A 288,358-nucleotide genomic window follows, 5' to 3' on the forward strand; every position below is an offset into this window, starting at 1 on the left:
GGGACATCTCCTTCAACTATCACAGGGGCATTTGAGGTGCACTTCATAAATAAAGTGGATTGACAGTCAAGGAAAAGGAAAGACAATCTGAGGCTGGTGGTGAACACACTGGAAAGATGTCAACAGAATGTAAGAATGATATAGTAACAGAGTACAGGAAGTGATGGAGAGAAGAACCGAAAAATGATCTAATTCAGGTCCTTAGGAGTCTTGCTAAGGCTTCTTAGGAGTCCATGTGAAAGAAGCTGTGCGTTTTCATACTCAAGTCCTCTGCCTATTTTCCAAGTTACCTTTAAGAAAGAAGCAAGTCAGAGAAAACCTAAAGCTCACCAATTGAAATTGAGGACCATTATATGCCTTTTCTTTGTTCTATTATTTCTATTCTGGAAAACTACAAAACTCTTGTTAGTGGACCTTTAATACTTGGCTTTGTTATATCGTTTCCATTGCATAGAAAAATATACATCATTTCACTCTAATGCTCTTATTTGAGTCTTCTGCTGAAAACATTGGTAGAAATCACATTTTTCTTGGCATGTTAAAGGATAACAAAATGTATACTGTTTATTAAGTTATTAATGACTTGAATGTGAAGGACTAAATAAAAAAACTAAACAACCAGATAAAGGCATAGCTTTAAAGATTAAAAATATTTTATTTAAACTTTTCTTCATAAACACTTTTAACTTTTTTTCAATTTAAAAACAGAATGGATAGCATAAACATGTTGAATAGATTATACCCACGGCTTGGGAAAAATTACCTGACAAAAAATGTAAAGGCTTCCAAAACAGGTATAAAAGGCAAACCTTAAATTAGTCTAAGATTTTAATATCGGCCCTAGGATTATTTGACTACTGGCCCCAAAGGTACCTAAAGGTCAAAATATTTTTCTATAGACAAAGTATACCCCAAGACTATAGGGCATATACAAGTTAGGTTTTAAAAAACGAACCACCTTTCTGATCACCTCTTAGGAACATTTCTTCAGAAATCAAACACCCAATCCTTAATAATATACTGATTAGTAACTTTTAACGCAGTTGTTCCCAAAGACATCAAAAGAAAACTCAATAATTTTAAGAGGGAACAAAGTTGATGGCATTTCCAATGTTACTCACATATTGGGAATTATACTGATATAGTGAAAGGATGGGATTTCCATGAATTGTCTATTCCAGCCTATGCCTATGGGGTATTTGAAGTAATAAACTCTCAATAAACTAATTTTTCAGGGCTTTAACTTTCAAGATAAATCTCTTTTTAGAAGATATTTATTCCTGAAACAACTCTAAATGTAATTAAACAAATGTATCATCTCTCAAAAGGTTCAGAATACAAAAACAAAAGAAACTGAAAATGTGGAAGGAAAACAAGAAAACTGGCACTAGCAGCTTCACTGCCATATAGCCCTCAATTATTTCTAATTTACACTACTGTCTATGTTGTTTTACTTCAGTCTAAAACTTTAAATTATGTATTCTCAAGAGAGCTAGTCTCTTTTGAGAGATAGCTTATAAACTGAAATAACAATTTATATTATAAACTGAAATGTTATGACCTATTCCCACATATACATATATAAAAATAGTCCCACAAAACGTTTGACATGTTTAGATTATGCAGCTCAAATAATTTGTTATAAAATATTTTAAAGCTTAGTTTCATGTAATTAAGACAAAACTCTCCATTTTACCGCTTCTTCCCACACAAGTGTGTGTGTCCTTTACTGTGTGATTCAAGCAAGCTTCCCAGAATGAGGTGTCCAAAGGTGCTGCTTTAAAAAGATACAGGAAGGGCTCAGTAAGTTATTTCACAATTAGAGTAACACTCACACAGAGCAGGGCAATGAGGAGGACACAGAAAAAGCTATCAAGAAAAGCTAATCATTCTATAATGCTTTGCCTTTAAGAAACCAGTAGCATTTCTTCCAATACAAAACCTTCAACATGAGAATCTTGTATTATATGAAAAGGCTGTAGTGCAAGGATTTTCTTTAACATCAAGACTTAAAAAGTTAAAGACATATAAGAAAATAAGTGGTGCCAATTAAAATGCCACTAAAGAAAATCAACTTTTTGTGAAGTCTAGTATTTAAAATGTGAGCTGGAAGATGACACATTAAAGATCCTAACAGTTAAACCATATAATTTAAAACCACTTACTGAGGTTTTTTCCAAAATGACAATCTTTATCATATATAATGCATATTGAAAATGAAGCCCAGAAAAGCTTTAAAAAAATCTATGAAAATTTTTCCATAGTTTAGTAATAATAAAAATAAATCTCTTGCAGCTATTAACCATAAATTTAAAAGGGAATGTAAGTTATTTGTGGATTTATAATCTAAATTAGAACTACAGTTTCCTCATACATTCAGAACCCAAGCAATAGCAACTAGTCTTAAAGCTCAAAACTGATTACTGCTAAGATTATAGTCAGACATGACTTACGTGAAGCTGAACCCAGAATTAGTTCAAGTTAAGATTTCATGAATTTTCTGAAACAATCATTGGCCTTGGCCTTGTATCTTCAAAATGGAAGACCAAGAATGTTCGATTGCTTGCGCAGATGTTGACCTACACAGGACTACGGAGCTGTATCAAAGCAATTACAGAGAACTGCCACTGGAGTGTAAAGCCTTTGATATGAGTACCCTGTCTGATGTCCTTTTCTTGGTCATTTCCAGCAAAAGATATCAAGGAAAATAATGAAGATATTATTTTCTTTAAAACAACACATATAAACTTCTAAGTATATTAGAAAAAAATTAAATGGCTAACCTAATTTATAGTTTCCAAAAGCAAAATAAGCTTATTTTTAAAATTAAAAAAAAACCCTTACCCACATTCTAAGGGAAACTCAAATATCAAATGTTATTTTCATGTAAGAAATAAATGAAAGATCACCTAATGAAAATGGAAGAATCATATATAAAAGAAGCCACTATTTTGATTCCTGAAGGAAAAAAAAAAAGTTTTCCTTTTTAAAAGCTACTTGTGTACCTGACACTTTCTAAAACTCAAACACCTCTGGTTTTACAGTTTTGAAATTCAGGCTTTATTCACACTATGAACTGCAGTGTGGGGGGGGGGGGGAAGAAACCAAAATCGTCACATTTCCATGACTTCACACTTCCATTTTATGTTCAATGGTGCCAGCAGCAAAAATAAAACAACATAAAATAACTAGAAATTTTATACAACAGCAGCCATATAGAAGGCATTGCAATATTGCACCAAAATCACAGACCTGGCAAGCTATGCCAGGATAATATTTAGTCACATACAGACTGCTCATGAGAAAAATGGCATCAGTTTAAATGATCCACTCACAGATCACTCGTGTTTAACTTTGTCAGCTATGTTTCCTTCCTTTGCATTTAAAGAGTTGAAATGTGCAGCTAATCCTAAACCATTTATTATAAATGCCTTTAAAGCATCTATTTGAGACTCATTCCAGACTTTCTGGTGACTATCCTTCATGCTAGTAGCTTCCAGAAACTAAACAAACATTAAGGATTGACATCTCTCTCTAGTGCCACTGAGTTATTTTGTACAAACTGATCAAGCACATATAACCAGTAACAGTATAACTCATTTCTTACCTGTAAGTCAAAACTGAGCTCAAACTGTGGAAGAGCTGTTCCCCCACATTCAATACCTGCAGCAGCCTTCTGAATAGAAACAATGGGAGTTGCACTTACTTTTAAGGGGCATTTACTTAGGAGTCTGGTATTACCTAACTTTTCTTTAAAAGTGCTTGCATGCTGCAGGGTCAGAGCTTGACACAGAGCACTCCGATTCTCACTAAAACAGGGCAACCAACATTAAGCAGACTGCAAAGAAAAAACATTTTCAAACAGGAAAAAACATACATTGATATGAAATATTGTTTAGTTTTGAAAACAAAATGTCAAACATTAGTTTTTGTAAATCCATACATGTTTCAGAAATATGACTTCAAATTTTACTGAACCAGTATGGACTGAAGATAAACTACTTTATTACCAAATGAGGACTCCAGTTATTTTAACTTTCTAAAAACATTAATACGTTAAAGACATTACATCTAAATTTCAACAAGTATGGCGAACCGTTTGTGCAAGTGCACTAGCTAAAAAATATAGAATCCTAACCACGCATAAGAGGGATGTGCCTTATATATTTATAGGGTGTATGTGAGTATGGGTATGGGTATCACTAACACAATGCAGATAAGAGAAGGCAGCTTAGAAATAGTGTTCTGATATAAAAAACTTTTGTAGAAAATTTAAATTTTTGCATTTTCAGCAAAAAGCCATGCAAAAAAGTCAAGAGTTTTAAACTTTTAAATAATAAACCAAAACATATAGCAGACTAAATAATGTCTGAAAAGAGTTCAAACAGAAAGGGAGTGAAATCACATCCAGTGACACTTACTGGGTCTTCTCTTAGAAGATGCACAAATCCTACACTAACATCTGAAAAAAATGTTTAAAGCAGAAAATCAACTTCCCAGGTAAGTGGAGCAGTGCATAAACTGCTTTTGGAAGTAGTTTCAAGAGCTAGCGCTTTAAATGAACTTATTGCATGAGATTGAGGCCACTGAAAGAAAAGAAAGATGCTAGCACAGAATGAAAACTTACAATATTAGACCAATGGCTTTGATAGTAAAACTGGTGAGGTTTCTTTATGCTTTTAAACTACTGTATCACAAATATTTTATTTGCCTTTTTCTTTTTAGGGAGAAATAAAGTCATTAGTTGCAACGCCTAACCTCATCCAGTACATAGTCCGGGAAATGTAGGTTGCACACTTGTAAACCATCCAGCTTGCAGGGCATTCGAGGGTACTCATCTTCCTTCCACTTATTTTCATCTGGGTCGAAGGTAAGAATGGAATCACTATAATGACCATTATAACAAAGGCCCCCAAGGACCATTATCTGTTTGTCCAGTACAGTCACACCATGGCCACTTCTTCCAATTGGCATGGATGCCAAGATGGTCCACTGATCAGTATCTGGGTTGTACACCTCTGTGGAAGGGCAGCCCTGAGATTCAAAAGAGGCCCTCAAGATCACACAGACTCCACCAAAAACATAAAGCTTGCCATTGTAAGAGATCATCTTATGGAAGCATCTGGCATAATTCATCTTGCTCTTATTCTCCCAGCAGTTGGTGACTACTTGAGTTCTTCTTGTCCGCTGTTCTATGGTCCCTTCTTTACTGGGGTCAAACACACATACTTGCTTAGATGTAGAAGATGAAGTGATTCCTCCAGTGATAAACAACTTGTTACTAAGCACTGTCCCCTCATGTCCATATTTGTTAACTGGGTAAGGATCTACAAATTCCCACTTATCATTAGTGATATCATATCTCTCTGTAGAGTAAAAAGTCTCATCTCTTGTTCGGCCTGCTACAGCATAAATAAACTTTCCAATAACACCAACAGCAAATTCTGACCGGGGTACAGACATGTCTGCCATGCGCAGCCAAGAATTTTGTCTTGGATCATACCTGAACACTTTTGAAGAGGCATGGAATTCTCCATCTGGGCCCAGTTCTTCTCCACCTAACAGGAATACAAAATTATTGACAATAGCAAGGCAGTCCGGCCTTAGAGGTACTTGGGGGCCCTCCAGTTCCCACCAGACTCTTGGTTTCTTTAACAGGAGAATTTTACTATTAACCATGCTATGTCCAATCATTCCTCGGAATACTGTAGTTTGGGGTTTGGCAGAACGAATGCGGCTGGATTTCATGTCCAATAAAGGCTGCTGGTGAACATTCTGGAAGTAATTCAATGCTTGATCAACTTCATAACGCAGCTGTCGAGAGTATCTATAAAATTCTGATGTTTTAACCTAGAAATACAAATAAAAGAATTTAGCCAAAAGATAAAGCATAAATGGAAATCAAACTATCAATGTCTACTAAAATGATTTGAATATTATTTTAAGACTACTTCCCTGGGAAAATATCTACTTTGTTTTCTACAAATCTTTTTCACTATAATTATTTTTATAACTTACATTTACAATCACATTTATATTCCCAAGCCTTTAAAAGCAAACAATCTTTTTAAGATACAAGTTAATTTTAAAATAAGACAAGATTTATGAGAAAGTCTATCAGACACCTATTATATTTCAGGCCCTAGGCTACAAGTGGGGATCAAGTAGAAAAGGACTCTATCTGCAGTTTTCTTAGCCAATGATAAGATATACCATAAAACAACTTCAAGTGTATCTTTTGGAGAGTTATAGTGGTGAACTAGTGAAAACTTTACATACATTCACAATTCAGAGTAGGTTTTTGACATAAAGACTCAGTGTGCTTGAAGCCAACCTGGTCTACAGAGCAAGTTCCGGGACAGCCAGAGCTATCAAAGAAACCTTGTCTTGAAAAACTACACACACACACACACACACACACACACACACACACACACACACACACACACACACAAAGACTTAGTCTGACATCAACAACTCCTATAGTAATAACTCAGCACACATTAAGTCAACTTTTCCTTTCTGTTTTTGGAAATACAACTACCTTAAAATGATTACTATCAAGATCTTTCGAAGCACTTTTAAGTGCTGTACTAAGAACTATGGGAAGATATAAAAGTAAGTATAAGAAGTTGTTTGCTTAGAGGATATATTTAGAAAAATGAAAACATACATAAATTGGCCTATAGAAGAGTCGACAGGTATGAACTACTAGAACACATCTCTGTATGCACTTTAGATATAGGAGTAAGAACCTATTAAACCAACACAAAATATCCAAGAAATACTTTGTAAAAGAGGATGCTTGAAATGAGCAGGAGACAAAAATCCTGTTTCTTAATGACATGGATGCAGTAAGAGGATCTTAAATTTGGACAGGAACAGTGTGGAGAGAGAATTATAAAAAAAATCTCTACGATGAGAGCTAAAGATGTAGCTAAGAAAAAGAGTACTTGCCTACTATGTGGCAAGGCCCTGGGTGCCTTTCGGCACTGGAAACAACTGTACAGTGTCCATGACTAATTTGAGACTGAACAGGGTAGAAAAATGAGAATTTTAATGTGATTTGTGGACTTAAATTTGAGGCATTACACAAGAGTGGTAGGTAATCAATATGAAAAAAGCAGCTAGCTTGGGAGAAGCATTCAGTTCCCTGGCAGGTAAATTGCTGGCAGGTGGCTGAAGGAGGGAAACTCTGAGTCTGTTGGAAATCCAAAATGACAGCTCAAGAAAAAGTCACAAGCAGACATGAGCTTCTTCTCCTTCCTTCTTATGTTTCCTTTATTAATCCATCCTGTCATTAATTCTCCCGATTTAAGTCCAAAAAGATATCTGATATAACAAGCAAAGTTAAATGTTTTAACTGTATTCAGTATAATTGATTTCCTCTGTAACTCCAGGCATTTCATCTATGCAAATAAGACCATTACTTTGAAATGGAGGTTCCCTTCATGAACTTCACTAAACTAGTGAAGGCAGAACATCTTGTCTAACTCAGAAGATGACAAACTGTAGCTGTGCTGGGTACTTCACATGTGTAGACCATGTTAAATTATTCCACCTGTGAGAGAACATAACACTCTCTGATTTCCTGCTAAGAAAACTGGGGCTTAGGATATAAGTGACCTGCTCAAGTTATTTACGTAACAAAAACTGGTAGATTTAGGATATGAAGACAATTTTACTCTAAAGTTCATTCATTTCCAGCATCTCAGGAATACAGCTTCTGTTCTATTTTAGAAAAATCTTTAAATAATATGCTCATAAGTCAGGCGTGGTTGCACAGGCCTATAATCCCAGCACTCAGGAGGCAGAGGCAAGTGGTTCTCTGTTCTCACAGGTGGAACTCTGTGAGTTTGAGGCCAGCCTGGTCTGCAAAGTGAGTCCAGGTCAGCCAAGGCTACACAAAGAAACACTGTCTCGAAAAACAAAAGAAGCATGCGCATGCACGCACTCGCGCGCACACACACACACATGTTCAGGATAAATAAAATTTAAAAATAAATAAAAATGTTCATTAATAATAATTTTTAAAACTAGCTAGAGATTGGACCTAATGATTCTTCTCAAAGAAATTGTAACTGTCCTTTGCAAAAACTATCACTCAGGAGGAAGAGGCAGATGGATTTCTGTGAGTTTGAGGACACCCTGGTCTGCAAATCGAATTTCAGGACAGTCAGGGTGGTTATACGGAGAAACTCCGTCTTGAAAAACCAAAACCAAACAAACAAAACCAACTAATCAAAACAAACAAAAACTATCAGTCATGACTGGTCTGTTAGTCCATGCTTTGTAATCTGAGCACTTGGGAGGCAGAAGCAAGGGGATCAGAACTGCAAGGCCATTTTGACTATAGAAAATCTGAAGCCAGCCTGGGCTTCGTAAAATTCTGCCTAATTTTTTAAAATCAGTTACAATAGCAATGATTACACATTCAGCTCAATTCTTTCTGGTAAAAAGGTCTGGCAGAATTCAGCAAATAAACACTGTAAGCAAATAATTGCAATAAAGAAAAAAATTTTTAAACCCTAATCCTTTATTATTTTTACTTCACATATTTAAAAAACATCAATGAAGAGCCAACAAGGAAAAAAGCACCTAAACTTTAATCTCTTATGAGAAACAATGAGATAGTAGTTCATCTATTAATAACAGCATTATTTATTAACATGAAAAGACGCTCACAGAAAATTCAGTCAGTAGGTCATTTTATTGGTACTGAGGACTGAACTCAGGTCTTGAATGCCAGGCAAGCATCCTACAAATGGAGCTATATCCCCAATCCTCACAGTATATTCCACTCAGTTTCTGAAGAATAACAGTACCCTAGCATTACACCAATTAAATATATTTTTATGTATGTTTACTCATGTTAGTAGTTATCTTCTCTGGAATTTCACAGATAATTTTGGTTTGTTACTTATCATCTATAAGATTTATAAAAAGGGGGGGGAAAGGTATTTCCACTTTAAAAATGGGCCTCCAAGAGTTGGGGTGTACAGCTCAATGGTAGGGAACTTGCCTAGCATATTTAAGCTGAGATTTGATTCCCAGCACCTTGAAAAAAAATTTAAACCATCAAAACTCTACTTCAAGCTTGGCATGGTAACATATGCCTGGAATCTAGTCCACAGGAGGCTGAATAAAAGCCAGCTTGGCTGAGTGTGGTGGCGCACACCTTTAATCCCAGCACTCTGGAGGCAGAGGCAGGCAGATTGCTGTGAGTACAAGGCCAGCCTGGTCTGCAAAGGGAGTCCAGGACAGCCAAGGCTACATAGAGAAACCCTGTCTCAAAAAACCAGAAAGAAGCCAGAAGATTTTACCTAGTGAAATCTTGTCTTGTGGGGTAGAGCAGACATAGTAGCTTAAAATGAGTATTTTTCAAGTTTCCTTTCCTATTTACTTTTTCTATAAATTGCCTAATAATGTACTTTATTTATCATCTTCTTGTTGATTTGTTGGAACTAACTGTCCATACTCTATAGGCCAACAAGAATTAATCATGGTGGTGTAAGCTATAATCCTACAGTCAGAAAGATCAGGAGTTTAAGAATATCTTCAGCTACATAGGAAAATGGATGCCAGCCTGAGAGCTACATGAAACCCTGTCTTGAAAAAAAGAAAATGAAGAAAGGGAGGAAGAGAAGGATTGAAGAAAGAAAAAACCCATAAAACTAAATTAACAAAACCATAAACCTCAAGTTACATCCTTAAGTGTCTAATGAGCACAACCAATGGTCTAGGTGCCACACAAATTTCCAAGTAATAGAATTCTGCCCAGCATAGCAATTAAGCATCTTGTCAAGCAATCCAGTATAGGGATTAAGAATTCAATTTAGAAAATTTCTGATTTGGGAACACATGAGCTGTACAAACTTGGACCTTTAATCCTGTTTCCTGTTATTATTAGGGTAACCATGGCACCCATGCTTCTTAACTCTGTGGCAGAGATGATTGAAACAGTCCATGTGCAGAGGATTTAGTTTAGTGTCTGTCATGCGCCTCTGTATAAAAATGATCAGCTGTTACGTTAGTCTGTAGAGTAAGGCAGAAATGAAAGGAACCTACTTTAGAACTAAACCTCTAGTAGAAATAAGATTAGTGATGTACGAATAGAATACTACTCTACAGAAAGCAGCCTTGTTATGGAGATTGAGAAAGACGAGAACTTCACGTTCTGGACAGGTAGCTTTCACATTTTTTTCAAAAGTCAGAAGCTTTGCAAAGAAGCTTGGGAAGGATTGGAGGCTGAAGTACAATGCTAACTCTTTACTTAAAAAAACACACTGATGGAAGAAAAGAAAGGTTAAAACACCTGATGTGGTGCAGAATTATTTGGAATTCAGATATTTTAAGCTCATAAGACTGGGTGTGGTGGCGCACTCCTTTAATCCCAGCACTCAGGAGGCAGAGGCAGGTGGATCTCTTGTGAGTTTGAGGCCAGCCTGGTCTACAGAGCGAGTTCAGGACAGCCAGGGCTACACAGAGAGACCCTGTCTCAAAAAAAAAAAAAGAACAAAACAAAACAATAAGAACAAAACAAGCTCATAGAGCAAGTATTATAAAGAGTGGAACGAACCTGTAAAAATAAAGGAAACTATGCTGGGACTTTACAAAGTACAAGATTTAAATAAAAATAGAGGTTAAAATAAAAAGTAGGGAAAAAAGTGAACTGTTCCCCCATGAACGACTTAATCTATTAACAAACAAAAAAGAGGAAAAGCCTCAGGTAGCATATGCCTTTAATCCCAGGACTTGGAAGGTAGAGGTAGACTGATCTGTGAATTCCAAATATATACATAACAAGTTCCAGGCCAGCCAGAGACCCTATCTCAACAAAAAAAGTTAGCTATGAACTAAAGTATGTACCGTTATTTTTATTAGTTATATATGACATGTGAAATTAATCCAAAATGTTTAAAAGAACACTACTATGTTCTCAAAGAATAAAAATCAGCTGTTTCATAGTTGTAAGCATTGGGAGGGGGAGTCTGCATATGTATTCAACACACAACTACCAGTGAGCTTCTGGGGTCTACCCTGTTTTGAATCTTTCTATATGGGTTGGAATTGAGGTCAGAATATACATTTGTTTTCACGGGGATTAGAGTCTTCTTTTGTAATTATCAGTAGAAAGGTATCTATTTCCCCCAAACCAGGACAACTGGACTTCTGGAGTCAATATGCCCTCTGCCACTGGAGGCAGTTCCGCTGTGGCTACCAGCAGGAACACTAAGAAGTAGGGATCCCAGTGTCTCAGAAGACTAGACTAGATGACCTGACATCCCCTTTCCACATTCTAATCCTGGCTCTTACGGATCTCATCAAACCGGCCAACGTTACCTACTTTGAGAATCATTTTCCAGCCTTGCATTTTATTCCCAATCTAGTTTTTTTGTTGTTGTTGTTGTTGTTGTTCTCTTCCCCATTCATTTTACTGTGCTCCTTTGAAACTTGAGTTCCAAAGAGCTTACAAGATTCACTTCAATTCTATGCCCCAAGTCCAGTCAAATTGTTCTACCTCTAAGCCTCCAATAACAAAACTCATGCCTTTTGAAATGGCTAATTCAAAGATCTTCCAAAGAAATTTAGTTCCTATTTCTTCCAGCCAAGGCAAGTTCTAGAACTGCTTTGCTCTTTTCCCAAAGCTACTTACTGCTGTGCTTTTTCTAAAACTACTCAGTAACAACAAGCACAACCAATTTCTTCTTTCATGGTGGACATAAAACTAATGCCTCTACTAAATCTTGGTGTAAGTAATTTTATACACACACATGCACTCTACTTTAAAGCAAAAAGCATAGGGCTGAAACCACATGAAAGAAATCCTTGAAAGTGTATTCATGAAAAGAGTTACCAAAAAACAAATGCTACTCATCTTTTCATAAGCATTTCTCCCATCATTTATTCCTCATGTAACAGCTTAGCTAGCCATCTGTATATCAGGTGCTCTCAAAAGACAAATATAGAAAGAACGGCACATCTTTCATGTTTTAAATTACTTTCCTTTCCCATTCATAAACATTAAAAGCTGTCTTGTTTTAACACTTGGAAAGATTATCACTTTTCCTACTTTCATACATTAAGAATTTTATTATACAATTGGCATTTTGTTTTAAAATAAAATCCTAGGATATACATATCATTTCTTAAAAACAGTGGTCTGAATTTTTAGTTGGCCACTTCCTCAAAATTTTTCAACTTAATGCAACTGTGTGCCTACATATATTCATAGGGAAGGAAGAACTATGACAAAGGATTGATTGTGGTTCCTTAAAGGCATTAAAACAGCTAGCCACCAGAACAAAGTAAAAATTCTGTTTCTTCTCAAAATATTATACAACCCATTTATTAAATAAAATGTAAAGGTAACTTGCTTTTACTACCTGTAATTTTTATAAGTGAGATGAACTTGAAATGCAAGAGGTATTTCCCTACAATTTACCAAGTTTAATTCAAAATCTATGATTTCAAGTATCTACGAAAACTGACTACAGCCTAAAAATTAGGTTTTTTAAGCAATAAATTTAAGATACTATCAGCTGTTTCACTTTTTGACTAGTCCTGGTGATGAGACTCATGGCCACACGTGTGCTAGGCAAACTCTCTTCTACTAAGCTATATCCCAGCCATGAAATTTTTTAATGTCTAATATATTTCCATGAAAGCAAAGAAAATGTTCTGTATTAATATTTCCTTCACTCATTGTGAGACTCTGAACCACACTCCTTTAGGTATTTTATTCCTTATAGGAAACATTAGCTACATCAACAAACAGTTCTGTCCCTTCCTACATCTAAAAATGCTAACTAAATCTCAGAATGATGGGTGCAAAAACTATCATGCACAAGCTTGTATCTTGGTCCTAAGTTTCAGGCTCACTTCCCTACCAAACTCCAATCTTCTCAAGAGAGTATCTAGAAATAAAGTACTACCATAGGGCTTATGCTAAAACAAATCTTATCTTCTAGAAACCACAACTGTGCTTCATTTAATTTGGGGTTTTTGTTGTTATTGTTGTTGTTGGTAGTGGTAGTGGTAGTGACTGGCAAGTTTTATGAGGCAGGGTCATACTATATAACCTTGGCTGGCCTGAAACTCACTACATAGCTTAGGCTGGTTTTGAACTTGAGAAATCCTTCTACCTCAGCTTCCCAGGTGCTAGGAAGCAGCACCACAATCACACCTGATTCATTTAATAAAGTTTTGACAGTAAAATGTGGGGCAGTCTTAATGTGTTGTATTAGAAACCTACCATGTCAAAGTCTTTATTAAATCATGCTCGGGTGGGTATGGGTGTGGTTCAGTGGTAAAGTCCTAGCCAAACACACATAAGTCCCAAGCTTAAACCTCAAAAGCAGATAATACTCATGATCAGAACTAAAGATTATACTGATTTATGTGAAATAAAAAGCTAAATGCACAAGGCAGTGGTAGTGCATGCCTTTAGGGAGGCTGAGACAGAGGCAGGTTGATCTCTGTGGGTTCAAAGCCAACCTGGTCTACAGAGCAAGTTCCAGGACAAAGCTACAGAGAGAAAACCTATCTTGAAAACCAACCAACCAAACAAACAAACCAACAAAAAGTTAGATGTAACATGCCTTTTATTAATCCCTTTATCTTAAAGAAAATAAGATAATGAAAAGTAAATCCAGATTAGGTGTGAATCCTTTCTGTAGTAACACTGTGATCACTCAGCTCTTGGTATAAGAGAGGGATTGGTTCCGGGACTTTATGCTGATGCTCGGATCTCTCACTTACATTTAGTGGGCATTCATGTTCCAGCATGCTTTAAATAATCTCTGGATTGCTTATTAAAAAATCAGAACTAAATGTGCTTAGAAAGTTAAATTTACTTACAACCTCAGTATGACAAAGCATTGTCAGAAACAGTAGGAAATCGTTTAAAACAGTTAATATTTAAATAACTGCAAGGTTATTAAAGGTAAATGATCTGAAACTTAAAAAAATAAAAATAGTTAATAGTTTTACTGTGATTGTACTATTTAAATAGCACAAATAAGTCCTAGAACTCACAACTTATAAGGAATCTTTTCCTATTTACAGAAATTTTCTACTATATAAATATTTCATTTATAAATATAGTAAAGAAAGCAAGCTAAATAAAAGGTTTAATCCTGAAACTAACTTCTCAGTGATTCATGGAATAGTGCTTACTTAGGGAAATGTGATTCATTTTTAGGTAATAAATTTAAAAATTAAAGCTGGACGTGGTGGCACATGCCTGTAATCCTAGCACTTGGGAGCCACAGGCAGGCGGATCTTCATGAGTTCGAGGCCAGCCTGGCCTAGAAAGTGAATCCAGGACAGCCAAGGGTACACAGAGAAACACTCTCAGAAAACAAACAAACAATAAATAAATAAGTAAATAAAAATTAAGACTTCAAGCCGGGCAGTGGTGGCACACGCCTTTAATCCCAGCACTCAGGAGGCAGAGGCTGGCGGATCTCTGTAAATTCGAGGCCAGCCTGGTCTACAAAGTGAGTCCAGCACAGGCAAGAATACAGAGAAACTCAAAAAACCAAAACAAAACAAAAAAAAGGGATTACTTCTCTTACACATCAGCAAAGAAGTCCTTATTCTCCTGATTTTGTTTCATCTTTCTTATTGAAAGAGAAATAGTGAAATATATTTCTTTGAAAAGGGGGTCTTTCTATGTTGCCCTGGCTGACCTAGCACTCAGATAACTGTCTGCCTCTGCCTACTGAGTGCTAGGATTAAAGGTATGCCTGGCTCAAGAATGAACTTTCAAACTCCTGTTTTCAATAGGTCCCTGTCTACTTACTACACTCCCTAAGACACTGCTTTTCCCAAGGCTCTAGCAGAAGTCAACATTTGGCTTCTGATGTTCTTGAAGAAACTGAGTCTGAACTGAATCCAAGTCAGAGGTAGGAGAAAAGGTATTCTGTATATGCAGCAGACTTTGTGAGTCATTTTTTTCAAAACTGCTTATGTGTTAATTCCAAGTGTCTAAGTGTATGGGGTTTGGGAGGAAGGATTAGCAAAATGGAGACTGATCTAAGTGGGAAAGACACTTAACACTGGCCTCATCCCCAAAAGAAAACCCACCCATTTTTGTTTTTACTCAAAGGGCCAAATGAGCTAACTGTTCACTTAAGTAATTTCAGGTTCTAGCTCCATAAATACTACTTAATATCTGAAAAGGATTTTAAACATTTTCAAGTACAACTCAAACTTTTCTTTCTTTACAAATATTTTGACAGAGCTGGGGAGATGGCTCCATGGGTAAGAGCACTTGCTATGGAAGCTAGAGGACCTGAATTCAAACCCCCAGCATCCATGTAAAAGCTCAGTATGGCCAGCACTGGGGGTCAAAAAAAAAAAAAAAAAAAAAAACAGATTCCAGGAGCTCACTGGCCGGCCAGCCTAGCCAAAATGGCAAGCTTTAGGTTTAGTGATTGTCTCAAAAACTAAGATGGAAAGTGACAGACTTCCTTCTCTAGCCTCTACGTGTACACAGGCACCCCACATACATACACAAACCCCACTTAATACACATGTATACAAACAATACACATACAAACCCCAAGTATTATTGTCAAATATAGCACTGTTCCTTATATACTTCTAAAATTGTGAGGATTACAAAGAAATTTCCACTTATTCTAGCTCTAATTGAAGGCATTAGATATAGTGTTTTAGAAGGTTTTTACTAAATGGTGCTACAATTACAAGTAACAGTGTGATAGATGGATGTAAGTTTTACTTTAGGCAAGTACCAGATTAGTCAGCATGTTCCAAAACATACATGAATCAATTCCAGAGACCAAGAACAACATGTATACTTTATCACATGGGCTGTACTTGAGAATATCATACCCCAAGCATGAGATCAAAAACAGTAACTGTACTAACAATTCATTGTGAATGCTGTATAGATGAATTGTTGATGGAGAAACTATGCGGAGAATTAGTATTTTGTAGAGGGCACTGACAGATACTGTATTCTAAGGTATAGTTTAGATACTCAAACTTTTTTTTTTTGATACTCAAACTTTCATCCTTTATTCTATCTGTTTCTAGGTAACTTCAGAGTGCTTTATAGCCTTGCTTTTTAAATGTTGCTTTAATTTTGGGATGTGTATGCTTATGTCCATATGGAGGCCAGAGTTCAACCTTGGATGTCATTCTTTTGGTACTGTCTACCTGTTTTTGAGTCAGGATTTCTCACTGGCCTAAAATTGGCAAATTAGGCTAGGCTGGCTGGCCAGCCTACAAGCCCCCAGAATTCTACCTCTTCTGTACTGAGATTATACATTTGCAGCATCATGGCAGACTTTTTTTTCCTGCATAGGAACTGGGAATCAAACATAGGTCCTTATGTTTGCATAGCAAGCACTTTACCAATTGAAGTACTTCCCCAGTCACCAAAATGTAAGGGTTTTTTGTTTGGAGTTTTTTTTGTTGAGTGGGGGGGTTGGTGGGTTTTTAGGGGGGTTGTTGTTGTTTTGTTTTGTTTGAGATAGGGTCTTGCTATGTAGCTCTGGCTGTCCCAAAACTACATAGACCAACCTGCCTCTGCCTCCTGAGTACTAAGATTAAAGATGTGTGCCACCACGTCCAGATCAAATTGTAGTTTTTAAAACCATGAACCCTAGATGAGCATTATGACACAGGCCTGTAATTTCATCATTCAGAAACCGAGACAGGAGGGCTGCCACAAGTTAAGCCATCCTGGACCAGAGAGAGATCTTGTCTTAAAATATCAAAGTGTTGTGGCTGGAGAGATGGCTCAGTGGTTAAGAACACTGCCTGCTCTTCGAAAGGACCCAGGTTCAATTCCCAGCACCCATATGGAAGCTCACAACTGTCTGTGACTCCAAGATCTGACACCCTCACACCAATGCACATAAATCAAAATTAAATAAAAATATTTTTTAAAATATCAGTGTTATAAAGCTTTTCTGAAGCCTTATTTTCACTGACTCTTGAATTAATTTCACTAATAAAGACATTTTAAGCTATGAAAATTGTCAAAGTGGTAAATATTTTATTACACATGTGGGGATGTGCATGCCATTTTATGTGGATAAAAGTCAGAGAACAACACTCTTCTTCCACCATATAGGTCCCAGGGATCGAACTGAGGTCATCAGGCTTGGCAGCAAGCACCTTTACCCACTGAATTCATCCTGCCTTAGCCTTCCAAGTACTAGAATTACAGGAATGAGTCACCATTCTTGCTATGTCACTATATTAAAGGAATCAACAAATGTGTTTCCAATCAATAATTTAAGAAATCAACAAATGGATTTCTAATCAATAATTTAACAATGTTGTTACAAATAAGATCTTTTTTGTAGAGTATAATTTTGCCAAATATGCTTTTACTTAATAACTTATCCTATTTATGTATGTGTGGGCATGTGCAGACCATGGCATGTGTGGAGGTCAGAGGACAACTTATGGAAGTCAGTTCTCTTCTTCCACCATTTAGGTCCTAGGGATGAAACTCAGGTTGTCAACTATCTGACATGCCCAACATTGTTTTTTGTTTTATGTTAGGGATGGTGGTACACACCTCTACTCCCAGCACTCAGGAGGCAGAGGCAGGTGGATCTCTATGAGTTGGAGGCCAGCCTGGTCTACAGAGTAAGCCCAGGACAGCCAGGGCTACACAGAAAAACCCTGTGTCAAAAAAAAAAGAAAGAAAGAAAAGAAAAGAAAAAAGAAAACAACAAAGACCAGCCAGGTACAGGCTTACAACTGTAATGGTAACATTCAAAAAGCTAAGACGGGAGGATTGCCTCAAGTTCAAGTCTAGCCTAGGCTACATAGTGAGTTCCAGGCAAGCCTGGACCTTAACTACTTCCTTAAAATGTGTCTGTAAAGTCAGTCGTTGGTCAAACCCCACCCAGAATCACACAAAAATTAAGCTGAAAAAGAGAAGATTCTGAAATTGTCATATTTAATTATATAGTTTAAAATTTTGCTTTTGCCAGGTGTGGTGGCGCACGCCTTTAATCCCAGCACTCAGGAGGCAGAGACAGGTGGATTGCTTTGAGTTCAAGGCAAGCCTGGTCTACAAAGCAAGTCCAGGACAGCCAAGGCTAGAGACAAACCCTATCTTGGAAAAAAAATGGCTTTCATACCTTATATTGTTTCAGTTATGAATTTCTTTCTTTTATTTATTTGTTTGTTTATTTATTTATTTTTGACCAGACTGGCCTCGAACTCACAGTGATCCACCAGCCTCTGTCTCCTAAGTGCTGGGATTAAAGGCGTGCGCTACCACCACCCGGCCCAGTTATGAATTTCTTAGGGTTTTTGTTGTTGTTGTTGTTCATACTAGCAATTTAGAATTTCACAATTCTATTAACAACTTCTAAATGGCCCAAGGTGAATCACAGGTAAACTGCATGCAATATCCACCTCCAGTGGCTCTCATTAGTACAGCAGAGCAGCTTTAAGAAAGATCCTGAAAAGAAAAGTAAGCAGACCTGGATTCCAGTCTGGGCAGTGCCACTTGTTCGGGAATAAATATTCCTAACCTTTCTGAACCTGTTTTCTTACCTATAAAATAGGGATAACATTTGGACTCTACCTATGTGGAAAACATTTAGTGCATAACCTGGCTCAGACACACACATACACACACACACACACACACACACACACACACACACACACACACACACACACATTAACCAATCCATCTAATCTTTAGGTCTGGGAGTTCTTTAACACTAGTTGTATATAACCATAACCAAAGGGTGAGAATTAAGTAGATGGAGTTAAATATATCAGAAAGGCTGCTTACTACATGCATATTCAGAGTTGCCAATGAAAACTCACTTCCTTAATGTTAGAGCTGTATTCTGCTATAAAAATATAATGCAAACAACAAATCCAGGTGAAATACATGCCCTAGTATCTACATTTTAAAAAGCACAAAAGGTGACTTTTTCTTTTGACATAATTAACTCAGTATTGCCAAAGTAAAATTTCTACATTTAATCAACCTCAAAATTATTTTAAGTTTGGGGATGTAGTTCAGTAGTACAGCATCTAGCTAGCAACTATGAGGTCCTGGGTTTAATCCTTAATTTAAGATAATTAACATCTTCTTTGTTGCCTTTTTAAAAATGATTCATTTATTTTATTTTATGTACATGGATATTTTGCCTGAATACATATATATGTGCACCACAAGCATGCCTGGTGCCATAGATACCCTGAAACTGGCATTATAGTCAGTTGTAAGATGCTATGTGGGTGCTGTGAAATGAACTCCAGTCCTCTAGAGGAGTACTCAGTACTCTAAACTGCTGAGCCGTTTTTCCAGACCCATTTTTGTTGCCTTAATCTTTGAACAGTGGCGCTCAAGTGACAGTTACATACTGATTTAGATGGTACTGGAGACTGAACATAGTGAATGCTAAGCTTATACTCTACCATTCAGCTAGACCAGTCTCGGGCTTTTTTTTTTTTTAATTAAGAAGGAATATTTCAATTTTAATGGTTCACACAGTTTTAATTCCAAGAAACTGAAGTATTCTGCTTTTTTTTTTAAGAGGAGGGAATTTTATTACTCTAAAACAAACAACACAGAATAGAGTGAATAAAATTTCTGATTTTAGTCACAGAAATGAGCTGCATAGAGTCATAATACAAAAAGAATGGTGACTGGTGATTTCTAAGCCTGACCAGAACAACTAAGTGGTTTTCCAAGTTTTCCTCTAATATTACAACATTTTCCTATAATTGTTCCTCAAAAACATAATGCTAAAATGTAGATGTGTTAATAGGAAACAAGGGGTATAAAGAAACTAAGTTAATAACAACACAAGGAAATAATCAGATACAGCCAGAATGTGAAACACAGACAATGAATGGGCAGCCTGGTCTTTCTTTAAAAAAAAAAAAGTGGGGTGGGGGGGTGTTGCTGTGGATTAAGAAAGCTTAGATATACATGATGGCCAAAAGCAATGCATAAACACTGGATTCTAGTGGATTTTGGAGGCAACTGCAAAAACTTGAATTTGCATTAGTAATTTGATGATGGGTCTTAGTGTTATTGCCCCTAAGGTAAAAGTAGTATTGTATTTAGATAAGAAAAGTCCTTATTCATAGGAGAAATATAGTAAGTATTTAAGAGGGAGGTATTTGTGTTTACAATTTACTTTCAAAGCCTAGAAAAATGTTGCAAATATAACAGTTCTTGAATCTAGGCAGCAACTATAGACTATAGAGGTATTCGTAGAAAAAGACAATTCAAAATTAAAGCAAAGTCAACCAAATGTACTGTGCAAACCTTGATTAAATTTTAGTTCATGTAAAGCAACTACAAAAACATGTTTGAAATAGCAGAAAATGGCCTGGATGTTATGTGATGTTTAGAAATATTGCTAATTCTCTTGGGTATGACAATAGCATTTTGGTTATGTGGGATGATATCTTTAATCTTGGGAAATGATAGCTGAAGCTGTTAAGGATGAATGGTCACAATGTCTACAACATTCTTTGAACCAGTTCAGAGAGGAAAAAAGATCACATAATAAAGACTATACAGACTCTACCTATCTAGCAAATATGTTAACAACTAGAAACTTACATGGTATGTTTTAGAATGAGCTTTCTTTCAGCTTTTCTGTATGTTTAAGTAAGTCTATAACAGAAAGTTTAAAACATGTAAAAGCTAAAATAAGGCCATATCAACATTTCTGACAGATATGGCATGTGTATACAATCTGTGCACTTGAGAAGGCTGAAGCAGGAAGACTGCCCTGAGTGTGAGGCCAGACTGGACTCTAGAACATGTTTAAGTCTAGCCTGAGATGGAGTAAAAGGCTTATTTGAAGGAGGAAAATTGGCCTTGTTTGAGACCTGCAATGTTCTGAATACATAAAAAAATATATAGATTCTATTTTCAAGGAGCTTGAAATATAAGATATACAATGTCTACATTCTTTGATATGGACCCTGGCTATACAGTTTCAGGAGCTTGCTGTGTAGAGCAGGTTGGCCTCTGCCTAAGTTCTGGGACTAAAGACATATACCATTTTTTCTAAATATTTATTTGCCAACTAAATTGTCCATATTAGTTTGGTTCCTGAAGTTATATTTCTAGAGATAAGGCCTCTACTATACATAACTGAAGATTGCTTTGATAAACTTAAATCTCACACTATTAAGGCAACCTAACTAGTATTAATCAAGTAGAAATGAAAGATTTTATATTACAAATAAAAATAAAACAGTTCTCTTAAGTTTTCCTAATAAATTCCAGAAGGAAGCCTTAATAACATTTTTTTATGCTGATAAAACCAAATGCCTAAGGCCAGGCATGGTGGCATCCACAGAGGCAGGTGGACTTCTGGGTGTTCAAAGCTAGCCTGGTCGACAAAGTGAATCCCAACACAGCCAAGGCTACACAGAGAAACTCTGTGTCAAAAAAAAAAAAAAAAAAACAAAACCAAAAAACAAAGAATAACCCCCCCAAAAAAAGAAAGAAAGAAAAAAAAAAGAACAAAAACTCAAATGAATGCCTAGCCAATGGTGATAACCACTGTTATGCTGTAGGCACAAAAGAAAATCAACAAGTTTAACTGTTAAACTACTACCCAATAACATTACTTTATAGCCACTATGACAACAGCCTATCTTGAAAACTGATAATTGAAATGTAGACTAGCCCTACAAGCTCAGCATTTACAAACCATTCTGCTATCAATTAACCATTATACTGTCCCATAAAGAAACTTTATTTTCTATTTCAAAAATACTCTCTACTTCGATCTAGATTGAAACTGGGGGACAAGGTGCTTTGTTTTAGTCATGCGAAAGCACCTACATTTAATGTATAAAGACAAAACATGAATCTCTAGGGAAAGAGAGCAATAAAAATAGTAAAGGTAGAAAAAATCAAAACATAAGCAACAAATTGTTTACATAGTTGATGTGAATCTGGTCCTTACTGAACAAAAACATGTAAATTCCTTAGCTTTGATTATGTCTGTCATATTAATACAGTCTGAGAATAAGGATAAAATTCCTAAAATTGAGTTTTCTATTAAAGAAAATAATGTCATTTCATAGCAGAAGAAGGAAAAAAGAAAAATATGTCAGGCTGCTGAGTGTTATTTAAAGGCACAAATTTGTTTATTTTTCAAATGGCATAACCAAACCTCCTTTTCAGAGATTATATTTTTTCACAAGATCTGGCAACTAAACCTGAGTGTTTTAACATGAAGGGTGTCTGTCAACCAAATTTTTGTGTGCTTTCCAGAAAGAAGGAAAGATGTAAGAGGTAAACAGAGCCCCAGAGGTAACCATGTGATTAGAAACCAATTAAGTTAAGCAATTACTGAAGTTGCTCTCTCTCTCCTTTGGGCAAGAATGAATCACAAGTGAGACTCTGATATAGAAATGAAGATGCTTACATGCAAAAAGGCCAAGGTTGTTTAGAGAAAGTATTTTAAAAGAGATTTACATGAATAGTGTACCCAGGGATGCTTGATGAATGTACATAAAAGGTTTATGGTCTACTAGTTTGGAAATTCCAAAATGTTTTTAGACATATAACTTGTTTTCATGGTTAAATTTACTTAGTACTCACAGAAAAATGAGAACAAAAATAAGAAAGAGTATGTAAGACAACTGGTTATCAAGAGTTATTGTATATTCCTTATTATATTTTAAATAAGAAAATGCATTTAATGTATATGAACCATATAGAACTATAAAAATCTTCAATGCCAATTCTAGCATAGATTACTTAACTTTTAAAAATAATCTAACACAAAAAAATAAAAAATTAAAAAAATTTTAAAAATCTAACACAGTTCACGTTAAGAAAAACTAAAGCAGCTGGGCATGGTGGTGCAAGCCTATAATCCCAGCACTCAAGGAGACAGAGGCAGGCAGATCGCTGTGAGTTCGAGGCTAGCCTGGTCTACAAAGTGTGTCCAGGACAGCCAAGGCTACACAGAGAAACTCTGTCTCAAAAAAAAAAAAAAACAAACAAACAAAAAGAATAACTAAAGCAAATTTGTAATATTTGAATCACAATATAATCCAACCTTGAAAGTACTTTTAAAATCAAACTATTCTACTACCTACCTGCTTTACCCTTCACCCATAAAATGCATTTTAAAAACACCTAAATGCGTAAGATATAACAAAAGTCAGCTTCTTATATATAAAATATTCTTATAAATTTTTCCTCTTTTGACTCCTGACCAACTGTGAGAATCTTATCTATAAAGACATCTGTTTTAACTAAATGAAGAATCCTGTCTACTGCTTTCAAATGCACCAACCTTCTCAAAAACGCTGGATGGAGTCATCAAACAAAACCTGATGTTCTGAATGATGGTATCTGTATGTCTCCATCGTCGTCTATCATGTCGAAGCCAAGACTGCACAGCCTCGTACAGCTCTATTTCTGGAAACCTGCTTAGATGATCATTATCCAAATAAGACATGAGCTTCTCAAAGCTCAGATAGGACAGGAAGTCAGGCCTGGACATGAGTGGCACAAAGTTGTCTAGCAGAAAGGCGTCCAGCTTCTCCCTGACTCCCTCGATGTTAACACCAAAATCATCTAAGAGTCTCATAATTTCTGCACAATTTTCTAAGCAGATTTTGGCTAATAGAAAAGAGCAGCAGAATTTCACCACTTCTATAAGCTGAACATACATTGCTGCCTGGAGGATTTCATGAACAGTACTCATGCTCAGTTCTATAGTTCCATAATACATAAATTGAAGAACGTGGCTGAAACCGGTAGCTGTTAGACCTTTCAAAATAATTTTGTCCTGATCTCGTTCCCTCATGTCTGCTGTGAACATAATTCTGAAGTAATCACTCTGGGTGGCCAAGAGTGCTTTATGAGCCTGGAACTGATGGTCTTCAATAACCAATGTGACATCGAGAAGTAGTCCCTCCTCATACAGTGCTCTGAACCCAGAAGAGACACTGCTGTCATGGATGGAGGAACAGAATCCTTCCACGTCCCCTGCCATGAATCACCTGAAAAAAAGTAATTAAAGAAAATGGTATTAATCATGGCCATGTATTCAGAAGGTATTATTAAGAGTTGTAACAGTTTTTATAATATCTTAGGTCTACTAGCAAAGTCCTAAGTGTATAAACCCGTACAGAGAAGGCAACCTTCTATGAAAGTTTCCAAGCTAATGTTTTTGGCTTCCTACCTGGAAAAGAGACTCTACTAAAGATAGCTCTATCAAACAATAGTACCCTGTTAACTTACAAACAAAGCATGCCTATCTGACTTACTTTATACAACTTATCAAATATATGCATGTTCCAAAATTAGGAATACAAAAGATTTCCTGAGAAAATAATTAGTTGAGGAAAAGCCAAAAATAGAAAAAATACCAAAAACAAAACAAAACAAAAAAACAAAAAACAAAAAGCAACCCACCCAAACCTCAACTCCTAGAAATTCACCCAAAGAAAATAATTGGATAAATATGCCAAGTTGTACAGAGAAAAATTCTTCTTCCTAGCATTATTTATAATAAGCTATTATAAAGTATCTGGCACAATAGCATGCATCTATAGTTCCAACTGCGGGAGACTGAAGGAGAAAAATCCCTTGAATCCAGAATTCCAGGCCAGCCTAGGCACAATGAAGGAGGGAGAAAAGGAAGAAGGGAGAGGGATGGAGGAAAAGAGGAAGGGTGATAAACAAGGCTTGCTGAGAATTCAAAGTCAGCCTGGTTACACAGCAAGTTCCAGACCAGCTCCTGTCTTGGGCTACACAGACCCTCCTTGTCCACAAAAATATTCAAAAGCTTGACACTTGTGGGGCATGTGTAACATACTTATAATCCAAGCGGTAAGGAAGCAGAGGCAGGAGAATTGCAGTAAGTTCCAGGCCAGCCAGGGCTACATAACAAGACACTCTAAAACAACAAAAAAACCCAAGTCTAAAAACTGATTATTAAATAAATATGGTACAACTTAATGATAGATTACTATAACAGGTAAGAGTGGTGGTAGCAATCTGTCTATTCTGACAAAAGATGTTTATTAGTGTTACCACAATATATTGAATATACCTTCAAAAATAAAAATACGTATGTGTTGGTTCAGATAAGAAAATCTGAAAGAACAGATACTAAAATGACGAGTCTAGGCAGTAAGTTTTAAGGGACATTTCTTTTATACTTACCTCATTAATCTCGTTTTAAAAAACAGACGAATGCTTTTATATTTGAAATATATACTTTTTAAAGGAAAGTAAACAAATTTCTACATAGTTAAGAAATGAAGCTAAGATTGTTCAATTAGATCTAAGAGGCTGGGCATGGAGGCATGTCTTTAATCCCAGAGGCAAGTGGATCTCTGTAAGTTCAAGTCCAGCCATGTCTACATAGCAAGTTTCAGAATAACCAGAGCTACACTGTGAAACCTTGTCTCAAGCAACAACCACAATAAACCAAATTAGATTTATAGCTAGCGATTTAGCTCAGAGGTAGAGTGGGTATTTAGTATTCAGGCTCTGGGTTCAATTCCAAGCATCACAAAAATATAAATAAAAAATAAGTAATTGAGGTCCAAATAAGGCAAAAATAAGCTAATTTAGTCTATTCTGTTTATGAATTGAAGTAGTTTTCTCTTTTTCCCACTAACAGTCATCTCAAGCCATCTTCTATCTTGTTCTTTCTTTGAATGCTCACACAGCTCCTACCTTCCTCTGATTTCTCCGTTCCCGAATGTCCTCACAACCTTGCTTCATTGTGCACACATTTCCTTACATGTACATGTTGGTTCGAAGTTCCTTCTATATCCTCATTTAAATTAACCATTTCCCTCAAATTCCCACCTTCCAGACATCCTGCTTCTATTCTCACCTTCACCCATCATAGAAAAAAATACTTTCCCAAAGCATACAGATATTTCTAATCCTTTCCTTAACTTTCTATCATCCTTTCCCTAAATAAAACTTGGAAGTTTGAAAAAAAAACTTGGAAGTTTGGTTTTTTGTTTGTTTGGTTGCTTTGGTTTAGTTTTTTGAAACAGGATTTCTCTGTGTACCTCTGGCTGTCCTAGACCTTGCTCTAAGGACCAGACTGGCTTTGAACAGAGATCCACCTGTCTCTCCCTCTCAAGTGCTGGGATTAAAGGTGTGCACCACCACCGCCCCACTAAAACTTGGGACTTTTAGTAAGATAAAAAATCCAACTTCGGTTGTCTCTTGTTACACACTTCTTAATCACTCTCCCATCTGACTGGCACCTGGCTGAGCTATATGTACCCATTCAGCATTCACAAAAGACAATCGATACAAAAACTGTGTCGCCACTCCCAGTATCCCCCAACTCCTATAACCTCTCCCTTAGCAAACCCTTAAGATTTGCCCTCATCCAGAACTAGTCCAAATCTGAAATCCAAACTCTCAACTTCTTAATTAACACTGCTCTTTTTAGAGAAAGAAACTCACCATAGAGTATAAGCTGGTTGAAGACTCATAGGCCTCCTGCCTCCCAAGTGCTAGGATCATAACCCTTTACTACCACAAGTAGTGACAGTCTTCCTCTTTCTTACCTTGCCTTATCCTAACTCTATTGCTCTCTTGTTTTGTTTTGTTTTTGGAGACAGGGTTTCTCTATGTTATCTTGGCTGTCCTGGACTCACTTTGTAAGGCCAGGCTGGCCTTGAACTCACAGCAATCCACCTGCCTCTGCCTCCCAAGTGCTGGAATTGAAGGCGTGCGCCACCACGCCCAGCTCTTTATCCCTCTTTTTGCATCTTATATTTTCCCATACTAGATCAACAACTCCTGCCAGAGCCTCCATATCCCTTGCCTCTTTGCCTGTCCTACACACCTTCCCACTAAATGAAAAACATGTTGATCTGTCTTTTACTCCTTTGTTTATTCATTTGTTTTTGAGACGGGGTTTCTCTGTGTAACAGCACTGGCTCTCCTGGACTCACTTTGTAGACCAGGCTGGCCTCAAACTTACAGAGATTCATCTGCCTCTGCCTCCCTGTGTGCTGGGATTCAAGGGGTGCTCCTCCATGCCCAGCTCTGTCTTTTACTCTTAAGGTAGACTCTTCAGTGTCTGTGGACAATTCTTTCTTTGAACAACTGTAAGGCCATTCCCTACTGGTAAGTACTGATGTACAACTAAAAGATGTTGCCAAACTAAATAAAACCAATGTGGGCAAATCTCTGGAATATTATAGCCATTTGGAGGAGGAGGAGTTTTGATGCAAGGTTTCAGAGTCTCATTCTGCAGTCCAGGCTGGCCTTAAATTCACAGCTTCTTCCTGTCTCTGACTCCCAAATCCTAGAATTACAGATATATACTACATGCCCCACAACATGCCACTTTGAAAATAGTCTAGAATGCTTCATTGATTTGGAATTGTATGTTTGAGCTATCTGCTGAAACATTACCTACAGATCATGCCAGACTTGAAGAACACAATCAAAAGATGTAGCAGTTAATATCTGGGGCTCTGAAACCCTGCCAAATGACAATGCTGGGACTCAATCTCAATTCTTTTTCCTCTGGTTGGGTGTTTTGACCAAGAACCCTTCCAACAAAGCAACTGGCAACTCATCTGACTCCTATCACCTACTCTATCTCCTCCTTCTGGAAACAACACCTGACAATCTCACTGTTCTTTTATCATAGCTTCCCTTTTATTTGCTGAAGGGAAAGCCTGTGTGCCAGATATTACATTAGATATGGATATGTGCCAATAGGAATCCTCTCTGTACAATGGATGTGGTTAAGGAGGAAAAGGCAGCATTCAAGACACACTAAGGCACTCTCCACTCTCATGAGGAGGTGATTACTAGATTTCCTACTGCTTCCCATGCTGTCTATGACACTATGTTTTAACTTCTTGACTGTTTAATCAGTACTGAACCTGGCATGTAACAAAAGAATGTTAGTAGGAAAAACGTCTAAGCTAGGTGTGGTGGCATATATCTGCAATCTCAGCGGAAGTGGAAGGAAGAGGATCAGGAGTTCAAAGTCATCCTTGGCTACAAAGCAAGTTCAAGACTAGCCTAGGCTACACCAGATCCTGACTCTTAAAAAAAGTGTGAGGGCTAGACAGATGGCTCAGCAGTTAATAGCATTAGTTGTTCTTCCAGAGGACCCCACTTCAATTCCTAGCACCCACGTGGCAGCTCACAACTGTAACTCCAGTTACAAAGGATCTGTCACCCTCATACAGACATACATGCAGGCAAAACATCAATGCACATAAAAATAAATAAATCTAAAAAAATTAAAGTCTGAAAGGATAATATACCAAAAATACTAAAAATGTTTTTCTTGGCATGGTGGCATGTCAGGCAGTTTCACTAACTGCTAATCTGTTTTGTAATATAGCTACAATCAAAAGATACCTCTCCTTTAACAAAAACCTGTTAACAAAAATCTTTTAAAAGTCTCACACTGTCTGGTCTCTGTTTTCCTGAACCTTTCTGCAGCATGACACAGGCCACTGCCTCATGGCTGTCAGCAGCATGTTATTCCAGATCTCTTCCTATGCTACTCATTCTTCATTCTCATTCATGGGTACATTTTTCTCAAACTATCCCCTTTCTCTCATCTCAACACTGTATCTTTCTGAACAATCTCATCTAAACCCATGGTTTCTAAGATCTACTTTCACCAGTATCTTAACAATCTTTTCATATTTCAATCCTTTGTCCACTCTGCCATATCAATTGCATAGCAGACACCTCTGTACACTCTATTTGTAATGGTATCATCTTGGGACTTCAAAATCAAATATATCTAAACCTATCTACCCCTACTCATTTTTTTCCATCTTATCAAGAGACATAATTTAAGTGCCCACTTTTTCCTATGTTTTTTTTTCTTCAGTTTCCAGAGAGCTATGGTTATAGGCATGGACTATTATACCAAATGCCATTAATCTCTTAGCTCATCTTTAAGGCCTATTGATTCCACCACATTAAATGTTCACTAATCAAAGACAGCACAGTTATGCCCTAAATGAAATTAAGAGCAAAATACTTATTTAGTATGCCATTAATTTAAAATTATACAATTTTAATTAAAAATAAAAGTATACAGTTTTAACCAGGTGCTTGCCTACCCTGCACAAAGCCCTGAGATCAATCTTCAACACCGTTAAAAAGAAAGGAAAAAAATGATCCAGTGTATTAAATAGGTAGTACTACCTAGAAAGGTTTCAAAGAGCTGTGTTCACCTTTATGAAAACAGTATCCCCTCCCCCCCCCAAAAAAACAGTATCTAAATGAACATTTTCTTTTTCAGGTTTATTTATTTTATGTACGTGTTATGCCTGCATGCATGCATACATGTATGGATTGATGCACAGGCAGCCTGTGTGTGTACCTGGTGTAAAAGATAGTACTAGAATGCTGGAACTGGAGTTACAGATGGTTGCGAACCATCATGTGGGTTCTAGAAACCAAACTTACTTTCTGTAAGTGCAACAAGTGCTTTTAACCACTGAGTCACCTCTCCAGATCCTAAATGAAAACTTTTAAAGGAGATACATGGATTGCAATACAACTCAGCCTGTGCAAGGTTTCAGGTTCAATCCCTATCCTGGTTCAATCCCTATGTTTAGGGGACAGACTATGCACTCCAGGCCTGTCTCAAGCTTATGATCCTCTTACAGGATATATATTTTTTTTTTTTAAATGTAGGAAGCCAGATGCAGTGGCAAACACCTGTAATCCCAGCACTCAGGGAGGCAGAGTGGGTCTTTATGAGTTCAACACCAGCCTGGTCTACAAAACAAGTCCAGGACAGCCAAGGCTATACAAAGAAACCCTGTCTTGAAAAACAAAACAACAAACAAACAAAAAAGTAATCCATATGCAAGTGTCCTGGGTTATGCCTATAATCCCAGCTACTTGGAAATCTGAGGCAGGAAGACTGCCACAAATTGCAAACCTTCCTGGTCTATAGTGTGAGATTTTGCCACACAAAAAGTAATCAAAACACCTAACTATGGCAAAAATATCATATGGCCATGGAACAATGGTAAACTTCTTGTCAAAAAAATCTGGCCAGGCAGTGGTGGCGCATGCCTTTAATCCCAGCACTCAGGAGGCAGAGGCAGGTGGATGGCTGTGAGTTTGAAGCCAGCCTGGTCTACAAAGTGAGTCCAGGACAACCAGGGCTACACAGAGAAACCCTGTCTCAAAAAACAAACAAAACAAAACAAAACAAAACAAAACAAAAAAACAGAAAAGAATCCTGAAGACATGAGCGGCACATCTGTCTTGAGTACTGTGTGCCTTCCTGTTTGCCCAGCCTGACTAGAATTCCTAGCAGGTGGGCTCCTCTTTGGTCCTATCACACATGGTCAGATCCACCTAGGAAATATGAGTCAATATGAATATTACTTTGTCAAGAAATCTGGAAAGGCAGGGGACAGGAGAAAGAGAAGAAGGGATGTACATTAACTATGTGTGATTAGAATTAAAACATTTCAAGGAGCAGCTCTAGGCATCCACTTGTGGCCTAATTATCACAGAAACGCAGTCAACTGAAAGAAGAAAGCCTAGAGTGATTCTTAACACCTTCATTTTCAAGTCCCCAGATCCAGATCCAAAGAAATCTTTATGTCTTGGAATACTCTCCCCTGTTGCCTGAACAGACTTCTAGTTACAGCCAAGGGTCTTATAACAGAAATATCTGTTAGTTACTTAAGATTTCTTAGCATTCTGTCTCTGTAAAAAATGAGAGCATTAGACATAATCTCTGAACTTTCAAGGCACAATATTCTCATTTGTTTTTCTCCTTTTTATGATTGTAGAGATATGCAATGCATATTAAAACTAAAGCTGAGCAATGATTCCTCACACCTTTAATCCCAGCACTTGGGAGGCAGAGGCAGGTAATCTCTAAATTCAATGCCAGCCTGGTCTATAGAGCAAGTTCCTGCACAGTCAGGGCTACACAGAGAAACCCTGTCTAAATAAATAAATAAATAACCAACCAACCAAGCAGGCATACAGGCAAATAAACCATCGACTTTGAAGTCACATCAATACTTTTATCAAGTTTACCTGATCTAAATCAACTTCTAAAAGTAATGTATGATAGCTGGGGCATAGGCAGTAATTTCTTTTCCACCTAGGAAAACTCAATGCACTTATCAATAAGACTCACAGCTTTAAAATAGAATCAGAAATTTACATTTGTATGGAAAGCATGTATGAAAGCAAAAAAAGTATTAAATACTCCATGAAAAACTGACAACACAATACCATACAGTTTCTCAGTGAAAGCATTGGGTCAAAGACCAGATCTAGAATCATGCTCAAGAGATCAAATTGTGATTCTACCTCTACTTGCTCTGTGACCTTACTGCAAGCTATTTAACCTCTCTGTGGCCTGATATCCTCATCTGTAAAACAAGGGTACTAATAGTTATAGAATCTACATTATTGGATGCTCAAGAATTAAATGACTTAATGCACATAAAGCACTTAGCATGGTGCATCACCCTGAAGCACACTATAAGCAGTATACTGCATCCTTTCTCTTGATGCCTACTGGAGCCCATAGTAAACTTGCCACTTTTACTTTGGAGTCAAATAATAAATCTCATCCTGCTAACCTCATAGAAATTCTCCCTAGCAACAGTATTTTAAACCAAGCCCACCTTCTCAGAACCCTGACCAACTCTAACTTACTTGATAGATGAAGACACTAAGGTTTTACAGATAAAAACTTTATTCATGGTTACACATCTAATGAAGTGTTAAAAAGACAGGGTACATACCTTAACAATAGAAGAGAAGAGGAATCATAAAAAAAGAATGTAAAAGAATCTAAGTTTTAATCTGATTTTATATTAATTCTTTTGGATATACTGTACTGAATAAAAGATATTAAAATAATTTTACCTGTTTCTATCAGTTAAAAAAAACCTACAGCTAACAAAATTTTAAAATGCATTATGTATCTGACATGTAGAAACTAAACAGCACAGATTTGTAGTATCAATGTTGAAGACGTCAAATAATCAAACATACAAATGAACACAGGAAACAAAACCAACTTGTTCACAATCCATACCCTGAACACTAAAAAGAAAAAAAGACTTAAGAGTAACAAACTCTAACAGAAAAAAAGAAAACTGTAACACAAAAATACATTTAAGTAAATTAATAATTAGAAAAAGCAAAATTAAGACTATAAAAAGGGAGAGATATAAAATCTTATATAGCCGGACGTGGTGGCGCAAGCCTTTAATCCCAGCACTCAGGAGGCAGAGGCAGGCAGATCGCTGTGAGTTCAAGGCCAGCCTGGTCTACAAAGTGAGTCCAGGATGGGCAAGGCTACACAGAGAAACTCTGTCTCGAAAAACCAAAAAACTTATATAAAAAATTCTCTACAGAATCACACCAACTTTAGAAATAAAGTAGTAATTATAAGAAGTTTAACACAAAATTCAACTCTATGATCAATGAGGCCTGGGAGAAAAACCCAGTAAGGGACTTTTGAGAAAGAATTATTACTAACACACAAAATGTTAAGTGTTCAGAAATTCTATATCCTCACTTCTCATAATCTTCAGATCAGGGCAAATTATGGCTTATAAACCTAATGTGTACATATTCTATACTTGTCCTTCAGAATTTAAAATAGATTTTTTTTCAAAAGAGGAATGAACCTAAATTAGGCTAAATTACAAGCCATGTTCATACAACTAGGAAAGAAATACTGGACGGTGTGTCTTTTTTTTTTTTACCAACTTGGCACTGACAAAGTAGGGGGGACACTAAAGATATAGTTCATACTTCAGTGGTAGAGGGCCCCGGATTCAGGGGTATCCAATACGCACGCATGCACGCATGCATGCACGCACAAGCACACGCGCGTGCGTACACACAGACACACACGTACACGGATTGGAGGGCAGAGGGGGGCAGGTAGGAGACACTGCATATGAATGATATGGTTTAGAGAGAACTAGGATCACAGTCACCTGGAAGAACTTGTCAAAGTCAAAATTATTCTCAAAATATTTTGAAAGCTTTAGGGCTTTTGAAAATAATTATAAAAAGTAGGATATGTAACCTAACAGGCATGAGTTTCCTAAATTCAATACCTAGAGCTCCCTTCTCAAAAACTTATCTGTCACCTTTACTCTCCAATTTTCAGATGTTTCCACTTAAGGAGTATAAAAGAATATAGATATGTCATGTTTTTTATAAAACCAAATATTAAAGAAAGATTTGGAAAAACATGGCCAGTAATCTAATTACCAAGGATATTAATTTTGTTTTTGCTTTTTGTTTTTTTTTTAATCCCCTTGGAGATAAGGTCTTACTCTGTAGCCCAGGCTGACATAGCAATTCTTTTTCAATCGCCCAAGTACTGGGATAGGCCACTACACCTAACTTCAAGTGCTTAACTTTCTAGAAGTCAGAAATTTTTCAATAAAACCATTATTCATGTAACTTTTTTTTTTATTCGTGTAACTTTAAGGAGGCTACTTTTCAAAAGAATTACAGAGCCCAGCATGGTGGCGCACGCCTGTAACCTCAGCACTTGGGAGGCAGAGGCAGGCGGATCACTGTGAGTTCGAGGCCAGCCTGGTCTACAAAGCGAGTCCAGGACAGCCAAGGCTACACAGAGAAACCCTGTCTCAAAAAAACAAAACAAAACAAATTATCTAGTATTAGTTTCTAAATAAATCAGTACAGCCCACATAAACCAAATTTCTTTAGAATCCAAACAAATTCTAAGAAATATAAAGAGGTTCTGGGTCCTCTCAAGTATCAGTGAAGGAAGATAAGAGATAGGTGATCAAACAAACATGCACATTTACATGTGCACACACCTCTGCCTTGAAAGACATTACAGCTATTTTATACCACAGAAATTTCTAACAGTTCAAATTCTCTAGTGACCAGTAAAGAAAGAAGTCTGGTGGGGGTAAAATTGGGAGGAAATTAAAGGCATAGATATTAAATGCTTCCCTTTTAGTTAGAAAGCTACCATTCTGATTTGAAGGCAAAATTCTAAAAAACTAAATAGAAGATCTTTCAAAATCAACTAACTTCCATGTTTATGACATAAGTACTTAATTTATTGCTTTCATATTACTCTCAAAGCTGCCTGAAATTTCATATAAAACTGTAAGCTGTTCAGTATAAACACTAGACTCTCAAAAGATTAATGTTTATCCTTACTGAAAAATATAAATGATTCCATACTGCCTTCACCATCAAATTGTTCTACCAAAAATGACACGTGTGAAGGAAATGCCATACTTGCATATTAAAATAAAAATGCAAAGCTTACTATTTTTTTAAAAAAATAGAACTTCCAAATCATAAAATCTCACACAATTTTTATAATATAGCCATTAATTTTAAATTCAACAATCCTAAAGTAGCAAAATTCTCAACATACTGATCGTAAAGAACATTTATAAAGTGGGATTTTTCTACCCCCACCCCCTGGTTTTGAACTCTAAGAAGCATGCATTCCTTTTACCCTCAAATATATACTACTACTCAAATTGGGAAAGAACACAAGCTGATTGTGGGAGAAAAGATTGTGTATTTGTTTGATACTGATGACTCTAAACTACTGATGACTTAAACTACTAAGAAAGATCTGGTCCTCCAGCCTTAATACTGTACCTATACATACAGGTATGTTTAGTATTTAGTCATCCTAAAATATAAGAAAACTAAGAAAAGGCCCACTCGTTTCAATGCTATTTTTCGTCTTTAATGCTCCTTTACTTATTCCTTATTACAAGAAAAAGTAATCCAAGAGTGATGTCATGGAAAACAGCTTCCCTGGCCTTTAGAGATTGGATCCAGTGAGAATTCTAGGAAAAGTCTCTACTGGGAAATAAAATCCCAAATCTTCTAAGCTGCATGTACTGTTAGCATTTTCATTCTCCAAGAATTATATAACTAACATGAATCTTTTGGAAGTTCTTGCTGTTATGATACAGATATCCTGCAAGTTTATGATGCAGTGTTAACTAAATTCAAAGATAGTATTAAGAACAAAAAGATACCTTTTCTATCTATTCTTGATTCAGGTCAATTTTCCCCCAATGCTTATGGAGCCCAGGGCTTCACACATGGGATGCAAGTACTCTATCACTGAGACACACCCCTGTCTGGTGAGCTTTAAGGATCTCATATTAGAGAAAGAAAACTAAACTGGAGAGATTGAAGAGAGAAAACTGATCTTACTCAGTAGGTAAAGGTGGTTGTAGCCAAAGCTGATGTGCCATCCCAGGAACCCCATATGGTTGTAGAGAATGTGTACAAACACAATAAATGAATGGATAGATGGATAGATAAATAAATAAACACATACATAAATACACAATAGATGTAAATTTGTACAAACACAATAAATGAATGGATAGATAAATAAATAAGCACATACATAAATACACAAATAGATGTACATTATTTAAAGATCCTAAGGCCTGTAAAATGGCTCAGTGAGTAAAGAAGCCTGCTGCCAAACCTAATAATCTGAGCTTGATCCTTGGGCACACAAGGTAGAAGAAGAGAACCAACTCTCACAAGATGTATTCTGACCTTCATGCCCTTGCTGTGACTCATATGCATGTACATTTGAATACACAAGAGAGAAAAAAACTAAAAGGCTGAGGATATAAGTCAGAGGTAGGATGTCTGCCTAGCATAAATAAAATCCTAAGTTTAACCTCTACCTCCAACTACTAAAAAGAAAAAAAAATCTTAAGACTGTGTTTTACTTTTTCACCTTTTGTTATTCTAAAATTAGAAGTTCTGGGCTAAGCATGTCACTCAGTAGTAGAGCACTTGCCTAGCATATGTGAGGCTCTAGGGAGTTTAATCCTCAGCACTTCCTTCCAAAATATACAATTAAAATTTTTTAATTCTGGGCGACTGAGATGACTCAGCTGTAAAGGCACTTACCACCAAGCCTGACAACCTGAACTCAATCTTTGGGAACTAAATGGTAGAAGATGAGAACCAACCAGCAAGTTGTCCTCTGATCTCCCTGTGTACATTACCAAATACATCTACAAAGACTCAGACAAAAAGCAATTTTTAAAAATTCTAACTTGAAAGAGCATCTACTGCTAGGTATAGTGGCACACACCTTGAATCCCAGTACTTGGGGGCAGAGGCAAGTAGATCTCTGTGAATACAAGGCTAGCATAGTCTACATAGTGAGTTCCAGGTCTCAGGATTATGTAGAGACCCTGTCAAAAAAGGCAAATCAAAAACCAAAGGCATCTACTTATGTTTTATTGGAGGGGGTTTGTTTATTTTGCAACACGGGATCTACCTGTCTTTGCCTCCCATATGCTTGAATCAAAAATCTAGGGGACCACTCAGATTTAAGTCATCTATGTTTTCAACTTTTTATTATTTTATGTGTAGAGGTATTTTGGCTGCATGTGTCTGTATACCATGTGAGTGCCTAGTGGCCATGGAAGCAATAAGAAATCATAGATGGGTGCCTGGAGAGATGGCTCAGTGGTTAAGAGTGCTGACTGCTTTTCCAGAGGTCCTGAGTTCAATTCCCAGCAACCACATGGTGCCTCACAACCATCTATAATGAAATCTGATGCCCTCTTCTGGTGTGCAGGTGTACATGCAGGCAGAACACTGTATACATAATAATAAATAAATCTTAAAAAAAAAAAAGAAATCATAGATGGTTGAGAGCTGTCGTATGGGTTCTAGATATTGAACCCTGGTCCTCTAGAAGAGCCACCAGTACTCTTAACCACTGAGCCATCTCTCCAGCCCCGTGGTCATCTACTTTTGAAACAGCAGTAATGCAAGGTATACTTAGGGCAGAAATGACCTATAGGGGCCTTTCCAATGGTTCCTAAAATGGCAATGATAAGTTCCTTCAACTCTTTTTTTGTTGTTGCTGTTTCTAGAAAACCAGCCTTACTGCACCTGTTGTTCCTCTCTGCCTAGGATCATTCTATCCAGATATCTATAATGCCCTTTAGATGACTAGGAAAGATTCAACTCAATGATAGCTTATCCTAAACCCAGTAGGCTTGGTGGGACACACCTTTATTCCCAGCACTCAGGAGGCAGAGACAGGTAAACCCCTCTTCTTCATCAACCAAATAATCTACATCTCCACTCTCTGCTTTATTTTTCCCCCTATGGTATATTTAATACTGAAGTTAAAAAAAAATGAGACAGGGTCTTATGTTCCAGGCTGCCTCTGCTGAGGAAGATTCTGAACTGATCCTCTTGCCTGCACCTGCTAGAGCTACAGAAATGGGCCACCATACTTTTCTCTTTTCTTTTCTTTTTTAAGTCAGGGTTTTTCTTTGTAACCTGGAACTCAGAAATCTGCCTTCCTCTGCCCAACCCTCCTGTCCCCCAACCCCCAAATGCTGGGACTACAGGGCTGCACCATCACGCCCACCTTGGGCCACTATGCTTTTAACTTTTTGCTCAAAAATTTGTGTTTTGTGCCAGGTATAGTTATACATGCCTATAATCCTAGTACTTGGGAGGCTGAGGCAGGGGGATAACCCCCAGTTTAAAGCAAACCTCAGTTACAGTGAAAGACTAGGGGGAAAATATTCCAAACATTAAAAAAAAATGTTAAAACACCAGGCATGGTGGTGCACGCCTTTAATCCCAGCACTCAGGAGGCAGAGGCAGGCGGATCTCTGAGTTCAAGGCCAGCCTGGTCTACAAAGCGAGTCCAGGACAGGCAAAGCTACACAGAGAAACCCTGTCTCAAAAAACAAAACAAAACAAAAACAGAACAAAACCTGTTAAAACTATTAACACCAATTTAAATCACCAGCTCCTAGATCAGTGTATGGCACATAATAAATGCTTAATACATACTTGATTATGGACAAATTACTTCACGAACTTCCATATTTTATGGAAGTTTCTGCTTTCAATTTAAAGATGAAAAAATTGAAATTATAAGGTTAAGTTGCTGGCCTAATGTTACCATATTAAATTATGGGGCTAGGGTCTTCCTGAGTTCCAATCCTTCCAAATTAACTACTATTTCTACAAGCTCTCACCAATAGCCAGCTTTTGTTGTTCTTCAATTTTTAAAAAAGCCCAAAAGGAACTATAGCATTCTAACTCTAAGGAAATGTGTGGTAATATATTAATCTATAACACCCCCCCCCCACCCTAACCAAGAGTCAATGTCCTCATTTAACATTCAGGCCTGAAACAGCTACAATTCAAAAGCCCATACCAGCCAGGCAATGGTGGCACATGCCTTTAATCCCAGTACTCAGGAGGCAGAGGCAGGTGAATTGCTGTGAGTTTGAATATACAAAGCAAGTCCAGGGCAGCCAAGGTTACGCAGAGAAACCCTGTCTCGAAAAACAAAACAAAAATAAATAAATAAATAAAACCAAAAGCCCATATCTGACATGGCCACCAACATCATAGGGAGAGTCAAAATCAGGGGGAAATGTTAAAGGTACTAAAATATAACACTTTTTCCTTTCTCCCAGCTTTCTTGACTTGTCCTGATGTTTTTATTTGTTGATATATATTATCCTAAGAGAAATTAAAATTTTAAATTATTAGCACAAATTTTACCATTCATTTATATTGTAACAATACCAGTTTACACACATTATTAAACCAAGTATGGGACCCTCTCTTCTAAGCACCCATGAAGTCAGTCAAACTAGCCTTGGTTCCATGATTTCAGCCCCAAATAACTCAAAACAAGGCAGAGAGTCAAACTTAGAAATTCCCAATAAAGTAGCAATCTGAAAAAATTATCTTCAGGACAAGAGATAAATCCAAAATATAAAAGTAGCCACTTTAAAGTTGGCTGTTCCTTTTCCAACTTAATCCAGCCGCCTTTCATTATTCTGTCTTTTTACAAAACACACAAGCCTACTATGAAAGACCACTGGCATTGGATTAGGGAATTAAAAATTTAACATCTATCTACTCAGAAAAAAACTATTAGCAACTAAAAATAGTATACTCCAAAATGGTCCTTTCTCTTTTTATTGACTAATTTTAAGCCAAAACATTCTACAGTTTTGAAATTTTAGCAGATAAATTCTATTTCTCTTTTTTTTCTTCCTTTCTTTTTTTTTTAAGTTTTTCAAGACAGGGTTTCTCTGTGCAGCCTTGACCATCTTGAACTTGTAGACCAAGCTAGTCTCGAACTCACAACGATCCGCCTGCCTCTGCCTCTCAAGTGCTGGGATTAAAGGCCTGCACCACATGCTGCAATGAACTCTATTTTCAAACCACAAATATTTACTATCTTATTTTTTTTGCCAAATTAACCAGTAGTAAAGAGTGTTAATTAACTTCCTTTACCACTGACAAACTGAGCCTCAAAGCACCTACTAAGTGTTGTGATTAAAAATTAATTGAATTACACAAATACTGCATTAAGTGCTAAAAAGTTAAAATGTCCTATACATTTCTACATCTAATGAGCATCAGAGAAACATGAACGCATTTGTAAGCTCTTTTAAAATGATTTTCAAATGGATACAAGCATTCAGTCATCCGGTTCCCTAGATATGGAAAGCAAACACTGAAATTAGTGCATATACATCTAAAAACACTTAAAATGACAATGGTAATTCAGATTAACAAAAGAGAAACTCTTAAAAACATAAAAAGATTAAACAAATGTAAGGTGTTAAAATATTCTGAGTAAGAAAAGGGCCTGAGAGGCCTAGAAAGATGAAAAGCCCCATATTAACATTTGAATTAAATACCGTTATTTAGATAAGCAGTTACCATCTAGGAGGAAGGCCAAGCATCGTGACTATTAAACAGCTATCGATCACTTCACTGTTTTGCTATTCTGTACTTATTTACTTATAATATAGAAATTAAGAGGCAGCAACAGTTAGCCAAATTAACCACTTTGGCAAAGGTTACCTAAAGAAATGACCTTACATTTTCAAAAACACTTTACAGCTATAGATTATTTGAACATATATGACCTCATATAGTCCTCACTACCTTCTGATGTGGCTATTACTGACTACATTTCATAGATACGAAAAGATATGAAACTGAGTCTCCTTACGAGGTTTTCTCAGTTGCCCAGTTGGACCCAGACATTCTGATTTCGTGGTTTATGCCTCACATTTCGCATAGTTCTAGTTAAGGCACAAATAGAATTTTTAAAGGGAAGGAACCGGTTAGGGGGAAAATAATCATGGTACCTGCAGCTCTGTGCTGCAAAAAATGGCTGAATTATGCTTCTTCCTTTTTTTTTTCTCTCTCTCTCTCTCCCTCCCTCCCTTTTTCCTGGAAAAAAATTTACATTTCAAACAATTTAAGTAAACTCAAAGACAAATTGGTGGTTCCCAGCGTCTACAAAATGTTTGAGTGGGGCCAGTGCGGTGGGGGGGGGGGGTCACGGAACCCGTGCCTTCCTTGGGGCCGTGGGCAAAGCCCGGGCACCGCAGGCCGGCGGCAAGGGGGGCGGCTACGCACCTCGGGGGTCCTGTCCAGCCTCTAGTGGACCGCAGTCTGCATCAGGAAGAAGCGGGCCAGTGGGCCGAACGGTGGGAGGGTCGGGCGCCGGGACGAAGCACGATAGGCTCCTCGGACCTCTACAAGGGGCCGCTCCCTAGCCGGGCTGGAACGCTCCGGCGCGGGGCAAACGTGCGAGCCTTAGGCCCCCTCACAAACAGTCCTGGGAAAGAAGACAGCGCTGAGTAGCGAGTCCAGACAGTTGGGTTAGGCGTTAGGCGCGCGGCGTCGGGGCCAGGGCCCAGCCTTGCCAACGCCGGGAGAGGGGTCGGGGCGGGGGGGCGGGGGCGCCTCGCAGCACCCCACGGGGCTCGGCCGGAGAGCCGTCTTAGGGCCACGAACCAAGAGGGAGCTGAAGGGGCCGAGGTCAGTAGCAGAAGAGGCAGCAGTCGCGAGGTGGACGACAGCGTCTCCGGGTTTCTGCCCCTAAGCGCGCGGCGCCTCAGGATCACCCACGCCGGGGGTGGAGGAAAGCGGGAAAGGGGCGGGAAAGGGGCGGGGTTTGCGGGGCCACAAGCCAGGGGCCGCTCCGGGTCTCGCGCCCCCTGCGGGCCACGGGAGCCGCCTGGGGCCCGCCCAGGGAGGGGGGCGGGGCCCGCCGGCAGAGAACCCGGGTCACAATCTCTAAGACACGGAAGCCCGCTGCTCTCTTGGAGAGGGCGGGGACGGGAAGCCGCGGCTTGGCGACCAGGCCCGAGAGGCCCTCTCAGCCCCCGAGGGCGCCCCGTGGGGGCCAGCGCGCCGCCTGGCGGGTGTTTACCTTCCCCTTGGTCGAACGCCAATGCCGCCATCTTTCAACCGAACGCGCGTCACTTCCGGCGCCACGGAGCGGGAGCGGGTGTGGGAGTCCAGTCTGGTTCAGGCTGGATTGTCCCGCGCCTGCAGCGCGGGTTGCCCCTAAAGGGAGCTTGCCACAGTGGGGGGCGGGGCGGGGGTGGTGTCACTGAGGAAAAGAAGTAGCGGAACGCTGTAGGTGGGATCCGAAGAAGCTTTCACTCGGAGCGTGGCTGTCAGTCTGGAGAGGCTCCGCTGAGCACCTCCAGGCGGCCGAGTCACTCCTCCTGTGCGGGAGGTGGGCCCAGAGGCGCTGCGGCGAACGCACCGCGCACAAGTTAAGGGCTACGATACCCGGAAAATGCCATTTTTACATCTTGCACACCGTGGGAGTTTTGCCAATGGTACCCATTATAAAAGTGACTAGATCAACACCAAATGACATTTTTGTAAGGCAATTTGCAATGAATCATTACCTCACAGTACCGCCTGTATTATTGCATAGCAATGACGTTTCACATACAAATTTCCCAAAGATGGAAAAACTCATAGAAAATGGCATGTCTTCACCATAGGGAGAAAAGTGCGATCTAAATAAAGGGTTTGTTTTACATCAAAATAGGCAAGAATGAATATTAAAGCACAAGTTTCTCTTGTTCATCGGGGGTGGGTTGTGTGTGTTTGTTTTTAACAAATCTGCTATGGGACTCTAAGGCATGGCTTATTGTTTGATTGGTCTGGTTTTTGGTTATTTATGTATACAGTGTTCTGCCTGCATGACAGAAGAGGGCATTCGGTCACATAGATGGGTGTGAGCCACCATGCAGTGGCTGGGAATTGAACCAAGGACCTCAGGAAGAGCAGCCAGTGCTCTTAACTTCTGAGCCACCTCTCCAGCCCGGTTTTTGGTTTTTAAAGACAGGGTTTCTCAGCCGGGCGCGGTGGCTCACGCCTTTAATCCCAGCACTCGGGAGGCAGAGGCAGGTGGATTGCTGTGAGTTCGAGGCTGGCCTGGTCTACAAAGTGAGTCCAGGACAGCCAAGGCTACACAGAGAGACCCTGTCTCCAAAAACAAATAAAAAAAGACTTGGTTTCTCTGTGTAGCCCTGGCTGTCCTGGACTCACTTTGTAGACCAGGCTGGCCCCGAACTCACAGAGGTCCACGTGCCTCTGCCTCCCTTAATGCTGGGATTACAGGCCTGTGACACCTCACCTAGCAGTTATGGCTTTTAAATATGACCTTTTCTTGATTTAAGAATATGGAAATAAGCTGGACGGTGATGGCATATGTCTTTAATCCTAGCACTTGGAAGGCAGAAACAGGTGGATCTCTATGAATTCAAGGCCATCCTTGTCAACAGAGTGAGTTCTAGGACAGTCAGAGTTATACAAAGAAACCTTGTCTCAAAAAACCAAAAAAAAAAAAGAAAGAAAGAAAGAAAGAAAGAAAGAAAGAAAGAAAGAAAATAAAAAGAAAAATATATACCATAAGAAATACACCATAAAGCCGGACTGCTAGTGCACGCCTCTAGTCCCAGGACTGGGGAGGAAGAGGCAGGTGGATAGCTGTGAGTTCGAGGCCTACCTGGTCTTCAAAGCCAGTCCAGGACAGCCAAGACTACACAGAGAAACCCTGTCTAAAACAAACAAAAAGAAAGAAAGACACCATAGGACTGTTTTGTAGACAGTTGTCATTGCACAGGCCTTTAATCCTAGCCCTCGGGAGGCAGAGGCAGGCAGATCGCTGTGAGTTCGAGGCCAGTCTGATCTACAAAGCAAGTCCAGGACAGCCAAGGCTAACACAGAGAAACCTTGTTTCAAAAAACCAAAAAATAAAAAAATAAAGACTGTAAAAAAAAAAGACTGTTTTGTAAATTTATTATATATCTCTGAGAAGCTGTAGATGACAGAAATAACACTATTCTATGACCAGTTTAAAATTAAGGCACTGTTCTCCATTTGTGATCTTCCCTTTCTTTCTTTCTTTCTGTTTGTTTTGTTTTGTTTTTCAAGACAGGGTTTCTCTGTGTAGCCCTGGCTGTCCTGGACTTGCTTTGTAGACCAGGCTGGCCTCAAACTCACAGACCGACCCATTTCTAATCTAATTTCTAATTTTGCTTCTCCTACCTCTCTCTCCCTCTACCACTGATGCCCAACCTTGCCCCTACTCCACCCCTGCCGTATCTAATGAATATTCTGATTAACTTTTTTAGAGATGTTTGACCGAAAGGGATCAGTATCTCTTTCTAGCCGACTTGATTTGCCTGTCATGTTTCCCAAGAGGCCAAAGTAGGGCATGGTGTACTGTTTTGCTGAAGTATGATACTTTGTTGTAAAAATTATATTTTGAAAATATGGAAATGAGCCCTTTTCTGACTTAAACACTGAAATTGCAAACTTGTTTCACCTATGCTATCTTTTCCGATAGCCCCTTTAATGCATTATGTCGGTTGTTTTAAAATCCTAGCTTGTTAGGCTAGCGAGATGGTACTATAGTTTGTTATGACTGGAAGCGTGACAGGGTTGTTTATACCGGAATCAACCACAAAAAAAGTAATGTTCTACATTATACTGTTAAGATAACTGTGACATCAGTAGGTAATAGGGATATTTTAGTTCCACTATACTCTTTTGAAAACACCACTATTATAAGTGCAGCCTGTAATTGAAACTACATCTTTCCTTTTTTCTTTATTAGTTTTTAAATTTATTATAATTTATTCATATTATATCCTGATTGTTATCCCCTCCCTTTTATCTTCCGATCCTCACCCTCCCTCCCTCCTCCACCCTCCTGCTCTCCTCCATCCTATTCATTTCCCCTAGACCTCTGATGGAAGGGGTCCTCCTCCCCCACCATATGTCCACAGCCTATCAAGTGTCATCTGGATAGCCTGCATCCCTTTCTTCTGTGTGCCTCAGGGCCTTCCTACCAAAGGGGAGTGATCAAATCAGGGGCACCGCAGTTAACGTCAGAGCAGTCCCTGCTCCCCTCTCTTCCCCGCCCCCCCCCCCCCCGCCCCCGGCACAACTGTGGAGAATGAGCTATCCATTGGCTAGATCTGAACAGGGGGGTCTAGGTTTACTGCATACATTGTCTTTGGTTGGTACAGTAGTTGTGCAGGCCCCCCTGGGTCCAGATCTGCCAGCCTTAATGGTCTTCTTGTAGGTTTCTAGGACCCTCTGGGTCCTTCTATTCCCCCATTCTTCCATACCACTCTCACCGGGAGTCCAGCAGCAAGTCCTAGCATCTGTCTTGATCTCCCACTGGGTGGAGTCTCTCAGAGAGCATCTATGTTGGGCTAATATCCACTTATAAGTGAGTGTATACCATGTGTGTCTTTGTGAGTCTGGGTTACCTCATTCAGGATGATCATTTCTAGTTCCATCCATTTGCCTGCAAATTTCAAGATTTCCGGCCGGGCATGGTAGCTCACGCCTTTAATCTCAGCACTTGGGAGGCAGAGGCAGGTAGATCGCTGTGAGTTCGAGGCCAGCCTGGTCTACAAGGTGAGTCCAGGACAGCCAAGGCTAACAGAGACCCTGTCTCAAAAAAAAAAAGAAAAGAAAAGAAAAGAAAAGAAGAAAAAAAAGAAAAGAAAGAAAAGAAAAGAAAAAGAAAACAAAATTTCAAGATTTCCTTGTTTTTAATAGCTGAGTAGTATTCCATTGTGTAAATATACCATGGTTTCTTTATCCATTCTTTGGTTAAGGGACATATAGGTTGTTTCCAGATTCTGGTTATTACAAATAAGGCTGCTATGAACATAGCTGAGCAAATGTCCTTGTTGTATGGTAGAGCATCTTTCAGGTATATGCCCAAGAATGGTATAGTGGGTCTTGAGGTAGCACTATTCCCAATTTTCTGATATTTATTAGTTTTTCAAGACAGGGTTTCTCTGTGTAATCTTGGCATTTAGAGATGTGTTCACATTGGTTTTCCTCATTGGTCACCCCTTATGGAGTTGCTTTGTAGACCAGACTGGCATCGAACTCACAGAGATCTGTTTGCCTCTGCTTCCCATGTGCCACCATGCTCTGCTCCCCCCCCCCCATTTATTTTAGTTGGGGAGGGAGCCATGGAAATCAGACAACTTGTAAGAGTTAGGTCCTTCTTTCCACCAGGTGAATGCAGGGGATTGAACTTAGGTTGTCAAATTCAGGTTGTTATACTTGGGAGCAAGTGCCGTTACCTACTGAGATTTGTTACTGACCCTGACCAGGCTGGCCTTGAACTCACCGAGATTGGCCTGCCTCTGTCTCCCTCAGTGCTCGGATGACAGGCTCAGCCCCCTTTCTTTCTTTTGTTTTGTTTTATGTTTTAAGAAATTGAAAGCCCGAAATGGTACTGTGTACTTGCAGTACCAGAACTAACAGGGTTGAAGCAAGAGCATGCAGCATTTGAGCCAGCAAGACCCTGTCTCCAAAGAAAGCAAAAAAGTACCTTGAACTCTTATGATACAGGATTTGTGGGAAATTGGTATGCATATGAGTCCTGGAGGATACCTGATTAGTGTTTAAGCATCTTGGCCGTGGCTGGTTACTTTTCATTAGCACTGGCTTCCCCTTAGCTTCTTTTCACCTTCCTCTAGCCTGCTGGTCTGTCATCACAGCTCCAATTCTCTCCAACTCTCTGTGCACCTCTTAATTCACTTTTCTAGGGGGAAAAAAAGATGTTCTGAAAGGTCCTACCTAGAGTATGTATTGTGTTGCTTTTCAGGAACATAGGCTCTCCACCAGCAAGACAAATTAGTTGCAACTAATGAGTTGCAAAGACAAAATACTGTGTGATCTAAGTAACCCACTCCCCAAAAAGAGGTATCTGAAGTGTGAATATTGTATTAGTTCAGAAACCCTGGGAGGTACTCAAGGAAAATAAACCAGTAACTTGACTTAAGTCTACATGAGCAGAATGACTCAGCGGGATCTGTGTAACCATAAGAAACAGGGTGCCTCAATGATGTACATCGCATTATTTCAAACTGTAGGGAGCTGCCCAAGAAAAAGGAATTAACAACTGTATATCACCAAGAAAGAGAAGTCAGCATGACGTATTCTGAAATTAAACAAATGCTTCACTCTTTAACTTTTACTCTTAATGTCTACCACCTAGCCTTTTTTTTCTTTTCTTTTCTCCCCTCCCCCCTTTCTTGAGTAGTGAGCATAGGGAAGAGGCCAGACACTGAACCCAGAACCTTGCTAAGTAAAGGCTCTACCGCTGAGTCACATAGCCACACCAACCCTGTCTCATTTCCATCCTTTAAACCCTAGGAAGCAAATTCTCTCCTAGAATAACTGCGCCGCAGACCCTGTAGGCAGCCATCAGGGTTCAAAAACATTCAGAGCTGGCCTTGGAGCACCAGTTTTAGGTGATATTGGGGTGTTCTGATGGAACCCAGACTTCGAAGGATTGAGCAAAGCTTCTCAAAGGGAGTGATCTGTAAGTCCAGTCCAGAAGGAAGGAGGAAGGAAGCGCCTACAATGCTGTGTCCAGACCTAGGAGAAGCAGAAGACTCTCAAACAAGTGAACAGGGTGAAAATGTAGGAAAAAAGAAGGGGAGAAGGGAAAGGAGCAAAAGGCCGCAGGCAGTATCCTGTGTTGTTTCTCTTTTTTGTATTATTATTATTATTATTATTATTATTATTATTATTATTATTATTATTATTATTATATTTAGATTATATCTCAATTGTTATCCCCTTGCTTGTCTCCTTCCATTCCTCCCTCCCTCCCTCCCTCCCTTTTTCACCCTGTTCCCATCCCCTAGGTCTGTGACAGAAGGGGACCTTTTCCCCCACCATATGGTCACAGCCTATCAAGTCTCATCTTAATAGCCTGCCTATTCTTTCTCTGAGTGTTACCAGGCCTCCCCACCAAGGGGAAGTGATCAACTATGCGACACCAGAGTTCATGTCAGAGTCAGTCCCCGCTCTCCACACAACTGTGGTTAATGTCCTATCCCTTGGCTAGATCTTAGTAGGGGTCCAATATTGATTGCATGTATTGTCTTTGGTTGGTACATTAGCTTGTGAAGATGCCTCCTGGGTCCAGATCCAACAATCATGATGTTCTTCTTGTAGGTTTCTAGGACCCTCTGGATCCTTCTATTTTCCCTATTCTCCCATACTTCTCTCACCTAGAGTTCCAATAGGAGGTCCCCACATCTATTCCAATCTCCTGGTAAGTGAAGACTTTCAGGGGACATCCCTGTTGGGCTAGTGTCTAATTATAAGTGAGTATATACCATGTGTATCTTTCTGAGTTGGGGCTAACTCACTCAATATGATCGTTTCTAGTTCCATCCATTTGCCCACAAATTTCAGGATTTCTTTGTTTTTAATAGCTGAGTAGTATTCCATAGTGTAAATGTACCACAGTTTCTTTATCCATTCTTCAACTGAGGGGCATTTAGGTTGTTTCCAGGTTCTGGCTATTATATAGGCTGCTATGAACATGGTTGAGCATATGTCCTTGTTGTGTGGTGGAGAACCTTCTGGTTATATTCCAAGGAGTGGTATAGCTGGGTCTTGAGGTAGCCCTATTTCCAGTATTCTGAGAAAGCGCCAGATAGATTTCCAAAGTGATTGTACAAGTTTGCAGTCCCACCAGCAATGAAGGAGTATTCCCCTTTCTCCACATCCTCACCAGCATGTGCTGTCACTTGAGTTTTTGATCTTGGACATTTGGATGGGTATAAGATGGAATCTCAGGGTCGTTTTGATTTGCATTTCCCTGATGACTAAGGAGGTTGAGCATTTCTTTAAGTGTTTCTCAGCCATTCGATATTCCTCTGTTGAAAGTTCCCTGTTTAGTTCTGAGCCCCATTTCTCAATTGGGTTATTTGGTTTGGTGGTGTTTAATTTCTTTTTTATTTTATTAATTTATTCAGATTACATCTCAATTGTTATCCCATCACTTGTATCCTCCCGTTCTTCCCTCCCTCCTGCTTTCATCCTATTCCCCTCTCCCTCTGTGACCAAGGGGGACCTCCTCCCCCACTATACAGTCATAGGCTATCAAGTCTCATCTTGGTAGCCTCCTATTCTTTCTCTGAGTGCCACCAGGCCTCCCCACCAAGGGGAAGTGGTCAAATATGGGGCACCAGAGTTCATGTCAGAGCCAGTCCCTGCTCTCCACATCACTGTGGAGATTGTCCTGTCCATTGGCTAATCAGAGTAGGGGTTCGATGTTTACTGCTTGTATTGTCCTTGGTTAGTGCAGTAGTTTGAGCAGCCCCCGCTGGGCCCAGATCCACCCATCATAATGTTCTTCTTGTAGGTTTCTAGGACCCTCTGGATCCTTCTATTTCCCCATCTCCTATATTTCTCTTACCTATAGTCCCAGTAGGATGTCCTCACATCTATCCCAATCTCCTGGTAAGGTGTTTAATTTCTTGAGCTCTTTATATATTTTGGATATTAGACCTTTGTCAGATGTAGTATTGACCACTACCGCCCAGCTTTTTTGTTGTTGTTGTTTTTAACATTTATTCAAGTTTGGTTTTTGACAACTTCATATATGTAGAAAACATTTGGATTATTATAATCCCCTCTTTAATCTTCCTCTGTGTTTCAGCTCTGAGGCAAAAGAGCTGTACACCACACAACAAACCTCACACAAGAAACATATTAGGGGGCTGGAGAGATGGCTCAGAGGTTAAGAGCACTGACTGCTTTTCCAGAGGTCCTGAGTTCAATTCCCAGCAACCACATGGTGACTCACAACCATCTATAATGTAATCTAATGCCCTCTTCTGGAGTGCAGACACACTTGCAAATAGAGCACTCATATACATTAAATAAATAAGAAATTTATTAGGAAAGACACAAGAAGAAGAAGGTGGCAGCCTGTACTCAGGGGAGGAGCAATAAAGAACTGAGCAGAACACAGGCATTATATAGGGTTTCTCCTATTGGGCTTTTTTTTTTCTTCTTCTTCTTCTGTAGGACGGGGATCTAGCCACTCCCCTGCCTGGAGGGGCTGGCAATTTAGGGAAGGCAGTTATAGGCCTTAGCTAAGGGGGGGGAGGCCAGGGGGTATAGAGCATGGGGGAAGAGAGGTAGTGAGGGGGGCTGGCCATTGGAGTTTCTCAGGGCAGGGCCTCGTGGTTGTAGCTCCTGCAGTAGGGTGGGAAGGCTGGCTACACACTGAGGGGCCAGGCCTGGCCTGTGTAATCTGGGGGTGGAGCTTGGTGTGCAAGGTTTCCAGGGGTGGGGCCTAAAAGGGGAGTCTGTGCTCTTTAGGGAAAGCTGCCTCCACCAACACCCCCAACCCTTATTCCCCTACAATTCTTCATGTTAATTTATTATTTTGTCAGTTTTATGAGACTCATTTTTGTTAGAATCATCTGTGGATAGTTCCATGGGTTTGAAACTACTCATTAGAGCCTAATGGGCTCATCAGTGAGTATACAACTGAAGACAAGACTGTCCCTTCCCTATAGTCCAACAAGAGCCAATATTTAGCAGAAAAGGGTCCATGAGCCCCTCCCTAGTCCATTGTTGACTGACGATGGGCCCATTGTACCTAGCCACAGAGGCAGTGAGATCTGGTCTGCATAGGCTGTGGCATACCCAGAAGAGAGTATAATGTGGATCTTCCCTTGTCTTCCAGGTGTTACATTCTTCCTAGTCCCTGAGCCTTAGAGGGGATGGTGTAAATGTCCTGATGAGGGCTGAACATTCAGCTCTCACTTATTCTCAGCAGACACCTTGAGCAGACACACGTGTCTCTGCATTCACCACCATGCATTGCTGTCTTAGTTAAGGTTTCTATTGATGTGATAAAACACCATGACCAAAACCAACTTGTGCAGGAATTTATTTGGCTTACATTTCCACATCACAGTTCCATCATCAAAGCAAGTCAGGGCAGGAACCTGAAGGCAGCAGCTAATACAGAGACCATGGAGGGGTGCTGCTTACTGGCTTGCTCAGTTTACTTTCTTATAGCACCCAGGACCATCAGCCCCCCGGGGGGGCAGCCCACCCACAATGGGCTGGGCCCTCCCCCATCAATCACTAATTAAGAAAATGCCCTACAGGCTGGCCTACAGCCCCATTTTACGGGGGCATTTTCTCAGTGAGGCTCCCTCCTCTCAGATGACTACGGCTTGGATCAAGTTGACAAAGAAACTAGCTAGCACAAGTGGGAAAGGAGGCTTCTTTGCTTGAGGCTGTTTTATTTTTTTTTTAACTACATTTTTAACTTATTTACATGGTGGGGAGGGGGTGCATGAGCTATAGTGAGTGTGTGCAGATTAGAAGACAATTTGTAGCCACGCCTTTAATTTCAGCACTCAGGAGGCAGAAGCAAGTGCCTCTGTGATCTCTGCGAGTTCAAGGCCACCCTGGTCTACATAGTGAGTTCCAGGACAGCCAGAGCTATCCATGTAGATCTCAGAAATGAAACTCAAATTGTCAAGGTCGGACAGCAGGCACCTTCACTTGCTGAGCCACTCTGATGGCTCTATGCCGCCTCTTGACCCATGCTCTTCCAACTGTACCATGTGGCTACACTGATTAACATATTAAATTATCTTCACACCGTTGAGTTTAAATTCTCAGTTAATTCCATAAAGTTGGGAGGGGTACATAAGGTCTCACTCTCTGTGGAGTAGGCTGGCCTCAAACTCACAGAACTTTTCCTCTCCTCCCTTTGTCTCTCAAATTCTGGGAGTAAATATCTGTGCCATGGGGTGGAGGTGGAGGAGAAGAGATGTGAAGGAGAGATAAACCTGGTTTTCAGGATTCCAAGTGTGGGATGGGAATGGTCTCGTGAAAGAACAGGTGAGGTTAATTCACTAGAAGAGCAACTAGAAGTGCAGGAGCTTAATTGTGGCCAGCTGAAAAGATCCCGTGAGCAGACTCTGGGAGGAGATAGATAAGTCAGCCCAGAACTGGAGGCGGGGCTTTTAGAGACTTGGGATAGATTTGGCTGTTCATCGCTGCACTTCAAGACGCTCCTAGAGAAAACCGCTCCAGGGAAGGCTTCGGGGCTCTGGCTCCTGCTGAGGCTCTGGGTTCTGCTTTACCCCAGGTTCCAACAAAACAAATCCTGTGGCTCACGCCCGGAGAATCATTCCTCGGAACTGATATCCTTAAGGTTTTGTTATTGTGTCCATTAATCCTCATTTCCTATTGTGTTGGTTAGTCCGGTTATAAGTGACAAATGCTCGGTCACTAAGTTGTTAATAAAGTATATTGGTTAAGAAAATTGAGCCTACAAGATGGCTCAGGGATTTATAGCCCTTGTTGTTCTTTCAGAAGACCAGATTTGGTTCCTTGAACCCACATGATGGCTCACAACATCTGAAACTCTATTTCCAGTGGATTCTATGCTATTCTCTGTCCTCCATGAGCAACCATGTGTTACATATATATATGTGCAGGCAAAACACTCATTATATATGTTTTCTTTTCAAAGAACTGTGTGACCATGCCTAGCCATAAATTTTAATTTGTAGTCGACAGTGATTTACTTATTTGGGTGCTGGAGAGATAGCTCAGCGGTTGAGAGCACAGACTGCTCTTCCAGAGGACTGGGATACAATTCCCAGCAACCACATGGTGGCTCACAACTGTCTGTAACTCCAAGATCTGACACCCTTACACAGACAGACACTCAGGCAAAACACCAATGCACATAAAACAAATTTGATTTACTTACTTATTCCATAAGTAGTTATGAAGGCCTACTATAAGCCTACTACTCATTTATACTGGGACCTGTCAGTATATAAAACATGAAAGTTCTTGCCCTCTTAGAGTTTACATAAGTCATGCTGTAAGCAAAATAAGTAAGCAAGTTCTGTGACCACTTAAAATATGCTAAGTCAGCCCGGTGGTGGTGGCACACACCTTTAATCCTAGCACTCAGGGAGGCAGAGGCAGTTGGATGTCTGTGAGTTTGAAGCCAGCCTGGTCTACAAGGTGAGTCCAAGACAGCCAAGGCTACACAGAGAAACCCTGTCTCTGGGAAAAAAAATTCTAAGTCTTATGGGAGGGACTAGAGTACTGCAGTTTTAACTGGGATGATCCAAATAGGAAGAGGTGCCATTTGAGCCTTGACTTGAAGGAGAGGAGAGATCATATTATATAATAAAACAACTTTGTAAGCCATTGTAAGCTCGTCGGCCTCTGAGATACTGAAAACCACTGGAAGATTTTGAGAAGAGAGGTAGAATGATGACACCCAGGCTGCAGTGTAAGTAACAGAGTGAGGGGAAGAGCATAGAGACGGAGGGAGGGAGCCGGGCATGGTGGGGCATGCCTTTAATCGCAGCACTTGGGAGGCAGAGGCAGGTGGAGGCCAGCCTGGTCTAAGTTCCGAGACAGCTGGGGCTACACAGAGAAACTGTGTCTCAAAAGACAAAAAAAAAAAAAAAAAAAAAAAAAAAAAACAACGACAACAACAAAACCCAGAAGATTCAATGACTATTGCTGTGTTAACTGAATACTACTTTGAAACATTAACGTAGATTAGGCCCTCTAGTAATGGAAATATTTAAAAAGGAATGAACCAGCCACGTTGCTACAAGCCTGTAATGCCAGCATTAGGGAGGCAGAAGCAAAATCAGGAATTCAAGGTTATCCTCAGGTAAACAGCCAGTTCAAGCCAACCTGAGCTACATGTGACCCTGTCTCAAAAAGCCAAAACAAGGCCAGAGAGATGGCTCAGCAGATAAAAGTGCTTACCACTAAGCCTGGTGACATGAATTCATTCTCTGGGGCCCACATGATGGAAAGAGAAAAACTGCAGCAAGTTGTCCTCTGACCTACACACACGCATACACACACATACTGAATACATAAAATAAAAATTAAAAATCGTAAAGTCAAACCAAAAGAAATGCATTTTTTTAATGTGGGGTTTTTTGTGTGCTTTTTATGAGTCACTGAGAATTACAGTGTGCTTCAGAAGCCTCAAAATTCCAGAGGTGTTTAGGAGATTAACTGGGGGCTAAGTACAAGTGGGGCAGAGGCTGGACTCTTGGAGAATCCTCTAGAGCAAATAGGGAACATCAAGGAGACACAGAAAGAGTAACCAGTTGAGATAAGAATAAGGGAGGAAGTCCACTATGTGGGATAGGATAGAAAAATGCTGTAATTGCTAACCATCCCCTATCAGTTAAAAGAAACAAAGAAACAAAGGAAAGGAAAGGAAAATTACCATTTTATCTACTTGGAAAGACAACATGAACAATATGCTCCCTGTAAATTAAAATATTGAAAAGAACTACCTCTTCTAAAGTTAATCATTTTAATGCTGTTTCTAAACTAATGAAAAGTAACCCTATACTTTAGAAGTCTCATGACACAAACCATGTATTCATGAGTACTGTGTTTCAGATGTGGAAAACACACACACACACACACACACACACACACACACACAGTGACAGAGTTTAGCTGAGTAGCAGCAATGAAGAGTTACTATGTGATGTTACACATTGAAATGAAAAGGGCTCCAGTCATTTCTTTGAAACTTAAAGAGCTTAGGGACTGAGGCAGGTGGTGATGGTGTATGCTTGTAATCCTAGCACTAAGGGAGGCAGAAGCAGGCAAATCTCTGTGAATTAGAGGCCAGCCTGGTCTACAAGGCAAATCCAAGGAGGCCAAGGTTACAGAGAAACCTTATCTAAAAAACAAAAACAAACAAGCAGAATACAAATAAAATTGAATGTAGGCTTTTAGATTGTTATTGGTCTTAAAACTAAATTCATTTTTTTTTCTTTTTTAAAGATATTTTTAAACAGTGTCTCGTTTATGTAGCTCTGGCTAGACTGGATTCACTATGTAGACAAGTTAGCCTTGAATTTAGAGCCCTTCTTCTGCTTTTTAAGCTGACAGTTAATTTTCATTGCGGTTGGAAAGATGACTTAATGGTTAAGGGCACTTACTGCTCTTGGAGAAGACTTGAGTTTAGTACCAAAAACCCACATTGGTCAGTTTACAACCTTCTGTAACTACAGTTCCTGGCAATCTTTCGCCCTCTTCTGGCCTCTGAGGGCATTGCATGTAGATTGTGCAACAAACAGACAAGCAGGCACATACACAAACCGTAAATTAAAAAATAAAATTCTGGAAGTCACTATATAGAGTATAACTCGGAGGTTTGCCTCCCAAGTGCTGGGATTAAAGGTATGTACCACCATATGTGCCTCCAATAAAATTATGTTTTAGAAGATTTCAGTTCAATTTATATGAATGTCTTTCCCCCCCAACTCTCTCTATAGTCCATGCCCATGTAGGTATCCAAAGAAGCCAGAACAGGGCATTGAATTCCCTAGAGCTGGAATTATAGGTGGTTGTGAGGTGCCCAAAGTGGGTTCTGGTCACCTGAAGGAGCAGCTAGTGCTTTTAACCACTAAACTATCTATCCATCCACACCCCCCTCCATTTTCATATTTTACTATTTCTTTTGAGACAGTATCCTGTAGGCCAGTCTGGCCTTAACTTGCTATATAGTCAAGAATGGCCTTGAAGTCGGGGTGGTGGTGTATACCTTTAATCCCAGCACTCGGGAGGCAGAGGCAGGCAGATCGCTGTGAGTTCGAGGCCAGCCTGGTCTACAAAGTGAGTCCAGGACAGCCAAGGCTAACACAGAGAAATGCTGTCTCGAAAAAACAAACAAACAAAGAATGGCCTTGAACTGCTGATCATTTTGCTTCTCACTCCTAAGTGCTGGTATTTGCAGGTGGGCGCCAGCATGTAATATATTTTCTTTATTTTTGAGACAGTGTCTCATCTATGGCCAATGCTGGCCAGGAACCTGTGCTCTTCTTATGTCAGCATCCCAAGGGGAATTACAGGCATGTGCCACCACACCCAGCTGAAACTAAATTTATCTTTGTTTGCTTTGTTTTTGTGAGACAGGGCCTCACTATGTAGTTTGGGCTGACCTGGAACTCATGATGTAGACCACACTATGAACTCACAGAAATCCTCCTGCCACTGCTGGGATTAAAGGTATGCACCACCACCCCTGGCTGTAGCTAAATTCTTTTTGTTTGTTTGTTTTTTGTTTTTCTTTTTTTCCAAGACAGGGATTCCCTATGTAGCCTTGGATATCCTGGATTAACTTTGTAGACCAGGCTGGCCTCGAATTTACAGCAATTCACCTGCCTCTGTCTCTCAAGTGCTGGGATTAAAGGCAAGCGACACCACCGCCTGGCTGCTTTTTGTTTTTCAAGACAGGGTTTTCTGTGTAGCCTTGGCTATCCTGGACTCAATTTGTAGACCAGGCTGCCCTCAGACTCACAGAGATCTGCCTGTCTCTGCCTCCCAAGTGCTGGGATTACAGGTTTGTGCCACTGTGCCTAGTTATGCTAAATTCTTTTTTTTTTAAGTGACTGTAGGCCTTTTGATGCTCAATGTGTAAAGAAGCCTGCCTCCAAGTCTGACAACCCAAGTTCAATTCCAAGAACCCACGTGGTAGACAGTGAGCCAACTTCTAACGAGTTTTCTCTGACCTGTACACACACTCTGTGGCATACACATGTGCCCCTACATACACACACACACACACACACACACACACACACACACACACACACATAAATAAATAAGTAAAAAAACAACAAATTAAAACCAGCCAGATGGTGAGGTTGCACGCCTTAAATCCCAGCACTCAGGAGGCAGAAGGAGGCAGATTCTCTGAGTTCAAGGCCAATCTGATATAAAAAGTGAGTTCCAGAACAGCCAGAACTATTACAAAGAGAAACCCTGTCTTGAAAACTGAGAAACTAACAAAAAACCACCAGTGATTGCATAGTTATCTCAACATATCAACACAAAATTTCTTTTTAGTTTACAGGGCAGAGAGGGATTTTAAATAATTCATTTCTGGCCCCCTCATCTTTGAATTGGGTCACTGACTGAAAAACAGAGTACCCACATATCAACACTGGGTTTAGACTTGGCCTAAAGGAACACTGACTTTAATGTTGTCTAGAGACACAGGGAGTCCTGCCTTGGTGAGAGAGGGCAAAATGCTAAGCTTGGATGAAGCAAATCTCAGAAGGCATTGGGAGCCTCCATACTGTGAAATTGAAATTCTTAAATTCTTCCCTAGCTGATCTACAGATTCAAAACAACCTCCCCCAAGTTGAAGGAGTATAGTTTACTTGTACAGTGCATATAAATATATGGTACAGTGTAGGCTATGGTTTTTCTAAAACCTAATTTATGTGGGACTCCTTAATGCCTCTCTCTCCCAACCCCAATCCCTTCTAACACCCCAACCCAGGTAGGAGAGAAAGAAAGTTAATGGGGAGGAGGGGCATAGTTCTTATGGGCTATTTCCTGCTGTTTAGGGTCATCGGGTTCTTTGGGGCAGTACCAGTCTCCACCATCAGCATATTCGGCCAGCAACAGCCAGCACAGCAACAGTCTTCTCTTCCTCCTCCAACTGTCTCCTCCAAGCTGTCTTCTCTCAGCCCTCGTTTCTCTGTCTCTCTGTCTGTCTCTGTCTCTGTCTGTCTCTGTGTCTCTGTCTCTGTCTCTGTCTCTGTCTCTGTCTCTGTCTCTGTCTCTGTCTCTCTCTCTCTCTCTCTCTCTCTCTCTCTGTCTCCTTCTCCCCCTCCTCTCTTTTCTCTTGGCTTTTGTATTTATTCCCACTGGCAAAGACCACGACCCCACATGAGGCAGTTCCCAGCTGACAAAGATCACGTGCCCTCTCATGAGGCAGTTATCAGCTGTGGACAAACTGGAGCAGCCCCCATATCCCACACCTGGGATTAAAACAAAAACATGTTTATATATCATAAACCAAAACTTCCACAATATTTTCCCATTTCTGTTTTTCCCCAATGGCTTTTCTTCTAATATGAATGAGATTTGCTGTTGCTTGCTTAAAAGGAGATTATAAACGAACCAAACACGTATTGGATCAATAGTTTTTGTTTGTTTCTTTAATAACCTGGTAACTCTCAGTTGCTCTTGTCTGGAGCAGCTCATACTTTTTGTTGCTGAGCGTCAAGCTAGGACTCCAAAGCTGTTTCCTAATGGCTAAAGGTTACCTCATATGTCCCCTTTGAACTTGGATTCACTAGTAAAATTACCCCTTTTATCACAGCGTCTACAAACTCCAGGAAACTTATGCATTCTTGCCAAGGACCCAGTACTGCCAGAAAGAGCTTGTTTGCTTCTCTGGTGGAATATATCCTATTTCTCAGAGTTAATGCACAAGTGATTGTGAGTTTTGAGGCTTTTAGCGGTTTGATCACAATTTCTTTTTTTTTTTTAAAGATTTATTTATTTATTTATTATGTATATAATGTTCTGCCTGCATGCAACACTTATGGCCAGAAGAGGGCACCAGATCACATTATAGGTGGCTGTGAGCCACCATGTGGTTGCTGGGAATTGAACTCAGGACCTTTGGAAGAGCAGCCAGTGCTCTTAACCTCTGAGCCATCTCTCCAGCCCTGATCACAATTTCTTTTCAAATGACCGAATTTACCGCAATTGAAGCACCGAGCATTTTTATAACTAAGGCATTTGGTGGTTAGTGGGAAAGACATTGGTGGCAATCTTGAAACCCAATGCTTCTCCTCTGGCAGCTCAGTTTGCTCAAGACGAACCTTTTTTTCTTGAAACGAGCTGTTTCTCTCTAACCCTTTCACCCTGTACATCCTTCTGCTCCTCCTGGCTTCCTAGCCTGCCCAGGGCTTGTGGGAACTTGACACTAAAAGTGTCAGGTGTCTCTCTCTGGGACTCCGTGTTTATTCCAAATGGCAGTTCCCAGCTGACAAAGATCACCTGCCCTCTCTTGAGGCAGTTATCAGCTGTGGACAAACTGGAGCAGCCCCAAAATCCCACACCTGGTATTAGATCAAAAACATGCACACCTCTAATCCCAGCACTCGGGAGGCAGAGGCAGGTGGATCACTGTGAGTTCCAGGCCAGCCTGGTCTACAAAGCAAGTCTAGGCTAGCCAAGGCTACACAGGGAAACCCCATCTCGAAAAACTAAAAACAAACAAACAAAAAACATGTTTATATTTCATAAACTAAACCTCCCAGAAGAATACAGTGTATGCGTAGCTATACACAAGTGTAGCACTCCTTCTTTTAAACTCTACTGTATTGGGGTGTTTAGGCCTCAACCTCCCTTCCAACCTCCCAACCTTATGTGGGACCAAGGTTAGTGGGGAGAGGGGGCCCCCTTACTTCTCCCAGCTGTTTGGGTTCTTTTGGGCTATACCTGTCTCTGTCAAGAGCAGGTGCAGCCAGCAGTCTCCTCCAAGCCGCTGCTCCCCGAAGTGTTTCTCTCCCTCTGTCTGCTCCAAACCGTGGCACAGTCCATCTCTGGTCTCTTCAAACTGCTACCCACCACATGCCAATACCACACCCCCCACCACCCTCTCTCTGTCCTCTTATTTATCTTCTCAGAGCCCTAGACCACGCCCCTCTCTGTGCACGAGGAAGGCCGTTACCAGCTGACAAAAGCTCCGCTCTTCATGAGACAGTTAACAGGTGTGGACAAGCTAAAGCTCAAACCAAAATCCCACACTTGGGATTAGAACAAGAACACATTTACATAACACAACTGAGTTTACAAAGAAACCAAAACTTCCATCACACACGAAGCCCTAGGGTAAGTCACTACCACAGAGAAAAAGCTAGAGGAAAAGCTAGGCAAGCTGGATGAGAGAGCACATACCTGTAATTCCAGCTCTAGGAAGGCTAAGGTAGCGTCCAATGGGTCCAAGGCCACCCTGGACTTCTGGACTGCACAACAAACTCCAGGCCAATCTGGATAGCATAGAAAAAGCCAGTCTCAGAAAAAAAAAAAAAAGAAAGCCCTGTAAGCATGGGTATACAATCCCTTTTCTGTAAAATGGAAAAGAAAATGTTCTAGCAACCCGTTGCACAATGTGTGTATAGTTAAAACCATAATATTGCACAGTTAATCAAATGTATGTTCTCTCTCCTAGGGTGATTCTAACAGACGTGGATGATGGTTTTTAATGGGACACCAGGGATCAAACCTACAGCTCTGGGTATTCTAGATAAGCATTCTACCACTGACCTACACCCTCATCCCAAGACAGGGTCTCACAACGGAGCCTTGGCTGACCTGGAATTCATAGAATCTGCCTACTTCTGCCTCCCAGGTACTGGGATTAAATAATTTTGTCACCAGTCTTGCTGTTTGTTGTTCCTATTGTTGATAGGCTTATGAGGGGCCTTAGCCAGGAGTCTCCCCTACTGCTGCTTACTCAGAATATCAGTCACCGTCGCTGCCAGTGACGGTTGGAATCATTCCTTGTCAAGGGCCCCTTATATCCCTCACTGCTGTCAACACAACTTTTTTTTTAAAGCAGGGAATTTTTTTTCATGGAAATTGACAAGTTGGTCCTAAAATTGATGTACAAATGCAAAGGCCTCAGAATAGCAGAAAGAATTTTGAAAAAGACCATAGTTAGCTGGCAGCATTGGCACACACTTTTGATCTCAGCACTTAGGAGGCAGAGGCTGATGGATCGCTGTGAGTTCGAGGCCAGCCTGGTCTACAAAGCGAGTCCAGGACAGCCAAGGCTACACTGACAGACCCTGTCTCAAAAAAACAAACAAACAAAAAGAAGTCAAACCACTTTGTGGGGAGGGGGATTGTTAAGCTGAAACACATCCTAATACAGACTCTGAGAGGATATATATGTATGTATATATACCCAAAACAAGAGGAAGGGGGCATTTTGGGACTTGGTATTGGTTGGCTGTTCATGGCTACACTTCGAGATGCTCCAAGAGAGAACCGCTCCAGCAATGGTTTTGAAGCTCTGGGCTCCGGCTGCTGTTCCAGGTTCCAGCAACAACTTTGGTGGAGTTGCTGGTCTGCTGAAATCTTGCTGACTGCACCAGGGGAATCGCCTCCAGGATTTTAATTTAATTTGATTTAATTTAGTTTAATTTGAATTTTAAAAGGTCTACTTTTCCTGTTCCCCTAAACCTCGTTTTTCTCCTATCTAGGGTAGATGGGTTGGAAGGGAGGTGTAAGCATTTAAAGAACCCCAAATAAAGTAGATTTGGAAAAGGTGAAGCCTACAACAATACACAGACTTAAAGAAACAAAATAATGCCAGGCGTGGTGGCGCACGCCTGTAATCCCAGCACTCAGGAGGCAGAGGCAGGCGGATCTCTGTGAGCTGGAGGCGAGCCTGGTCTACAAAGCGAATCCAGGATAGCCAAGGCTAACACAGAGAGACCCTGTCTTGAAAAAAGAAAAACAAAACAAAAAACAAAACAAAACAACAACAAAAAAAACAAAAAAGAAACAAAATGACAAGGAGAACCCTAGGGAGGATGCTTAATTCTCATTCAGCAGGGCAAATAGTTTCCCTTACTCTTTTAAATTATACAATTCAGTAGCTTTCAGTATATTTCCAGATTTCTATAACCATTACCAATCTCTAAATCTGAAATATTTTCGTCACCCTAAAAAGCCCTGTTTGAGCCAGGTGTTGTGGCGCACGTCTCTAATCCCAACACTCAGGAGGCAGAGGCAGAGGCAGGTGGATTGCTGTGAGTTCGAGGCCAGCCTGGTTTACAGAGTGAATTTCATGACAGCCAGGGCTACACAGAGAAACGTGTCTTGAAAAGAAAAAGAAAGGAAGGAAGGAAAGAAGGGGAAAAGAACATAATTAAGCTTGCCTGTAATCCCAGAATTTGGACGGCAGAGGCAGGGAGATTGTAACAAGTTCCAAACTGGGTGGGCTAGTTTGAAATTGTGGTTCAAATCAAACAAATGTGCAATTGGACTCAGTTGGTAGAGTGCTTGCCCAGCATTTATGATGCCCTGGCTTCAGTCCACAGCACAAAATAAACCAGGCAGGGAGGAGCACATCTGTAATCTCTGAATTCCAGAGGTGTAGTGAGGAGGATCAAGGAGTCCAAGATTATCCTTAGCTACATAGGCAGTTCATGACCTACCTAGATACATGAGACCCTCCCTCAAAAACAAAGTAGTATGTGTATGTGAGTGATAAAACTACAAAAATTACTCAGTGTGCAACCCATATAAGGATAGAGATAGAACAACAAAACAGGATTGAAGGTGCGTAAATTTCTCTTTTTGTTTTGATAGCCTTGGCTGGTCTCTTGCTTCTGCTTCTTATGGATTCAAAGCATTAGCTACCATGCCAGGCTGTAGTTTTTGGCTTTTGAAGACAAAGTTTCTTCATGTAGCCCTGGCTGTCCTAGAAGTAGCTCGGTAGACCATGCTAGCCTCAAACTCTTTTTTTTTTTAGATTTATTTATTATTATGTATACAGTGTTCTGCCTGCATGTACACCTGCAGGCCAGGAGAGGGCGCCATATTTCTTTGTATATGGGTGTGAGCCACCATGTGGTTGCTGGGAATTGAACTCAGGACCTTTGGAAGAGCAGGCAGTGCTCTTAACTTCTGAGCCACCTCTCCAGCCCTAGCCTCAAACTCTTAAAGATCTGCCTGCCTCTGCCTCCCGAGTGCTGGGATTAAAGGCATGTGCCACCCCCACCAAGCTGGCTATATCTATTTTTATTATCATTATTTTTGTGGCACTAGGAATATAATTCATGGCTTTGTATATCCAGGCAAGGATTCTACTGCTGAGCTATACTCCCAGCCTTAATATAATTTATTATTTATATAAGTGCTAAGGCAATTCAATAAGGAAAGGGTAGTCTTTACAACAAATACTATTAGGACGATGCAATGTCCACACACAAAAAAGGTAGGGTTCCACTTTCCTCTCCAGGCATACCCAAGAATGAGCTCAAATCTCATGTTCTCTCTCTTTATTTCTTTTCTTTTTCTCTTTTCTTTTTCTTTTTTCTTTTCTTCTGATTTCTTTTTCAAGAAAACATTTCTCGGTATAGCCTTGGCTGTCCTGGACTCATTTTTGTAGACGAGGCTGGCCTCGAACTCACAGAGATCCGCCTGACCTAGTGTCCCAAGGGCTGGGATTACATGCATGTGCCATCATGCCTAGCCATGTTCTTTTTCATATGCATACCCTAGATTTTTAAAATAAGGGCTGTGTGTATCTGTACTTGTGTGCATGACCATGGGCACACATGTGCCTCAGCATGAGTGTGGAAGTCAGAGGGCAACCTCCGATGTCAGTGCTTGCCTGAACCTTACATGAGAAAGGGTTTTGTTTGCTGCTGCATAGGACAGGCTAGCTGGTGTTCAGGCTTCCAGGAACTATCCTGTCTCCAGTTCTCATCTCGCCATAGGATTTTATAAAACTGTTAGTGCATCTGACTTTATCCGGGCTCTGGGGATCTTACCTCAGGCCATCACTACACTTGCATAGCAAGCTCTTTAAACACTGAGCCATCTTGCCACCCTGGATTTTAGCTTTTAATGTTCGTATATATTCATGTGACTGTGGGTTTACATCATGAAACTAGAAAGGAAGCCACAAGGGGTGGGGGGGAAGAGCTGTTGATGAAGGGGAGGGGTTAATAGCACACATGTGGCATGCAAAGGAAGAAGAAGTTACAGAGATGGAAGTTTACAGGGGAGAGGGGAGCTGTGGATGGAGAAGAAGAGCAGGGAGAAGGATCAGCAAGAACAAAATAGTAAGGTGTAGTGACCCACGCCTGTGATCTCAGCACTCGGGAGGCAGAGGCAGGCGGATCACTGTGAGTTCGAGACCAGCCTGGTCTACAAAGCGAGTCCAGGACAGCCAGGGCTAACACAGAGAAACTCTGTCTCAAAAAACCAAAAATAAGAAGAAAAAAAGAAAGAAAGAAAAACTAAGAACAAAATATGTTTGAAATACTATAATGGGCCGGGCATGGTGGTGCACACCTGTAATCCCAGCACTCAGGGCAGCAGAGATGGGAGGATCACTGTGAGTTCAAGGCAAGCCTGGTCTACAAAGGAAATCTAGGACAGCCAAGGCTACACAGAGAAATCCTGTCTCAAAAAAAAAAAACAAAACAAAAAAACAAGATAACAGGTAACCTCAGATCAAGCAAAGTGTTCTTAGATATGAATGCAAAAGGTATGATCCATAAAAGAAAAATTAATGCAGAGATTGGACTTTATCAGGACTTAAAATGGAAAGGTGTGATGGTGCATGCTGGTAATCCAAGCGATGCCAGCCTTGAGAGACCAAGGCAAGAGACTCCACTTCCTCCCACTTCCCCTCTGGAAACAACCTAGATGTCCCTCAAGCAAAGAATGGTTGTTTTTTTAGACAGGGTTTCTCTGTGCAACCTTGGCTGTTCTGGACTTGCTTTGTAGACCAGGCTGGTCTCGAACTCACAGAAATCTGCCTGCCTTTGCCTCCCGAGTGCTGGGATTACAGGCGTGTGCCACAGCACCCAGCCTCACTGACCATTTTTCCAGCAGACCCAGGTTCAAAACATGGCAGCTCATAACTATCTGTAACTCTAGTCCAAGAGGATATGACACCATCTTCTGTGAGCATTACACACACATAATTCACTGACAGCCATGCAGGCAAAATATTCATAACACATAAAATAAAAATCAACAAATTAAAAATTTTAAACTTTTAAAAAATAATTATGAGCTGGTCATTGTATAGAGGTATGCCTTTAATCCTAGCTTGGCAGGAGAGTATTTGTTTAATATGCCTTAGTCCCTGGGATGGATTAGATCACCAACACCATCAGATCGAACCACCATACTACTAGTGGGCACACACACACACACACACACACACACACACACACACACACACACACACGCACACACACACACGCACACAGGGGCTCAACAGTTATTAGAGAATGCAAATTAAAACCACACTATTGGGGCTGGAATGATAAATCTGTCGTTAAGAGGACTTACTACTCTTGAAGACGTCCCAGGTTTCAAGAACCCATATGGGGCTGGAGAGATGGCTCAGAAGTTAAGAGAATTGTCTGTTCTTCCAAGGTTCAATTCCCAGCAACCACATGGTAGCTCACAACCATCTTTAATGAGGTCTAGTGCCCTCTTCTGGTGTGCAGGCACACATGTGGACAGAGTAATGTATAATAAATAAAATAAATCTTTAAAAAAAAAAAGAGCCCATGTGGTGCTTAACACAACTGTAACTCTAGTTTCAGGGGCTCTGACGCCTTCTTCAGGACACCACTGGTTTCAGGTTTGCACATGGCTCAGACATTCATGCAGGCAAAACAATCATACACATAAAACAAAAATAATGTTTAGTTGGGGACATTTTGTTTTGAGATGCACCTGCTTCAGCCTTAGTAAGGGTTTTTAGTGTTTTACTAATAAGTATTATTCTCGGCTGCTTTTGTTGTTTGTTTTGTAGTGTTGCGTTTTGAGACAGGATCTCTTTATGTAGCTCTAGCTGCCCTGGGATTCACTCTATAGACCAGGCTGGACTTGAACTCAAAGAGATCTGTATGCCTCTGCCTCCTGAGTGACTAGGATTGCTGTTGGGTTTTTGTTTTCTTTTTGAGATAGGGTCTGGTGTAGCCTGTCTTTGCTACTTCGTGGGTTCTTCTTTTTTTCACCCTTTATCCCCCCAGTTTCACCCCCTAACATTAGATAGGAGAAAAACTGGGATGGGGGGGAATAGAGGAATTAGAAAAATCCCTGAATCTAATTTCTTTCCTTTTATTTATTCTTTGACCACAGCTACTAGCAAACTGCAACAAACCTCCTTAAACGACCACTAACCACCAACAGACCTCTTGGGGGCCCTCAATTTATGTACCCTCTGAAAAGTTCCCAGAATTCCAAATGTCACACAATGGTAGAAACCATCTGCAGCAGCAGGCCATTATTTGCCTTGTCTTCTTGCAAAGCTGCTGCAGACAGCCCAAAGCAGCCCCATGCTGCCCGACATCCCTACCCTTGGGACTAAAAGGAAAACACATTCTTATAATATTTCTGGTTTTTGTTTGTTTGTTTGTTTGGTTTGGTTTTACAAGACAGGGTTTCCCTGTTGTAGCCCTGGTTGTCCTGGACTCACTTTGTAGACCAGGCTGGCCTTGAACTCACAGCAATCCACCTGCCTCTGCCTCCCAAGTGCTGGGGTTAAAGGCATGTGCCACCACCGCCCAGAATATTTCCGTGTTTTTAAAGAAACCAAAATTCCAAAATTATCACTACAGTCTGGAACTCAATATATAGACAAGGCTGGGCTGGAAGTCACAAAGGTCCCCCTGCTTCTGCCTCCTACGTATTGGGATTAAAGGTGAATGTCACCATGGCTCACAAGGTTTGTTTTCTAGTACTGGGAATTGAATCCAGGGCCTCGTGCTTGGCCCTTGAACTCACTCTACTAACTGAGCTTTCTCACTAAATGGTCATTTTTGGTTTTCCTCGCCCCACCTCCCCTACAGGTCACATGTAGTCCAGACTGTCCTCAAATTCTACTTAGCCAAGAAAGATTTTGAACTGTTGGTCCTCCTGTCTCCACTTTCCAAGTGCTGGAATTAAAGACATGTAGCAACATGCCTGATTGCGCTGTGGTGTTTTTTTCCTTCCTTCTTTTCTCTTTAAAAAAACTTTTTTTTTAAGAGACAGGGTTTCTCTGTGTAGCCTTGGCTGTCCTGGACTCGCTTTGTAGACCAGGCTGGCCTCGAACTCACAGAGATCCACCTGCTTCTGCCTCCCGAGTGCTGGGATTAAAGGCATGCACCACCACGCCCAGCATCTTTTTTTAACTTTTTATGTTTGATTTTTGTCAATGTGTGTACTTCCAGATATTCAGAGATCAGAGGACATCTTGTGGGAATTGGTTCTCTCTACTGTGTGGTTTCTCAGTTGGTGGCAGGCACCTTTACCCACTGAGCAATCTTGCCAGCCCCACTGTGATATTTCTTTTTGTTTGTTTGGTTTTGGTTTTGGTTTTTTGACACAGAATTTTTGTGTGTATCCTTGGCTGTCCTGGACTCACTCTGTAGACCAGGCTGGCCTTTAACTCACAGGGATTCACCTGCCTCTGCCTCCTGAGTGCTGGGATTAAAGGCGTGCACCACCAAGTCCAGCCCACTGTGATATTTCTACTACCAAAACATCTATGATGATAAAGTATATCATGTTCTATTTGGTGTAAATGAATTTAAATGTTTATTGTCCTATAAATCACATATCTAGCGATTCACTCTGTTGAGCTAGTTTTAAGATTTATTTATTATGTATACAGTCTTTTGCCTGCTTGTACACCTGCAGGCCAGAAGAGGGCGCCAGATCTCATTATAGATGGTTGTGAGCCACCATGTGGTTGCTGGGAATTGAACTCAGGACCTTTGGAAAAGCAGCCAGTGCTCTTAACCTCTGAGCCATCTCTCCAGCCCTGTTGAGCTAGTTTTTAATGCTATTTTATTTGGGATATTTAAGCCTCTACCTCCCTTCCACCAACCCCTTAATCCTAGGTAAGAGCAAAAGAAAGTTAACGGAGAGAGGGAGTGTAGACCACTTTACTTCTCCCAGCTGTTTGGGGTTGTTTGAATCAACTCTCTCTGGGAGTGCTGTCCTCCAGTCCTTCCTCTCACAGCCCTCCCTCTGTTGATCTCCTCCAAGCCACCACCCTTTCTCTCCCTGGGCTCGCTTATTTACATGCTTAGTCCTCAGAATTAAACTAACTGCCCCTGGCAAAGACCATGCCCCAGGCAATTACCAGCTGTGGACAAACTAAAGGCCAAACTAAAATCCCACACTTGGGATTAAAACAAAAACATGTTTACAAAACTTAACTAAGTTTGTGTGTGGGATGTGTGTGTGTGTGTGGTTTTCCTTTTTGTTTTTGTTTTTTTTCCAGACAAGGTTTCTCTGTGTAGGCTTGGTTAGCCTGGACTTTGTACACCAGGCTGACCTCGGAACTCAAAGAGTTCCTGCCTCTGCCTCCCAAGTGCTGGGATTACAGGAGTGAGCCACTGTACCCAGCTAAAAACTAAAATTTTAAAGAAATCAAAACTTCCATTACATCTGTTAAAATTCACAATTACCTAGGTTTTAGTATATTCACAAAGGTGCAACCATCACTGCACAAAAAACAAAAACAAAAACAAAACATACAATTTTCTTCGAGACTGGTTTTTCTATGTGTAGCCCCAGCTGGCCTAGAACTTGTGGTCCTCTTGTCTTACCTTACAGAAGTGCAGTAGGTACAGATTCTGGCTACGATGCCTGACTCGCTTTCTCTTTTTCTGTTCTCTTTTTCTTTTTTCTTTCTTTGGTATTAAGGCTTGAACCCAGGACAAAGGCTCCACCAACGAATTGTACCCCAGCCTGTCTGAGTTCCTGTCTGGGCATTCTGAGTACTTTGGTTGCTGAAAGCCCCAGCACATACAGGCAAATATCACTTCTTTTTGTTTGTTTGATTGTTTTTTGTTTTTTGAGACAGTGTTTCTCTGTGTAACCTTTCTAGACCAGACTGGCCTTGAACTCACAGAGATCTGCCTGCCTGTGCCTCCCAAGTGCTGGGATTTTACATGAGTGAGCCACCACTACCCAGCTGAAAAAAATATGTTTTAAGGGGCTGGAGAGATGGCTCAGAGGTTAAGAGCACTGGCTGCTTTTCCAAAGGTCCTGAGTTCAATTCCCAGCAACCACATGGTGGCTCACAACCATCTATAATGAGATCAGGTGTCTTCTTCTGGTGTGCAGGTGTACAAGCAGGCCGAAGACTGTATACATTATAAATAAAAAAGAAAAATTCTTTTTTAAAAATATATTTATTTATTTTTTTATTATGTATACAGTGCTCTGTGTGCGTGTACATCTGCAGGCTAGAAGAGGGCATCAGATGATATTATAGATGGTTGTGAGCCACCATGTGGTTGCTGGGATTTGAACTCAGGACCTTTGGAAGAGCAGTCAGTGCTCTTAACCTCTGAGCCACCTCTCCAGTCCAAAAAGAAAAATTCTTAAAAAGCAATTTTTAAAAAATTGACTGACTTAGCTGTTTAGAATGTAAAGTAAAACAGGAAACTGAATATAAGGTAAAATAAAAAAGTGAGGCTATAAGGTTGTGTGTGGGGGGTATGGTGGCTCATGCCTTTAACACCAGCACTTGAGAGTCAGAGTTAGGTGGGTATCTATGAATTCCAGACCAGCCATGGCCTATATAGTGAGACCCTGTCTCAAAAACCAACAAGTCTGGGGTGGTGGCACATGCCTTTAACCCCAGCACTCAGGAGGCAAAGGCAGGTGGATCAGTGTGAGTTTGAGAACAGACAGCCTGGTCTACAGAGCAAGTCCAGGACAGCCAGGACTACACAGAGAAACCCTGTCTTGAAAAACCAAAAAACAGGGGGCTGGAGAGGTGGCTCAGAGGTTAAGAGCACTGCCTGCTCTTCCAGAGGTCCTGAGTTCAATTCCCAGCAACCACATGGTGGCTCACAACCATCTATACTGAGATCTGGCGCCCTCTTCTGGCCTGCAGGTGTATATGCAGGCAGAGCACTGTATACGTAATTAAAAAAAAGAAAGAAAAAAAAAAAGAAAAACCAAAAAACAAACAAACAAGAAAAAAACCCACAAAAGATAAAATTAAACAAAGCACCTCCTCCACTAGAGTGCATCATTTTTTGGTTTCCACCATTACTTAACAAAATTATGGCACTTATTCAAACATAACTTCCTATTTCAGGTAAGTGGCTGAACCAAAAAATTGATGTAAAACACATATTCAGGAGCCAGCATGATGATTCAACTGGTAAAATTGCTTGCTACCAAGCCTGGACCTCAGTTCAATACCCAGGACCCACATAGTGGAAGGAGACCACTAATTGCAGCAAGCTGCCTTGGACCTCCACATCTGAACACCCCTCCACCCACAAAGAATAAATGCAATAAGAGAATTTAAACATTCATTTACTTTACATTTATTTGGGGTTGCAAATAGCTGTTAGCGCGCGCGCGCACACACACACACACACACACACACAGACACACACACACACACACACACAATGATAGGGGAAGGTGAGGTGAGTTTTCAAGCAGAAATTTGTATAAAAATGCAAGATGGGGCTAGGGGTATAGCTCGGTTGGTAGAGTGCTTAAGCAGCATGTGTGAGGTTCTGGGTTCAATCACCAGCACCCTACAAACCAAGCACAGCATCAAAGCCTGAGGAGGTGAAGACAGGAGGAGCAGAAGTTTGAATTCATCCTGTTTCAAAGAAAGTTCAACACCAGCCTGGATATATAAGAGCCTGCCTGCCTCAAAACCAAACCCAAACCAAAAGAAACAATGAGAGAATTTTAAAAAGACCATTTTAGTTTTAGTGGTGGTTGGAGATTGGAACTAGAGCATGACAGGGAAGCACCTTCCGCCTAGACTATGAGTTTTTTTTTAAAGATGTATTTATTATTTATTCTGTCTGCATGGAAACCAGCCTTCACAAAAATACATCACTCTGTTGTTGTTTTTTGTTTCCTTTTTTGTTTTTTGACAGGGTTTCTCTGTGCATCAAGCCCTGGCTATCCTCGAACTCACAGAGATCTGCCTGCCCCTGTCTCCTTTGAGTGCTAGGATTAAAGGCGTCCCTTGAGTGAGGCATGCACTACCATGCCTTATTAAAGTCACTTTTTTTTTCTGAGACAGGGTTTCTCTGTGTAGCCTTGGCTGTCCTGGACTCGCTTTGTAAGCCAGGCTGGCCTCGAACTCACAGCAATCTGCCTGCCTCTGCCTCCTGAGTGCTGGGATTAAAGGCGTGCGCCACCACGCCCGGCTAAATCACTTCTTTTTAATGCACAATGAAAAATAAGATAATCTGGAAGATATTTCATTTTTTAGCCTGATTAAGAACGGCGGGGCGGGGGGGCCGCGGGGGGGGGCGGTAAGAGGCCAGGCGTGGTGGCACACCTTTAATCCCAGCACTCAGGAGGCAGAGGCAGGCTGATCAAGGCCAGCCTGGTCTACAAAAGGAGTCCAGGACAGCCAAGGCTACACAGAGAAACCCTGTCTCAAAAAAACAAAAATAAGAAAAGAAAAAAAAAATAACGGGTAGAAGGGTTCCTAGGGTCAGCTTTGGAGATGCGGGGAGCTGTGGTGGATGCTCTTAGGACAAGAGCTAAATTCACGCGGAAGCACTACGTCACCAGCCTTAGAAACTTCTCCCAAGGAACAAGGGAGGGACTTTCTTCCTCCACCACTACGCCCCTGAGCCCTTCCCCAGATCTCCGCGCGGGTGCGCTCTGTGCGAGCCCGCTAGGAACCGCGCATCTTGATCTTGGATGGGCAGCTTAGTTTGCAGTTTCGTCCTCTGGAGCCAGAGCCCCAGCAAGGCGGAGGAGGATCCCTATTAGATTACAGAAATGGGTAAAACAAGTAAATTAATGCAGTAAAATAAAAGAGATGCTTCCAAATTCTGATTTATACCCCAGATAAAATAAGCAGATGCCGGGAAACTCTTCCGGCCAGCACCAAAAGGAACCGGAAATGGCTTCTCTGTCCAGCACGCAGTATCATTTTAATAACCCTGCCCTCAAGGGGGCCTTTCTTTGGGCTGCCCTCATTTTTGCCTGCACAAAAAAAGTTTAAAAGGACCGAAAGAAATACATTTCAAAACTCTGCACCGAGTTTTCGAGTAAGGTTACGGATAGTTCCTGTATAAATAAAAACAGTGAGAAGCCCAAGCAGTAAGGTCAGTGCAGCATTTGCCATCCTTTTTTATCAGGTGTGAGCCTCAGCCCGCCTTCCCGCCGCTGTTCCTTCGCTCCGCCCAAGGGGGGCCTATGTTATGTCAGGCGGCAGCCTAGCTGATTCCTTTTCCTCTCTGAGCAAGATGGCTGGTGGTGAGGTCGGAGTTACTCTGGGGCAGCCACATCTCTCCCGACAGGATCTTGCCACATTGGTGAGGTCTCGATTTGCGGGGGAAAGTTCCATGGGCTCGGGAGTGGGGGATGTAGTATCGGATGTGGAGATGAGGCAATACCTGTGTAGCAGGATCGTGGGATAAAGGGAGACACCCTAGAGCTGGACCCTCCGCTCTGCAATCTAAGGCGTGTCCGCTCCCTCGCCATTGACTTGCTTAGTCCCCAAACTGGTGAACGATTGTGAGATTTAGAATTCCTGGAGTTAGGCTTTAGTGATAAATATGACTAAGGAGTGTGGGGCTACGGCTCACTGTGTAGAATGTCTGCTTAGCACCCGCGCAGCCCTGAGTTCCATCCGCCTGCAGTCCTAGCACTTAGAAGATGGAAATAGGAAGATTAGAAGTTAAAGGCGGCTACATACCGAGTTGGAGGTCAGCATGAGATACCCAAGATTGTAAAGAATCATTAAGGGTTAAGTCTGTAAAGGATTGGAAACCGGACAACTACACTTGAGGAGGGCTTTCATCTCCAGACCTGTCAGTGAGTGGAGTTGTCCTGTAGGACAGTGAAGGGCCTCATACTATTCCCAATCTTAACAGCACGTTAAGGGAAGAGACAGTTTAGCACAAGAGAGCTGCTTCTGCAGGGCAAGAGTTGTGCCTGGGGAGTATAAAGTCAAAGAATTTTTTCTGACTTGCATTGATTATGGTTTTTGTTTTTAGGGGGTGCGTTTCCCCCCCCCCCTTTTTTTGGTTTTTCAAGACAGGGTTTCTCTTTGTAGCCTTGACTGTCCTGGATTCGCCTTGTAGACCAGGCTGGCCTCGAACTTCCAGGGATCCATCTGCCTTTGCCTCCTGAGTGCTGGGATTAAAGGCGTGGGCCACCACCGCCCTGCTGGTTTTGGGTTTTGAGACAGGGTTTCTCTGTAGCCTTAGCTGTCCTAGAACTCAATCTGTAGACCAGGGGGGCCTCAAAGTCACAGAGATCCACCACCCGGCTTTGATTATGTTTTGAAATATTTCATTGCAGGATGTTACCAAGTTAACACCACTTTCACATGAAGTTATCAGCAGACAAGCTACAATTAATATTGGTAAGATAGCTTAGAAACTTGACTTAAAAGTAAATTTAACCTTTCCTTTTGTGTAATTCATTGAATAATGTCATTTACTTGAGAATTGGCCTGAGCAGTATGTCAGAAAGAAAGGTGTGAAACCCTTGTGAACAAAACATTGCTACATTTTTGAGATATATGTATGAAAGAAAAGTTTAATAATACAAAAGTATGTAATCCTGGGGCCTGGAGAGATGGCTCAGAGGTTAAGAGCACTGACTGTTCTTCCAAAGGTCCCGAGTTCAATTCCCAGCAACCACATGGTGGCTGACAACCATCTATAATGAGATCTGGTACCCTCTTCTGTTGGCCTGTAGGTCATACATGCAGGCAAAACACTGATATATAATAAATAAGTAAGTCTTTTTTTTTAAAAAGTATGTAATCCTACGGTAGGGAAGTATGAGGGGGGAATGCGTTCTTCTTGCCATACAAGGGCAGTTTATAGAAGTTTTCTTTAACATAAGCTATAATTAAGTAGAATTCATTCCCCCATTAATTGGCACTTAGAACTCTTGAGGTATATTGCTTGAGTATAAAATATGGTGTGGTTGGTTTTTCTTGTTGGGTTAGGGGGAGGTGTTGATACAGGCTTGCTGTGTATTCTGGCTAGCTAGTCTGTGTAGAGTGGTTAGTTTGGTATTCACTATGTAGTCCAGGCTGGTCTCTAACTCAGGCAACCACCTTGCCTCAGATTTCTGAGTCCTAGGATTATGAGTCAATTTCTTTTTGTTGTATCAGAGTTTGTCATATTAACTGTGTGTTTAACTCTTTGTGGATTTTTGTTTGTTTTGTTTTTCGGGGAGTTGGGTTTTGGTTTAGTTTGGATTTTCAAGATGGTTCCTCTGTGTAGCCCTGGCTGTCCTGGAATTCAGCTCTGTAGACCTGGTTAGCTTTGAACTCAGAGAACTCTGCCTGCCTCTGGCTGAAATTAAAGGTGTGCACCATTATGTCCTGCTGTTTTTGAGATTTTGTTTTTTGTTTATTGAGACAGGGTTTCTCTGTGTGGCCTTGGCTGTCCTAGACTCACTTTGTAGACCAGGCTGGTCTTGAACTCACAGTGATCCACCTGCCTCTGCCTCCCAAGTGCTGGAATTAAAGGCATGTGCTACCATGCCCGGCTTTTTGTTTTGTTTTGTTTTGTTTTTTTGTGGCATTGTTTGTGGAGGGGGTTGGTTTTTTTTTTTTTTTTTTAATGGTTTTTCAAGACACGGTTTCTCTGTGTAGCCTTGGCCATCCTATAACTCTTTGTAGACCAGGCTTGCCTCAAACTCACAGAGTTCCGCCTGCCTCTGCCTACGAGTGCTGGGATTAAAGGTGTGCGCCATCACTGCCTAGCCTTATTTTTGTTTTTTGAGACAATATTTCTCTGTATAACAGAGCCCTGGCTGTCCTGGACCCACTTTATAGACCAGACTGGCCTTGAACTCAGTGAGATCTGAGTGCTGGGATTAAAGGCATCCACTACTATATCCGGCAAGTTTTATGACAAGGTCTCCCTATATTGTCCAGGCTGACCTCAAATTCTGCTGCTTCTTCCCAAGTACATATTTTACTAAAACTGAGATTTATAATAGGGGAATAGGTTCTGAGGAGATTTATAACATATGAGGGGATTGAATTCACTTTAAACAATTTATTATTATTATTATTATTATTATTATTATTATTATTATTATTATTATTATTATTATGTGTGTGTGTGTGTGTGTGTGTGTGTCCATGCACGCAGATGTGTAGAAGTAAGGACAACTTTCAGGAGTTGTTCTCTCTGTTCACTATGACTTCTGCATATTGAAATCAGGTCTTAAGGCTGAGCCATGTCACCAGCCCTATCACTGTTGGTTTTACATTGATGTTTATGGCTAGGGGTTTTCATTTTCCACTCAATACCACTTGAAAAAATATTTGGTGTGCTTGCATGCAGAAGTTAATTTTGTTGTCTTTTGTCAATAGGTACAATTGGTCATGTAGCTCATGGGAAGTCTACTGTGGTAAAGGCTATTTCTGGAGTTCATACCGTCAGATTCAAAAACGAGCTAGAAAGAAACATTACCATTAAGCTTGGATATGCTAATGCTAAGGTGAGCTGTGTGCAAAGAAACTAGAAACGATTTGATTTTAGCTGGTGCATAAGTAAGAATCCAGTTGTTTTCTTTTTCTTTTACATGGAAACTTTTAGATTTATAAACTTGATGACCCAAGTTGTCCTAGACCAGAATGTTACAGATCATGTGGAAGTAGTACACCAGATGAGTTTCCTACAGACATTCCAGGGACCAAAGGGAACTTCAAATTAGTCAGGTAACGTTTGTGCTAAAATCACTTTATGCTTTTTAAATCACTGTTTTGTACATTGTGCTTTTTGATGTTGTTGTTGTTTTGGCAGGGGTTGTTTTGTTTTTGTTTTTTTGAGACAGGGTTTCTCTTGTAGTCCTGGACTCCTTTGGTAGACTAGGCTGTCCTCGAACTCAGAGAGGTCCGCCTGCCTCTGCCTCCCACATGCTGGTGGGAATAAAGGCGTGTGCCACCACGCCCAGTTTACCCTGTGCTTTTTGAAAAACTTACAATACTGTACAGTAAACTTAGTTGCTGAATGATTTTATTGTTTTTCGGACCATAAAACGCATTTTCCCCCAAAAAGTGGGGGGCTGGGATTGGGGTACGCCTTATAGTCCAATTGCTGTCCATCGGACATCAACAGGAAGGTGTGCAGGGTTCGGTGTGTCCAAGGGAACAGGAAGAGGCCTGGGCGGTGTCACCAAAGTCCCTTCTCACACAGAGCCTGGTCTCCACCCCTGCTGCTATCCGGCTGATCTGAGCGGGAGGCCTGCCTGCAGGGTAAACAGGTGTGCGTGAGTCAGCCTGCTCCAGGGAGTAGAGCAGGGGGAGTGCAGTAAGTGTGTAGCAATGAGGAAGCTCTAGCTGCAATGTCTCCAGTAGGGCCACATTTTGGGGTTTCCAGAAAATTAGAAAAGTGCTTGAGTCTCTAAGACTTTGTTGAGTTAACACTGTTTAATATTACCATATTCTAGTACTAATTTGGTTCAGATTTTTTGTTTGTTTGTTTGTTTTCTTTTACTGCTCTAAAAACTGTCTTATGGTCCAAAAAATATGGTATTTCGTGTTACTTTATAAAATGATAATAATTGAAGGGTAAAGTATTTTTAAAATGTTAAAAGTTCTATAAACTGAACATTTGTATAAGGGAGAGGGAGAAGGCTCAGCTGGTAAATGTACTGGCTGGGAGAAGGCAGGTTTAATTCCCAGCATCTAGTTGATAGCTCACAACCATCTGTAACTCTTTTTTTTTAATATTTATTTATTTATTATGTATACAGTGCTCTGTCTGCATGCACACCTGCAGGCCAGAAGAGGGCATCAGATCACGGTATAGATGGTTGTGAGCCACCACGTGGTTGCTGGGAATCGAACTCATTACCTCTGGAAGAGCAGTTAGTGCTCTTAACCTCTGAGCCATCTCTCCAGCACCCATCTGTAATTCTTGTTCCAAGAGATCCTACACTCCTCCTGGCCTTTGAGGGCATTAGACATAAAACCATTCAGAGAAAATGAAAATAAATCTTCAAAAAAAATTTTTTTAAGATTTATTTATTTATTTATTATGCATAGTCTTCTGCCTGCATGTACACCTGCTGACCAGAAGAGGACCCCATATTTCATTACAGATGGCTGTGAGCCACCATGTGGTTGCTGGGAATTGAACTCAGGACCTTTGGAAGAGTAGTTGGTGCTCTTAACCTCTGAGCCATCTCTCTAGCCCCCCCCCCCCAAATTTTTTTTAAGACAAATATTGCATGAGCAAGAAAGAAATGGGAAGAAAACAACTCATTGGATTTAAACTTTTTTTTTTTTGGTTTTTCGAGACAGGGTTTCTCTGTGTTAGCCTGGGCTGTCCTGGACTCACTTTGTAGACCAGGCTGTTCTCGAACTCACAGCGATCTGCCCGCCTCTGCCTCCCGAGTGCTGGGATTAAAGGCGTGCGCCACCACGCCCGGCTAAACTGTTATTTTTGTTTATTAGATAAAAAAGGAATGAAGCCTTTTTTCTATTTAGAATGTTGGAGGTTTGATCATTATGGAAATTGGCATTAATTTTGAAATTTAGTTTTCTGTATCCAAGTATTAATTTTACTTTTTTTTTCACTAGCACTAGGGCTTGCACCAAAGGCCCGACATGCTAGCAGGCAAATGCTTTACCACTGATCAATATTCCAAGGTCTCTTCTGACTGTTTAAGCATCCCCTTAAAATGTGTGCCTGAGGTGCCTCTTACCTCAGTTTCGTCCTAGCACTGGTCAGAGATAAAGATACTTCTTTTGTAAAGAGCCAACTGTTTTCTGCTTTGTAAGCCTTAGTGTCCCTGTTGCAAGTGCTTCTCTGTGCTCTTCCGTTATGTAAGCACATAAAAAGTATGCTCGTGTGGTGGGCCAAAACTGGGGCCCATAGTATGCTGATGCTTGATCCCCATTTTAGATCATGGCAATGTGAGCATACATTTTTGGTGGGGTTTTTGTTTGTTTGTTTGTTTGTTTTTCAACTGCCTGTAACTCCAGCTGCAGGGGACCCGATGCCCTCTTCTGTCTTCTGTGAGATTAAAATAAGATCTGAAAAGTAAAAAGTCGTAACTCTAAGTGCTGTATTTTTAAAGTAGTGCTGTCTTCTCACTTCAGATACACAACTCCTGTTGGACCAAGTAATTTTTCAAATGAAAGTCATCGTTCTCTTTTTTAATATTTATTTTTTAAAAAATATTTATTCTTTTTATAATGTTCTGCCCGCATGTGTACCTGCCTGCCAGAAGGGGGCACCAGATCTCATTATAGATGGTTGTGAAGTCACCATATGGTTGCTGGGAATTGAACTCAGGACCTTTGGAAGAACAAACAGTGCTCTTAACCTCTGAGCCAGCTCTCCAGCCCCCTATTATTTTTAACTATATGTATGTGTTTGTCCGAGTGTGCTCACCTGGGTGCCAGTTCCTGTGGAAGCCAGAAGCACCAGACTCAAGGTCTAAGCATCAAGTCTTAAAACCATTTTAACAACACTGAGAACGTGTTCCCATGTGATAGACTTTAGGAAATCTATAGGTTGCTTATGATTTTGACTGACCTTCAGGCTCATTGTTATTTCTCAATTGTCAGGCATGTTTCCTTTGTTGACTGTCCTGGCCATGACATTTTGATGGCTACAATGCTGAACGGAGCAGCAGTGATGGATGCAGCTCTTCTCTTGATAGGTAAAGTCATCAGAGTTGGTTTGGACAAACCAACAGAGAACTAATCTGAGTGGAATATTTGAGGAAGAACTACAACCATTGCAGGCCATGTCCAATATCCAAGTGAGACATGATTAGGAACGTGTCATGCAGGATGACATTTCCTTCTAACCGATATCACAGCAAAATACTAAGTAAAACAGTCCTGGGGTTTATGCCTCTTCGAAGTCTTACAGTATCCAGAAAAGAATGTGGTGCACTTGCACAGATTATTTGCATTTAAAATTAGTGTGTTAAAAGCGTATGTACAGACTGGAGAGGGTGACTGTTAGCATGCTGAGCAAAACTTGCCTATCGTGGTGCACTGTTGCTTGTCTTCACGGTGCTCTTCCTTGTCCAAGGAAGAGCCTGGACGCCTCCTCGTAAGAGCTGGAGTCTACCAGAACACACCTAGACTAGATTGAGCTAGGAGGCCTAAGCAAAAGCTCTCGAAGACAAGTTGTTCATTAGAAGTGCCTTGCTTAGGACCAGGAGTGTGAGGCTGCAGTGAAGGAAGGCCCAGGCGGAGGCGGAGTTGGCAGTAGACTATGTGCATAATGTAAAGTTTACCATTTTATCACTTAAAGGTGCCTCGGTGAGGGAGGCACGGTCAGAATTTCACCACCACAAAAGTGAGCGCCTTGCCTGTTAGACAGTCGCTGCCCAGCTACATTCCCTCCAGCTCCTCACAACTGACAATCTGCTTTCTGGTTTTGAAACGACATGATCTGGACCGTTCTAGTTGTTCTTATGCATGTTTTTGTTCCCTGTCAACTAGCTGGTAACGAATCCTGCCCTCAGCCTCAGACTTCTGAGCACCTGGCTGCCATAGAAATCATGAAACTCAAGCATATTTTGATCTTACAAAATAAAATTGATCTGGTAAAAGAAAGTCAGGCCAAGGAACAATATGAGCAGATTCTCGCATTTGTACAAGGTAAGAAGCATAGCGGCTAATAAGTCAGAGCCTCGCTTTGAACGGTAGTACAGTAAATCATCCAAAGCCAAGGAAGTGTCCTTTCGTCACCCACTACTTGTTACTGGCCTGATACCGTGTCCGGCTAAGACTATAGACATAATATATTTCTTAGGTTAATGTGCAAAGTTAAAACTGAAGTTATGTGTTGAAAATGCCATCTGTCAGATGAAATGTTTTAAATCCAAGGGCTCAGAGTGTAGCTCACTGGTAGACTGCTTGCCTAGTGCACACAGGGCACTGAGTTCCTATCACTGCCTCCCAGGAAAAAAAATTCGTAGGGATAGTAAAATGAATAAAAGTGTAAAATCAATTTTTCTGCTAGGCCTCATGACATATGCCTTTAATCCCAGCACCTTTGAGGCACAGGCAGGCAGACCTTTTGAGTTCAAGGCCAGGAAAGACTGCATAGAGAGAGCCTGTCTCAAAAAAACAAAGCAGTCTTTGCAGAGGCGCTTTTTTTAGTACCATGCCTTGTTCCACTTTCAGAGAAGACGTGATGCATGTTACTGTTGACATTTGGGTACTTTCTTTTTAGCTTTTCTTGTTGAGAACTCAGTTCTAACATGAAAAAAAGTTCACTTTTATTAAAATCTAATTACTTTCGGTTATTTCTTTGACCACTTTGCTTGATATGATTAATAAAGAAAAAATGATATATGCCAGCCAGTCTTTGATCATCAAAGAGTCTGTAATTTCCTCCTGGCATTTATGGATAGGTTAATTACATGTTAGAAATCTTTTAGCTTGTAAAGTGCTCCTTCTAGGAGTGTTCGTATTTTATTCCTTTAAACACAGCATTTGCCTTTGTTAAATATACTCATTGATGTAATTTTAGCAGTTTTTCCCTTAAAGGACAAGTAACTCATTTTCAGGAGTTCTAGATAGAGAGACTGCTTTCCACTAGGTGGCTGGCACTTTTGGGTGATGTTTAGGCCTTTATTAGCTCTAATTACTTTATCTAGCAGCTGTATAAACCAAGTTTGATAAGACCCAAGGATTTTGATCTTTCTGAAATTGGTTATATAGGAACAGTAGCAGAAGGGGCACCAATTATCCCGATCTCTGCTCAGCTGAAATACAACATTGAAGTCGTCTGTGAGTACATAGTGAAGAAAATACCAGTGCCTCCAAGAGACTTTACTTCAGAACCCCGTCTCATTGGTAAGTGATAGGAGTACATTTAACTGGACTTTCCTTCCATGTGGGTGCTTCCCCTTCAAGGCTGTTTATTAGTGTTTTCTATTTCTGCAGAGGTGGTGATAAAACATATTTGAAAAAATGTCTTGAGATTATATTGCTGAATGACAGATCCCTGAGTGCTTAGTATTTGGTATTTTATGCAACCAGCGTGGAATGACATAATATTTTCTAGGGGATTACAGGATGTTGAAATGTAACAGATGATGTCATTGGCTGGATGTGGTGGTACACACCTTTAATCCCAGCACTCAAGAGGCAGAGGCAGGCGAATCTCTGAATGTGAGGACAGCCAGGGCTGTTACACAGAAACCGTATCTCGAAAAACCGGAAAAAAACAAAACAAAACATAAAACTGGGCAGTGGTGGCACATGCCTTTAATCCCAGTGCTCAGGAGGCAGAGGCAGGTGAATCTCTGTGAGTTCGAGGCCAGCCTGGTCTACAAAGTAAGTCCAGGACAGCCAAGGATATACAGAGAAACCCTGTCTCACAAAAAGAGGCGGGGGAGGAAATAAGTGATGTCATTGTACCATTACTGAAAAGCCAATAGGTTTGATTTTACTGAGTTGTGGTTCCTGCTCAAAGACGTAGGACCTTTTCAAAGGCTTTTCTTTCCAGGTCTTCATTTGGAGCTATTTGCATGATTGTTGGGGAAACTTCTCTTGAGCGGCCTAAGAATATATAAAGTCTTAGAATTGTCTTATGATTTTAAAAGTAAATTTGTATTGTAGAAGCCATATGATACAGCAATCATATATATAAAATACCAAGCATGGTGGCGCACACCTGTAATCCATCCCAGTACTTGGGAGGCAGAGGCAAGTGGATCTCTGAATTCAAAGCCAAAATGGCCTGCATAAGAAATTCAAGTCAGTCAGGCCTACAACGTGAGACCCTCTCTCAAGAAAATAAAAATAAGTAACATGGCACACTACATGGACCCACAGACAGTCTCTTATACCCTTGATTGATTGACTTTTCTGGTGATGCTGGAGATGCCTAAGGCCTCTTGCATGCCAGGCAAGACAGTACCACTGATGTACATCCCCAGTCCCTTCTTGTATGCTTTACGTCATGACAGCTAGTTTGTTGTAAATGCTTTGTAAATAGTTATGATATATAGAGGATAATGACCCTCATTACATAAGTGTTTTTGTTCCTTGGCTAGTTGAATTACACGGGTGCAGAACATTCAGGTATGAAGGGTAAGCTGTTTGTTTAACCTTTTTTTTCTTTCTGGCAGTGGGATCCTTTTGAGTTACTTTTGTAACTACTTTTTTGATTTTTCAAGACAGGGATTCTCTGTGTAGCCCTGGCTGTTCTGGGATACGTTCCTTATATAGACCAGGCTGGCCTCAAACTCAGAGATCTACCTGCCTCTTTTTCAAAAGTGCTGGGATTAAAGGTGTGCATCACCACCGCCTGGCTAAAACTTTTTTCTTTAATAGTATATGAAACCTGTACCAGATCATTGCATATAATTTTAGCATTAATTTCAAATAGCTGCATGGCATTCCATGGTAGAAAGTCTTATAGTATTGCAGTACTTTAATAAGCCATCTCTTAATGAATTTTTTTTTTGCCCTGGGGGGCAGGGGGTCGAGACAGGGTTTCTCTGTGTGGCCCTGGCTGTCCTGGAACTTTGTAGACCAGGCTGGCCTCGAACTCAGAGCAATCACCTGCCTCTGCCTCCCAAGTGCTAGGATTAAAGGCGTGCGCTCTCTTAATGAACTTTTAAGCTTTTTTCTGTTTTTACTCTATTACAAGTAAGATTTCAGTAAGCATTAAAGCAATAACATTAGATTGTTTTTGGAAAAGAATGTGTCTTCTAAAGCTAAAAATAAATAGAAATGGCTTTAATTTGTTTTCTTTTTTTTTTTCCTTTTAGTTATCAGGTCATTTGATGTTAACAAACCTGGCTGTGAAGTTGATGACCTTAAAGGAGGTGTAGCTGGTGGTAGTATTCTAAAAGGAGTGTTAAAGGTACACTGGGTTGCTTGTTAGACTGCGTATTTGTTTGCTTATCATGTATATGTGTGTAGCATGCAGGTATCACAGTGCGCAGGTAGCTGTAAGAACTTTTCAGGGGTTGATCTCTACATTTATACTTCTCTAGTGAATGGACCATTCTATATGACAACAGGCTTATTTGGTAATTTGCAAAAGTTGAGTGGAACTGATTTAAATTTTTTGTTTTAGATTTATTTCATGCCTGTGGGGTGCGTGTGTGCGTGCGTGTGTGTGTGTGTGTGTGTGTGTATATGTGTGTCCATCCAAGGAGGCCAGAAGAGGGTGCTGGATCCCCCAGAATTGGAGTTAAAGATGGTTGTGAACTACCATGTGGATGCTGGCAACTGAACTCTGGTCTTCTGTGAGACCAAGAAGTGCTCTTTAACTGTCAGGTTTTCCCTTCCTTCCATTTTTTCTTTTGTTGTTGTTGTTGTTGGGTTTCTCTGTGTAGCCCTGGCTGTCCTGGAGCTCACTCTAGACCAGGCTAGTTCAAACTCAGAGACCCGCCTGCCTCTACCTCCCAATAACTGGGATGAAAAGTGTGTGCCACCACTGCCAAACTTTTTTTTTTCCTTTAAAAAAAATAAGTGGGGGCTAGAGAGATTTCTCAGTGGTTAAGAGCACTGTCTGCTCTTCCAGAGGTCTTGAGTTCAGTTCCCACCAACCACATGGTGGCTCACAACCATCTATACTGGGATCTGATGCCCTGTTCTGGGATGCAGGCTCTATATGCCCCAAACTCGCTTTGTAGACCAGGCTGGCCTTGAACTCAGAGATCCTCCTGCCTCTGCCTCCTTTGTTCTGAGATTAAAGGCGTGCATCACCACACATGGCTTAAATCAATAAATCTTAACAACAACAACAAAAAAGTAGCTGAGCATAGTAGCACACACCTTTAAATCCAGAAGCATAGCCAGGCAGATCTCCAAGTTTGAGGCTAGCCTAGTCCACAGTTATATGATAGCCAGGGCTACATAGAGACCATGTCTCAAACAAACAAACAAACAAACAAACAAACAAAAAATAACGTGTTTGTGTGTGTGTTTACGTACTTTTAGGTTTTTTTTGTTTGTTTGTTTTGTTTTCGAGACAGGGCTTCTCTGTGTTAACCCTGGCTGTCCTGGACTAACTTTGTAGACCAGCCCGGCCTCGACCTCAGAGGGATCTGCCTAGCTGGGCCCCTTTTTTTTTTTTTTTTTTAAGTAATTTTAACCTGGCATGGTGGTGCACAACTGGGAGAAGTCAATGTGCAGTAGTCTTGAAACTAGAGGAAAGATTGCCTTTTCAGTTTTTTGGGTTTTTTTTGTTAGAACATTGGTATCTAAGTAATAAATGTTTGTTCTACAATAATTCTCTTTACTAATGATGTGTTTACAGGTAGGCCAGGAGATAGAAGTCAGACCTGGTATTGTTTCCAAAGATAGTGAAGGAAAACTCATGTGTAAACCAATCTTTTCCAAAATTGTGTCACTTTTTGCGGAACATAATGATCTTCAGTATGCTGCTCCAGGTGGTCTCATTGGTAAGGACTTCCCTCTCTTGTAATTTCTGGGTGTTCATGGTGTGCTTCATAGGAAATACCAAAGCTAAAGCATAAGGTTTCTTTTGTTCTTACAGATTTATGTTTATGTGTATGAGTTTGTTTGCATATATGTCTATACACCATGTGTGTGCCAGTGCCCAAGAATGCCAAAGACGGCATCAGAGAGAGAGAGAGAGAGAGAGAGAGAGAGAGAGAAACAAACTGGGGAGTTTCAGGGGTTGTGAAACTGCTCTTAACTACTCAGTCATCTCTCTACCTCCCTTCAGTTGTTGTTGTTGTTGTTGGGATTTTTGTTTATTTGTTTTTGAGACAGGGTATCTCTACATCCCTGGCTAGCCTACCGAGTGCTAATATTAAAGGTGTACTCCACCACATCATGTTTTAATTTTGATACAGGGTCTTGGATATTTTTGGCCAGGCTGGTACTCAAGGTAACCCTCCTGGATCAGCTTCCCAAATGCTAGACTTACAGATGTGTAGCACCACACCTGGCCTTATTGGTACGTCTTAGAATATTTTTAGCACAAAGAATATATTTTGGAGCTGGCAGGTAAAGGTGCTTGCTCACTCACGTTAATAATAAAGTATTATTATATTATTATATTACTACGTTTTGGTGGATACTTATTAGCAAAAATAATTATTTCTATTTTGTTTTGAAGTACTCTTGTTTTGGACCTAAAGTCTGGAACATGCTAGGCAGGTACTCTGCCATTGAGGTATAGCCTTAGCCCTTTTTCTTTTCTTTCTTTCTTTCTTTCTTTCTTTCTTTCTTTATTAAGATTTATTTATTATGTGTACAGTGTTTTGCCTGCATGTATACCTGCAGGCCAGAAGAGGGCACTAGATCTCATTAAAGATGGTTGTGAGCCACCACGTGGTTGCTGGGAATTGAATCCAAGACCTTTGTAAGAGTAGGCAGTGCTCTTAACTCTGAGCCAGCTTTCTAGCCCTATCCCCCCTTTTTAAATTACTATTTATTTTTACATATGGGTGCTTTCCCTGTGTATGTGAGTCAGTCTATGTGTATGTATGTTTGTGCACACCAAATGCATTCCTGGTGCCCACAAAGGTCAAAAGAAGGCATTGGATCCCTGAGACTGAAGTTATATAAAATGGTGAGCTGTTGTGGGTACTACAAATTGAACCCAGGTCCTCTGGAAGAGTAGTCAGTGCTCTTAAGCACTGAGCTATCTCTCCACCTCCACTCTTTTTCCTTTTGAGAAGGATTTTACAAGGATACCCAGGCTGCCCTTAAGCTCACTTGCTCTATACTTCAAGCTGAGCTAGAACTTAAGACCTTCCTGCATCACTATCTCCAATAGCTGGAATTTCAGGTCCATGCCACTGTGCCTGGCACAAAGTACATTTGATGGTCTAGCATTCAAAACACTGATTACATATGGTTTGCTTGGGGACTTGGGCTGATTGGTTGGTTTTACTGTCTTGCTGTATTACCCAAACTGGCCTTGAATTCCCTTATTCAAATGGTCTTCAAGTCGTTGGGACTACAGGTTTGCCTAGAATGCCTGGCTTATCATTACTATTTGGTGACACACTTTTGGAGTTGTGGTTGCTTTTTTGTATATTTTGCAAATGTAAAGTTAGTAAAAATAATGTCAGATTATACTCAGACTGACTGATGAGAGAATAAAAGAAAAAAAAAACAACTTCCACCTAGGCATGGTAGGAAGTATCTATAGTCCCACATACTTGGGAGTCTGAAGCAGGAGGATTGCCTTTAGTACAGGGTTGACACCAGGGTGGGCAATGTAACCAAACTGGGGGTGTAAAACCTTACTCAAGTAAGACTCTGTCTCAAATAAATCAAACAAATATTGAGGTAGGGGGTAAGTAAATACTGAAATGATTTAAGGGTTTTCTAATCTCTTAAATTGTTTTGATTGCTGAGAAAAAGGCAGAATTGAATGAGAGTTCAAAATGTACCTTTGGGCTAAAGAAGAAAATATACAAAAGTCATTTTTCCTTTCTGTCATGTAATTAAAAGTTTGCCATAAAAACTGGAGATGTAGGGCTGGAGAGATGGCTCAGAGGTTAAGAGGACCGTCTGCTCTTCCAGAGGTCCTGAGTTCGATTCCCAGCAACCACATGGTGGCTCACAACCATCTGTAATGAGATCCAGTGCCTTCTTGTGGTGGGAAGGTGCATGTGCAGGCAGAACACTGTATAAATAATAAATACATCTTTAAAAAAAAAAACTGGAGATGTAGCCGGGAATGGTGGTGCATGCCTTTAATCCCAGCACTCGGGAGGCAGAGGCTAGTGGATCGCTCTGAGTTTGTAGGACAGCCTGGTCTACAAAGGGAATCCAGGACAGCCAAGGTTACACAGAGAAACCCTGTCTCGAAAAACCAAAATAAATAAATAAAAAGACCCAAAACTGGAGATGTGGCTCAGTGGTTAGTAATGCCTACTGCTCTTACAGAGGTCTGAATTTATGAGCGGCTCTCACCTACCTTATAACTCCAGCTCCAGGAGAAACAAGTGCCCTCCTGGTACCACAGATACAGATAACTTAAAAATAAAAAATAAGGGCCTGAAGAGATGGCTACATGTTTAAAAGTACTTGCTGCCCTTCCATAGGACCCAAGTTCAGTTTCTAGTGCTTTAAGGAGCTCACAGCCTTCTGTAACTCTGTGTGAAGCATCTGTCGCCCTCTTCTGGCTTATGTAAGTACTACATGCAGATGGTGCTCTCAGATGCATCAAAACACAGAAAAAAAAACTTTAAAAAATTTATTTTCAGCTGGATGTGGTGGCACATGCATATAATCCCAGCACTCAGGGAGGCAAAGGCAGGTGGATCTCTGTGAGTTCTAGGCCAGCCTGGTCTATAAAGGGAGTCCAGGACAGCCCAGGCTACACAGGGAAACCCTGTGAGGAAAAAAAGAAAAATTTATTTTCACTCAAAATTTAAATGAAAGGTGTGATAGCCTTTAATCTCAGGCAAAGGTAGGTAAATCTCTGTAAATTGGAGGCCAGCCTGGTCTACATGTGGGAACCCTGTCTCAAAAAAAAAAAAAAATTCCAGACAGTGGTGGCGCATAGCTTTAATTCCAGCACTCAGACAAAGGCAGGCAGATCTCTTGAGTTTGAGGCCAGCCTGGTCTACAAAGTCAGTTCCTGGATAGCCAAGGCTACCTACACAGAAAAACCCTGTCTTGAAAACCCAAAAACAAATTAAAATTAAAACAAAACAAATTCTTTGTTAGGCGGACTGTACGTGTATGGAAATGGAAGACTGTGTAGAAGGGCGTCAGTTTCTAACCAGCCTTTGAGGCAAATCACTCCAAGGGTGTTTAGCTAAGAACTAAGACTACATACCTTTACTTTATATTAGGAGTTGGAACAAAGATCGACCCCACTTTGTGCCGAGCTGACAGAATGGTGGGACAAGTGCTTGGTGCGGTTGGAGCTTTACCTGAAATATTCACAGAACTGGAAATTTCCTATTTCCTGCTCAGACGTCTTCTAGGCGTACGAACTGAAGGAGACAAGAAAGCTGCGAAGGTGTGTGCTTTTTTTCTTTCTTTCTTTCTTGTTTTCAGGTTTATTGAAAATATGACAACAAGCCGGGTATGGTGGCGCACGCCTTTAATCCCAGCACTTGGGAGGCAAAGGTAGGCAGATCACTGTGAGTTCAAGGCCAGCCTGGTCTACGCCAGGACAGCCAAGGCTACACAGAGAGACCCTGTCTCGAAAAAACCAAAAAAAAAAAAAAAAGAAAAAGAAAGAAAAGAAAATATGACAACAGATTTAAATGGCTCCACATGGTGTTTTGCAATCATCCCAACTGTAGGCTGACTGACCTGCAGGTTGGAGAGACTGCCGAAGTCCAGAAACTTCAGTGTTTCCTTGGTGTGAGGATCTACCTCAATGGTCCTCTGGTCTAGGGCTGAGACCTCAGGAGCATAATTATCTCTCCCCTCCCCTCCCCTCCTCTCCTCTCCTCTCCTCTCCTCTCCTCTCCCCTCCCCTCCTCTCTTTCCCTCTCCTCTCCCCTTCCCTCCCCTCCTCTCCTCTCTCTCTTCTCTCTCTCCTCTTCCCTCCTCTCCCCTCCCCTCCCCTCCTCTCCTCTCCCCTCCCCTCCTCTCCTGCTCCTCTCCTCTCCCCTCCTCTCCTCTCCTCTCCCCTCCCCTCCTCTCTCCTCTCTCCTCTCCCCTCCCCTCCCTCTCTCTCTCTCTTCTCTCCTCTCTCTCCCTCCTCTCCTCTCCTCTCCTCTCCCCTCCCCTCCTCTCCTCTCCTCTCCCCTCCCCTCCTCTCCCCTCCTCTCCCCTCCCCTCCCTCCTCTCCTCTCCTCTCCCCTCTCTCCTCTCCTCTCTCCTCTCCTCTCCTCCCCCTCCTCTCCCTCTCCTCTCCCTCCCTCTCCTCTCTCTCTCTCTCTCCCCTCCCCTCCCCTCCTTCTCTCCTCTCTTCTCTCCTCTCCTCTCCCTCCTCTCCTCTCCCTCTCCTCTCCCCTCCCCTCCTCTTCTCCTCTCCTCTCCCCTCCCTCCTCCTCTCCCCTCCTCTCCCTCCCCTCCCCTCCTCTCCTCTCCTCTCTCCCTCCCTCCCCTCCTCTCCCTCCCTCCATCCTCTTCTCTCTCCTCTCCTCTCCTCTCCTCTCCTCTCCTCTCCCCTCCCCTCCTCTCCTCTTCCTCTCCCCCTCCCTCTCCCTCCTCTCCCCTCCCCTCCTCTCCCTCTCCCCCCAGTCTCTCCTCTCCTCTCCTCTCCTCTCCTCTCCCCTCCTCTCCTCTCCCTCCCCTCCTCTCCTCTCCTCTCCCCTCCCCTCCCCTCCTCTCCTCTCCCTCCCCTCCTCTCCTCTCCTCTCCCCTCCTCTCTCTCCTCTCCCTCCCCTCCCCTCCCCTCCTCCTCTCCTCTCCTCTCCTCTCCCCTCCCCTCCTCTCCTCTCCCCTCCTCTCCTCTCCTCTCCCCTCCCCTCCCCTCCCCTCCCTCCTCCTCTCCCCTCCTCTCCTCTCCTCTCCCCTCCCCTCCTCTCCTCTCCTCTCCCTCTCCCCTCCCCTCCCTTCTCTCTCTCTCCTCTCCTCTCCCCTCCCCTCCCCTCCCCTCCCCTCCCCTCCTCTCCTCTCCCTCCTCTCCTCTCCTCTCCCTCCCCTCCTCTCCTCTCCTCTCCTCTCCCCTCCTCTCCTCTCCTCTCCCCTCCCCTCCTCTCCCCTCCCCTCCTCTCCCCTCCCCTCCCCTCCCCTCCTCTCCTCTCCTCTCCCCTCCTCTCCTCTCCTCTCCCCTCCTCTCCTCTCCTCTCCTCTCTCTTCTCTCCCCTCCTCTCCTCTCCTCTCCTCTCCTCTCCCCTCCTCTCCTCTCCTCTCCCCTCCCCTCCTCTCCTCTCCTCTCCCCTCCTCTCCCCTCCTCTCCTCTCCTCTCCCCTCCTCTCCCCTCCCCTCCCCTCCCCTCCTCTTCTCTTCTCTTCTCTTCTCTCTCTCTCTCTCTCTCTCTCTCTCTCTCTCTCTCTCTCTCTCCTTCCTGCAACTTGAGAGCAGTACCTCTCACAGGACCACTCTCAATCCGCTTCATCAGCTGCGGACATAGCCGGCTATCTTGTTGCGGAGTTTCGTGCTGGAGATAATAGTGATCTCCTCGCACATGCACTTGCTGGTGTGGAAGTCACTACCCATGTTTCATTAGTTACTCATGTTTCAGAAAGAGACCAACACCAATGCTAGACTTGGTTTTGAGTTTCAGTCTTTTATAGTTAATTTGTAAATATGTTGGCTTCCTTTTAAAAAAAAAAAAAGGGAGCTGGGCGTGATGGCGCACGCCTTTAATCTCAGCGCTTCGGAGGCAAAGGCAGGCAGATCACTGAGTTCAAGGCCAGCCTCGTCTGTGGAGTGAGCCCAGGACAGCCAAGGCTACACAGACAAACCCTGTCTTGAAAAAGAAAAAAAAAAATCAAGAACTGGTGACAGTGGTGGTGCACTGCCTCCCAGGATTAGGCAGATCTCTGAATTCTGAGGACAGCCAGGACTACACAGAGAAACCTGGTCTTGGGGAAAACCAAGAGCAATTCCATGACAGTCAGTTTTATGCTTTAAAAAAATCCCCACCCAAACAGAAACTATTGCTTTATTTGGCTTATGAGTGCTTTATCTGCATGTACACCTGCAGGCCAGAAGAGGGCATGAGATCACATTATAGATGGTTGTGAGCCAGCATGTGGTTGCTGGGAATTGAACTCAGGACCTCAGGAAGAGCAGTCAGTGCCCTTAACCTCTGAGCCATCTCTCCAGCCCATTGTTTAACTTTTTTTTTTTTTTTTTTTTTTTTTGAGACAGTCTCGCAACGTAACCCCAGCTCTCCTAGAACTCAATATGTAGACCAGGCTGGCTTCAGACTCACAGAGATCAATCTGTCTCTGCCTCGTGGATTAAAGGTGTGCGCCACCACACTCTTCAGAAAGCATTTTCTTATTCGTTGTCCTTTTATAATTTATTTTCCTAGGTCCAAAAGCTGTCTAAGAATGAAGTGCTTATGGTCAACATAGGATCCCTGTCAACAGGAGGAAGAGTTAGTGCTGTCAAGGCTGATTTGGGCAAGATTGTTTTGACTAATCCTGTGTGCACAGAAGTAGGAGAAAAAATTGCCCTTAGCAGAAGAGTTGAGAAACACTGGCGGTAAGTTTGCTCACTTTTGGCACTGTCTATTAAAGAGCGTGACTTCTTGCTGGTATATATAGGGACGCACTTCTTGAACACAACAGTTACTGTGGCTTTAGCTCTCACTTTTTTGTTTGGATGATTTTGAAAGCTGTATTTATAGCCTTGATTTGTATTCCTTTATTAGTGCAAATACTTCATTCAGTTGGCTTCTCTTTGCTTTGAATGTAGTCTATATGGAAAACAGTGGTTTGTTTAGTGTGTGTTTGAGAGGGTTATTATGTGAGGGGCAGTAGGTTATATCTTTTTTGATATCCAAATAGTTAAGTATTAAAAAAAAGAAAGAAAAAGGCCGAGCATGGTGGCGCGTGCCTTTAATCCCAATACTCGGGAGGCAGAGGCAGGTGGATCCCTGTGAGTTCAAGGCCAGCTGGTCTACAAAGCAAGTCTAGGATAGCCAACGCCATACAGAAAAACCCTGTCTCAAAAAATAAAGATAAATAGTTAAGTATATATTTCTACAAAACAATGGCATTCTCTCTCATAATCAAGAAAATGAACATTGAAACAAAGAATTACAGGGAGTTCAAGGCCACCCCGCTCAGGCCAGTCTGCACCATAGGGAGGGGGCTTGACAGTTGATATGGATGCTCTTCCAGAGGACAGCTCATGACTGTCTCTAACATGCAGGCACATGGTACGTGCGTGTGTGTGTGTGTGTGTGTGTGTGTGTGTGTAGAAAAAAGAAAAACGAATTGGGCATGTGTCTATAATCCTGGCATTACAGGGGCAAGTGGATCTCTCTGAGCACATGGCTGGCCTGTTCTACAGAAAAAGTTCCAGGCCAACCAGGGCCACATAGTGAAGAACCCTGTTTCAAAATTGGGGCCAGGCAGTAGGAGAGAAGCTGGGTTGTAGTGATACACACCTTTAATCCCAGTACTCAGGAGGCAGAGACAGATGGATCTGTGTTCGAGGCCGGCCTGGTTTACAGAGTAAGTTTCAGGACAGCCAGGGCTATACAGTAAAACCCTTTCTGAGAGAGACAAAGAGAGACAGAAACAGATAGACAGACACACAGACAGAGAGAGAGAGAGAGAGAGAGAGAGAGAGAGAGAGAGAGAGAGAGAAGAAAAGAAAAAGGGAGGGGGAGGAAGGGCTGGAGGGATGGCTCAGGATCTGGGTTTAATTCTCAGCACCCACATGGCAGCTCACAACTGTCTGTAACTCCATTTCCAAAGCATCTGACACCCTAATACCAGTGCACATGAATTTTTTAATTTTTTTAAAAGTGGGGGAACGGGGGACTGGAGAGATGGCTCAGAGGTTAAGAGCACTGGCAGCTCTTCTGAAGGTCCTGAGTTCAATTCCCAGCAACCACATGGTGGCTCACAGCCATCTATGATAAGATCTGGTGCCCTCTTCTGGTGGGCAGGATGTTGTATACATAATAAATAAATAAATCTTTTTTTAAAAAAATGAGGGAAGGGAGCTAGGGAGATGACTCAGCAGTTAAGAGCACTCTCTACTCTTCCAGAAGTCCTGAATTCAATTCCCAGCAACCACATGGTGGCTCACAACCACCATGCTGCCCTCTTCTGGTGTCCAGGCATGCATGTAGACAGGGCACTGTAATAAATAAATCTTTTTTTTTTTTTTTTAATGGGAGAGATGACAGAATCTGGTGAGGTAGCTTAGCAGATTAAGGCCCTTGCCTGATAACTTAAATTTGATTTATAGGACCAATATAGTGGAAGGATAGAACAAGCTCCCAAAAATTGTCATCTTACATCCATAACATTGTCCTCTGGCTGCCACGTGTGCACCCTGGCACATGCATACACATAAGAAATAGATGAATGAATGTAGGTGGCGTTGTTGTGTGAAAAGCACTTAAACTATTGACACTAGTTTTTAAACTATTTTATTTGGCATATTTACTGACTCTACCTCCCTTTATTCCCGAATCTCTTCCAACACCCTGTAGAGTTCTTTCCCTCTATGTATGAGAGAAAGAAGGTTAGTGGAGAGCGAGTGTGTAGACCTCTTTACTTCTCCCAGCTGTTTAGGGTCAAGTGAAGCCTCTCTCTGTGTCTCCTCACCATTGAGTCATCTCTCTAGCACTGAGGTTTGTTCTCTTTGAGAAGAGGTCTACTTCCTCTACTTCCTGGGTGCCACCACAACTTTCACGCTTTTGTTTTTTAAGATGGGATTTCCTGTTGCCCAAGCTAGCCACAGACTTAATATGTAGCCATAAACTACCTCCTCCTTTTCTTGTCTCCCAAATGCTTGAATTTACAGGTGTGCACTACCACACCGAACTTACTAGTATATTTATCACAACAGGTTTTGTTTGATTTTCTTGTCATACTGTCTGGCTTTTAGAATCTAAGAAAATAGTGTGAGCTTTCTTTATGAAGAAGCTGCTTTGGGAAGACATCTGAATTTAGAAGGTAGACAGGTAAAGACTGTCGCATGATTGTGTAATGACGCCAGTGAGGTGAGGGTAAAGCTAATGATTTCTTCTATTTTTATTTTGTAGCTTAATTGGTTGGGGTCAGATAAGAAGAGGAGTGACCATTAAGCCGACTGTAGATGATGACTGAAGAATCCAAGTTGAGCAGTGCCTTGGGGGAGCTGGATGGCTCAGCAGTTAAGAACACTGACTGATCTTCCAGAGGACCCAGGTTCAATTCCTATCACCTACATGTCGGCTTACAACTGTCTGTATGTAACTCCAGGATCCAACACCCTCAAACAGACATACAGACAGACAGAACACCAATGCACACAAAAATAAAAGTAAATTTAAAAAAAAACAACAACTAAAAACCAATGCCTTGGGATGGAGTTGGAATTTCTTTTAATAGCCTAGGGGTATATTTTTAAAGCAATATTGTAGCTTATTACCTTATTGGTAGCTATAAGTTTATTCTCAGATTTTGGTGATGAATTTTTAACCTCTAATTCTAATATAGAGCCTACAAGTAAATATGAAAAGTGGTATACTATATACTGCTATACTACATTGGATCAAATCTATATCTTAGCAGAAGTTAAGCATTTGAAAATAATGTCTCATTTTATCAATCAGTGAAAGTTTGAAGTGAAACTTAACTACAACCAGTCTTTGCTATAGCACACATAATCATGAAGCTAATTAAAATGAAAATGGTCTCATTTTCATGATTCACCTGTGAGTAACTCCATGGTGAAGAACAGTTATATCAGTAAAAGCTGAAGACCCGCCCCTTTATTTGTCCTCCTATTTAGTATTCTGTTATCTGAAATTTGAAGGATGAAGAAGACCAGTGAGCATGGCTCTTCTGGCCTACAATTGTACATGCTGGCAAAACATTGTATACATAATAAATAAATCTTTAAAAAAAAAAATAAAGAAATAGAGGGCTCAGCCCCTTAGCCCAGGGAGACCTTCTTATCCATTTCCTGGATGGAACGATAGGAATCCAGCCCTAGACGTTCTCACAAGACTATGTCTTTATTATTTATGCCTAAAATCTCAGTCTTCCCACCACGGGCAAATCATACTAGAACAACAAATGACTAATGGTAACTGACAGAGTTCTGTCCAGGTTGTGGTTTTTGAGATCTTTGTTTTAGTAAGCTACGATGAAACAACATCTCTTGCATGATAAACAAGCACTCTGCCACTGATTCCATTGCCCCAGCTGTAATAGTTTTCCTTAGTTGCTAGGATTATGATATAAATCATGAATCATGTTTTTGCTTAGATACTCAAAGCAGTGATTTCCAATGCTTTTCTTCTTTGGAGAAGAAAAAAAAAAAAGAGCCCTGGGGTGGAGGACAGGCTTCGATAGTTTTTAAATTCCCCAATGTTGCTGGGTGTGGCAGTGCACGCCTATAATCCACAGAGAAACCCTGCCTCGAACCACACCCCCCCCCAATGTTGAGAAGGAAGTTTAGAGAGTTGAGAAATATATATACTAAATAATGATGTCACTGATTTTTGGTTGTTGTTAACATTCTTTTACATAAAAAGATTTAATCCCACAATTACTGTGTTGTGCTCTTTTGGATACTGAAGCTGCCTTATAGAAGTTTAGAGTTGTGTACCTGTAAGTTTGAGGAAACCTATTGACATGTATCTGCCTCTGAAAGATTGTATTGTAGCATGAAGAACACGTTTAAATAAAAGATGGCTCTGAATCAAGCATTGATGTTTTTTTTTTAATCTATGTGCCCATGTTTTTGTAGATACCTTATAATAGGAATTCTGGTGTGAGACAGAAGATACTGAATGACGAGGTTGAGAGATAGCTCAGAGGTTAAGAGGACTGGCTGTTGTTCCAAAGGTTCTGAGTTAAAAAATAACCAGCAACCACCTGGTGACTTACAACCATCTATAATGAGATCTGGTGCCCTCTTCTGGCCTGCGGGTGTGCATGCAGGCAGAGCACTGCTTTTTTTTTTTTGCTTTTCGAGACAGGGTTTCTCTGTGTAACAGCGCTAGCTGTCTAGCTGTCCTGGAACTCACTCTGTAGACCAGGCTGGCCTTGAATTCATAGAGATCCGCCTGCCTATGCCTCCCAAATGTTGGGATTAAAGCCGTGCGCCACTGCTGCCCTCCTATGAGTAAAATCTTTTAAAAATAAAAAAAAAGTATTGAATAGCTCAGGTAATTTCATATCAGAACTGAAACCAGAATCTGTCATTAATTTCAAGCGTCTGTGTGAATTTCAACAGTGTGCCTTGTCTTAAAAGTTACTTCAAGGCCCAGGCATGGTGGTAACAGGCCTTTATTCCCGGGCAGAGGCAGGCAGATTGCTGTGAATTCAAAGCCAGCCTGGTCTACAAAGGGAGTCCAGGACAGCCAGGCCTGTTATACAGAGAAACTATCTTGGGGGAAAAACAAGAAAGAAAAAAAAAGGACACTTCAAGTCAACACACTGATTCTCACCAAAATGTGTACCTGATTTAATGTTAGTATAACAAGAACAAGGACATTAATATTCTTTCTTTCTTTGGTTTCTTTCCCGGCCACCCCCCACCCCCGAGACATGGTTTCTCTGTGTAGCCTTGGCTGTCCTGGACTAACTTTGTAGACTAGGCAGGCCTTGAACTCAGCTATCTGCCTGCCTTTGTCCCTGAGTGCTGGGATTAGAGGCGCGTGCCAGCACTGCCTGGCTCCTTTCATTGGTTTCTTGAAACAGTGTTTCTCTGTGGACCCTTGGCTGTTCTGGACTCACTTTGTACACCTGACTGGCCTCTGCCTCCTTGAGTGCTGGGATTACAGGCCTGGGCCACCACACCCAACTAAGATTCTCTATTTCTATACTCTGTGTGTATCCTCCAAAGATGAGAGGTGTGTGTGAGTTTTTACAAAGAGTGCAACTAGGGCCTGGAGAGATGGCTCAGTGGTTAAGAACACTGCCTGCTCTTCCAAAGGACCAGGGTTCAATTCTCCAGCACCTACATGGCAGCTCACAACTGTCTGTAACTCCAAGATCTGACACCCTCACACAACACACATAAATTTAAAAATTAAATAAAATTAAAAACAGTGCAACTAATAAGTGTGCAAATAACTGGATTCATAAATCTTATTCCTTAAACAGACATGGTGATGCACACTTTAATCCCAGCACTTGGGAGGGAGATCACTGTGATTTGGAGGCCAGGCTGGTCTACAAAGCAGGTGCAGGACAGCCAAGGTTACACAGAGAAACTCTGTCTTAAAAAACTTTAAAAAAAAACCAAATCCAATTGTTTAAAAAAAAAAAAAAGACTTCATTTAGTGATGCTTTCAATAAAATACTTAGTATACCTAAGATTGATACTCAGCCAATCACAGGCATATAATCCAACACTCAGAACATTGAGGCTGGAGGACTGAATTCAAAGCCAGCCTGAAGTCAAACCCTTTCTAGAAAAAAGGCTTGTTAAGAGCACTGACTGATCTTCCAGAGGTCCACAGTTCAATTCCCAGCAACCACATGGTGGCTCACAAGCATCTATGATGAGATCTGGTGCCCTCTCCTGGCACACAGGTGTGTGTGCAGGCAGAGTACTGTACATAATAAGTAAATAATCTTTTTAAAAAGAGGCTGGGCAGTGCTGGTGCATGCCTTTAATCCCAGCACTCGGGAGGCAGAGGCAGGTGGATCTCTGTGAGTTCGAGGCCAACCTAGTCTACATAGCAAGTCTAGGACAGCGAAGGCTACACAGAGAAACCCTGTTGAAAAAAAAAAGGGAAAAAAGGTGCTCATGAGTTTCTGGGGCTGGAGAGACGGATCGGTGGTTAAGAGCACTGGATGCTTTTCCAAAGAACCAGGGTTCAATTGCTAGACTCACATGGCTGCTTATAACTGTTAACTCCAGTTCCAGAGAATCTAGCTCCTTTGTCTGGCTTCAGTAAGCATCAGACATTGGTGTAGTACCCAGACATACATGCAAGCAAAATACTTATACACATTTAAAACAGTTAGGCTTTTGCAAAGATCTTGAGAAGCTAGGTATACATTTTACCGATTTTTAGTTTTTTAGAGGCAGGGTTTCTCTCTGTGTAGCCCTGGCTGTCCTGGAACTCACTTTGTAGACCAGGCTACCCTCAGGCTCACCGAGATCCATCTGCCTCTGCCTCCTAAGTGCTGGGATTAAAGGTATGTGCCACCATGCCTAGCTCATTTATACTAATTTTTAAATTTCTTTGTTATTTTATTTGCTTTGGTTGTTTTGCCTGCATGTGTGAGGGTTTCAGCTTCCCTGGAACTGGAGTTACAAACAGTTGTGAGCTGCCCTGTGGATGCTGGAAGTTGAACCCTGGTCCCCTGGAAGAGCAGCCAGTGCTCTTAACTGCTGAGCCTTCTCCTCAGCCCTACTAACTTTCAATAAATAAATTATTCGTATAGTAATTGAAAATTTCAGAAGATAAAAGAAAAAGGGGATGGATAGCAGATACCCTAGCTGCTTGTTGAAGATAATTAGAACCCAAGACAGGCTTCTTGCCAATCTCCCAGCACTAGGGAGCCTGGGGGTCGCAAAGGAGTGGGTGGAGTTTTGGGGGTGTTAAGACAGGCTTTCTCTGTGTAGCCCTGCTGTCCTGGAACCCTGTAGATCAGGCCTGCCTCTGCCTCCTGAGCGCTGGAATTAAAGGCGCATACCACCATGCCTGGCCAGAGAAAAAAGGTGTTAAAGGCAACAGAGTACATGTAACATGAGATCTACTAAGAGCAAGAAGGATACAATCAGGAGAATGGGAAAAGTCAAATAAATGTATGAAGTACCATGATGAACCCCATTACTTTGTATGCTAATGATTAAAAGTGTCTGCTACCTAAACATGGGAAGAATCCTAAGAAAAACAGGTAGAGTGCGGGCCTAGTGTAGCTGAGGCTCTGATTCAGTCTCCAGCACAAACAACACAAAATGAGTAACTATTGTCATGTAGATATAAATGTTTCAGTGCTTGAGTGCATATATGTGAATTATGTATGGACTGGACCCCACAGATGTCAGAATAGGATGTGGGGTTCCCTGGAGCTGAGCTGTCATGGGGATGCTGGGAAGTAAATCCGGGTTCTTTAGCAAAAGTAGTAGGTACCTTTAACAGCTGCAACATCTGTCTCTTCAGCGTTTTCTCTGCTTAAAGCCTTTGTTAATCCTGAGATTCCAAGGGCATGGGGTGGGGAGTCCATGGTTATCCAAATTAAAGCAAGCTATGTTTGAGTGCCTCTAGGCTGGCCTGCCAGCTGTCTCCCCTAAATCAGAGTTTTTTGTTTGTCTGTTTTGGAGATGAGGTTGAAGGTTTCTGTGTAGCCCTGACTGTCCTGAGACTCACTTTGTAGACCAGACTGGCCTCGAACTCACAGAAATCCGCCTGCCTCTGCCTCTGCCTCTGCCTCTGCCGGGATTACAGGAGTGTGCTACCATGTCAGGCTAATTCAGAGTTTTTCAGAGCAGCTCCCACTGGCTTGAATCTATTTATTTATTTGGGAAGATAAGATGTCACAGGGGGTGAGAGATTTGGAGGTTATTCATTGTTAAAAGACACAATGAAGCCGGGAGGAACAAAGGTAATGACATACATCAAGTGAATGGGGGATTACAAACAGTACCAAAGGCAAAGGTAAACATCTGAGTGAATAGGGGGTTACAAGCAGTCAGCTTCAAACCAGGAACTTAAGTAGCAGGGACTTGACACACGACAAATGAACTTATTTCTTAGCTTGATTTTAGCACCAAGAAAAACTGTTTTAACTATAAACAGGACTCTCATCCTGTAAGATATGTTCTCTGTTTTGGTCTTATTTCAACCTGTGAGGTATTTGTTCTGGCCTTGGTCTCACACTGTCTGCAAATATGCTCATATGCAAACCCAGAGAGATGTGTTTCCATGGTGATTGCAAGTTATTCATTCAAGTTGGTAAGATTAATCTTCACGACGCGGTCCTTTGTTAACTACATATTCATCTGAACCACATCACCTTACATCATAATAACATTCTACCCTGATTTTCATCTCAAAACAACATTCATCTCTAAACGTCTCCATAGTCTTTAAAGGGTCTCATCTAGGATTTTAAGGCAGTGTCCACTGTAAGCCCCTATGAAGTCAAAATACAAATTATAGACTTTGCAGAGATAAATATTCCCATTTGCACAGGGAGGAACAAAAGATCCAACCGGAGCAAGAACAAAACCCAGCAGAACAAACGTCAAATCAGCAGCCCTATGTCAGGTACCTGAGGTTCCTGATGGACTCATCTGGGCTTCAGAAATCTTGGGGAGTCCAAACTTTCAAGCTCTGATGCCTGCCAGTAGTACACATAGCCTCTCCTGGACCAACTGCACTCCACACCTACATGGCATGGGTACCCCATGGTCCTGACAGCTTCACTATTCTGTGGTCTCCATAGCAAGTTAGGCTGCACCTCCAGAGCTTCACAATGGTCCCTCAAGGCCTCCTCAGAAGGATTCCCACCCTGCCACACATTTCTTGGCCTCATTGGGTCTTGGCAGATTTTAATGATACGCCCCCTACTACCCCTTAGTAACTCTTGCATCTTGTAGGCCTGTAAAGCCAGGGCCACACGTGCAAAGCTGTCAGTTCTGTTTTTTAGTCAGCTCCATCTCTCTGGGTTTTAGTCAACTCCCTTAAAGCAAAGCTGGAGTGACCTCTGTGGCTAGGTGGTGATTTTAGAGCAGGGAACCCCTATTTTCTGGCTAGGTTAGGTTCCCTCCTTTCAGTGAATCTGGATTTTCACAAGATGGACCTTTGAGGGGGAGGCTCTTGCCCTCCAGGAACAGTGATGTAAAGGTGGTTCCTCTTTTTGTTGTTTGTTTTTAACCATTTATTTATTTGTTATGTATACAAAGTTCTGCCTGCGTGTAAGCCAGCAGGCCAGAAGAGGGCACCAGATCTCAGTGTAGATGCTTGTGAGCCACATGTGGGTGCGAGCCATGTGGTTGCCTGGTATTGAACTCAGGACCTCAGGGAGAGCAACAGTGCTCCTAACCTCTGAGCCATCCCTCCAGCCACTTGGTTTTTCAGTTAAGTTTTTGTTTGGTTGGTTTTGGTTTTTTTTTTTTAAGTCTTTAGTTTTTTCAAAATAGGGTCTCCCCGTGTAGCTTTGGCTGTCTTGGACTCTCTTTGTAGACCAGGCTGGCCTCCAACTCACAGAGACCCGCCTACCCCTGCCTCCCCAAATCCTGGGATTATAGATGTGCACCATACAGCCAGCTAAGGGTGCTCCTCTTTAATGGTGCTAATTCCTTTAACAATTACAACTGCTGTTTCAGCACCAGACTTGTTTACAAAGTTTAACCCCACCACCCCTGCCAAACTATGGTTTTCATACTTTACTCTCTATGTTGTCTTACTGTGGACCTGAACAAAGGCAGTGACAAATAGCTGGACAGCCTGAATACTAGCCTATCCTGAGACTCCCTCTGCCAAACAAATTATCCATTACTTTTTTGTTTGTTTGTTTGTTTTGTTTTGTTTTGTTTTCCCACAGGGTATCTCTGTGTAACCCTGGCTGTCTTGGACTCACTTTGTAGACCAGGCTGGCCTCAAACTCACAGAGATCCACCTGCCTCTGCCTCCTCAGTGCTGGGAATAAAGATGTGTTCCACCACACCCAGCTCACAAACATAAATTTTTAAAAATTTAAAAAGTATATGATGGCGCACGCCTTTAATCCCAGCCCTCAGGAGGCGTAGGCAGGTGGATTGCTGTGAATTCGAGGCCAGCTTGGTTGACAAAGTGAGTCCAGGACAGCCAAGGCTACACAGTGAAACCCTGTCTTGGAAAAAATAAAAAGAAATAAATATAAGCATAAAAAAGAAAGGAAAAAAACAAAATAAATAAATAAAAAGTAAAATCCAGCAAGTATTACATTCTTGTGCCTATATGGATATTTGATACATTGAGGAGGAAAATGGCTTAGAGATATATTTGATACAATTTGATGTAGTTTTCAGAACCTAAGTTAATGTAGAAAAGGAAATTTTATAACCTACTAGGCAAAGAACTATCAAAATCACCATATTTAATGAAACAGTAGGGCTAGGGTATAGCTCATAGTACACTTGTCTGGTGTGTCCAGGACTCCAGTTTTCACCCCCTAGCACTAAAAAAGAAATCTTACTGAGACATCAGAGCTTAGTGATAGCTCTCAAAACGGAGTGAGTGAGAACGGTGGGTTAATGAAGCAACTAGGATGCGTTTCAGAGGATGCAGTTTCATTGGATTTAAACCCATGCTCTTGTTTAGAACAATCCAGGACTGCCACCTCCTACTTCAGCTTTACAGCATTGTTCTCTAACACTTAGCAAAGCAAGTACACATGTTAGTAATGGGGAAGACAGAACATTATTTACAAGATGTAGATTATCACCCAGAAAAGGTAACTCAGGAAGGGAAAAAGGATAAGGTGACATGTAAAATTACTCCTTATCTACAATACATACACAATAAAAATGCAATAGATATAAACTATTCAGGCATACATTTAACTGGAATAAGATATGTGTAAGTAAATCTAACATTTTGCTAAAACTCCAAAGGATATGAACAATTAGAAAGTGGACAATATTCTTGTTTGGGACAACTCTAGTATAGAGATGTCAAGGCCTCTCAATTTTTCATTCCATTCCATGTGATCAAACCCAGTACATTTTGAAAAAAAGAAGTTAGTTTCTTTTGCGTATGTGAGTGAACATGTCCATGTATGCATGCCTGCACACATCGATGTCCTGATACATGTGAAGGACAACTTAAAGGAGCCAATTCTCTCCTTCTACCATGTGAGTCCTGGACATTGACCGCAAGTCATAGGGCTTGTCAGCAGGATACCTATATCTGCTAGGCCATCTCACTCACCAGCCCCTAAATTTCAGTAAGAATTTGTCCATGACGCTGGAGAGATGGCTCAGCAGTTAAGAGCACTGGCTGCTCTCCCAAAAGTCCTGAGTTCAATTTCCAACAAACACATGGAGGCTCGCAACCATCTATAACGACATCTGGTGCCCTCTTCTGGCCTGCAAGTGTACATGCGGACACCACATTGTATGCATAATAAACCTTAAAAAAAAAACAAACCGCTGAGCCATCTCTCCAGTTCCGATATTTTAGAACATCTAAAAACATATTTGCTTATTCAATTATTAAAATTACATTTATTTTATTTGTAGTATAGAGAGCATTGTCACAGCCCACGTGGAGGGACTTCCATCATGAGTCCCTGGATCGAACTCAACTGTCAGGCTAGGCAGCAAGCACCTTCACTGACTGACTCATCTCACCAGACCGAAAAACATAATATTTATAAGTGTGTTATTGCTGCAGATACAGATCAGTCATTTCCACCAGACAACAGCCATACATAAAATTATAGCAATATTATATAGACAGCACATGCTGTTAATGAGGGAAAAGGCTATTCTGTTTTGAACAGGGGAAAAAAAAGTTCATTGAACAAAACAGCCACGCATATGACGTGGGAGTACTAGGTCCTGGAATAGACAATTTTGGAATAAAAATGCTTAGTGGTTTGGGAACCAAATTATTTTCTCATTCTTGTGTTAAGGGCAGGGCACGCAGGCGAACAACCGCGGCACCCGCGGCGCGCGCATGCGCAGTCGGCACGCAGAAGGGGCCAAATCCAATACAGCCTCTGAGTTCACTTCCGGTACACGCTCGCCGCCCCTCCCCTTCCTTTCCGCAGTGTCGCCGCCGCCACCGTGGGAGTATAGGTGGAGACCAACCCCTCCCGAGTAGGCGGCCACTTCCTGAAAGCGCCGCCGAGCCTGCGTAGTACGCAAAACCCGGCTGGTTGACGAGGAAAAGATATTTGACTCCTTCCGGCCCGAAACAAGCCCTTGAAACGTGTGCTAGTCAATCAGGAAGTGACGAGACTGGGAAAAGGGGTGGGCCCAGAGCAGTCAATCAGAGAGCGGAGCTGACGCACTCTGTACTTTGCCTGCGGAGCCATTAGGCTATAGTCTTTCTCTACCGCACGCCGCGCTCTTCTTCCACGTGGAATGTCTAAAGCGAATGAGGTGTGGCCTCCTTTAGTTCCCCGCTCGTCCATCCGCCATGAAGGAATCCAGTACCGCCAGAGGCGTGCGCATGAAGGCTTGCGCTGCTTTTCCTGATGCGCACACCTATCTTGTGCAAACCCGCCCCACTGAGCATGTTCCAGCACGCAGCTTTGCTTGGGACGCCTCCATGGCTCCTTCCCATGTCTTTTTCTTATTTCTTTTGGTTTTTCGAGACAAGGTTTCTCTGTGTAGCCTTGCCTGTCGTGGACCTAATACATCAGGCTCTGCCTCCCGAGGGCTGGAATTAAAAGCATGCGCCACCACGCCCGGCCCATTTCTTACTTACATGCGTTCTTCTAAACTATGTGCCACAAACCTTAAGTTACACATTTTCTTCTGATTCTATTTGGAAGTGAAGGTAGTTTTTTTTTTTCCCCCTTCGGGTTCTTAAATCTAGGTTTCCAATTAAGTATACCTTCAACAGCACATGTGATGGGTTAATTTTAGAATAGGAATTGCGGGTGTGGTTTGCAAGAATACTTATTGTATTTCCTTTTAGGATGAAGTTTTATCTTGTATTAAAACATTCTAGCTTCAGCACTGCAAAGCCATAGTGGATTTAAAATGCTTTGAAGGGCTGAATTAATCTCCAAAGCCCAAACTCAAGCGGAAAGGAGTAGTCTTTGCTTCCACCAGATTCCTCACTTCCTCTTCTGAACCCCCCAGTTTGTTTGTTTTGGTACAGGTTCTCACTCTACATCCCATGCTGACCAGGAATTCTCTATGGAGCTGGCAACAATCCTCCTGACTTAGCTCCCCAACTACTGGTATTATAGGTGTGAGCCACTGTACTCCTCTGCCTTTTAAAGCATATCATTTTTACTGTGATGATGGACACTAGTGCTGTCTGCCACCAGGGACCTTTGAAGCCTTCTTCGTGACCTGGCTGAGTTTGTTTTTGGTTTTGTTTTGCATCCTGTGGTTTTTCTAATGGATTTTCAGGACTTTGGCAATCTCACAGCTATCCAAACTCCATTTCCTAATTTTTATTATTATTATTATTATTATTATTATTATTATTATTATTATTATTGTTTTGTTTTTCGAGACAAGGTCTCTCTGTGTAGCCTTGGCTATCCTGGACTCACTTTGTAGACCAGGCTGGCCTCGAACTCACAGGGATCCGCCTGCCTTTGCCTCCCGAGTGCTGGGATTAAAGGCATGTGCCACCACGCCCGGCGCATTTCCTAAATTTTAAGAACTTAAATTGAGGGCTGGCAAGATAGCTCACCTAGGTTCTATCCTGGGAATCTATAGTGAAAGGAGAAAACATTTGCAAAAGTGATTCTTTTTTTAAAAAAATATATTTTATTAATTTATTCATATTACATATCAATAGTTATCCCATCCGTTGTGTGTGGGAAAGATTAAGCTTTGTCACAGGTGGAAGCAGTCTTAGCAGGCTTTACCCTTGGGGTAAAGCTTAATCTTTCCCACGCTTGTATCTTCCCATTCTTCCCTCCCTCCCTCCCTTTTTTCCCCTACTCCCCTCCCCTATGACTGTGACTGAGGGGGACCTCCTCCCCTTGAATATGATCCTAGGGTATCAAGTCTCTTCTTGGTAGCCTGCTGTCCTTCCTCTGAGTGCCACCAGGCCTCCTTATCCAGGGGACGTGGTCAGATATGGGGCACCAGAGTTCGTGTGAAAGTCAGTCCCCACTCTCCACTCAACTGTGGAGAATGTCCTGTCCATTGGCTAGATCTGGGTAGGGGTTTAAAGTTTACTGCCCTTATTGGTCTTGGCTGGTGCCATAGTTTGAGCAGGACCCCTGGGCCCAGATCTGCCCATCATAATGTTCTACTTGTAGGTTTCTAGGACCCTCTGGGTCCTTCCTTTTTTATTTGTTTGTTTTTTGTTTTTCGAGACAGGGTTTCCCTGTGTAGTGTTGTCTGGCCTGGTCTCACTTTGTAGACCAGGCTGGCCTCAGACTCACATGATCTGCCTGCCTCTGCCTCCCTAGTGCTGGGATTAAAGGCTTAAGCCACCACGCCCAGCTCCTCTGGATCCTTGTATTTCCCCATTCTCCCATTCCTCTCTCATCTAGAGTCCCAATAGGAAGTCGTCCCCTCTGTCCCACTTTCCTGGTGAGTGAAGACTGTCATGGGACATGCCCCTTGGGCTAGTGTCCAGATATAAGTGCGTATATACCATGTGACTCTTTCTGCTTCTGGGTTAACTCACTCATTATGATCATTTCTAGTTCATTTGTCCACAAATTTCGGGAATTCCTTGTTTTTAATAGCTGAGTAGTATTCCATAGTGTAGATGTTCCACAGTTTCTTTATCCATTCTTCTACTGAGGGACACTTGGGCTGTTTCCATGTTCTGGCTACTATGAATAAGGCTGCTGTGAACATGGTTGAGCAAATGTTCTTGTTGTGTGCTGGAGCATCTTCTGGGTATATTCCAAGGAGTGGAATAACTGGGTCTTGAGGAAGCCCTATTCCTAGTTTTCTGATATAACATCAGATAGATTTCCAAAGTGGCTGTACTAGTTTGAATTCCCACCAGCAATGAAGGAGTCATCCTTGCCAGCCTGTGGTGTCACTTGATTTTTGATCTTAGCCATTCTGATGGGTGTATGATGGAATCTCAGAGTGGTTTTGATTTGCATTTCCCTGATGACTAAGGAGGTTGAGGCTTTCTTTAAGTGTTTCTCAGCCATTCGATATTCCTCTGTTGAGAATTCTCAGTTTAGTTTTGAGCCCTGCAAAAGTTATTCTTTGGACTGCACATGTGCTCACACATCTCACACACTAATAAAAAAATTTTTTAAATTAAAAAGAAAACCTTTTTTTTTTCTGAAAACAGGGTTTCTCTGTGTAGTATTGGCTGTCCTGGACTCACTTTGTAGACCAGGCTGGCCTCAAACTTAAAGCGATCCACCTGGCTCTGCCTCCCGAGTGCTGGGATTAAAGGTGTGTGCCACCAGGCCCGGCTGGCTCTTGGGTTCCATATTATGCCTGCACTCCAATTATTTATGTTTTGTCTCAAAATTAAATATTAAAAGCCCAAAGCCAAGTTGGGCGCAGTGGTGCTCGTCTGTGATCCCACCAGGACTCGGGAGGCAGAGGCAGGTAGATCGCTGTGAGTCCAAGGCCAGCCTGGTTTACAAAGGGAGTCCAGGACAGCCAAGGCTGCACAGAGAAACCCTGTCTCAAAAAACCAAAAAACAATAAATTTTAAAAAAGAAAGAAAGGCCGGGCGTGGTGGCGCATGCCTTTAATCCCAGCACTCGGGAGGCAGAGGCAGGCAGATCACTGTGAGTTCGAGGCCAGCCTGGTCTACAAAGTGAGTCCAGGACAGCCAAGGCTACACAGAGAAACCCTGTCTCGGAAAAAAAAAAAGAAAGTAAGAAAGAAAGAAAGAAAGAAAAAGAAAGTCCAAAGCCAGTACAAAACATTTTTATTGCAATAATTCGAACCTCATAGATGAGGAGGGCTGGGAGTACAAAGCAGCACTTTCCGTCACTAAATCATTCCACAGAGTCTCTGACGTGGACTCTGTTGCCTGGTTTTCTTATCCCTTATCCCCAGGCGGGACTGCCTCGCCAGGTCACAGGGGAAGAGGACATACTTAGTCATGATGTGACTTAATACGCTGGGGAAGCTAGAGGGGGCTCCCCTTTTCTGAGGAGTAGGGGAAGAGGGATAAGGGAAACAGTGAGGGAGGGTGGGATCCGGAGGAGAAGAGGGAGGGAGCTATGACCAGGATGTAAAGTGAATAATTAATAAAAGAAAAAATTTACAATTAGCCAGGCAGTAGTGACTTTATGCCTTTAATCCCAGCTCTCTGGAGGCAGAGAGGCAGGTGGTTCTCTGAGTTCAAAGTCTGTTCTGGAGTGAGTTCCAGAACAGCCAGGACTACACAGAGAAACCCTGTCTTGAAAACAGAACAACACCAACAACAAAGTGCAAATTTTATGGCTGAAGCTATCACATGTACAAACGATGACAAGTTGAGGTCAGAGGAGAGGGTGACACTCAGTTCTAAAGAATTTACCTGGCATGAGGCTTGAGTTCCATCTGCAGCACCAGAAGAAACGAGTAAAACCGAAAAGATCAATTGGATGAAACTTTCCAACAGGAGGATGATGGATGTGCAGAATACAGATGAGGGAGAAGGAAAAGCGGTGCGAGACAAACACTTCAGTGCGTTAGTGCTTGTCTTGGAGTTGTGATGAGACACCATGACGAAAAAGCAACTCGGGGAGAAGAGGGTTTATTTGGCTGACTGTAGTGGAAGTTTTGGGAGTCATTGAAAACTCAGCGATGTTATGTAAACATGGTTTTGTTTTAATCCCAGGTGTGGGCTATAGGGCTGATTCAGGTTGTTGATAGCGGCAGACTATTTGCCTCGTGCTGGCTCTGAGAGGGGCTCTGTGCCAGCTGTAGATAGTTTCACTCTGAGGACTCTGGAGAGGAAATAAATGCTAAATCCAGAGAGACTGGAGGCTTCGAGGAGATGGATGGACAGAGGAGGAAGAAAGCTGCTTGTTCGTTCTGCTGCGTTTGCTGTTTGCCATGGGACCGCTAGATATCCTGATGAGAGAGATTGGTATTTTCCCAAAGAACTTGATGACCCTAACTAGCCAGAACTAAGTCTAAAGAGGTCTATTTACCCTGTCCCTTCTAACCTCCTTTCTCCCCTACCTGATGTTGAGGTGTTGGAAGGGATTTGGGGGAGAAGGGAGAAAGGGGTATAAGAAACCACACTAAATAAAAGTTTTAGAAAACATACGCCTACAGCTTACACTCTGTCGCTGTTTATCACCAAAGGAAGTCAAGGCAGGAACTCAAGCAGGGTAAGAACCTGACGCAGGAACTGAGCAGAGGCCATAAAGGGGTGCTGCTTACTGGCTTGCTCCCCATGCCTTATTCAGTCTTTTTTTTTGGTTTGTCGATACAGGGTTTCTCTATATAGCCTTGGCTCTCCTGGACTTCCTTTGTAGAGCAGGCTGGCCTCGAACTCACAGAGATCCATCTGTGTCTGCCTCCCAAGTGCTGCGATTAAAGGCAAAGGTGTGTGCCACCACACCCGGCCCTCAGTCGGCTTTCTTATAGAATTCAGGACTGCCAGTCCAGGGGTGGTAGCACCCACAATGGTCTGGGTCTTCTCACATCAGTCACTAATTAATAAACTGCTTTATAGGCTTGCCTCCAGCCCCGTTTTATGGAAGTATTTCCCAGCTGAGGTTCCCTCCACTCAGAGGATTATAGTTGGTGTCAAATTGACAAATCTCGACTGGCAGGAGACAGGTCCTTGTGTATACTCACATGAAGACTGAACACTGAACGCAGTTGCTTGATGTGACGAGAGTGGCTTGAGGTGGACCCCACAGAGCTGGATCCCAATGGAGTTTTCTCTGTGACCTGGGATGTACAACAGAAAGTTGTGAAAACCACCAGTGACTGGTAGAAAACCGAGTCTCTCTGCATGCAACAATTTTTTTTAAAGCTGCATTTATTTATGTCTTTTGTGTATATGGATACTTTGTCTGCATGTGTATCTGCACACCAGATGGTGGCATCACACAGTTGGGAGCTGCCATGTGGATGCTGGGAGTTGAACTTAGGACCTTTAGACAAGCAGTGAGTGCTCTTAACCGCTGAACCATCTCTCCAGCACCCCAGACAATATGTTTTTTCGCTTCGGTCACTATTTAGGAAAACATTGGGAGATACTCCTCTTACTTACTTGCAGATGTGTTTCATGGGCTGGCAAGAGTACTTATTGTTCTTGCAGAGGACCCGGGTTCAGTTCCCAGCACCCACATGGTAGCCCACAACCAGCTGTAACTCCAGTTCTAGGGAATCCAGTGCCTTCCTCTGGCCTCTGAGGGCAGCTTGTGTGCGCATAGTACACATACAGGGAAAACGTACATATACATAAAAATATTTAAAGCCAGGCATGGTGGTGGCGCACGCCTTTAATCCCAGCACTCGGGAGGCAAAGGCAGGTGGATTTCTGTGAGTTCGAGGCCAGCCTAGTCTACAAAGCAAGTCCAGGACACCCAAGGCTTTTACACAGAAAAACCCTGTCTTAAGAAACCTAATATAAGCCGGACGTGGTGGCGCACGCCTATAATCCCAGCACTCAGGAGGCAGAGGCAGGCGGATCGCTGTGAGTTCGAGGCCAGCCTGGTGTCTAAAGTGACTCCAGGACAGCCAAGACTACACAGAGAGACCTTGTCTCAAAAAACAAACAAACATTCAAAGAAACCTAATATATATAAACGGAAAAAAAAAGTATTTCATGGGCGTTGGAGAGATAGCTTAGTGGCTACTCTTCCATATGACCCAAGTTCGATTCCCAGCACCCACATGATAGTTCACAACCATTTCTGACTCCAATTCCAGGAACTGAACACTCTTGTTTGGTCTCTATGGGCACACACATGTGGCACACATTCACAGACACATACATACATTTAAATAAAAATTTAAAATTCTTTTCTTTTGTGTGTATGAGTGCTTTGCCTGTATCTATGTGCACCACATACGTAAGCACCCATGGACGTCAGAAGAGGGTACTGAAATCCCTGGAGCTGGAGTTCCAGACTCTTGTGAGCTATGGTGTAGATTCAGGGAAGCGAATCCAGGTCCTCTACAAGAGCAGCAAGCAATCCTAATCACTGAGACATCTCTCCAATCCCCTATTTATTTTTTGAGACAAGTTCTTGCTGGTCTAGTAGCCCAGTCTGGCTGGTCTTTCTTTAGCTTACAAGCCCCTTGTTCTAACCTTGTGAGTGCTGAGTTTGCAAGTGTGCATCAGCAGGGCTGTTTTCCCCCCACCCCCGAGACAGGGTTTCTCTGTGTAGCCTTGGCTGTCCTGGACTCCCTTTGTAGACCAGGCTGGCCTCGAACTCACAGAGATCCACCTGCCTCTACCTTCCGAGTGCTGGGATTAAAGGCGTGGGCCACCATTATCCTTTGGACTCTTAATGTTTCTGCAAACATTGCAAGGTAATGTTTGCAAACGCTGAGTATCATGGAAGTTACACTATGTTCTAGGGAATAAAGAATTACTATTGTAGGCCAGGTGGTGGTGGCACAAGCCTTTAATCCCAGCATTCGGGAGGCAGAGGCAGGTGGATTACTGTGAGTTCGAGGCTGGCCTGGTCTACAAAGCAAGTCCAGGACAGCCAAGGCTACACAGAAAAACTCTGTCTCAAAAAAATACTATTGTGAGCCAGGTAGGTATGGTGGCACACACCTTTAATCACAGCACTGAGGGAGGCAGAGGCAGGCAGATTGCTGTAAATTCGAGGCCAGCCTGGTCTACAAAGTGAGCCCAGGACAGCCAAGACTACACGGAGAAACCCTGTTTTCGAAAAACCAAAAAAGAAGGAAAGAAAGAAAGAATTACTATTATTACTTTGTGGCATTAAAGACGGAGCTAGAGGCTCACATGGTAGGCAAGCTCTCCACCACAGAGCCACATTCCCAGTCCAGGATAAAGTGGCATTAGCAAACAGTACACCTGGTTTATAAGATGGGAAATTAAATTACGTTTGTGACTAGTTCTGAGGAACAGGAAGTTGACAATGAGGTGGTATGACCTAGGCCCACTCTGCAGGCCCATGTACTCAGATGACTCAGGGGAAAGAAATCTGTTGATCTCACAAGTTCCAGGCCTGGACTGTAGAAAAGAACCCATCTCTTAAGATAATAACAGGGTAGGGGTTGTAGCTCAGTGTAGAGTGCTTGCTTGCTTAGCAGGTATGAGGCCACAGACTGAGTCTTCAGCACCACAGTGGTGTCAGGATGTGTTTCTCCCTGAACATTGTAAACGAAACAGGACATTATTAAAAGAAGTCTATTTGAAGCAGCATTTTGGACGCTGAGGCAGAAATATTTTTAAAGCATTAATTTTGTTATTTGTAATTATGTGTGAGGGAGGAGGGGACGGATGTGTGTTTAGGAGCAGGGGCCTAAAGAAGCCAGAGGCAACCAGATGCCCTAGAGCTGCAATTAACAGGTGGCTGTGAGCTGCCTGATAGGAGCTCTGGAAATCAAATTAAATCTTCTGAAAAACAGGTGTGCTATTAACCACTAAACCAGATCTCCAGCCCTGAGGCAGGAGGATCTCAAAGTTGAGACCAAACTGGGTTACTTACTGAGCCGGTTTGGAATAAAAAGACTCTGTCTCAACAAACAAACAAAATACAACAACAAAACTCACCAAACAAATCATGGCTGGTGAGATGGCTCCGTGGGTAAAGGTAAACTGTCTCCAAGCCTGACAACCTGATTTTCATCCTGGGGGACTCACATAGTAGAGGAAAGAGGTAGGCTCCTTCAAGTAATCCTCTGACCTTCCCCCTACACACACACACACACATACACACACACACACACGATGGCATGCCCCTCTCCCCACTAAATAAATAATAAGTGTAGTAACTGCTTGTAGCAGTCTAATGATGAAAAAACACTAAATTTCTATTTTAAAAAAGGACTGGAGAGATGGCTCAGCAGCTAAGAGCACATGGATTTCATTCCCAGCACGTGGCAGCTCACAACTGTCTGATGCTTCATTTCCAGAGAATTGTATGATCTCTTAGATATGTACATGCAGGTGAAACACCCTACACATAAAATAAATTTGTTAATTAAAAAAACAAACAAAAAACAAGCTCCGGGTGTGGTAGCGCATGCCTTTAATCCCAGCACCTGCAAGGCAGAGGCAGAGGCAGAGATAGGCAGATCACTGTGAATTCGGGGCCAGCCTGGTCTACAAAGCGAGTCCAGGACAGCCAAGATAACATAGAGAAACCCCGTCTCAAAAAACCAAATAAATTAAAATAGAAATAAGAAAAAAAAAGCAAAAGAGAAAAACTGCTCACGTTATTTTTTATTATGGCAACAGTCATGATGTTAGTCAAGAGGTGATTAAATATGTTTTGTGGTATATTTATTCTATATTATAAAATGAAGCTACGAGGTACCTTTTATTCTGCTCTGGTTAAAATTAAAGGTGAAAATATTGATTTAGAAAGTGTTTTGTGGAAATCACTGAGGGGAAATAATCATTTTGACTTAGAGTGATCAGAGACTTTAACACATGGTATCGATTTCTTTCTTTCTTTTTTTTTATTAATTCATTCATATTACATCTCAATAGTTATCCCATCCTTTGTATCTTCCCATTTCTCCCTCCCTCCCATTTTCCCCTACTCCCCTCCCCTATGACTGTTCCTGAGGGGGATTACCTCCCCTGTATATGCTCATAGGGTATCAAGTCTCTTCTTGGTAACCTGCTATCCTTCTTCTGAGTGCCACCAGGCCTCCCCCTCCAGGGAACATGGTCAGATATGGGGCACCAGAGTTCGTGTGAAAGTCAGTCCACACTCTCCACTCAACTGTGAAGAACATCCTGTCCATTGGCTAGATCTGGGTAGGGGTTTGATGTTTACTGCACATATTGTCCTTGGCTAGTACCATGGTTTGAGCAGGACCCCTGGGCCCAGATCTGCCCGTCAAAATGTTCTTCTTGTAGGTTTTTAAGACCCTCTGGATCCTTCTGTTTCCCTATTCTCCCATGCTTCTCTCACCTAGAGTCCAAAGAGGATGTCCTCCCCTCTGTCCCACTTTACTGGTAAGTGAAGACTTTCATGGGACGTGCCTCTTGGGCTAGTGTCCAGATATAAGTGCATATATACCATTTGACTCTTTCTACTTCTGGGTTAACTCACTCATTATGATCATTTCTAGCTCATTTGTCCACAAATTTCGGAAATTCACATTATCAATTATCACTTACCTCAACACAAAGAAGAAAAAGGGATGGTCAAACAAACAAATGTCACATCAGTCTTATACAGACACCACATTAGTTTTATCACTGAGTCATTAGAAGCACAGCTTTCTTTTCTCTAGTAGATGTATAGGGAGAAAGCCATAATTAATGTGATTTTTTTTTGCTTGAAACAGGGTATCATTGTGTAGTCTTGGCTGTCCTTAAACTTTCAATGCCTTAGTCTCCTGAGTCCTAGGACTATAAGTATGTCCCACCATGCCAAGCTATGCCATGTTCATATAAGTGAAGTAATAGACATTGAAATTTGTCACTACTTGGCTGAGATATCCATTGCAATAGATTTCCCCACAAGTATTTCCTATCAAATATAAATCTTAGCTGGATGTGGTGGCACATTTTTAATCCTAACACCCAGGAGACAGAGGCAGACAGATGTCTACCTAGATGTCTATAGAGGCAGATAGTTCACAACCAGCTTGGTCTACATAGTGAACCTCTTATCTCAAAAATCAAAAAACAGGCTGGAGAGATGGCTCAGAAGTTAGAAACACATTCTTGTGGTAAACTTGGGATTGGTTTCCAGCGCCCATTCGGTGGCTCCCAACTAGCTGTAACTCTAGTTCCAGTGGATTCAATTCCTCTTCCAACCTCTGAAAAATCCTACATGCATGTGGTACACATACTTACATTCAGGCACACACCTACACCCAGAATTAAGTGTTTTAAAAATCACTATATAATGTCCTATTACAGTGAATCATATATTCTCCACAATGAACGTGCAAACAGACTTAGCAGAGATAATAATTTAAAGTGTTAATACTCCAACGGTGATAAGCAGTGTGTGTGTGTGTGTGTGTGTGTGTGTGTGTGTGTGTGTGTGTGTGTGTGTGTGTGTAAAATAACACAGTAAAAACTTCAACTAGCTGGGTGTGGTGGCACCCACCTGTAATTCTAGCACTCAGGGAGGCAGAGACAGGCAGAGCCCTGGTCTACAAAGCAAGTTTCAGGACAGTCAGGGTTACAAAGAGAAACTCTGTCTCAAAAAACAAAAACAACCAACCAAAAGACCCCTTCAACTAATGAGGGATGCATTTCGGGGTTAGTAAGATAGATTATACGTGTACTTCAAACTTAAACAAGAACTCTGCTCACTTGTGAATCTCTTTAAGCCCTAGAGACCTCATAATTTGTAATCATCAACCTTGTCCAAAGGGTTGTGAAAATCCAACGAAACCTGACAGTTCAAAACACACTGAGGCAATATAATCTTGTTTTTCTCCTTTCTTAGTCTTAGTCATATGACTTTTTTTTTTTTTTTTGGTTTGGTTTTTTCAGATTTCAAGACAGAGTCCTGGAACTCACACTGTAGACCAGATTGGCCTCAAACTCAGAGATCCACCTGCCTTTGCCTCCTAAATGCTGGGATTAAAGGCAAGACGTGCGTCACTGCAGCCCAGCTTTATAACTACTTTTTTCAAAAGACCAGGGTTTTTTTTTTTGTTTGTTTGTTTTTGTTTTTTGAGACAGGGTCTCTCTGTGTAGCCTTGACTGTCCTGGACTCACTTTGTAGACCAGGCTGGCCTCGAAGTCACAGCAATCTGCCTGCCTCTGCCCCCCGAGTGCTGGGACTAAAGGCGTGCGCCACCACGCCCAGCCCAAAAGACCAGTTTTTTACTTTGTTAATTTTCCCTATTGTACTTCATTCCCTCGTGCACGCATATGTGCGTGTGTGTACATCTGTGCCACAGTGCACTAGAAGAGCCCACAGGTTGGGTGTGGGTATTCATTCACCTTCCATCTTGTTTTCTTCTAATATAAACATTCATAGTGAGCTGTTTCCCACTTGAGACTCCCGTGAGTAAATCAAATAAGGTTTTGCTGACTTTTGTTTGGGTAGTGTATAGTTGGTAAAATGTACAAATCCCAATAATTTGTTTTGACAAGCTTGACTAGTTTATACATCAGGCCAAACACGATAGCGAATATTCTCCCACTCTGAAGAACAACTGCACCATCCTGCCATATGTAGTAAGGTTTTGGCATCTGAGTTGCACGAGTGGGTTCTCTCCTTCCACCATGTGGGTCCAGGGAATCAAATTCAGGTCAGCAGGCTTGACAGCAAATGCTTTTACCTACTGAGCCATCTTGCTGGCCCAACATCTGCAGCTTTTTATTTTTATTTTTTCATTTCAAATATTTTTTTTTAGCTTCATCTTTGTTGTAGGGAGGGTCGATTTTAACCTTTTCATTGCAGAATAATACTCTACTGTAAAGATATGCCACCTCCTGTTTATTCACTCATCAGTTAATGGACCTGTGAGTATACTGCTGGTGTGAGCATTCATGTATAAGGGTTTTTTTCCCCCTTCAAGACAGGGTTTCTCTGTGTAGCCACGGGTGTCCCAGACCATGGCTTCATAGACCAGGTTGGCCTCGAACTCACAGAGATCTGCCTGCCTCCCAAGTGCTGGGACTAAAGGTGTGTACCACTCTGCCTGGCTCATGTGTAAGTCTTTGTTTGCATAGGGATACATTTTGATTTCTTTGCAGCAGATTCCTAGCAGTATAATGTTGGGTTGTGTGATGTCTATGTTCATTGTTATTTTAAAGAAACTGTTAGAGTGGTTTTGAAAGTGGCTACTTCATTTTATATTCCCATCAGCATGACAGAAGGGTCTCAGTTTCCCAGAATCTCCTGTAATGCCTTGTACTATCTTTTCCATGTTTATTTTAGTGGGTGTGCAGTGTTTGTCATTTCAGTTAGTATCTTCTTGTTTTTTGTTTTTGTTTTTTTCTTCTTCGAGACAGGGTCTCTCTGTGTAGCCTTGGCTGTTCTGGACCCACTTTGTAGACCAGGCTGGCCTCGAACTCACAGCAATCCTCCTGCCTCTGCCTCCCGAGTGCTGGGATTATAGGCATGTGCTACTGCACCTGGCTCAGTTCGTATCTTCTTAACTAATGATGGATCTTGCTTAATAGTGATTCATATTTGGTAAAACCCATTTACATGTCTCTCTCTCTGTCTCTGTGTATCTCAGTATGTCTCTCTCTGTCTCTGTGTGTGTGTGTGTCTGTCTGTCTCTGTCTGTCTCTCTCTCTGTCTCTGTGTGTGTGTGTCTGTCTGTCTCTGTCTCTGTCTTTCTGTCTGTCTCTGTCTCTGTCTATCTCTGTCTCTCTCTCTCTCTCTGTCTCTCTGTCTCTCTCTGTGTGTGCGTCTGTCTGTCTCTGTCTGTCTTTCTGTCTCTCTGTGTGTGTGTCTGTCTCTGTCTCTCTGTCTCTGCCTCTGTCTCTGTCTGTCTGTCTCTCTCTCTCTCTCTCTCTCTCTCTCTCTCTCTCTCTCTCTCTCTCTCTGTGTGTGTGTGTGTGTGTGTGTGTGTGTGTATGTGTGTGTTTGTTGTCTTTGTGTGATGGGAATCAAACCAATAGTATTACATGTGCCAGGAAAGCACTCTACCATTGACCTACATCCTCAGACCTCTTGCTTTTTGTCTTTTGGTGCTAGAAATTTAACCCAGGGCCTAGCACATACCAAGTACACCCTGCCACTGAGCTACACTCCCAGCCTTGCCTTTAAAAAAATCTTTTGAAGTACATAAATTCATTGTCATGAAGTACAGAATGTCTGTCTTTTGTGGACTGTTTTTAGTGTCATAGCTAAGGATTCGTTGCCTACTTCAAGGTCACAGATATTCTGTGTTGTCTTCTAGAAGCTTTTAAGTTTTTGTTTGGTTTGGTTTGACAGTGCTGAGGATAGAAGCCAATACCTCACACATGGCAGGCAGGAGCCCTACCACTGAGCAACATCTCCAACTCTTTTATATTGAAAACTCTTTTGGTTACTCTTTTTTTTTTTAAATATGGAATGCTTCATAAATTTGCATGTCATCCTTGCTCAGGGACCATGCTAATCTTCTCGGTGTCATTCCAATTTTAGTATGTGTGCTGCCGAAGTGAGCACTTGGTTACTCATAAATCTGTGATTTTCCATATAATTTCAGGACCAGTCTGGTAATTTCTCCAAAATAGTCTACTAGAATTTTGATGATGGTTTTAATGTATCTTAAGACCCAGTTTGAAGAGAATTACCATCTTTAAAATATTGAAAATTGTGCCAGGCGGTGATGGTGCACGCCTTTAGTCCCAGCACTTGGGAGGCAGAGGCAGCCGGATCGCTGTGAGTTCAAGGCCAGCCTGGTCTACAAAGTGAGTCCAGGACAGCCAAGGCTACACAGAGAAACCCTGTCTTGAAAAACCAAAATAAATAAAAAAAATCAATAATTCCAACTCCTATGTGTGGACTATCTCTCCGTATCTCAGTCTCTTTCACTTCTCTTTATTATTTTGTTAATTTCCAGTGTAAATGGCTTTACTTCTTTCTTTAAATTCCTAGCTAGCCATTTTATGTTATTTTAAAGGTTTATTTATTTTATTCATATGAGTACATTGTCTTAATGCACAGCAGAAGAGGTCATCACATCCTATTGCAGATGGTTGTGAGCCACCATGTGGTTTCTGGGACTTGAACTTGGGTCCTCTGGAAGAGCAGCCATCTCTCCAGCCCCATATTATTATTTTTTATTTTCACTTCTGAATTGTATATAAAAAGTACAATTGAAGCCAAGTGATGTGGCAGCGGCCACAGAACACACCTTTAGTCCCAGCACTCAGGAGGAGGAGGCAGCAGGATCTTTATGAGTTCAAGGCCAGCCTGATCTATGGAGTGAGTTCCAGGACAGCCAGGGCTACACAGAGAAACTCTGTCTTGAAAAACAAAATACCTCCCCCAAAGGGTGCAATTGATTTTTGCTTATTGACCTTTGCCTTGTATCCTTGAAGAATGTGTTTATTGATTTGAGTAGAGATTGTTTCCTTGTTTATTTCACATGTGTGCATTCCTTAGATTTTATTTTTGTTTTTTGTTTTTGGAGACAGGGTTTTTCTACATAACCCTGGATGTCCTGGAACAGAATTTTCATCATAGAGAACCATTTCTTCTTCAAGTAAAGACAGCTTCATTCCCTTCCTATCTGGATGCTTTTAATTTTTTCCTACTGATTTAGTTCACTAGCTAGATCCTCCAGAACACACAAATACATTTTAATGGTGCTGACAGTCAACCCCAGGTCTTGCACATGCTGATAAGCCTCTGGCCCAATGTTAAGCCCAAGTGACAACAAGTTTTGTCCCTGATCTATTTTTTTTTCCATTCTGAGAAAGGAACTAAGAACCTCACTCACATGCTGGGCAAGCATTCTACTACTAAGCAACATCCCTAACCCCTGTTAATTAATTTTGGGATAGTCCATTAACCTTGTGTTCCTGGTATAAATCCCAGTTGTATATATCTAGACTATGTACCCTTCTTTCCAAGTGTCTCCAATAGTAACATCTAAATGTTTAGGTTTTTAAAAATCCATTAGCTTGTTTCCCCAGATAGAGTGGATACACTGTTTCACATTCTCTCCAACAATGTGTCCAGTTTTTCTGAATCCTCCCCAGGAATCAATGTTACCACTTTTCATTTGAACTATTTTGATGGACATGTAGCGATTTCTCCAGCAGCTAATGGTAACATGCCTTTCCTCGGCTTGTTTGCAATCTGTGTATCTCTTTTGGCAAAAGTGGTTCATGTCTTTTGTTCATTTTGTATTGTGTTATTTGTTTTAGTATTGTTGAGTTTTGAGACACCCATCCTTTGTTTAATGTGTGGCTTGCAAATATTTTCCCCAAATCTGTAGCTTGACTTTTCATCCTCCAAATGGATCTTTTCATGGTATATACAATACTTTCGGTGTAAGATTTTGTATAGGAAAAATTATATCATCTAAAATGATAAACAGTATAGTCGATATCTGGTTAATTAACAAAATTTCCCCCTACTTTGCTGCACCTGCTGGAATTTCCAGTATCATGTTGAATAAGGTGACATCCTTGCCTTACACCAGTGTGTAAGAATTTGGGGGTGGGACAGGCATGGTAGCACATGCCTTTAATCCTAGCACTTGGCAGGCAGAGATAGGCAGATCTATGTGAGTTCGAGGCCACCAACCAAGGCTACACAGAGAAACCCTCTCTTGGAAAAAAATAAGAATTTCTTTGGTAGCTTTTCTTTATCAATATGAAGAAATACTCTGTCCCTAGTTCCTAGTTTCTAATAATTTTTTTCTAAGTTTTATTTTTATTTTATGTGTGAGTGTATGCCTGGTACGTGTGAAAGCCAGAAGAGAGTGTCCAGGTAGCTACACAAGGTTGTAAGCCAATATGTGAGTGCTGGGAATGGAACCTAGGTGCTCTTCAAGAGCAGCCAGTCAGTGTTCTTAAGCCCTGAGCCATCTCTCAAGCTTGTTTCTAAGAAATGTTAACAGGAATGATGGTTAAACATATGGAAACTTTCCCTTAGTCAATTGATAGGATTTTGTTCCAGGTATGGTGGCACACACCTGCAATCCCAACACTGGAAAGGCAGAGGCTCTCCAGTATGTAGCCTGGGCTGCATATAATCCCTTCTCTCAACAACAACAACAACCAATCAACCAAAAAAAAAAAAAAAAAAAAAAAAAAAAAAAAAACCAACCCCACCAAACCTGAGAGCTGTAGAGTTTCCTTAACAGTTAAGAGCACTGGCTGCTCTTCCAGAGAACCTGGGTTTGATTCCCAATACCACATGTAACTGCAACCCTCTATAACTCCAGTCCCTCTTCTGACCTCTATGGGCACCAGGTGTGGAGATAGCACCTAGACATATATGCAGACAAAACACTCATATGCCTAACAATGAAACTCAAAAACTGATGAGCTGGGTATGGTGGCAGAGGTCTTTGATCCCAGCACTCTGGGAGGCAGAGGCAGGTAGATCATTGTGAGCCTGGTCTACAAAGTCCAAGGCAGCCAAGGCTACACAGAGAAATCCTGTCTTGAAAAATCAAAGCAAGCCAGGCATGGTGGTACACACCTGTAATCCCAGCACTGGGGAAGCAGAGGCCGGCATATCGATATGAGTTCAAGGCCAGCCTGGTTTACAAAGCGAGTCCAGGACAGCCAGGACTATGCAGAGAAACACTGTCTCAAACAACAAAAAACAAACAAAACCGAAAAAAATGATAAGGATTTTATGATATTTCTTACTTTTTGTTGTTGTTGTTGTTTCTTTTTTGTGGGTTTTTATTTATTTTTCTTTTTTTTTCGGTTTTTTGAGACAGACTTTCTCTGTGTAGCCTTGGCTGTCCTGGATTCGCTTTGTAGACCAGGCTGGCCTCGAACTCACAGTGGACCGCCTGCCTGTGCCTCCCAGAGTGCTGGGATTAAAGGCGTGTGCCACCATGCCCGGCAATATTTCTTCTTTAGCTGGTCAATATAATTGGTTACATTTTGATTTTGAAAATTGAACCAGCTTCGCATCCACGAAATGAACTCCCCTGTGGTGGTTGATTTTTAAATTTTTTTTTACTGTAGCACAAAATATAATACATTTCATTTTAGCTATTTTAAAAATACACAATTGACATCAAGTACTTTCACAGTGTTGTGCAACCACTCGTGCCATCTAACTCCAGAATATTTTCGTTACCCCAGAAGGAAACCCTATACCCACAAAGCCCATAGTCTCCATTGCTATTCCCCCTTCCCCTGACAACCACCAACATGCTTCCTATTTATGTGGACTTGCCAATAGTGGACATGTCACATCAATGGAGCCACATATTTTGTGTTTTCTCTGTGTCTGGTTTCTTTCACGTAGCCTACGTTTTTCAAAGTTCACCCACGTTGCATCCCGTGACAGCACTTCATTCCTTTCTGTAAGCGCATGACATGCCATATTTTGTTTATCTGTTCATCTGTTGATGGACATCTGGGCTGTTTCCATTTGCAGACAGTGGTGCAATGAGCATTTGTGTTCGGGCCTTTGTTTGAACACCTGCTTTCAATTCTTTTAGGTACATACCTAGAAGTGGAATTGCTGGGCCAAGGTAATTATATATTATAACATTCTGAGGAACTGCCAACCTATTTTTCCAAAGCGGCTGGACCATTTCACATAGAATTTTTAAGCTTAAGAATTCAGTGTCTGTGGGTGGGGAGTGGGGGTCAGTTTTACAGTGATTGCCTAAGGTTCATGAGGCCCTGGCATACTCTGAAGCACTAAAAAGAAAAAAATTCATTTTCCTTAAGAAACTCAGGACTAGCCAGGTATTGTATCTCTCACTTGAAATTTCAGCTACTTGGGAGGCTGAGGCAGGAGGATTGACAGTTGAAAGTGTACCCAGGCTAAATAGCATGTTCAAAGTCAGCCTGGTCAATTTAGAGCAATCCTGTCTCCTAAAACCTAGCATCAAATTTAAATTTGTTTTTAAAATTTAATTTTCTGTAAATTTATTTTTTAAAAGTATAGGACTAGCTTGGTGTGGTGGTGCACTGTCTGTAAACGCAGCATTTGAGGAGGCAGAGGCAGGCAGATCTCCATGAGTTCGAGGCCAGCCTGGTCTACAGAGTGAGTCTAAGACAGCCAAGGCTACAGAGAGAAACCCTGTCTCGAAAAACAAAACAAAACAAAAGTATAGGACTATTCAAACTGTTCTTCATATTAGATTTATTGTAGTAGTTTGTGGTTTTAAAGGAATCAACATATTTCATGTTTGTTTGGCTTTTTGTTTGTTTGTTTGTTTTTTAGTTTTTCAAGACAGGGATTTTCTGTGCAGCTGTCCCGGACTTGCTTTGTACACTAGGCTGGCCTCAAACTCACAAAAATCCACCAATCTCTGCCTCCCTGAGTGCTGGGATTACAGATATATGACACCACACCCAGCTCGGCACATTTGATCTGAATTGTCAAGTTCTTGTGTGTTGATTTGTTATTATCCATTGATGTCCTTGGAATCTGTAGTGATATCTGTAGTGATTAATCACTGCGTTTTGTTTTGTTTTGTTTTGTTTGTTTTAAAGACAGGGTCTCTCACTGAGCCTGCAGCTTGCCTTTTTTGCTTAGGCTGGAAGACCAGGAAGTCTGAGGCTTCGAGCACTAGTGTTACAGACATGGGCCCTCACAAGCCTTCTACCCAGGGGCTGGAGCTCGTGCTGCGGTCCCGTGCCTGTGCAGCTAGCACTTTGCCCCCTGAGCCAGCTGTTTCCCCAGCTTCAGGTGTTCTTTTACTATCTCCTTTTCTGCTCCTTTGGGGGTTTGTTTAATGTTTCTTTTGCAAGTCTTTTCCGATGGAAATTCAGATAAATGCTGGGGCCTTTGTCCTTTCAGCAGGGCCTTATCTGGGTCTTGCAAATGTTTCTACATTTGTTTTCCTTCTGTCTACTGTCTTTGGTAATGAGCAACTTATTTTCCTTTCCAATTTTTCCCAACTACACAATTTTTTTTTTTTACTTTAAACTGAGATTTTACATATAACCTCCTTTTTGAAAAAAAATTTTCATTTTATTTTATGAGCATTGGAGTTTTGCTTGCAACTATGTCTGTGTGAGAGTATCAGATTCCCTGGAACTGGAGAGTTAGAGACAGTTGTGAGCTGCCATGTGGTTGCTGGGAATTGAGCCTGGGTCCTCTGGAAGAGCAGCCAGTGCTTGTAACCACTGAGCCATCTCTGTAGCCCCTTTTCTTAATCTATCTCTCTCTCTCTCTCTCTCTCTCTCTCTCTCTCTCTCTCTCTCTCTCTTCTGAGACAGGATTTCTTTTTGTAGCCTCAGCTGTCCTGGACTTGCTTTGTAGACCAGGCAGGCAGATCTCTGCGAGTTTGTGGCCTGCCTCTGCTTCCTGAGTGATGGGATTACCGTGCCCGGCACTGTTAATCTCTTAAAAACGATTTTTCACCTATTCCTTTATGCTGTGTTGCGGGTGGATAGTAAGGATACCATGGCATGTGCATGGAAATCAGAGGACAACTTGCAGAAGACTGTCCTCTCCTTGCACGGTCCGGGTTCTGGGGATCCGGTTATCAGGCTTGCCAGCAAGCACCGTTACCTATTAAGCCATTTGCCAGCCCTTTCTTAACCATTTCTATGGGTACAGTTCACTAGTAACGTAAATAATAAATATATTTGTACTTCTGTGAACCAGATTCCCAGGTATGAAACTTGCTAGTTTACACCTTGTACTCGGATTGTGGCTATCAGGCACACACACACACACACACACACACACACACACACACACACACACACAAGAGCTAGGTGTGGTAACACTTATAATCCCAGCAGTAGGTAGGATGAGGTGGAAGGAGGAAGGGCCTCACTATGTATCTCTGCTGGCCTGAAACTTGCTATGTAGACCAGGCTAGGCCCAAATTCACAGGGGTCCTCCATGCCTTTGTCTCCAGCTAAATAACCCTCTTTATAACTTCCTCTGATCTCTTGCTAATCACTATTCTAATGTGCCTTGTTATGAATTTGAGTTACTTAGATACCTCATATGAGTAGCTGGCTAGTATTTATGGTTTTAAACGTGCTCTATTTTAGTTTCCTTGAGACTTCCTCTTTGACCTAGTCATTATTTAGAAGCATGTTTGTTCCCATGTATTGAGGCATTTTGATTTCTACCTTTATTGTATTGTTGTCCAAGAATGCACAATATTATTTCAGTTCCTTTAAATTCAGAGACTTGTTTTTATTACTGCCTGTGACACAGTTTATCCTAGAGGATGGTATACGTGTGCTTGAAAAGAATGTGTATTCTGAAGTGGTTGGATAGAATGTTCTAATGATGTCAGATTGAGTTTGTTGATAGTTAGTCTTTGTTGGTGGTGTAATAAATTGCCACAAACATCATTGTTTATAATAACATGAACTTACTGTTGTAGAGTCATGGAGGTCAAAAGTCTGAATCAGCTTTCATGGGGTGATGGTGAAGTTACTGTCAAGGCTGCATTTTTTTTTCTGGCAGCTCTAGGGAAGTGATATAGGTGGGATACAGTCTCTCTCTAGCCTGTCCCTCTGTACATGGTTTGAGGCTCTTTTAGATGTATATACAGTCTGTCCTTATTTTATCTTCCTCATACGGTGACATTTTATTCTCATGAAATGTATCTGTTTGTCTCAATAATAGTTCTTCTCTCTCTCTCTCTCTCTCTCTCTCTCTCTCTCTCTCTTTTGTTTTTGTTTTTGTTTTTCAAGACTGGGTTTCTCTGTGTAGCCTTAGCTGGCCTAGACTCACTTTGTAGTCCAGGCTGGCCTTGAACTCACAGCGATCCACCAGCCTCGGCCTCCCAAGTGCTAGGATTAAAGGCGTGCGCCACCACCGCCCAGCCAATAGTTCTTCTCTTAAAGTCTGTTTTACTTGATATAGCTCAGGCAGGAATATGTTCATTGCCATCACTATATCAACTCCTGGCTAAAAACGATATTGGTCCTCCCATCTCAACCTTTACCTGAATTGTCACTTTTTTTTTTCTGGTAGTGCTTGCATTGGCATCACTTCCTGTTCCAACTTGAGTGAAACTGCTTTGTGACTGAAAAACTGTTAAGAGCCCAGAAGTGACCCAACCATAGCAGAATTTCTTTACTCTTTTTGTTTGTTTGTTTGTTTTTCGTGACAGGGTCTCTCTGTGTAGCCTTAGCTGTCTTGGACTTGCTTTGTAGACCAAGCTGGCCTTGAACTCACAGCAATCTACCTGCCTCTGCCTCCTGAGTGCTGGGGTTAAAGTCGCATGCCACCACTGCACAGCTTTCTTTATTCTTTCTTTTTTCTTTCTTTCTTTCTTTTTTTTTTGAGACAGGGTCTCTCTGTGTAGCCTTGGCTGTCCTGGACTCACTCTGTAGACCAGGCTGGCCTCGAACTCACAGAGATCTGCCTGCCTCTGCCTCCCGAGTGCTGGGATTACAGGCGTGCACCACCATGCCTGGCTATCTCATGTTTTTAACATGAATCTTTCTTATTTATTTATTTATTTTATTTTTTGAGACAGGGTTTCTCTGTGTAACCTTGCCTGTCCTGAACTCGCATTGTAGACCACGCTGGCCTCGAACTCACAGGGATCCTCCTGCCTCTGCCTCTGCCTCTGCCTCCCGAGTGCTGGGATTAAAGGCGAGTGTCACCACTCCTGGTGTTGAACCTGAACTTTCATATCTCTCTTTTTCCAATTTTGGAAGTTTTCAGTTATGATTTCTTTAAATATTTTTCTGTTCTATGTGCTCTCCTAAGACTTATGTTGTCATAAGCCTTGATATATTTTCATAGGCCTGTTAATTTTTTCAGTCTTCTTTCTTTTCAGTCTTCAGATTTCAGAATTTCCATTGATTTAGCTTAAAACTCACTGACCTTATTCTCTGCTATCTATGATGGTAACTTTTAGTATTACATTTTATTTATTTACTTGTGCCAGGAGCATACACTTGCCAAGCCACACACGTGGAAGTCAGAAGACAACTTCCAGGAGTTGGATCTCTCTTTCCACCATGTGGATGTCTCCCAGCAATTGAACTCAGGTTGTTTGGTTTGACTGCAAGTACCTTTACTCATTGGGCCTTCCTGTTGACCCAATGAGTAATTTTAGTCTAACTTGGCTAGGTCACGGTACCTCTTGTTTGTTCAAACACTAGTGTTGCTGTGCATCTAGTTTTTGGATTGGATTAATGTTTAAGCCTGTAGACGGTGACTGAGGCAGATTATCCTCAGAAAAGCAGAAGGGCCTCACCCATCCCACCAAGGTCCTTGGGAGTAAAGATTGACTCCTCTAAGGTAGAAAGAATTCTGCTTCCAGACTGATTTACCTTTGGACTCAAGCCTGCGGTATCAACTTTTTCCTTGGTCCCAGCCTATTGCTGTACCCTACAGACTTTGGGCTTGCCTATATATGTTATGCTTCTCTGCAGACTTTGACATGTGTGCATTGTGTGTATGCATACACTCCTGTGTATGCATATGTGTTTCTTATGAAACAGTGATTTAAAATATTTTTCATATACTGCATTATTTCTACTGATTAACAATTCCTTCCTTCCTTCCTCCCTTCCTTTTTTCTTTGACATGGTCTCATGTAGCCCAGGCTGGCCTGGAGCTTAGTACATAGTCCAAACTGTCTTCAAACTTTTGAACTTCCTGTCTCAGCCTGCTGAACATTGGGTTTATTTTTATTTGTTTGCTTATTTATTTATCTATTCATTTATTCTTTTATTTAGGAGGCAGAGCCTCACTATGTCTCCCTCGCTATCCTAGAACTTGCTAAGTAGATCAGGCTGGTCTCAAACTCAGAGACCCAATTTCCCCTGCTTCCCTAGTGTTGGGATTAAAGATGTATGCCTCCATGCCTGCCTGTAATTTTGTTATATTCTGCTGAGACATGTGTCTTCACTTACTTAAAGCATGCTCATACTCCTGTAGCAGCTGTAAAGTTCTGGGTTCAGTCTCAAGCACTGGAAAGTAAAAATAAAAAATATGTTTATCTTTCCTTCCCAAGCACTATTATAATAGCTTTAAAGCCATTTTTAAGAGGGAGTGGAAAGATGTCTCAGTGATTTATAACACTTGTTACTCTTGCAGAGGAGCCAGGTTCGATTCCCAGCGCCCGAGACTCCAAACCATCAGTAGCTCCAGTTCCAGAGGCCTCACTTCTTCTGATCTCTGAGGGTACCAGGCAGTATGCAATGCAGGCAAAACCTTCATGCATGTAAAACAAACCTTAAAAAATAAAGTCATGCCGGGTGGTGGTGGCGCATGCCTGTAATCCCAGCACTCAGGAGGCAGAGGCAGGAGGATCGCTGTGAGTTTGAGGCCAGCCTGGTTTACAAAGTGAGTCCAGGACAGCCAAGGCTAACACAGAGAGACCTTGTCTCAAAAAAAAAAAACAAAACCAAAAAAATAAATAAATAAATAAATAAATAAATAAAGTCATTGTTAACTTCAACATCTGGGTTGCCTTGATTTTGACATTTATTGGATATCTCTCCCACTCAGGAATTAGTGATATTTTCTTAGTTCCTTATGTACCAACTTTTGTTTCTGTTTTTGTTTGTTGTGGTACTAGGGATTGAAACCAGGGCTTACCAAACACTAGGCGAGTCCTGTCATGGACTCTTACGTTGCGTAGTGGACATTTTGAATATTTGTGCTGTGAGTCTCAAGGTCCTTTTCTTCTTGAAGTCATGCTATCAGTCTGGTTAGGCTCAGACTTCAATAGGATTTCATCTTCTGTGCGCAGCTGCTCCACTATCAGCTCAGTTTCTAAAGCCTTTGGCCAGCTGCTTTGGGCCTATTTCATCTCTGGTTTACTTAGGGTTTAGTCTGGGTGGTATGTGATATCATAGTCCAGGCCTCCAGGTCTTTGTGGTCTTGCTTTGAGGCTGATGAACGTTTGTCCAGTTTAGAGGTAAGCCTGGGCTTCATGCTGTGTTCACATAAGATAAAAAGTTGCCTACTCAAGTTCTCTTTGCAATTTCACACTGTGTACTTTTCAGAGGATGGAAGGATGGAATTCTTCAGAGTTTTTCTTTTTTCACTGTTTACAGCACCTCAAATGAATGTTGGAAGAAAAAGCAGGGTGGACAGTGTAGGTAATTCACCCTTTTAAGAATCACGTCCTTTAAAAGTCAAAAACAAAACAAAACAAAAACAAAAACAAATTCTGTGTGGGATGTGCTTGCTGCCAAGCCTGATACCAGAGGTTTTATGTTTTTTGTTTTTTCTTTTCTTTTCTTTTCTTTCTTTTCTTTCTTTCTTTCTTTCTTTTTTTTCTTTTTTTTTTTTGAGACAGGGTTTCTCTGTGTAGCCTTGGCTATCCTGGACTCACTTTGTAGACCAGGCTAGCCTCGAACTCACAGTGATCTGCCTGCCTCTGCCTCCTGAGTGCTGGGATTAAAGGCGTGCGCCACCATGCCCAGCTGTTTTTTTTTTTTGTTTTGTTTTTTTTTTTTTTTTGGTTTTTCGAGACCGGGTTTCTTTGTGTAATAGCCCTGGCTGTCCTGGACTCACTTTGTAGACCAGGCTGGCCTCGAACTCATAATGATTCACTTGCCTCTGCCTCCCAAGTGCTGGGATTAAAGGCCTGTGCCACCACGCCCGGCTCTGACACCAGAGTTTTATCCCCAGGATCCATATGGAGGAGAGAGAGAACCCACTCCAGAAGTCTGTCCTCTTATCTCTGCTTGTGTAATGTGCTACATGCTCCTCCAGTAAATAAAATGTAATTTTAAATATTTTACAAGGACATACTGTATTTGAGAATATCTTACCCCAATACATTCTCCTCTCCCTCTTTTCTCCACCCCCCGCTCCCATTCATCCCCATTTTCTCTAGAAAATTTCTTCTTTAAAAAAAAAAAAGAAGAAGAAGAGTGTGGTGGCACACACCTTTAACTTAGCATTTGGGAGGCAGAGGCAGATGGACACTATGAATTCAAAGCCAGGCTGGTTTACAAAGTGAGTCTAGGACAGCCAAGGCTACACAGAGAAACCCTGTCTCGGAAAAACAAAAATACAAACAAAAAATTTTTAGCAGGGCCAGGCATGGTGGTGCACGCCTTTAATCCCAGCACTCGGGAGCCAGAGGCAGGAGGATCGCTGTGAGTTTGAGGGTTTGAGCCTGGTCTACAAAGTCAGTCCTGGGCAGCCAGGGCTGTATAGAGAAACCCTGCCTCAAAAAAACTAAAAAAAAAAAAAAATTATTTATTTTTATTTTATGTGTATGAGTGTTTTGCCTGAATGTATGTGCCTGGTGCCTGTGGAGATCAGAAGAGTGTCAGAGCTCCAGGAACTGGAGTTGTGGGTGCCAGGTATAGTGGCACATACTTTTAATTCTAGCATCCCTGAAGCAGAGGCAAGTGGATCTCAGTGAGTCCTAGGACAGCCTGCTCCATGGAGTGAGTTCCAGGAAATCCAGGGATATATAGGGAGACTCTATCAATAAGAAAGGAAGGAAGGAAGGAAGGAAGGAAGGAAGGAAGGAAGGAAGGAAGGAAAGTTGTGGGTGGCTGTAAGCTGCCACGTGGGTACCCACAACTGAACTTGGTTGGGTTCTAGGCAAGAGCAGCAAGTTCTCTTAAGCGCTGAGCCATCTCTCCAGCCCCTCTAGACAATTTCATTTTTACTTTCATTTAATCTATACACACATGATTTTTATGTGAGAACCATAAATGAGAGAACAAAAAATAATATTCATATTTGTTGAGAATGTCTATATTTACTTAATGTGATTATCTCCATTTTTCCTGAAATGACATAACTTCATTCTTACTTATGGCTAAAATTAATTAATATATATTTTATATTTTATATATTAATATATTAATTCATATATATAATATCTATTTTCCTTATTCATTTCTATTGTTTGAGACAGGGCTTCCTGTAACCCAGGCTGGCCTTGAATTTGCTTTGTAGCTGAGCCTAGTCTTGAACTCCAAGTCTTCCTTCCATCTCCCAAGTTCTGGAATTACAGGAAATCCAATTGGTCAGGTTTTTTGTTTTGCGTTGTTTTGTTTCTGGAGGTTGAATTTAGGGGTCTTGAGCATTATTTCTGGCTGTCTTGGAACTCCTTATGTAAACCAGGCCGGCTTTAAACTCGTAAAGATCGGCCTGCCTCTGCCTGAATGTTGGGAATGAAGGCATGCGCCAACACGCCTGGCTTTTCACCTTTTTTTTTTCTTCTTTAAATCTTGTTTGTGCGTTTTTGCACGTCAGAGCCCTTAGGTGGAGGTCAGAGGCCAGCTTCTCGGAGCCAGCTTTCTTCATCCCTGAGTTCCGGGAACCAAACCCAGGATCGGAGGGGCGGGGCAAGAGCCTTTATCAGTTCACAGCCCACTAACCAGGTCTCTAGACTCCGAGGAGTTCGCTGAGCCTGAAGGACGGTTGATCTCTCCTCCCGATCGCCCTCTTCTTGCTTGCTTCTCAGAGACCTCAGGTAATTCTTTCTCTTTTCTACAGAGTTATCAGTTGTTAGAAGTAGGCGAGAGTGATTATTGTAGATTTACTCCATTTTGGTTGACACCAGAAATCATTACATTTCTTTTGGTAAATCTGGGAGTGGTATGCTGTGTCTTTGCCTTTTTGTAAATTTTGCCTTGACTCTGGAAAGTGTGCTTACGTAGGTATACAATTCTAGATGACGAATAACTTCTCTTTTTTTCACTTTAAAATGTTCCACGCTCTTCTCAATTGTGAATAAATTCTCTTTTTCACTTTAAAGTGTTCCACGTTCTTCCCAGTGGTTGGCTGCTAATGATCTAATTTTAATTTCTTAGCGCTAAGTTCTTTTATCCTCCCGTGGGATTGTTCATGTGCGTTTCGTTCCTTGTTTTTTGAGGCAGAGGCAAGTGGACCGCTGTGTTCAAGGCCTGCTTGGTCGACACAGAAAGTTCCAAGTCATCCGGTGCCTCTGCCTCTCACGTGCTAGGATTAAAACTGCGGGCCACCACTCTCAGCTTCTTATGCTTTTAAAGATATTCTCTTAGCATTTATGCTTTGCAGTTTATTTCATTCTAAAATGGTCCGTGGAGGGCAGTATTAACCATGTGTATCCGTAGTATACTTTGGAGAAAATCCCACCACCCCTCCCCCATCTTGCTGCGTCCTGCAGGCAGGCCTGGAACTCAGGGTCCTCCCACCGCCATCTCTGCAGTGCTAAGATACCAGACCCATGAGATCATGTTGGGCTTAATTACTGTCCCTTTACCTTGCCTGAGGTTGCTTTTGGCCAGAGACTGTGATTTGTGAAGTTTGGATTGTAAAGCTCCAGTTTCCTGTTAGCTCAAAGGTCTGACTAATCTCCTTTTTATAGAAAAAAAATATAGATTTTGAAGTTTTAAAATACAGGATGTGCACATAATCCTTACTCCCGACCATCCGTTCTACCAGTACCCACTTCTTTCATTGATTCTTGGAAAAACCCGCAGCCTCCACAAAGATTTTGGACGGCTGTTTCATTACTTTGCATTTTTTAAATTTCTTTTTAAATATTTAAATTATTTTAAATTAATTTTGTGTATGTACATGTGTGGCACATGCGTGCCTGGTATATACATGTGTGTGCAGGTATGTTTCCCGTGCATGATCACGTGGCGGCTCTATCCGTCTCCACATTATCGTTATTAGTCTTTGAGGCGGGGTCTTACTATGCAGCCTTGGCTTCCTGGAACTCACTATGTAGATCAGGTTGGTCTGGAATTAATAGCAATCCAATCCACCTACCCCTGCCCTCTGAATACTGAGATTAAAGATTGAGCCGCCACCACACTGGGCTTCCATTTTATTTTTTGAGAAGGTCTCTCGCTGGATCTGGAGTATTGATTTAGCCAGAGTGGCTGGCCAGCAAGCTCCTGCAAACTTCCTGTCTTCATCCACCACAGTACTGGCTTTACAGGTGCTAGGGATTCGAACTTAGATCCTCATGCTCTTGAAGCACGTGCTCTTGCCCACTGAGCCATCTCTACAATCCCCCTTTTCTGATATTTAAATGTATTTCATTCTAACACTTTCCTTTCTCTTTCCCTCCCTTCCTTCTTTTAATTATCCACTCATTTGTTTAACAGCAATTTATTTAAAATACCAGGCTCTGTACTGGCCTAGCAAAAGACAGATAAAGAAAACCTAGATTCTTTCCTCAAGGTACCCTTAGCCTTTCCTGTGCATTATTAATCCAGATAAGACAGTTTTGTGTCCCAGAACAGAGGCTTAAGGAGCACGTGAAGCTGTGTATGAAGTCTTTGACTTGATAATCTCTAGGGTTTTTTGTTGTTGTTGTTCAGAATTTACCCATTGTTTCTGATGTTTCTGTAAAGCTAGCCCAGCTACTTCCTATGAAATCCATTACAGAAATATTTATCGACCCTGAGCAGGGTAGTTATAAGGTATTTTACAATACTTATTGTCAAGTCTCATTCAACAGAGAAATTGTTGCTGGAATTATTACTTTGGGAATATGCTTTTTCATCAGGCTGCGTTACTCTGGAGTCAGGCGTGCTACCGTCGTGCTACGTGCTACCATTGTGCCATGAGGCTGGCCAGGCTGCATTATTCTATAATGTCTTCTGTTAAGCAATGTACTTGAAATAGTAGAAGAGTATTTAAAATGAATCTGAGTAATTTTTCAATCAAGGTAACATTTCAGATGAACAATACAAAATATCTAATTTTTTGTTTTCGTTTTTGTTTTTGTTTTGAGACAGGGTTTCTCTGAGCTCTGGCTGTCCTGGAACTTGCTCTGTAGTCCAGGCTGGCCTCAAACTCATGGAGATCCATCTGCCTCTGCCTCCCAAATACTGGCCCCACTGCCCAGCCTTAATTTTTTTTAAATTTGAGACAGAATCTCTCTATATAGTCAGGGCTGTCCTGACTCACTTTGTCACTTTGGAAAAGGGGTGAGGGTGCGCATGCAGCACAGCATGAGAGTAACTTGCCCGAGTCAGTTCTCTCTTTCCAACAAACTCAGAATTTCAGGGATCAAACTCAGCGATAGGCTTGGCAGCGAGCACTTTTACCCCATGAAATATCTCACCGGACCTTAACTATTTTTTTCTAAGTAATTTCAAAAACATTGAGGTATCTTGTTTGAGAGAAGGAGTACTTACTGGCAAGCAAATAATTTGAAAGATAATTTTGCCTCAACCAAATTTCTGTGAGTTGAGTAATATTCTAATTTTTTGGGTTTTTAAATTTTTTTTTGTTTTTGTTTTTGGATTTGGTTTTTGGCTTTTTGAGACAGGGTTTCTCTGTATAGCCTTGGCTGTCCTGGACTTGCTTTGTAAACCAGGCTGGCCTCAAATTTACAGAGATCCACCTACTTCTACCACCCCTAGTGCTGGGATTACAGACATGTGGCACCACGCCCAGTTTCCAAAATTTGTTAGAGAAACTTACACACGCCTTTAATTCCAACACTAGCAGGCAGAGGCAGGTAGGTCATTGCGAGTTCGAGGCCAGTCTGCTCTAAAAAATTAAAAATAGAATTATATCAATTACCTATTCCTATTAAATAGCAAGAGGTTGAAGACACGTCACTTTGTCACACTTCGTGGGAGGAAGGAGTCTGAACATGGCTTACCTAAGAGTCAGAGTTAAGTAGTATCTGTGTTGTCGGTTTCAGGGCCTCAGAAATCTTAACAGACACAGAGAGGGAGAGCACATGCTTAGCATGCCTGAGGCCATAGCTTCAATGTCCAGTCCCCTACCTAATGCTAACCCCCCCCAAAAAAATCAGTTTACTTCAGCTGTGATTTGTTTCCAAACACAAACTGGCATATTTAGGCTCAGTTTCTTGTTGGTGCTCAGCCAGCAGCTAGCTAGCCCCAATTTTTTGTCACATGGCCCTCTTGACAGTCACTTTGTTTCCGTAAAGCCAGCATAGAGGAGGTTTCCCTACAGGAGGGACAAACCATGATGGAATCATTAATCATGTCCAGCTGAGGCAAGAGGATTGCCAAGAATTTGAAGACAGCCTAGGCTATGGTACAAGACAATGTCTCAACCAAACCAAACAAAACAACAAAACAAACCATGTGTGGACAAGATGGCTTACTGAGTAAAGGCACTTTACTCCAAACCTGGTGACCTGCGTTCAATTCTGGAACATAGGTGGCAGGAGAAAACCAATTCCCACAATTGTCCTGTGAGCTTCACATGCACACACCATGGTATACACACACACACACACACACACACACACACACACACACACACACACTGTAAAAAATAAAGCTGGCCACAATGGTGCATACCTAATCCTAGCACTTGAGACATGAAAACCAAAACCAGGACTGGGGATGCAGCAGTTGATAAGGTGCTGCCTAGCATGCATTAGGGGCTGGGTTCCATCTCCAGCACCTCATAAACAGGGTGCATTGGTACACTCCTGGAATCCCAGCTCTCTGGATGTTGAAGCAGGAGGCTTAAAAACTCAGGCTCAGGCTCATCCTTAGCTACACCCAGGCTATATGACCTCCTGTCAGAGAGAGGGGGGGCAGAGAGACAGAGAGACAGACAAACAGACAGAGACAAAGACAGAGAGACAGAAAGACAGAGAGAGGGAAAGAGAGAGAGTGACAGCGACAGAGACACAGAGAGAGACAGAGACAGAAAGACAGAGAGAGGGAAAGAGATAGAGAGAGAGACAGAGAGACAGACAGAGACAGAGAGACAGAGAGAGACGGAGAGGCAGATAGAGACAGAGACAAAGACACAGAGACAGAGAGACAGAAAGACAGAGAGAGGGAAAGAGATATATATAGAGAGACAGAGACAGAGACACAGAGAGAGACAGAGAGACAGAGAGACAGAGAGACAGACAGAGACAGAGACAAAGACAGAGAGACAGAGACAGAAAGACAGAGACAGAGAGAGAAAGACAGAGAGAGGGAAAGAGAGAGAGAAACAGAGACAGAGAGACAGAGACAGAGAGAGGGAAAGAGAGAGAGAAACAGAGACAGAGAGAGGGAAAAAGATAGAGAGACAGAGAGAGACAGAGACAGAGAGAGACACAGAGAGAGACAGAGAGACAGAGGCAGAGACAGACAGACAGAGAGACAGAGAAACAGAGAGAGACGGAGAGGCAGATAGAGACAGAGACAAAGGCACAGAGACAGAGAGACAGAGAGACAGAAAGACAGAGAGAGGGAAAGAGATATATATAGAGAGACAGAGACAGAGACACAGAGAGAGACAGAGAGACAGAGAGACAGACAGAGACAGAGACAAAGACAGAGAGACAGAGACAGAAAGACAGAGACAGAGAGAGAAAGACAGAGAGAGGGAAAGAGAGAGAGAAACAGAGACAGAGAGACAGAGACAGAGAGAGGGAAAGAGAGAGAGAGAAACAGAGACAGAGAGAGGGAAAAAGATAGAGAGACAGAGAGAGACAGAGACAGAGACAGAGAGAGACACAGAGAGAGACAGAGAGACAGAGGCAGAGACAGACAGACAGAGAGACAGAGACAGAGAGAGCTTGCTAACTAGATCAAAGTGACAGATCCTCCTAATTTTGAGAGAAGCAGCTCATATGGGGCCTAAACATACAGGAGTTGGGGGGGGGGGAGGCAGGGATTATGGATCTGCTGTAGAGTTTTTCTGCCACACATCTGTATGGATTTTCCAGCTTTGTAATGAGTGCCCCTAGTGCTCAAGTTGTTGTCTTTTAACTCATTCCCCCATTAAAAGAGAGTTGCAGGAATAGCTTATTTCAGATAAGGAGCAGGGAAAGTACACAAAGAGCCAGGGATGTTTTTTATGGTGCTGGAAATCAGTAACGTTCAAGCCAGACATGGTGGCGCATGCCTTTAATCCCAGCACTCAGAAGGCAGAGGCAGATCTCTGAGGTTGAAGCCAGCAAAAAAAAGAAATGAAGGAAAGAAATAGGAAATGAAAAGGAGGGAAGGGAGGAAGGAAGGAAGGAAGGAAGGAAGAAAAAGAATCAGAATCAGTGAATCAGTAATGTTCTCAAGGATGAATGTTCCCTTGGACCTAGTCATGATGTTTATAGCACGTACTGGTTAACAGTGGCAATGAAATGAGACAGATGGAATTTATATGAAAATCTATGATTTAATAATGATATTTAAATTGGGGAACTCTGAAACTATTTGTTAATATCTAAAGAAGCTATTGGGGCTGGGGAGATGGGTCAGTTGATAAAATGCTTACGGTGAAAGCCTGATGCCCTGAGTTCTATCCCTGGAATTCATGTCAAGATAGAAAAACAACTTTACGTAGAGAAAGCCTGTCTGGAAAAAAAAAGTTGTCCTTTGATCACCACATGCTCAATGAGGCATGCCTGAACCCACACCCACACATATCATGTGCTCACAATCATAATAATACCATTATGAGAACTATATTAATGGCCAGGCAGTGGTGGTGCACGCACGCCTTTAACCCCAGCACTCAGGAGGTAGAGGCAGGCTGTGAGTTCGAGGCCAGCCTGGTCTACAAAGCGAGTCCAGGACAGCCAAGGCTACACAGAGAAACCCTGTCTCAAAAAACCAGAAAAAAAGAAAGAAAGAAAGAAAGAAAGAAAGAAAGAAAGAAGAGAAATGTGGAAAGGATGGTGGATTTAGCAAAACATCGCAAACATTTTTAACGTTTTAATTTCATGTTTTTGTGTGTGACTTTATGTATATATACTATGTGTATGCAGGTGCCCAAACTTCAGGAGAGAGCATCAGATCCCCTGCAACTGCAGTGACAGGTACTTGTGGATAGCCATGTGAGCCTGGGGACCCAACTCCAGTTATCTGAGCCATCTTTCCAGCCCCTATTGCTCACGCACTTTAATGAAATTATTAGGATAATGATAATTTTTATGTTGGTCATCATGGTCAGGCATGATAATCAACTGTTGGGTAATGAGAAATTGGGAAAAAGAAGGTTATAGCTAAATATTATATTTTCAAATGATGTGAAATGTGGGTAATTGTTAACTTTTTTCTTTTAGCTAAATGTAAAGTATAGTTGTCCCATTTAGTCAGTGTTTTCTTACTTTCTCTTTGTGCTAAATCAGAAAATTCTGTTTCAGAGTTACACGTTAAACAAACAAACAGTAGACAGGAAAGTTTTGGGGTCGGAGGTTTCATCTGGATTGAATGGGGACCCCTACATACAGAATTAATTTCTTCCATTCAATGTGGCCCCAAACACTAAGTATTTAAAGTTTCATACAAACATCCTGCCATGTTGAATACTTTACTTTAGGCGAACAGGCAGTACTGTGCACAGCACCCCGCCAAGGTGTGTTTCAAAAACATGGGGAATATTTTGGTCATTATAGTGATTAACAGGAATGTACTCACAAGGCTGTCCTAAAGAGTAGTGGGCAGGAACCAAGAATGTCACGTGTCTCTGACTGCATGTGACATTCTTTTTTTTTTCTCTCTCTCTCTGTGTAGCCTTCCACTGTCCTGGACTCACTTTGTAGACCAGGCTGGCCTCAAACTCACAGCGATCCACTTGCCTCTACCTCTGCCTCCCAAGTGCTGGGATTAAAGGCGTGCATCACCACACCTGGCTTTTTTTTTTTTTTGCATGTGACATTCTTGAAAGATTTTTTTCCCTCCACATCTTACATACTTTTCAAATATTCCCAACGTTCATTTATCTGAAAGGCCTATGTGTAATTATCTCTCCAAAGGCCTTGTTTTCTATTTCTAAAATTGCTTTAAAGAAAACTAGGGAGTATGTTCACAAAGCTCCACGTGATTCTAGCCTGGAGGCCGTACCATGGGTCTCTTCTCTGTATAGCTCCAGTTTTAGCATATTGCTGCTGAAGCAAGCATAACTTAAAGTAGTTTTTGTATGGCTTGGATGTACGTGGAATTTTCCAGGAATGGAACTACTATGTAAATTGAAAGGAGCCTGTACTGGTGTTTTGTTTGGAACTTTCCCAAGAATGGCTTAATGCATTTGAAAAACCACACCAATGACATCAACGCCATTTATGGGCTGTGCTGAATATCTTTCTCAACCCTTCCAGACTCACTCTACCCTTCTGCGTCTCAGGAAGGGACTGTGATTGACAGGATTCCGCACCCTCCAGCTTCTGGGAGGTATGGACAGATAGGGGATCTGGAAGATGAGAGGAGGAGGAGTTAGGGCTCTTGACATGGGCATCAAGAGTTAGGCTGAACATGCCTAGCACTTTTCCATCACAATGTGATCATGTTATGTTGATTTGGGTGCTGGGTAGTTAAAAGGCACAAGTCAACTGCAACACATGAAGAGGTAGGTGGTTTTAATGCTCTCTGGACTTGAGGCTACCTAGGGTATTTCTCCTTTTACCCACAGTTATGGCTTTCTGGAAGTTCCCCATAACTAGTCAACAGAGAAAGGGTACAAACCTACTTACTACCTTCAAAAGATCACAGTAGTTGCATTCTAGCCCCATGCAGGACACTGGACGGGGAAGATAGTCCTAGGGGCAGAACATTAGGCTGCCTATATCTTGGCTATTTCATGTAGAAGGGGAGACAGTCTAGTTTATCTCCAGGCATATTTTTGGGAGATGTGATCCCGTGTGAGCTGGGCTGCCTCTGTTTTTCCTTTTGGGGTATGCCAAGAATGCAAAGTCAGGAGGAGGGGGGCTATACCTGAGCTGAATTGCAAGGAGCTGCCTGGAGGGATAAGTGATATCTCCTTTTGGGTCAAAGAGCAGGGCTGCTAAAAGATGTGAATTCCTTAGGGCCGCTGTTCTTTGTCTGTTAAGAAAATAAGCTCTGTGCCCACATCATGTGCGCAAGCAGGCATGCACACACTTACCAGTAGGATAAGATGATTTTTTTTTGGTCTCTTAAATATCTTTGAATATATCTTTGACTTCCAGAAAAGAGGTCTGGAACTCAGAGCTTGTGTCTTGTTTTTGTTTTGTTTTGTTTTTTTGCTTTTTGGTTTTTTGAGTCAGAGTTTCTCTGTGTAGTCCTGGCTGTCCTGGACTCTCTTTGTAGACCAGACTGGCCTCGAACTCACAGAGATCCACCTGCCTCCAATTCCCAAGTGCTGGGGTTATAGTCGTGTGCTACCATGCCTGGCTTGTGGCTTGTTTTTATAAATATAACTTTTGCTTTAAAAAGCCTGTAATTCTTTTGTGTTTGTGTCACTTAATAATCTGTTTCTCTGATAATGATATTTAAATTGTTTCCACCTTCTCAAAGCTATGAATACTAATGAGTTTTCTTAACTAGCCAAGTGAATTGAAAATTGATATGACACAAAAACCTATATGCAAATATTTCTAGCAGCTTTACTAATAGAAAATGAGAAGGAAAGCCAAGTATGGAGCCGGGCATGCTGGCCCACTCCTTTAATCCCAGCACTCGGGAGGCAAAGGCAGGCAGATCACTGTGAGTTCGAGGCCAGAATGGTCTACAAAGCGAGTCTAGGACAGCCAAGGCTACACAGAGAGAAACTCTATCTCGAAAAACCAAAAAAAAAAAAAAAAAAAAAAAAAGAGTAATTTTAGTCTTGTTATATATCCCTGGCTGTCCTGGATCTCTCTGTGTCCAGCAGGCTGGCCTTCAACTCACAGATATCTACACGCCTCTGCCTTATGAGTGCTGAAATTAAAGGTGTAAGGCACCATGTCCAGTACCAATGGGTAAATTTTAAATGCAGTCTGACAGGGTAAGAAGCCAGCCATAAAAGAGTTAAAATTTTCCTTATATATGCCGTTTTGAAGAAACAGAGACTATACTGTAGGATTGTGTGTTCATTTCTATTGCGGCATTATCACGTACCACCACAAACTGAGCAGCTTTCAACAGCACAGATATTTTCTCTTGGAAGTCCACAGTCTACTTTATTAGGCTTAAGGCAGGGGATTGGCAGGGACTTGCCTTTTCTAGCTCTGAGGCCATCTGCATTCCTTAGTGCAGTCCTTCCTCACATTACAACGCCCTCTGGTATCCAGCCCCACGTCTTACTTCCTCCTTCCCTGTCCCAGCCTTAGTTTTCGGGATTCTTGTCTTTACATTTAGGATCCGCCTGGGTAGGTAACACCGGATGATTTCTTCTCAAGGTCCTTGATATAATCACATCCTGTAAAGTTCTTTTGCCATATAAGGCAACACGCACAGGTTTCTGTTAGTAGAATGTGAGTATCTCTGTGGGCCATCATTCAGTCTAAAACAGGAATGAAGACCAATGGTTACCGGGGCTTGGGAAATAAGGAAGAGCTAAAGCCAGAATGGACTTCACAAGGGCAGTGGCTGTTAAAACCCAGAGAAGGGTGCACCAAAGAGCTGAAGAAAGCAAATATTACTGCCTGAATTTTGGAAAACAAAACAATAGCTGGGTGTGGTAGCACAGGCCTTTAATCCCAGCACTCGGGAGGCAGAGGCAGGCAGATCTCTGTAAGTTTAAGGCTAGCCTGGTCTACAAAGGGAGTCCAGGCTGGGCGGTAGTGGTGCATGCCTTTTAATCCCAGCACTCGGGAGGCAGAGGCAGGCGGATTGCTGTGAGTTTGAGGCCAAGGAAGAGGCAGGCAGATCTCTGTGAGTTCAAGGCCAGCCTGGTCTACAAAGTGAGTTCAGGACAGTCAAGGCTATACAGAAAGACCCTGTCTTGAAAAACAAACCAACCAAACAAAAAACCAAACAAATAAAAACAAAGGGAGTCTAGGACAGCCAAGGCAACAGAGAGAAACCTTGTCTCAAAAAATTTAAAAAAAAAAAACCCACCTGGTTATCAATGATTCCAGGATGAAATGCAAAGACCAACAAATGAACGGAAGACAACATCGTAGGAGGAAGAAGTTCAAGAGATGTGTTGTACAATGTGGTGAGAACAATAAAATGTGTTATTGAGAGATAGGGGACAAGCTCAGCTTCTTGCAAGAATCCCTAGAATTGGTCCCTAGCCTTGAGTAAAGCTGGTGTGGAGGTACACACTTGTAATTCTAGCCCGGGAGAAAAGGCAGCAGGAGGATTAGAAACTTAAGGTCACCTTCAGCTACATAGCAAGTTTGAGGCCAGTTTGGGCTACAGGAGATCCTGTCATCTAGTCTAAAAAGAAAGAGAATAGCCGGGCTTGGTGGCACATGCTTTTAATCCCAGGACTTGGGAGGCAAAGGCAGGTAGCTCTCTGTGAGTTCTAGGTTAGCCTGGTCCACAGTGGGAGTCCAGGACAGCCAAGGCTACACAGAAGAAACCATGTCTCGAAAGACCAAAAAAAAAAAAAAAAAAAAAAAAAAAAAAAAAAGGAGGGAGAGCACAAGAAAGCAAAGAAGGAATAGAAAGAGAATATTTTTTAAGTTTTCTCATCATAAAATGCTGGAGATTGAAATCAAGTAATTTATATTATCACCAAAGTTCTATGTTTTTAAAGCTTTATTTATTTAATGCTGTGTTTTCATGCACACCAGAAGAAAGAATCAGGTTTCGTTACAGATGGTTGTGAGCCACCATGTGGTTGCTGGGAATTGAACTCAGCCAGTGATCTTAACCACTGAGCCGTCTGTCCAGCCCAAACTTCTATTTTTTACCTTTAAAAAAATATGACTGAGGTAGAAGACTTAGAAATTAGTGAGGTCAGGAAATCAGTAAATAAATGCCTCAGTGAAACAGCTACTTAACTGGTGAAGGTTTTTTTTTTTTTTTTTGAGTATGGCTGTGAGTTACAGGCAAGTCTGAGCTACATAGTAAGACCTTGTCTGTACACACACACACACACACACACACACACACACACACACACACATTGTCAAGTGTAGTAGCACATCATGCCTGTAATCCTTGCACTTGAGAGGCTGAGGGAAGAGAATGTTAGATTTGAGGATGGTGAATTCGATGCTAGCCTGTCTCAAAGACACCATGCCTGGCTGTCTTTGGGTGTTTTAAAATATGACCAAAAAAAGGAAAAATGGAGAAACACCAAAGAAATCTGTTAAATCTTAGTTTGAACAATGGGAACCTGTGTCATTTGGGATACAAACTCTTTCCCACACCCTGCCCCACCCATTCCTTGTGATAGAAGCTTTACTCCGGGAATACAAGTCTAAAACTTCTTTTAAAACATGATATAACTTAGCATTAATAAAAATTGAAGTGGATTGAAATAATCGGGTGGGCTGGAGAGATGGCTCAGAGGTTAAGAGCACCATCCGCTCTTTCAAAGGTCCCAAGTTCAATTCCCAGCAACCATATGGTGGTTCATAGACTATCTGTAATGAGATCTGATGGGCAGGCACACATACGGGCAGAATACTGTATAAATAATAAATAAATCTTAAAAAAAGAAATAATCGGGTAAGTTTGAATGCATGAGTTTATAATATTACCAGGACAGGGTTACCGTTAACATGTTTCATCCTTCTCAGCTTCACAGTATAGAAGTTGAATTCCAGGCAATTACAAAGCAGAGGATGGGAGGTCCTTTCTTTCTCCCACTACCTTTAGACAGAAGTTCTACTGTGTGCATGGCAGGCAGTGGTACTCAGCCCTCAGTATTCCCACTCTAGCCCACTCACAAGGTGGTGGAGGTTTCATACCAGGAAGGATAAGTCAAGCCAGGAAGACCAGGGCCTCATAACCCCTCTCAAGGCCCATCTTGTAAAGCAAATGTATCCCTCTGGGAGAAGCAGGCGACTATTCCTCTGCCCTCCACTCAGTTCAGACGTGGTGGTGGTGTGAAGTTTTGGTTTCTTGAGAAACTCAGTTATGTTATGTAAACATGTTTTTGTTCAAATCCCAATTGTGGGATATGGGGCTGCTCCGTTTTTGTCCACAGCTGATTACAGTCTTGTGAGAGGGGGATGGTGAAGGGGGAGGGAGACAGAGAGAAACAGAGACAGACAGACAGACACACACACACACACACAGAGACAGAGACAGACAGAGAGAGCACAAGAGAGAGAGAGAGAGAGAGAGAGAGAGAGACAGAGACAGAGACAGAGACAGAGAGACAGAGAATGAGAGAGAGAGAGAGAGAGAGAGAGAGAGAGAGAGAGAGAGAGACAGAGAGAGAGAGAATGAGAGAGAGAGAGAGAGAGAGACAGAGACAGAGAGACAGAGAATGAGAGAGAGAGAGAGAATGAGAGAGAGAGAGAGAGAGAGACAGAGAGAGAGAGAATGAGAGAGAGAGAGAGAGAGAGAGAGAGAATGAGAGAGAGATAGTGCTAAGTGAAATGAAAGACCTGCTATAAGGTTAAAAAAATATATATATATGAATATATATATATATGAAAAAATATATGAATATATATATATATGAAAAAATATATGAATATATATATATATGAAAATATATATGAATATATATATGAAAATAAATCAGGCACTAGAATATTGCCTTTGAGGGCTCTCTTCCTCTGTTTCTTATAATGAAACACCAGAAAGTAGATAATTTACAGAGAGCAAAAGGTTATTTGGCTCCTACTTGTAGAACGTGGGAAGACCATGAAGCTACTAGCATCTGATGGGGACCTTCCTGCTGTAAAGTTCTGTGGCAGAGAACCTCTCAGGCCAAGACAGAAAAAGATGTCAGGCCAGGGTGCCCTATCCCAATGACTACCTAACACTGCTTTACCTTCAGGTACCATCAGCATATATTTGGACATTAAAATTTCAGGACAAAAGCCCATTGGCAAGGCAGGTCCCCCAGAAGTGGTGATTTCTCCTGCCTTCCGGGGTGCTTTCCCTTTGTAATAAAAAAATGTTAACCTGGCGTGGTACACGCCTTTAATTCCAGCACTCAGGAGGCAGAGGCAGGTGGATTGCTGTGAGTTCGAGGCCAGCCTGGTCTACAAAGTGAGTCCAGGAGAGCTAAGGCTACACAGAGAAACCCTGTCTTGAAACACATACACACACACAAAAAAAAAGTTAGCAAAAGTAGCTACGTGTAGGTAGTCAGGTATTCCTGGAGTGTCAAGTCCTCTATTCTGAGATACCATCTTCTGAAGGTCAGGGCTCCCTTCGCTGTAAACTGCCATCATTCCTGCTCTGAACTGGAACAGATTCTATCTGTGTGCCCCTATCCATGCTGGTGCGGGCTCTGTCTCCTCAGTACCACCCATCTCATTGATAATTCTCTCTTCTCTACCTCTGAAGGCTGCAGGTACTCGGGGCTTGGCTGTGGGCAAACGTTTCCATCTCTAGAGCTGCCAGATTCCTTGTGCTAGGTCCACCATTCCTGGGTCTTTGTGGTGGCGCAGGTGGGAAAGCTAACCTGCCCCAGGGCCAGCTGAGGGAAGGGGTTCTGGCCATTTCCTGGCCCCCACTGTCTCTGTAGCAGCAGGCGCTGGCAGGTATGTGCAAGGTGTGACTCACTGGTGACAGGACTCCATGCTTGGTGGGGTGGGAGAGAAGCCAGACTCTGCAGGATGCCAGACCCCCATGCTGCTCAGAGCAGCTGCAGCAAGCTGGGGCCTCTCTGTGGGAGCTGGCCAAAAGGGCAGACCCACCCTCGGGACCAGACCTGGACCCTCTGTGGTGGAAGAAGCCTGTTTACAGAGGCCCACGACTGTGTGAGCATCTAAGTGTGTGAAGATCTGCTGCAAAGCACAGGCTCCCTTGACTTCCTTATTCCTAATCCTTGTTTTTCTACCCAACCAATTATCAGCCCGTAAAATCTCCAAGTGCCTCGGCAAGCCAGATCTTGGACTGCTTTGTCTCTGTCTCTTGACTTCCGTGTGAAATTCCACCCTCCCACCCCACACACGGTGGTACTATCAAAAATGCTCGGTTGCCAGGCACCTAGGAGTCTTGGATGCACAATTCAGACTTCATTGAAATTTTAATTTTCCTCTGTCAGACTCCTGCTGTGTCCTTGGCTTGCCTCACCTTTGCCAGAATTATAAAACTTTCCACAGTTCTGCCAGCTGCTGCTTCCTGTTTTGTTCTCAATTTCGGGGTGTTTATTTCTTTTGCTTGATGTCTGTATGCTAAAAGAAATAAATAAGCAGAAAGCATTTGTGGTTCATTCAAGACCAGGGCACCATCCAAATTTGTTCCATATGATAGTCTCAGACTAAGAATTCCTATGCCTTGTAATTAGTGACTTTTTTTTGTCTTAAAGTGTAATGTTAAATTATCACTTATTTTTAGCTTAAAACAAAACCAAACAAAACCGGGTGTATTGTAGCCTTAGTTATCCTGGAATGCCATATGTATGTAGACCAGGCTAGCCTCCAACTCACAGAGCTTTAACTGCCTGCCTATGCTTCTGGGATGAAAGGTATGTGTCACTATGCTGCCCTTTACACACTGGGCTTTACTTTAGCATATTCGTTGAATATATCTGGTGCAGGGTTGGAAGAGTCTTTGTTTAAAACCCAGTCTAATTTTCAAGACCTGATTGGGCTAAAGTTGTTAACTGAAGGGCCACTGTGTAAGTTAGTTATGTTAAATGGTATGCCATGTTTATACATAGTGTTTATGTTGTGCACACCATGGCGTTGCTATTACGTTGCTATGTTGTGTAGTTGCTGCAGGGATGCCAGTCAATGGATTCCTTCTTACTAACATGAGACAATATAAAAACGGAAAGTGAAGCCTGATGTGCTGGCACATGCCTTTAATCCCGCCGCTCTGGAGGCAGAGGCAGGTGGATCATTAGGAATTTACAGCCTGGTCTACAAAGTGAGTCCAGGGCAGCCAGGGCTGTTACACAGAGAGACCCTGTCTCAAAAAACCAAAACCAAGCCAAGCAAACAAAAACAGAAAGTGAGAGAATGTGTTTAAAAATGTATTTACAAGACAAAGTATCTCCACTGACCGCAAACTCAGATCCTTTGGAGTGGTTTTCTATTCGTTTGCTACCTCGCCTTCTGGATACTGTTTATGATACATATTTGGCCTTTTTTTCCAAACTGAAATTACTAGTTTAATATTGGTCTTTTAAGTTATACATATCAAGGGTGCTCAAAAAGCACACAATTTCTCCCTTCTGGTAAAACACTTACGTTCCTTGTAGTGTTCTAGAGAGAACCACAGGTAACAGTGGAAACCTCAGATTTATGCTGACCTTTTTTTTTCCCAAGACAGGGTTTCTCTGTGTAGCCTTGGCTGTCCTGGATTCGCTTTGTAGAATAGACTGGCCTCGAGCTCACAGAGATCTGCCTGCCTTTGCCTCCCGAGTTCTGGGATTACACACTTACACACATTCAGGCAAAAACAGTCTTACACAGAAAAATGAAATAAATAAAAATTTTAAATTACTTTAAATAATATTTTTTCCAATAGTTTTTATACAAATAGTGCATAGTAGTAGATTGGGCTTTTTTTTTCCCCCGAGAACTCCTGAACTCACTTTGTACACCAGGCTGGCCTTGAATTCATAGAGATCTGTCTGCCTCTTCCTCTTGAGTGCTGGGATTAAAGGCGTGTGCCACCACACCCAGTGAGCTTCTGTTTTTGAGACAAGACTGACCTAGGCTGATCTCGAACTTGCTACACTCCTTCTGCCTCAGGCTCCTGACTGTTTGGATTATAGGCATGATATACCAGTCCTAGTTTAGATTGGAGTCTGTCTGTCTGTCTGTCTGTCTGTCTGTCTGTCTGTCTCTCTCTCTCTCTCTCTCTCTCTCTCTCTCTCTCTCTCTCTATCCCCCATCGATCCACCCACCCACTCACCTACCCACCCATCCACCCACCTACCTGTCTTTTTTTTTTTTTTTCGTTTTTCGAGACAGGGTCTCTCTGTGTAGCCTTGGCTGTCCTGGACCCGCTTTGTAGACCAGGCTGGCCTCGAACTCACAGCGACCCACCTGCCTCTGCCTCCTGAGTGCTGGGATTATAGGCGTGCGCCACCACGCCCGGCTTCCACCTACCTGTCTTTGAGACAAGGTGTCTTAGTCACTGTTGTATTGGTATGAAAAGGCTAACAATTCAAATATAGGGACCTATGTGGACCATTCTTATTCAAACCACCATGTTTCTCTCCCTGGCCCCTATAGGCTTGTAGCCATATCATACTGCAAAATGCATTCCATTCAGTTTCAAAAGTACCCATACTCTAAGTTGATCACAGTTTCAACATTGTTTAAAAGCCCATGGCCTCTTTGAAACTCAAGGCAATCTTTATACAGTATGTAAAATCAAAATCAAAAGCACATCACATACTTTAAACATACAATAGCATAGAACATGCATCATCATTCCAAAAGGGAGGAAAGGGAACATAGTGAAGAAATACTGGACCAAAGCAAGATGGAAACCAAGCTGGGCAAACTCCAAACTCTATGTTTCCATGTCTGATGTCAAAGTGCTCTTTAGACCTCCAACTCCTTTTAACTTTATTGACTGCAACATCTCTCTCTTGGGCTGGTTCTACTCCCTGTTAGCAGCTCTCCTGAGCAGGTACCCCATGTCTCTGGCATCTCCACCATCTTGGTGCCTTCAAGGCAGCTCAGGTTCACTCTCACAGCTTCATGCAAATGCCTCTCTGGGCCTCCACAGCAATAGCCCAGGTCTTGGTACCAACTTCTTCCTTAGTCATTGTTCTATTGCTGTGAAGAGACACTGCGATTAGTTTTTTTTTTAAAGGGACTGAGGGGTCTGTGAGATGGCTCAGCAGGTAAAGACACTTGCTGCTAAGCCTGAGAACCACAGTTCAACCTGGAACCTACATAGTAGAAGAGAGCCAACTCCCGCAAACAAGTTGTCTTCTAGACTTCCACATGCATCCTATGGTGTGCACGAGTATCTATATCTGTCTGTCTCTTTCACATACATATACCCAACACACACACACACACACACACACACACACACAGAGAGAGAGAGAGAGAGAGAGAGACAGAGAGACAGAGAGAGACAGAGAGAGAGAGACAGAGACACAGAGACACAGAGACAGAGAGGAGAGAGAGACAGACAGAGAGAAACAGACACACAGTTGATTAAAACAAGAAAAACATGAAAAGTTTAGCAGCTGACAGCAACAAAACCATCTATCAAAGCCTGAGCCATCCAGGTTGTGGTGCTGAGGAGGATGGTGCAGTTTTCCATGTGGATTTTAAAGAAGAGTAAGCATTGAGAGCATGTGATCTTACTGTTCAGAACAAGAAGATGAAAAGGTAAGGCTCAGTGCTTTTCTCATCGTGCTCCAAACACAGAAATGTAATCCTAGTTAACTGTATTTCCATGCCACCAAGGAATCCCGTGGCGGTGGAAGGTCCAGGGTTGACAGGAATCCATGCCAAGCTCAACTTGAGCCTCTTATCTGCATAGCCCAAGTAGCAGTGTCAGCCTGCTGTCACATCCAAGCCATCAGGCAATGGAAAAGAGCCCAAGAGAGTGCAGACATCATGTTGGAAAGGGCCCTGAAGAGGCACTTAACCTGTCTTCCCCAGCTCTGTCATTCTTCTGGTAAACTGAGCGTCTGCACTGTCATTGCCCTGCACCCCAGCAGGCCCAGGAGCTGAGACAGGAACGTTATATTTGTTATAGTGAAGTTGTGCTTTATTCAGCGAGCAGGGGATCTGAGAAGGCAGAGATCAACATGTTTTTAAAAACAAAGCAAAACTGAAGAACCCCCTGCCTTCCACCTTATCTCCAGCCAGCGCTGGGTGATAGCGGGTGGGGAGGACAAAGCGAGTCAGCAGGTCTCTGCAGACCTCAGGCCTGGCCTTCTGGTTAGATGCTTAACCTCACTTCTGACACTTGTGCTGGCCAGGCTTCCCTTGTTATCGCCCTGTGTCCTCTTCCCTCATCCTGTGGAGGTTTGAGCTCAGGCTGAGTCTAGTTAGGGTCTGCTGGTATCCACCTCGTGCTCCTTCCAGGACATCTGGGTTGGGGGAAGAGGGTTAATGTAAAACGAGCCAACAATTAACAGTGCATACTTTCTTAGCTATTAATAACATGTACGTGCAGATTCCTTTCTCTAATATTGAGCACAAATGTTTCTTTCTAATACAGAATGTAGCAGTGTCCCATCTCTCCTTCCTGCACTGTATTAATGTGGTGACAGCTAGAGGCAAAGGGGACCAGGAAGGGTGTATTCTAGTGGCAAAGCCCTGTGTCTAATTAAGAGTCCCTTATTATGAAGGAAAAGGAGAAATACATTGAGGAATGATTACCATGCTTCTATATTCAGTGCATTAAACGCAGATAGCATTGAATTAAAAACAGAATATTGGCCGGGTGTGGTGGCACACGCCTTTAATCCCTGCACTCAGGAGGCAGAGACAGACAGATATCTGTGAGTTTGAGGCCAGCCTGGTCTACAAAGTGAGTCCAGGACAGCCAAGGCTACACAGAGAAACCCTGTCTCAGAAAGAAAAAAAAAGACTAGAATGATTACAAGGTGTGTTTGTGTGTGTAGGTGTTGGTCTTTAGGACGTAGCTGCATAAAAAGAAAAATGCAAACCCCCGGTCCAGCTCTCAGCTTTCTTCACTCTCCCAGCCTCAGTTTTTATGAAGCATATATGAAAGAAAAGAATAGAAAAAAAAAAAAAAGAATGGAGAAACTAAGGAAGTAGTTTGAGTTTGTTCTGTTTGAGTTTTTGCGACATGGTCTCACATAAACTCAAGGCTGGCTTCCAAGCTGCTGTGTAGCTTAGCTCCTGATGCTGCTGCCTGCACATCCTGAGTGCTAGGGTTCTAGGCGTGCACCACCATGCCTGGCTCTTGCAGTGTAAACATTCTTTCCAACTAGTCCATAAATTCAATATAGTTTTAAAAAATGCCATCAAAGTCAAAGGGTGGTGGTGCACACCTGTAATCCTGGCGAGCAGAGATAGAACTATAATTAAGATGTGCATCATCAGTGAAAGTACATTAGGGCCTTGAGGGCACTGCGGATCACTGGAAGCATTTGGGAGTCAAGCCTTGAGTGATTAAGCACCAGGCGGTTTGTGCTTAAAGCCCATCTTGCCATGATGCTTTTGATCATTGTTTTAGCTTTAGGGATGATACAACCCTGGGCAAAAGGAATAACAAAGATCAGGGGTTTGCCCTTGGGGATATCAATGAGGAAGTTGTGGAGCAGAAAAAAATATTCTTTTATTTTTAATTTATTTTGAAAACATATTCCTGAAAGTCTGGCATGTTGCTCAAGTAGGCAGTCCAGCAGTTGAGAGAGTGATGCAGGGTGGTAGTGGTACATACCTTTTATCCCAGCACTCAGGAGAGGATGAGGCAGGGAGATCATGAATTTGATGCCAGCCTGGGCAAAAGTAATGATACCCTGTCTGCCTTAACAAACCAAACCAAACCAAATCAAACCAAACCAAAATGCAAACTCTGAGAAATCATCAGGATGCATTGGCATTTTGATGGGGTACTTTATTTTTTGTGCATCTGTGTTTGTATGTCTATGCACCATTGACATATGGTACTTACAGAGGCCAGAAGAGGGTATAATGTCCCCCTGGAACTAAAGTACAGGTGGTTGTGAGGTTCCATGTAGATGCTGGGAACTATACCCAGGTCTTGGGGAAGTACAACCTGTGTTCTAACCATTAAGCAATCCTTCCTTGGTGAGCTATTTACTATTTATTTATTTATTTTATGTAGAAATTTCTAAGATGAACCAAGACAATCCTGAAAAAAAAATGACAGTAAGATTGAAGTGGAGAGGGATTTGACAGAACAGAATAAGGACATAATAAAGCTATAGTAATTCATACAAGGTGCTTTTCATGTAGGAATAGATGAGCAGATTATTGTATAAAATAGTGACCATAGCAATCTCATGCAGAGATAATGTAGCATAGGACTGGGGACATGGTAGAACCCCTGCTTAGTTTGCGTAAGGCTCGAGATCCAATCAATACACAAACACACAACACCAACAATAACAGTTGGTACTACAAATCAATAGAGAAAGAATCTACTGTTTACTGATTTGATTTGTTTGTTTTGTTTTTCCAGGCAGGGTTTCTCTGTGTAGTCTTGGCTGTCCTAGAACTTCCTCTGTCGACCAGGCTGACCCCGAACTCACAGAGATTTATCTGCCTCTGCTTCCCAAGTGCTGGGATTAAAGGTGTGTGCCACCACCATGCCAGGCTCTGTTTAGTGATTTTTTTATAGAATTGATTTTACATATAGAAAGAACTGAAATGGAATCCTTATTTTATACCATGCACACAAATAGACTTAAGGTTGAATAGATGATTTACGATAGTTTTATTTATTTTTGTCTTACATGTATTCATAGGACAACTTGAGGAAGCTGGTTCTTTCCTTCTACCACATGGGGGCATGGGGATTGAGTTCGGGTTGTCAAGCTTGGTAGCCAGTGCCTTAATCTTTCTGACCTAATATAAGAAAGTTTTAAGGATTTAAAAAGTGACTGTCTTACTTTGCTTTCATTTTTGCTTTTGGAGACAGGGTCTTGTTATGTAGCCCAGGCAGGCTTTTTAAAAAAAATTTATTTATTTTTAAAGTTTTTTTTGAGATAAGGTTTCTCTGTATCATCTTGGCTGTCCTCTTCTTGCTTTGTAGACCAGCTTCTTAAGTGCTAGGATTACAGTCATTCACCACTATACCTGACTTCAAAATGTAAATTTATTAGCAGGAACATTAAGAGCCAATATTTATGATCCTGAGAAAGATTTATTAGAGAAGAAACAAAAGCACAGGCTAGCCTTGGATACATATTGTGTTCCAGGCCAGCCTGGGCTACATGAGGCTTTGTTTCAAATCCAAACTAAACAAAAAACAACAAAAAGAAGCAAGCAAGATGATTCACCCTTCCTTTTAATTTTTTTTCATTGTGCTTGGGTCTCAATGGGTTGGACTATGCCCTGTTTACCTTGGAGAACGCCATATATTTGACTCGCCCTAATGGTCCAAATTGGAAATCTCTTTGTTTCATTTTTGTTTTGTTTAGTTTGAGACAGGGACTCATGTATCCCAGGCTGGTTTTGAACCCACTATATAGCCAAAGATGGTGTTGAACCTCTAATCCCTCTGCTTCTAGCTCCTAAGTGCTTCGTTGTGAATTTCTTTTTTTTCCCTTCTTTCTTTTTCGTTTTTACTTTCCTTTTTATTTTCCTTTTTTGAGGCAAGCCTGGAACTAGCTATGTAGACTGGGCTGGCCTCAAATTCATAGAGATTGACTGCATCTGTCCCAGGACTGCTGAGATTAAAGACATATACTATCACAGTAGGACAGATCAGAGTTTCTAATGAGACTCTGTCTAAAAAGAAAAAAAAAAGCCAAAATAAAATGAAGTAGGAAAAGCTGGGGCTCCAGCTCAGTTGGTGACTGTGTAGAATTTCTGAGAGATGGGCCCCAAGCTTCTTCCTCTTTACCAAAGTGATCCCGTATGGATTTGGAAAACATTACTGTTTCCTGCCTTCCCCTTTTCCTTCCTTCCTTTTAGTCCTTTCTGTGTCGGGCATTGAAGCCAGGGCTTCATGCATGATAGGCAAGCACTCTACTCCTGGGCTGTGTGCCCAGCCCATCAAAAGAGCTTGCTTAGTAATAAGTAGTACAGTTTTATTCATTTAATTGCTTGATTATGATGATCATTTTTTTTAACTTTTTTTTTTTTTTTGGTTTTTTGAGACAGAGTTTCTTTGTGTAATGGCCCTGGCTGTCCTGAACTCACTTTTCAGACCAGGCTGGCCTCAAACTCACAGAGCCCTGCCTGCCTCTGCCTCCTGAGTGCTGGGACTAAAGGTGTGTGCCACCACGACTGGCTGAGATGACCATTTTGTAAGCAAATAATGTTCATGTGGTCCATAGAAAAGTGAGAAAGGAGGCCATTACATGTGTGATGTTTTGCCTGCTTCAAAGATGCTTTGAAATTGGAAGCTAACTCTTCTCTTTAGATACATATTCATGTAGGGTTTAAACTTGCTGTGGAAAATTTCAAGGCAGGTTTGGTGGTTCACACCTGTAATCTCAGTACATGAGACTCTGAGGCAGGAGGCTTGCCGTGGATTGGAGGACAACCAGAGCCACATAGTGAGTCCCACCCACGTCAGCCAAGACTACATGATAATGCCCTGTCTCTAAAGAAGGATAGAGGATTTCAGATATATACACAAGGCGAGTAAGATAAGGAATCCTTTCATGTCTGTCATCTAGCTTCAGCCCTAGTCAGGTCGTGGTCCCACTTCACTTGGCTGTCCTGGACTCATTCTGTAGACCCAGCTGGCCTCGAACTCACAGCGATCCACCAGCCTCTGCCTCCCCATGTGCTGGGATTAAAGGCATGCGCCACTGAGCCCAGCCACCCCATGCTTTTATTTATTGATTTTTTTTATTTTTTGTTTTTTGTTTTTTTCAAGACAGGGATTCTCTTGTAGTCCTGGCTGCCCTGGACTCACTTTATGAACCAGGCTGGACTTGAACTCATAGAGATCTGCCTGCTTCTGCCTCCCGAGTGCTGGGATTAAAGGCATGTGCCATCACGCCTGGCTTACCCCATGTTTTTAAAAGGCTAGCCCTGATAGTGTGTTATTTCACCTGAATATATTTTGGTCTTGTATCTCTAAATGATATGAACTCAGTTTTAGATATACTGATATCATACCTAAGTTAATTCATAATTTGTTTCTATCAGCTATAGAGCATATTATTTTTCTAGTTCTTGCATTAGTTTTTAATTTGTTTGTTTGAATCAAGATTGAACAACCAGTTTCGGTGGAGCACACCTTTAATCCCAGCACTCGGGAGGCAGAGGCAGGCGGATCACTGTGAGTTTGAGGCCAGCCTGGTCTACAAAGCAAGTCTAGGACAGCCAGGGCTACACAGAGAAACCCTGTCTCAAAAAACCAAACCAAAAAGTTTGAAGTGAAAAAGCTGGGCATTGTGATGCATGCCTGTGATCTTAGCACTCAGGAGGATGAGGCAGGAAGATTGCTTGTCTCAGTATGTACAAAACTAAAACCAAGAAAAGACTGAAGTTCATACATTGCCATTAATTGGAATTTTAAAAAGGTTTTCTAACTTTTTTGGGGGGTTTTTGTTGTTGTTTGTTTTTCGAGACAGGGTGTCTCTGTGTAGCCTTGGCTGTCCTGAACTTGCTTTGGAGACCAGGCTGGCCTCGAACTCACAGAGATCCGCCTGACTTTGCCTTCCGAGCACTGGGATTAAAGGGCTTTCTTTGTTTTTGAGACAGGAATTTATGTAGCCTGGGATAACCGTGAACTCCTGGTCCTCCTGCCTCTATCTACCTCCCTGGTCCTGGGACTCTACTTGTTTTTTCCCTCCAATTGTTTCTTCATAATTAGTTTGTAGAAGAAAGCAGACCATTTGTTTTATAGACTTTCTCAATAATTATATCTTGTTGGTCACATCGATGGCTTTTCATTGATGTATTTCTTTGTCCCGTGTTTCCTGTAAATTGGTAGTTAAAGCAAGTGACACTGTTTATGTCCATCATGGGGTATACTACCTAGAGATCCTTTTGCTTAGCAGCCATTGACTATAGTTGCCAAGATCTGTATTTATTATGGTGGTTACAAAATGATGGTAGTCTGATTTTAGCAAGCCTTCTTCGTATATTAGTGGGACTATTTCTAGTTAAAGAGTACCCTAGGGAACTATTTGGTTAATCTGAGGAACAGTTCTTATGAGGCAAGTGCTTCATTTTTCCCTTCACTAGCTTTCAGAATAATGAGGGGGTTCTGTAGCATTCTCCAAAAGTGATCATTTAAAGGAAAAAAATAAAAAGAAAGAAAGATATAATTTACATACCATCAAAATCACCATTTGAAGGTGGTGAACCTGATAGATAGCGCATGCCTGTAATCCAGAAGGTTAAAGCAGGCAAGTTGTGAGTTCCAGGCTAGCCTGGGCTATATAATTGAATCCCATGTCAAAAAACAAAAACCAAAAAAAATAAAACCAACCCCCCAAAACCAAACAAAAATGAAAACAAAACCCCCAAAACCAGGGGCTGAGAATGTAACTCAATTGTAGAAGGCTTGCCTGAAGATCTAGGGTTGAGCCCTATCACTAAAAAGAAAACAAACCCCCAAAAACTTGCATAAGATTTACTAGTTCTTTATACTTTTACCAAGTTGTGCAAGCATCACCCCTAGTTGATGTTTTGTAAGGCCTCATAAATTCATGAACACAGCCAGTATATCTCAATCCGTAGAAGTTAATATTCTTTTGATGGTCACATTTTCTGAACTTTAGCCAGCTGGAATCTTTGAAGTGGCCCCCGAGACCTTTTCTATACACCGCTATTAAACTTGGATGCTTCTTTTTCTTGCTTTTCTGGTAGAAGGTGTTCCTGGATCATCGTGTGCTTTTCTGTTCTGCACTCATTTCTCTGAGGAGCCCTGATTTGTTCAGTGGAAAATGCAGAGGCTCTATCTGGGCACCAGCGATGCTCCCTATTATTGCGTCTTGTTTCTAGGCCACTGTATTGATTTTTCCCTCTTGATGGAGCTAGTTGGTTTGCTGTGTCCTGTTATTTATAATCCATGAGGAGAATTTGGCCATTGGTGAGTTTAGGGAGTTATACAATATCCTAGTCAACTAATGATGAATCATATAAAAAACATTTCTTGAAACATTACCTACTTGTCAATCATTATTTTAAATTTCTTTTCATTGTGGAAGGCACACAGGTTGGAGACTTAAAAATTCTTATTTGGAGCCGGGTGTGGTAGCACATGCCTGTAATTCTAGCACTCTGGGAGGCAGAGTTAGGTGGATCTCTGTGAGTTCCAGGCTAGCCTGGTCTACAAAGTGAGTCCAGGACAGCCAGCCAAGGCTACACAGAGAAACCTTGTCTTGAAAAAAAATATTATTTGGCAACTGAACTGTACAACATGCTCATATTAAGTATACTTTAAGTATCGAGTATTAGACAAATGATTAACTTTTATAGGGCATGCTCAGATAAAAACATAGCTTTTATATATTTTTATTAAAAAATTTAAAATTTTTCTATAGAAAATTTTATAGAAATTTAAAATTTTTTTAATGGACTATAAAATAAATGCATCATCACAACTTTATTCAAGAAAGTCTCTATTTACTCATAAGCCAGTAATAAATCATCTTCTGTTTGGATTCCTATTAGTGATAGATGTGGAGTGCAAATAAACTTCTTTTTCCACTCATCTTTCTCTGGGGAAATGATCAAAAGGCAGCATCGGCTTCTGGTTCGAGCACCTATATTATGTCAGAAATTCTGTCATTAAAACACATGCAGAACCAGATGTGGTGGCGCACGCCTTTAATTCCAGCCCTCAGGAGGCAGAGGCAGGCAGATCTCTGTGAGTTCAAGGCCAGCCTGGTCTACAGAATGAGTCCAGGACAGCCAGGGCTACACAGAGAGACCCTGTCTCAAACAAACAATAGCAACAACAAAAAAGTTCTGCAAGGGTAACCTCTGCATCCTTGTTGCTTCTTTTCAAGATTCTAATACTCTATTTTAGACTGAAAGCAGAGAAATGATGCCCAAGATTCTATAGTCACTAGCACTATTAGAAATTAAAGTCCAAGATATGTGGTGATCAGTCACCAAGGGCTTGATTAACAAATGCTTTCAATAATCTTGGGTACACTCAAGGTTCCAATATAGTTTCATAAATGATGTAGTGTTTTTTTTTGGGGGGGGGTCTTGGTTTTTCTAGACAGGGTTTCTCTGTGTAGCCTTAGCTGTCTTGGCCTTGCTTTGCAGTTCAGGCTGGCCTCCAACTCATAGAGTACTGTGATTAAAGTACACACCACCAAGCTGGATTCCCCTGTCTTATTCTTTTTTTTTCTTTATCGTTTTTCTCTTTCTTTCTTTCATTCATTCATTCTTTTTCTCTCATTCTTTCTTTTGTTTTTGATTTATCAAGAGACAGGGTTTCTCTGTGTAGTCTTGGCTGTCCTGGACTCACTATGTAGACCAGGCTGGCCTTGAACTCACAGCCATCCGCCTGCCTCTGCCTCCAAGTGCTGGGATTAAAGGCATGCGCCACCACTGCCCGGCAAATGATGTAGTTTTTAATGATAGTTCACCTTCTCTTCCTCCTTTTTGGGTGCAGTACTGGCTACCAAATCTAGGACCTCGCAATGGTAAGCGAGTACTGTGCATTGAGCACCCCCTGCTACGTTTCCTGTTTTCAAAATTCAAGATGAAATATAGTTGGCTCCATTTCTACAATCATGAATAGGATTCTCGTTGTACTTTAATAATAGAGATATATATCATTTAAGCAACAGAAGCAGGCCATCTTCTCCCCTTTCCCATCAAAGTTAAGTTTTTTCATCTATACCAAGTCATCACAAAGGGCTCTTTGACACTGTCAATAACTTATGTGCTCTTGTAAGTTGAGGCAACATCTTTTTTCCTTTATTCTCTTTGAACACTCTTTTTTTTTAACTGCTTAGCCACTGATAGAGTAGTTGGTGGTAATAATGGAAAAACAGACAAGAACACTGACTTTATGACTTTTTGTTTTGAACTTGCTATTTAGGGTTGTGTAGCTGATGTAGATTCCCTTTTGGGCAAACCTAGTATTAAGTGGAGGCCCTTAGAAAGTATTTAAACACTGGTTATCTTAAAAAAAAAAAACAACGATGTTGCTGTGACTACATAAGATAGAGCCATCCTTTTATGAGGCGAGGCTGGTCTTTAAGACTTAGATGGAAAAGAATTCTTCCTTCTCAGTCTTCAGACCATTTGGAAATGTAGTGCCTGCCTGCCAACTTTGCTTTTTAACTTTTTGAGATGGTCTTCCATCTATTTGAAGTCATTTTGCCTTTTTTTTTTTTTTGAGACAGTGTTTCTCTATGTAGCCTTGGCTGCCCTGGACTCATTTTGTAGAGCAGGCTGGCCTTGAACTCACAGTGATCTGCCTGCCTCTGCCTCCCAAGTGCTGGGATTACAGGCGTGCTCCACCACCACCTGGTGTTTTGTTTTATTTTTATGTGGATTACAGCCTGTATCACAGCCCAAATTTTCTATAAATGATGAAGATGTTGTCATTTACATTTGAAAGACATTTTTTTTTTTGTTGATGTCAGGAAGCTAAAACCCAAGAAGAAAACCACTATCTAGTTACAAGATAGATTTACAGGAGTCCAGTAGATCCTCAGGGGAAAAATACCATTTCCTCCCAGGGTCCATGCTAATTTCTGTTCTAAACTTAATATAGGTTAAACCTAAGAGAGTCCCGCACTCCACCCCACCCCCTTTTTTGACACTGAGTTTCGCTCAATAGCTGAGAGCAGCCTGGTACTTGCCAAAATCCTCTTGATTTAGCCACTGGATTGGAGAGATTACAGGTTTGGGTTACCATACCTGCGTCTCTTTTAAAAAGCATTTTATGATTGTAAGATGTTTGGCAGACCAATTTAGAATCTTGGAATTAAATACATAACCTTTATGCTTAAAGGCATTTCACACCAGTGTGCTATTTGCTTTATTAGTTTTCTTCTTTATTTAAAAATGTCTTAACTATGGGTAAATAGTTATCAACATCGCCTCTGCCAGTGTGTCAAGCTTGGTGGAGGGGCACATGCCTGTGATCCCAGCACTTGAGAGGCTGAGGCAAGAAGTTCACTGTGAGCCTGGACTATTTTCCGAAACATTGTCTTACATCCTGAAGTATGCTACAAAAAGTTATAATGTTACATTCTACGTTAATGTAAAAAGTACACCATTTAGCCTTTTCCTTGTAACTTTAAAGTATCATTTTAGTGCCCAGGTCAGTATAGAAAAGTAGCATGCACGGTGGTGGCAGCACACGCCTTTAATCCTAGCACTAGGGAGGCAGAGGCAGGTGAGTCTCTGAGTTCAGCCTTGGTCTACAGAGCCAGTCCCAGGTCAGCCAGGGGGGCTACACAGAGAAACCCTGGAGGGCGAGGCCGGTGGAAGGGAGAAATATAAAATAGTAATCGGCACTAAAGAAAACATAGTTTGTATTTTATACATTTGTAACTATTTTGTCCAGGTAGTTTCCGTTCTCTTCTTAAACTAAGCGACTTGCTTAAAAATTTTATTAAAAAGTCTTTTCTAGATATTTATGGTATACCATTATTATTGAAACATAAGTTACAATTCATATACTCCCAGTGTAACACACGTGTATAGAAAACTATATCACTAAAAATTCCTGTTCCCTGCAGTGTGTGAAAGTCTTCAAAATGTAAACCCTCCCCCCACCCCCCCAAAAAAGGGACCAATTTGGCTTCCTGACAGAATGCTTGTTTATTGAAAAAAATAATTCAGGGTTTGGTAGTTGTTCTAGGAAGCCCCTCTTGCCTGCATGGTTCAAATTGACAAGCCTATTTTCATTTTGTTTCAAAGTTGCTTTTTAAAAGGAAGGCAAGGAACGGCGGGGGTAACTAAATTTATCTTCATCCCCAGGCACCGGGGATGAAAAAAAAAAAAAGAAAAAGAAAAAAAAAAAAGCTCACACACACACACACACTTTTAAGGCGGGAGGGGGTCTGAGGGCCTGCAAACAACTCCAGCCACCGCCTCAGGCCAGGACCCTCGCGGAGAGGCGGTAGGTCTCCCTGGAGGCCCCCAGGGGGTGGTTGCGGCCCACAGCCATGGTGGGGGGTGGCCCGGGCCTCCCGCCTCTCGACGGGGTCGGCGGACCACGGCCTCATGCGGACTTTACTGCCGAGGCGGCGGTGGCAGCGGTGTGTGTGTGCTGGCGGTGGCGGGCGGGAGCGCGGAGGTGGAAAGAAGGGGGGCGCTGTCACGGAAACTCAGGCCGCTGGAGACCCCGCCGCAGCGAGGCCACTGGGTTCCCCGGTTGCGGGGCGTGAACGGCGCCAACCCGGGGCGTCAGAGGGACCCACCGGGCGGAGGAGGGGGCCCATCTATCCTTCCGCATTTTCCTGGGTCTCTCTCCCCGGCGGTGACGTGACGTGCTGACGGCGGGCCCGTGCCGGGGAGCTGGGCCGCTTTTTGTCAGCTCCGAGCTCGGCCCCTCCTCCCTCCCTCCGCCCGCCCCACCAGCCGGAGCCCGGCCCAGTGCTCCAGAGAAAGGCCGGCCTGCAGCAGCCGCCACCGTCGCCGACCGCCGCACGCCCGTCCGGTGAGTCCGGGGTGCCGCTGCGGTCGTGGGGCCTAGTGCGCGCGCGGTCGGCCTGGTCCCGGCCTGGTCGGCGGCCCGCAAGGCGCCCTCCCGCGCTAGGCCGGGCGGCGTGGCGCGCGACGCCGAGCAGGCCCCGAGGAGGCCGCAGTTAGGCCTGGGGTGGCGCCCGGGTGCTCGGAACGACGGCTGAGACGCGTTCTGGAAACGGGCGGGGGCCGGGGCAGTGTCGCCAGGCGGGTGGGGAGGCGGTTGAGGGGTCCTGGGTGGGCGACGCGGCGGACCCGGGGTACCGTGCGGGGGCGAGGCCTGGCGTGGAGGCTAAGGCTGCAGGCATGAGGTGAAGGCCGCAGGCCGGCCGGGCCGATTTTCGCTATGTAAATATCGGCGAGGGGGGGGGGAAGAGGGACGGGGGACAAGATGGCGACCGATCGGCGCCTGCTGCAGGGTACGGCTAAGGAGGGGGGGTTGCCGGGAGGGGGAGCCGCCATCTTGAAGGCGGCGTCTGAGTCGAAAATTCCGCTACAGTCCGTGAGGGGGGGTGTGAGAGCGGGTAGTGGCGGCGCTGGCGACGGGCACCGGAGCCCGGGCGCGGCGTCGAGTGTGCGCGGAGGGGCGTGTTTGCTCCCCATGGCGGCCATTGCCCTCGCCGCCATGATGAGCACTTGCATTCCAGGCATTTGGCGGCAGCGCCACCTTCCTGCCCAGCCTCCCACAGCCCCGTGACTCGCTGCTGTTTCCGCTGCATTTCAGCTTAGCAGCCGCAGGCGGCCATCGCGGCCGTCCTGCCGTTGGAGCCACCTCATCTGTATTGCCTTTGGGCTTCGAGCCTTTTCCCTGGTGTTTGCTGCCGTTTCAGGGTGATCTGCAGCGGTGGCAGTAGTGGGACCGGAGACGTTATTATTGTTGTTGATGCTGTTGTTGTTGTTATTATTATTATTATGATTAATTTTTTTTTCAGACAAAGTCAGACATGGCCGTTAGGGTGACCCTTATGCGGTTGTTCTCCGCCAATCGTTGCTTTCCCGAGTCTGTGAATAAAGAATGAAAAGTGATGGGAAAGTTCTCACCATTCTTTTAACCAATAGGGGGAAAAAGGCATCCTACGAAAGCGGAAGACTAACTATCGGAGGGAAGTTTTTGTATTCTTTTAATGAAGGAATAAGTTGCTTGGGAGGCTGCGCTTAAATTTTGGTATATATCTTTTTTTTTAATTGAGGGAAGTGAAAGGGGAGAAAGCTATTTTCTTATCGGACTACGTAATGCGATGTATTATCTAGCGTACATTTATCCCCCGCCCCCCGGTGAAAGTTCTTTCGATTGCACCCCGCATAACTTTTCTGGTAAACTTGGGTCCCATGTCAGCAGTGCTAGGTGCTAAGAAAGATTAAGGAGGTTTTGTACATTGTCGCTGCAGGAGGCTTGTTCAGAGGTAGCAGAGCGAATGTTGAAATGCACCAACTGCTGAGCGAAAGCTCCATCCTAGTGCTAGAGTACTGTGGGGTTTCAGAAGAGGCATGGTTTCCATTTGAAGCCTCAGGAATGGCTTCCTGAAATAGGTGGCATTTTGAGGTTACAAACTGGGGTGTTTTTAGGTGGTGGCCCAGACAGGCAAAGGGCGTTTCAAGGGTGAAATTTCTACAGAGAACGGCACGTATTTACTGTTTGGCTGAAATGGATAGCATAGGTAGGGAGTGGTAGGAATTGAGGCTTGGAGCAGGGGAGCCCTCTGACTAGAAGGATGACAACATCGGGATCCGTGCTTGACAACCCTCAGTGTGGTTGGACTAAGTTTGAGAGAAGTAGGTTGTAGGTTGACTGGTATTTTTTTTTTTTTATCGTGACGACGATTACAAAGAGTTCTTAGAAGCCATATTTTATTACCTTTTAAAACGATTTTTATTACACTTTGATCCATTTTTGTTAGACGTCTTCTCCTTTTTTCTAGACTCGCCATAAATAACATTTTGCTTAGAGTTGTTGATATTTCTGCAGTAAACACAGAAGGGTTTCCTATAGTTTCCTTTATCATTGTTGAAATTAAGACTGGTACTACTTGAAGATGAGAAATGAACCTACAAGTGTTCCATTGTAGTTTTTTAGGAAGTCAGTTTTGAAAAGTTGTTTGGAAGGATGATTATTAAAAAGCAGTGGCCTTCAGATGCCCTTTGCAATCTGTTTTTCTCCCTGGTGAGAGTAACCGCCGTTTTGTTTGAGAGGCTAACTAAGGTTATTTGCTAAGCCAAGTCTTCCTGCATCTTTTGATTAATATTTGACTTTTCTAGCTGCTTATGTGGGAAATGTGTCTCTTAGAATTTTATAATACAAATGTGTGACTTATATAGTTACTGTTACTGTTTCCACTTTTGTAGACAGCCACAGGTTGGAAATAGTGCTCCCGGAGAGTGTGGAGGGACTGGGAGAGTTTTTCATAAGAGGCCATGGCAAACTTTGAAGAAGTTCTCTTACGCCGGGCAGTGGTGGCACATGCCTTTCACTCCAGCACTTGGAGTTAGAGGCAGGCGGATCATTTTGTGAGTTCAAGGCCAGCCTGGTCTGCATAGTGAGTTCTAGGACAGCCAAGGCTACATAGACCCTGTCTCAAAAGAAAAAATTACATTAAAAATTCTCTTTAAAAAAAGGCTTTTAAGATGAAGTTTGTGTGTGTGTGTGTGTGTGTGTGTGTGTGTGTGTGTGTGTGTGTGTGTTGGGGGGTGATAAGAGCAGTCAGAATGCATAATATACAGTGTGAAAATTTTACATTTAGTAGTTAGCAGTTCTTTATAAAAAGCTAGATAGAGGATATTAAAATTTGAGATGAAATTTCAACTTATGTAATTAGGAAGATTAGTAAGTATATAGTTTCCAGCAGGAATGAGTATCTACAAAATTCTTTATACCTGAAAGGGCAGAGACCTTGATAATTTGGAGAATTGACTGGTGGAACACTAACTATTGCTACCATATCCAAGCCTTGGCTAAATAAGATGCTGGTTTTTTATTTATGGGCACTTTCCAGGTAGATCATGACTTCCTTCTTTTTTTGTGTGTGTGATTTCCTTTTTTTAAAAAATGTGCTTGTGGATGCTTTCAAAGACATTTCCCCTTCTATTGCTTGTAAATGTTTAGTCTCCAACACTTAGACTTGCATTGTCACTGATATTGTATGTATTATGCTTATGCACAGTGTCATTTTTTAAGCTTATAAAAACCCATAACAGGCCCCCAAAATCAATCCTTCACCCTTAACAAATATCTAATTTTTGTTTTAAGTTCTAGTCCCAGCTCCCTGGCTGGCTTCAATCTCCTAATTCTTTTGCCTCAGCCTCCTGAGTGCTCCTCAGGCATGTGAATCACCACAACTGGCTTAGAGTCCTTCATAGTTTGTTTGTTTGTTTGTTTGTTTATTTCTAGAAAGGGTTTCTCTGTGTATCCTTGGTTGTCCTAGACTCACTTTTGTAGACCTGACTGGCCTCAAACTCACAGAGATCCACCTGCCTCTGCCTCCTGAGTGCTGGGATTAAAGGAGTGCGCCACCATGCTGGGCAGATTCCTTCTTTTTTTTTTTTTTTCCCCATAACAGAAAAGGCTAACTGACTATTTATTTGGCTGTCAGTGACACTTCGTATTCTTGATTTTTTTTCCCTCTGTGTAGGCTTTTCTGTTTGCCTTTTGTTTCTATGTAAGGATTGCCCTACCTCTATGTAGCCTTGCTGCCTGCATACACCTGGACCTGCCTCCTTTGGGATGGAGCTCTGTCAATTCAGTCTCTCTCTTTTTGCTTTATTTTATCCTGTTTGTTTGAGACAGTTCTCTTTATGTAGTCCTGGCTCTCCTGAAATTCATGATAGGGTAGGGTATGATAGACCAGGCTGGTCTCACCCCTGAGTACAGGGATTAACTTAACCTGTCTGATTTGGTCTTCTGAAACTTTGCTCGTTCCTTTCCCAGTCCTTACAAGTATTCTTGGGTTTGCTTCTTCTATAGTAACCTCACCTGTCTTCTCTTTGCTTTAACCAGTACTTATTACTCCACCTTTTCCTAAATCTAGTAATTCCCAAGTCAGGAAATTTCTACCACACACCAAAAGTGGTGTGTTTTACACACTTCTGTGCCTTTTCTGTCTCCTATGGTGGCATTTCCCTCAAGGTTTATCTGCTAGCTTCTCTCTCTGGAGTCTTCTCTGCTAGTTCAATGTCTCTTATCATACCTACATATCTAATCTCTCTCTCTCTCTCTCTCTCTCTCTCTCTCTCTCTCTTTCTGTCTGTCTCTCTCTTTTGGTTTTTCAAGACAGGGTCTCTCTGTGTAGCCTTGGCTGTCCTGGACTTGCTTTCTAGACCAGGCTGGCCTGGAACTCACAGCTATCCACCTTCCTCTGCATCCCAAGTGCTGGGATTAAAGACATGCGCCACCACCGCCCGCCCCCATATCTAGTTTCTCATCCAGCATTTGAAGTGTCTACTGTGTCTTAACAAACTTATCCTGCACATATATAGGTGACCATTGTTATTTATAGGATTTTTAAAAAATGCACAGGGTCCTCATACAACTTCCATTTCTTGTTCTTTCTGCTGTTAACACCATCAGTTTTCCTAAGCTGTTATTTTTTGTCCCATAGGACAATATGGACATCTTTAATTTAGCATTTAATCTTTCATGTTTTAACTGTATATTTGTAGTTTTGTTTCTAAATAGAATGTAGAGACACATTCTTATTTGTCTTTGTCCCCAAGCAGTACCTGGAATATGATCATTATCTTCCCAATTATCTAAATTATTGGGCGCAGTAAATTTGGTTTAGTTGAATAGTTTCCAGCTATTCAAATTCAGTTATCTATCCAGTATGTTCTTTGACCAAGGGATATTCGTTTTAAGGCACACCTATCTTGTTAGGACAGCAGGTCAAACCCAGGTGCTGAGTAACCTCTAGCCCTAGCCCATATCTGATTGGAATATAGCCAACCTGCCCTTATTCCTTCATGCCAAATTGTTTTTCCAGACAGCATTTTTAAAAATCCATATTACCTTAAAACCTTTTTTTCTTTTTGCTTAGCAGGAAGTACACTTTAAAGAAATTATGTGGCCTTAATGTATGTAGCTATTTGTCTTTTTAAAAGTAGAGCTTTAAATCAAGTGTTTCAAAGTAATTATTAGAGTTCACAAATTTTAGTTGTGATGCGAGATTTTATATACATACATATATACTTATACACACATACATACATGTATGTATATATGTATGTGTGTGTATGTGTATAAGTGCATCCCCTTTCATCCACGTTTCTATTTTCTACATGTAATAATTAAAAAAAAATTTAGACAGGGTTTCTTTGTGTATCCCTGGCTGTTCTGGACTCAATTGTAGAACAGGATGGCCTCAAACTCACAGAGATCCGCCTGCCTCTGCCTCTCTTGAGTGCTGGGATTACAGGTGTGAGCCACCACACCCAACTAGCATTGTTTTAATGTATAACTAAAATAATATCAATTATTGTTTTTTAATTATATCTATTGTGCATTGTTGTATATATTGTTTTCAATGAACATTGTTTTGTTTTGTTTTTTGGTGGGGTTTTTTGGGGGGGTTCGAGGCAGTTTTTCTGTGTCGCTGAGCCTGTCCTGGAACTTATTCTGTAGACCAGGCAAGCCTCAAACTCAAGATAATCTGCCTGTTTCTTCTTCCTGAGCACTGGGACTAAAGGTGTGCACCAGCCTGCCTGGCTACCAAACATAGTTTTTGAGATCCAATTTATTGGCTTTCCAGTGTGCTACAGGAATTCTTGGGGATTCCTAATGCTCTTGTTGGAGGTCCATGAGGTCAGAATTACTATTTTTTAAAAATATATTTTTTGCTATTTGTTGTAAAGATTTATTTATTTTTATGTGAGTGCTCTATCTGCATGTACACCTGCAGGCCAGAAGAGGGCATCAAATCACATTATAGATGGTTGTGAGCCACCATGTGGTAGCTGGGAATTGAACTCAGGACCTCTGGAAGAGCAGACAGTACTCTTAAGCTCTGAGCCATCTCTCCAGCCCCCAGAATTATTTTTATAATACTGTTGTTTTCTCCTTTCATTTACATTCACCTGTATATTATCCAAGTATTAGAGAACACATGATTCACGATGTCATAATGGAGTAAGTTCAGAAACAGTTGGAATTTAATCTTTCTTCTATGAAGTGAGTCATTAAAAAATATTTGAAGAAACGTTAAAATAGTTGCGCTTAAAACTAACATTCTAAAATATTCATGCTCATATATAATATGATTTTTACTGAGTTAATATTTCTTTTTTATATTTATCTTTTTAAAATTAATTCTTGTTACACCTCAATGGTTATCCCATCCCTTGTATCCTCCCATTCCTCCCTCCCTCCCGTTTTCCCCTTACTCCCCTCCCCTATGACTGTGCCTGAGGGGGACTTCCTCCCCCTTTATATGCTCATAGGGTATCAAGTCTCTTCTTGGTGAGTTAATATTTCTAAATGTCTTTTTTAAAAAAGAGACAAGCTTTCACTCCCTTTTCAGAGGTCCTGAAACTTGGCAATCCTGCTTTTTAACCTCTCAAGTGCTTAGGAGACAAGTATGTGTCATTATATTCTACTCTTAGTTTAAATTTCTCTAAGTATGAGTGACCAAAAAATTCTCGTAATCCTTTGTTTTTGAAAGCGTAACAGTCCTGAAACCAAAAAAAATTGAAAATGCTTTTGAAGTTTCATACTATTTGTGGGGCAAGCAGTGCTGGGCATCAGAGTGCTTTTGGATTGATGCTAGGCAAGCTTTCATTGATACTGTATTTAAAAATTAAATGAAAACACAGTGGTCTATTTATTTCTATGGAGGTAGGACACATTAGGCTGCTTGCAGTTTCAGCAATTTCCAGAGGTGCTGCTGAGAACATCCTTAAACAGTTCTCTCTTGGGGTTTAGTAGAAGTACAATTGTTGCATTGAGGAAGTCTGTGCATTGTCAGTTTTACTAGGAATTGCTGAAACACCAAATTATATTTCATTTGACACTCTCACTAGCTGTTTCTGAGCTTGTTTCTACAGATCATTGCCAAAAGATTTGGTTTTGCTATTTTCCCCAAATCTGTTAGGTGTAACTGCAGTCTCCTTGCTGTGTTTATTTTCCATTTCTTTGGTTACTGTTGGGGCTGGCTGAATCGCTCCCTTCAAATTTACTGGCCATTTGAATTTTCTGAGAATCGTTTGTGCATATGTCCTTGATCAATTTTTTGTGTTTGACTGTTGCCTTTTTCTTATGGCTTATGGATATTTTTATATTTTGGGTCCTAAAGATTTGTGACTATATACACTGAAAATATCTTCCTGTTGTGGTTTTAGTAGCTTTGTTTACTTTTTGTGTAGGAGGTCTTAATATGAAAGTAGCCACTTTTTGCTGTTTGTGTCTAGAAATTCTTTACTCCAAAGTAATCATAATACTGCACTTTTTTCTTTTTCTTTCTTTTCTTTTTGAACCAGGGTTTCTCTGGCTGTCCTGGAATTCACTATATAGACCAGGTTGGCCATGAACTCAGAGATCTGTCTACTTCTGCCTCCCATGTGCTGGGATTAATGACATGTGCCACCATGCCCCGCTCTGTGCTTTTTCTTATATACAGCTCATCTGGAATTTTGCTTTCTAGTGGGTGATGTAGGGATCTCATTTATTTTTGCATTTGAATTTCTCAAATAGTTCAATCTATCTCCCCAATGCCTGAAGTATACTGTAATCCACACATCTGCATATCTTTTTATTTTGTTTGAATTTTAATTACATTATTTATTTGTGTGTGTGTGTCTGTCTGTCTGTCTGGAGGTCAGGTGACTGACCTGCAGGAATCAGTTCTCGCCACCATGTGGGTTCTGGGGGTTGAATTCAGGTTGTCAGGTTTGATGGCAAGTTACTTTACTGCAGAGTCATCTCATTTGGCTTCACATCTGTTTTTAGTTTCTCTTTCTGTTTTTATTGACCTGTTGGGCTAGTTCTATCACTGTCACCTTGATTTAATGATGATAGCTTTATAATTAACTCTTAAAGTGTTTTTTTTTTTACGGATTCATAGCTGTTTTTGTCTCTACTTATTTTAGGGTTGGATTTTCAATTTCCAAGAAAAATGATTAGATTTTTATTATATCTTACATCTATTGGAAACTCTAATCTTGCTTTATAATCTTTGTCATCGCTGTAAATCAGGTTTTCTTTTAGTTTGTTCTTTCCTCACCCTCCCTTTGGTGGTACTAAGGATTACACTCAGTGATTAACATATGCTACACCAGTGTTTTTCTGTTCTCTCCCCCATGTATCCTAGGCTGTTCCCAAACCAGCTGTATATAGCCAAGGATAGCCTCTTGTGATCCTCTAGCCTCTATATCCAGAGTGCTAGGGTTATAAACATGTACCATTATGCCCTGCTCTTTAATAGCTTTTCAGATAGCCCCATACATGTGATGTTGGGCATTGAACCCAGGACTTCATGTATGCTAGGCCAGCAAACCCATCTTCAGCCCCTTCAGTCCTTTTTTTTTCTGAGACAGGGTTTCTCTGTGTAGCCTTGGCTATTCAGGACTCACTTTGTAGACCAGGCTGGCCTTGGAATTCACACTGATCCACCTGCCCCACCTCCAGAGTGCTGGGAGTAATGTCATCATGTGCTACCAGGCCTGGCTGGTTGTTGGTTTTTTTTTTTTTTAATAATTTTTTCCACCTAGTTGCATATGTTGGCCTTGAATTCATTCTTTAGCTAAGGATGGAATAGAATTTGAGATTTTCTTGCCTCAGCCTCTGGAATTAATGGGCTGCCAGACTCCCTTCCCAACGGTGCTGAGAACTGAATCTAGAACGTTTGCATCCTAGCCAGACAAGTGCTCTGCAGCTGACCTATACCAGTTTCTTTCTATTTCATTTTTTAAATAAGCAGCATGATGAATTTATCTTACAACATTGCTGAATTCTCAGGACCATATGCCATAGATTCTGAGATGTACTTTCCCTTTCTACAATTTTAACATCTTAAAAATAGAGCTCCAATATGATGGTATCATATAATAACTATATGGCAGCTGTCATTGTATAGTTGTAATTGCTTCAATAATTAGATTTTGTCAACACTTTAAAGAATATGTGCATTGTTACATATTATTTCATGTCAAACAAAACAGAACACAGAAATGCTAAATGTTTGTTTGCCTTAGAAGAAAAATCCCACAGATAATTGTAAAGCATAGTGGGGAATGCTGCACCACCAGCACTTTCTGACAGAGAACAGTTTTGTTAGGAACAATTGAACAGGTTTGAATTAGAAGAGCAATCAATTTACAACAGAACCCTGAATATAAATTGGGAATATTCTAATTTCTAAAAATCCTAAGTAATTCCAAAAGTTACTTTGGCAAGTCTGAATGAAAGTTCTAGATAATAAGGAAATAGGATGTCCTACTAATTGATTTTTTTTTTCTCTCTCTCTACAGGTGCGTATCACTGTGCCCAGCTAACCTTGTAAGATGAGTTGGGGAGCATTCCCTCTTTTTTGAAACAGGTCTGTTTAATAGAGGTGATCTAATTATTGAAAGTTGGACTGACTCCATTTTTAAAACTGTACTTGGTTTCTTCCTTTTTTGGTTGAATTTGGGTTTGAAGTATTAATAGCCCCTTTTCTCCCATGGTACATCCTTTTTCCTTGAGTTTTTTTCTTTTTTTCGTTTTTCTTTTTTTTTTTTTTGGTGGTAATTTGTACAAAATAAGGCTTCCTAGAAAAGTATAAATTCTTAAATATTTTGATCTATAATACAGGTGTCCTTGACGATAATTAGAAAATTGACTTTAATTTCCATTTTTCTTACGTGTTGTCAGCACTTATCCGATTTCTCAAATTGTTCATTTTATGGATGCTTTGTGTTTCTCCTCTTGAAGCTATTATGCTTTTCTTTCTGCTTTGTCTCTGTGTGTTCTGACATTGAAAACAATGAAGTCGGAGGCTTGCTCACTAGTATTTAGCTCATTTTTGAGATACATGTATTGAAGGTAGACATTTTTTTCCTGATAACTAGATCTTATAATTTTGATACTACTTTGTTTTTTGGTTTTTCTTTTTTACTTATTTACTTTTTAATTTTTTGGGGTTTTGTTTTGTTTTCCCGAGACAGAGTCTCTCTGTGTTAGCCTTGGCTATCCTAGGCTCGCTTTGTAGACCAGGCTGGCCTTGAACTCAGTGTTCTGGCCTGCCTCTGCCTCCAGCCTGCCTCTGCCTCCCAAGTGCTGGGATTAAAGGCTTATGCCACCATGCTGGGCTGTTTTTTGGTCTGTCTGTCTTTCTTTCTTTCTTTTAATTTATTTATTTATTATGAATACAGTGTTCTGCCTGCATGTACACCTGCAGGCCAGAAGAGGGAATCAGATCACATTATAGATGGTTGTGAGCCACCATGTGGTTGCTGGGAATTGAACTCAGGACCTCTGGAAGCGCAGTCACTGCCCTTAACCTCTGAGCCATCTCTCCAGCCCTGTTTTTTGGTTTTTCAAGACAGAGTTTTTCTGTGTAGCCTTGGCTGTCCTGGACTCACTTTGTAGACCAGGCTAGCCTCAAAACTCACAGAGATCCACCAGCTTCTGCCTCCCAAGTGCTGGGATTAAAGACCTGTGCCACCACACTTGGCTTGATACTACTTTATTTTTGCTATTAAGTGGTTCTAAATACATTGTCCTTTTCATAATTTTTCTGTTAAAGACAAAGTCTCATGTAGCATTAACTGGCATCAAACTTGCTGCTCAAATTTGCTACTAGCATTAACTCTTGGTCCTTTTGCCTCTATCTCCCAAGTGTTATTGTGCCTATCTTCTGGCTTTTCTTTTTTTCTATTTTCTTTTGGTTTTTCAAGACAGGGTTTCTGTGTTACACAGAGCTCTGGCTGTCCTGGACTCTTTGTAGACCAGGCTGGCCTTGAACTCACAGAGATCCTCCTGCCTCTGCCACCATGCCTAGCCCTGGCTTTTCTTTTCTAATTGTATTGTATCACAGTTGGGGAACATTGACTGATACGAAATTTAATTGTGTGCCCTAGTGGCGCACGCCTGTAATCTCAGCACTTGGGAGGCAGAGGCAGGCGGATCTCTGTGAGTTCGAGGCCAGCCTGGTCTACAAAATGAGTCCAGGACAGCTAAGGTTACACAGAAAGACCATGTTTCCAAAGACAAAAAAAGCCCCCAAACAAAAAGCATAACTCAATTGTATTTATACCAATAACAAGCAACTTAAACCAAATTTAGGAACAAGCATAATTTAAAGATCAAATAGCATATAATGCCTTAGGCAGTGTAGCTTTTGTTTGTTTTGTTTTTGTGTTTTTGATAGGGTTTCTCTGTGTAGCCCTGGCTGTCTTGGAAATTTCTCTGTAGAACAGTCTGGCTTTGAACACAGAGGTACACTCTTTGTCCTGGTGTATATTACCACACTTGGTCTGCTCCCTTTTTGAATGATTAATCTTGACCATTATTTGGCTTCTTCCTTTAACACTGTCATAATTAACTTTTCTCTGTATGTGTAATGGATATATGCTATTACTGTTTTGGTTTTTTGCTTTTTTGAGACAGTCTCACTAGGTAGTTCAGATTGCCCTGGAACTCACTCTGTAGACCATGCTGGCCTCCAACTCACCTGCGTCTGCCTCCTCAGTGCTGGAATTAAAGCTGTGTGCCAATACTGCCTGGCAGTGTATTACTATGTTTTAAAACTCTTTTTGTTTTGTTTTGTTTTTCGAGATAGGGTTTTTCTGTGTAGCTTTAGCTATTCTGGACTCACTTTATAGACCAGGTTGGCCTCAAACTCACAGAGATCCACCTGCCTCTGCCACCCAAGTGCTGGGATTACAGACATGCCCCACCATGTCTGGCTTGTATTACTATTTTTTACATGCTAGTTCTTATTTATAAATATTTGACTTGGAATTCATAATAGCTAGCTTTCTAGTTTGGTTAAATTGTTTTGTGGTTTTGTTTTAAATGCAAATTAATTGTAAAAATATAAAGCTTTATGTTCTGGCATAGTTCACACATTTTGGGAAAAACTTGACTTTTTAAAAAGATTTATTTAGTATGTATATAATGTTCTGTCTACATGTACACTTGCAGTCCAGAAGAGGACATCAGATCACATTATAGATGGTTGTGAGCCACCACGTGATTGCCGGGAATTGAACTCAGAACCTCTGGAAAAGCAGTCAGTGCTCTTAACCTCTGAGCCATCTCTCTGGCCCAAACTTGATGATTTTTGAAAGAGTTATATCTAACAATTTTATTTATTTAAAAAAATTTGTAGTGATTAAATTTACATGATAGGCAAACACTTTACCACAGAGCTGTCTCTCTAGCCCCAGGTTCTCTGTGTCTAAAAGTTAATGCTGCTAATTTACATGTCCCCTTATTGACTTCAGTTTTCTTAGAAGTTTTTCCATTTTTTCTGTATCAGCTCTTTACATGTTAATTACTAATGTTTTTAGTTTAGTAATATAATGACTCAAGAATTTATATGTTCAAAGCCTATTGCTAATTGCATTAACAAAGATCAGTGTAGAAATACTGTACAGTTTTGCAACTACCAATTTAAAAACATAGTTCTAGTTATAGAAAGGCCCAGTATTATATTCTTGCCAGTAAATAAGTCATGTGGAGACTATTACTGGTGTTAGTATAATGTATTTAGGAAAAGCAGTAATAGAAGTCATGTGTGAGGTATAGTGTAGAGTATTAGTTACTCCTACTATTGGTGGGTAGGACAGTGATGTTAGCAGTGTTCATAGTTTGACATGGTGGCACACATCTTTTTAAAAAATATTTTTTTAAATTTTAATTTATGTGCATGTGTTAGTGTAGGGGTGTCAGGTCTTGGAGTTACAGACAGTTGTGAGCTGCCATGTGGGTGCTGGGAATTGAACCTGGGTCCTTTGGAAGAGCAAGCAGTGCTCTTAACCACTGAGCCATTACTCTAGCCCTGGTGGCACACATCTTTAACCTCTGCATTTGGGAGGTAGGGGCAGAGGCAGAGGCAGATAAATCTTTAATTCAAGGCCAGCCTGGTCTACATTGGAGTTTCAGAACAGTCAGGAGTACATAAATGTACTGTTTCTCAAAAAAATCAATTAAAAAAAATCAATCAAAAAAATAAGTAAATGTTCATAGTTTATATTCGTGGTGTTGATTATAGAGCCCAGCTTCATACATGCCAGGAAATACTCTACTACTGATCTACACCCCCAACCATTTATAGTTTATAAATTTTTAGAATGGTTTTTTAAAAAAGATTTATTTATTCATTTATTACTATGTATACAGTGCTCTGCCTGTGTATACACCAGTAGGCCAGAAGAGGGCACCAGATCACATTATAGATAGATGCTGGGAATTGAACTCAGGACTTCTGGAAGAGCAGTCATTGCTGTTAACCACTGAGCCATCTCTCCAGCCCTTAAAATGTTTTAAAAAGTACAAAGTGGCAATATGTGATTTCTTAAGATAGTCATGCAACAATTAAGAAAAGAATTAGTTTGAATAAAATACCTAAAATGAGACTACATTAAACTGAAAATGTAAGGCAGATATGGTAGCTAGCATATGTCATTTCAGTATTCAGGAGGCTGAGGCAGAAAGATTATTGTAAGTTCAAGGGCAACCTGGGCTATTGCATCATGAGACCCCTTTTCTTTTTTTCTTCTTCTTTTTTTTTTTCAAGACAGGGTTTCTCTGTATAGATAAATAGCCTTGTCTATCCTGGAAGTGGCTCTGTAGACTGGGCTGGCCTCAAACTCACAGAGATCGTCCTTTTTCTCCAGAGTGCTGGGATTAAAGGTATGTGCCACCACTGCCAGCGTAGAGACCCTTTAAAAAAAATCAAGCTCCACAATGGCAAATGACTCACCTGGTGAGGGTGCCTGCTGCCAAGCCGGACTACCAGGGTTCAATTCCTGGAGACCACATGGTATGGAGGACTGACTCCAGGAGAATATGGGTTTTGAGAATGTGCACACCCACATGCATGCACTCATAAACACTAAATAAATAAATGTAATGAAAAATTTAAAAACAAACCCAACATCTCAAAGCTCCTTTAACTTCTAATGTATTACAAAGGGTTTTGTTTTGTTTATTTTGAGAGAGGGTTGCTGTATAGTTCTGGCTATCCTTGAAGTTACTATTTAGACCAGGCTGGCTTCAAACTCAGAGATCCTTCTGCCTCTGCCTCTGCCACTACAGTGCTGGGATTGTACCAGCACAGCCAGTGTAAGTTGTTGGGTTTTTGTTTTTTGTTTTTGTTTTTCGAGACAGGGCTTCTCTGTGTAGCCTTGACTATCCTGGACTTGCTTTGTAGACCAGGCTGGCCTTGAACTCACAGAGATCTGCCTGCCTCTGCCTCCCGAGTGCTGGGATTAAAGGTGTGCGCCACCACGCCCAGATGTTGTTGGGTTTTTGTTTGGTTTTTGTTTGTTTGAGAGAGTTTCTTTGTGTAGCCCTGGCTGTCCTGGAACTGTCCAGGCTGGCTTTGAACTCATAGAGATGATGTGCTTGCCTGTGTCTCTCGGCTGTGATTAGACTTCCTGACTTCCTTCCTTCCTTCCTTCTTTCCTTTCTCTTAAATGCAAGGATATATAGCACTCATTGAGAAAAGGAAATGCATAGGAAAAGTACTCAACTTTAACAACTCCCGAAATGATTAGGTCAGTGATTGACTTAATGCTCAGTTGGGGAACAGATTGGCACATGTTTCAGGAACAAAGCAAATGGGTAAGGAAATATTCTCTGATAATATCAACATTTCTTTTTATACCCCTTTTTGTTTTCGAGACAGGTTTTCTCTGTGTAGCTCTGGCTGTTCTGAACTTGCTTTATAGACCAGACTGGGTTTGAACTCACATTGATCCATTTAGCCTCTGTTTCCTGAGTATTGGGATACAGGTGTGTGCCACCAGGCCTGGCAACACCAACATTTCTTTAACCTGCATTGCATTTGATGGAAATTGACTTTTTAAAAATTTTACCTATGCCAATTTTATTCATGTGTGCTCGTCTAATGTAGTTTAGTTAATCTCTACTCTATATTCAATGCTGTCTTCATTCTCATTTTACACACTCTACTCCAGTACACCTACAGCTAAAGGCAGAGAACTATGTGAGTAGGACTTCTGTTGAAAATCTCAGCAGAAGTTACAAAGCAACATAAAAAATTAGTCACTATGAAGTTGAAAAGGGTGAACTGGAGTCAAGTTATATTTGCTTCATTATGATAAACAGTAGAATGTTCTATGGTAGCAGTAGGTTGGTAAATTTCTGCATGCACTTGAAGGGCAGTGCTTTTCTAAAAGAGAGTTTATTGCTTTATATATCTATCTGAAAACAAGTATGAAGCCTGTGCTGCTCCTACCCTCGGCTAGAAGCATTTAACATAGTGTGGTATTGTTAGCTTACACAAACAGCTAAATTTAGAGGCTATTTTTGGCAGCTCTTAATCTGAGCAGGAATAGAGGCTTTGGAAAAATAGGGTTTTAGGTTTGTCATTCTAGGGCCAATTTTTAATAGATTGTGAAAGTTTGGACTTTTAAACTTTAAACAAACAAAACGTTGAAATTACCAATTGGCACAGAATGGTTTTATGGGAAAACTCATCTGTAACAAAAATTTGGCATTTGATGCCTGAGTGAAGCATACAAAAGTTCCAAGTGGGACAGGGCAAGGAAGAACAGGGTTCTTTCATCACAACAGCAGGCACTTTTTTCTTCCTTTTGACAGAGGAGGTGAGTAAGATTGTTTGAAAATAAAATAATCTGTTCTTAGGAACTAGGGTTTGAATTGATTACTTACATATGTCTCAGAGTATTTGGTCTGTTGAATGTTACTGAATTTTATAATGTGTTATTAAGTGATCCTTTTTTTGTTTTGTTTTTTGTTTTCGAGACAAGGTTTCTCTGTGTAGCCTTGCCTGTCCTGGACTCACTTTGTAGACCAGGCTGGCCTGGAACTCACAAAGGTCCAAGTGTCTCTGCCTCCAGAGTGCTGGCATTAAAGGTGTGAGCCACCATCAGCTGATTCTTCTTTTTTTTTTAAATTTTTGTCTCATGGATGTGTTTCTTTTTTACACACTTGCATGTTATTTTCTAAGGTACATTTAAAAAATCATGACTCTAAATTTAGCATAGAATAAATATCAAATGACGTTTCTTTCAAAATCACATTGAGAAAAAAAATCCAGAGGTGAGAGGAACCCTGCCTGAAATGTACTTTTCATTAGATTTATTTTTTCACTAGATTTATAATGACTTTCTCCTTGAATAAAAGCACTTTAGAATCTGTTAGTGGCAAAAATCAAGAGAGTTTTAGTGAATCTGTGGCTAAAAATTAGCATCCTGCAAATTCACCAATGTCCAAAGCAGATAGGTGCTAGTCAGATGATTAATGCAGAGCCATTCATTTCCCTGTCAATATAGGTAGGTCTGTCTCTGGTGGTGTTGCCGCAGGGAATGCCTTAAATGATCTGAGTGGCACATTTGTTTGTAAACATGAATTTACCAAGCGGGTGCTGTGGCAAGAAAGGTTAAGGTAGTGTTTGTTTAATTTTGTGATACTGGAGGGGTGCTGTACTTCTGAGCCTTCAACTCACAGAGATTTGCCTGCCTCTGTTTCCTGTATGCATGTGTCACTAATACCCAGCCCTCTTTATTTTTTTGAGACTAAATTTACTTTGTATCACAGTCAGGCCTCAGTGTCCCAAGTAGGGTAGTATTATAGGCCTGTGCCACCACAGGCTCAGCTAAGAGACAGTGTTTTAGGTTGGCTTATAGTCTGAAGGCTATGCTGCTGGACCTGAAAAACATCTTTTCACCATTGAAGGAAAGCCTGACTGATTGTGTGTTTTGTTTTGTTTTCCCTCTGTGTACTTATACTAGAAAGGATGCTTGTGACTTAATAATTAACTGTTTGAACTTCAATTCATGGCTTGGCAAAACAGATTTTCACTGGGGCTGAGGAAAGTTTCCCAGCTGTCAAGTGTAACTAATTTAGCAACTTTGTCTTTAAATGTAGACAACCAAAAGGAACAATGTTTTTGAGGAAAACCAGTGGTTTAGAAGAGGCATCATGGTGTAAACCTTTAATCCCAGCACTTGGGAGGCAGAGGCAGGTGAATTCGGGGCAGGTGGATCACTGTGAGTTTGAGGCCAGCGTGGTTTACAAAACGAGTCCAGGAGAGCCAGTGCTACACAGAGAGACCCTGTCTCAACCCCCACACCCCAAAAAGAAAAATGAAACACTAGAGAAGACAGTGTATCTGGGAAGACATTTTGTCCACCAAAAATTTAGAAGATTGCTATGGGAACCCTCAGTTTAGGAACTAAAATAGGATCTCTTAGCTGGGCATGGTGCCGCACGCCTTTAATCACAGCACCCGGGAGGCAGAGGCAGGCAGATCACTATGAGTTCGAGGCCAGTCTGGTCTGCAAAGCGAGTCCAGAACAACCAAGGCTACACAGAGAAAGAAACCCTGTCTCAAAAAACCAAAAAAAAAAAAAAAACCAAAAAAAAAAAAAAAAGGATTCTCTTGCTGGGTGTGGTGGTATACCCCTTTAATTCTAGCAGAAGCAGGTGGATCTCTAGAGTTCTCAGACAGGCAGAACAGCCAGAGATTAAATAATAGAGAGATCTTGTCTAAAAACCAAAACAAAACAACAAAACAAAGGACCAAGTTAGCTAGTATAGAAAAGTTAGTAGAAAGGCAATTACGATTAGGGGTTGGAGAGAGGGGGGGGGGAGAGAGAGAGAGCGAGAGAGAGAGAGAGAGAGAGAGAGAGAGAGAGAGAGAGAGCAAGAGAGAGAGAGAGAGAGAGAGAGAGAGAGAGAGAGCACGCGCGAGAGAGCAAGAGAGAGAGAGAGAGAGAGAGAGAGAGAGAGAGAGAGCGCGAGAGCGCGAGAGCGCGCGCTCAGTGGTTAAGAACACATCCTGCTTATAGAGGGCTAGAATTCAGTTCCCAGGATCCATGTTGGGCAGATCATGGCCACCTGTAACTTCAGCTCCAGAAGATCCACAGCTGGCCTCAGTGTGTACCTGTGCTCACACACACATACCCTTACACATAAATACACAAATCAAAAGCAATAAGAAAGTTAAAGTGATAATAGAGGACAGATTTAGGAGTACTTATCCTGTGTTAGAAATTCTAATAAGAGTGAATAGAGAATAGAGAAACCAACAGAGTGGCACTCAGGAGTTTGAGGCCGGCCTGGACTGCATGAGTTATGAGCCAGCCTTTGCTACATAGCGAGACCCTGTCTCAAAAACAAAAAGACTGACTAGAGAAAATGGAAGGGACTAGGGTTAAAGCTCAGTGGTAGAGCACTTAATCTAGCATGTGTCTAGGATTAGTCTCTAGTTCTGAAATAAATCAAATGCATTAGCATTGTCTGAGAAAATGTAAGAAAATATCTCATATGCAAGAACTTAGAGTGAGACAGAAGGATAGAAAGTTAAAGGCCTGCCTGACTACAGAGTAAGTTAAAGGCTGGTTTGAGCAGCAGTGAAATTGCTTCAAAAAGTGAAAAAGAGGGCTGGGATTCAACCCAGTGAGGGCATTTACTCTGTATTCAAGGCCCTTGAAATTTCTAGTACGAAAAAGCCAAGAAATTAAAAGAAACATAATTAATATCTTCCCTCTAAAGTTAGACTCTTATCCAATTTTGCCATGTTGTTCAATATTAGCCATGATTCCTCCAAATATTCTCAAATCCAGACTCATATTTCCAATCTTTAAAATAGAGCAATATAAACACCCACACCCAGTCAAAGGGAAGAGCAATGGCAAATTATCTCTTAAACTAGGAATCTGGGAGAAAAATTCTGGACAGGTTTGCTTTTGTTGCTCTTTGTGAAGTTTGAACCATCTCATCTGTTAGATATAACACAAATTAGTTCTCTGAGTATGACAGAAAAGATTAGAGTCAGCCATACATTTTATTAAATCACCAGGAGGGGATATTTTTTCTAAATTAGGGTGACGGTCTCAGAGGTATTTTGAGGGTGTTTAAAAAAGTAGTAATGGGAGGCTAGAGCGATGGCTTAGAGGTTAAGAGCACTGGCCGCTTTTCCAGAGGTCCTGAGTTCAGTTCCCAGCAACCACATGGTGGCTCACCACCATCTATAATGCGATCTGACGTTCTGATGCCCTCTGCTGGCCTGCAGGTGTACATGCAGGGAGAACACTGTATACATAACAACAATGACAAAGTAGTCATAGTTTTGGTGCTTTTTCATCTGTATTTCATTGTGCTCTGAAGCATTCTGTTTGTCTAATTTTGGGGTTGGTTCCTGCTCCCCAACACACAGACACTTTTTGTTGGCCCACCCTTTTTTTCTTTTCTTTCTTTTTTTTTGGCCCACCCTTTTTAACCACCCTTACTTGATCATGGTAACACTTGAGAGTTTTTCTAAGTAGTTCACATTTTAACAGCATAGTTTCATTTTGATTGCCAGAAGGAATTAACAAGTGTAGCCCCAGAGGGGTCACAAGGCCGCCCTAGGCACACTCACTTCTGCTTGTAAGTACAAAATGTGGTTTTCCATACCTGTTTGAGTTTTGTAATGGCTCTCTTCCGTGTGTGTGTGTGTGTGTGTGTGTGTGTGTGTGTGTGTGTGTGTGTGTGTGTGTATGTGTGTGTGAGAGAGAGTGTGTGTGTATGTGTATGTGTGTGTGTGTGTGTGTGTGTGAGAGAGAGAGAGAGAGAGAGAGAGAGAGAGAGAGAGAGAGAGAGAGTGTGTGTGTGTGTGTGTGTGTGTGTGTGTGTGTGTAGATGAGAATAACAACAAATAATTCTCCTGGCATATTGGGTGTATTTGTAGAGCCCCTGAATGTTGGGGAGCTGCTGAAGTATTCTGAGGGTAGGGGAGTGCTGTGATCAAAGCAGTGGTAGGAGGATTAGCCTTCACAGATAGCAGGAATGCCTCAGAACTTGGCACCAGGTCTGTCTTGTTCTGGGTTCCTCGTCATTTGTTATGGGAGTGGCAGAAAAGAGCAAGGCCACTTGAGAGGCTATTTTCATGCTTCAGGGATCAGGAAGTATGAAGCTGAGAGACAGTAATAATGCTGGAGACAATAAGAACTGGCATGGGTTCCTCAGAAGTCCTGTGGAGAAGTAGTTGACAAGGTGTAGCACCCTCAAACTGTGAGTGGGGAAGAGGGAATAGTGGCTGAAAGAAAGAGTTACTAGTCGGGTGGAGGCGTAAGTTGCAACTCTGAGCATGTAGAGTTTGGTGGTCTGTACAAATAATACTTGAACCAGGGGAGTAGAGAGAAAACAGTAAGAGAAAGGAGTAAGTCTACTAGACTAAGGTCAGGCAGTGGTGTATTGTGGTGAGGAGAGCCAGGGCAGCTACTGTGTAGAGAAGGGGAAGGGAGTTACGATGGTGCTTCGAAGACAGGTGGCAGTGACCTTCAGAATCTGGATTTGATCTGTCAGAGTCTAATAGAAAAGCCAAAGAAGATAAAAGCCGAGTAACGTGCTTGCTTTACAAGTAGAACGATTTTAGAGTTGATGGGAATTAGTCTTATGTAGGGAGAGGCTTAAGTACCTTAATATATCCCCTTTGTTGCCTTAGTTGACTTAATTTCATGTAACATTTCATTATGCTTAGACGGTTAACTTATATTTATCATTTCACAATTGCATTTTTCAAAAGGGAAGAGAATTATAGCTTGAGGTAGGGAGTGGGTAGTCACAGCTTAGAGCTTGTACACTTTGTTTTTCATGGTTGAACCGTTTTTTGTTTATTAATCTAGCCATCATTTGTTTTCATTTTAACTAGTTCTTAACACAAATATAGCTATTTCCTGGGAAGGAATAGACTCATTGCTGGCACATTGAAAAACATTATATAAGTTTTGGGATTCTCATGATACTACTTTAAGGACTTTAGGAATTCAGCACATAAAAATAAGACATGCAGGGGTTGGGCTCCCTTAGTAATGTACTCTTGTACAAGCATGAGGACCTGAATTTGGATCCTCAGCACTTACGTAAATTCTGGGGCTCATTAGCTAGTCAGCCTAGCCGAGTCAGAGTTCAGTAAGAAACCCTGTCTCCAAAGGTAAGGTGGAAGTGCACTCTTGTTTGCAGATCCTAGAATCATATCATTAGGTTTCTGTGTATAACCTGAAGTAACCATACAAGACAGGAAAGCAGACAGGGGACAGGGTGAAAATGCGAGCCTTTAACTGGAGATGGGGGAAGAGGGAGATGGCGATAAATACAAGAAGGATGTTTAGAAAAGCCATAAACCTAAAAAATAATTTTAAAAACAAACAGAATGAGGAGGAGAGCAATCAAGGAAGACTCTCATGGTTGGCCTCTGAACTCTGTATGCACACACAAAGCCTACCTGCCCACATGAACATGTATGTATTCAGTGCATGTACAAAAAAATATGACATAAAAGTAGCCATGGTTAACAAAGTACACTAAGAAACCGAACATGCTCTGGAAGTTATGAGTAGGAAGAAAACATTTTCAGGGTTCATGCATATGTTTGATTTATTGGGGAGGACATTTGCAAGGAAAGAGACAAATGCAGAGTTGAGGTCTTTTGATTTATTTATTTTTTTTGCTGTGTAGCCAGGTTGGCTTAGAACTTGGCAGTCTTCCTGTCTCTGCCTTTGAGTACTAGAGTTACTGATGTGCCTTGGCATACTGGGCCAGGGTTGGGATATTCTGACATTTTTGTTTATTGAAGTGTGTGTGCATGTGTGATAGTGGGAGGTACTTGGGAGAAGGTTAGGAAAGATGATGGAAAAGTAGTTTGGAGTTAGAACTTAAGATAGTATGAGCTTGAACCTTCATTGAACAGAGAAAGCGATGCTTAAGAGAAATGATACTTTTGTTAAATTTTTCATAAGCATATAGCCCCATTTAATTTGTCTTAGAAAGTAAGAAAGTACCCCCCCCCCCAGAAAAAAAAAACCCAAAAACCCGGTGTGGTGATACACACCTTTAATCCCAGCATTTGGGAGGCAGAGTCAGGTGGATTGCCGTGATTTCGAGGCCAGCCTGGTCTACAAAGTGAGTCCAGGACAGCCAAGACTACACAGGGAAACCCTGTCTCAAAAAAAGAAAAGAAAAGAAAAACAACAACAAAAGGGTGTTTCTATTTTCTAAAATAGAAAAGGGAGAATTAAGGTCCAAAAAGCTGTTGGTAAGCCTCCACTTCTTGCTTCATCTAATTCCTTATGGTTTCTGATTTTTTAGGGCAGGAGTTTGATTTTACTGTGCTCAAAAATGAACTTTAAAAATTAAAAATTAGCTAGTGCTAATTACCTATGGCCAAAAGAGTTAAATACACCAAATATTAAACTGCATAAATCAGGGGGTTAAGAAAGGTCATTTACTCAAAGTTAGGAATTCCAGAGTGTGCTTATCACAATTGTGTTTACTATAATTATGTACTTTGGGAGGGTGTCTATAGGGTTGTTAAAGATAGTGTTTGAAAGAGAGACTGTATAAGTTTTGAGAAATAATGGAAAAATTGTACAGAAATTCCCCACAATAAATTATGGAATGAATTTTAGTTGAACCTTAAGAAAATTAGTTGCTGCATAGTGGTCACTCAACACCTTTGATCCCAGAGTTTGGGAGGCAGAAACAAGTGGATCTCTTGAGTTTGAGGCTAGCGTGGTCTACAGAGCAAGTTCCAGGAAAGCCAGGGCTACGCAGAATCATTGTCTCAAAAAACCAAACGAAAACCAGCCAACGAACCAAACAACCAACCAACCAACCAAACAACCAACCAACCAACCAACCAACCAAACAGAAAAAAGAAAAGGAGTTAAGTAATCCTGTGAAAGGATGATTTGGACTTACTAAGATGACAGTGCTAAAGCCCTGGAAATGCTCTGTATCTTGATCCCAGGTGGTGAATAAAGGCTTTTGGGACAGGGGAGGGAAACACATGAAAATTCTGTTACTTAGCCCAGATTGGCCTCAAATATTTAGCAATCCTCCTGAATTCTGGGATTACAGGTGTACACCATCACAACTAGTCATGTTTTAAGTATATGTGAACATTCATCAAGATGTGTGCATTTGGGTCTACAGCAGTGGCTCAGTAGTTAAAATCATTGGCTGCTCTTCCAGAGGACCCAGGTTCATATTCTAGAACACATGTGGTAGCTTACAACCATCTGTAACTCTACGTCTAGCCAAAGGTACAAAGCATGCATGTTGTACACATATATTCATGCATACATGTAACATACATAACTGTATTTTAATATTTTTACTGAGTGTGTGGGTGTAGGCGATTTTTTTTTTTCAAGGTAGGATTTCTCCGAGTAGCCCTGGCTTTCCTGGAACTCAGTTTGTAGACGATGTTGGTCTCGAACTCAGAGATCTGCCTGTGTCTGCTTCCTGAGTGCTGGGATTACAGGCATGTGCCACCACCACCAAGCTCTAAATTTATTTTTATTTTATCATTTTGAGACAGGATCTCATTAGACATGGTCATACTATGTAGCTGAGACTGATTTGAAAGCCTCTTTGTAGCCCAGATTGATCTTGAACGTGTGAGTTCTCCTGTCCAGCTTCCCAAATGCTGTGATTATAGGTGTATACCTGTCAATGTTTCTCAATTTAAAATGAGCCTGGATAAAGGTGATCTTTTTGATTAATATGTTTATATGTTAGATAGTTGTTCATCTGTTGTATAACTTGAGTTATATAAGTTTTTTTTAAAAAGGATAACCAAACTAATACTGGCTTCACTTTCCCCTTTGATTTAGGTGGTGTGACTGAGAATTAAAGGCCATGGATGAAGATGGACTTGAATTACAGCCACAAGCACCAAACTCATTTTTTGATGCAGCAGGTATAATGACTTGGATTGTTGTACTTTTCACCTACCAAACTGGGAGGTCATTATGGGTCCAATTTTTAAACTTTCACATTGTTAGTCATGCTTGGATTTCAAAATCTACAAATATGAAAGTGAGCACATTATCATCCCCCTTCTTTAAAAAGTGGCTTCCTTATAGCCGACTTTTAATACTCTTGTCAGTACAAGTTGAGTATCCTGAATCCAAAAATTCCAAATGCTCCAAAATCCAACACTTAAGAGTGCTGACATGACACCACAAGTTAAAGAAAATTCCATACCTCACTTAATGTTATGGTTTGCAGTAAAATCATGTGCATATGAAAAGTACGGTGTAAAATGACCTTTAGGCTATGTATGTAAGGTGCATATGAAAGAAATGGATTTCATGTTTAGACTTGGATCTGTTCCTATGATACTGTTATCTTTTTGCTCAGTTATCCCACTGAGTTCTGTTCTTTGTCTCCTTGAAAAAACATTCCTTGATTAGATCTGCTCCACTTGATTTTCCTCCTGCCACATACAGTTTCTTGTCTCATTTGTAGTTGGCAGTAACATTTATTCCTTACCCAGAATTTCTTTAATCCAGCCCACTATAATCAGAATATTTAACTCACATGTAGATTATGTGATATATTTGTTCTCTGTCACCCAAAGGATAAAGTATAAAACCAAGGTCTTCGACATCCTGATACTGTCCTACTTTTATACCTTCTCATAGGTTCCCTTAAATAGTCTTGCTTCAGGAAGACAGTTTTGCTTCACTGCCCAGAGTACAGTATGAGAGAAAGGGCTAACTAATTTCCCACTGGTCTTTAAATGATCAAGTTGTAGTATATTAAATGACTTTATCAGAAAGTTAAAAATGTAGTAGAAGAGGGCATACATTTTTCATAGAATAGCTTTTCATGTTTGGTGATTTCATTTTGATAATAAATGCACAGTTTATAATTCTTTATTAGAACATGAAATATTATTGCTCTTGGAAGAGAAACTAAGGAGAAAAATACACAGTGTGTATTTGCTCTTATTTGTGAATGGAAATCTAGCTAATTTACTAAGTGGTACAGTGAAAAACTGTTTCATTTCAGTCCTGATTAATACTTAAGGTATTTGTTTATCTTAGCAAGTCACTTAAATCTGTCAGGCCTCCACTTTATGTCATGATAATAATGAAAGCTGTCGATTTTTCAGAACACTTCCCATATATTCCCATTTGATCTTCACAGACTTGTGAAGTGCATGGCAGGCACTGATGAGGACACAGAAACTCAGAGGTTAAATGACTTGCCCAAGGTCACAAAACTATTAAGTGTTAACCCCCTCATCTGTGATTTATGCTTTTTGCTTGTTTGGTTGGTTGTTTTTTTCGAGACAGGTTTCTTTTTGTGTAGCCCTGACTGTCCTAGAACAGCTCTGGCTTTGAACTCACAGAGATCCATTTGCCTTTGCCTCCTGAGTGTTAGGAAAAAAAGGTGTGTGTCACCACCTCCTCCTGGCTGTATTTATTTATTTTATTTATTTACTTACTTACTTATTTTGAGTATTTGTTTAGCCACGGATATAGTGACTGAATTAGGTACCTGCTTGGTCTGAGAAAGAACCAGAAGCATTGATCTACTAAAGAGGGTTTTTGTTTGTTTTTTTTAAAGTGAGACTTGTAAAACTTTCTTTGCTGTTCTCAGAATGGGCAGTCAAGATACTGGATTTGTTTTGTGTTTCTCATAGGATGTATAATTTGTTCCATTTGTAGCATTTGTTGAGAGCAGTATTTACTAAGCACTGTATGCTGTGCAAACTATGATCTTGGTTAAGTCATTTAATGTCTTTGGACAAAAATTGATTTCATCTCCTGTCACTCCTTTACCTAAAATGAACTCTAGTAGAGTTTCTTGTATTGTGAGTTGCTGCTTTTGAGAGTGAGGGCAGGCAGGAGGCTAAATAACTCCAGTACTCTGGTGAAGTTGAGGAGGTTGCTTCTTCTGTCTACCTTTACCCTCTGTTTACTCTCTGTCCACAGAGACAGATCACCTCAACCAACTTTTCTTTCTTCTATCCTTCTTTTCATTTATGTCCTCATCCTCTTAGGTCTCAGAATAGAGGTTGAATTCTAAAATTCTAGTCATAAGTGGAGAATGCTGGAGCTACTAGAACAAAAGGAGGATGTGAAGGAAGTCGGGTTGGAGTTTGGGGGGAAGGAGTCAGAGAAATTCATGGGAAAAATGAAAATAAGAAAAAAATATAAGTTCAGGGAAGGGAGCTAGAACAAGAACAAAATTGACATGAAAAACACATAAAATAAAGAAAACTGATCCATTTGCCACCTGTAGTTACATAACTTAATTTTTATAACCATGCCTTAAGTAACTGAGTTTTAGTATGCCCAGAATCTTACTGTCAGGAATATTTTTCTTTGTCTCAATTGTATTATTATAGTTTTTCCTTATCTCTTGGTTTGGGATGAATACTTGTCTCCCAAAAAGTGTCTCTCTAATTTATATAAAAATAATTTCAAGTGCTGGGTGTGGTGGCACATGCCTTTCATCCCAGCACTTGGGAGGCGGAGGCAGGCAGATCGCTGTGAGTTCAAGGCCAGCCTGGTCTACAAAGCGAGTCTAGGACAGCCAAGGCTGTCGAGAAACCCTGTCTCGAAAAACCAAAAAAAAAAAAAAAAAGTTTCAAGATCTGGGTATGTAGTGGCTCATGCCTTTAATTCCAGCATCCAAGAAACAGAGGCAGAAGGATCTCTGAGTTGGGCCTGGTTTACAAAGCAAATCCAGGACAGCCAGGGCTACACAGAGAAACTCTGTCTCAAAAAATGCAAAAAAAAAAAAAAAAAAAAAAAAAAAGGTTCAAGGGAATCTAAATGTTTGAGAAAACTGAGCAGCTACTGTAGTATTTTGGGGAGAAATTGAATAATAATTTTGCTGATTGAAATATTCCACCTCTCCTTGGTGGGGAGCCCTGGTGGCACTCAAAGAAAGAATAAGCAGGCTACCAAGATGAGACTTGATAGCCTATGACCATATAGTGGGGGAGGAGTCCCCCTCTGTCATAGGCCTAGGGGAGGGGAATAGGGTGAAAGTGGGAGGGAGGGAGGAATGGGAGGATACAAGTGATGGGATAGCAATTGAGTTATAATCTGAATAAATTAATTAAATTTAAAAAAGAAAAAAGAAATGTTCATTTAGTTCTGAAGTTTGTGATTTTATGATTTTATTTGCTCATTGTAGCCACTGTTCTATTGCTGTGGAGAGACATCATGACCAAGACAGCTTTTATAAGAAAACGTATATAATTGGGGCCTTGCTTACAGTTTCAGAGGTTTAGTCTGTTATCACGGTGGGGAGCATGGCAACATGCAGGCAGGCACTGCAGTAGTAGCTGAGAGCTATATCCTGATGCTTAGGCAGAGACTGACTGAGAGAGACTGGTCTGGGCATGGGACTTTGAAACCTCAAAGCCCACCCCTAGTAACTCACAACAATTCTATACCTCTAATCCTTTCAAACAGTTCCACTCCCCGGTGACTAAACATTCATATACATGAGCCTATAGGGGCCATTCTTATTCAAGCCACCACCCTAATATATGAGTTTGTTTCTTTTTCAGGAGCTGGTGCTACTCACATGGATGGTGATCAAATTGTTGTGGAAGTACAAGAAACGGTTTTTGTGTCAGATGTTGTGGATTCAGACATAACCGTGCATAATTTTGTTCCTGATGATCCTGACTCGGTTGTAATCCAAGATGTTATTGAGGATGTTGTTATAGAAGATGTCCAATGTCCAGATATTATGGATGAAGCAGACGTATCCGAAACAGTCATCATCCCTGAGCAAGTGCTCGACTCAGATGTAACCGAAGAAGTTTCTTTAACACATTGCACAGTTCCAGATGATGTTCTAGCTTCTGACATTACTTCAGCCTCAATGTCTATGCCTGAACATGTCTTGACAAGTGAATCTATACATGTGTCTGATGTTGGTCATGTTGAACATGTGGTTCATGATAGTGTAGTAGAAGCAGAAATCGTCACTGATCCTTTGACCGCCGATGTTGTTTCAGAAGAAGTATTGGTAGCAGATTGTGCCTCTGAAGCAGTCATAGATGCCAACGGGATCCCTGTGAGCCAGCAAGATGAAGAAAAGAATAACTGTGAGGATTACCTTATGATTTCCTGTAAGTCTTGGGGTATCCTGTTTGTCACAGATGCTTTTGAAAGCTGCTTATCTAGCCAGGCATAAAATTTTCTTACTTAAATATTCATTAAAATTAAATGTATAAAAATACCTTGTCCAGGTATGGTGACACACACTTTTAATCCCAGCACTTGGGAAGCAGAGGCAGGCTGATCTCTCTGAGTTTGAAGCCAGCCTGCTCTATGTAGTGAGTTTCAGGATAGCTAAGGCCACATAGTTAGACCCTGTTTCAAACAAAACAAAACAAAATAAATCTTTGTAAATGAGATTTTAGTTTGGAGTCTGTAAGATAACTGAAAGTAAAGAAAAGTGAGATTGTTGACTTGTTTCTTAGATAAAAGTGTGTTAGAAAGAGTTGGTTTCTTCAGTTATTGAAAGATAGTCTATAACTTTGTGAAATCACGAAGGGTGTGATGTGGCTGTTTCCAGTCTCTATTAGTGTTAGGAACTTCCTCCCACAACTTGAAAAAAAATATATGACAAAACTACTTATATTCTTGTATGCTTATAGGTACGGGAAACAAACTACTGGGTAGAGAAAACTGAAAGTATGAACTTACGTTCTTGGATGTACAGGAATAATTATCTGCTTTGATTATATGTAAAATACTGTTTATAGAGTGGGAAGGAGTACGGTACTAAAACATGATTTTAAGCATGATGAGTTTATTAGAGCACTGCTGCAAACTCAGGTGTTTTGGGGACATACCTCCAAGTGTTTTAAGTTGGAGTCTGGGAGAATAGCTGTGTCTTTTTTTTAAACAGGATTTCTCTATATAGCCTTGGCTGTGCTGGACTCACTTTATAGGTCAAGCTGGTCTTGAACTCATAGAGACCCATCTGCCTCTGCTTCCAAAGTGCTGGGATTAAAGGTGTGCTCTGTCACTGCGCACTGCAGTGTCTTCTTATAACATATTTCTTGGTACTACTTTTAGAAATGAAATTCTAGATTGGATAGAGCACAGTTCTAACCCAATAAAATCATAGTCCTTAAGGCATCAAACTTCAGTAGATAATGACTCATACGTAATTTATAAACTTGCCTAGTTGTTTTCATACATGGAATTTGTATACCTTACATTAAAGTCTACGAACATTTTATAGGCTGTCATCTACAAGTCATTGAGGTTATCTAACCAGATGTGGTGGCGCATGCATACCTGTAATCTCAGCACTCAAGAAGCTGAGAAAACAGGACTTGTACAGGATTGAAGTAAGCCTGGGCCGCAACAAGTTGTGATAGAACTGTTGAAATAAATGGTCTTTGTAAAAAAGAAGGAAAAAAAAACCCCTTCATTTAGTATGTATTTATGGGGCTTACCTGTTTTTGCATTGCTGTAGGTGGTTCAGTTACTGATAAGTCCTAAATGCATAGAGAAAGCCATTGCTCCTAGAGGGAAGGGCTTATAGTGTACTATAAGAGGGAGGTTACAGAGTGATGCAGAGTTGTGACTGAGTAGCCAACCTTGGTCAAGGTTGAATTTTAGTTTGACAAGATGAAGGAAGGATATGGGTTAGTGGAAGACATGTTTTACAAAGGATTGGGGGATTGAGAAGATGCCCCTTGGATTAAGTGCTTGTCATGTAAATGTGGGCATGGAGGTAGGCACCTCAGTGATGTTAGTAGACAAGAGGTGAAGGCAAGCTGGGCTAGTGGGACTGAATGAGCTCCAGGTGCAGCAATAAATAAGTAGATAGCAATCAAAGGTCAACTTTGGGTCTCCACATGCATGTGCATACACATCATGCATTTACACACCCACACATGAACACATGTACATCACACACATTTATAAAAATGGTACCTATGTTTCTTTGTCCTTGTATTTGTTCATGTGTAGTTTCTGTCCTGGCTTTTCCTAGAAAGGGTAGAAATGTAAGATTGTGCTGAAATCTCTATGTACTTTGTTCATTGTAATGAAGTTCCAGAAACAGAATTACTGGATCAAAAGAGGGATCCCCATGAGATGGCGCAGCAGGTAAAAGTGCTCATGTATTGCTACGTAGTCAGTCCCTGGAGCCAGCCACAGTGGAAGGAGAGAACTTAGTCCCAAAAAAGTTTCCCTCTCTTCTTCACGTATCCCCTAAACACACACACACACACACACACACACACACACACACACACACACACACAATAAATTATCTACATTTATAAGTTTGGTTATATTACCTTAATGTTTTGCTTATTGTAAGCCCTCCTGTGTTATGAGATTATCTGTTTTCCTTTTTAAGTTTTTGCTGGTCTGCAAGGGAATATGAGATGTGACTTATTTCAATTTTCAATTTATTTTGTAAGATAATCCTTGTAGCAGTAGAGATTAAGAATAGGTGAACTAGAAGTTAGTGATAGACAGTAGTAGTATTGTGGTTCATGCATGAGAAAGAGTACCGCAAGTTGAAGTGTGGTGATATTGGGTTCTAGGGCCAGTATGACCTGCCTCAAAAGCAAAATAACAAAAATAAATACCCCCAGAGACCTGGATAGTAAAGAGGATTGAGGAGAGTTGGACTCAAGAGATTAGAAAGTAAAATGGATGAGAGTTAATCTTAGAATAAGATAGGTGGGACTTTGATGAAGAAAGAAAATGCAAAGATGACTGGTGCTTCACCCTCAGATTTCTAGTTTGGAAAATTGGGTTATGATAATCATTCAAGAAAAGGAGTACACTTGGTGGGTAAAATTATTTAGAATCTGCTAAAAATTTGAGATGCTTGCTTGTGGGAGACAGTCTGATGGTGGTTCTTTCTTGGTAGTTAAAAAGGCAAATTTGTGGTTTTGGAGAGAAAGGAAATTAGTGAGGTAATAGACTATAGGAAGTATCTCACGTGGGAATGATTGGTATTTTCCAGAGAGTGCTTGCAGGGTGCAGTTACTATGGACTCAGTATGGAGATTCCTCAAAAATGTAATAGAACCTAATATATGACTCAGCAATACCACTTCTGGGGGCTCGTGAGTTAGTATACCACAGAGAAACCTACATGGCCAAGATTACTGCTGCAATACAATAACAGTAGCTGAGAAATAAAACCAGTTAGATGTCTACAAGTAGGTGAATGGATAAAGAAAAGTGGTAGATACATAGTGGCACTTTTTTTCAGCTAAAAAAATAATTGCAGGAAAATAGATGAAGCTAGAGAGGTAAAATGAAAAGAGAAGTTTGCAAAAGACAAAGTGATAAACTTTGAAAGTCTTTTCAGCCCTATAAAGGATACAGAGAATTTCTTAAAAGTGTCAGCCACTGAGAAGAAAGATAAGGGTATTGTTGGTATTTTGATTATTTTCAATAAAACATGAGTGAATGGATAGGTGATGGAAGGCATGAACTATAATGGGCTGAGAAATCAATGAAAGTGAAATTAGGGTGAAAAACATTGTGTAAGCCATTATGGTTAGTCAAGGGACAGGAGACAGTAGTATGGCTTTTGCTGGTTGGTGAACTGGTTGAATGTATCTCGACATGCTACTGTACAGGGACAAACCTCTAGACAGCTCTGACGATAGAGAAAGGAAGGCTAATAGGTGGAGTAAGATGCAAAGAAGAGCACGGGACTGATGTTATGGTTACGGTGAATGGTTGTTAGTTATGTCCTAGGTGGGGAGAGGAAATGTTAGTAAGAATGAGGACCCTCTCTGGAGACAGTTTGAGGAATGTTTGAATGTCATAGCTATTTTCTCTGTGAAGCATCTTCATCTACCAAGACAGAATAAACACGAGGTTGGGCAGAAAGTCAAAGGATAGTGATAAAGGGTTGATGGGGACGGTGAGCTTCTGCTATAGGAAGCTTAGGTGGATGTCGATGATGGAACTGAATTGAACGGCCAGTCAAGAGTGAAGAGACTTAAATATATTAGTAAGATGTTCTAGTATAAAAATTGGGTTTTTATTTTATTTTAAAGGTTTTTTATTTATTTTTATTTTTGTGTGTTTTGTCTGCATGTACATATGTGCACCATGTGTGTGCTGTGTACCCACTGTGGTCAGAAGTAGTCAGTCTCCTGGCACTGGAACTGTGGGTGGTGGTTAGCAAGCTGGGAACTGAACCTGCATTCTTTTTGAGAGCAGTAAGTACTAAGTACTCTTTTTTTTTCCAAGACAGGGTTTCTCTGTGTAGCCATTGTTATCCTGGACTCACTCTGTAGACCAGGCTGGCCTTGAACTCACAGTGATCCTCCTGCCTCTGCGCTTCAAGTGCTGGGATTAGAGGGCATGTACCACCCCGCCCAGCTAAGTACTCCTAATTGCTGAGCCAGCCCCTTTATTTTATTTTTAAAATTAATTTTATTTATTTATATTTGTGTGTATATACATAAACACATGTATGCTTGTGCCATAGTACATGTATAGAGGTCAGAGGACATCTTCTAGAAGTCTGTTCTTTCCTACTGTGCAGGTTCCAAGGAGGGAAAATAGATTGTCAGCCTTGGTGGCAGTCTTTGCCCATTAAGTCATCTTGGCTCAAAATGCTGTTTTTAAATATCAGTGCCAGATTTTCTGTAACAAGACTAGACATCCCAGCACCAAGGGTAGAGGAAATAGTTGGCTTCTTCCCAGATTATGAAGGAGACAGCACTCTGGCTTCTTTGTGCGTTCTCTGGCTTCCACCTTCTAGCTTTCTAAGTGCTTGTTAAGGAGGATGGCTTTACCTTTACCTGTACATTGGTTTTTGCCTTTATTGCTCTTTTAGAAAGCTCACTCCTCTAGAAGACTGATTTAAATGTGTAGAGATAGGTTTAGTAGTGATTGACACCAGTATATCAACTGTAGTATTGTAGAATCCAGACTTTTAAAAAATCTTATTTATATTTATCTTTCTTTTAGGTCCTGGGGTTCTGATTCAGGTCAGTTTTAATGGTCCCAAAAAAATAAATATGGACAGAAATAAACTTGTTTTAGCGTATCTTGGTGTATTTCAATATTTTTATATATATTAAATATATTTTAATGTGATATTTATTCCATTCTAGTTAAAAGATATGAGCTCAAAGAAAGCAAAGGTACATTTAATTTAAACAGGTATCTTTGTTCATGTTACTGTGTAATTTTGCTATAATGAAGTAGTTAGGTTGTTTTAAAATTAGATGTAGAAATAGTGACTTTTGTTTGTATCTTTTGTGTTCTCTATTGTACAGGCATTTTTGAACTTTTTCTCAGTATCACCTCTTTTCTCATCAAAGTAAAGATTGTATTAAACAATCCACTTTTGGAATCAAGCCATTTATAATGAGTTGGAAAATTGTTAGTGTTTTCTTGGTTTCTACCTTCCAGCAAAGATAGTTCATAAAGTGATATTTTAACATAAAACATATTGACTTCAAACCTTTAAGATTGGCTAAGGTTTTGTAGTAAATGAATAGAGGAACTGTGTGGAATGGTTACATTGAACCAACAAACATTGCTTTTACATATTTCTTTTCTTTGTGTTGATAAAACTTAAAATCTATTTCTCTCTCTCTCTATTTCTCTCTCTCTCTATTTCTCTCTCTCTCTCTCTCTCTCTCTCTCTCTCTCTCTCTCTCTCTCTCTCTCTCTCTCTCTCTCTCTCTCTCTGAGACAGGGTTTCCCTGTGTAGCCTTGGCTGTCCTAGACTCACTTTGTAGACCCGGCTGGCCTCGAACTCATAGTGATCTGCCTGCCTCTGCCTCCGAAGTGCTGAGATTAAAGGCGTGTGCCGCCAGGCCTGACTTCTAATGAGATTGTTAAACAAAAATTTAACTTCAGTTTTCCCCTCAAATGCTGGGTAAGGTAGGAAGATGATTTTATGAGGCTTGCTAGTTTCACTTTTCAGAATAGAAAAAGTACAAAAAAGTTACTAACATGAGAGAATTCCTGGGTGGCTTGGGATTATTGATAATTGTTTTAATACAGAATTTTAGACCCTAAACATATCTTTTTATAAAAACTAGGAGATAAAGATAAAGATGTAGGTTCTAAAGATAGGCATGTTCTTGCACTTTCCCCAGTCTTTCACTAGCTAATTGACTTTTGATCAATTTACATACCATCCCAGAGTCTTTGTTTTATTTTAATCTGGGAAATGAAGTAAAAGACTTACGTAGAAACATGAAGGAAATTGCAAAAATGCAATGCAAATTGTAGTTATTATTAGAAGTAATTTTAATTTCAAAAAATTCTGCACTTCTCTTTTGGAGAAGCCTTGTTCTGATGTACTAGTTCTTCATGACTGCAGAAGAAGACACTTATGCAGAAATCATACATATGATGACTCAATTTTTATTGAAGCTTTCTTTGTCTGTTTTTAGAAATTCATTTTTAATAGTAGCTTTAAAATTATGGTGAAATTCTGAGTACTTAACAGGACCAACCATCAAAGAGTTATTTAAAGTCTCTAATATTTTTTATTCAGAATAATTTCACAGGTTGAGATGGGATAACTTCTCAAGGTGAAAATCTGAAGGTGAATTCCACTTCTGTGTATTAATAGAACAGCTCTGTTATCAAGGACGACAGTGTATTTGAAATACCTTTTCCCATAGATTTATGAGAGTGAACAGGTTTTTAAAACTCTGAATTATAAGTAAGTGTATGACATTTTGCATGTTCTAAGATGTTTAGATTTTCCAGCCATTGAAGGTTTTATAAGGGTCCTGACTGACAAACTAACATGTGAAAACAGCAAGTTGGGCCCTGCTCTTTGCAACCCGAAGGACATTTTAACTTTTTAGTACTGTTTAGATCAGGTGGGTTTTTGTTGTTTGTTTGGGTTTTTAAAAAAGATTTTATTTAACTTTTTTGTGTGTATATATCTGTTCATCTGTGTTTGTGTATGTCACCTGTGTGTTCTAGAAGGCTAGAAGAGAGTGTTGGATTCTCTGGAGCTAGTGTTACGCAGCTGTGAGGTGCCTTATGCGGGTGCTGGGAGTCGAACTTGTATCTTGTGTAAGAGCTGCGATTGCTCTTAACTACTGGGCTGATTTTTCTAGCCCATATTTTTGTTGTTGTTTTGCTTTTGCTTTTTGAGGCAGAGTTTTGCAATATGTAGCCTCAGCTTTCTGGAGGCTAGGATTAGTGGCTTGGGACCAGTTTATAAAACTTTACTCAAAGTTTAGGCCAACTTCATCCATCAATATTGAACTATTTAAAAATGAGTGCTCCGATGATGATGATCCCCATGTATTCTGGACTCTTCATAGATAGGTGAGATTTCTGGTGCTACCCAGTGTTTGAAATTTGAAAATGACAGTTGGTTCAGTTATCTAGATTATGAGACTATTTAAAATATATTTTTAAAACAGTTTCTCTTTGTAGCTCCTTGCTCTCCTCAAATTCATTCTGTAGACAAAGCTGGCCTTAAACTCAGAGATCCACCTCTGCCTCCCAAGTGCTGAGATTAAAGTCAAGGACCACCATCCTGCCAGAATATTTAAATTCTTATGATCTTAAAGTAATTAAACCATTCACTGCTGAGTGTGTTGGCACATGCTTTTGGTTTTGAAATTCATTCTCTCTCTCTCTCTCTCTCTCTCTCTCTCTCTCTCTCTCTCTCTCTCTCTCTCTCTCTGTGTGTGTGTGTGTGTGTGTGTACACATGTACCACAATATGAGGACACTTGGAGTAATTGGTTCTCTCTTTCCATCATGGATCAAAATCAGACTTAGTGGCAAGCACTTTTACCTGCTGAGCCATCTTGATAGTTTAGCACAGACTTTAAAAAAAAGTTTAGATTTTTTTTATGTAAATGAGTGCTCTGTCTGCATGTACACCTGCATACCATAAGAGGGCATCAGATCATATTATAGTTGGCTGTGACCCACCATGTAGTTGCTGGGAATTGAACTCAGGACCTCTGGAAGAGCAGCCAGTGCTCTTAACCACTGAGCCATCTCTCCAGCCCCTCCCCCAAGCACAGACTTTTAAGGCCTCGTCATCTGTCACCTGCCATCTACTGCAGCAGACTCATAAATGCTTTCCTTGCTTTGAGTCTTGATCCATTTCTGCCCATCAACATTTTCAAGGCCAGCAAGATGGTATAGCAATAGACATCTGGTCTCATCATTGCTTAAAGTTCTCCTGTGACTCACAGTGGATGCTCTCATGCCTTTGGTCAGGGTTAGGGCTTTAGGGTCCCTCTAAATCAATTTGTCTCCTAGTCTCACTTTCTAGGCTCCATCTACCTACATTGGGATTATGTAGAACTGCTTGGCTAGAGACTCGCCCCCACCCTCAAGTTCCCCAAGAGATTATGATGTCTGTCCCGACTGAGAAACCTCCAGCTTTCCAGGATCAAGTCTCAGCCTTTCTGCCAGGTGCAGGAGGCACTTTGTGATCTGCTTCAGTTTAGCAGTTGGCTGTATTCCCCAGCATGCCTTGTGACACACTTTACGCTTAATCCCTTCCATACGGTTTCTTGTCTCTGTGCCTGTGTTCATAGCTTGTCCTTTACCTGAATGAAGTAAGTGTTCCTCTCATTCAGCCCGAATGAGATAGCTTTTTTTTTTTTCTGTACAGTGAGGCACTATCATTTCAGATGCTGACCTTTCATGTTCTATATGAACTTATATTATTAAAGATTGCATTAGAGAGCCAAGCTTCTCTTATAATATGAATAAACAGGCATTTGCCTTTTCTCCATGAGACACCTTCATTTTCAGTTTAAATTATTCAAGGAAAAGTAAAATAATTTATCAACAAATAAGATAAACATAAACATGTCTTTTATTTGTTTTTGAGACAAGTTCTCATGTATAGCCCTGGCTAGCTTTTTGTTTGTTTGTTTTTTGACATGGGGATTTCTTTGGCTGTCCTGGAACTTGTTCTGTAGACCAGACTGGCCTGGAACATAAAGAGTTCAGCCTGCCTTTGCCTCCTGAGTGCTTGGATTAAAGCCAGGTACCACTACACTTGACTTTTATATTTTATTAAATAGATCATTTTTAAAGATTAAAAAGAAAACTGTGGTCCTAATTCTAGATGAGTCAGAAATCAGGTTGACAAGTTGTCAGTATATTCTTGCCTTTTAAAAACATTTGCTGTTTTATGTATCTGTATATCTGGATCTACGTGTGTGTATGTTTGGGCAAGCGCATACTGTGGCATTCATGTGGAAGTCAGAGGGCTACTTTAGTGGGGAGTTGGTTCTTTTCTTCCACAATATTAGTTCCACAGATCAAACTCTGATCTTCAGGCTTGGAGGCAAGTACTTTTACCCACAGAACCATCTTGCTGGCCCTATTCTTCCTTTTTACTGTTGGTTTTGAAATACTGGCACATATATATGGTTTTTCAAGACAGGGTTTCTCTGTATGTAGCCTTCTCTGTCCTTGACTCACTTTGTATGCCAGTCTGGCCTTGAATTCACAAAGATCCACCTGCCTCTGCCTTGCAAGTGTGGGGATTAAAGGTGTGCACTACCACTGCCTGACTCATTTTATGTTCTTTATAAGAATTTTGCAGGTAAATGCAGGTTTTGAACTTGATGGAGAACATGATGGGACTTTTTAATACTGCATTCTGAGTTCTGTCCTTCCTTCCTTGTTTTAGGTGTGTGTGTGTGTGTGTGTGTGTGTGTGTATGTGTATGTATGTATAGACAGGGTTTTTCTGTGTAGGCCTGGCTGTCCTGGAATGCACTCTGTAGACCAGGCTGATCTTAAACTCAGAGATCCACCAGCCTCTGCCTTCTGAGTGCTGGGATTCAAGATGTGTGCCATCATACCTGGCTCATGTTTCTTTAATAGACTTAAATTAATAAGTCTAACTTTTCATGGTAAATTGTCCTAGGTGCTGAGTTTTTATTATCCTTTACTGTGTTGCTGGAGATGCCCCTAAATAATGTGTGATATAATGTTACTTACATGGCAGTTCTATTTTTGGTTTTTATTCAAATCCAGAGTGTGTTTGACACTATTTTTCTTGTGTTTATTTTCATACGTAACACCAGTTATTAACTGTTGACTTCTATAAAGCTTTTTAAAAATACAGTTGGCTCTTCTACCTTCTATCTCTTTTCTTTGTTTCTCTTTTCCCTTTTCCTTATGGCCCCTCCTTTTCTTTAAAGAGGGCAAATGGGCATATCAGACTGTGTTTGAGTTTATATATTGCTGTATTTATTACCAAGGACTTTGACTTAAAGTCACAAATTAAAGTTGTATATATCTTTTACTTACGTCTTGTAAGATTGTTTATTTGTTGTTGGTTTTGCTTGTTTTTTGGCTTTTTGGTATAAGGTCTCCTATGTAGACCAAGTTGGTCTTAAACTTAGAGAAATCTGTCTGTCTTTGACTTCTTAGTGCTAAGAAGATTAACAAGCCCAGCATTTTATAAATTTTAAGCAGATTGAACTAGAATTGTCATTCTCTATCTTATTGAGGTATACATTTCTGGAAATCATGCTTTATTTTTAAGTGAATATTCTGATGAAAATAGTTCACATCAAATTATGTTTGAGAGGGGCTGGAGAAATGGCTCAGCGGTGAAGAGCACTGACTGCTCTTCCAGAGGTCATGAGTTCAATTCCCAGCAACCACATGGTGGCTCACAACCATCTATAATGTGATCTCATGCCCTCTTCTGGCCTGCAGGTGTATGTGCAAGGAGAGCACATACATAATACATAAATACATACATAATAATAAATAAATTAAAAAAATTATGTCTGAGAATGGTAACCATGAAATAGTGTTTATAAAATATGCATATGGAGACCATGCTTTTTTTCATTTTATTACTAGACCTTTAAAGCCTTCACCTTAAATGTTAAAAGATGATTTTAAATGTAGGAAATCTTTAACCTCTGGTTTAGTAAAGGCTAAATATATCCTCTTACTTACAGTTTCTAGGCTATCAGGCATTTTTCTCTGTGAGTACTACTTCTTTTAATATCTGATTTCAGTTTTAGAAGTCTTCAGAAGTGTATTTATTGACCCTTCTACTTGTCTAGGTTAAAATCACCCAATTCTATGTGAATCAAGTTAAAGATAATGTTTGTTGGGCTGGGCGTGGTGGTGCAGTGCCTTTAATCCCAGCACTTGAGAGGCAGAGGCAGGTGGATAGCTATGAGTTCGAGGACTGCCTGGTCTACAAAGTGAGTCTAGGACAACCAGTACTATACAGAGAAACCCTGTCTCAAAAAACCAGAGAGACAGAGAGAGAGGGAGAGAATGTTTATTAACAGGACTCTCAAAAACAGTAACTTCCTGTTTAAGCATTATTACTTGAGATTGTATTTTCTGCTTGTTTAGTGGATGATGCCAGCAAAATAGAACATGATGGTTCATCTGGACTGACCATGGACACTGAATCGGAAATTGATCCTTGTAAAGTGGAAGGTGCATGCCCTGAAGTCATCAAGGTGTACATTTTTAAAGCCGATCCTGGAGAAGATGACTTAGGTGAGCAGTGCTGAGCAGTGCTTGGTTGAGTCTGATTGTTTTTCAGTTATTTAGATTGTGAAGATGTGAAGTCTTTTCTGAAGATAAAATAATTTTAACATAGTATCAGAAGAATATGTTTTTAAAAAGGAAAAGGTGGAAATGAAATTTTAAGACAAAATCTTGGAGCTGCTGTTTTCCTTAATAGGTGGAACTGTAGACATCGTGGAAAGTGAGCCAGAGAATGACCATGGAGTTGAACTAATTGATCCAAACAATAGTATTCGTGTTCCCAGGGAAAAGATGGTTTATATGGCTGTTAATGACTCTCAGCAAGAAGATGAAGATTTAAGTAAGTAGGTGGTCTTTCTGTGGGAGAAAAATCTGTTTCTAAATTTTTTCTCTGTCACTTTTAAATGGTTAATAGTTGAAAAAATAAGTAGCATTATTTTAGAAATTATGCTGCTGTGTCCTGAGGGAATCGTTACTTGCTCATTATGTATGTTTAGAAAGTTTGCTACTTTAAAATTAAATTATAGTGAAAACCAAGAAATAAGTAATTCAGCAAGCGTTCATTGAGTGTTTATTATACAAAAGCTGTATTCTAGGTATGTAATGTTTGGACTTCCCAATCGCATATTAGCAGAATTCAAATAAAACTATTTTTTCTATGATATCTCTAAAGCTGGCCAGAAAAGTTCATATAATTTTCTACTTAGATGTTGCTGAAATTGCCGATGAAGTTTATATGGAAGTGATTGTTGGAGAGGAGGATGCTGCAGCTGCAGCTGCAGCTGCAGTGCATGAACAGCAAATAGATGACAATGAAATGAAAACTTTCATGCCGATTGCATGGGCAGCCGCTTATGGTAAGTCACAGAACAGCTCTTTGGACATGATTTTGTGGTTTTAGGTTTCAGAAATCTGAAATGCTAGTAGTGTATAAGTATTATTTGATTTAAACATGAAGATTATAAACTCAACATTTGCCCTGACTTTTAATAGGCATTTTCTTTATGAACATTCAAGGAAATATACTGTATGAATAGACAGGCTTTCAGACTGGAACTTTTCATCTTAACTGTATCAGACCTATGACTTTAAAATCTTGGGAGACAGCATGGGAACCCACGGGGAAAATACTAGTGTTTTAGTTTTGGAAGCTAGGCATTTCCATGGTCCTAATATAATGAATGTGCTCATAAAACTCCATTACCTAGTGTGGGGTATATCTGTCATTCATGAGTATCGTGGCTTTTCATTGTTGTAGTTAATAAAGGATTCCTAATTGTCTATAATTTATAATACTGTATGATTTTTTTTTTAAATACACATTGTTAGGTAATAATTCTGATGGAATTGAAAACCGGAATGGCACTGCAAGTGCTCTCTTGCACATAGATGAGTCTGCTGGCCTTGGCAGACTGGCTAAACAAAAACCAAAGAAAAGGAGAAGACCTGATTCCAGGCAGTACCAAACAGGTGAGGGCATGCAAGTTCCATGGTGCAGCGTGCTCCGCAAGCTCTCAGGAAATGCTAGTGTGCATCCATAGGGGTATCGTGGTATTTAGTGGCTAGATAACATGTAGCTTTTGTGTATTGAATTTTAAAATACAATTTTCAGAATTCAGTGCTATTCATGAATGATTTTCTTGACTAAAAAATGAATGCAAAATAGCTCAAACAAGGATGAAAAAGTTTAAAACTTGAATTATGTGAAAATGAATCCTGTATCCATGTTGGCAAGTGTTACTTGTTGAAAAAATACAGTTAAAGAATGATTATTTCAGCATAAAATGGGCATAATTGACAGAGCAACAGGATAAATACTTGAGTTTGATATAGCTTATTATATAATAATTTGCATACTAAGGTATATTTAAGCTTTATTAAAGTTAACATAAATTAATGTTTTATTTATTTATTTATTTAAATTAATGTTTTTAATAAAGCAGGAGTTCTAACTAAAAAGCTTTATATGAATAATTCCCCCTGATTTCTAGATCGAAAATACTAACTTACTTTTCAGTAGAAATTACATATTTATTAGTTGATTTTGTTAAAATGGAAGCAGTTTGTTTAGTGTAGACCAAGTTCTTAGGGCCAGGTTGTTGTATCTCTTAGATTGGAAATGCTAAAAGAAACATTGCTTAGGACAGAGCCCAAATTAGGAGCTCTTGACTGTAGTGTTCAGAGCACACATTCAGACTTTTGAAGAAACCAAAGCCAGCATGTTTTAGTCACTTTATGCTCCTTTCCTTTCTTAGCAATAATAATTGGCCCAGATGGACATCCTCTGACTGTCTACCCTTGCATGATTTGTGGGAAGAAGTTTAAATCAAGAGGTTTCTTGAAAAGGCACATGAAAAATCATCCTGAACACCTTGCCAAGAAGAAGTACCGTTGTACTGACTGTGATTACACTACCAACAAGAAGATAAGTTTACACAATCACCTGGAGAGCCACAAGCTAACCAGCAAGGCAGAGAAGGCCATAGAGTGCGATGAGTGTGGAAAGCATTTCTCTCATGCTGGGGCTTTGTTTACTCATAAAATGGTGCATAAGGAAAAAGGAGCCAACAAAATGCACAAGTGTAAATTCTGTGAATACGAAACAGCTGAACAAGGCTTATTGAATCGCCACCTTTTGGCAGTCCACAGCAAGAATTTTCCTCACATTTGCGTAGAGTGTGGCAAAGGTTTCCGTCACCCCTCAGAGCTAAAAAAGCACATGCGAATCCATACTGGGGAGAAGCCGTATGAATGCCAGTACTGCGAATACAGGTCTGCAGACTCTTCTAACTTGAAAACACACGTCAAAACTAAGCATAGTAAAGAGATGCCATTCAAGTGTGATATTTGTCTTCTGACTTTCTCAGATACCAAAGAGGTGCAACAACATGCTCTTATCCATCAAGAGAGCAAAACACACCAGTGTTTGCATTGCGACCACAAGAGTTCGAACTCAAGTGATTTGAAGCGACACATAATTTCAGTTCACACAAAGGACTATCCTCATAAGTGTGACATGTGCGATAAAGGCTTTCATAGGCCCTCAGAACTCAAGAAACATGTGGCTGCCCACAAGGGTAAAAAAATGCACCAGTGTAGGCACTGTGACTTTAAGATTGCAGATCCGTTTGTACTAAGTCGACATATTCTCTCGGTTCACACAAAGGACCTTCCATTTAGGTGTAAGAGATGTAGAAAGGGATTTCGGCAACAGAGTGAGCTTAAAAAGCATATGAAGACACACAGTGGCCGGAAAGTGTATCAGTGTGAGTACTGTGAATATAGCACTACAGATGCCTCAGGCTTTAAGCGGCACGTTATCTCCATTCATACAAAAGACTATCCTCACCGCTGTGAGTACTGCAAGAAAGGATTCCGAAGACCCTCGGAAAAGAACCAGCACATAATGCGACATCATAAAGAAGTTGGCCTGCCCTAACAGTACTCTTCATCAATGTTTGTAGAAGAACTGGCCTTGAAACAGAAAGTTCATTTAAAAGCCAATCAGTCTTGTTCACATACAATACTGTATATTGATTTATGCTGTGTACAAATAGGATTATTGCTTCTAGTTGGCTTTATTATTTTTTTTTTTTTACATTTTGTTCAATAGTGTGTTCTGAATTCTATTCAGTTTGTTTAATACATGGGGGAAAGCAGCAACAAGTTAGTTGCTTTTACTAAAGTAATCCCTGATTCTATACTGAAGTTTTCTATCTTAGAAGTTTTATATTTATTTTAAAATATTTACCTTGCTTACCTTGATGGTACTCTTGTAAGACCATTTAACTCATGGTAACTCTGCATTGGTAACTGAAAGTATTCATATTGACTTATTTTTTCTCTCTCTTACAAATTTCTCACAAGTCGTCAGAGACATCTAATGGAATGGGAGATTTTTACAGTGAGGTCTCATGATTCATAACATGGAAGTCATTTACTTGTCTTGCTTAGTATTTGTAGACTGTATGACAATGGAAGTTTTTATATGAATTTTTGTGTCCCTGGCATCGCTGAGTTAAAGAACAGTGGCTGGGTTTGTGTTTACTTTACTTTCTTTCTTTTTTTTTTTTTCTTTTTAGTGGACAAGATATTTTTTTTCTTTAGACTATTTACATCTTTTGTCAGTGTAGCAAACTTTTAGAAAACCTTGTTGAGATTTTTGCTTGATCTTGTTGTATTTTGATTATTCTATCTGTGCTGCTTTGTCTTGGAATGGTTGTGTGCTACAAATGAATTTAACTGAGGACTGCATTTTGGAATCTCCTAGGGGTAACTTGTGGCTCATAGGATCTTTTGCAACTTTATATATGTAAATGTACCCTGAATTATATCTATCTATCTATATATACACATATATATGTAACATGTATCTGTGTGTATTGCTTATTTTACATACTTATACACACAACCCCCAGTAGTAGTTGTTTAAAATCTATAATGAAAAGTATTAAATTTACAGTAACGTGAAAGATCCAGGGATGCAAGAGAGAGCATTTTGTAAGTCTTGCTCTTCAGAGAGACTACTCAGGTGAAGAATTAGAAGGAAAATAAGGACACTAGTATTTTTAAAGAGTAAAGGTATTTTCTTTTAAATATCTTTGGTAATTGAAAAATAATTGAAAAAAATAGAAGTTAAGATGTTTATAGATACAATGTTTTCATACAGTTTCAACTCCATGCCTTTATATTTTTCTGAAAAGCTAATGGGTATCCAGACATGAATCCCTCAGTTCTCTCTGAGAAGCTGGAGAGAGAAATCTTGTTTGACCAAGTGAGAGGGATAGGAAGGGAGTGATGGCTCCATGGACCAGAGAACGGGTGCTAATAAGGACTTGGACTTGGCAGATTGAGCCTGCTCTGTTAGTTCTTAGTTAACTTGAAAAAACTTAACACTCGCTTGTCTTGGATTACATGATAGAGGTGTGGTCCAAGTGTGTGAACAGTCTGAGGCCTCACTTGGATCCTCACCAAGTCTTTCAGAATTTTGTTTTTGAGAGCTGGCAATTTGTGACATACAGGTCTGATCGCTGACAAAATTTGTAAAAAGAAGTTGGATGCTAAGATTTTTGTTAAGATGTCTTTTGGAAAACAGTTTCTAGAGTCCCTGGAATTGGCTGTTGGCACATGGGTCTGGCACATCATGGGAGACTTAGAGATTTCTTCCCACTCGATAGCTGCCTTGCCGCCTCATTATGGTGCTCCATCCCTTTCGTGCCGTTAGGTTTTTACCTTTCATCTTTCTCTTTGTCATCAAGATTTGTATTCAAAGTTATATTTTTGGGGTTAGATGTCTTGAATATTTGGTGTTTGGCAAACCTCTGAAGTGCTAGATTGATTTAGTCTAGTTCTAAATCAAGTTCTTAAGACTGGTATGAACTCCATCCTCAGTGCCAGTCAATGCCAAGGCATGGGTTCCCTAGCCTTCCATCCCATAGGGAATTCTTTTGCCTTTGTAGCCTCCGCAGCGTGCTTTAAAAAATACATCACAACTATGATTTAATTTATTGCCCTGTTATTCTTGAAAGCTGTTTTTTTTTGTGTGTGAGAACTTAAAAAATCTAATTGATTATTTTCCCCAGAAGTAATGTAAAACACCTAATGTTGAAATTTATGAAACTTAAAAAATCATCTACAATCAGTACAGAAAATACAAATGATTGGACCACTTAACACATTTTTTAAATAAACTGAAAGATAAGGAACACAACACTTTACACACTTTGTATTTCTCTTTACATAATCTGGAACCATACACAGTTCTTTTCTTTTTAAAGCACAATATTGAAGCCTTTAAAAGGTATTTAAGGGTTTGGTCAAGTGAATATAAAATGTGTTTGTCTGTATAAAGAGAAAATGAAGTAGTCACTGTTATGTACTGACATTAGTTACAACCTAGTTTCAATTCTTAAAACAATTTTGATTAGCAAAGCTAAAAAAGGATGTTTCAGTTAAATGTTTTAAAGAGGTACAGATTTTTACAAGGACATAATATAAGTTATTGTTCTGTAGAAATATCCTATTAAATATTGTATGTCCCTCCCTCTGTATACTTTGTAAAAAAAGTAAAATACATAAAAAAGAAAATCATATAGGGGATGTGTGACATTATTGTAATTGTGTACTTGAGAATAACGTGCAAAAATAAAAATCAGAATATTTTTCCTGTTAACGAATGTTCAGTCTATTTGATACCAGTACTAAGTTAATGCTTTTTCTTAAGAAAGAAAATGTACAGTTTTTGTAAACCTAATAAACATCAAAAGCAGTGGATTATTTTCATCCCCCTATTTCTTAATTCCTTTTATGCAGCAGTGGAATGCAAAATGCTTGATTGCTTTGAATTTTGTGACTTGGATGCAAATACTGATATTTCAGTCCTGTGAATTTGCAAGTAACGTTACAGAGAAGTTAAGAGGTGATTGGTGAGTCCTTTGATGAGCATGTCCTTGAAATTCATTTTTTCTTTTATCTTTGTAAATGATTTGTTTTATTAGCATCTCTGATTCCTGTTACAAATTACCCATGTATAAAGTGGGCTGTGAAAGCACTTACAATTTGTTTCATTATCACTTCGCAACACATTTAGTCTGAAGACCTGCTTTTGAGTTACCCCTTTATGCCCAGGTTGGAAGCCTCTAGTAGACCCCAATGTACTAGAGGATGGTCACTGTAGTTGTGAAAATTGCAAGATGGTAAAAGTCAGGAGTTGAGAGAGGTTTGCAGCACTTTTGATTTTTAACAATGAACTTCTATAATTTAGAAACCAGTGTTGGCCTAAGAGATGAGATGACAACCAAAACTTGAGATAAATGTCCCAAGAGAATGTGGTGGACATCACAATCAAAAGTCATATAAGTCTGGCAAACCCAGGATTTGCCGGAAAACCTGATCTCACCCATTCTGCCAAAATATGCTACCCTGTTGTTGTTAGGGTTCTCTGTATTTCCTACAAAGTCTTAGATTTGTGTACGGAAAAACAAGATCAGTCAGCATTGTAAAGCGGATCTGTGTCAGAGCCATGCCTGGCAGCAAGGTAATCTGCTGGGGCTTGGTTAAAGACCCAATTTCAGTCTACCCTCCAATTCCAGTCCCGAGGGAACTGGGACAAGGGATGGGCCCCAGCATCCTGTGGTTTAGGAAGCTCCCCTGGTGATTCTGTTGCATGCTCAAGTTCAGTGAATGTGATGGTAGAGCACTTGAGGAACCTAAAGAGTACTTAGTGTGACATTTTATGTGGTAGCGAGGAAGCGCACAGAAAAGCAGTTAGAGATGGCACAGAGTAAATTAGAATCCAGAGACTTGCTTTATCCTTTCTGTAAGTCTGAGTCTGTCAGTCACTAAGTATATCCTTCAGTGCACATCTAAATAGCTTGCACCTTCTGCTCTTATCTAGCCTTCCAATGTTGCATTCCTTAAAGGCAAGAAGACTTGATAAGTAAAGAGAAGGACTGAAAATTGGGTTTGTGTGTTTGTGTTTAATTGGCCCAGAGTTACTAAAATAATCCACATTAAAAAGGACTTTTTGCTGCATTTTACAGCTTTTTAGGAGGTCAAAGTTAAGTTTGCCCTATGGATTTTGTTTTCTCTTTTGTTTCATGTATATATTGTTTGCCTTTTTCATAAAATAATTCTTGGATTTGTTATATATTGTTCCTGTTATTTTTGACATCTTTGCTATTGTAAATAAATTCCTATTTTGTTTTAAGTTACCTTAGTGGAGTGTTGGCTGTAGACAAGGCATACCTGGACACTTGTGCACACATCACACAGAAATGAGATTTGGATTACACAGTAAATCCCCATCTTGTTAACAAGCCCAACGTGTTGTGACCTCCACACTTCAGCACTTTTCACAACCAAGAACACCACTGTTGCTTTAAGTACAGCACCTGTAACTGCCTGGATTTTATTTGGCTAGACTGACTGACTAGCAAACCCAGGGATGTTCCTGGCTCTGCCTGTCTGGTGCTGAGATGACAGGCATCTGTTATCCTGTGGTTTTTACACGGTGTCGGAGATTGGATGTTTTACTGGCAGCCATCTCCCCACCCCTACTTGGGCTTTTTAATTGTTTTCTGACCTATGATGGGAATATTTGATCAAATTGAGGGTACAAGTCAAGAATTGTTGTCTTTGGCTTTCCCTATCCATTTACCTCTCATTTTACTTGTCCTACTGGTATTAGAGAACACAAAGGATTTGCCACTAGTGACCTGCTAATACTGGCCACTAGGATGCTTTGCTACCAAGACCCTTTGTATGTGTTCTAGATGGCATATAGCTATGTGGATTGCCACAGAAATATCTGAACACTTTGGCTAAGAGTACACAGCAGTGAGTTAGACTTGTGTGAATTATTTTGCTTTCTAGGAGGAAACAGTCTCTGATTGCTTAGTGTTTGTGTTTGACTTAAAGCAGAGCCCATTTCTTTACTTGAGGTTCTTGGAAATAGCAGAGATACATGTTGAGTTTTAGAGGTTCTGTTATATCTGTCCGTCCTTCTTGAGTTTGTACCTTGTTGGGAATATGCACAAGAAACTGCATGTTGGCTCTGGCTAAGCACACTTGGTGTACTTGCAGATGACCTGAGTTCAGTTCCCAGCACCCATGTTGAGCAGCTGTAACCTGGCTCCAAGAGATCTTATGCCTGATTCTGGCCTCCAAAGGCACCTGCACATGTATGGCATCTATTCACACAGATGCACACAACACATACATACATAAAAATAAGTCTTAGAAAATAATGAGCCCAAATTGAGTGTCAGTACAGTAATGCTGAATTGAGAGACTCAGTGGCTGGAATATGGTTACTTCCAAATTTTCCCCAGTGGAAGCCTGAACTCCAGCCAGTCACTTGGAGGCATGCAGCTCACCCTCTTCTCTGACACAGAGACTAGGGGCTGTCTCCTACTGTCGAAACCTGACTGGGATGTGGAAAGACGGGGAGAGAGAGCCCTTGTGCCATCCTAATACTTCAGGTCTAGCTTGTCCTCTGGCACTAGTACATGAATAAACTACAAGGCTTTCCATTTTGGCCATGTGTGTTTGTGTCCACTTTTCGTTTTTTACTTCTTCTGAGGCAGGGGTTATGACTTGTTAGAAGGTTTAGTTCCTATTTCCCCCAAGCAGCCATATTTTGATAGTTTTTTTTTTTAAAAAGAAAATTTGCATTGTTTTTATTTTGAGAGAGACTATTTCATACTAGGTAGCCTAGGTTGACTTCAATTTAAATATAATTTTCTTTCATTTTATTGGTGGCCATGTGTGTACACAACACATTGTGTATATTTTGATCAGAGGACAACTTTCAGGAGTTTGTTCTTTCCCCCTTGTGGGTAGGCCCTGAGGATGAAACTCAGGTTGTCATGCCGGGCAACAAGTCCCTTTATCCACTATGCCATCTCACTGGCCCAAGGTTGGCTTTCCTGAGTGCTGGGATTACAGGCATGCAATACAGTTCTTGGCAAAGAAATAATCACAAAGGGCAAATTTAGGGCTGAGGATTTATACTAGTGGTAGAGCATGGACTAACATGACAAGGTCCTGAGTTTGACCTCTACACACACACACACACACACACACACACACACACACACACACACACACACACACACACACACACACCTTTTTTTCTGAGCTGAGGATTAACTTCAGGCATTAAACTCATGGTCCACCCCCACCCCCAGTTTGTCCGTCTAACTGTATGAGGCTGAGTGTGATGGCCGAACTCCTTATTCTTCTGCCTCCATCGGCCAAGTGCTGGAAACACAAGCACATACCACCATATCTTCCTTGAATTGAGTGCTCCATAACTGAACTACATCCTTACTGTCTTGCTATGTAACCCAGACTAGCCTTCAAACCACTGTGGTTCAAGTTAGCTTCAAACTTTCAGTACTAAACTGGGTGGTGACTCACACCTTTGGTCCCAGCACTCTGGAGGCAGGGGCAGAGGCAGGCGAATCTCTGAATTCAAAGCCAGCCTGGTGTACAGAGCAAGTTTCAGGACAGCTAGGGCTACACAGGGAAACCCTGTCACAAAAAAACCAAACAGCAGCAAAAACCCTCATTCTTGCCCCAGCCTCCAAAATTCTGGGCTTATGAATCTGTATCACCATTCTGGCTGATAGTGGGTTTTGTTTATTTGGTCAGACATTCAAGTGCCTTTCTGAATCCACCCATTAGACACATTAAATAAGCACATTTCTTTTTGGGGAAAATATGAATACAGAACGATGCAACAAGAACAAAACAAAAAAACACCCTTTGTCCTTTCAGTGCCATTACTTGGAACATGATTGTCCTTTAAATGGTATTACGTCAGGTAGATGGCTCAACAGGTAAATGCACTTGCTTTGCAAGCCTAGTAGCCTGAGTTTGACCAGTGAACCCACATTTTTTCCTTTAAAAATATTTAGTTATTCACTTTATATCCTAATCGTAACCCCCTTTCTCCTCTCCTCCCAGTGCCACCCTCCCTCTTTCCTCTTCCCTGTCCCATACCCCCCTACTAACTCAACTCCAGCACATCGAACACATCCAGACTGAACACATCCTCTTCCACAGTGGGGAAGTGATCAAAAATCCAGCAATGGAGCCCATGTCAGACAGGCTCTGCTCCCCTTACTAGGGGATCCATATGAATGAAGATCAAGCTGCCCAGCTGGTACTTATGTGTAAGGGGTCTAGGTCTAGTGCATGCATGGTCCTTAGTTGATTCAGTCTATGAAAGGCCCCCTGGGCCCTGGTTAATTGGCTTTGTTGGTCCCCTCCCTTCTATCCTCCCCCTTCCCTTCCACAAGTTTTCCAATGTTTGCCTGTGAGTCTCAGCATCTGTTTAGATCGATTGCTGGGTGGGGCCTCTCAGGACAGCTATGCTAGGCTCCCATCTACAAGTGTTGTAGAGTATCATTGATAGTGTCAGGGATTGGCTCTCTGGTGTGGGTTTCAAGTTGAACATTGCCTCAATCTTTGCTCGATATTTATCCCTGCACCTCTTGCAGGCAGGATAAATTTTGGGACGAAGTTTTTGTGGGTGAGTTGGTGTTCTCCTCCCTCCACTAGGAGTCCTGTCCAGTTAGAGGGGTGAGCTCTTCAGTCTCCGTGACTCTTGCTACTAGGAGTCTCAGCTATAGTCCCTCTCATACTCTCTCAGGAGCCTACCCTGTTGTAGGTCTCCAGACAGCACTCCTTTTCCTGTCCATCTCTGCAACCACTTCTGCTGTCTATCTTGCCTTCTGAGTGAGATTTAAGCATCCTTCCCTGGGCCCTCCTTGTTACTTATCTCTTCTGGGTCTGAATTGTAGCATGGTTATCCTGTATATGGCTAAAATCTATTTATGAGTACATACCATGTGTGTCCTTCCGGGTCTGAGTTACTTAGGATAATATTTTCCTAACAGTTCCATCCATCTACTTGCAAATTTCATGATGTCCTTGTTTTTATTAGCTGAGTAGTATTCCACTGTGTAAGTGTACCACAGTTTCTTTATCCATTCTTCAGCTGAGGGACAGCTAGGTTGTTTCTAGGTTCTGCCTGTTATGAATAAGGCTGCTATGAACATAGTTGAGCAAATGTCCTTGTTGTATGGTGGAGCATCTTTCAAGTATGTGCCCAAGAGTGGTATACCTGGGTCTTGAGGTAAGGCTATTCACGATTTTCTGAGAAAGCGCCGTATTGATTTCCAAAGTGGTTGTACATGGAGGAGTGCTCCCCTTTCTCCATATCCTTGCCAGCATGTGCTGTCCCTTGAGTTTTGTATCTTAGCCATTCTGACAGGTATAAGATAGAATCTCAGAGTCGTTTTGATTTGCACTTCCCTGATGAGTAAGGATGTTGAGCATTTCTTTAAGTGCTTCTCGGCCATTTGATATTCCTTTGTTGAGAATTCTCTGTTTAGTTCTGTACCCCATTTTTAAATTTGATTATTTGGTTTGGTGGTGTTTAATTTCTTGAGTTCTTTATATATTTTGGATATTTGCCCTCTGTCAGATGTAGGGTTGGTGAAGATCTTTTCTCAGTCTGTAGACTGTCGCTTTGTTCTGTTGACAGTGTCCTTTGCTTTACAGAAGCTTCTCAGCCTCATGAGGTCCCATTTATTAATTGTTGACCTTAGAACCTGATCTGTTGGTGTTCTGTTCAGGAAGTTGTCTTCTGTGCCAATTAGTTCTAGGCTGATTCCTACTTTCTCTTCTAACAGATTTAGTGTATCTGGTTTTATGTTGAGTTCTTTGATCCACTTGGACCTTAGTTTTGTGCGGAGTGATCAATATGAATTTATTTGTATTTTTTTACATGTAAACATCCAATTGGGCCAGCTAGCCTGGAGTATGTACACAGGACAGCAGAAACATCTTGAGAGTCCCTGCCTCAGTAAGGAAGGAGAGAACTGCCTGAAAGCTTGCCCTCTGATCTCTAAATGCATGCCATGGCTCCATGTCTTTTCGGTTCTCTGTCCCTGTCTCTGTCTCTTACACATACACATGTGCACACCATGCGCACACAGCCCTACAGCTCTAATCTAATCTAATACAAGGAGATACAGGCAGGAAAACCTGGAATCCAAGGTCATTCTTGGCTTTATGGGGAGTTTGAGGCCAGCCTGAGTTGTACGGTGCCTCTTAAAAGAAATGTTTAATGTTGGAACAAATAAATAATACAGAACAAGTATTAAGAACAGCTTAATGATTTTACCCCCATGGGCCCTGCACACTGTTTTCCTTGAGGGAATCAGAGTGAACAGCCTGTGGACTTTGCCTCCATGCACACATAAACCTATACAAAGCTGGGTAACCAAAAGAAACTTGCAGCATCTCAAGAGATTTAAAAAAAAATTCCTTGATAGTTTTATATGTGCTTATAATGTATTTTAATTAAAGCTTCCCCCACTCCTATCCTCCAAATCCTTCCCTACTCCCTTACCAAAATTCTCCCGGCAATTTCACGTGTTGTTACTACTACCAGTATTATTACTCATTATTATTGTTGTTGTTTTTTGTTTGTTTTTTGTTTTTTTAGACAAGGTCTTCTTGGTATATAACCTTGGCTGGACTGGAACTGCTTGCTGTTTGACCAATCTGGCCACTTATAGAGATACATCTTCCTTTGACTCTGAGTGCTGAGTTTAAAAGTGTGTCCTACTGTGTTTGGCTCCTTTTATTTTTAAACCCACAGAGTCCACTTAGTACTGCCAGGATATGCATACATGTAGGACCATCATGTAGGGCATGAACAGCCTCTCAGGGACCTCAAGAAATCTTACTCTCCTCCTCCCAACAACCGTGGATTGTCAGTAGCCCCTCAACTAAGGATGGGACTTTGGAAGCCTCTCCCCCATCAACTCTGGATTTTGTCTGACACAGGTCTCTAGCTTGCGCTCACATCTGTTGAGTTCATGTGTTTATCTGTTGCATGCAGATGACTACATTAAACTGATTTCAAGGCTTATTGATTTAACTATTTATTTATTTATTTATTTATTTATTTATTTATTTATATAAATGCTCTGTTTGCATGCATACCTAAAAACTAGTAGAGGGCACCAGATCCCATTATAGATGGTTGTAAGCCACCATGTGGTTGCTAGGAATTGAACTCAGGACCTCTGGAAGAGAAGACAATGCCCTTAACCATGGAGCTGTGTCTCTAGCCCCTAAAATTTTTTTAGACAAGTCTTGCTTTGTAGACCTTGAACTAACACAGATGTGTACCACTGCACCCAGTTATTTCAAGTTTTTTGGCAAAAATGAGATTATGCATCTTTAGACATTACTTCATATATTGTGTCCATCCTTCTGGGGGCAGTCATCCAGGCTTAGTTTGGTTCTCATTAACAGCTGAGTAACTTTTCATACATTGACTCTACCATAATTTAATCATGCTCCCTCTTGATAGACATTTGTTTTCAGTTTTTCTTTATTATTTTTTCCCCTTTGAAGAATGAGCAGAGATGGCTCAGTAGGTATCCGCATTTGTGTGAAAGCAAGAGTAGCAGAGTTCAGATTCCTGGCACTCACGTAAAATGTCTGGCCAGGGCCACATGTGCCTGTAATCGCAGTACTGGGGAGGAAAAGATAGGTGGAACCTGGTAGCTCACTTGCCAGACTCTGTCTTGAATAAAATAAGGCGGTAAGTGATACAGATGCTTGATAGCCTCCTCTGGCCTTCCTATACATGTGCATGGGTGAGGACATCCACACACACAAGCAAGAGCACTGAAAAACTACCATTGTGGATGTGATTTGAGCATTCCCCCCAAGATGGGACTGCCAGATGAATGGCTAGTAGTGCACTGTCTTAAAAATGCTACTAGATGTGGCTGGAGAGATGGCTCAGCGGCTGAGAGCACTGACTGCTCTTCCATAGGTCCTGAGTTCAATTCCCAGCAACCTGCAATCATCTATGATGTGATCTGATGCCCTTTTCTGGCCTGCAGGTGTGCATGCAGGCAGAGCATTGTATGCATAATAAATAAATAAATCTTTAAAAAATGCTACTAGATACTGCCGAATTCCTTTCTTCTAGAATGTAAATATGAACGCGCAGGTTTATGTTGTTTTGATTGTTGCTGTTCACATGGGATAGATCAATGGAGAGTAGGTGCTGAAGAAAGCTGTTGGATGAAGTTAGCGGGCTTAGAGCACTTCATCCTCTCATGGCTGTACATGGGAGAGTACTTTGGCTGATCTCAGACATAAGCGAGCAAGCTCGGTTTTGATGTGACTCTGGGTGGAATTTAATCCTTTTTCACATCTTTGCATTGTCTCTCTGACAAACTGCCTGTTCAAATCCAGAGTCCTATTTTGCATTTGGACTCTTTATTATCATTTGTATGGCATATCACTTTTCTAATGCATTTGCTGTACATTTAGTTTTTTTTTTTTCAAATTGAACATGGTGCCTCTTCATGTCTTTAATCTCAACACTTGAAAAGCACAGGCAAGTGAAATTACTCTGTGTGTGTGTGTGTGTGTGTGTGTGTGTGTGTCCCCATGTGTGTGTGCCCGCATATGTATATGTCCACATGTGTGCAGAAGTATGCTTGTGGGAATGGAGGTCCGAGCACAGCTTTTGGAAGTTGGTTCTCTTCCATTAAGTGGGTCTCAGGGATCAAACTCAAGGTCATCAGGCTCAGCAGCAAGCACCTTTACCTAATGAGCCATCTCACTGGCCTCCTCTTGGTGCAGATTTTTTTAAGGGACAAGGGTTTCTCTGTTTACAGCCCTGGCTATCCTGGAAGTCACTCTGTAGACCAGGCTGGCCTTGAATTTACAGAGATGTGCCTGCTTCTGCTTCCTGAGTGCTGGGATTACAGGTGTGTGCCACCACCACCTGCCTTGTTGCACGTTTTTATTGTCTAGTTTATCTTGTTTCTACAATTATACACACACACACACACATATACATATACATCTAATATTTGTGTGCTAACTATGTTTATGGTTTTCTTTTATGATTTCTCTGGGTTTTTGTCCTGCTTGAAAAGGTTCTTTTCTGCTTTCAAAGTTCTACAAATACATCCTTAGATTTTTCTTCTGATTTTATTTCTAGTTTTTTGAAACCAGGTCTCATGTACTCCAGGCTAGCTTGAGATTCTATATGTAGCCAAAAATGACCGTGGACTTCATGACCATCGTTTCTAGGGTATACCACCAGGCTTGGATTTTAATATTTTTTATTATTTTAACTTTATTTAATGTTATTTTTAAATGTATGTATGTGTCTGTCTGTGGGAATATGCACATGAGTGAAGATACCAGAAGCCAGAAGAGGGTGTTAGATGCTGTGGGGCTGGAGTTACAGCCACTTGCGAGTCACCCAAAATGGGTGCTGGGAACAGAATTATAGTCCATTGCAAAAAGAGTGTACTTTATTAAGCATTAAGCCTTCTCTACAGCTCCATTTATTTGGATTTTTTTTCATAGTTAGGGAGGTCTTGTGTCTCTTCTCTGGACAAAGAGCTGATCATTATAATGCTGGTTAAGAAGTAAATTGTTAGGCTGGAGATATGGCTCAGTGGTTAAGAGTGCTGCCTGCTCTTCCAGAGGTCCTGGATTCAATCCCCAGCAACTACATGGTGGTTCACAACCATCTGTAACGTGATCTGATGCCCTCTTTTGTCCTGTAGGTGTACATGCAGGCAGAACCCTGTATACATAAAAATAAATAAATAAATTTTTTTTTGTTTTTGTTTTTCCAGACAGGGTTTCTCTGTGTACCCTTGGCTATCCTGGATTCATTTAGTAGACCAGGCTGGCCTACGAGCTCGCAGTGATCCTCCTGCCTCTGCCTCCCAAGTGCTAGGATTAAAGGTGTGTGCCTTGTTTTTAATAGCTGAGTAGTATTCCATATAGTAAGTGTACCACAGTTTCTTTATCCATTCTTCTCCTGAGGGACACTTAGGCTGTTCCCATGTTCTGGCTATTATGAATAAGGCTGCTATGAACATGGTTGAGCATATGTCCTTGTTGTGTGCTGGAGCATCTTCTGGGTATATTCCAAGGAGTGGAATAGCTGGGTCTTGAGGAAGCCCTATTCCCAGTTTTCTGAGATAGCACCAGATAGATTTCCAAAGTGGCTGTACTAGTTTGCATTCCCACCAGCAATGAAGGAGTGTTCCTCTTTCTCCACATCCTCGCCAGCCTGTGGTGTCACTTGAATTTTTGATCTTAGCCATTCTGATGGGTGTAAGATGGAATTTCATAGTTGTTTCGATTTGCATTTCCCTGATGACTAAGGATGTTGAGCATTTCTTTAAGTGTTTCTCAGCCATTCAATTTTCCTCTGTTGAAAAATACTACTCAGCCATTAAAAATGAGGAATTCTCAAAATTTGTGGACAAATGTATTGAACTAAAAATGATCATAATGAGCGAGTTAACCCAGAATCAGAAAGAGTCAGATGGTATATACTCACTTATATCTGGACACTAGGCCAAGGGGCATGTTCCATGAAAGTCTTCACTTACCAGGAAAGTGGGACAGAGGGGAGGACATCCTATTGGGGCTGTAGGTGAGAGAAGCATGGGAGAATAGGGAAATAGAAGGATCCAGAGGGTCCTAGAAACCTACAAAAAGAATATTATGACGGGCAGATCTGGGCCCAGGGGTCCTGCTCAAACTATGGCACCAGCCAAGGACAATACATGCAGTAAACATCAAACCCCTACCCAGATCTACCCAATGGACAGGACATTCTTCACAGTTGAGTGGAGAGTAGGGACTGACTTTGACACGAACTCTGGTGCCCCATATCTGACCATGTCCCCTGGAAGGGGAGACCTAGTGTCACTCAGAGGAAGGATAGCAGGTTACCAAGAAGAGACTTGATACCCTATGAGCATATACAGGGGGAGGTGATCCCCCTCAGTCACAGTCATAGGGGAGGGGAGTAAGGGGAAAATGGGAGGGAGGGAGGAAGGGGAGGATACAAGGGATGGGATAACCATTGAGTGTAATATGAACAAATTAATATATATATATAATAAAGATGTGTGCTACCACGCCCAGCAATAAAGAAATCTTAAAAAAAAAGTTCATTAAGCCAGGTGGTGGTGGGGTAAGGGAGGCAGAGACGGGTGGATCTCCCTGAGTTTAAGGCCATCCTGGTCTACAGAGCAAGCCCAGGGCAGCCAAGGTTACTCAGAGAAACCCTGTCTCAAAAACAAAACAAACAAACAACAACAACAACAACAAAAACCAAAACACAAAAAAAAGAAAGAAAAGAAATAAGTAATCCTTACCCGTGAATTGAAATGACTCCCATGAGTCTTTACATCCTTGGTGTTTTTTCTGACATCCGTTTTTCTGATTGATATTTCTATGCTTATGCCATAGTGTTTGACTAATAGTACTTTATGGTGAATTTTCATATCTAGAAGACAGCCACCTTTAGTTCTATTCTTTTTCATCGTTTTCTTGACATTTATTCTTCCAAAGGAACATTAAAATATTTTAACTGGTTCCCTTAAAAGGCCCATTGGGATTTTTTATTATTAAATTGAGTCTGACATGTTCATCATATTGCCCTCGCATCTGTTTCTCCACTTAATTTAGTTTAGTTTAGTTTTTTATTCTTTCATAAAATATTATTGCTTTCATTGTGTAGATCATATTCTCTTCACAAGTTCATGATAATGTTTAGAGCTATCTACTACTAGAGAACAGAGAAAAGCTACTGATGTATCTCTCATACATACATACACACACATATATATTTTACATTTATTTGGTGTGTGTGTGTGTACATGTGCCACAGCTTGCATGTGGAGCTCAGAGAACAACTTGTAGGAATCAGTTCTCTCCTTCCATCATGTGGGTCCCAGGGGATCAAACTCAGTTTTGTCAGGCTTGACTGCAAGCGTTTACCATATGGACCATCTCACCAGCCCTGATTTATATATTTCACATAGCTACTGATTTTTACCATATTACCTTATCAATTCCAAGTGTGTTTAGAAGCTTTTTGAATTTCAATATGTATAGTCATATCAGAAGAGGTTGTGAATTAGAGAGAGGTGCTGGAGAGATGTTCAGTGGTTAGGGGCACTGGCTGCTCTTCTAGAGGACCAGGGCTCAGTTTCCAGCACCCATGTCCGGCAGGCAGCTCCCAGCTGTCAATAACATCACCTCTAGGGCACTTGGAAATATTAAAAATAAATGTTAAAGGAGCTGGAGAGATGGCTCAGTGGTTAGAAGCACTTGCTACTCTTTCACAGGACCTGAGTTCAATTCTCAGCACCCACATGGAGCTAATAGCCTCCTGTAACTCCAGTTCCAGGGGAGTGGATACCCCTCTCCGGCCTCCACTGGCACAGCATTGTAGTGGATGTAAACGTGTATTTGTTTTGATCCCAAGTGTGGGATGGGGGACAGACTTGTGAGAGATCAGGTGGTGTTTATCTACTAGAAGACAAACCACCTTGTGCAGGGGCTCGGTTTTTGCCAGCTGAAACACATCTTAGTATCTTAATACAGACTCTGAGAGGATACATCCATCCATCCATCTATCTATCTATCTATCTATCTATCTATCTATCTATCTATCTATCTATCTATCTATCTACCCAAAACAGGAGGTGGGTTTGTTTGTTTGTTTTGAGTTTTAGTATTGTTTGGCTGTTCATCGCTCCACTTCGGAAGGCTCCTAGAGAGAACCATGCCAGAGAACGCTTCGGGGCTCCGGGCTCCGGCTGCTGTTCCAGGTTCCAGCAGCAACTTTGGTGGAATTGCTGGTCTGCTGAAATCCTGCCGACTATGCCAGGGGAATTGCTCCCAGGAACTGAGTCTAAAAAGGTCTACTTCTGTTCCCATTAACCTCTTTTCTCTCCTTTCTAGGGTAGGTGGGTTGGAAGGGAGGTATTAGCATTAAAGAACCTCAAATAAAGTAGGTTTGGAAAAGGTCAAAGTCTACACAGCATACATATATATGGTGCACAGACATGCATGCAGGTAAAACACCAATACACAGTAAGTCAAAATAAATATTGTAAAAAATAAGTGTTAAAATATGCTTTTGCATCCTGAACCGTTTTCACTAAAACAATGCTGAGTGATCTGTATCACAAGCATTTCTGTTTCACTCCTGATTTTTTTTTTAGACTAGGGTCTCACTATATAGCCTTGTTTTTTGTTTTGTTGTGGTTTTCCCCCCCCACATTTTGAGAAAGAGTCTCATTGTTTCCCTGGCTAGCCTGGAATTTGTTATGTAGACCAGGCTGGCTTTAAGCTCACAGAGATCCACCTGCCTCTTTCTCCAGTACTGGGATTAAAGGCCTGTGGGCACCAAGCCTGGCTAAGTTTTTAATTTTTGAAAATAAAAAATAAAATATCTGCTATAGGAACATGCTCAGTTCTTGGTGCTATTTTCTGTTTTAGTCTGTTTTTCACTGCCATAACATGTCGAACAGCACAGACTAGGTAATTTATAAACAGTGGAATTTTTTTGGCTTATGACTGGGAAGTATAAGATTGAGGGGCTACACATGATGTTCTAATGGGGCAACTCTAACATGAAAGAGACTTCTAGACAAGAGGGAGAGAAAAGGAAGAAGGGAAAGGGGGAGGAGGGAGGGAGGAGGAAGGAGGGAGGAGGAGGAGGGAGAAGGAAGGAGGGAGGGAGACTCAGAAGATTCACTACTACTGTGGTGTCAGGACTTTCCCTGGATATTCTGAGGGCAGAGGTCTTGGGGTATAACCACCTCTCAAAGGCCCCACTCCTTAGTATGGTTATAAAAGTCAATTGAACCCTGGTTTTGGAGGGAACATTCAGACCACAGCACCTCCCAGTCCCTTTGAGACCATTGGAAGCACTGCACAGTTCCTGTGTGTGAGTCACCACCTTCTGCTAAGCTCTCTGCATCCCAGCTGCATTTTAACATTCAGTAACCGCCTCCGCGAGAAAAGCAGCAGTGGATTGGGGTCCCATCTTGGCTCTCTAGCCTTCTTTGCACTGATAGCTTGCTTGATAAAATGTCTTCAAGACATTTTAAACACTCTCTTGCCTGTTTGTTCACGCTGGCTGTGCTTAGTGGGAAAGCTGGTATGCAAAAATTCAATCCACTCTTGCTGTAAATAGGAAAATCAATGTTGTAGCTATTTTTTTGTTTTGTTTTGTTTTTGGCTTTTCTTTTTCTTGTTTCTTTCATCAGAGTGTTTGAAATGTGTATTTCATTCTGTGATCCTATCTTCCATACTTGTATAGTGCGAGTTCTAAATTTATATGGGTACAGTGGTCATCTCCATCACGGTGCTTTTGTTTGTTTGTTGCTCTTTCTCGTGATTCAATATTTGGTTGGGTGGATTTTAGTTACAAAATGTTCTCCCCCGCCCCTTTCTCCTGTTCCAACTGCCTTGATTTCTTTCCAAGTTCCTTTCTGCAGCTGCCCTCCTTGAATTCTTGTTTCCTGGTTGTCCTGACTGTTTCTTTACTGTTACACCTTTCTCTTTCTAGGCTACATGTCCTATCACATGCTGGAGCAGATCCTTTAAATTCCTGAAAAGGGTTTGGGGAGGTAAATTTTAAGTCCTTGCATGTCTGAAAATGTCTTTACGCTGTTCTCACCCTTGATACCTGACACTACATTACCCAGGTTCGTGTATAGCATTTAGAAATGCTGATGAGAATCTATAGCTAATCATACTCATGTTTGTTTTTAGGTTTTTCGAGACAGCCTTGGCTGTCCTAGACTTGCTTTGTAGACCAGACTGACCTTGAACTCACAAAGATCCAATTACCTCTGCCTCCCAAGTGCTGGGATTAAAGGCAAGTATTCTTTGAATACTTGATTTTTCTATAATTTTTGGCATTCTGATAATTGACTTTAGTAGGTCCAAGTATATATTTTAAAGATTTATTTATTTATTATTAAGCATACCTCTGCCTCCATGTATACCTGCAGGCCAGAAGAGGGCATCCGATCTCATTATAGATGGTTGTGAGCCACCATGTGGTTGCTGGGAATTGAACTCAGGACCTCTGGAAGAACAAACAGTGCTCTTAACCTCTGAGCCATCTCCCCAGACCCCAAGTATTTATATTTTTAATTTTTGAAATTTACTACTGTGTGTATGGCTGCTGTATGTGTGTGTGTGTGGTGGGGCACATGCCAGGCCTACATGTATATGCTAGAGGACAACTTTGTGGAGTTATTTATCTTCTGGGAACTGAATTAATGACATCAGGCTCTCCGAGCAACTGTTTTATCCAATGAGCCATTCACTGGCCCCTATGTTTTAAAAGTTATATCTTCCTTGGATTTGATTAACTTTTAAAGGTTTGGGGTGTGTGTGCTTGTGTGTGTGTGTGTGTGTGTGTGTGTGTGTGTGTGTGTGTGTGTGTTCGGACTCTCTGGAGCTGGAGTTTTTAAAAAAGATTTATTTATATATTTATTATGTATACAATGTTCTGCCTGCATGTGCACCTGCAGGCCAGAAGGGGGCACCAGATCTCATCATATAGATGGTTGTGAGCCACCCTATGGTTGCTGGGAATTGAACTCAGGACCTCTGGAAGAGCAGACAGTGCTCTTGTTGGGAGCCACCAGACATGGGTGCTGGGAACCAAACCTGGGTCTTATGCAAGAGTAATAATCACTCGTAACTGATTACCGACCTACGTTGTTTCCTTCCTTCCTTCCTTCCTCCTTCCCTTCCTTCTTTTCTTTTTACTTTTTTCTTTTTGGCTGTTTTGAGTAACAGTCCTGGCAATCCTGGAACTCACTCTGTAGACCAGGCTGACCTCAAACCCAGAGATCTGCCTACCTCTGCCTCCCAAGTGCTGGGATTAAAAGGCGTGCACCTCTGCTGCGGCTGATGAGCATCTTTTTAGCCCTCCTAAATGACACTAAAGTATGAAATTTGGTGCTCGTTTTTTCATCTCTGAGGAACTTTCATCTCACTTAAAATTCTTTTCTCCCCTTTATTTTCTTTAGCTCTCCTGGAAATCCCATTTAGCTCCGTGCTGGCAGAGCTCAATCTGTTCTTGCTCACTCAACTTTTCTCTCACGTTTAATCTCCTTTGTTTCCTGTTTGCATGATGTTCCAAGAAAGTGACTCAGAAAAACTCTTCTCCAGCTTAAGTTTGTGATATTCAAAACTTTATTTTCTGCCTGTAATAGATTTATCCTCAACAGTTAATTCCAGCTTTGTGAATGAGATAGTCTCTCTAATCTTTCTCCAGATCTTAGTTATAATTAATTCTAACTCATCTTTTATTTGCTACGTCTATTCTTTAGAACATTCCTGTAAGTCAGGGACTTATGTGATTCATTTATTGCAAGGCATCCATCCAAAGAAATCCAGGTCAGCAGCTAAAATTCTTTTTTTAAAGATTTATTTTATTATTTATACAGTATTCTGCCCACATGTGTGCTTGCCCACCACAAGAATGCACCAGATCTCATTACAGGTGGTTGTGAGCCACCATATGGTTACTGGGAGTTGAACTCAGGACCTTTGGAAGAACAGAAGCTGCTCTTAACCTCTGAGCCATCTCTCCAGCCCCAGCAGCTAAACTTCTTTTTCTTTTTCTTTTCTTTCTTTCTTTTTGTTTTTTTTCGAGACAGGGTTTCTCTGTGCAGCCTTGGCTGTCCTGGACTCACTTTGTAGACCAGGCTGGCCTCGAACTCACAGCGATCCACCTGCCTCTGCCTCCTGAGTGCTGGGACTAAAGGTGTGCACCACTATGCCCAGCTAGCAGCTAAAATTCTTAACAGGTCATTTTAAAGCTTTACTTCAATCTCGTGAGAAGGACCAAGGAAGAAATACTCTTTTAATTTCCACCTTACCTCTTTAAAAACATTTTTTGATGTGCACTGGTGTAAAGGTGTCAGATCCCTTAGAACTGGAGTTACAGATGGTTGTAAACTACCATGGGGATGCTGGGAATTGAACCCAGGGTTTTTAGAAGAGTAGACGGTGCTCTTAACCACTAAGCCATATTTCTAGCCCCCCCTTACTTCTTAAATGTCCTCTCTCTTCACTGTCACCTCTCTAAAATCGCTCATACCACTGATAATCCATCTCTGAAAAATCTCTCCTACTATCACTTTCCAACTCTCCTGAAGGCCCCTCAAAAAACCATCTATGCAGTTAGTCTCTCCCTACCCTAGACACTTTGTCCATGTCCTTCCTATTGGAACCTGCAGAGAGAGAGAGAGAGAGGGAAGAACATGAATATTCATATCAATTTCTCTCACACTTTTCCAAGGAAGTATTTGAAGGTCTCTCTAAATACGGTTTCAGTATTCCGGCTTGGCGCCCAGAAACAACTGCTTCTCCAGTTGAGTCCTCATCTTGTTCCCTCTGGGGTGAGCTTAAATACTTGTTTATTTATTTTTGTATCCTGAAGTTCCTGCTGAGCCTGATTGAATTCACCATGAGTTCTTGCCAGAAACTTTAGAACCAGGAAGCAGCAGACATTCCACACTTCCCCACCCTGTATATGTGCTGCAGACATCTGCTCAGCAAACTTAGTTTGCAAGCTCTTGTCGGATGGCCTTTTTTGTTTTTAAAGGTTGTTTTATCCATCTCTCTCTCTCTCTCTCTCTCTCTCTCTCTCTCTCTCTCTCTCTCTCTCTCTCTCTGTGTGTGTGCTTGCCAGCCATAGTGTGCATATAGAGCTCAGAAGACAACGTTTGGGAGTTGGCTCCCCACTTCCACCTGGGTCCTGGGGATAAAACTCAGGCTTTCTTCTGGCTTTATCCGCCCCCCCCCCCAGTCCTTTTGCTACTTTTTTCTTTTCTTTTGACACAATGCTCTCATCATGTAACCAGGCTGACCTATAGTTAACCAACATCCTTCTGTTTCTGCCATGCCCTGCTCAAGTGACCTTTCTTGACAACTTGAAGCAGGTCGGGGGGCTGAGAGAACTGCTTAGTTCTTAGTAACAGTGTTCTAGGTTTCATTTCATGTTTGTCTGGGTTTTAAAAATTTTTTTCATAACTCATCCCATTCAACTGAAGCAAATTAGAGGATGCAGTCTTCCAACTGAGCTCTTGGGAGAGGGCGTAGTGTCTTCATTGCTTCCTATTGCTGTGATAAAGACCATGAGCAAAAGCAATATGTGGAGCAAAGGGTGTATTCAGCTTCCACTTCTGCCTCAGTGTTCCTCATGGGAGGAAGTCAGGACAGGAACTCAAAGAGGGCAGGAACCTGGAGGCAGGAGCTGGTGCAGAGGCCATGGAGGGGTGCTGCTTACTGGCTTGCTCCCAATGGGTTGCTCAGCCTGCTTTCTTGTAGAACCCAGGACCATCTGCCCAAGGGTGCCAAGTGTGCTGAGCCCTCCCCCATCAATCATAAATCAAGAAAATGACCCTCATGCTCTTGAGAGATGCCTCAGCAGTTAAGAGCACTGACTGCTCTTCCAGAGGACTCAGGTTCAATTCCCAGCAACCACATGATGGCTCACAACCATCTGTAGCTTCAGTTCCAGAGGATCTGACCCCCTCTTTTGGACTCTGAGGGCACCAGGCATGCAGGTGGTGTGCAGACAGACATGCGGACAAAGAAAATAATAAAAAATTTAAAAAGGAAAAGAAAATGACCCTCAGATTTATCTACAGGCTAAGCTAATGGAGGCATTTTTCTCAATTGAGGAAATCTCTCATCTGGGATCATTCTTTGATGATCTTGTTTGTGTCAAGGCGACAGAAGAAGCCAACCAGTACACATGGATTCAGATTTCATATGGGGTTATCCAAACCACTTCAATATTGCTCATCTCATCAATCCACTTGGTAGCTTTGGTTTTGAGATATGGTCTCATTGAGTAATCCAGGCTGGCCTTGAACATCCTCCTTCCTTGGCCTTCCTAGATGCTGAGATTTATGAGTGTGCACTACCAAGATTCGCTCCAGTTTGTGCTTTGGACTGGGCCTTTACTCTAGCCCTTTATCAGAATGATGTCAGAGATTTTAGTATTTTGTCTCCCTTTTGGAAAAAAAACATGATACGGTAACCTCCCTTTAGTTGAAGCAGTGGGCGAGCTGTGGGATTGGAATGGGATCTAAAATGAATGAATCGTCCTCACCACAAACCAGGGTTACAGGTCTGCAATCCACAGGAGAGGTTCACAAATCTAGCTGCACACCAGCCTCCTCTAGGGTCATTGAGAAAGTCTCTGAACGGGAGTCACCTCAGGCCACCAGGATGGTGACCCTCTAGGAGACATGTTCAGGCACTAGTGTTATTTTAAAAAGCTCCCCCGTATGATTGAGCAGCCCAAGGTTGAAAAACAAGTGTTCAAATGGATGTGGTCTTATAGGACACTGTGGGGGAGGAGGGTGGGGGCTGAGTTCCTCGGTGGTGCTTCTGGCCCTCCTTGCCTGGGGCCTTCTTCCCAGTACATGATGCCTGCCGAGAGCTGTTGTAGTGTGCACTAATAGCCCTGGCCTCTGTTCTTCTCACGGGCACGCTGATAAACTGGCACGCGGATTGAAGCAGTTGTTATGCTACTAGTCTCTCAAAGTGTATGAGGCCATCAGCAAAAAAAAAAAAAAACTACCTTTGCTGACCTAAGGGTTCTTGAAAAAGTCTCCCATGAGAGTCACTTACTGTAAGCTTCCACCCTGTACTATTTCACTGCTGTCTCTAGTCAGAGTGAATCCTTTTTTGACCAGGTACTTTAAGAGCTGTTTCTCACACACTGCTTATGTTTCTGGGAAGCCCATATTGTCACAAACCTCACATAGGAGCCTAGGAGGAGTAAAGGTTATGAATTTCCTGTCACCACCCAAGTTCACTTTAAGAACTCGGACATTGGTGAGGTGGAAGTTAAGCACGCGTTCTCTCCCTCCCTCCCTCCCTTCCTCTCCCTCCCTCTCCCCCCTCTTTCTGTGTATCTGTGTGTCGCATGCCTGTGAGTGTCTGTGCTCCTGCGTATGCATGTGAAGGGCAGAGCAGGATGTGGAGGGTCTGTCTTTCTCGTTCACAGTCGGCCTTATTGCCTGAGGATCTGGCCTCTCACTGAACTGGAAGCTTGGCATTTGGGCTGGGAGGGCTGTCCAGTGAGCTCCCAGGATGCCAAGCAAGTGCTGTGCTTGGCATTTTTCTCGAGTGCTGGAGATTTGAACTCAGATCCTTGTGCTTATAAAGCAAGTGCTCTTACCACTGAACTATAACGCTAGCCTTGGAAGTGAGGCTTTAAAGGACATCTGACTTACGACTTCATAGTTTCAGACTTGGGCAGTGCTCCCGTGTTTGGGTTTCTGTCTGCTTTGTACAGGTCTAACAGTATATTCTCCTCAGCTTCACCACTCTGACTTCATGAGGTCCTACTCTTGGATTATCTGAGGTTAATGTAAAATCTGTCATGGCTTGGGTCTGGGAGACTCCTGCTTTTTAAGCATCGTATTTCTGATATTTTTATCTTCCTAGTGAGAATGTTTTCTGGTTCAGGTCTAATGTGAAAACTTTAATCTGAAAGGCAGTTGCATATAGAACCACAAATGTAGTCCAAGTCCTACACAGAAGGGGCAAGACTGGCAACAACTGTTCTGTATGTGATCCCTCCCTCTCTCTCTTTCTCTCTCTCTCTCTCTCTCTCTCTCTCTCTCTCTCTCTCTCTCTCTCTTTCTTGCCTCCCCTCCCCTCCCCTCCCTTCTCCTCCTCTCCTCTCCTCTCTTCTCCTTTCCCCCCTCTTCCCCCCTCCTCTCCTTACCCCCTCTCCTTACCCCCTCTTTCTCCAGGGTCTCACTATGCAGCTCTGTCTGTCCTGGAACTAGGTATGAAAACCAGACCAGCCTTAACTCACAAAGATCTGCCTGGCTCTTATTGCTGGGATTAAAAGCATGTACCACCCCATTCAGCCTCTTTCTTTGACTTTTACTTGGGAAAAAGGTTTGTGGAGATTCAGAGGGGAAAGGTGAAGCATGCACACTCAATCTTCAGCCTAGCAAAGGCATAGGTGTGTGTGTGTGTGTGTGTGTGTGTGTGTGTGTGTGTGTGTGTGTGTGTGTGTAAGTGCTCTCCCACTGCCTCCTGCCTCAGCCTCCCAAATGCTGGGAGCCACTGTGTTGCCTAGTTTTATGTCAACTTGATACAAGCTATAGTCATTGAAAGAGGGAACCCTCAGTTGAGAAAAGGCATCCATAAGATCAGGCTGAAGGCAAGCTTGTAGAACATTTTCTTAATTAGTGATTGATGTGAGAGGACCCAGCCCATTGTGGGATTGTCCAGAGTTCTGCAAGAAAGTAAGCGGAACAAACCAGTATGCAGTACTCCTCTGCTGTCTCTACATCAGCACTACCTACACGTACATCTATATTACCTCTAGATTCCTATCCGGACTTCTTTCAGTGATGACCAACGATGTGGAAATGCAAGTCAAATAAATCCTTTCCTACCCATTACTTCTGGTCGGGTGTTTCATCACAGCATTGCTACCATGCTCAGCTGAGAGGCACCTTTTCCAACCCTTGCATTTTGGCATTCCAAGGTCTTCTTACCTTCTATGGGCCTCATTATTCATGTCTCATCTTTTGTCACAGGCTGCTAGTTATGCTACATGCATTGGTTCCCCTCACACATGGAAGAAAAGTAGAGGAAGCATCAGGAGATCACTTGCCACTGAAAAATATTGTGGGCTTAAGTAGATCCAGTGGTTTTATGTCTTCTTTCCATTTTTATTTTTTATTTTTTGTTTTTAAAACTACTTATTTATTTTACATATATAAATGCTCTATCTGCATGTATACCTGCTGGCCATAAAAGGGTGTCAGATCTCAGTATAGATGGTGGTGAGGCACCATGTGGTTGCCCTGAATTGAACTCGGGACCTCTGGAAGAGCAGACAGTGCTCTTAACTGCTGAACCGTCTCTCTATCCCCTCTTTCCATCTTTTAGTTACATTTTGTTGTTGCTTTTGAGACAAGATATCACTCTGTAGACTTAAGCTGGCCTGGAACTTACTGTGTATGGCCCATGCCTCTTTCATCACAATTTTCTTATCTCAGCCTCCAAGTATTGGGATAAAATGGCATGTGCCATCATATCAGCTTTATTTTTTTTCAGTACCTCTCTGCAAGGGCCCTCTCTGGTCATTAACAGCCTTGAGCTGGGGCAGGCTCCTCAGTGTAGTGGGCTGCAAAAGAAAAAATGCACAAAGCTATCCTTCCTTAAGCAGCAACTGTAATGTTGGTATATCTGCTGTTGGTTGACCTTGGTGCCTGTCTAATGGCACCATTGGTGCTCCCATTGGTGTTTGAGACCTCTTGTTTGTATGATTGAGGGTGCTTTCTGGGTGCAGGGGGACTTTTGTTGAGAGTTATGGAGACATAGTGGAAGATGGTGAGAGCTTGTGTGGACTGTCTGCTCCTGGGAAAGTTTTAGGCAAAGAGTCACTTTGCTGTCCACTGCTGAGACAGAGAGGGAGAGAGGGGAGAGAGGGGAGAGAGGGGAGGGGGAGACAGAGACAGTGAGACAGTGAGACAGAGACAGTGAGACAGAGAGAAACAGCGAGACAGAGACAGACAGAAACAGTGAAGCAGAGAGACAGTGAGACAGACAGAGACAGACAGAGACAAAGGCAGAGAGAGACAGAGACAGAAAGAGACACAGAGACACAGAGAGAAACACACACACACACACACACACACACACACACACACACACACACAGAGAGAGAGAGAGAGAGAGAGAGAGAGAGAGAGAGAGAGAGAGAGAGAGAGACCCTTCTTGTAGTCATCACTCTCAGACTTTGCCAATCCTCCCTTCTTCATATCTTGGTTGTGTGGCTCATAGAGTTGATCTTGCCTTGCCTTGCCTAATTTTCTCTTTAAGGGTGCTTCAACATGTCTGGTTTGCAATGTTTTGCTTTTTAGTGGTGGTGTACATAATTTACTTTTATGTTATTTTGGGCTTTTGGAAGAGATTTAGGTGCTTCTGATCAGTTTGCAATTTTTATTGGACTGCCGGGAGGCTGCCTTGAAAGGGAATACGCTCCTGTCAATACATGCTTTGATGTGTAAGTAGACAGGAGATGGAGAATAGTCAAGAGAAAGGACGTTACATTTTTGACTGTGACCTAGCCAAACAACTGCAGTTCATCATGAGAACATATTCTACAATGCGTACATCACAAACACATATAACTGGAATGAGCTTTATTAATGTTTATCCTTTATGGCCAACTGAGATTTTTCTATTGTGTTTCACTAAGTTGCCTATTTGTCTTAAGTGTGACAAAAGAAGAATTAGGTGAACTGGACTTAATAGAAATAAACCTATTGTGAAAAAGACATTATCAAGAGATGGAAAGGCTGGAGCTGTATGGCTCAGTTCATAGAGCGCTTGCCTAGCATGCATAAGGCCCTGGGTTCAACCTTCATCATCACAGGCAGTTCAGAAGTTCAGGGTCATTCTGCTACACTGAAAGTTCAAGGTCAGACTGACCCTACCAGTGAGAGAGAAAGACAGAGAGAGACAAAGACAGAGACACATGACATCTCACAAGATGAGAAAAATATTTGCAAATGATAGATCTGATGAAAATTAACTTAGGAGAGGCCGGGTGTGGTGGCACACGACTTTAATCCCAGAACTTGGGAGGCAGAGGCAGGCGGATCTCTGTGAGTTTGAGGCTAGCCTAGTCTATAAAGGGAGTCCAGGACAGCCTTATACAGAGAAACCCTGTCTCTAAAAACAAAAAACAAAAACAGAAGAAGGAGAAGGAAGAGGAGGAGGAGGAGGAGAAGAAGAAGAAGAAGAAAATTAACATACGAAATAATCTAGGAAGAACTCAATTCCTATATTCTCTGCATCCTCCATGATCTGGGAGGAGCTAGGGGAGGGGAATCTGTGATCAGAATATAGTGTGTGAGAAAATTTTTCTTCAGTTAAAAAAGAAGGAAAAAAAAAAGTTCAAACTCAAAGACAAGCCAAAGCCCAACTTAAAAATGGGCAGAGGCTTAAATGGACATTTTCTGAAGGCAGTATGTAAATGGCCAACAGGCACATGGAAAGGTGCTTAACAACCTTAAGAAAATGCAAATCAAAACCACAGTGAGATCCCACTTCATAGCCTCCAGAACGGCCACCATCCAAAGCATGGAAGATAGCAAGTGTTTGGAAGGACATGGAGAAATTGGAACCCCAAGGCATTGCTGGTAGGAATGTAAAACAGGGCAGCTGCTGTGGAAAACAGTTCCACAGCTCAAAAACAGTTACACATAGGATTGCCATATGCTCCAGTGAGTCTACTGCTCGATAGATACTCCAAAAGAACTGAAGCCAAGGACCAAATAGATATTTGTACACCAACGCTGATGGTACATGTTACTTACAAGAGCTGAAAAGGATACATAATTCAAAGGAACAAATGGATTAAAAAATGGGATCTTTCCTTGTGCTGGAATATTGTTAACAATAAAATGCTGATATATACACCAACATGAATTAACCTTGAAATGTCCTGTTAAGTGAAACATGCCAGATGTAAGAAAGAACAAATAGCATTATTTTAATTACATGAAACAGAGACAGAAAGTAGATTAGAGGTCACTAGGGGCAAGTCATCGTGGTGGGGCAAATGTATAGTCCCAGTACTGGGAAGGCAGAGGCAAGAGGACTGCAGTGAGTTAAAGGCCAACTTGGGCCACATATTGAAATTTAGCCCTGGAGTATAGAACAAAACCCTGTCACAAGAAAACCTCACAATACCCACCCCCTGCAAAACTGTGAGGATTTTAGAGGCTGGGGGCCAGGAGGGAGGGATAAATAGAAAACAAGCTACAGTTTGTTTGGTATAACGAGAATGTTCTGAAAACATATAATGGTGATGGTTAACTAACACTTAAAATGTACATAATGGTTAAATAACACTTGAAATACACATAATGCCACTGAATTGTAACTTAAAATGATTGCAATAGTAAATTCCAATTTACTAAACATTCTAGTCAATGGGAATATATATTTTATTCATTTATTATTTATGAGAATAAATATAGACTTATTATGCATATATATAATTTCATTGTGATATAAAACATTTATCACAACCTGCTAAATTGGTTTCCCAGTCCACTAATATGTCACACACTTTAATTTGAAAAAAGAAAAAAAGACCTCTAAATGGTGTTTAATATTTAAAAACTGCTCAGACATTTTAATTTATAATGGGAAGAAAGGGGTAAAAGTTGACAGTCAATGCATCATGAATGATCCACCTATGGTAGGAGGAAGCATCACATTTTATCAGTTACAAATAGGCAATTTTAAAAAATTTATCAATGGTGATGTTGCCCGTTGGCCTTTCCTTTAAAATGGATGCTTTCTGGGTAATACAGACTTGTGCAAAAAAAAAAATGTACATGTTGTCATGATAATAATTTGTCACTCTGTCCAAACCTGTGACTATTTAGAAAAGAAAATCATACCAATCACTGAGAATGGCAGTGGAAGTGTATCATTTTGCAAATTAGTCCTCAGCGCTGACTCTGGTCATTCCCACCGGCTAGGATGCTTGGGGCCCGACGCTTTTATTCCTCAGACCTGCTGTTTCTGCAGCTATCAGCTCACAAGGAGGATGCCTTCCAGGGGACTGACTAGTATTCCTCTCTAGCAGCACCAGGAATTCTCTCTCAGGTGCTTTTGGGTGCCAATATTTCCTCTCTTCATAGGGTATTCCCTTCTCCCCATCCCACAGGCTCCGTTTGAACAGCATAGGCAAAGTGCACCACTCCCATGAGCCTTGGCAGGAAGTTTCTAGGCGGACCTCCAGCGATTCCTGTAAGATCTGGCATGTGAACTACACTAATGACTCGCCTCTAATGAACCCAACATGATAAAAGTATTGAGATGGCCCTTCTGAGATTAGATTACTAAAAAACAAAACAAAACAAACCAGGACTTCTGTCTGGCCTCTGAATTGTCTCTTGCTGGCTTGTTTTGAGTGGGGCTAGCTGCCCTGTTACCACCTATTTATGGAGATATTCATGGTGGAGAACAGCCAGCTCTGCTCATTAATCAAGGCCCCGGCCCAGCGGCTTCTGAGAAACAGTACCCAGTTCTGAGTGAACTTGGAGCATCCACCATGGTGCCTTGGGATGGGACCATAACTTACCTTGCCAATGCTCTGATTGTAACCCCGCAGTGAGAGACCCTGGTACTTGAGTCACAGTAAGTGGGAAAATGGCGTTGTTTTGTTCCATTACAGTTTAGAATTACGTCTTGTGCAGAAGAGTAATTCTAGAAGCATCTGGAGTCACTCACAGTTTGTGTTCTTGTGAAGAGACTATCACAAAAGGTTGGTTTGCTGAGTATGACAGTACACGCTGCACAGGAGGGCTTTTAAATTTGAGACTAGCCTGGACTATCTATATTAGTGAGTTATTAGGCCAGCCTGAGCTAATTACTCTCTCAAAGTACTAAGCTAAATAAAAAAGCAAATTATTATCATAAACCGTACAAATGAGCACTTTACTGTTAAGCGTACTTTCTAGAGTAGCACACATTATTTTTAGATTAGTTTTTAGTTGTAAGAATATAACACAGACACATTCTCTTTATGAACTAAGTAGGTTATAAATAGAGTCCTCTTTGACAGTAACCTGATCTAGGGCCCTCTTCTTCCCACTCTCCTTGCCTGCTCTTACAAATTTGGAGTCAATCTTTCCACACCCAAGGCAAATGCATGTGCTTATTTTTTGCAAATATGATCCCCTCTTGCCATAACGTTCACATTTTTTCACTTGTTGCTTTTTCCCCTTAATCGTCTCATCTAGTTTTGAACAGACTGTGACAGGAATCATGAGATGTCCATTTGGAGATTAGGTTACAAAAAAACAGACTTGAAGCATACTCCTGTCTTACTATCAATCAAGTGAGAACCGTACATCTTGCTGGTTTTCTACTGCTGACCTTTGGCGGTGTTCTTTGCTTCTCCTCATTCTCCAACACTTCAGTTGAACGCATCCCACCCATCTGTGCCAGAGTGTTTGTCTGGGGCAGATGCCTTCCTTAATATATCATGTACATTTCAAACTCTTACATACACACCGTCATGTTGCTCACCAAAATGGCTGTGCCAATTTGTACTTCCTGCAGGAGTGAAAGTGCCTGCTAGCTTTAAGCCTTGCTGGGATGTCATATTTTTTTCAGTCTAGTAGGTGAAACATGACTTCTTGTTTTTAGCTTGCATTCCCCATGCACACGCCATTTTAAAAAACAATCTATTGACAGGTCCTCTCCCTTTCTATAGGGCTCCTGTGAGGGGGAGTTTAGTGTGTCTGTGTGAGGGTGGGGAGCAGGGAGTGGCATTTCAACCTTGGTGCCAAGTACCCAGGGAAGTCCCATACCCATTCTGAGGACATCAGCTGTCTAGTGTTGATAGCACTGGGACAGCTTGTAAGAAGCCGAGCTTACAGGCAGCCCGACTCTCCCTCTAGGGTGATGAAGAGCTGCTGGTTCCAGCGCCAGGCCCTTAATCCAGCGGGAGACACTGGCTTTATCTAGCGGGCCAGCAAATTGAGAGCAGGAAGGCCAAGTGAACGGTATAGCCTTGTCGCTGATGATTGCAAAATGTGTTGAGGATGGGGCTGGATATCAAGGGGGTCCCTCTGCCTGAAAGGTAATGGAAAAGTACTAGATGTTTGGCCAGGAAGGTACCATGAAGGGCAAAGGCCTTCACAGACTCGGGTTTTTGACAACCCACATCTGCAAGTTAACAGAATTTAGGATTGGATCATGGATAGCAAGCTGGAAAAATAACGACTCTAGCTGAGCCTAAAATTTCCCCCCAAATATGTGTGCTTTTGTGTTTAAAAGACAGTCTCATCTTTTTGGCTCTCTTTCCTTGATATAGATAAAGATGGATAAACTCACTGTGTGGACCTTAGGTTACAGCATTGCGATGGAATTAGGAGAACAGATTGGATCCAAACAGATCTTTATCTTGGAGCTAGATGTGGAAACTGGGGAGATGATGAAAAACACGAATCTATTCTACGTTGCTAGGGAAAATCACATTACTTTAGACAACAGAATTCTTGGACATATGTGTGTGAGAAGACAGACCTGAAATGGTGGAGTTTTGTGGGAGAGGAGGTTACTATTTAACATCCATTCATTCATCCTTCCTGAGAGCAGGCATGGTTGCTCCTGGGCAGTTCCCAGGGTGTGTGCAATCTCAGTGGAATGATAAATCCAGAATCTGGCAGAACTCCCACTACAGAAACCGAAGAGGCCCCCGAAGGCGCCATCTGGCAGATTCTTCCTCTAATCTCCGCAATAGAGCCAGAGTGCCAGCATGCTGCCTAAAGTATGTGAGGGTGACTCATTCTTCTGGAACTTTTAATCCTTTAATCCTAAACGGAGTGAAACAAGTCTATTCATTCCCAAGACAGTGCTGGGGGGGGGGGGGCGGGGGAGGAAAGGGGGAACTGTCCAGTTTTACCAGCTGCAGAGGTGTTCTGGAGAGCCTTGGCTTGGTTTTCTTTCATTTCTTGAGCGCATTGCAAGCGATCGGCCTCTGGGGCTGTCTCCAGCGCAGCTGCTAGGAGTGTTCTTGCATTTCCCTTTTGGTGCAAATGCTCACACACTTAGGCATGCGCCCAGGAGTGAGACTGCTGGTTTGTAGCTGCAATGGAAATTAAAATACGTGTCTTTGATTTCCTAAAGTCTTATGCTAACTGGCACTTTTGCCCACTTCTCAGGCAATTCAAGGATCGTACAGTATTCTATTTATACTTCCTCCCCCAAACACTATGCCTCTGTAGCCATGTGCTTTAAACTTCCTAGACTACTATTGTGTTATTACAGGTGTTCTCCAGCAACCATGAGGCATTGCGTTCAGGGCCTCCTTGGATGTCAAAATCCCTGGATGCTTGAGTTCTGTATTAGTTTTCTGCTTATTGCTGTGATAAAACACCGTTACCAAAGGAACTTATAGGGAATTTGTTCAGGCTTGTGATTCCAGGGGACAGCATCTATCGTGGCAGGGAGGTATGGCAGTAAGTCGCAGGCATGGTGGCTGGAGCAGTAGCTGACAGCTCACATCTTCGCCCAGAAGTATGAAACAGAGTGTAAACTAGAAATGGCCAGGATTGCACAGAGAGATCCTGTCTCAACCCCTTCCCCTGCAAAGCAAAAGTCCCCATGCACGTTTTCCTCCTTGTTGGAAATGGCTAGAGTGATGTTTCTTTTGTGGACTGATAGAGAATCTAAAAATTATCTCTCTGTGGCTTTAAAAAGTCCTTCCGAGTTGGGGCTGGAGAGATGAGTGGGTGGTTAAAAGCTCTTACTCCTCTTGCAGAAGACTCAGGCTCAATTCCCAGCACCCACATAGTGGCTCTCAACCATCTGTAACTCCAGTTCCATGGGAGCCAACTCCCTCTTCTGACCTCTGTGGGCACCAGGCATGCTCACGGTACACAGAGGTATATGTATACAAAGCACATACATAAAATAAAAATAATTAAAACATTTCAAGTTTCCCCCCCCCCCTGTTCTTAAACTATTACCACCTGCTTTTTTTTTTTAAGTTCGTTTGAGCGTTCTGCCTGCATGTACACCTAAAGGCCAGAAGAGGGCACCAGATCTCATTATAAATGACTGTGAGCCACTGTGTGGTTTACTGAGAATTGAACTCAGGACCTCTTCAAGATCAAGCAGTGCTCTTAACCACTGAGCCATCTCTCCAGCCCAGCTTGTTAGTTTTTAGTGCACTTGTTTTAAAGTCTTTCCCAGGTTGCTCTATCACTCCTAGTTTCTTTTATATAAATTTGTATACATCTTAGGTTAGTTCTCTTTCTTTTTTTTTTTTTAAAGATATATTTATTTATTTATTTATACATTGTTCTGCCTACATGTGCACCTGCACGCCAGAAGAAGGCATCAGATCACATTATAGATGGTTGTGAGCCACCATGTGGTTGCTGGGAATTGAACTCAGGACCTCTGGAAGAGCAGTCAGTGCTCTTAACCTCTGAGCCATCTCTCCAGTCCTAGTTCTCTTTCTTTTGATTCAGGTTGATTGAGGTCTTTTTAACTGTCACTGAGTGTTCTTCTAACAAGGAAGCCTGCCCCTTTCACGCCCCCGCTTTCCCTTCCTCCTACTCTGGTAAGTGGTTATATAATCGCTTTATCCCATTATGCTCAGGACAAAGTGCAGTGGTTCAGGGAGACATCACGACCTGGGACCAGCAGCTGACGTGAAATGTATTCCTGATGGTATCTCTGCAAGCATGTCTTCCTTTTCCTTTGTCACACATGAGAAGTTTGTTTCTAGGTAGAGAAGAGGAAGTTTTCTGCTGTTAATTGTGAAGTTAACAGGCAGAGTATGAACTCAAGTGTCTCAGTTCCCCGCTGTGAATGGGGGTGCTGCTTCTTTATTCCTCCATTTGAATATTTATTTATTTATTTATTTGTTTGTTTGTTTGTTTGTTTTTCGAGACAGGGTTTCTCTGTGTATCCTTGGCTGTCCTGGACTTGCTTTGAAGACCAGGCTGGCCTCGAACTCACAGTGATCCGCCTGCCTCTGCCTCTCGAGTGCTGGGATTAAAGGTGTGCGCCACAACCACTAGGCTTTTTGTTGTTGTTTGTTTGTTTTAGTTCCTGTTTTTTTAAAAAAAATGCATTTCTGAGTATCTTCTGAAGCAATATCATCTTTATAGTTTTGAAACAGATTGAAGAGCCATTAACATACATTCACCCTGAATCAACCCAACACTGTTCTCTAAAATCTTGATGCTCATAGTGTAGGGGGTCTATAGAAGTTTCTTTTTAAGCTAATATTTTGAAAAATTCAGATGTTTCTTTTTTTCTTTTTTTGGTTTTTCGAGACAGGGTTTCTCTGTGTATCCTTGGCTGTCCTGGACTCGCTTTGTAGACCAGGCTGGCCTCAAACTCACAATGATCCACCTGCCTCTGCCTCCTGAGTGATGGGATTAAAGGTGTGCGCCACCACTGCCTGGCTTCAGATGTTTCTTTTCTTTTAAAAATATTTATGTATGTATATGGACATTTTGTCTGCATGTATGTTTGCACACCAGAAGAGAGCATCAGACCCCATGGGACTACAGTTAATAGACAGTTGTGAGCCACCGTGTGGTTGCTGGGAATTGGACTCAGGATCTCTGGAAGAGCAGCTAGTGCTCTTAACTGCTGAGCTTTCTTTCCAGCCCTTTAGATGTTTCTTTTCTTAAAAACTACTTTATTGTATGCGTATGGGTGTTTGCCTGCATGTGTACTAGGTACTAGGAACCAAACCCAGGTCCTCAGCAAGAACAGTATGAGCTCTTAACAACTGAGCCATCCTTCCAGCCCTGGCTTCTAATTAACACAACACACACACACACACACACACACACACACACACACACACACTTGTTTAATCTCCTCCTAGATCAAATATAGATTATTCCTAACCTTCCAGACATTCTTTGTGCTGTTTTCCTGTCAGTATCCATTTCCTCCTCTCATTAGAAGTAACGTCATCCTCTGATTTCTATTGCTACTGATTAGCTTCCTGTTTTTGATATTACACACATGGAATTACACCATATGTATCCTGCTTCCTTTGTTGAATGAATTGGTTATTGCCTTTTTCCTTCTGGGTGTGTAAATAATCATTTTATATTAAAGTGTAGCATGCTTTAATGCTAGTGGATGACTAGATCACAGTTAGCTTATAGATCCATTTTCCTTTTTCTTTTCTGTTTTTTGTTTTGTTTTGTTTTGTTTTGTTTTTTAGACAGGATCTCACTATATAGCTCTGCCTGTCTTGGAACTCATTATGTAGCACAGGCTGGCCTCAAACTCACAGAGATTCACCTGCATCTGCCTCCTGAGTACTGGGATTAAAAGCGTGCACCTTTAATCTATGCCAGGCTCTAGATCCATTTTCTTATTGACAGACATTTACAAATCTGTTTCTTGCTGGATGGTGGTGGTGATATGTGCCTTTTATTCCAGCACTTGGGAGACAGAGGCAGGTAGAATTCTGTGAGTTCCAGGCTAGCTGGCTCTACAGCGCTAGTTCCAGGACAGACAAGGCTGTTACACAGAGAAACCCTGTCTCAAAAAACCAAATATATGCATATTAATTCTTTGAGAATTTCATTGGTGCATACAATATATTTTGATCATAGTCACACTTCCACCATTCCCTAAGTCTGCCTGGCTCCACTTCATCACTCCTCCTAACTTCATTTACCCTTAAAAAAACCCAATGAGACCAATCTGTGCTGCCCATATACACATAGGTGTGGGGCAATTCACCTGTGAGGGGCTAGATCTGACCTTCCTTCGTCCAGAAGTCCATAGCTACTCAGTTAGGGGTAGGAGCTCCTGAACCCCTGACCACGGCATGCTGGAATGCTAAATGGCTTGCTATTGTGCAGGTTTTGCGTAGCAGTCCTGGCCTGTCCAGAACGCAGTGCTTTGCTTTGCTCTTCCTTGACCTCTGGCTCTTAAAATCTTTCAGCCCCTTCTGAGACAGACCTTTAAGAGAAATTTTTGTCATCTGTTTTTAATTATCCTGAGTAAGACTCTATGGACATTCTCCTGTACGTCATTTGGCCTGCACGTTCGTTCATGTCTCCCAGGAGCAAACGTAGGAGAGTGTTGAGTCGTGGAATAGGCATGCGTTGAGGCTCCAAGGTTACTTCCAATTTTCTTGGAGTGATCATAGCAACATAGCAACATGCACTCTCATCTGCAATGTGGCAGAATAATTTTGATCCCCACTTTATTTTTGGGCCTTCTGGTGGGTTTGTAGTGGTGTCTAGTGGTTTTATTTTGCATTTCCTGGATGCATAGTGATGTTGATCACCATGACAGAGTGGATTTTCAAAGGGGTGGACAACCTCTCATTACACATGATCTTACAATGTAACTTTGATATTTTTTTCCACTGAGAGGTAGAGTCTATGTTTCCTCTCTGGATTTTGTGGTTGTGGCAGAAATGACATGTTGCTTCTGAGAGCAGGTCCTAAGAAGCATTTTCCTATTTTTTTTGAACATTCTCTTGGGGGCTCGGAGCATCCACATAAGAAGTTCGGTGGATGAACCCTAGATAGTATATGAAATCTGCAAGTGAAACAAAGAGAGCTTTCTGACTTCCAGCGGGGAGACAAGACTAAGCAGGGGTGTTCCAAAGATGCACAGATGGTAGAATCTTTAGCAGACTCCCCTGACAATATGTTGTGAGACACTTGTAAGAAGCATAATTTATCATGGCTGCAGAGTAACAGGGGTGGTGATGACGTTATGACAGTTCACCAATTCTTTCATGCATACAAATGTAATGTACAAATGTAATCTAAGGGATTACTTCTAGTTTTTTCCTTAAACCCAAGCAAACTGGTAGAGTACTTGCCTAGCATGCACAAGACTCTGCCCTACGCCCAGTACTACATAAACCGGTGTCTCAGTTAGTTTGTGTTTTGCTGTGATAAGACACCATGGCCAAGGCAACTTATAGAAGGTAGTTTATTTGGGGCTTACAGTTTCAGAGGTTTGGTGCAGAACTCACATCTTGATCTGAACTCACAAGGAAGAGAGAGAGGGGGGAGGGAGAGAGAGGGAGGGGGGGATGGAGAGAGAGAAGGAGAGAGAGAAGGAATATGAATGAGAATGTGAATCATAGGAGTCTTTCACATTCTCAACCCCCCCCAACAAGTCCAACCACCTAATCCTTCCCAAACAGTTCCACTAAGTGGGGGTCAACTTGTAGAACCTTGTATGAACCTAGGGGGACCATTCTCATTCAAACCACCACAACTGGGCATGGTAGTGTATGCCTGTAATCTCAGCACTGGGGAAATCAAGTCAAAAGGATCAGAAATGCAAGGTCATCCTTGGCTACTGTCCTGGTTAGTCTTAATGTCAACTTGACACACAAACTAGAGGTTTCTGAAAGGAGGGGACCTCAACTGAGAAAATGCCTCCATAAGATCCAGTTGTAAGGCATTTTCCTAATTAGCGATTGATGGGGGAGGGGCCCAAGCACATTGTGTGTGGTACCATCCCTGGGCTGGTGGTCCTGGCTTCTATAAGAAAGCAGGCTGAAGGCTGGAGAGATGGCTCAGCGGTTAAGAGACCAGTCTACTCTTCCAGAGGTCCTGAGTTCAATTCCCAGTAACCACATGGTGATTCATAACCATCTATAATGGGATCTGGTGCCCTCTTTTGGCCTGCAGAGGTACATGCATGCAAAACATTGTATACATAATAAATAAATAAATAAATAAATCTTAAAGAAAAAAGAAAGAAAGAAAGCAGGCTGAGCAAGCCATGAAGAGGAAGCCAGTAAGCAGCACCCCTCCAATGGCCTCTGCATCAGCTCCTGCCTCCAGATTCCTGCCCTGTTTGAGTTCCTGTCCTGACTTCCTTTGGTGATGAACAGTGATGTGGAAGTGTAAGCTGAATAAACCCTTTCCTCCCCAACATGACTTTTGGTCATGGTGTTTCATCACAGAAAATGTGAGGGCAGCCTATTTTGTCTAAAACAAAATAAAACAAAGTTAAAAACCTTAGACAAAATGATACTGATGTTATAGATCTAGAACCAGAAAGCTTTAAGTGTGGTAGTACATTTCAGCTACTCATAAAGCTCAGAAAGGAACATTGTGAGCTTGAGGCCACCCTGGGTAGTATAGTGAGACCTTGTCTCTTTCTTTTCTTTTCTTTTCTTTTTTTTTTTTTTAAAGATATGGTCTCACTATGCACCTCTGGCTGTTCCCTGGAACTCACTATGTAGAACAAGCTGGCCTTGAAATCACAGAAAACCTTTTTGCCTCTGCCTCCTGAGTGCTAGGATTAAAGGAATGAGCCACCATGCCAAGCTTCTGTCATTGAAAGAAAGAAAGAAAGAAAGAAAGAAAGAAAGAAAGAAAGAAATCTCAGGCTAGTGAGATGGCTCAGGGGTTAAGAGCAAGGGCTATTCTTCCAGAGGACCCAGGTTCAATTCCCAGCACCTGCATGGTGCCTCACAACCGTACCGTCAGCTCTGTGGCCTCTGACACCCTCAGCTGGCCTTGGCAGGCGCTGCATGCATATGGCACACAGACATACATACACAAAAGCAAAACACTCATACACATAAAACCATGTTTTTAAGAGAAAAAATGATTTTTAGCGGAGATTATAACCCCAGAGAAATAATTACCCCAGTTTATTATAAAGAAGTAATCGCTATTAGTTATAGCTACTGAAAGCTGGAAATAGCTTAAGCATACAAACCAAGGAATGACTAATTTGAGATATGATCACAAACTTCTAAGATTTCCTGAGATGTTATTAATTCCAAATATTGGTATTGTCTGCTTCCTCTGCCTGATAACCTGAGTTTGATTCCTGGGACCCACATGGTAGAAGGAGAAAACAAACTTCAGCAAGTTGTCTTCACACACACACACACACACACACACACACACCACGCTAAATAAACAAATGTTTAAAAAGCTCCAAATATGCTGATTATAACAATGTAAAATTAGTGTTTACATACAAAAGCTCATAAACTTTCTTTTTATTTTGGTTTGTAAAGTTGCTTAGAAGAGAAAAAATACAAGAAATTAGTTCCCTTTTCTTTTTAATAGGTTTCATTTACCTCGCAGCATGGGAAGAGCTTGCCCAATAGGTGGCAGTACTGGATAAGAGCAGATGGAAATTTAGCCAGCCGCCTTCAAGCAGTGTTTCACAAACAGTTACTAGAATTGCAAAGATCTTGCTAAAACACAGCCTGGTGGGCCCTGCGTTCAGAGTTTTTGAGTTAGTACCTATCTTAGACTGTTTGTGCTGCTATAACAAAATACCTGACACTGGGTAATTTAAAGAGAAGAGAAGAAAACAAGGCCCCGTAAATCAACATGAACAAAGTGTGTATGAGCTCACAGAGACTGAAGCAGCATGCACAAGGCCTGCACAGGTCTGCACCAGGTCCTCTGTATAGATATGACAGCTATTAGCTTAGCGTTTTTTTTTTTTTATGGGACTCCTGAGTGAGCAAATAAGCAGGTTTGATTCTCGTGTCTTCTCTTGGGTTCTTTTCCTTTTGTTGGTTTGTCTTTTCCTATTTTGATATGATATATCAATCAATATATATATCAATACATACATACTATATCATATTACCTTAGAGGTCTGTTTGTTTTCTATGAGAGACAGGAAAGAGGTGGGTCTGGATGGGAAGGGAGGTGAGGGGGAACCAGGAGAGGAAACTCTAATCAGGATATATTGTATAAGAAAATAATCTATTTTCAATAAAAGAAAAGAGTAAAAAAGAAAAAAAAAACAGGAGAGACAGCAAAAATGAAATAAATACATAGAGGAGAAACCTGAATACTAATAATCTAATCCTTGTCACCTCTTAAGGGCTTCATCTCTTACTCGCATCGCATTGGGGATTGTTTGAGCAGGATGCTTTCATCCTTTATGAGATAAGGTCTCACTCAGGCTACTTTATAATTCTCCTGCTGGGCTTTCCATTGTTTCCCCATTTTATTATTTTTTAAAACTAGTATGGGTACATGCACATGCATGTGTGCATGCATATATGTCCCTCCCTCCATCCCTCCCTCCATCCCTCCCTCCATCCCTCCCCTCTTCTCCTCCCTCTCTTTCTCTGTGTGTGTGTGTGCGCGTGCATGATGTGTGAGTGCGGGCACATACACCACAACATGCATGTGGAGGTCAGAAGGCAGTTTTGTGAAGTTGATTCTCTCCTACCACATTTATGTGGGTTCTGGAGATCAAACTGAGGGTGCCAGCAAGTGTTTTTATCCATTTCCCTGGCCCCTCCCCTGCTTTTTAAAATAGGGTCTTGAACTTGTAATCTTTTTGCCTCAGCCTCCCAAGTGCTGTGATTATAGGCACACACCACCATGGCTGGCCGTAATATGAACTTTTGAGGGAGCACATTCAAATCATTAACAATAGAGTTCAAAGAGTGCCAATTTCCCAGGTGAAACTGATGCCACAGGGGGCAGGGCACACTTGAGAGAGGCACAATCCATGGAGAACATAAGATGTGTCGCCTTCCTCACCGTACCTCCATATTGCCACCCTCACCCCCAGGTTTGTTTATATGCTTTGGTTTTTTGAGACATGGTTTCAGTGTGTATCCTTAACTGTCCTGAAACTCACTATGTAGACCAGGCTGGCCTTGAACTCATAGTGACCGGCTGCCTCGGCCTCCCTGAGTGCTGAGATTAAGGCATGTGCTGCCATGTCTCACATACTCATCACATTCAGAGATTGGGGAGCCAGTATGGTTTGAATCTGAGATGTTCCCTCACAGCCTCACATTTGGACACTTGTTCCCCAGATAATATCACTGTTTTGGAAAGCTATGGAGATGTAGGATCCAGTTGGCAGGGACATTAGAGGTGGGCCTTTGAAGGTCTGTTCATCCCTGGTCTGTCCTGCTTCCTGGTTCTGGCCATGAAAACAGCCTCTTTCACAGGCCTTTGCAGCCATGTTGTAGTGGTTTGAATAAATGGCTCTCATATTTGAATATTTGCTTCTCTCTTGGTGGCACTGTTGGGGCAGGGTTAGGAGATAGCACGTTAGTTCGGGCAGGCTTTGGGAGTAAGAATCCTCACCTACTTCTAGCTTGCTTTCTCTGCTTCGTGCTGAAGGTTCAAGATAGATGCTCTTAGCATTCAGTTCCTGTCGCCATGCCTGCTGCCTTCTGCCATGCCTCCCGCCATGATGGACTCCCTAACCTCTGGAACCGTAAGGCCAAATCAACTCTTTTTCTCCATAAATTGGTTTAGTAATGGTGTTTTATCACTGCAACAGAAAAGTAACTAAAACATGTTTTATTTTTCCTCTCGCCACAATAGACTGAAACCATGAGCCTAAATAATCCTTTCTCCCCTTTCTTCTGTATTTTGATCTTAGCAACACAAAAGTAAGTCATACAAGCTTTTTACAGACAAATGCTTCTTCCGGCCTCCTGATTTCCCATAGGCTCTTTTCCATTTGAAGGAAGCAAATGAACAAGATGGAAGAAAGAGATTGTTGTTCACAAGCTCTAATTTTTCTGTTTTTATTCTCCCGTGAGCCCTCCTGATCGTATTTTGCCCCATTCCTCTGTGAAAAACCACAGAAGACGATCATATTTCTTTTCTAGTCATACATTTGTCAGCACATCTTGGTTCCATCTTCAAGCTATAAATAGACTTGGACTTCTTTTTTTTTTAAAAATTGGTCTCTGTATTGTCCCTCAACCCCCACCCCAGTCCAGAGCACTTCAGGGGACATTTGTTCTCTACAGGCTTTTTATTGGTGTGGGATGACGAGGGACCTGACACATCTCATAGACCTCAGTCCCTGCTTCGAGATGGCCGGCCAAGCATTCAGGCAAATGTGGTTTTGAATTTCTCCTTCATTTTGTTGAGTGAAAGCCAGTTGGGTCTTGGTCATAGTCTCTTTCTGTTTGATATGGTCAATGGCTGCCTGGGCCTTGTCTTCCAAAGTGTTCCCAAGATCCTTCAGTTCATCCGGTAAGCTCTCCAATGTACTAGACAAGTCAGGGGCTACCTGAGTGGGGGCTGGGCCTTCCAAAGCCATGACCATGACCATGACCATGACCACAATCAGGACAGGAAGGGAGATGAAGAGCCTCATGGTGGACTGCCTAGACTTGAACTTCCTACTGTCATATTCCTCTTACTGTGCTTATCCAAGCCACCATTACCTCTCACCTGGATATCTGAAATGCACCTAACCCTTACAATTGTCTTTGCTTCTGTCCTTGACTACCTGTGGCCCCTTCTCTCAAAAGTTCTTTTTCTTATATTTTTGTGCACATCTCTCTCTCTCTCTCTCTCTCTCTCTCTCTCTCTCTCTCTCTCTCTTTCACTGTGTATGTGTATGTGTGTGTGTGTATGTGTGTGAGATGCATTAGCCACAGTGCATGTATGGAGGCCAGAGGACAACGCTCCAGTCCCAGGGATTGAATTCAGGTCATCAGTCTTGGTGACAAGTGCTTTTACTCATGGAGCCATCTTGACGGCTCCTGAAGTCCCTTTTCAATATAGTGGCCAATAATCTTGTTAAAAAGAAGTCAAATAAATCATGTCAAATCTTTTTAAAAAAAGATTTATTTATTATTATGTATACAGTGTTATGCCTGCATGTAACACTTGCACACCAGAAGAGGACATCCGATCTCATTATCGATGGTTGTGAGCCACCATGCAGTTGCTGGGAATTGAACTCAGGACCTCTGGAAGAGCAGCCAGTGCTCTTAACCTCTGAGCCATCTCTCCAGCCCCCAGTCATGCTATTTCTTTATTTAAACTCTCTTCCCTATTTCATTCAGAAAACACTCCAGTCCTTGAGATCAGCATTAGGGAGACTGAGTTCCAAGCAGCAAGACCCTACCTAAAAGCAAACAAGCAAACACCTATAACGGCTGTTGCTCAGTGGTACAGTGCTTGCCCTGTATAGGCAAAACCTTGGGTTGTAGCCTCAGCACCAGGGAGGGGGAAGGAGTCATCAGGATGAAGCAAACCCCTGTAAGCTCTGCCCTCTGGAGTTCTGTTTATCTTAGCAAGGTGCCTGGCATGCTTTCAACTCAAGGCCTCTGCACTGGCTGTTGTCTCTGCATCTCCCTTTCTTTCTTTCTTTCTTTCTTTCTTTCTTTCTTTCTTTCTTCCTTCCTTCCTTCCTTCCTTCCTTTTTTCTTTCCTTCCTTCCTTTTTTTTTCTTTTTTTCAAGACTTTCTCTGTGTAATAGCCCTGGCTGTCCTGGACTCACTTTGTAGACCAGGCTGGCCTCAAACTCAAGACATCTGCCTGCTTCTGGCTCCCGAGTGCTGGGATTTAAGGTGTGTACCAATTGGTCTCTGAGTCCTCAGTATGCTGTGCCTATGTTAAAATACACAGTCGCTCAGGACTTCATTCACTCAGGGCTTCCTCTGCTTTCTACACTGCCCCATTTTTCAGGATTTCCTTCACTAAAACTTAGGAGGCTGAAGCAGTGATGAGTTCAAGGCCAGCATGCATACAAAGACCTTGGCAGAGAGAGAGAAAGAGACAGACAGACAGACAGACTCTGAAAGTTTTCAAGCTTATATACACCACACACTGATCTCTGCCTTTTTTTCTGGAGTTCTTTTTCCTGAGGTAGCTCAAGGTAACTGGATGGGAGAGTCTAAAGCCCATATTCACCCTTTGACAAAACGCTGTTCTGTATACAGGCATGTGCTTGAATAGTCTTCTTAGCTCTCCTCCTCTCTGCTTTCATGTTTCTCCTGACATTTGCATTTTCCCATGGATTTCTCTTAGTCTTTCTAGCTATCACAGGGTGGTTATCATCCATTTAGACTCCATTATGGGTCTGTGAGATGGCTCAGTGGGTAAAGGTGCTTGCCTCTAAGCCTGACACCCAGAGTCCAATCCCTGGGACCACATGATAGGAGGCATGCATGCTCTCTCACATTACACACACACACACACACACACACACACACACACACACACACACACACACACAAATAAATCTCATACAAATGTTAAAACAGGAATCTAATGTGACTTTGTTGGATGTGTTATCTCTCTCCAAGAACAGTGATATTTGTTCTATAGGGCTAAAGCTTAGGCTTAAGACTTCTATGGTAAGCATCAAGCAGTTTGTCCTCTGACCTCTACACCTTTGTCCCCCACCACACACACACAAAGAGATAGCTCATTGGCTGACTGCTCGCCTCACACATTCAGAACCCATGGATCATTACTTAGTACAAGATGAAAAATAAACAGCCAAAAAGAAACACAATTAAAACAGTTCACCCATTTAAAGAGTACAATCCAATGTTTAGTTGTTTGTTATTATCAATGGTCAAGTTTAGGACAATTAAATCACCTTGTAAAGAAACATTTCCCAGGCGAGGTGGCTCACACCTGTAATCCCAGCACTTGGGAGGCAGAGGCAGGCAGATCTCTGTGAGTTTGAGGCCAGCCTGGTCTACAAAGGGAGTCCAGGACAGCCAAGGCTGCACAGTATTATTGTGTACCCCAGTATTATTGTGCATGTGCATAAGAATGATGTGTGTGTGAGTCACACACACACACACACACACACACACACACACACACACTTGGCATGTGCATGTATGTAGAGGTTAAAGGACATTTCGTGGAGTTCTCTCCTTCCATCCTTATGTAGGTTTCAAGGATTGACTTCCTGTCACCTTCTGAGCCATCTCACAGTCTTTCATTCTATTTAAATTTAAGTTGCAGAGTACACATTCCTAAACTAAGCGCTACTACCACTGTTGGCTCTTGGAGGTGATTTTTACATAATAAAGATGTGTGCAATGTATATTTGTGTATTTTTATTTTTATAAAGGCCCTCATTCACGTGGGTCAGGCTGAAGCTCACCACATAGCTTGATCTGGCCTTACACTTGCATCTCTCCTATCCCAGGTTCTGAATTTTGAGATTCCAGGCCTACAGCACTATGCCCAGCTGCAGTGCATATTTTTAAATTCATTCATGCGTGTCTGAGTGTCTCATCCTCAGGAGCAATACCTCTTTGAAGACAGTAGCTCACCGTGAAACTCAGCAATTAGCCTAGATGGGCTGGCCAGTGAGGCTCAGGGATTGTTCTGTCTTTGCCCCCCCCCCCCCCCGGCCTGCAATTACAAGTGTGGCACTATGGCACTATGGCCAGCAATTTTGTTGTTGTTTAGTGTGGGTTCTGGAGACCTATGGGCTGAACTGTCTCTCAGTCATTTGTGGTGTAGTTTTAAGAGGGCACTCCTATAAGCTGGCTTACCTATTATTTTTAGAAAATCAAGGGAGGAATGTCCTTTTTAAGGGCCTATGTTTCAGAGACAATTTCAAAACAAATGTGCGAGAGGCTACAGAAGGGCCTAGATGGGCTGCAAGTTCTGGCCTTGTCTGGCCCTCATCCGTCCTTTCAAACTTTTGCACCACCCACCTCTTATCCCCAATGCTCCAAATTCAACCTTGACTCACAGAAGCAGTTTTCTGCCCAGTGCTTCCTCCCTCATGCTGTTTGACCAGTGGCCTCCCTCAGATGGCCTTGACCTCGGCTCTCAGGAGGCATTTAGGCTACAGATGGCATTGCTGGAAAGCTAGTGAGAGTAACCTGCAGGGGCTGCGGGGGACTCTGACTGGTTCTAGGAAGCATAAAGAAAGGCACTCTCGAACTCCAGCCAGCAAATGGAAGCCGCTCTTACACTCTATGCATCCTGGGAGCGAAGACAAGAAAACAAAGTCACTGCAGCGAAGTGCGTGCCTGTGACTGGAGCAATTCCCCTGTAGTCAGCATTAATCAGGGTAAACGTTAGAGTGGAATAATGTGGAATTCAATAGAAATGTACATTACATCCACTGGGAGCCAGATGACTTCATCACAGCTGATGTTATTACAATGGATACAAAAGGAATTAATGATTCACCAGTTCGGTCCTTTCCTCCCCTCCCCCAACACCTTTTCTTTAGCTTTAACAAACTGGTCTGGAGCCAACTGCGACATCAGTTTGGTAATGACTTTAAGCACCATTTCTGCTGCTATCATGGCAATTTAAATTGTCACTTTCTATTAAAAGGTCTACCTCAGAATGGTTTTAAGTGAAAGCGTTCCACACTGACAGTGCAATTAAACAAGAAAAAAAAAAACTTCCTTTCTTGGGATGTCAGTGCAAATACATTTTAAATAAGGGTTCAGCAGCACCTTGCTAATTTAAACTGCAGTATTGGTTTCTATTAAAGAATAGAAACTGATTTGGGATTTTTTTTCCCCATTCTCCTACTATGTGACACTTTGAATTGGTACCATGTCCCAGTCAGAGTCCTGATGTGTCCATGGGGTACCTGAATCTGAAGCATATCTTTCCTGAGGCAGGTATTAGGCAGAAATGGGTTTCCTGTGTGACAAGGACAGCCATCACCTTGTCCCGCATTTGCTTTTAAAATTGCCCTTTTTTGATTCAGGGCACCCTTTCCCACCCGCTCTCACAGGCTAATCGGGGAGAGAAAGTTGAGTTGCAAAGTGGACTGCTTTCTTAAGGTGATTTTTCAGGACAATTCTCTAAAAGGATAATTAGAAAGAAAGTTTAATGTGGAAAATAATTCTAAGTAGAGGTGTGCAAATATTTCTCTCTCCTCTCTCTCTCCCCTCACTTTCGATCTTGAGGCGGTTTGTCCATTTCCCCAACCTCTTCTTCAATGGAGCGGAGGAAAGGCATTGCAGATACTTCTTTGAATGCATTTTAACACATAAATGGTAACAGAGCACAAATGTTGAACAAGCCAGTACAAAATAACACGTTTTGCCCACCTCATTTGTCTTCTGGACTCCTGTAGCCCCAATAGTCCATAATTCCTAGGCATTTGGCTTAGATAGATTCCAGCTATCAGAGAGAATAACGCAATTACATTCTTAGGTGTTGGTGCCTTAAATTAGAAGCTGAGGAATATTTGAACAGCAGGAATGGCGGGCATTTTATTTTAATGGCCTTGAAGTGTTTCCAGTCTTTCTGACAGAACCTTATGTCATGAGGAATAGCCCTGCTCTGAAGCACATTAGGCTTGCCAGAAGTAAGCGAGGCAGAACACTTAAGTTGCTTCTGTTACGTTCTCAATTGGTATCGTTATTGCTCTGAAGGACACTGAGATAGCATCTTGAGAAAAGTGTCCCGATGATGGGTATCGAGATGCAATTTTTTTATGTCTACACAATTACATTTCTCGCCCTACCATATTCCACACTTGACTGCCAGGAAAAAAAGATGATCGATGTAAACCCGGTCCTCACAAGAATAATACATAAGCTGCTGGAATCGAAACTCATTTTATTTTACAAATTAGGCAAACTTTCTTGCAGTTCCATTCTCATTTTCTTCTTTTCTGTTAACATAACAGGCATTTGTATTTAACCCGAGGGCAGGTGGAAACAGAAAAAAAAAAGGCCTGTTGATTTGGGGACTGATGGGGGTCAGGAAAGGGTCACCTCAAAAAGAAATATTACCTCTTGAAAGGTAGAGGTGGGAGGAGAAGAGAGACCACAGAAACTTTCTTTGTAATAAAGAGCATGGAAGATGGAGAAATCAATAAAAATGCAGAGCAGAACGTAAGAAAAAGTATGGACAAAGGACACAGGACAGATTTTGCCTTTGCTTTTGTTATTTGGCTTCAAATGCCAGGAATCTATTCTGTTCTATTGGGTGTTTGGAGGGCAGGTGTTGCAGGGCAGGGGGCTTCAAAGAGTCCTTGCTCAACTGTCTCAAACTTGGGGTGGTCATCAGCAACCCTTGACTCTCTTTAGCTTGTGAACTGCAGACCTCCAGCTGTGGCTCCAGCAGCCTCTTTCTGTGGAGTGTGTGTGTGTGTGTGTGTGTGTGTGTGTGTGTGTGTGTGTGTGTGTGCTCCCTCATTTTCAGTTTTTCCCGTGCTGGGAACCTTTTGCATGGCAGGCAAGTGCTCTACCAGTGAACTGCTTTCCCAGCCCCAGGCTATAGAATTTTTCCTTCCCTTCCCTTCCTCCTTCTCCCTCTTCTCCTTCCCAGTTTCCCTCCTTCCCCTTCTTTGCTTCCTTTCTCGCTCCCAATCTGTCCCATGCCACCACATCTAGACTGTATGTAGATTTCTTGACATGGCATGGGCTGCACCTCTGAAGACCTGCTAGGATAGGAGCCCTTTGTAAACCACTTGCCTATGCTGCCTGGTGTATAGCCATGTAGACACGATCCCAATGTTACTTTGAAACCCAGAGCTTCTTGGCTGACCCTCTAGATGCATTCTAAAGTTCCTTTTCCCAAGGCCTGAGGAAACAACCTCAAGCTGGCAAAATGAAAATTGACTTTTTCGGCAAGATGCATGTTTGGAGATTTTGTTTTAGAAGTAACTGCTTTGGAAATAATTGAATAAAAGTTTCAGTAATGGAGTTGATCAAAATCGATTACATTTATTGATTATCAAAGGAAGCACTGTTATGCATTAGAAGAATTAAAAAGGGCAATTTTAGGTTGAGTGTTGTGGTACCTGCCTATAATCCCAGTACTCAGGCGACTGAGACAGGAGAATGCTTAGCTGGCAGCTAGTCTGTACTGTACAGTCAGAGACACTCAATACAATGCAAACCAAAACAAACAAATTGAATGAACAACAACAAAAGCCACATGGCTTCTATTTTGGAGAGTGTTCCCAATCTAAGTAGTTTTCTTTCCTCCATTAAAAAAATTGTGGTCAAATTTATTGCTTAGCCATTTATTTACACGTTCAGCTTCTTTAAATACATCCACATTTCTGCGTACCATTACTACCAGCCAGCTCTTGAACATTTTATCTTGTAAAAATGCCAGTTTGGATCCAAGTTTTTTTTTGAGACACGGTTTCTCTGTGTAGCCTTGGCTGTCCTGGCACTCACTTTGTAGACCAGGCTGGCCTTGAACTCATAGCGATCTGCCTGCCTCTGCAAGTGCTAGGATTACACACGTGTGCCACTGCGTCCTCCGGCTACTCTGGACTCTTTAAACAACTGCCCATCCCATCAGCCCTGGAGGATTTATTTATTTACTTATTTGTACACATGTATACAGGTGTGGCAGGGCAGAGGACAACTGGTGAGAGTCAGATCTCTCCTTCTACCGTGTGGAACCTAGGGGTTAAAATCATGCCATCAGGCTCAGCAGCAAGCACCTTTTCCTGCTGTGCCATCTCACTGGCCCTATTGTATTTTCTATGTCAGTCAGTCTGACTAGTCTAGAACCCTCATATAAGGAATGGTAGCATCCCTATTTTATAATAAGAAATCAAACTAAACACAGCTGACTTCAGAGGCAGAAACCGAGATCTGAACCATTAGGCCACAAAACCAGATTTTTTTTTTTAAAAATATTTTTTTCGTGCATGAGTGTTTTGCCTGTATGTATGTTTCTGTACCATGTGTCTGTGCCTGGTGCCCTCAGAGGACATTGGATCCCCTGGGGCTGGAGTTATAGATGGTTGTGAGCTGGCATGTTGGTGCTGGGAATTGACCTCTGGTCCTCTGGAAGAGCAGCCAGTGCTCTTAACTACTGAGCCATCTATCCAGACCCTAAAATCAGACTATTAACCACTATACACATTGGTTTTCCCTATCTAGTTTTTCCCAGAACATACCTATTGTTGTAACTTACATGTCATCATTCCTCAAAAACTTAAAACCCCACACCCAAAATACAAACACTTTAAAAGTCAAAATATATGGGTGGCTCTGTTACTATAGATTCAGGCATGTGCGAGCAGATTATGTGTCATGAAATTGAGTGTAAGGACAGGGAAACAGGCTGCTCTCAGTGCAACAGTTTAATCATCTGAGTTTGCTGTAGTAGCAATAGAGTGAGATTAATCAGGTAAGGGAAGAACCTCCTGGTCATTTGGTTTAAAAAGGGAACAGTTTCAAGCTCTCAGGCCTAATACATGCTGCTTCCCTCTCCTCCCCCTTCTGTTCCTGCTCCTCCTTCTTGGCTCACTATGTAGCTTAGCTGCCCTGGAACTCCCTATGTAGACTGGGCTGGTCTTGAACTCACAAAGACCCTCCTTCTTCTGCTCTGCTTCCCAATGGTTCTAGGATTCAAAGCACACACCACCACCACATGCAGAAATTTGTACTTATTCCTAATGCAGTCCTCCGCTTAGAAATAATGCAGCATGCTTTGATGCTTAAAATATATTTATTCTTTCCTTGATCAAATTTTTTGCAGCATAAAGATACTTTTCTTTAGCTGGGCGTGGTGGCGCACGCTTTTAATCCCAGCACTCGGGAGGCAGAGGCAGGTAGATCTCTGTGAGTTCGAGGACAGCCTGGTCTACAAAGTGAGTTCCAGGACAGCTAAGGTTACACAGAGAAACCCTGTCTCAAAAAACAAAACAAACAAAAACAAGCAGAAAAAGATACTTTTCTTTCTTCTCTTCTTTCTCTCTTATAGGACCAGTGTAACACTTTACATATTCCAGGAATTCATGGTTCAGCTCCAAGTCTAAGGCATCCAGGAGGACCTGAGAATCAGAATCTATTAGAAAAAGTGCAGAGATGTAACAGCTCATAGCTCAGAAATAGTGTGTGTGTGTGTGTGTGTGTGTGTGTGTGTGTGTGTGTGTTGCACAGAGGACACAGGGCAGAGTATCTAAGTCTCTCTAGTAAAGAATTCTTGTTTGGGGTCACTTAGCTCAAGTTAATTTTTGATTCTTGTACTTGTGACTAGATTAGGAAATCAACATACATTCTGAGAGTGATGTGGGGATAATTATGTCAGCAGCAGCTCATAGACGTACTGGCTGTGTAAGGGAAAACTAGTGAACTCTGGTCATTCAGAGAGAGGCTGCCTCCAAAATCTATTGCTCAAATGTATCCTTCCGCTCCATTCCCAATTCTTCATTTATTTATTTACTTTTGTTTTTCTAGACAGGGTTTCCCTGTTGCAGCCTTGGCTGTCCTGGACTCGCTTTGTACACCAGGCTGGCCTCGAACTCACAGAGATCTGCCTGCCTCTGCCTCCCAAGTGCTGGGATTACAGGTGTGCAGCACCACGCCCAGCTCAGTTCTTCATCGATTGACACAAATATTTGTTGTTAGCTGGAGAGCTAGCTCAGCCGACTTCTGTCTTAGTGTTCCATTGCTGTGAAGAGACGCCGTGACCAAGGCAACTCTTATAAAGCAAAGTGTTTAATTGGGGGCTGGCTTAGAGTTTCAAAGGCTTAGTCTGTTGTATCACGGTGAGAAGCATGGCGGCACACAGGAAGGCATGGCGCTAGAGAAGTAGCTGAGAGCTTTACATCCTGCTCATCAGGCAGCAGGCACAGAAAGGGGTGGGGGAGAGAGACAGAGACTGGCACCTACAAGGCCTTTTGAAACCTCAAAGGCCACACCCAGCAACACACCTCCTTCAATAAGGCCACACATACTCCAATAATGCCACACCTCCTAATCCTTCAGGGACAGCACAGTCCAACTGGGGACTAAGCATGTGAATATCTGAGCTTGTGGGGATCGATCTCATTCCAACCACCCACCATCGTTTACAATTGAAACATCAGATATTTGATGTTTTACTATAGTGTGTCAGGTATGCTGTTAGTGCCTAGGACTACAACTGTAAATAAGGTGAAATTCTTTTCTCCATGGAATTTCAAATCCAGTGGAGGGAGACAGAATACAAATAAATGAAGTAGCTAACTGTAAGGGGACAAATAAGATACCATAGCCAAGATGAAGTGTTAGCAGAAGGCTCTTTGAAGAGTGGCCTTCAAGCAAAGACTGGCAGCCAAAGAAGGCCCTGGCCATGTAAGGTACCAAAGAGACAGTATTTCAGGCTGAGAAAGCAACCCTGCCCTGAGTGGGACAGCTTGCTCTAGGCAGGGGCAGACAGCCAGTCCCTGGGAGAGGCAGAAAGAGAGGTATGGGAAATGCATGGTTCTGATATAAACCCTGAGAGCCAGGAAGGGCGTTTCTAGGTCTTCGCTAGGAATTGGGGTTTTATTACATGAGAGATGAGAAACTATTGAAAGGCATTCAAGAGAAAAGTGATCCATAAACCACTTATTCACAGGTCCCTCCAGCACATCTGGAATCTCAGCCCTAGGAAGACAGAGTCAATGAGAGAAGTCAGTTGGAAGCCAGATTGGATACTCAAGGAGAACCTGTTTTGAGCAAAACAGAAGGTTAAAAAAACAATTTAAACATTCCTCTGGCTGCTGGGTGTGAACTGAGGTGAGGTCAGTGTAGGTGAGAGGCAGTGACCATATTTAAGGTGGGAGGCAGGAAGAGCATCGAATGAGTAGGTGGCCTTGGCTGTGGGGAGAAGCCGGGGAATGCAAGTTGTGAGCTACAGATTGGGTGGCTGGGCTGTGAGGGACCGGGGAAGGGAAGACTCAAGGATGTGGTCATTGGTAGTTAGAGTATTGATTTGGGGGCTATTGAGTTTCCATTTGAGGCTAATAATTTTCTGATTTCCACTTGATGTGGGGCTGAGATGAGACAGGATGGGACCATAACTTATTCAAGCAAATGAAGATGCATTAGTTTTAAGAAGTCACTGCTTTGGGCTAGTCTGATCTACCGTTGGTGAACTTTGGTCTCTAAGAGATGGTGTGATCTGAACACTAGGTTTACATCTCCAGGGGGCAGGTGGGGAGTTGTGGAGAGGAGGGGGGGAGGAGAGGGGAGGAGAGGGGAGGAGAGGGGAGGAGAGGGGAGGAGAGGGGAGGAGAGGGGAGGAGAGGGGGGAAAGGGAAGAAGAGGAAGACTTGCTCTGTAGAAGTAAGCATGGAACTTGCTAAAGATGGTTTGTCATGGGCTTTTGAGCCCCTCCAACAGAAGGGGAGTCACTTAAAAGGCAGTTACAAAAAGTGAGCCGACTTACAGCCATGGGACTGTGCATGCCCCACACAGTACATGTTGGTTTCAAGGCTTGTCTGTGGCTGGGATTTTCATACAGCAGCAGCTCTGATTCAGGCTGCACATTGAAAACCCCTCCCCAGGCTTCTTGGGAGATACGGAGCAAAACACGTGGCACTGGATTCCTGTTACTAGTAGGCCCCTCCTCCAAAGCTCCCTTTAGACTATCCATGCGGAGAGCTGTGGTGAGAAAACCAGTGGTCAAAACGCAATTTAAACATAGCTCGCGACATTTAATAATGGCTGTTTTGATTAGCTGTTAGCCTTGAAGCAACGATTCTGCACTAAGCAATACCTTGTGTCCAGAAAAGGCACACTTTGTCTTGATTTGCTTGAGTGCTTTTTCATACGACGAGGTATTAAGTGCGTCCATCACTCAATGCCAAGTTTTCATAAGGAAAGCTCCCTAAAGCAAAACTCACCAGCCAATTCATTCCCAAGCGACCCACTTGGTTGACACTTAAATGTATGACTTTTCAACCGATAGAGCCTACTGGAGTTGGGGGCATCACGGGACTGGGACAATTGTTTTGCTTTCCTCACCGCTCTGTCATATGACAGTGCCCCACCCCAAGCTGCCTCATCTTTACCTAGTCAGTTGCTTGTGAAGTCACCTATTTATTTGCATCACCATTTCAGTCAGTTCGACTGAAGGGGAACCCTGCAGATGCTGAAGGGTTGCTGATTAAGGAGAAGAGAGAAAGTAAGTCATTAACCAGCACCTACACCCAGTGCCTGGCCTGTTCTTCTCTTTTTCTTTGTTTTGAAAAATCTCCTCCTTCTTCAAGAAAATGAAAAGCAGAAGATGCTGCTGTTCCAGGTCGAAGGAAGAAGACGCCAGATCCAAGGACGAGCATTCAACAGCTGTTTGGGAGCTGACTGTGGGAACAAACAAAAGGCACAGTTAAACAGCACAGGCATCTCTGCAGTTCGTACACAGTGTACAGCAGGCAAGCAGAGCCAGGAGAGCGCGCCAAGAAAAGACAATACAAAAAGCTGCAGCGCGGCTGGGGTGGAGTGGGGTGGGATGGGTAAATCATCGTTATGGTTGTAATTTGGGTTAATGTAAACCTGAGAAGAGATTTTGCTTCACTCTGGTAAGAAAGCTAAGGCAAGTCTACAGCAAGTGGCCCAGGGGCCGTTGTTCGAGTTCACTTCCTACCCAGAGACCTTCAAAATTTAGCCTGTTACTAATGGAACACAGAAAAATTAAAACAGATTCTTTTGATGAGCTGGTATGAGTGGTCCTCCTAGAAGTTCCTAATTCCTTCTATCCTTCTCTCTTCTTGTTCTTGTTTTCTTCCTTCTAATTCTTCTGCTTCTCCATCTCCTCTCCCCAGCTTTTCCTTCCCCGCTCCTTCTTCTTCTTCCCTTCATCTCTTTCCTCTGTCTCCCTCCTCCCTTCCCTCTCCTCCTAGCCTTGTATTTTCACAAACAAGCCTGTTCAGAATAGGCGAGATGGAGTGGGGTGGGGGGTGGGGGGTGGGCAACGGGGGGAGGTATGAAGGTGATGGCTAACTATAAACAGACCTGTTTAACATGAGGAAAAGAATTCATGCTTTATACCAGAGTAGGAGAGGAAAAGGAAAACGAAGAGAGCAGAAGAAAATGGAGGGAGCTGTCTGTGGGGAAAATGTAGGTATGTGTAAATCCTGGACCTTTAGCAAACTACTCAGCACCATGTGCTCACACTTTGAAGAGGGCTGAGGGACTCTTGCACAACAACTGGGAACTGGCCTGACTTTTGGCAAGGGAAGAAATCAAGAACACATGGAAGATGACAAATTAGGATCACAAAGTCGAGTTAATAATTTGTAGAAATTGGAGAGAGGGCTGGGAATCCTCATTGTGACAGCTGGGGTTTCTGCCAAGTTTACCTAACTCTCTGAAGGCCAGAGAAGCTTCATCTGGGATGTATTTGTAAAGATTTGTGAAACTTTTTTTTTTCGTTTAAACTACATGGCTGTGAAGCCATGAAGTGTCCTGTGTTGCCTACCCGCCACCTTGGGATAGCATTTTACTATATGGTTGAGTCTAATCTCCTGGCCCACTTCCTGCCCCAGGCTCCTGAGTTCTGGGAGCACAGGTGTGCAGCACTGCATCTGGCTCATGCACTGCTTTTCACTGAGGTCTGTGCACTATATTTTTGAGTCCTACCTGGAATGATGATCAAGTTTCTATAGTTCCATGAATCCTTAATGCATACTTCCCAATTCTGGCTACACCAAGTGTCCTACCAGATTAGACAATACCCTTCATCCTAGGAGCCACCAACAGTCCTCCCATCCATCAACTCAGCAAGGCCACTGAGCACTTTCTAGGTTTAATACACACTATTCTAGGCACTTGGTGGTGAACAAATTATAGGCAAAACAATTTTATTTTTTAAAAATATTTATTTATTATTATGTATACAGTGCTCTGACTGCATGTACACCCGCAGGCCAGAAGAGGGCGCCAGATCACATTATAGATGGTTGTGAGCCACCATGTGGTTGCTGGGAATTGAACTCAGGACCTCTGGAAGAGCAGTCAGTGCTGTTAACCTCTGAGCCATCTCTCTAGCCCCGGAAAAACAACTTTCATGTCAAGGGGCTCAGTCTGGCAATAACTATAGTGGGGTGATTCTTGTCGTATCCTTACTCTCACCTCCAAACCCAAGATACATCTAAGATATAATTCCTGCTACTGATGAAACGCTAGAGTGAGATCATTGTGGATTTCCGATGGGCTAAATGACAGTGTCTTTTTAAGAGGCCAAAAAGGAAAAGTAGAGAAACAATGGCCTTGCAAAAATGGAGGTAGAAAAATGTATGCGGGGGCAAGCCAAGGAGTATAAAGGGTTGATAGCTACCACCAGAAGCAAGCAGGGAGGCATGCTATTGTTTCTCCCTCAGGACCTTCAGTGCTTTGACAGGTCAGGACAGGAGATGGAGCAAAAGAGGAAGCAATTGGAGAAGGTTTGTGTTGGGGCAAGAAAAAAAAATGCATTTTGACATTCAGATATAGTGGGCCTAGGGATTTAGCTCAGGCAGGAGTGCTTGTTTAAGCAGAAGGCAGGCTGCAGTTTCAAGCCTTAGGCCTGAAAAAGTAAAATAAAAACTCTTGTATCAGAGACAGTGGTGTAATAAAATTGTTACATGGTTCCACACACCTCAGGATATACTTCAAATGAACATTGGCCTGGCTACCAAGGGAGAGAACAGCGCCCTCTGCTGGAAATACAAAACTGCTAATTGAATTTATTTTTCTTTGGTTGCTTTTTGTGATTGAGTCTCTTGCTGAGTGCAATTCAGGCTAGCCTCAAGCTCATGATCCAGCTGCTTCAGTATCCTGAGCACTGGGATAACAGACACATACTATCATATTTGTCTCATTCAACAGTTAACAAAAGATTTATTTTTAATCCCAGGACTCTTTTGGCAGAGGCAGGCAGATCTCCATGAGTTTGAGACTGTCCTGGTTTGCATGAATTCCAGTTCAGTCAAAGATGCATAGTGAGACCCTGTCTCAAAAAAGAGAGATTTATTCTACTTTTATTTATATGTACATCGTGTGTGTGTGTGTGTGTGTGTGTGTGTGTGTGTGTGTGTGTGTCCATGGCGGACACGTGTGTGCAGGAGCCTGAGGAAGGCACACAAGGATGTCAGATCCTCTGGTGCTTGAGTTACAGACAGGTATGATGTGGGTGCTGGGTACCAAACTCTGTCTTCTGGAGGAGCAGCAAGTCCTCTTAAGTGTTGAGCTTTCTCTCCTGCACATCACTAAACAATTTGAAAACAATTCTTTTGAGATGTACTTGACATATGCCGAACTACACATATGAATGTCTGTGATTTGATGAATTTGCTTGCACACATGCAAATATCCATGATATCATCACTACCATCAAGGTAGTAGACATACTCAGCACCTACTGAAGTTTCCTTGTGCCCTTTTGTTTTTGTCTGCTTCGTTTTATGGCAAAAACACGTACCAGAGAATCTACTCTGTTAACAGTTTTGAACTTAGGATGTCAGTTTTCTAACTACAGGCATTAATTAGGTCGCACAGCAACTCTTTAGAGTTTATCCATTTAGTATAACTAAGGCCATCTTCTCTGGCAGCAGTTCACTATTTCACTTGCCTTCCAGATCCCCTTCCTGCACACTTATTAACTGTGTCAGCTCTACTCTCTGTGAACTGTCAAAGCAAATTATTAGACAGTTGAGGCCTTTACCTGTCTGCCTGGTACTTGCTATTTCCATACAAGTTGGTGAATTGGTATGTTGGAGGAATGGCCCAGTGGCTAAGAGGATTGGCTGCTCTTCAAGAGGACTGAGGTTTAATTCCTAGCACCCAAATGGTGGCTAACAATGCCTGTAAGTCCAGTTCCATGACTCTCTACTGGCCACTGCAGGCACCATGTGCACATGGTACACTGACATCCATGCAGGGAAAATACCCATACATAAAACAAAAACAAATGAATCTTAGAATAAGTTGGTGATGGGCTCTCCAGGGCCTATCCAGCATTTATCATCAAACTGAGTGGCTTGAAAAGTTTTATTTTATCATATTTCTGGACCAGAAGCCCAAAGGCAAAGTGTAGTGGGATTGGTTCTGGCAGAAAATGGGTGCCATGCCTCTGCCTAGTTTCTGGTGATGTCTGACAATCTTTGGAATTCCTTAGCTTGCAGCTGCATAAATGTCAGTCACTATTACATTGTTGACTTTATGATATTTTTTTTGAGACAGAATACCTCTTTGTAGACCAGGTTGGCCTCAAACTCACAAAGATCTGCAAACGCAGTTATGTTCTGTAAATATGTCTTTGTTTTAATCCCAAGTGTAGGAATTTAGTTTGGGCTGTAGTATGTTCACAGGTGATAATTGACTCCTGTGAGGCATGGTTTTGTCCAGCTGGCAATAGCTTGCCTCATGAGGCACAGAGAGGGGTATGGTCTAGGAGTCTGAGGAAGATAAATATGAGAGCCTGGAGAGAGAAAGTATGGTGTGCAGTGGTGACATGTGGTATCTAACAGTATGGAGAGACCAGAGACAGATGGTGTGACAGCTTGGAGATAGACGGAGAGAAATGTTTAAATGCAGCGGCTTGGAGGAGACCGCTTGCTGCGTTTGCTATTGATGGAGATTAGTATTGCCCCAACAGAACCCATTGATCCTCAACGGCTGGGAGAAGTAAAGGGATCTGTGCCCCCTCTCCCCACTAATCTTCTTTCTCTTACCCAGGGTTACGGGTTGGTGGAAGGGAGGTAGAGGCTTCAATACTCCAAATAAAAAAGAATTTAAAAACTAGCGTCAACAAAGATCTGCTTACCTCTGTCTCCTGAGTGCTGCATTAAAGATGCGTGCTACAGCCCAGATGACCTCCTACCCATTACCTATGTTGCAGGTGGGGCAGAAGACACTCAGAGGCCCAGGGCAGGGGCCACTAAGATGAACAAGTAAGTGGGGGAGAGATGGGAGAGAAAGAAAAGCAGAATGGTGTGTGCAGAACTGGAAACTCAAGGGCGTGAGGCAACAGCCTGATGTGAGTAGCCGCCACCTGAGGCCATGTTGAGGTCCTGGTCCTTGCTGCCACCAAGGACCATGTCAGGCTTTGCATTAGCGGAGTGTGTGTCGATGTCTGTGACCCGTGTTACTGTCAAAGGCTATGCTGATAGCCCTAGTCTGGTCTTCCACCCAGGGCTATGTTGATGTCCAAGGGCTGTGCAGAGCTGGCTCTACATCCCTGATGGTTGCAGCACTTGGGAGTGTGGACCCCCAAACCTTGCCTGGGTAGCAATGCAGAGCCAGCCCTGGTGATATGGGCATGGGAGAGCCAGCTCCGAGGGTGTGAGTGTGAGGGAGCTGGCAGGTTGACCAACTCTGCTACTATCCAGGCCCAGATCCAGGACTTCAATTTGGCCCATCCCAACATTTATGCCCTTTATGAGCTGCTGGAGAGGAGTCCCAGAGAGGATCTAGTGTTGATAGTGTAGCAGAAGCCAGAGGCCTCGAACCAAACCAATGACTCACTGCAAATAAAGATGTGTGGACAAAAGGGTACACTGTGTGACACACTGTGACACACTCCAGCTTGTATGCCTAGATTTTGTTTTATTTTGGGGGTGGGGAGGCTGCAAGGGTAGAGAGTACATATGGAGGGATGGAGAGATAAGTGGAATTGGGGTGCATGATGTGAAATTCACAAAGAGTAAAATAAAGTTTAAAAAACGTATGCTACTACATCTAGTTGGCCTTCCTTCCTTCCTTCCTTCTTCCTTCCTAACTTCTCTCCTTTATTTCTATCCTTCTCTCCCTCTTCTTTCTTACTTTGACAGGATTTTACTCTGGAGTACAGTCTATAGAACTCATTATGTAATCCAGGCTGGCTTCAAACTCACAGCAGTCCTTGACTCACCCTCCCAATTACTAGAATTATAAGTGTGAGTCACCTTGTGCACTTAGTATAGTATTTTAAAGGGTTTATCCATGTCACATCACAATCAGGAACTTCACCTGGCTATCTGGACTCACTTTGTAGACCAGGCTGGCCTTGAACTCACAGAGATTCGCCTTGCCTCTGCCTCCCAAGTGCTGGGATTAAAGGGATTTGCCACCACTTCTCGGTCAGAACTTCACCTTTTAATGGCAGAATTGTGTCCTGTTGTCTGGCTATACTACTTTTAAAAAGCCCATCCGTCCGTTGCTGGAAAAATGGGTTGCTTTGAGTTTTGGGCTATTAGGAATAATGCTGCTATGAGTGTTTATGACAAGATTTTGTGTGAACACATTTTCAGTCTTCTTGGGTATACTTCTGGGTATGGAATTGCAGGATCATGTGATAACTCTATGTTTAACTTCTTTTCATTGCCGGAGATTGAACACAGAGCTTTGCACATACTAAGCAAATATTCTATCTCTAAACTATCTTATTTGCCTTGTTTTGGTTTGCACCATTGTACATTTCTGCAGCACATGAATGGGCCAATTTGTCCACATTCTCACAGGAAGAAGCAGGCTTAAAAACCTACTTTCTCCTTCCCCCACCTTCCCTTTGTCCCTAAGCATGCATTTTATTTCTGTGTCTCAGGCACCATGCCTAACGCTGGTGATTCAAAGATAATGGTGCCACTGTCTTCATACTTTAGGTGAGGCAAGGAAGCAATATATTTATCTTGTTACAGGTGTCACATCCTTACCTGTCACTTATTGTAAAACAAACTGCACGAAAGTCATGTTAATGTTTAGAGTTCTTTTCCTTATAATGACATGCAGTATCAAACAAAGTGTCATAAAGAAACCAGGCTTGATAGGACATCCCTGTAATCGCAGGAGGATTTGGCATTTGAGACCAGTCTTGGCTACATAGAGAGTCTGAGGTCAGCCTAGGATGAGCCTGGGATGCATGAGACCCTGCCTCAAAAAAGTAAAAACACAAATCCCAAACTGATCAATCAAACAAACAGGCAGACAATCACACACACACACACACACACACACACACACACACACACACACACACACAGAGAGAGAGAGAGAGAGAGAGAGAGAGAGACAGAGACACAGAGAGAGAGAGAGACAGAGAGAGAGAGACAGAGAGAGAGAGACAGAGAGAGACAGAGACAGAGACAGAGACAGACAGACATACAGACCGACTCAGCATAAAAGAAAGATTAGCTTATATTTAAATTTAAAATATTCTGTATTTATTTATGAATGAATGTTTTACATGAATATGTGTATGTGCACCATGTACCTGGTACCTGCAGAAGTCAGAAGAGAGGATCAGATCCTTTGCAAGTGGAATTATGGGTGGTTGTGAGCCACTGTGTGGGTGCTGGGAAGCAAACCTGGGTCCTCCCCAAGAGCAGCGAGTGCTCGACACCACTGAGCCATCTCTTCAGCCCCAATGACGAATTTTTATATGTCAATAGCTCTGAAGGCTTGGGGTCAGGGGTGCAGAGAGTGTGGTTGGGAAAAATGAAGTTAAAGGTGTTTTTTTTTTTTTTGACTAGGGGTAAACATATTTAAGTAACAAATGGAAGGGGACACGGGGAAGGGGGCAAGAAGGAGTAAAGCAAGATAGAGAAGGAAAAGTATATGGATTAGGAGTATGAAAGGCAGCAAGGAAAATACTACATGTTAGTTGTGGAGAACAGAATGGAAGACGTAAGAGCCTTTCCCAATGAGATACAGGTTACAATATATCGAGTGAGCACTTGATGGGCTGTGGCTCTTAGCTTCTAAATTCATGTATGGGTGTTTATATGGATTTTTTATATGTTGATATTTATATGGGAGTAAATGTGGCAGAGGCCAGGAAATTATTTCCACTGGGGCCTATGAGGTGGGACAAAAGGGGTTTTTTGAGGGAGGCAGTGGGGAGGGTGATAAAAACCCATGTGAAATGAAAATGGAAGAAGAAATACTGGAGGTAGAAGGGTACAATTGGGGATAAAAGGGGCACGGTTATTGGGGAGAGGAGTGGGTGGGAGAAAAATCAATCAAAACTATGCATGTAAAAGAATGCCATAAGGAAATTAAAAATGAAATAAAACATTTAAAAGTTGTAAAGGCAACTTGTTTTCTGGTTTTTGAACTCACGTTTTCATTTTGAATTTTTTTAGATTTATTTATCTCATTTTGTGTGGGTGAGTATTTTGCCTCTATGCATGCATATGCACCACATATGTGCCTGTTGCCTCTGGCAGTCAGATTCTCTTGGCACTGAATTGTGGGTGATTATGAAATGCCACATTGGTGTTAGGGATAGAACCCAGGGCCTCTGTAAGAGCAAAAATACTGAGTCATCTCCCTACCTCCATCACATTTTCATGCTTTATGGAGCTCAATAAATCAAGTAGCTGGCCTCACACCTGGCTCCATCTCAGTGAGGGAGCACTACACAGTTACATGGAGAGCATTGTGTATATAGAAAGGGGTAGAGAATTGGGTATTAGGTCAAATTTTGTACTTAATACATTGCATTCCATAGACCAGCAAAAAGTGTGTATTTTATGGAGGACAGAAGGGAGTGGAGACTTATAACTCTCCCTGCTTCGAAGTTTCTTCTTGAGAGTGATAAAGGATGCTATCAGATGCAGAAAAAAAGTTGACATATGACTTTCTCTTTAAAATGCATAAATAAGATATAATTTGGAGTTGATTGCTGTTTTATCTCTTCAAACCCTGGAAAATCTTAGCTGATCTCATACACTGCTGACTTCATTAAAAGTGTTGTTTTGCTAAGGAGTCCATAAATCACAGTGGTTAGATAGTCCTCTGAATTGCAGGGATGGGAGATAGCAGGATGACAGCAAAAGCCAGCCAGAGACAGGAGTCTGACTTGCTATCTTATCGTGTCACTATTCTCTTCTTGCCATTATCCTCTTTTTGTCTCTTGATCCAGTTTCCATCATGTGTCTTATAAACAGGCTCAACTTTGTAAGAAGATGCAGGCTTGCACTCAGTTGCTTGCTCAAGGTCTCTCAAGTAGTAATTAGATGACCCATGACTAGAATCTAGTTTCCTTTGTACTTAAAATGAATTGCATTGCATTTTAAAAGATTATAGTCATTTTTGAAAATATCATTTGGGGGCTACATGTGGTGCATGTACACACACACACACACACACACACACACACACACACACACACTTTTCATTTTATTGAGATTTAAACCTCTGTCTGGCCAAAAAAGTTTCGTTTGCACAAAAACATTACCACAGATAGTTTTTAAGACTTTGCAAAAGTTCTTCGTTGGCAATTCTATTAACCATTAGACAAGAAATTAGAGAAACAAACACACTGTCTGCTTAATTCAGCTCTTCAATAGAATTTCACTTAGGAATATGTGTTTCCATCCCAGAAATGATTAGCGGATGGTTAAATTACAAGAGGAAGAAGAATTAACATTTTGAATGAAAGCGTATATAATGAGGGAGCTTGAAGTGGGAGAAAATTACTCCCAAATAGAATAGAATTTTGAACAAGAGAAAAACTGGTCCAGCTATTTATGTACATTACCCATTTCAATCATTACACTTTGAGTTCTTTTTTAGTTTTGGCTGGTCTTTATTAATTTTTTTTTCAAGACAGGGTCTCATGATGTAGTCCAGGTTGGCCTGAAACTCCTGATCTTCCTGCCTCCGGCTTTCCCGCTGCTGGCATGATAGCTGTGGGACAGTGCACATGACTGCTTGGACACTTATGCTTTTCTATCCAGGGTTTTTTTTTCTGGTGCTTTACTGCCTAAACAAAGCTCATCGTCCAGTAGAGGCCCAGAAGGGTGTGCAGATTGCTCAGTGGCACAAGGATAAAGCTGGTCTCACTTCCTTTTCATTTACTATCTTGACCACTTAAAAAAACCCACCAGCCATAGTAAATGAAGAGGGATTTTTAAAAATTGTGTGTGTGTGTGTGTGTGTGTGTGTGTGTGTGTGTGTGTGATGTATCTGTAGGCCTTCATGTACTGTACCATGCATGTGGAGGTCAAGGAACAATCTTGTGGAATTAGGTCTCTCCCTCCATCTTTAGATTGTTTCTGGGGATTAAATTTAAGCCATCATTAGCCTTGGGTGGCATCTTGATGACCCCATCTTAACCTGCTTTTTTTTTTACTGCACAGTTCAGTAGCATAAAGTACGCTTTCATTGTTGTGCAAGTGGTTTTCAGAGCATTTCTATTCTGCAAATGGCAACTCTAGATCTTTTAAAGACTAATTTCTCCTATCCTTCTCCCAGCCCTTTTTTATATTTTCTTTTTATGATTTTGCAAAAATTCTTATTTTTTATTATGTTATGGGTGTTTGAATGAGAATGACTCATATATTTGAATGCTTGGTCCCCACTTGGTGGAACTGTTTGGGAAGGACTAGGAGGTGTGGCCTTGTTCTGAGAGGTGTGTCAATCTGGCTTGGGGATTGAGGATTCAGAAGGCCAAACTGTTCCCAGTAGCTCTCTCGGCCTCATGGTTATGGATTGAGATGTGAGTCCTCAGCTACTCCTCCAGCATGACGCCTGCCTGTAGGCTTCCATGCTTCCCACCATGATGCCACTTATGCTCTACCCTCTGGAACTCTAAGCCGCAAATTAAATACTTTCTTTTCCAAGTTGCTTGCTACCTATGGGAGCCACAATAGGGTATTAGATTCCCTGGTTCTGTAGCTCCAGATGAGCTGCCATGTGAGTGCTGGCAGAGCTTAGGAAATCATTTACAGATGGTCTAAGAGGCCAAGAGTGTTGCCCAGGGCAAGGTGTATATGTCAAGCCATACCTGAGAGCTATTGTCCTATCAGTCTGAGGTAACATCTTTGCGATTCAATCCTGCTAATGAGGTGGTCAGAGAAGTCACTGAAAAACTCTCAGGGCAGCAGACTGCAACATTTCTACATTTGCCCACTCACCATGGAATATTGTTGAGATATTTCATATTATAAGGCAAGGTACAATGGGGCCACGGAGGCATTGTGGCAAGTCCTCATTCTCCTGCTTATAGGGAGATCTTGACCATGGATGTGAGAAGTGAATGAAGAGAAAAAAAGAAATAAAATAGAAAGTGCAAGACTGGTACCAAGTTTCAGCACCAGATAAATAGGGGGAAAAAAAAAAGGAAAGACATGACTACTCCTAGGTATGGTGGAAGAGAAAGTTTATTATAGCTATGTGGGAGAGCATAGCCAGAGGCAGGGACATGTGGGAGGGTTCAGGGTGGACACGACCAGACTGAACTGGAACACATGGGGAGAAGGGGAGGGGAAGGGAGCAGATAGAGAGGGAAACCAGGTACACCAAGCAGCAGGCCCACAATTGTGATCAAGAGACTGGCATAGCCAAAATGGCTGGGTTATATAGGGGAGAGCATGTGAAGGGAGGGCAGCCCAGACCCCTGGGCTGAAGAGTTCAGGGTAGTGGGTGGGGTATGGAAGCAAGGAGGGGCTTGAGGGATGCAGGGAGAACCTGGTGGCAAATGCCCACTTTGGCATGTTAAATAGGCACCCCAGCCATTTGAACCAGGCTTGAAACCTAACAGGAAGGTGGTGAGGGAGCTCCTCTTCTGAGTCTCATGGATGCTAGTACAGTTGAGCCATGTTAACTTTAGTGGCTAACAGTGAACTACTTATATACAAGCTGGCTGCTTGTGCACATGCCTACCTTCTCAGCCAGGTAACTGCCACCTTTGGGAGTTCAGCTTTGCCCCCAAAGGATTATCCCAACTGGGCTTTAAGACCATTTATACCATCTCCTGGAGTGCTGGTGCTGGGTCACCAGACCCTCACCTGTGTGTCTAGCTGCTCCCTACCACCTGTTGTACTCAACTGTGCCTTAATTGCATCCAGCCTGGGGCAGGTGGTAGACTACAGTATGGGGACATGGATGGGAGGGGGGTGCTTAATCTATGCAGCTATGGGTAAGGTGTCATTCCTGTCGGGTAAAGATGGTCTGATGAGGTGTTTTGGTGAAGGAGTACCAACATCTCTGTAGGTAACCTACGCTCTGTAAGGAAGCCCAATAAACTCATGGGTTCCCCAGAGTGACCTTTAGTGGGCTAGTGCCTCAATTTGCCATTGGACCTTGGGAGAGGGGTAGTTTTTGGAATTTTAGCAACAGTCTGCATTTAAAAAGAGTGATGCTAAGACCAAGCGTCAACATCTCTTCAGAAGTCCTGTGTGACAGAAAAAGCATAGCTAAAATGCAGCTGCCGTCCAAGAACACTGGCTGTTGTGAAGCAGAAACTCCACGTCCCAAACATGTCAGAGTGGACTGCCAGCGCACTCATCTGTGAAAGCCCAGAACTAGTCCCTTGGTGACTTATACAGCTGTTCAAGAACAGAGCGCCCTGACTCATACGGCCTGAGCCCCTCAGTGTAATGTCCTTCAGGCTCTGCTTGACTGCTCTTGTCCAAAGGAGGATCCAAGGAAGTGAAAAACAGCCCTGTTGGCAGTGAGGCCATAATGTTTTCAGATACACAAAAATAGCACTCATTGGAAATAAATGATGTCCCAAGAAGGCCACCTGGAGACCATATTTGGAACTGGACAGAAAAAAAAAAAGGCCAGTCCTTATCCAGGTCAATGATTAATAGTTCCTCCAAACCTCCTTTAACACCAACAATCCGAGCTCTGTCTTAATTCTCCCCAGCTCTCAAGCACAGGACTGCCAGTCATTGCATTGCCTCTGTACCCTAACAATATGGAACTTGGGCCACACTGCCAGCTCCTTAACATTTCCTCAGAATCCTTTAACGTCTGCTTATCCAGCCCTAGTCCCAGTTCCCTCTTACATTGGAGAAATTGTCTTTCCGGTCCCCTGAACCAATGTTTCGCTGGCTGCAGCAAGCTACATGACGCTCATGCGGTATGGGCTACAGGCGTGTTCCTTGTGGGCGTCCGCCCAGGCCGCTTTGCTGCCAACTGCTTAGCATCAGAACTGTCGAAGAAAAGTGAATAGGCACTGCTTTCAAAGCTCGGCAATTTCTTCTTTTCTCTTTCTTGTCTCCAACATTGTTTAATACCACACATCCCTCTTTCTTTAAAACCTCCACTGTTTCAGGGGAAATGGTCTAGGAAGCTATTGCTTGTAGAAATTAAACAGGATATAAGTTTGTGGTGAGCAGTGTAAGTGTAAGTAGGTAGTGGTCATTGGATGCAAGGGGTTTATGATAGGTGTGGCTCGATGGCATGAGAGGTGAATTGAGACTGTTTGAGTAGGGGGTAGGGGAACCTGATTGCCAGGACTAGAGCTTGGGACTAAGGTGAAATTGAGTTAGGCACTAGTGCAAAAAAATTATTTTAGTGCCCAAACTTTTTTTTTTAATACTGCTGTTGATATTTTTGCCTTTATGGGTTTAAAAAAATTTAGCAGGTCTCATCCAGATAGCCTGCTTCCTCTGTGTGCCCGCCGGGCCTCTCCATCAAGGGGAAGTGATCAAATAAGGGACACCAGAGTTCATGTCAGAGGCAGTCCCCGCTCTCCCCACAGCCTTGGAGAATGAGCTGTCCATTGGCTAGATCTGAACAGGGGGTCTACGTTTACTGCGTGCATTGTACTTGGTTGGTACAGCAGTTCATGCAGGCCCCCCTGGGTCCAGATCTGCCAGCTTTGATTGTCTACTTGTGGGGCTCCTGGATGTTCTTGCTCTCTCTTTTTTAAAAAGATTTATTTATTTGTTATGCATGCAGTGTTCTGCCTGCTTGTACCCCTGCAGGCCAGAAGAGAGTACCAGATCACATTGTAGATGGTTGTGCTCTTAGGTGCTGAGCCATCTCTCCAGCCCAAATAAACACTTGGCATAAGCTCCTTACAGACTTTTTTGTTTGTTTGTTTGTTTGTTTTTCATTTGAGACAGGGTTTCTCTCTGTAGCCTTGGCTGCCTGGCTTCACTTTGTAGGCCAGGCTGGCCTTGAACTCACAGAGATCCACCTGCCTCTGGATGTTCTTATTAGAAACATTGGGCCAGGTTTCTGTTGAGAGTAAAATGTCTCTGGGCCCTAAAATAGGAAGCATTCTGTATTAACATTACTTAGACAAACGATGGCTGGTTGATTCCAACGTACAGCAAAGACAGAGAATTCACAAGGCAAGTGGGTAACATAGTGCTTTCTGTGTTGATGGAGATATTCTGTAGTTGTACTATTAGAAAGAGTAACCATTAGCAGCATGAGGCTCCTGAGCGCTGGAATTTGGCTAGTGGAATCGAAATTTTAATTTCATTAAAAATTTTGATTATGGTATTTGAGATAGATGCTCCAGATATTGGAAATCAGTATCAATAGTTTTTGGTGAGGCCCCAGAGAGTACACAGAAGAGGCACAGCAATGGGTGGCTGAAGCTGTAAGCCCAGTTTTTGGTGGCAGTCATTGCTTTGTGCACAAGTAGGCAAGTGCTCTGCTCCTGAATTATAGCCTCAGCTTTTGAGTAATTTCAGTCAAATGTGAAAAATCACAAGTAACTGCTAGCTATCACATGGACCAGTGTACTCACGTCCAGATTGCAGCTGGGTCTAGTCCTATGGGAGAGTCCAGTAAGGCTGCAGAGGGCCAGGCTGCATTCTACTGCAGTGGGCATGCGGTCTGAATTCTTTATCATTTGCCAGATTTTCATAGCACTACTTCTCAAATTCCATGGAGGGATCTTGTCATTATGACTCAGAGGTTCTGGGATATTGGGATATAGCTTATAAGTCCACATCTCGGGCTAGAGAGATGGCTCACAGGTTAAGAGCACACCTGCTCTTCCAGAGGTCGAGTTCAATTCCCAGCAACCACATAGTGGCTCACACCCATCTATAATGAGATTTGGTGCCCTCTGCTGGCCTCCAGGTATAAAGCACTCATATACATGAAATAAATAAATAGATCTTTTAAAAAAACAAGTTCACATCTCTCTCTCTCTCTCTCTCTCTCTCTCTCTCTCTCTCTCTCTCTCTCTCCTTTCCTCTCCCTCTCTCTGTTTCTTTCTCTCACAACTCTTCATTCCTTCCTTCCATAAACAGGATGGTCTTAAAGCCAAGAATGACTGATTTTCTGATCTTCTTTTATCTACCTCCCAAGTTCTGGGATTGTAGGCATATACAATCACATCCCCCTTTTCTTTTAATTTTAAATTATTATTATTTTTTGAGACATGGTCTCTTTACATAGCTTGGTCAGTCCTGGAACTCACTCTGTAGACCAGGCTGGCCTTAAACTCACAGAGATACGCCTGCCTTTGCTTCCTGAGTGCTGGGATTAAAGGCGTGCGCCACCACTGCCCAGCACCATCACACTCCGTTGGTGGTCTGGAGTGAACGCAGAGTTTTGTGCATGCTAGGTAAGCATTCTCCCAATGGAGCAGCATCCTCAGTGAGTACCTTCACTCTATTGCTTCTCTTTCTCTCTGTATGAGTATTTTGCCAGCTGTATTTATACTACATGCATGCCTGGTGCCCATGGAGGTCAGAAGAAAGTATGAGATTCGGTGTAACTGTAGTTGTGGATGGTTGTGAGCCACCACGTGGATGTTGGAAAGTTTGTAAGATCAATGTGTGCTCTTAAGTGCTGAGCCATCTCCAGCCCAAGAACCTGAATTTCTTTCTTTGTTTAAAAATTGTGTGTTTTGTCTGCATGCATGTCTGTGTACCTTCTGTGTGCAGTGCCTGCAGAAATATGTGTGTTGTGTCTCCTGGGACTGAAGTTACAAACATTTGTCAGCTGTCATGTGGGTGCTGGGAATTGAACTCTGTTCCTCTGAAAGAGCTGCTATTCTCTTAAACTTTGAACCATCTCTCCAGGCCCCAAAAGAGGGTCTGCATTTCTTTCTTTTCTTTTCTTTCTTTGTTTTTTTATTGAGAAATGAAATCATTCATATTACATCTCATTTGCTGTCCCATCCCATGCATCCTCCCATTCCTCCCTCCCTCCCGCTTTCACCCCATTCCCCTTCCCTATGACTGTGACTGAGGGGGACCTCCTCCCCCTGAATATGATGCTAGGGTATCAAGTTTCTTCTTGGTAGTCTGCTATCCTTCCTCCAAGTGCCATTGGGCCTCCCCATCAAGGGGACATGGCCAAATATGGGGCACCAGAGTTTGTGTGAAAGTCAGACCCCAGTCTCCACTTAACAGTGGAGAATGTTCTGTCCCCTGACTAGATCTGGGTAGAGGTTTGATGCTGACTGCACATATTGTCCTTGGTTGGTGCCATAGATCGAGCAGAACCCCTGGGCCCAGATCCGCCCATCATAGTGTTCTACTTGGAGGTTTCTAGGACCCTCTGGATCCATCTATTTCCCTATCTCCTATATTTCTCTCACCTAGAGTCCCAATAGGAAGTCCTCACCTCTATCCCACTTTCCTGGTAAGTGAAGGCTTCCATGAGACCTGCCCCTTGGGCTAGTGTCCAGATATACGTGAGTATATATCATTTGAGTCTCTCTGTTTCTGGGTTAGCTCACTCATTATGATCATTTCTAGTTCAATCCATTTGTCCACAAATTTCAGAAATTCCTTGTTTTTAATAGCTGAGTAGTATTCCATAGTGTAAATGTACCACAGTTTCTTTATCCATTCTTTTTTTCTGTTCATTTTTATTTTTATTTTTTAAATATATTTTATTAATTTACTCATATTACATCTCAATTGTTATCCCATCCCTTGTAGCCTCCCATTCCTCCCTCCCTCCCATTTTCCCCTTAGTCCCCTCCCCTATGACTGTGACTGAGGGGGACCTCCTCCTCCTGTATATGCTCATAGGGTATCAAGTCTCTTCTTGGTAGCCTGTTGTCCTTCCCCTGAGTGCCACCAGGCCTCCCCATTCGGGGGATGTGGTCAAATATGGAGCACCGGAGTTCCTGTGAAAGTCAGACCCCACTCTCCACTCAACTGTGAAGAACATCCTATCTATTGGGTAGATCTGGGTAGGGGTTCGAAATTTACTACATGTATTGTCCTTGGCTGGTGCCATAGTTTGCGCAGGACCCCTTGGCCAAGATCAGCTCATCATAGTGCTCTTCTTGTAGGTTTCTGGGACCCTCTGGGTCCTTCTATTTCCCCATTCTCCCATGCTTCTCTCACCTAGAGTCCCAATAGGAAGTCCTCCCCTCTGACCCACTTTCCTGGTGAGTGAAGACTTTCATGGGACATGCCTCTTGGCCTAGTGTCCAGATATAAGTGAGTATATACCATTTGAATCTTTCTGCTTTTGGGTTAGCTCACACATTATGATCATTTCTAGTTCAATCCATTTGTCCACAAATTTCGGGAATTCCTTGTTTTTAATACCTGAGTAGTATTCCATAGTGTAAATGTACCACAGTTTCTTTATCCATTCTTCTACTGAGGACACTTAGGCTCTTTCCATGTTCTGGCTATTATGAATAAGGCTGCTATGAACATGGTTGAGCATATGTTCCTGTTGTATGCTGGAGCTTCTTCTGGGTATATTCCAAGGAGTGGAATAGCCGGGTCTTGAGGAAGCCCTATTTCCAGTTTTCTGAGATAGCGCCAGATAGATTTCTAAAGTGGCTGCTGCACTCCCACCAGCAATGAAGGAGTGTTCCTCTTTCTCCACATCTTCGCCAGCATGTGTGTCACTTGAGTTTTTGATCTTAGCCATTCTGATGGGTGTAAGATGGGATCTCGGAGTTTTTGGTTTTTTTTTTTTCGAGACAGGGTTTCTCTGTGTAGCCTTGGCTGTCCTGGACCCGCTTTGTAGACCAGGCTGGCCTCGAACTCACAGCGATCCACCTGCCTCTGCGTCCCGAGTGCTGGGATTATAGGCGTGCGCCACCACGCCCGGCTCTCAGAGTTGTTTTGATTTGCATTTCTCTGATAACTAAAGACATTGATATTTCTTTACGTGTTTCTCCGCCATTTGATATTCCTCTGTTGAGAATTCTCTGCTTAATTCTGAGCCACATTTCTCAATTGGGTTATTTGGTTTGGTGGTGTTTAATTTCTTGAGTTCTTTATATAGTTTGGATATTAGACCTTTGTCAGATGAGGGCCTGCATTTCTAATAAGCTCCCCAAGGTGGCAGTGCAGATTGTCCTAGGACCACGCTCAGTAGCATGGTGCTAGTTTTGGATTGTATTAATTTTCTCTTTTGGCCAAGAGAATTTGTGAGGGGGCTGAAGAGATGGCTCAGTGGTTAAGAGCACTGATTGCTCTTCCAGAGGTCCTGAGTTCAATTCCCAACAACCACATGGTGGCTTACTAGGTCCTATTCTGCAGGTAAAGCACTCATATACAATAAATAAATAAGTCTTTTTTAAAAAGAGAGATTTCCTGAATGAAATGAATGCTGTTGGATACTTTCAAATATTTTATTCAGTAAGAAAGTACAGTCAACAAGGAAAGAGGTGGCTGGGATATCAACTACCCCTTACCTTTCCTCTTGTTCCATTTCAAATGAGGACAGCTGCATTTTACCCTCTAGCCCAAATTCCTCTCCTACCTTCTAACTTAAAACATCAGGAAACTCTTGAATAGGGAGGGACAGAAACGTAAGGAACATCTTGATCACTATGTGTTTTGTTAGGTGTGTTATTTTTCTTTCACAATTTTCTGCCTGTTTCAGAAAACAAGTTGTGCATGCGTCTCTCTCTCTCTCTCTCTCTCTCTCTCTCTCTCTCTCTCTCTCTCTCTCTCTCTCTCTGTGTGTGTGTGTGTGTGTGTGTGTGTTCATGCACACCCATGTTGGAGGGTGAAGGAAAAGTCAATATTCAAAGTGAGAGTGTCATTACAAAATATACTGAATATGAGAGATAACATGGCTGGAAAATGAAACTCTGCATGTTTCAAGGCACAGAAAGGGACCTGTGTTTGCCAGTATTCAACAGCTGGAATTCCCATAGATCCAAGGGAAATGCTCCATAGCTATCACTGTAGTTTTACAGTAAGTTCCGATTCTTCACTGGGCCATAGGAAAGAAAAGGGGAGTTGTATTAGGTAGGGAGCATTGCATTGTCTTAACAGGCAGACATCTTAAGCCTGAGAATGTTAAATGGATCTCTTAGTGGGCAATAATGGGCACCCTCCCATTATTTCCACATTCTGGTGTGTTCCACAATGTCACCCATACATTGGGCAGCTGTTCTTTTCTTAACCACACTCCAAGCCTACAAAATTCCCATTTAGATAAAAGAACCCCATTCAGCACTGTGCATCTCAATTAAAATCTGTTGCAATTTGCAGATGCCAGAGAATAGCAAAAGCCCATAGCAGCAAAACTCCCCACAGGCAAGGGAACCATCACCTGGCTCTGTTCTTTCTGATCAGAGGTGGGCCACCTGGGGAACGCAGCATTAGCTCTGTTGCTCTGCTCATTTTCGCCTGTAGATTTGGCACGGGGTCGGGTGGGGGTGGGGGTGGGGGTAGGGATGGGGGTGGAGGGTGGGGAGTGGGGATGGGGGTGGGGGTGGAGTTTCAGGAGTATGGGACTTTTATAACCATTTCCCACTTTTCTTTTTTTACATTTTCAAGTGTGTGTGTGTAGGGGGGGCGCGCGCGCGCGCATGTGTACACGTGCGTGTGGAGACCCGAAGTTGAACTAGGGCATTATATTCTGTCACTCTTCCACCGCATTCACGGAGGCAGGGTTTCTCAATCACACCCAGAGCTCTTTGACACGGCTAGCCAGCTGCTTCTGGCGAGTCTGTTTTTGCAGGAATTTCAGGCTGCCACTCCCATCCCACATGCTTGTGGCTTCTGTGGATCCTTTGAACTTTGGTCTTTAGGTTTGCAAGGCCAGTCTTTTAAGCATGGAACAATCTCCCCAGCCTCCCACCCCTCCTTCCCCTTCTATTTGTCACTCTTTCTCAGTCATCTTTGCCAGCATACGTTCTTCCTAACCTGTACCTGTTACGGATCTCGTCTATATTTTCTATATGCTTAACTGCTGTTATTAAAGACAGATATTTATGACACAGTGCCTTCTTTATTTAAACTGTGCCTCTGCCTATTTTTTGAGCTATGGGGCAATCAAACTTTCCTCACGAGAGCTAAGCAGGTCCTTCATTATTGTCTTTTTTATCTTTTAATTTTTAAAGGCAAGATTGCACATAGTCCAGACTGGCCTTGAATTCCTGGTTCTCCTGACTCCAATGCTGGGATCACAGACCTGGGCCACCACATTTGGTTTCTTCTGTCACTGTTTTGCACGTGTATGTGTTGGTGTGTGTGTGTGTGTGTGTGTGTGTGTGTGTGTGTGTGTGTGTGTTCACATGTGCACATATGCATGTGGGGGTAGGGGACAGCTTTAAGTGCCATTCCTCTAAAAGCAATGGTTCTCAACCTTCCTACAGCTGCCGTCCTTTAATACAGCTAGCTCCTTATGTTGTGGTGTCCCCTCCCCAGGATTATTTTTGTTGCTACTGCTAAGAATCATAATGTAAATATTTTTGGAGATAGGAGTTTGCCAAAGGGGTTATGACTTGAGTCTCCCAGATTGACTGCTCCTCTAGGGTTATTCACCTCACTTTTTGATAGGTTTCCTCACTGGCCAAGAGCTTTCCAAGTAGGCTAGACTGGCTGGCTATGGAACCCTAGAGATGTTTCTGGCTTTACCTCCACAGTGCTGGGATTACAAATGTGTATCAACAAGCCTGCTTGTTTGCTTGTCTGTTTATTTGTTTAGATGTGGATTCTGGGATTGAACTCAGGTCCTACTGTTTGCAAGGCAAGCACATTAACATGTAACTTACTTCCTTAGCCCTTTCTCTGTCATTTTGTTGTTTGGCTGCTTTTATTTTAGCACTAGGGATCTTACTCAGGGCTTCATGCAAATTAGGGAAGTGCTCTACCATTGAGCTATATCCTCAGCCTTTCCATCTTTTTTAAAAATTATACTTTAATATTCTCAAGGTTTTTTTTGTGTGTAGGTGTAGGTGTAGGACCAGAGGATCCCCTGGAGCTGAAGTTATAGGCAGATATGAGCTGTCCAGCTGAGGTGCCGGAAACTGAACTTGGGTCCTGTGCAAGAGCAACCATCTCAACCATCTCTCTAGCCTAAAAAATGTTTCCTAGGTACACATGATTGCCTGCATCATGATGTATGTATGCATGCCATGTGCATGTCTGGTTCCAGAGAAGGCCTGGAGGAGGTACCAACACTGAGCCATCTCCAGGTGCCTAAACCTACTTTCCCGACATTTGTATAGTGAAAAGCCTTAGGAGACAGGAGATACTATGCCCTTATGGGGTTCAGGACAAAAATAGCTCCTTCAGGAGCAGGTTTGGGCCACTTTGCAGCCTTTTAAAGCACTGCTATTTCCTGGGACTAGAGAGATGTATCAGTGGTTAAGAAAACTTGTTGCTGTTGAAGAGGGCCTGGGGTTCAGTTCCTAGCATCCACATAATGGCTCACAAGCATCCATAACTTTAGCTACAGGGGGTCAGATGACACCTCTAACTTCTGCAGGCACACACGTGGTGCAGATATACATGCAGACAAATGCTCGCACATGTAAAATCAATAAACCTAAAAAAAAAGAAGAAGAAAAATATTGCTATTTTCTATGCTTGGTTTCCTCAGCTGTGACATGCCTCTACTGCATGTGCAACATTTACCTGGACCCAGATTCCTGTTACCTTCATGGGACTTAAGGGAGAAAAGAACCCAGGTAAGCCTGTATCGCATGCTGCTTGTCACATTATAAGTAATAAAGCCCTTTGTCTTGACCCGATATTCTTGAGTCTTCTTCCAGCATCCATGAAATGATAGCAGGCTAACTTGTTTTACAAGCAGGATGAAAATCTCAGACTCATCGTAGTTTTGTTTTGTGGAACAGTGTTTAGACTGAGCTTCACTCTGTAGCCCCGGCTAGCCTCACACTACAGGCCATTGATCCTCCTGCCTCAGGCTCTCATGTGCCGATATTGCAAGTGTGAGCTATTACACCTGCAACTTTATATTTCTAATGTTGGGGCATCCCTTACACAGTATTTAACTGAGCAATGGTACTCCTGTCGACGCAGAAGAAACTCAAAACAATAGACTTGATGTTATATAAAGGATGTACTAACAGATCTGCGTAGGAGACATTAAGTCACAGAAGTGGAGTTCAGCTTAAGGAACACTGCCTCCAAAATACCCCAAAGGAAAGTACTCTACTGGACCATGCCTGTTATAGATAATAAACATTTACAAAGCTAGGATGGAAATGTTTACTCACCAGGACTGACCAGTCATTAGGCCTGTCCCCTAAGAACATGGCACTACCAGGGGGCAGAGTAAAGCGACAACAATCATTAAGATTTGGCCTACTATTTTAAGTCTCCCTGTGCCCTTATCAGGATATGCAAAATTCTGTAGGTGGGCAGGATGAACTTGGGTAACAACTGTTCAAAAAACAAAAACAAAACAAAACAAAATAAAACAAAACAACAACCCAGCTCTGGTGTACTTAAAATAATTCTGGCCATATCTCTGCTGTGCAGATCTCCCATCTGCGCAAAGGCCAGCCTTGCCATTTTTGAGGCAGTGGAGAGAATGGTGTGGGAAAGAAGAAGATTTGACCCCAGGAGGTTTGAGTCCAAGCCTGGGCTCTGGCACTTCATAGCTGGGTAATCCTGAGCACATGATTTAGGCTGCCACCTTGCTTCCTCTTTTTAAAATTGTATGGTGTGCTTTCAAGGACTAGGTGAAACCCATATTAAACAGAACTGTGCTTTCTACATACTAAGAAAGGGGTGGATGCACCCTGCGTCCCTAGGTTGTTTCAAACAGCTAGGTGTTTCACACATTATCTTGCAGATGATATGGAAGACATCCTTGATATGGAGGATTTTTGCACTCAATTTTACAAAAGAAAAAAAAAGATATATATTTAAGCACCACTATGGGACTGGTGAGGTGGCTCAGCGCTTGCTGCTAAATCTGATGATCTGAGCTTGCTTCTTGCAACACATGCTGGAAGGAGAGAACAACTCCTGTATGTTGTCTTCTGACTGCTGCATGTTCATTGTGGCTAGTACACACACACACACACACATACACACACACACACACACAAATGTAATAAAAGCCCCACTATTAACACATAAGTTCTCAACCCTACCCAAAGAGCTACAGGTAACTAAGGAATGCTGAGAGTCGGGGAAATAGTTCTCCCCAGGGAAGAACACACTAATTGGTTATCCAATATCAAGTGGTCAGCCCTGAAAACATGCATACAAGCAACACTTATTTATGCATTTAAGAATATATGCATATATACACATATGTATACAATAACAATGAAAAAAGAGGCCATGAATTTGAAGGAGAGCATGGAAGGGTATATAGGAGGCTTTGAAGGGAGGAAAGGGAAGGGGGAAATGATATAATTTTATTGTAATCTAAAAAATAAAAACAAAAAAAGAAAAGAAAAAAAAGACTGCAAAGTCCACTGTGTCCATTACTGGTAAGACTCATCTTTCTCAGCCAGGCGTGGTGGTGCATGCCTTTAATGCCAGCATTCGGGAGGGAGAGGCAGGCAGATCGCTGTGAGTTCGAGGCCAGCCTGGTCTACAAAGTGAGACTAGGGAAGCCAAGGCTATACAGAGAAACCCTGTCTCAAAAGACAAATAACAAAAAACAAAAAAACAAAAACAAAAAGAGTCATCTTTCTCTAACCAACATGGTGACCTGGTAACACTTCAGCAATGCCAGTTCTGTTCCACAAAGACAAATAACTCTTTGGGGTTGGGAGGTAAGAAATATGGGAATAGGGTTCTGGATACAGCCAAACTGTCACCACATGAGGATCACTGGAAGGGAAATAAACAGATGCCACTAAATGGTAATTGGAAACAAAAGTGAATTTATTTAGCTGTCTGACACAAAAGGGCATATCACTCAAGCAAAGCATTCTACTTATTGTACCTGAATGGACCCATTACAGAGCAAAAGGAGGAAGGCCACCAAAACTGACAGCACGCTGAGGTCAGAGCTGCTCGGCTCTGAAGGCTGAGCTTAAGTTCCTTGCAAGTGCTCACTGGGCCAGTTCACTTCTTCCAAGTGCAGGCACCCACTCCCGGCGATGTCCAGGATGCTCCAGGCAGCTCACTGTCACTCTGGTAGCAAATGTGATCAGCTTGCTTGAAGGAGGGCAAATCTTTGTTGAAGAGCACCAGCAGGACCTCAGAATAGGTTGATGTCGGCGGCCATCACGGTTACCTGTCCCTTTGCTAATCTCTTTCAGACCCCACCAACAGACAGACAGACCGACCAACTTTCCATTTCTTCTTAGGGCAAAAGGCAAACATACATGTGCACTTACCAAGGCATATTTCATGTAGGCAGATTATCCTTAAAAGTTACAAAACAATAAAACATACGCAGGAGAACAATACCCGTACATGAATGATGGCAGCACCACAACAGCCAAAAGGTGGAAACAGCCCAAACATGGCCAAACAGATCAGGCCATATGCAGGCAAGGGAATGAATGAGGATCGAAGTGCCAGCACACAGCACAAAGCAAACAGAGTCGTGTAAAACACTGTATAACTCTAACTCGCCCAGAAGAAACACTGTGAACAATTACATTCATAGGGGCACAAAGCCAATGATGGTAGCCCTGTGGCTGGGGGTAGGAGCAGTGTGGTTTCCTGCTTAGTGCCTCCTAGGTCCAGGACCTCCTTTGAAGTGCTGAGCCTGCTCTGGAAACAGACAGAGGGGCTGCCTGCACAGCGCTGCCAATGTCATGAATGCTAAGGGGCTGCACCTTGACGTGGATGAACGCTTGTTACTGAACTGACCACACCTCAACTCTATAAAGGACAGAGCAGTTCAGTTCACTGTGAAACAAGGAAAACTGAGATGAGGTGAGCAGGCAGGGAGAGTTAAACAATTGATGAACAACAGACAAAGCCAGGACGGGGTGGGGAGCAGGGAGGCAGAGGAGGAGGACATCCCACTTAGCCTCCCAGGGCTGTGGGCACTGAAGAAGCAGACAAGAGGGATGGGTTTTCAAGTGCTTATTTCCTTCCTGCAAGTAACCTAGAATGTTCTAAACCACGTAAATGGCTTCACAAGGAGAGCCACAGCAAGCCATCCCAGAGGGCCTTTTCCAGGCCCGTGGCAGGGTCTGGAGGAGAGCTGGGGCCTGCCAGAGCACTGGGTGCAGAGGAACCTTTCCAAGGGCTGGATGGTCATCAAACAAGTCTGCCACCAACTCTCTTGCATAGGAGTGCAAGCCTAGGCTGCACTCAATTTCAGTGTGACAACCTTCATCTGGTCTCTTTTGGTATGACTTTTCACAGTGTACTCGCAGCTACTGCATTTCAGACACTGCGCACAAGCCTCTTAAACTAAAGAAGTGTCTACTAAGTTCTCCTGAAAGACACTAGTCAATTCCTTATGCATTTAACACAGGGAAATGCGTTTTACAAAGCAATGACCCTGGTCACAAGGCACGACATGCATGAATCTTGGGGACATTGTGTCAAGTTAAAAAGGGCCGCCGGAAGTAATAGCCACCCCTATGAGGTACTGGGAGCACTTAGACTCCTGGAGACAAAAGTCGAAGGGTGGCAGCCAGGGACAGGGACAGATGGGTAACAGGTACAGAGTTTCAATAGCAAAAATCTAGAAAGTTCTAGAAGTGTGTTGCGGAGTATTTACTAAGGCTGAGCTATGTCCTAAAATTGTTAAAAAAAAAAACAAAACAGGCCAGGTGGTAGTGGGACATGCCTATAGTCCCAGCACTCAGGAGGCAGAGGCAGGTGGATAGGTGGATTTCTGTGAGTTCTAGGCCAGTCTGGTCTACATAGTGACTTCCAGGACAGCCAGGGCTATTAAACAGAGAAATTTTGTCTCATTTAAAAAAAATCAGGGCTAGAGAGATGGCTCAGAGGTTAAGAGCACTGGATGCTCTTCCAAAGGTCCTGAGTTCAATTCCCAGCAAGCATATGGTGCCTCAGAACCATCTATAATGAGATCTGGTGCACTCCTGTGGCTTGTAAGCACACATGCAGGTAGAATACTGTATAAATAATAAATAAATCTTAAAAAAATCATTTAGGGGGCTGGCGAGATGGCTCATTGGTTAAGAGTACCAGCTACTCTTAGAGAGTGTGCAAGTTCAGTTCCCAGTACTCACATGGCAACTCACAACCCTCTGTAACTCCTGTTCCAGAGGATCCAATACCCTTATGCAGGCAAAACACCAATGTACATGAAATAAAAAGTATAAAAAAATTCATTTACGAGGATCTACTCCTCCCTCAAAGAATGTTAAAACAGCAAAATATGTTTCTTTTTAATAATTTGTAGATAAGCCTCTAAATTATTGCTAAATTATTAACTTAAAGTATACTGTTATAATTTTAATAATTAGAGAAATGGCAATCTGGAAGAAACTAAAATTATCCTAGCTTAGATGTGGCTACACATCAGGACATTACAATAAAAGTCACTCTATCAACAACAAAAAATAACCTATAAAACACCACTGTTGTAAAATTTACTTCCTGAAGCTGGATGGTGATGGTGCAAACCTGTAATCCCAGCATTTGGGAGGCAGAGGCAGAGGCAGAAGCAGAGGCAGAGGCAGCCAGATCCCTGAGTTCGAGGCCAGCCTGGTCTACAGAGTCAGTTCCAGGACAGCCAGGCCTACAAAGAAAATATCTGTCCTGAAATAAACAAACAAAATAATAAACAGGACTATACCAAAAGCAAAAAGAGTAACAGGCAAAACAGCTTCTGTTTTTAAATAGAACCTTCCCTGGTTCTATGTAAAACGTGGGTATTGTGGCTTTTTTTTTTTTTGCATTTTAAATTGTAATACATTTGGAACATTCAAAACACCAGAGATGAAGTAGAAATTGAGAACCGATTTAGCTCAATTCTGGTGCATCTTTAAAGAGAATTAAGACTCAGGATCTTGGGGTGGATGGTGGGTCCCCTGTTCGTCTATCATTGGGCTTGCCAGCTGCATGTCCATAGTCAGAGCACTGTGTGCCTGCTCTGGACATGGTCACGAAGTGTGGTATGATTTTCAGTGCATGTTCTGGGTCTGAGTCGGCCCCTGCTGTTTTATCACAGCAGAGAGCTGGATGTTCGCAGAATGAGTGTTCTGCCTGTGACTCTGAGGGGTGGCACCTATCTGACACATCACAAATGTCTGGGTCTGTTGGCGCACTCTGGCCCCACCGATGTTAGCACGAGTAGTTTGCTCAATGTTAAGGTGACTAGCTTGCAGAGCTGGTAAGGACAAGTGCTGATGGTTAGACCCTTGGGAGTAAGCTGGTGGCACTGGCTGTAGGGGGACAGGAGCCCTGGGTGGCTCCTGCTGTTTTGGAATCAAAACATATATCTGCTGTGGCTGCTGCAGCTGTTCCTGGGATGAATTCTGAGGCTCTGGGCGCAAAATGATAGAGCCAGGGGGGAGTTTTACAGTTAAGGGACTTGTTGTATTATTTATAATGAGTTGCATAGGGTGCTGTGCTGACCCAGGTAGCTGCTGTCTGGTTAGTATAAGACTGTTTTGAGTGATTGCTTTAGTAGCTGGGACACCAGTGGAGCAGCCTAGGACCTGGGATGAATTACTCACCAGGCCAGGTTGTGACGCAGACTTTAGCACATCATCCCCATTCACACCAGTGGTTCTGGTGGAGGACTGGACCTTTGGGTTGTTTTCTGATGACCTAGCATTGGGTTGGGCAGCTGCAGGCAGGGTGTTAACTCTGTCTTCTCTCACAAGAGTCTGCTGAACCACAGTGCTTGCCTTAGGGGCATGTGGTGTGTCTCGACCCCAGCTGATAGTGGAGGAGCCCTGTCTTGAGATTGGGACAAGTGCAACTGGTGAGGGAGGTCTGCTTTCCTTTTCTAAGATGGAGAATGGCAGCAGACTGGTTGTGGGCTCTGTCCCCAGGGAGGGCTGTGGACACAATGAGCCACTAGACTCCTGTGGCATCTTGTCTGGACACCTGGCTTCGCTCTGGACAGACCCTTGGCAAACATCATCTGAATAATCATCCAGGAAGGTCCTGTCCTCTGGAAGTAGGCCTATTTCAGCAGAGAAAAGTGGCTCATTAAGGGACTTCAGGAAATTTGGACTTGTTTCCCATAGCTGATTGCCATTTTCATAATCAAACATAGAGTCATATTTTACTTCTGGAGATGCCAAGACACTTGGTTCTTCATCATCAAAGAGCGTATCCATCTCTGGAGGCAGGGTCAGTTCACAGAATCTCTGCTTCCAGGTTTCTGCTTCAGCAATCTTCAGGTCATATGGGTCATCTACTCTTATTTTTGCCTGCTTTTTTAAAGGAGTCGCTGTTGCAAGGTCAGGGGGACAAATACACACGAATGGTACCTCCTGTTGATCCAGAGAGGGATGTGCATGCCTCTTGGAGCATTGTTTCATGGGGTCAGTGTTCATCTCATTAAACAGCAGATTGTTGGCCGTGCAGTTGACAGCAACAGAGGGAAACAGATACACTGGCTCTGCTGAAGCTGAAATCAGTTGGCTCTCAAGCTCAAGTTTTTCTTGCTCAGTCCATTGCTGGTTATCCCTTGTTTTGGAGTGTACATCACTTACTAGGCTCTGCATTGTGGGATGTAAGAGAATATGCCGGCTTTGGTAAGCAGGAGGAGATACAGCAGGCAACACAGCAGGCTCTGCACCAAGCTCCCCAGGAGGGTAGATGTTACTACCCTGCCTGTAGTCTCGGATTTCTGCTATGACACATCTATGGTGAAAAATAGTCACAGGTGACTTTTCCAGGACATCATTCAGAAAAAAAGGTAACTCTTCAGCATCCAAATATTCGAGCAGTTCCTCTACTTCATAAGGCAACTGAAAGGGCTCTGAAAATGACCCACATTTGTCCTTGATCATGAGAGAATAGCCCTGATTTTCTGGGTACAGGTTGACTATCAGACATGGCAATGCCTCTCTCTTCAGAAGCTTCTTTAGTAAGTAGACATCGCTTTCAAGGACCTCCGCATCAGTCTCTTTTTCACATTCCTCAACATAAATGTCATATAGTTTTTCATAAAGAGATTTTTCTTCATTAGATGGGAGTTTTGGAGGAGGGGGCTGCTGCTGGACAGATTCAGTAATCTCACCCTCCCACTCAAAAGCTTCCTGTAAAGTTTGTTCCATCGTAATTAAAAATCAGGACCTTTGAAGAAAAAGAAGAGATGATGGCAGAGACAGGTGAAAATCATGGCAGTTCTATTAACTGTCCTATAAAACGCTACAACTGTGTGTAGAAGCTTACAACCTTAATTTAATACGGACCCCAAGAAATCGTTATCTTGCTGGTGAGATGGACGCCTCCGATTCCTGCACTGTATTTTTTGGGTTTAGGCAGGAGCAAAGCCAACTTGGGTGGCACCAGGAGCCTACAACTTACTAGTAAATACAAGCCAAAAGGAACCAAGACCCATGGGGGCTCACAGAGACTGGAGTACCAAGGAAGGACCATGTGTGGACGGGACCTAGGCCCCCTACACAGATGTAGCCGATGGGCAGCTAAGGCTTCATGTGGGTCCTCTAGTAAGCGGGGCGGGGGCGGTCTCTGACATGGACTCTGTTGCCTGGTTTTCGATCACTTCTCCCTCGCTAGGCTGCCTTGCCAGGCCACAAGGGAAGAGGACAAACTCAGTCCTGATGTGACTTGACAAGCTGCGGTGGGTTGGTGGGCCGGGGCACTCCCCTTTTCTGAGCAGAAGCGGGGGGCGGGGGAGGGGGAGGGAGGGGGGCGGGGAGTGAAGGGGGAAGTGGGTGGGGCCGGGAGTAGAGGACAGAGCGGGCTGCGATCCGGAAGTGAAGTGAATAAATAAATAAAAATTAAAAAAGGAACCAAGAGCTACGTTTCCAAAAGTATCCATACCTTTGGAGGTCCCTGCCCATGTGTTGGCCTGGTGTCCCTCTGTGCTGGAAGTAGACGTGTAGGGCTGAACAGCTAGCTGCCTTGCTCTCGCGCTTCGTCTTCCGTCTTCCGTGTGCCGTTTGAGGAGGCCTCATGCTCCTTAAGCATTCTGGGTAGGGAGGGTCTTCGTTCAAACTTCCTTTCCAGGGGAGACCCTACTTCCGCTGGAGAGGCAGAAAGACTTTGGGGGCGGTTCCCTGCCGTCCATCTAACTTGAAAAACACGCATGCGGAAGTTTGAGCAACTAACTAATTTTTCGTTATAGTCTCACAAGCCAGGAATGGTGGCGAACGCCTTTAATCCCAGCACTCGGGAGTCAGAGGTGGGCGGATCGCTGTGAGTTCGAAGCCAGCCTGGTCTACACAGCGAGTCCAGGACAGCCAAGGCTAAACGGAGAAACCCTGTCTCAAAAAACCAAAAACAAAACAAAAACCAACCAACCAAACAAAAACTCTGAAATATGAGAGTTCGAGGCCAGCCTGACTTATATAGCAAATTCGAGGCCAGCCTGGCCTATATATTCATTTAAGCCAGCCAGGGCTACATAGTATGACTAGGGGTGTGTGCGTGTGCGTGTGCGTGTGCGTGTGCGTGTGCGTGTGCGTGTGCGTGTGCGTGTGCGTGTGCGTGTGCGTGTGCGTGTGCGTGTGCGTGTGCGTGTGTGTGTGTGTAATTTTGGTTTTGGTTTTTTGAGACATGGCTTCTCTGTTGTAGCATTGGCTGGCCCGGAACTCACTCTGTAGTGGTCTCGAATTCAAAGATCCACCTGTCTCTACCTCTTGAATGCTGGGACTACAGGCATGCGCCACCACACCTGACAAAACTGCATCTGTTTTAAAAAAAATTCTGTATTTAGAATCTTGTCTCCAATGTTTAGGCAGTTCCTGGTACCCATCACCGATTTAGCACATCCAAGAGTCCACCTTGATAGCTTTCCTTACCCTTATACCTGTGTGTAAGGAAGTTTTGGTTTCTTTGTTAACTCAGTTGTGTCATATAAATATATTTTCATTCTAATCTCAAGTGTGGGATTTTGAACTAGTTTGAACTTTAGTTTGTCTACACCTGGACATAGTCTCATGAGGGGCGTGGCTTTTGCCAACTGGTAAGGGTCCTCCTCATGCAGTATGGAGAGGGGCGTGGTCTAGGGCCTGGAGGATATAAGTAAGACAAGTGAGAGAGCGTGGGGTGGCATGTGGTGGGTGGCATGTGGTGTGTAGTAGTTTGAAGAGAGCAGAGACAGTGTCACTGTTTGGAGCAGACAGACGAAGAGAAACTCCACGGGGAGCAGCGGCTTGGAGGAGACTGCTGGCTGGTGCTGTTGGTGGAGAAGGGTATAGCCCAAAAGAACCCAATTGACCCTAAACATCTGGGAGAAGTAAAAGGGGCCCCTTCTCCCTTCTAACCACCTCTCTCCTACCTAAGGTTGGAAAGTTGGAAGGGATGTTGAGGCCTAAACACATCAAATACAGTAGAGTGTAAAAGAAAGAGCGCCACACCTGTGGAGACACTTGGATGCTTTTATGAACATTTCACTTCATTCTTTTCTCCTGGTACTCCCCACCCCAGAGTTTTCATATAGTTACATACATAACATGATGTTCTTATTCATAACTACTCGCCCTTTATTTTTTTTCTGTTTCTAGTTTGTCTTTTCTTTTTCTTATTATTATTTTGTGTGTATGAGTGTTTTGCCCACATGTATGTTTTTGTATCATACAAGTGCAATGCCCTTGGAGGCAAGGACCTGGAGTTGTAGAGGATTGTAAACTGCCATATAGGTGCTGAAAATGGACTCCAGGTTCTCTGGAAGAGCAAACAGTGCTCTTAACTGCTGGGCCATTACTCAAATAGAATTCTTTTCTTTTTAAAAACAGATTTATTTTATTGTCTATTTGCATGTACACGTATATGGCTTCAGAGAATGCAGGCAGGCGGGATGCTTTAGAGCTGGAGTTATAGGCAGTTGTGAGTCACCTGACGTAGTGCTGGGAGCTGAACTCCACTCCTCTAGAAGAGTAGGAAGTGCTCTTAATCACTACCACCATCTCTCCAGCCTTGGCTTTTCTTTTTTGTGATGATAAATTTCTGTGACTATTTATAGAATATTATTTTCTAGTCCTTTTGCTGTCTTGAAATTTACCAGTCTTTAAACAAAAAATTTTTTTTGTACTCACAGCTGTTTAGAAGATTCTCTAATGTTTAGATTTACATACAGCAATGACACACCAGATTCATAGTGATTACCTGGAATGAGAAGAACCCAAGATAGGTCTGTGAACCCCCTGAAGCAGACATATTTACAATATATGCTTTTGTGTTATTTTAAAGACAGGGTCTCACTGTGTAGCCCTGGCTGGCCTTGAACTCAACAGGTAGATCAGACTGACCTCAAACTCACAGAGACCTGCTTACCTTTGCTAACTGATTACTGGAACACCAGGCTAAGATAAAGGCTTTAAAAAAATCAATAGTAATAGTGATTGTTACACATAATCATAGCTGTATTATATTTGGATGGATTAAGCACGATTTGCCTGAGTTTCCTTGAAATGACCGGTGTTAAGCAAAAGATAAGAATGTTTTTCTAGGGCTGGGTACCGTATTTTTCAGACTATAAGATACACCTGACCATAAGACACACCCAGTTTTTAGATCAATAAAACAAGAAAAACAGTAAAAACAGCAATTGGACTATTAGGTGCACTCTAATTTCTCCCTCCCCTCTTTTGGGGGGTGGAGTGCATCTTATGGTCTGAAAAATACAGCACATAATTTTTAAAATTTCATTTGCCTAAGCATAGGCAAAGCCCTAGGCTCAACTCATAGTATGGGAAAACAAAAACATATTAGCCACTACCACCACCAATAAAAGCAAACCAATAAGTAAACATAAAAAGAATGGTTTTCTAGTTCCCAGGTCATTCTTGGGAAGATGGGCACTTTTGAAGCACCACAGAAGGGCTAACTTTTTTCCCTCTGTTTTTGGTATATGATGTGTATACATCATATGCATGTGTATAATGTGCATGCATGTGCACTGTATTTGTGTGTGCTCATTCAGGTTTTTGTATACATGTGTGTGCATATATAAGAAGGGCAGAGATCAACATTGGATGCCATCCTGAATCACTATACACCTTATCTTTTGAGACAGGGCCTCTCACTGAGCTCTAGGGAATCTTCCTGTCTCGATTTCCCCAAGGTTAGCACTAAAATGGTAGGAGGCCATATCTGGCTTTTCCCCCCCATGGGTACTGAGAGATCTGAACTTAGGTCCTCATACTTTCAAGATAGGTACCTTACCAGTTGAACTATCTCTCCAGTCTCTTATTTTCATTGTATCTATTTTTAAAAACTCCATAGCGGAAATGAAGCTAACTAAAGGTTTGGATCGTTAAGTTGTATTTTGCTTTTCCATAACTTTTTTTTTTGCCTTAATATCTCCTAGGTTTGGTTTTATTTTGGTCAGGGAGGAAGGGAAGAACAAAACTTTATAGCCTTCTTTGCTATTCATGGACATAGTCCAAGTTGTGGCCCGTGGCGGCTATCCAAGGGCACATTTGCTTTAGCACAAGAGGAGTGTCTACCCACCTGGTCATAGGATGTGTTCTAGTTTCATTTCTGTACTTGTGATAAAGTACTCTGATGAAAAATAACTTAGAGGAGAAAGGAATTTATCTGGCTTACAATTCCAGGCTCTAGTCCATCACAGCAGAGAAGTCACAGTGGCAGGAGCTCAAAGCAGCAAGTGACATCATGTCCACAGTCAAGAGCACAGAGAAATGAATGCATGCAGGACTACTTGCTTTTTTCCCTCCTTGCTTATATAGTTTAGGACTCTTTGCCTAGGGAATGGTGCCCCTAACTGTGGACAGTCTTTCTACACTAATTGATAATCAAGACAATGTCCCACATGCATACCCACAGGCCAATCTGAGTAGACAATTTCACAATTAAGACTCTTTCCCTTAGGGTTGGAGAGATGGCTCAGCAGTTAATAGCTTCTCATTCTTGCAGAAGACCTGAGTTCAATTCCCAGAATTCACACCCAGTGGCCTATAATTCAAGTGCCTGTAATTGAAGCTCCAGAGGATGTGACATCCTCTTCCGATCTTAGAAGGCACCTGCAATCACATTTTACTCACATACAGACATGTACACATAATTAAAAATAAAATAAACCTTGAGAAAAAAAAAAGACTCTTTAGGAGATTCTAGGCTGTATCAACTTGAAAATTAAAAACTATGACTAAAGGCTTGCGGGACCCTAGGAACATTTAAGTCCACTTGGGATATGGCCAGCAGAGGTGAGCTGC

At 41.9% G+C, this 288,358-nt stretch overlaps 4 protein-coding genes and 1 long non-coding RNA gene across 11 annotated transcripts; 2 read left to right on the forward strand and 3 right to left on the reverse strand.

Annotated features, from left to right (window-relative positions):
• Positions 1-631: 631 nt before the first annotated feature.
• On the reverse strand, positions 632-41,742 carry KLHL15 (kelch like family member 15). 2 transcript variants are annotated; one of them, XM_084789346.1, is made up of 4 exons: positions 41,262-41,742; positions 40,463-40,664; positions 23,304-24,015; positions 632-5,850 (listed from the first exon to the last, which is right to left on the reverse strand). In XM_084789346.1, exons 3-4 carry the CDS (start codon positions 24,006-24,008, stop codon positions 4,741-4,743), a joined length of 1,815 nt encoding a protein of 604 aa, XP_084645472.1. In that variant the 5' UTR covers positions 24,009-24,015; positions 40,463-40,664; positions 41,262-41,742; the 3' UTR covers positions 632-4,740. The 2 variants fall into 2 exon arrangements, with proteins under 2 accessions (XP_084645472.1, XP_084645471.1); XM_084789345.1 differs by lacking the exon at positions 41,262-41,742 and adding an exon at positions 40,844-40,982.
• Positions 41,743-70,906: 29,164 nt separating this feature from the next.
• EIF2S3 (eukaryotic translation initiation factor 2 subunit gamma) lies at positions 70,907-92,589 on the forward strand. Its single transcript, XM_084789353.1, has 12 exons — positions 70,907-71,064; positions 72,056-72,119; positions 74,097-74,224; positions 74,323-74,444; positions 77,304-77,398; positions 78,195-78,353; positions 79,422-79,556; positions 81,482-81,576; positions 82,981-83,125; positions 86,507-86,676; positions 89,599-89,771; positions 92,296-92,589. The coding sequence occupies exons 1-12, from the start codon at positions 70,951-70,953 to the stop codon at positions 92,357-92,359; spliced, it is 1,464 nt and encodes a 487-aa protein (XP_084645479.1). The 5' UTR covers positions 70,907-70,950; the 3' UTR covers positions 92,360-92,589.
• LOC311601691 lies at positions 75,445-152,142 on the reverse strand. Its single transcript, XR_014780627.1, has 2 exons — positions 152,112-152,142; positions 75,445-76,048 (listed from the first exon to the last, which is right to left on the reverse strand). It is a non-coding gene; the product is annotated as an uncharacterized lncRNA (long non-coding RNA).
• A 5,474-nt stretch (positions 152,143-157,616) lies between these two features.
• Positions 157,617-204,128, forward strand: ZFX (zinc finger protein X-linked). 6 transcript variants are annotated; one of them, XM_084789340.1, is made up of 9 exons: positions 157,617-157,863; positions 167,880-167,947; positions 182,208-182,293; positions 185,912-186,481; positions 197,706-197,855; positions 198,043-198,186; positions 198,554-198,703; positions 199,176-199,316; positions 200,102-204,128. In XM_084789340.1, the coding sequence occupies exons 3-9, from the start codon at positions 182,233-182,235 to the stop codon at positions 201,283-201,285; spliced, it is 2,400 nt and encodes a 799-aa protein (XP_084645466.1). In that variant the 5' UTR covers positions 157,617-157,863; positions 167,880-167,947; positions 182,208-182,232; the 3' UTR covers positions 201,286-204,128. The 6 variants fall into 6 exon arrangements, with proteins under 6 accessions (XP_084645466.1, XP_084645465.1, XP_084645469.1 ...); XM_084789339.1 differs by lacking the exon at positions 157,617-157,863 and adding an exon at positions 157,902-158,403; XM_084789341.1 differs by lacking the exon at positions 157,617-157,863 and adding an exon at positions 159,088-159,594.
• A 77,027-nt stretch (positions 204,129-281,155) lies between these two features.
• On the reverse strand, positions 281,156-283,267 carry LOC311601228 (transcription factor SPT20 homolog; the record flags this gene model as incomplete). The annotated part of the gene is made up of 1 exon (XM_084788618.1): positions 281,156-283,267. The coding sequence occupies one exon, from the start codon at positions 283,265-283,267 to the stop codon at positions 281,156-281,158; it is 2,112 nt and encodes a 703-aa protein (XP_084644744.1).
• Between the last annotated feature and the right edge of the window lie 5,091 nt (positions 283,268-288,358).

Source organism: Acomys minous, assembly GCF_964271855.1.
Source record: "Acomys minous genome assembly, chromosome: 7".
In the NCBI taxonomy this organism is placed as follows: Eukaryota; Metazoa; Chordata; class Mammalia; order Rodentia; family Muridae; genus Acomys; species Acomys minous.

Excerpts from the sequence above, each read along its gene's own strand:
- EIF2S3 (XM_084789353.1), top strand. The coding sequence starts at position 70,951 with ATGTCAGGCGGCAGCCTAGCTGATTCCTTTTCCTCTCTGAGCAAGATG. Across the intron at positions 79,557-81,481 it reads TTCAGAACCCCGTCTCATTG|TTATCAGGTCATTTGATGTT; the intron begins GTAAGTGATAGG and ends TTTTCCTTTTAG. Across the intron at positions 86,677-89,598 it reads GAGACAAGAAAGCTGCGAAG|GTCCAAAAGCTGTCTAAGAA; the intron begins GTGTGTGCTTTT and ends TTATTTTCCTAG.
- KLHL15 (XM_084789346.1), bottom strand. The coding sequence starts at position 24,008 with ATGGCAGGGGACGTGGAAGGATTCTGTTCCTCCATCCATGACAGCAGT. Across the intron at positions 5,851-23,303 it reads CATCCAGCGTTTTTGAGAAG|GTTAAAACATCAGAATTTTA; the intron begins GTTGGTGCATTT and ends TTGTATTTCTAG.
- ZFX (XM_084789340.1), top strand. The coding sequence starts at position 182,233 with ATGGATGAAGATGGACTTGAATTACAGCCACAAGCACCAAACTCATTT. Across the intron at positions 197,856-198,042 it reads TCCTGGAGAAGATGACTTAG|GTGGAACTGTAGACATCGTG; the intron begins GTGAGCAGTGCT and ends TTTCCTTAATAG. Across the intron at positions 199,317-200,101 it reads TTCCAGGCAGTACCAAACAG|CAATAATAATTGGCCCAGAT; the intron begins GTGAGGGCATGC and ends TTCCTTTCTTAG.